The 287034-nt window shown below is 45.3% G+C and overlaps 2 protein-coding genes and 1 pseudogene across 2 annotated transcripts; 1 reads left to right on the top strand and 2 right to left on the bottom strand.

The window, feature by feature from the left end:
• FAM124A (family with sequence similarity 124 member A) lies at positions 4733-125837 on the bottom strand. The gene is made up of 4 exons (XM_018056710.1): positions 125585-125837; positions 115120-115151; positions 86464-87197; positions 4733-8470 (listed from the first exon to the last, which is right to left on the bottom strand). Exons 1-4 carry the CDS (start codon positions 125647-125649, stop codon positions 7667-7669), a joined length of 1635 nt encoding a protein of 544 aa, XP_017912199.1. The 5' UTR covers positions 125650-125837; the 3' UTR covers positions 4733-7666.
• LOC102189412 lies at positions 24101-24974 on the bottom strand (annotated as a pseudogene).
• LOC102182418 (guanylate cyclase soluble subunit beta-2) lies at positions 237130-264750 on the top strand. Its single transcript, XM_018056311.1, is given in 17 exon segments — positions 237130-237422; positions 241159-241258; positions 242300-242496; positions 243519-243630; positions 245284-245387; positions 246896-247112; positions 251874-251920; positions 251922-252124; positions 252126-252168; positions 252170-252194; positions 253818-253966; positions 254720-254843; positions 254846-254865; positions 258679-258833; positions 261778-261929; positions 263957-264099; positions 264661-264750. Coding segments are annotated over 17 exon segments (2148 nt in total). The 5' UTR covers positions 237130-237155.

A 287034-nucleotide genomic window follows, 5' to 3' on the forward strand; every position in this document is an offset into this window, starting at 1 on the left:
ATGATAAAACTGAGGCTCAGAGAAGTTAATTAACTTTGCCCTGGGTTCCCAAAGTGATGGGGTCAGAGTGGGAAGGGGTGGTCAGAGTGGCGGGGTCAGAATGGGAAGCCAGGTTAACCTGATGCCGAAACGCGAGGCTCTGTATATGTAACTGTATTAGATCCTTTAGGAGGATTATAAAATCTATGAAGTAAAGTGTTAGTCACTCGGTCATGTCTGACTCTTTGCGGACCCATGGACTGTATGTAGCCCATCAGGCTTCTCTCCTTGGAATTTTCCAGGTAAGAATACTGGAGTGGGTGGCCATTCCTTTCTCCAGGGAATTTTCCTGACCCATGGGTTGAACCCGAGCAGGTCTCCTGCATTGTAGGCGGATTCTTTACTGTCTGACCACTTGGATAAAATCTACAGGGAAGAGTAACTAGTAATGATGGGAGTAGGATGAGACTATGTCTCTCCCATTCAATCCCAGGCCCCTTGGGCTGATACAAAACTGTCCTGTGTGGTTTGCTTGTACCCTGACTTGACTTAGTAATCAAACTCTGCAGTACCTTGTGCGTCCTGGATCGTAAAAGGTTTTTATTTTCTTTTATTGTTATACCGAATTTACCAGCACATGAGTGCAAATTGTCTGTGTAGCTTTTATATGTTGTAATATTTCTTCAAATAAATCTCTCCTAGAAATTACTGGATTGGCCAAAAGTTCATTTGGGTTTCATAAGCTCCTAAAGAAGAACCTGAACCAACTTTTTGGCCACTCCAATTTAAAAAAAAAAGGCGCAAATAGTCCCCTGCCTGACACATAGTGTGCATGTGTGTGTGTTCAGCTGTGTCCAATTCTGTCCGACCCAGTGGACTGTATGTAGCCCACCAGGCTCCTCTGTCCATGCAATTTTCCAGGCAAGAATACTGGAGTTGGTTGCCATTTCCAACTCCAGGGGATCTTCTTGACTCGGATTAAACCCACGTCTCTTGCATCTCCTGCATTGGTGGGTGGACTCTTTACCGCTGCACCACCTGGGAAGCCTCAACACATAGTGGGACATAGTAAATACTTGTTGAATGAATAAGTAAATCCACTCAGATCAATGAAGAAGGAGGTGCAGGGAATGGAATTCTCACTTTTCAGGAATCTCAGTGGAGGGTGGGTTGAGGGGATTTATGAAAGGGCTTCCCAGGTGACTCAGATGGTAAAGAATCTGCCTGCAATGCAGGAGACTCTTTAGTCCCTGCATCAGGAAGATCCCCTGGGGAAGGGAATGGCAACCCACTCCAGTATTCTTGCCTGGAGAATCCCATGGACAGAGGAGCCTGGCGGGCTACAGTCCACGGGGTCTCAAAGAGTCAGAGAGGGCTCAGCAACTCACACTTTTTAAAGTGCTAGAAGGCCTTTTAACCACGAGGGGCCGCTGTTAGAGACTCGGCGGTGACTTTGGAAGGGCAGAATGTAGATGAGGGGGCAGGGGGCTAGACAAGGGCTCTCTATCCACACAGGCTAGAACCACGGGTAGAGCCTGCACTCTCCCAGGAGGATGTCAGTCTCACCAGTGACTCTCCATTTGCCAAACAGATCTGGTCTCAAGAGACCAAGGGAGGCCAGCTTCCAGGCTTCCTGCCCAGGGCCAAGTTGCCCTCTTCCCACAGTGTGACTGGAGATGTCCAGGGAGGCTCACCCAAAGCGCAAGGTTGTGTCCACTCCTCCAGCCTTTGTAAACTCCATCCTTCAGTCAAAGAAAGCTGCCAACTTGGACCAAAGTCATCACCCTGCAGAGAAAATCCCTCATGAAAACCCCCTTCTGAGAAAGTGATTTTATTTTTATATTGGAGTATAGCTGATTGACAGTGTTGTATTCGTTTCAGATGTACAGTAGTGATTCAGTTATGCACATACATGTTATCTGTCCTTTTTCAAATTCTTTTTCCATTTAGGTTATTACAGAATATTAACCAGAGCTCACCTGTGCTAGGTCTTTGTTATTCCTTTCTTTTTTTCCTTAAAATATTCATTTATTTTTGGCTGTTCTAGGTCTTCGTTGCTGCAGGAGGGTTTTCTCTAGTTGCAGTGAGCAGGGGCTATTGTCTGGTTGTGCTACATGGGCTTCCCATTACAGTGGCTTCTCTTGTTGCAGACCATAGACTCCAGGACTCACAGACTTAAGCTCTAGAGCACAGGCTTCATAATTGTGGCACACGGGTTTAGTTGCTCTGAGACATCTTCTGGGACCAGAGATCGAACCGGTGTCCCTTGCATTGCAAGGTGGATTCTTAACCCCTGGACCACCAGGAAGCCCAGTTATTCATTTTACATACATCAGTGTGTACATGTCAGTCCCCAGATCCCAATCTATCCCTCCTCCCCATCCCTTCTGCCCTGGTAACCATAAGTTCATTCTCAGTCTGTGAGGAGAAAGTGATAGTGTACCTCTTTGCTAAGAAAAACTTGGTTTCTGTGGAGACATAGTCTTGAGGCAACTTAAATTACAATGACATAAGGCAGTGTCACTAGAGTTTCTCATTATATTAATAAACACGAACCACTAAGCTGCTCACATTTCCCTTTTTGCTTTGGCTTCTAGGAAATTCATCTGCAGCAGTTTTCTTCACCGTTGGCATATTTCTACTCTTTCTTTCCCTTAGCCCCGATTTCCTAATTCTCTTTGCATCGTCTTATGTCACTGCAATTTCAGTGACTTCACTACCTTGTGGAAATAAAATTAAATGCAGAAAAATAAATGGAAGTGAAGCGCCTCCGGTGTTCATCGGGGCGGAGTCTTCTGCAAAGGGAAGGGCAGTCACTGGCCCTCCTGGGCATGGCGGCCACTAGGTGGCACCAAAGCTTTCCTGCAGCCATCCTTAGCCAGGCGATCTGGCCTAAAAGTGTTTCTGTATAACGGGGTACTTCTTGGATAGTGCTAACCACGTTTCGAGTTGCTCCTCTCCACAATGCTCTGGGTATGGTTCGAGGGCCTGGGCAAAGAAAGCCAGCCTAGGGGAGCCTGGTTGGCTTCTTTCAGGTGTTCAACTTACAAAATCAGTGTTTTAAATAAGGGGAGGTGAGTCTGAACCAGATCAGGTCAACTGGGGGCCGTGTGTCCCCCATGGAGCGGCTCCATTAGTGACCATCCGGGAGAGCAGGAGGTGGGACCCTCCTCACAAATGGAGAGTTTAGGGGGTGTGTTATGGGGGCACGGGGAAGGGGCTTTTCAGCTTCCCCGGTGCCTGGTGACTTCCGTCTGAAATGAACATACTGCTAATGTTGGGCACATAACTGGACAATAGTTATCACACCTGTGAAATAGAAACTGACTTCTAAAAAGACCCAAGGGTGCCAACATTAATTACCATTAATGTTTGTTTCCATTATTCACTCAGAGCAGTTATTCAAAGCCATTTTGTAAAAAAGCCTTCCGTGGAAGTTGGAAGAATGTAATTCTATTAAAAAAAAAAAAAACCTTTAAATTCAGGTTCTTGACTCTTCTTGAATCCATGTGTTATAACTGTGACAAAAGATGTTTCCTTTGAGAAGCCATTTTTATTCATGTCAATTTCTTGTTTCTTCCAGCGTCTAATAGTATCTGATCAGTTGTGTTTCCAGAGAACTAGAGAGGCGTGGAATACTGCAGATCATTGAGGGGAGTATTTATGTCCAGACCAGGAATGTAGAGCAATGTGACCCTGGGCAGGGTGGGCGTCGGGAGGGTGGGGGGCGCGGGGAGGTGGCCATCCAGCCATTCCCACTGTTCTGAAATTTGGACTTGGGATCACTGGCCAGAAGTGGCTCTGATTAGTGTTCTGAGGCCTTGCGAGGGAGAAGCTCTCAACAGTTTTTATTTGCTCTTAAAAAAAAAAATCTCTTCTAGAAATTCTATGAGTCTACTCAGGTGCCTCTTACCTGGTGGACTGGAGAATTCATTCATCTACAGAAGGCCCAGTAGGGGAACAGGAAGTACTTGGATTTCTCCTGTTTGACGAGGGGCTAAAGAGACCAGCCATGGGCTCCAGGGTCTTCTGGATACAAGTAAACACTTGGCCTCACCCGGAAGGGGCTGGACGGTGCAGCTCAGCAGGCTTCCACGTGACTGCCCCCGTCCTTGGGTCTCAGGGATCAAGCAGCCCCCAGTGCTACCACCATTGTGTTCACCACACATCAACCCCTCCACCATCACAAAAGTCTCTTCAGGGGCTCACCACCTTGCTCCACAGGAGACCCAACCGGGGTGACCCAGGATGGTTTCTGTAGGGCTTGGTCCATTAGGGACCCCTGAGAAACATTTGCTCTTTAAAGCAGATACCAAGTAGTGATACTAGGTGGATCTTCCTGGTGGCTCAGATGGTAAAGAATCTGCCTGCAATGCAGGAGACCCGGGTTCAATCCCTGGGTTAGGAAGACTCTTACCTGGAGAATTCCATGGACAGAGGAGCCTGGTCCATGGGGTTGCAGAGAGTCGGACAGGACTGAGTGACTAACACTACTACACCACAGGTGAGAGACCATGGTGGGACCGTGAGCAGTAATTTGGGGAGTCTTATTTGGAAAAGGGGCAAGTAAGGGATGGCCTGTGAGCTAGACCAGGGCACTTATTAACACAACCCCTGGGGCAACGCTGGGGAGAGAAATGCAAGGTCAAGGACACATTTTAACCATTAAACAACAAGAAACTACAGCTAAAATATAGATCCTCCATCAAGAATTTTCTTTTCCAGGAGAAAAATAATTTATGAGATGACTGCAGCTTTTAAAAATTGAACAAATTTATTGAGCACCTACTGTATGCCAGCCAGCATCTATCACAAGAATAATCTGAAAGGGTCAGGATCCACCAGGGAGTAACAGGAGCCCTCCCAGATGAGGACAGCGCTAGAGGCGGGTCAGCAAAGGGAGCTGAGCCCCAGCAGTGTCTCCGGGGCTCCTCCTCCCCAGAGAGACTGCTGTCTGCAGGGAGGGGAGTGTCTGAGCGTGGTCTGTGCTGGGCTTCTCTCCCCTCCTCATGTTATGGGGGCATCTTGCCTTTCCTGTTATGAAAGAGGTTTGCTGACATCCTTTGCTGTCACTCAGTTTGGTAGACTGCACTGTGCTGGGGTTGGGGGGGTCAGTGAGAAAAGGGGTGAAGGCAGATAGCATCCGAGTTGGCTCCGAAGCATCCTCAGCGGGCGTGTGTGAGTGCTCAGAGCTAAGGGTGCTGCTGAAGGGTGAAGACTGGAGGGGCCATTGCCTGGCTCAGTCTACTCATGGATGCCCGGGTGACTCTGCTGTCCTGAGCTTGCCTCCTGGTCCTTGGAGGCTACGTCAACACCTGAATGGTTAGCATGTTGCTTCGCATCCTCAGCTACGGGCTGTGAGTCCCGTTTCTGAGCAGCAGGTAGACAGCCAGTGACTTTATAGGCATCATCTCTGCAGAAAGAAGCCCCGCACTGCTCTGAGCCCTGTGGTTCTGTAGTCATCAGTGTGGTCCCAGGAGCGTGTTTTCTTGGTCTTGGGCATCACAGCTGCAGAGGGATGCAGACCTCCGTTCTTCATCATTGACCGTGGCCGAGATCTCAAGTCTTAAGTCAACCTCAGTTGAACACAAGGGCTGGCCAGCTATGACTCTCGGGCCAAATCTGACCCTCCACCTGTTCTTGTAAAACAAATTTTCTTGGAACTCAGCCACTTCCCTTTATTTACATATCCTTGGCTGCTTTCACTCTATCATGACAGAGTTCAGTAGTTTCAACAGAGACCGTATGACTGGCAAAGCCTGAAATATTTATTATTTAGCCCTTTATAAAAAGTTTGCTCACTCCTAGTGTTGAATTATAAAAGACCGTAATTTTATGTACTTAAATCAGAGTACAGTATTGTAATCTGTAGTCCTGGAAGGGCTTCCCTGGTGGCTCAGTGGTAAAGAATCCACCTGCCAATGCAGGAGACAGAGAAGACACAGGTTCGATCCCTGGGTTGGGAAGATCCCCTGGAGTGGGGCATGGCAACCTGCTCCAGTATTCTTGCCTGGAGAATCCCATGGACAGAGGAACCTGGCGGGCTATAGTCCCCAGGGTCACAAAGAGTCGGACACAACTTAGTGACTAAACAACAGTGCTGGAGTATCCGGGCTGTTCGGGGTAGGAGAGAAGGTTCTCACTACAGGGACGGCAAAGACTTTGGCTCAAGTGTGATGACTAGTGAGGGCTGCTGGGTGGATTGTGTCAAGCAGGATTCTGAAGCCCCGTCTGGGCTGGTGTGGGCACTTCCAGGAAGGTGTAACCTGGGCCATGAGTCATCCAGGCGAGGAGCACCAGGGAGCAACGGGAGCATGGCAAGTCCACACTCTTCTTCTCCAAAGGTGCATGGCAACCAGGGACAGCTTGGTGTGGCTCTTGATGCCAGCACTTGGCACTGCCGAGGTGGGGACTGTAAACATTCCCTTGCTGGAGTGGGAGAGACGCAAGATTTGAGTACCATTCGCGCTGCAACAGAAGCAGGCAACCACAGACAAGACCAAGGTCAGGTCAGAGCTCCAGCTTTAACTAAGGCTCCTCTGCACTGGTGCGGCAGTGCTGGTTCAGGACAGCATCTTGTGTAAAGCTTCCCACGTGGAGAACAGGGGAGGGCATTTATTACTCAGTGCAATGGAAACGCCAGTTAAAATAGTTACAAATTGTTTCAAAAGGAAAAAATGACAATGCGTGTTTACTGGAGAAAGCAGTATAAAAAGTGGCCCATTTACATATATCTGTCTAGATAGCCCTTAGATTGTAGATTTAAAAATGGGAGCATCTTACGAATACCTTCCCACTAAGTCTAATATCCTACTATCCGGTAACCCCAATGAATGATTTTTCCTCAGGAGTCCAAATAAATCCAGGTAGTGGTCTTCTGTAGACTCCGACTCGTTACAGTGAATGTGTTTGAAAAGCGCATTCAAATCTAGTTCTTGGAGCTCAAATCGTATTTTAAATGCACCAAGAGTCTGTTATTCGGGCTCAATCTGTACAAAGCTTATTAGCCACTTTTGCATAAATGCTGATTTTTGGGTGGTGCGTGGCATTACTGTAGTGATAAGAGTGCTAAAGCGAGGCGTCACTGCAGTCTGATATATATCTGCTGTTTTACCAAGGTGACTATTTTCACCGTAACAGTTCCTGGAAATCCTCAGGGCCGCTGCTCCCTGGTAGCGCAAACAGAAACGGAGAATCCACTGAGGCGGACATCACGAGCACTGACCTCTCCTCCAAGCCGCTTGCCATCTTTCTCACACTCAGCATTTTGGCTTTGGTTGTGTTTCCTTCACTCATGAAAAACTGTGCAATCAGCTCCAGCTGACTAGGTTTTCTTTTCAAATAATTATAGGAAGCATTTAAATTATATAAGTGCATTAAACCGTATCCCAAATGGAATTGAGTTTTTTAAAAAATATATTTTATGACCTAAAAGCTCATTGAGAACTTATTTGCATAAAAATCCCAGTATCTTTATTGACTTTTAAAATGCCATTGAGGCCCTAGAAATACACCACCTCACAAGTGAGAAAGGGTGCCAGGCAAGGGTGTTAATGACCCATGAGACAGATCATCAGACTTCCAATGGACCTTGGGAAGCGGGGCTGAGAACACGGATGGCACGCAGACCACAGAAGGGCAAGGTGGGAGCTGAGCCTGTGGCTCGGAAAGACATGAGCAGAGCTGCTCAGATGTAGAATTCCTCCGTGTCATTGTCCCCGCATCCGGCCGGCACTGAGGGTGCCGGGACATCTCTGCCAGTCTGCCGGGCCTGGGGGGCATCGGAAGGGAGTTCCGGGGGTGACTCTGTGAGCGAGGAGGTGTCCGAAGCTGGGGGAGCGGTGACGGCTGTGGCCGAGGAGCCTGAAGTTCCTTTGAAGAGAGGGAGGGTGGCCCAGGAGGCCCCCGCGGTCTCGCCGCCCCCAGTGGGCAGGGGTCCTTCTCTGAAGCCCCTGCGCTCTGACCAGAGGCTGCTGCCTCGTTCCGGGGGGCGCGGCGCTTCCTCGGGGCTGCAGAACCTGCTGGGTGCCGAGTAGGCAGAGACCACAGACAGGTCGGAGGAGGAGAGCCGCAGCCCGGTGTCCACGTCCGTCTCCTGGGCCCCCTCCAGGTCGTCGATGGAGAGGAGGTGGCCCTGCCCCCGCTCTGGGGCCCTCTGCCTCCGGACGCCTATGCTTGCAGACGGCTGCGCTTCCGCCGCGGAGGCCGGGAAGGGGTCTCCAGTGGGCAGACAAAACAAGGACTTGCTTCGCTGGAAAGACCAGGGGAGGCTGGGAGGGCTGGTGGCTCGTCTGGCAAATTCCTGCGGGTGCCTGGTAGATGGACCTGCCTGGCCGAGCCCCGGGTGTGACGCGTCCAGTGGCGGCTGAGGGCGGCGGCCTGGGGTCCGGCTCTGCGCGGTGGCGCGCGGGGAAGACGTGGAGGCCGGTTTCTGCTCTGAGGCCTGGTGAGCCCTGCCGGGTTTAGGGCGCTTCTTGTGCCCCTTCTGTGCCTGCAGGGGCAAGAGGGGACATGTTGTCAGTGCCGGGTTGGGGGCAACGGGGTCTCGTTGCTAAATAGAACATGAAACACACTTTCTGATGATTGGAAACTTCCAGAACTGTCTTGGCAATAAAGCACCACCAGAAATGTCACTGGGGCTTCCCAGGCACCCTGGTGGTAAAGAACGCGTCTGCCAATGCAGGAGACAGTAAGAGACAGGAGTTCGATCCCTGCGTGGGGAAGATCCCCTGGAGGAGGAAATGGCAACCCACTCTAGTATTCTTGCCTGGAGAATCCCATGGACAGAGGAGCCCGGTGGGGACCCAGTTGGTGGGGTCACAAAGAGTCGGACACACACACATACATACATAAATTTCATTCTCCAAATTCTAAAGTGAAGACAGAGATTGCAGAGCTTGGGGGAAGGCAGATCGGACTTCTCAGTCTGAGTAGACGTCCCCGAACCCAGGAGGAGAGGCAGGCCCTTGTCACAACAAGAAATAGGACCTCTTCCAGCGCACACGCAAGGATGCTCTGTGGATTAGCCACAGGCCTGAGGCCTGGCTGAGCGGGACAGAGGACACAGGGGTTACCGTTTAGTGTACAAAGGATGTTCGAAGGGTCTGCTTCCCTCTGGCCGAAGCCCCAGGGTTTGGACGTGCTCCCAACCGACGACAGGGTGGAAATGTCAGGATGGGGCTTGAGCCTAGTGTGCGTATGGCCATGGGGACACATCCCAAGGGCGGCCCTTGGTTCAGGGCGGTAAACCTTTGGTGAGTGAGGGGCTATCAGGAAATCAGCATGTATTGACTTGCTTTAGGAACCACTGACTCCTCTGTGTCCCCTTTCAGAAACTGTAAGGGGAAGGGGGCAGCTAACTACTGACCAGTGCCGTGGATGCCCCACAGGGGCAAGGGCAAGTCCCCAGGGCTCAGACAGTTTCTTCCTTCAGCAGCTCAGCCCTGACCTCCTGTTCTCTCCCCCACCTTCCCTGCAGCTCTGCGGGAGCTTCTGTTGCACAGAATTAATTGGGAACCTTTCTTCCAACGAATGTTCCCACCTGGGGCTGCTGTGCTCAAGTTTTCCCCTGGTTGGCTCCCCAGGCCTCCAGGCCAAACTTCCTATGCAAAATTTCAGTTAAATAATGGATGTGGGGACAGTGACTCTGGTTCTGTTTAGTACAGGATCTTTTCATTTATTGTTCAGTCACTCTTTCGTGTCTGACTTTGTGACCCCATGGACTGCAGCACGTCAGGCTCCCCTGTCCTTCACCATCTCCCGGAGCTTGCTCAAACTCATGTCCGTTGAGTCAGTGATGTCATCCAACCATCTCATCCTCTGTCACCCCCCTCTCCTTCTGCCCTCAATAACTTTCATTTATGAATTTCCAAATAAGGAAAGAATTTTTTTTTTTTTAAACACCCGAGTGCAGTTTACTCCAAGGGATATTTCCCGGCTCTCTGCAAGACTACGAGACCCTGGCCCTACCTTGGACAGCACACAGCCCCGTCTCCCTGTTACACAGGAACCTGGTCTTCCCACAACTACTTGGGAAGTTTAGTTCAACGTCCTGTACACTTACTTGTGCCTGTTACAGGTAAAGGAGGGGAAACTACAATGTGAAGGACTGTTTTCAACCACAAGAGGTACATTTCATTGAAAGGACAGGAGACAAAAAGAACTCAGACAGGAGCCTGTGATGACAGGCACAGTGCCGGGGTGGAGAGGGGAGAGGCCATGCCTGTCCGTGGAGCAGAGGAGTGTCCATGGGGGCAGGCGTGGAGATGGGCAGCTGTGCTGCTAGTGGGAGGCACAGGTAGAGAGGAGGCTGGGTGGGAGAGGGAGGCCAAGACAGAGGCTGACACTTGGCAGGTAAGCGAGGGAGTTGTGAGGGGCCGGAAGCCAGCAGTTTGAATGATTAGAGACTAGGTGTGAGGAAGGCAGTGCTGTGGGTCAGCTTGGAGCTGGAGTCTAGTAGTGGTCAAGGAGGCCCTGACCACCTGGGTAAGAAATCCACAATCTTATCCTTTTGCTGGGGTCATATTCAGTCTTGATTATGTCCACCCCCCCACCAGAGGATCATTCCTTTCATTCCTAAGATCTTTGCTTAACCTCAGATATTTCTTAATCCTATAAACAGACTTATTGACTCATTTTTGTTTTCAGTCAATATTAAATGAGGGTCTTTCCTGCAGAGCTTTTCATCTGGACTGCTTAAGCTTTGACTGGGTTATTAAAAGTGTGCTGACATATGGGTCTCTTTTAGCGGCAGCCTCTTGCCATGAAAATATTATCATTTTCTATGATGTGGAAAAGGTCTGGAGGACTAGGCAGAGATAATTTTGAATAAGACAAGATATTGAATGCCCACAAGTAACAACACAACATTCAAATGTATTGAAGTAAGCCACGATGATAAGTTCAGTTCAGTCGCTCAGTTGTGTCCAACTCTTTGCAACACCATGGACTGCAGCATGCCAGGCCTCCCTGTCCATCACCAACTCCTGGAGTTTACTCAAACTTATGTCCTTTGAGTGGGTGATGCCATCCAACCATCTCATCCTCTATTGTCCCCTTCTCCTCCTGCCTTCAATCTCTTCCAGCATCAGGGTCTTTTCAAATGAGTCAGTTCTTCACATCAGGTGGCCAACATATTGGAGTTTCAGCTTCAGCATCAGTCCTTCCAATGAATATTCAGGACTGATTTCCTTTAGGATGGACTGGTTGGATCTCCTTGCAGTCCAAGAGACTCTCAAGAGTCTTCTCCAACACCACAGTTCAAAAGCATCAATTCTTTGGCGCTCAGCTTTCTTTACAGTCCAAATCTCACATCCATACATGACTACTGGAAAAACCATAGCTTTGACTAGATGGACCTTTGTTGGTAAAGTGATGGCTCTGCTTTTTAATATGCTGTCTAGGTTGGTCATAACTTTTCTTCCAGGGAGCAAGCGTCTTTTAATTTCATGGCTGCAGTCACCATCTGCAGTGATTTTGGAGCCCAAGGAAATAAAGTCTTTCACTGTTTCCATTGTTTCCCCATCTATTTGCCATGAAGTGATGGGACTGGATGCCATGATTTTAGTTTTCTGAACATAGAGTTTTAAGCCAACATTTTCACTCTCCTCTTTCACTTTCATCAAGAGGCTCTTTAGTTCTTCTTTGCTTTTAGCCATAAGGGTGGTGTCATCTGTGTATCTGAGGTTATTGACATTTCTCCCAGCAATCTTGATTCTAGACTGTGCTTCATCCAGCCCAGCATTTCTCATGATGATAGACTGGCAATATGTGAGCTCTATTGGAATGAAAAGGAGGAGGGGGGTTGATTTTATAGAGGGGTGAGGCAGCATGGGGAGAGGGTAGGAAAAGCTTGCCTTAAGAAGTCAAGTTTGGACAAAATCTTGGAAAGTGAAGGAGGGATCTGCCAACTGGAAGGCAGCGGGCAAGGCATGGAAGAGCACATAGGCACAGAAGCAGCCTGCATGGAGGCTGGCTCATTGAAGCAGAGGTGAGCCCTGAGAACTGAGAGGAGCCTTGCCACGGGATGCATATATATATATCCTTTTTCAGGTTCTTTTCCATTTTTGTTATTGTAAGACAATTGAATATAATTCACCATGCTATATAGTAAACCTTTGTTATTTTATGGGGCTTCCCTGATGGCTCAGATGGCAAAGAATCTGCCTGCAATGCAGGAGACCCAGGTTTGATCCCTGGATCGGGAGGATCCCCTGGAGAAGGAAATGGCAACCCACTCCAGTATTCTTGCCTGGAGAATTCCGTGGACAGAGGATCTGGTGGGCTACAGTCCATGGGTCACAAAGAGTCGGACACGACTGAGTGACTGACACTTTTTTGTTATTTTATAGATGGTAGGGTGCATCTGCTAATCCCAGACTCCTAATTTATCCCTCCCTCATGCTTTCCCCTTTGATAACGGTAAATTTGTTTTCTATGTCAAGGGGTCTGTTTCTGTTTTATAAATAAGTTCATTTGTATCATATTTTAGATTCCACATATAAGTGATATCATACAACAGACTTACTTCATTTAGTATAATAATCTCTAGGTCGATACGTGTTGCTGCAAATGGTGTTATTTCATTCGTGTGACTGAGTGATACTCCATGGTATATATGTACCAAATCTTCTTTATCCATTCATCTATTGATGGACATTTACACTGCTTCCATGACTTGGCTATTGTAAACAGTGCAGAGTGCACACTGGGATGAATGTATCTTTTTGAATTAGAGTCTTCATCTTTTCCTGATATAAGACTGCCCAGGAGTAAGATCAAGGGGTCATAGGTAAGGTGATTTTTTTTTTTAGGAACCTCCATAATGTTTTCTATAGTGGCTGTACCAACGTACACTCCCACCAACATTGTAGGAGCATTCCTTTTCCTCCATGCCCTCTTGAGCATTTATTATTTGATGACGGCTGTTCTGACTGGTGTGAGGTGATACCTCATTGTCGTTTTGACTTGCATTTCTCTAATAACTAGCAACGTTGAGCATCTTTTCATGAGCTTTTTGGCCATCTGTATGTTATCTTTGGGGAAATGTCTATGTACATCTTTTGCCCATTTTTGATTGGTTTTGTAAATAACTATTTCTTTTTGGCTGTGCTGGGTCTTGCTGCGTGGGGTTTTTTTCTCTAGTTGCGGAGACTGGGCGCTACTCTCTAATTGCAGGGCCCAGGTGTTTTCACTGGGGTGGCTTCTCCTGTGGATCACAGGCTCTCGGGCACACAGGCTTCTATAGTTGGGGCTCCTGGGCTCTAGGACACAGGCTCAGTAATTGTGGCACGTGGGTTTAGTTGCACCGTGGCATGTGGGATCTTCCCGGATCAGAGACTGAACTCGTGTCTCCCGCATTGGCAGGCAGATTCTTTACCACGGAGCCACCAGGGAAGGCTTTGATTGTTTTTTATTTTTCTATATTGAACTGTATGAGCTGTCTGTATATTTTGGAAATTAAGCACTTGTTGGTCACATTGTTTGCAAATATTTTCTCCCACTCTATAGGCTGTGTTTTCGTTTTGTTTACAGTTTTCCTTTGCTGTGCAAAAACTTGTAAGTTTGATTAGGTCCCGTTCGTTTATTTTTATTTCTTCTGCCTTGGGAGACTGACCTAAGAAAATACTACTTTGATTTATGTCAGAGAATGTTTTGCCTATGTTCTCTTCTAGGAGTTTTATGGTGTCATGTCTTATATTTATTAATAAGTCTTTAAGCCATTTTGGGGTTTCCCTGATAGCTCAGTTGGTAAAGAATCCACCTGCAATGCAGGAGACCCCAGTTTAATTCCTGGGTCGCGAAGATCCACTGGAGAAGGGGTAGACCACCCACTCCAGTATTCTTGGGCTTCCCGCGTGGCTCAGCTGGTAAAGAATCTGCCTGCAATGCAGGAGACCGGGGTTCAATCCCTGGGTTGGGAAGATCCCCTGGAGAAAGGAAAGGCTACCCACTCCAGTATTCTGGCCCGGAGAATTCCATGGACTGTAGAGTCCATGGGGTTGCAAAGAGTCGGACATGACTGAGTGACTTTCGCTTTAAGCCATTTTGAGGTTTTTTTTTGTATGGTGTGAATGAGTCTCCAAACTTCACTGGTTTACAAGCACCTGTCTAGCTTTCCCAGTACCACTTTCCTCCACTGTATATTCTTGGCTCCTGTGTTGAAGATTAATTGACTCTAGGTGTGTGGGTTTAATCTGGGCTTTCTATTCTATTCCATTGATCTATACGTCTGTTTTTGTGCCAGTCCTGCGGTGTTTTGATTATTGTAGCTTTGTAGTGTTGTCTGAAATCTGGGAGGATTACTGATCCTTTTCATCCTCAGTCTCTAATTCTGTGCGTGTGTTGGGGTGTATGTGTGTGTTTGAACCCATGACCTGCTGGTTCTCTTCCCGCCCATCAGGCTCTGTACAGCATATTGAAATTCTCAAGCTGTTCTGCTGAGGGTGGCCTAGGGAGCTGAAAGTCAAGTGCAGCAGTTGTAGAGATTTCTGATGGTCTAAATTACAGATTTTTAAAGGATACAATGCAAAAAGCTTTTAGTGCAGGTTGCAAGGTATGGTTCTCCTAAAGATCACACTCCCCAGACCGTTCTATGTGCACTTTTTTTGGGGGGGGGCCATGCTGGGTCTTCACTGCTGCATGAGCTTTTCTCTAGTTGTGGTGAGCGGGGGGCTGTGCGTCTAGTTGGGGTGAGTGGGCTTCTCATCGTGGTGGCTTCTCTCGCGGAGCACGGTCTGTAGGGCGCACAGGGGCTCAGCAGTTGTAGCACGGGGGCTCAGCAGTGTGGCCCCCCGGCTCTAGAGCACAGGCGTAATAGTTGCGGCACGTGGGCTTAGCTGCTCCACAGCATGTGGGGTCTTCCCAGATCAGGGATCAAACCCATGGCCCCTGCACTGGCGGGTGGATTCTTTATCACTGAGCCACTGGGGACACCCTCTATGAGCATTTTATGTGCATGGGGACCTTGCTGAATTTGGTGAGGAAGGTGCTGAGCCGAGCTGGTTTCTCCTGGGGATGTGATCCACTCCCCAGGGCTGGCTGCTCTGTGCTCAGCATCCCCGGGACCCCTAACTCAGCCAATCTGACTTGCTTTGCTGCTCTGGTTAGTGATCATCTTCTCTGCAAAGCTCTGTGCCTCACGCGGGAGAGCTTGCTCAGCACACGCCCTACCCAAGTATCCGACAGGAGCTTAAGCATGAGTGAGGTAACGGGGGCTGAAGTACGTAAAAGGAGCTTAAGCGTGAGTGGAGAGTCGCAGCTTGGGGAGCGGGTAAGGAATGGCCCCAGAAGGCCCATGTGTGCCTGAGAGGTGTCACAGCTGGGTAGCTGTTGAAGAGAGAAACTGATTTTCTCAATCATTTGAGTTTGGCTAAATCAGAGTGAAAGTAAGTTGTGAGATTCTTTAGACAAGAAAGTCCTCAGATAATGGAGGCTGCTTTCAATGGAGAGACAGTGTTTATTAATTAAGATGTTGAGGGATTTTCCTGGCTGTCCAGTGGTTAAAACTCCATGTTTCCAATGCAGGAGACAATGGGTTCGATCCCTGGTTGGAGAACTAAGGTTCCCACATGCTGCATGGTGAGGCCAAATTTTTTTTTAAAAAGTAAAAGTAAGGTTATTTATTTATTTTTTAAAAAAAGACATCTATCTTGTTTTCCCCAAGGGCTGATTCCTCTAATAAGTATGTACTACCCTGTAACTTGCATCTTCAGGGTCTTATTCAAGGGGCATGCTCTGGGTGAGGCTGTCTGCAATCTAAATTTGCCTGAAAAAGGAAGCCTCTGCGAACATTGCTCCATGAGAAGCAAAAGGCCAAGATTCCTGTGTGGGGAACTGCCTGGGGACATGTGAACTCTCCACTATTACAGACAGAGTGGGATTAAGTTTGACTTTAAATCAGGAACAGCTGGCAGAGGATGAAAGCTCGGTGGGTTTTGCAGAGGTTGTCGTCACTGTGCTTATTTAACGGAAACCTGTCTGTGCTCTTATTTTCCCTGTATCATGAAGGCTGGAGTCCAGATCAACCCTGATTTCTGCTTTAAGGAGAGGTGGCATCCAGTATTTTCCACTGGAGGGGTGTCTGCTGGGTGGGTGGGATTCCAGGTGGCACAGCGCTGGCTGGTGGGCTGCAGGACCCTGGGGTGGGGAGCTGCGGGGCTTCCCTCCCCCTGGGTGGGTCCAGGAGATATGGTGGTTTCCTCCAGCTCCACCTGGGGACAGAGAAGGCAGCTTCTAAAAGCAGGGTCTTGTCTGTCTAATGACAACTCACTTGTGCAAAGGATGCCCTTCATTCTGTGTCCTTCCCCCGGCGAGGACTCTATTTCCGGCCGCTCTTGTCTGCCTGTCTGACTCGACCAGAAGCACTAGAAGCTGGTAATGAAGCGTCACAGATGCTCCATGAAGCTCTTCCCCAGTGGACTTTTCTTTCTTTTTATTTTAACTTATTTTTTAATTGAAGGATAATTGCTTTACAGAATTTTGTTGTTTTCTGTCAAACCTCAACATGAATCAGGGGTATACATATATCCCCTCCCTTTTGAACCTCCCTCCCATCTCTTGCCCGATCACACCCCTCTAGGTTGATACAGAGCCCCTGTTTGAGTTTCCTGAGCCATCTATTTTACATATGGTAATATAAGTTTTGTTTTTTTTTAATTTTTTCTGGAGGCTAATTTCTTTACAGCATTGTATTGGTTTTGCCATACATTGACATGAATCCGCCACAGGTGTACACATGTTCCCCATCCTGAACCCTCTCCCACCTCCCTCCCCATCCCATCCCTCAGTATCATCCCACTGCACCAGCCCCAAGCACACTGTATCATGCATCAAACCTGGACTGGTGATCCATTTCACATATATTATACATGTTTCAATGCCATTCTCCCAAACTATCCCACCCTTGCCCTCTCCCACAGAGTCCAAAAGACTGTTCTATACATCTGTGTCTCTTTTGCTGTCTCACATACAGGGTTATCGTTACCATCATTCTAAATTCCATATATATGCATTAGTATATTGCATTGGTCTTTTTCTTTCTGGCTTACTTCACTCTGTATAATTGGCTCCAGTTTCATCCAACTCATTAGAACTGATTCAAATGTACTCTTTTTAATGGCTGAGTAATATTCCATTGTGTATATGTACCACAGCTTTCTTATCCATTCATCTGCTGATGGACATCTAGGTTGCTTCCATGTCCTGGTTATTATAAACAGTGCTGTGATGAACACTGGGGTACACATGTCTCTTTCTATTCTGGTTTCCTTGGTGTGTATGCCCAGCAGTGGGATTGCTGGGTCATAAGGCAGTTCTATTTGCAGTTTTTTAAGGAATCTCCACACTGTTCTCCATAGTGGCTGAACTAGTTTGCATTCCCACCAACAGTGTAAGAGGGTTCCCTTTTCTCCACATCCTCTCCAGCATTTATTGCTTGTAGACTTTTGGATCGCAGCCATTCTGACTGGTGTGAAATGGTACCTCATTGTGGTTTTGATTTGCATTTCTCTGATAATGAGTGATGTTGAGCATCTTTTCATGTGTTTGTTAGCCATCTGTATATCTTCTTTGGAGAAATGTCTGTTTAGTTCTTTGGCCCATTTTTTGACTGGGTCGTTTATTTTTCTGGAATTGAGCTGCAGGAGTTGCTTGTATATTTTTGAGATTAATTCTTTGTCAGTTGCTTCATTTGCTATTATTTTCTCCCATTCAGAAGGCTGTCTTTTCACCTTGCTTATAGTTTCCTTTGCTGTGCAAAAGCTTTTAATTAGGTCCCACGTAAATTTCCATGTTACTCTTTTCATACATCTCACCCTCTCCTCCCCTCTCCCCATGTCCATAAGTCTATTCTCTGTTTCTCTCAGTGGACTTTTTCAAGGTGAAACGAAACCCTGTGCCTTCTGTCCAGGGAAGCCTCCCCACTCACCTGCACTCCCCAGCCCCCTGCTTTCAGCTCTGAGGGTTGCCCTCTGGAGTCTCCAAGTGACTGCAGCACGGTACCTGCAGAACAGCTTCCTCTGCTTCTCTATGAGGCAGTGCAGGCTTGCTGACCACCGGGACCCAGTATTTCCCTCTCTGCTATTTATGGAACTTTCTCTAAGGTACTCAGCATTACATCAATGACTGCCTAAGGCAACCAGCCAGGGAGATCTCTTGTGTCCCTGAAATCACCAAAGAGCTGACATGCAGTAAGTGACTCATGAACTTTGCATGGAACCTGGGCAGTTTGCAATGCAAGAAGTGTAAAGAGGTCTTCTTCAAGGGAACTTGTGTCAGCAGACCCACGGACAGAATCCCTAGGAAGGGCGATTCTGCCCCTGACCCAGTAAGCCTGGGTGGTGTCTCATGGATCCATCACAGTCAGGAAATTCTCTCTCATCCTCAAACCTCCTCGTTCTGAGAAAGGTCATTTCCTCTTGTTCTGTCCTTGCCAGGAACACAACCAGTGTGGCGCTGTCTGTTATGTAACGAGCCAAAGATCTTTTAACCTAGGGACTCATAAAAGTTAGGAGCAGTCTCAAAAACATTGGGCAGTGGGTTCACATGAGAAATCGGATTTTGGTTCTAAATAAAAACATCATATTTTGCGTCTCCTTTCACTGTCCTCTGGGTAGTTTTCATATATCCACCAAGAGTACTATTCCTGGAAAAGGCTATGTTGTCTTTAAAAATTATTTTAAATTTGATTAAAATTTTTATTGAAATATAATTGACATAACATTATATTAGTCTCAGGTGTGCAACATATTGTTTCATTATTTGTGTATGTTGTGAAATGATCACCGTAAGTCTAGTTAATGCACTACCACACACATTTATGATTTTTTCTCATAATGATAATTTTAAATCTACTTTCCTAGCAACTTTCAATATACAATACAGTATTGTTAACTAGTTACCAAGCTGTACATGACATCACCAGACTTATTAATTCTATAATTGGAAGTCTGTACCTTTTGATCACGTACCTGTAACAACCACCAATCTGTATTTATGAGTTAGGTTTTTTTTTTTTTTAATTCCACATATAAGTGAGATCATGTAGTATTTTGTCTTTCTCTGATTTATTTTGCTTAATGCCCTCAAGGTACATCCATATTGTCTCAAATAAACAGGATTTTATTCATTTTTTTATGACTGAATAATGCTCTGTATGTGTGAAGCCAAATTCAGACTTAAATTGAAGAAAGTAGGGAAAACCACTAGACAATTTAGGTATGACCTAAATCAAATCCCTGATGATTTGAAGTGATCTGATAGAGTGTCTGATACACTATGGATGGAGGTTCATGACATTGTACAGGTATGACCTAAATCAAATCCCTAATGATTTGAAGTGAGGAATAGATTTAAGGGACTAGATCTGATAGAGTGTCTGATGCACTATGGATGGAGGTTCATGACATTGTATAGGAGACAGGGATCAAGACCATCCCCAAGAAAAAGAAATGCAAAAAAGTAAAATGGCTCTCTGAGGAAGCCTTACAAATAGCTGTGAAAAGAAGAGAAGTGAAAAGCAAAGGAGAAAAGGAAAGATATACCCATTTGAATGCAGAGTTCCAAAGAATAGCAAGGAGAGATAAGAAAGCTTTCCTCAGTGATCAGTGCAAAGAAATAGAGGAAAACAACAGAATGGGAAAGACTAGAGATCTCTTCAAGAAAATTAGAGATACCAAGGGAACATTTCATGCAAAGATGGACTCAATAAACGGCAAAATGGTAAGGACTGAACAGAAGCAGAAGATATTAAGAAGAGGTGGCAAGAATACACTGAAGAACTGTATAAAAAAGATCTTCATGACCCAGATAATCATGATGGTGTGATCACTCACCTAGAGCCAGACATCCTGGAATGTGAAGTCAAGTGGGCCTTAGGAAGCATCACTACAAACAAAGCTAGTGGAAGTGATGAAATTCCAGTTGAGCTATTTCAAATCCTGAAAGATGATGCTGTGAAAGTGCTGCACTCAATATGCCAGCAAATTTGGAAAACTCAGCAGTGGCCACAGGACTGGAAAAGGTCAGTTTTCATTCTAAACCCTAAGAAAGGCAATGCCAAAGAATGCTCAAACTACCACACAGTTGCACTCATCTCACACACTAGTAAAGCAATGCTCAAAATTCTCCAAGCCAGGCTTCAGCAATACGTGAACCGTGAACTTCCAGATGTTCAAGCTGGATTTAGAAAAGGCAGAGGAACCAGAGATCAAATTGCTAACATCCACTGGATCATCAAAAAGAGCAAGAGAGTTTCAGAAAAACATCTACTTCTGCTTTATTGACTATGCCAAAGCCTTTGAGTGTGTGGATCACAATAAACTGTGGAAAATTCTGAAAGATGGGAATACCAGACCACCTGCCTCTTGAGAAATCTGTATGCAGGTCAGGAAGCAACAGTTAGAACTGGATATGGAACAACAGACTGGTTCCAAATAGGAAAAGGAGTACGCGAAGGCTGTATACTGTCACCCTGCTCATTTAACTTACATGCAGAGTACATTATGAGAAACGCTGGACTGGAAGAAGCACAAGCTGGAATCAAGATTGACAGAAGAAATATCAATAACCTCAGATATGCAGATGATACCACCCTTATGGCAGAAAGTGAAGAAGAACTAAAGAGCCTCTTGATGAAAGTGAAAGAGGATAGTGAAAAAGTTGGCTTAAAGCTAAACATTTAGAAAACAAAGATCATGGCATCTGGCCCCATCACTTCATGGCAAACAGATGGAGAAATAGTGGCAGACTTTATTTTTGGGGGCTCCAGAATCACTGCAGATGGTGATTGCAGCCATGAAATTAAAAGACGCTTACTCCTTGGAAGGAAAGTTATGACCAACCTAGACAGCATATTAAAAAGCAGAGACATTACTTTGTCAACAAACGTCCATCTAGTCAAGGCTATGGTTTTTCCAGTGGTCATGTATGGATGTGAGAGTTGGACTACAAAGAAAGCTGAGCGCTGAAGAATTGATGCTTTTGAACTGTGGTGTTGGAGAAGACTCTTGAGAGTCCCTTGGACTGCAAGGAGATCCAAACAGTTCATGCTAAAGGAGATCAGTCCTGAATGTTCATTGGAAGGACTGATGTTGAAGCTGAAACTCCAGTACTTTGACCACCTGATGCAAAGAACTGACTCATTGGAAAAGACCCTGTTGCTGGGAAAGATTGAAGGTGGGAGGAGAAGGGGATGACAGAGGATGAGATGGCTGGATGACATCACTGACTCAATGGACATGAGTTTGAGTAAACTCTGGGAGTTGGGGATGGACAGGGAGGCCTGATGTGCTGCAGTCCATGGGGTCACACAGAGTCGTAGAAGACTGAGCGATTGAACTGAACTGATAGATACACACAGCACATTTTCTCCATTCACCCACTGATGGACAGGTAGGTTGCTTCCATGGGTAGACTATTGTAAATAATGCTTTTTTCAACCTGTATGTGCATGTGCTCAGCCATATCTGACTCTTTGAGACCCCATGGACTGTAGCCCCCCGGGTTCTTCTGTCCATGGAATTTTCCAGGTAAGAATCCTGGAGTGGGTTGCCATTTCCTATTTCAGAGTATCTTCTTGACCCAGGGATCACCACCTGCATTGGTAGGTGAAGTCTTAACCATTAGAAGGGCAGTGCATGTGTGCTTAGGAAAGTCCCCAAATATCTTTTCACGTTAGTGTTTTCCTTCCATTCAGATAAACACACAGAATTAAAAATGCTGGATCATATGGGAGTTCTATTTGTATTTTCTGAGGATCCTCCATACCATTTTCCATAGTGGCCACACCAATTTACATTCCCACCAACAGTGCATGGGTTTCCCTGGTGGCTCAGATGGTAAAGAATCCACCTACAATGCGGGAGACCTGGATTCAGTTCCTGGGTTGGGAAGATCCCCTGGAGGAGGGCATGGCAACCCACTCCAGTATTCTTGCCTGGAGAATCCCATAGACAGAGGAGCCTGGCGGGCTGCAGTCCACGGGGTCACAAAGAGTCGGACGTGACTGAGCAACCACACAGCACACACACAGTGCACGAGAGTTCCCTCCTCTCCACATTCCCGACAACACTTAGTATTTCCTGTGTTTGCCAACAGCCATTCTAATAGTTAGGAGGTGGTCTCACTTTCTGGTTTAGACTTGCATTTCCCTGATTATTGGTGATGTTGAACATCCTTTCATACTTGTTTGGCCATCTGTATGTATTCCATGGAAAAACATCTTTCGGACTTTCAGCCCAATGTTTAATTGAACTGTTTGCTTTTTTTACTATTGAGTTGTATGAATTCTTTATAGTTTTTTAAGATATTAACCCCTTATGAGATATATGATTTGCAAATATTTTCTTCCATTTGGAAAGTGACCTTTTCATTTTGTTGATGGTTCCTTTGCTGTACAGAAGATTTTTAGCTTGATGTAGCCCCATTTGTTTATTTTTTGCTTTTGTTGCCTTTCATTTTGGTGTCAAATGCAAATTATCATCACCAAGATCACTCTGAAGGAGCTTACTGCCTACGTTTACTTCTAGGAGTTTTATGGTTTCAGGTCTTAGGTTCAGTTCTTTTATCCACTTGAGTTCATTTTTGTGTATGGTGGAAGACAGTGGTTCAGTTAAATTATTTTGCAAGTGGCTGTCCAATTTTTCCCAGAATCTTTTATTGAAGAGACTGTCCTTTCCCCATTGTATATTATTGGGTCCTTTGTCATGAATTAATTGACCATATGTGCCTGGGTTTATTTCTGGGATTGCTATGCTACTCCATTGATCAATATGTCTGTTTTTATGCCAATATCATACTGTTTTGATTTGCATAGTTTTGTAGTGATAGTTTGAAATCAGGAGGCATGATGTCTCCAGCTTTGTTCTCATTTATCAAGATTGCTTTGGCTATTCGAGGTCTTTCATGGTGCCATACAAATTTTAGGATTGTTTATTCTATTTCTGTGAAAAACACCATTGAGATTTTGATAGGATTACATTGATTCTGAGGATTACTTTGGGTAGTATGGACTTTTTTTTTTTTTAATATTGATTCTTCCAGTTTAGTTCAGTTCAGTCACTCAGTCGTGTCCGACTCTTTGTGACCCCATGAATCGCAGCACGCCAGGCCTCCCTGTCCATCACCAACTCCCGGAGTTCACCCAGACTCGCGTCCATCGAGTCAGTGATGCCATCCAGCCATCTCATCCTCGGTCGTCCCCTTCAACTCCTGCCCCTCAATCCCTCCCAGCATCAGAGTCTTTTCCAATGAGTCAACTCTTCACATGAGGTGGCCAAAGTACTGGAGTTTCAGCTTTAGCATCATTCCTTCCAAAGAACACCCAGGACTGATCTCCTTCAGAATGGACTGGTTGGATCTCCTTGCAGTCCAAGGGACTCTCAAGAGTCTTCTCCAACACCACAGTTCAAAAGCCTCAATTCTTCGGTGCTCAGCTTTCTTCACAGTCCAACTCTCACATCCATACATGACCACTGGAAAAACTGAGCATGCAATATCTTTCCACTCATTTGTGTCTTTAATTTCCTTCATCAATGTAGTATAGTTTCCTCTTTTGTTTTTCTTTTTTCTTTAATTTTTATTTTATACTGAAGTAGAGTTGATTTACAATGTTGTGTTAGTTTAAGGTGTATAGCAAAGTGATTCAGTTATACATATATTCATTCTTTTTCAGATTCTATTCCCACATAGGTTATTACAGAATATTAAGTAGAGTTCCCTGTACTATTCAGCAGGTTCTTGCTGGTTATCTATTTTATATTAATATATAGTAGTGTGTATATGTTAATCCCAAACTCCTATTTTATTTTTCCTTCCAATGTCCTCCTACTGACCCCCCCCACGCCCCCCTCCCCCGCAATCATGAGGCTGCTTTCAAAGTCTGTGCGTCTGTTTCTGTATTATAGTTTCATTTGTATCTTTTTGTTTTTTAGATTCCATATGTCAGTGGTATCATACGATATTTGTCTTTCTCTGACTTCATTTAGTATTATGCTGCACATGGAATTATGTCATTTTTTTCTTACAGCTGAATAATATTCCATTGTATGTATGTACCATAACTTCTTTTTTTCCCAATTGTTTATTAATTGACCATATTACAAAAATGATCCTGGTAGACACCTTAGTTCATCCTTCTAATAAGCCTGTTGGTCTGGTCTTCCCTTTTGCCAGCATCTCCACCTTCTACAAAATGGATGGTCTTTTTCTTCATTCCACCTTGTGGAGAAGACAATTTAAAGGGCCACAGGAAGTTGTTTGCTTCTTTGAAAAGTTTTCCAACAATATAGATCTCATGAATCAGATCCTCCATGCAGATGATGTCATATTTCCCAAGAGATCGAGCAATCAATGTGTTATCTTTCAGGGCAATTTGCTTCCTGTTGATTTTGCCATAACCACACTTATTGATCAATTCATTTATGGACTTCAGATTTGGGGACCCTGAGAAGGAAATGGCAACCCACTCCAGTATTCTTGCCTAGAAAATCCCATGGATGGAGAAGCCCAGTAGGCTACAGTCCATGGGGTCGCAAAGAGTCAGACATGACTGAGCGACTTCACTTCACTTCACTTCATGCAATGTATGGCTCCACAATTCTCAGCATGTTAACTGAAGCCTTTCTGAGCTTCACGAAGGTCCCATTGAAGATCTGCTGGAGATGAAGGAACTGTAGCACTTTTCGAACCTCTGGGCTCACACCTTTGATACCTTTGATCCTGATGACAAATGCCAATTTAGGTTCTGCAGGTACATAAAAGTTGCCGGCTTTTTGTGCCATCCTAGCCATTCAAATTTCAGTTCTGTACACCTGCCTGTATTCCTTGTGGTAATGCTTAACTTTTTCATAGATAAGCTTCCTCCTTCCCTTTCAAAGCATCTTTTGGGCAAACTTCTTTCCCAGGCACTAGATCTTAAGCTCTGCGAAATTCTTTCACTTTTTCTTAAGAGTTTCTGGCACAGCAGGGACCTTCTTTTTCTCTTCTGCACCCTTCATGGTTCCAGCCAGGGAAGAGGCTACCATAACTTCTTTATTCATCTGTTGATGGACATTTAGATGGCTTCCATGTCTTGGATATTGTAAATAGTGCTGCAATGAACATTAGGGCATATGTATCTTTTTGAACTATGGTATTCTCTGGGTATATGCTCAAGAGTGGGTTTGCTGGATCAAATTTCAGTTTTTTTAATGAAACTCCATACTGTTCTATAATGGTTGTACCAACTTATTAATATATACTCACTAACAATGTAGAAGGGTTTCCTTTTCTCCCCACTTTCTCCAGCATTTATTGTTTGTAGACATTTTGATGATGGCTATTCTGACCAGTGTCAAGTGATACCTCATTGTAGTTCTGACTTGCATTTCTCTAATAATTAGTGATGTTGAGCATCTTTTCATGTGCTCTTTGGCCATCTGTATGTCTTCTTTGGAAACATGTCTATTTAGACCTTCTGCCCATTTTTTTGTATTTTGGCATTGAGTTGCATGTGCTCCCTCTATATTTCTGAAGATTAATCTCTTGTTGGTTGCTTCATTTGCAGATATTTTTTCCCATTCTGAGGGTTGTCTTTTCATTTATGTTTATGGTTTCCTTTTTTGTGCAAGGTTTTTATGTTTAATTAGGTCCCACTTATTTATGTTTGTTTTTATTTTCATTATTCTAGGAGGTGGATCAAAAAAGATCTTACTGCAATTTATGTCAAAGAGCGTTCTGCTTATGCTTTCCTCGAAGAGTTTAATAGTACCTGGCCTTACATTTAGGTCTTTAATCCATTCTGAGTTGAGTTTTGTGTGTGGTATTAGGGAGTGTTCTAATTTAATTATTTTACATATAGTGGTCCAGTTTTTCCAGCAACAATTATTGAAGAGACTGTTTTTCCTCCACTGTATAGTCTTCCCTTTTCTCATAGCTGGAGGCATGGGTTTATTTATACACTTTCTATCCTGTCCCATTGATCTATATTTCTGTTTTCGTGCCGGTACAAACCCATACTGGATTATCGTGAGTGAGTGAAGTAGCTCAGTCGTGTCCAACTCTTTGCAACCCCATGGACTGTAGCCTATCAGGCTCCTCCGTCCATGGGATTTCCCAGGCAAGAGTGCTGGAGTGGATTGCCATTTCCTTCTCCAGGGGATCTTCCCGACCCAAGAATCGAACCCAGGTCTCCCGCATTGCAGGCAGATGCTTTACCGTCTTATCATAGCTTTGTAATATAGGAAGTCAGAGAGCCTGATTCCTCCAGTTCCTTTTTCTTTCTCGAGATAGCTTAGGCTATTCAGGGTCATTTGTGTTTCCATTTGCTGTTGCTGTTCAGTCGCTCAGCTGTGTCAACTCTTTGTGACCCCATGGACTACAGCACGCCAGGCTTCCCTGTCCTTCACTATCTCCCAGAGTTTGTTCAAACATATGTCCATTGAGTTGATGATGCCATCCAACCATCTCATCCTTTGTTGCTCCCTTCTCCTCCTGCCTTCCATCTTTCCCAGCATGGGGGTCTTTTCCAATGAGCCGAAGCATTAGAGCTTCTTCAGCTTGTGTTTCCATACATATTGTAATTTTTTTGTCCCAATTCTGTGAAAAATGCCATTGGTAATTTGACAGAATTTGCATCAGATCTCTAGATTGCTTTGGGTAGTATAGCCATTTTCACTATATTGATTCTTCCAATCCAAGAACATGGGAATCTCTCCATTTATTTGTTTCACCTTTGATTTCTTTCATACTATCTTATAGTTCTCTGAATGCAGGTCTCTTGCCTCCTTGAAAGTGAACGTGTTAGTGGCTCAACTGTGTCTTTTTGTGACCCCATAGACTAGCCTGCCAGGCTCCTCTGTCCATGGGACTCTCTAGGCAAGAATACTGGAGTGGTTGCCATTTCCTTCTCCAGGGGATCTTCCTGACCCAGGGAGGTTTATTCCTAGATATTTAATTCTTTTTGTTGCAATGGTAAATGGGATTGTTTCCTTAATTGCTCTTTCCGATCTTTTGCTGTTAGTGTATAGGAATGTTAAGAGATTTCTGTCAATTAATTTTTAATCCTTCAGCTTTACTAAATTCAGTGATGAGCTCTAGTCTTTTTCAGGGCTTCCCTAGAGGCTCAGATAAAGAAACTGCCAAAAATGTAAGAGACCCAGGGTCAATCCCTGGATTGGAAAGATCCCCTAGAGAAGGGAGTGGCTACCCACTCCATTGCTAATTTGGAGTGGGTAGACTCCAGTGGCTACTCACTCCAGTATTCTTGCCTGGAGAATTCCCTGGACAGAGGAGCCTTCTGAGTGGTTTTTCTGTTGGCATTTTTAGGGTTTTCTATGTATAGTATCATGTCATCTGCAAACAGCGACAGCTTTACTTCTTTACCAATACAGAGTTCTCTTCTTTCTTTTCTTCTCTGATTGCCATGGCTATGATTCCAAAAACTATGTTGAATAACTGTGGTGAGAGTGAACATCCTTGTCTTGTTCCTGATTTTAGAGAAAACGCTTCCAGATATTCACCTTGAGAATAATGTTTGTTATGAGTTTGTTGTATATTCCCTGTTGCTGCTGCTAAGTCGCTTCAGTCGTGTCCAACTCTGTGTGACCCCATAGACCACAGCCCACCAGGCTCTGCCGTCCCTGAGATTCTCCAGGCAAGAACACTGGAGTGGGTTGCCATTTCCTTCTCCAATGCAGGAAAGTGAAAAGTGAAAGTGAAGTCACTCAGTTGTGCCCGACTCTTAGCCACCAAATGGACTGCAGCCTACCAGGCTCCTTCGTCCATGGGATTTTCCAGGCAAGAGTACTGGAGTGGGTTGCCATTGTTCCCTCTAAGCCCACTTTCTGAAGAATTTTTCAAATCATAAATGGGTATTGAATTTTGTCAAAAGCTTTTTATGAATCTAATGAGATGATTGTGTGGTGTTTATTCTTCAATTTGTAATGTGGTGTGTCACATTAGCTGATTTTGCATATACTGATTTCTTTTATCCCTGGGATAAATCCCACTTGATCATGGTGTATGATCCTTTTAATGTGTTTCTGGATTCTACTTACTATTATTTTGTTAAAGATTTTTGTGTCTATAATCATTATAATATTTGTCTGTAATTTTCTTTTATGGTTGTATCTCTGTCTGCTTTTGATATCAGGATGATGGTGGCCTCATAGAATGAGCTTGGAGTATTCCTCCCTCTGCAGTTTTCTGGAAGAGTTTCAGAAAGGTAGGTGTTAGCTCATCTCTAAATGTTTGATAGGATTCACCTGTGAAGCCATCTGGTTCTGGACTTGTATTTGTTGGAAGAAATTTTTAAAATCACAGTTTCAGTACTTGTGATTGGTATTCACATTTTCTATTTCTTTCTGGTGGTCCCCCTGTCCTGCCGGTCACAGACCTGTTGCTGAGCCCTCCTCTGGGCCCCTGAAGCTCCCCTTCTGTGCCAGATTATCTCCCTGCCTCGGATGGGGCTTCCCCAGATGCGAGACCCTCGCCTCACCTTCAGCTCCCTACCAAGAGTTCAGGTCCTGTCCTGCTTTCTTTCCTCCTCCTTTTCCCTTCTTCCTTCTTTTGTCTTATCTGGTTACAAGGGGATCTCTCTTGTCCTTTTAGGTGTCTGAGGTCCTCTGCTAGCATTCAGCAGATGGTCCACTAGAACTGTTGCAGGGAGAGATGAACTCTCTACATCCTCCTCCTTCCTTGCCTCCCCCTCTCTTTTCTTTTGCCTTGCCTGGTTATGTGGAGATTATCTTGGCCTTCCAGAAGTCTGAGGTTTTCTACCAGTGTTCAGTAGATGTTCTGTGTAAATCATTCCACTTGTAGATGTGTTTTTGATGAATTTGTGGGAAGAGATAAGCTCCATGTCCTGCTTCTCCATCATGTTGAATCCTCCCTCCAAAGTCTTACAGTTTTCAATGTACACATGTCATTGGCCTTCTTGTATAAATTTACTCCTAATTATTTTATTCTTTTGATGCAGTTGTCAACTGTGTTTTTTTTTTAATTTCTTTGTCTGATAGTTTGCTATTAGTGTGTAGAAACACAACAGATTTTTAATATTTTTGTATCCTGCAACTTTACTGAAGTTTTTAGTTCAAATAGTTTTCTAGCACAGGGTTTTGGATTTTTCTCTATAAAACAGCATTTCATCTGCAAGTAGTGACAGGTTTTACTTCCTTTTCATAAAAACATAACATGATTATATTTTAATAAAACATCATAGTAAATTGATGGCAACAAAATATGGTGTTTCATTGACATTGCATGACAAACGTTACTATCCTTTGGCCATAAATGAGTTCCTGGAATACTTACTTCTTTCTAATTTGGATGGCTTTTATACCTTTTTCTTGCCCAATTGCCCTGTCTAGAACTTGCAATACTACATTGAGTAAAAGTGATGAAAGTTGGAATCCTTATTTTGTTTCTAATCATAGAGGTAAAGCTTTCAGCTTTTCACCACTGAGTGTAATGTTAGCTGTTGGTTTGTCATATGTGGCTTTATGTTGAGATATGTTCCCTGTATACCCAATATGTTGAAAGTTTTCCATAAATGTTGAATTTTGTCACATGCTTTTTCTGCATCTATTGATTATGGTTTTATCTTTCATTCTGATAATGTATCACACTAATTGATCTGCAGATGTTAAACCACTCTTGCACTTCCGGAATAAATCCCACTTGAATATGTTGTACAATTCTTTTAATGTATTGTTGAATTATAGTTTGCTAATATTGTTGAATTATAGTTTGCTAATATTATTAGTTTGCTAATATTTTATTGAGGATTTTTGCATCTCTGTGCATCAGGGACATTGACCTGTAATTTTCTTATGGTTTCTTATCTAGATGATTGGTGTCAGGGTAATTCTGGCCTTATAAAACGGTTTTGGAAGAGTCCCCTCCCCTCTTTTTTGGGGCAAGAGCTTGGGAAGGACTGGTATTAATTTTTTCTTTAAATGTTTCATAGAATTCACCAGGGAAGCCATCTGACCCTGGACTTCTTTTTGTTTGGAGGTTTTTGGTTACCAATTCAATCTCCTTACTAGTAATCAGCCATAGATTTTGTCTTGTGATTCAGCCTTGGTGGATTGAATGTGCCTTGGAATATATCCATTTCTTCTAGGCTATTGAATTTGTTGGCATCTAATTGTTCATAGTTCTGTTTCATGAGGCTTTGTGTTTCTGTGTTATTCATTTTAACCGTTCTTCTTTCCTTTCTGATTTGAGTCCTGTCCTTTTCTTAGTGAGTCTAGCAAAGGTTTGTCAATTTTGTTCTCTTTTCAGTGAACTGGCTTAGATTTACTGATCTTTTCTATTTTTGTCTTTTTATTTATATCTACTGTGATCTTTATCTTCTTCTTTCCATTAAATTTGAGCTTCTTTGTTCTTCTACTAACTACTTGAGGTATAAAGATAGGTTTTATTTATTTTTTTTAAGATCTTTTTTGTTAGGACTTCTTTTGCTATATCCCATAAGTCTGGCATGTTGTATTTCCATTTTTATTTATAACTGTGGAAAATTCTGAAAGAGATGGGAATACCAGACCACCTGACCTGCCTCTTGAGAAACCTATATGCAGGTCTGGAGGCAACAGTTAGAACTGGACATGGAACAACAGACTGATTCTTGATTCCAGCTTGTGCTTCTTCCAGCCCAGCGTTTCTTATAATGTACTCTGCATAGAAGTTAAATAAGCAGGGTGACAATATACAGCCTTGAAGAAGCACAAGCTGGAATCAAAATTGCCGGGAGAAATATCAATAACCTCAGATATACAGATACCACCACCCTTATGGCAGAAAGTGAAGAGGAACTAAAAAGCCTCTTGATGAAAGTGAAAGAGGAGAGTGAAAAAGTTGGCTTAAAGCTCAACATTCAACTAAGCTCAACTAAGATCATGGCATCTGGTCCCATCACTTCATGGGAAATAGATGGGGAAAGTGTCAGACTTTATTTTTTTGGGCTCCAAAATCACTGCAGATGGTGATTGCAGCCATGAAATTAAAAGACGCTTACTCTGTGGAAGAAAAGTTGTGACCAACCTAGATAGTATATTCAAAAGCAGAGGCATTGCCAACAATGCTCCGTCTAGTCAAGGCTATGGTTTTTCCAGTGGTCATGTATGGATGTGAGAGTTAGACTGTGAAGAAAGCTGAGCGACGAAGAATTGATGCTTTTGAACTGTGGTGTTGGAGAAGACTCTTGAGAGTCCCTTGGACTGCAAGGAGATCCAACCAGTCCATTCTGAAGGAGATCAGCCCTGGGATTTCTTTGGAAGGACTGATGCTAAAGCTGAAATTCCAATACTTTGGCCACCTCATGCGAAGAGCTGACTCTTTGGAAGACTCTGATGCTTGGAGGGATTGGGGGCAGGAGGAGAAGGGGACGACAGAGGATGAGATGGCTGGATGGCATCACGGACTCGATGGATGTGAGTTTGAGTGAACTCTGGGAGTTGGTGAGGGACAGGGAGGCCTGGTGTCCTGCGATTCATGGGGTCGCAGAGTCGGACGCGACTGAGCAACTAAACTGAAGGTATTTATTTCTCTTTTGCTTACTTCTTTGACCCATTGGTTGTTCAGCAGCATGTTGCTTAGTCTTCACATACTTATGAATTTTCTGGTTTTCTTATAATTAGTTTCTAGGTTCATAATATTGTGGATGGAAAAGATACATTTTAAATCATCTTAAATTGACTTAGACCTTTTTTTGACCTAACATATGCACTCCAGTACTCTTGCCTGGAAACTCCATGGATGGAGGAGCCTGGTAGGCTGCAGCCCATGGAGTTGCTAAGAGTTGGACTCGACTGAGCGACTTCACTTTCACTTTTCACTTTCATGCACTGGAAAAGGAAATGGCAACCCACTCCAGTGTTCTTGCCTGGAGAATCCCAGGGACGGCACAGCCCAATGGGCTGCCGTCTGTGGGGTTGCACAGAGTCGGACACGACTGAAGCGACTTAGCAGCAGCAGCAGTAGCATGATCTATCTTGGAGAATAATTCCATGTGTGCTTGAGAAGAATGTGTACTCTGTTTTCTGTCTGATCTATCCATTGTTGAATGTGGAGTACTAAAGTCCCCTATTAATACGGTAATGTCATTTCTTTACGTTTGTTAATATTTGCTTTATATATTTAGGTGCTCCTCTGTTGGGTTGTGGGCTTCCCTGCTGGCTCAGTGGTAAAGATCCAGCCTGCCAACACAGGGGATGCGAGTTCGATCCCTGGATCATGAAGATCCCCTGGAGAAGGAACTGGATACCTACTCCAGTATTCTTGCCTGGGAACTCCCATGGACAGAGGAGCCTGGTGGGCTACAATCCATGGGGTCCCAGTCAGACATGACTTAGTGACTAAACAATGTTGGGTTGCATAGCTCGTCTCAAATGTTGTATCCTTTTGTAGTCCCTTTATCATTATAAAATAACCTTGTCTCTAATTAGTCTATCTTTTACCATTCCTTCACTTTCAATCCGTGTGTATCCTTACATCTGAAGTAAGTATCTTATAGGCAACATATAGACGTATCTTGCTTTTTTATATCTATTCAGCTACTCTTCTGATTGGCACATTCAGTCCATTTAGTCTTATTGTCATTCTGTTCATTGTTTTCTGGCTGTTTTGTAATTTCTCTTCTTTTCTTGCTCCTCCTTTGAAATTTGATATCTTGCATTAGCATGCTTAGATTTTCTTCTCTTTATATTTTGTGTGTGTGTTTCTTCAAATGGGTTTTTGCTTTAAGGTACCACGAGGCTTACAAAAAACAACTTATAAGTCTGTTTTAAATTGCTAAGTTTGAAAGCATTCTGAAGTTCTTGTTGTCCAGTTGCTTCAGTCGTGTCTGACAGCATCACCCGATGGACTGCCTCCCGCCAGGCTCCTCTGTCCATGGGATTCTCCAGGCAAGAATACTGGAATGGGTTGCCGTGCCCTCCTCCAGGGGATCTTCCCAACCCAGGAATTGAACCTGCGTCTCTTACATCTCCCGCATTGGCAGGCAGGTTCTCTACCACCAGCCCCTTGCTAAACCCCTCTAGTGTATTTTTCTCTGCAATTGTTATATTTTTCAGCTCTGTGACTTTTATTGCCACTTTCTTATATTTTCTTTCTTTTGTTGCAGGTCTCACTTTGTGCATCCCGTGTTCTGAACTCATGAGCATCTTTATGACCAGTGTTTTGAACTCATCATGAGGTAAATAACTTATCTCTGTATCATTAAGGTCTTTTTCTGAGATTTTTATCTTCTTCCATTTGCAGCATATTCTTCTGTTTATTTTCTTTGACTTTCCGTGTTGGTGTGTGTAGGCACTAGAGAAAACAGCCACTGCTCCTAGTCTGAAGTAGCAACCTCATGTAAAAAATAAAATTATTGTTCAACCCTGCCCTAGTTGGTTGTGTTTGTTTACGGAGCCTATTTTATTCTTAGTGGTTCCAAGAAGGGAGGGTGTTCCTAGACCTGTCAGTGTCCCAGAGGGGATAATCTGTCTGCTCCCTCTGTACTGAGCTCTGGGGTGATAGCTAGTTAAGTCCTTATTGACCAGGGGTTTTTTGCAGAAGCTAAGGCCTGTGGCCAGCAATTTTTATTTTTGCCTCTTTAAAACTAACTCTGTTACTTAACTAACACTTCGGGGGTTATTACATTCACTAGTCACACCTGACATACCTGTAAATCCTTCTAATTTTTGTGAGCTGTGCTCTTCAACGCACTCTTTTGTAGAAGCAAAGGAATATTCTCCAGCATGGTGAGTTTCATTTTCACTTTTCATATCAGTATCAGTCACTAAGGTTTGTTCATCTTTTTGTTGGTCTAATATTCAGACAGTTAGAACTATATTCTGTAGAACTACCATCTTTTGGCATACCAGTATATATGTTCCTCGGAAATTAGAGAAGGTATCTGCATGAAACTCACTGATAAATTCATGTTTATAATATACACGTGGTTGGAACAAAGACCTAACAGAACAAAATGTGAATGACACAGCAGTCGTCAGTTGTAAATGAACTGGACCCTTGATGGTGTCACATGGTGACATTAATTGTATCACCCTCTGAAAATGTATTGCTACATCTCCATTTGACAATGTTTGGGTAACAAAGATGTATTAATGTGTGTCAATAATGTGTTAGGAACTATTTCTTTGCTACTGTCCCACTGAGCCTGTGAACATAAGCCTCACTGGCCACAAGAGCCAGGCTATCAGAGGATGTATCCTCAGGGTGGTAGCCACAAAAGCTGGGTCACCAGATATTTATAAGAGCTCCTTTCTCAGAGATTGCGGCGATTTGGAACTGGGAAGACAGAAAGCATGAAGATGACAGTTGCCAGCTTCCCGGGTCTTTGCAGAGGACTGCAGTCATCCTCTGTGTGTGTGTGTGAGTGAGAGAGAAGCCTGGCTCACAGGCCACAGCTATGAAGGTAAGTTAAGAGGCTTCCTGTATAGGAGGATTGGGACTTTTGATTCTCTTGCTGCTTCTCTGCTGTTCCCTGAGGTTAGACAGTTAAGACGTCTTGACTTGTGACAGTCCTGTGGGACCCGTGAGTGTAAGCTCTGCTGTCCACCAGAGCCAGGCAACCAAGGGATTCCTCTGGGTGGCAACTGCAAAAAGCAGGGCACAAGACGAGTGCTTAAGCTCTTTCTAGATGCCAGTGACTTGGCGTGAAAGATAGCACCTTCCCGCCCCTGCACATGTGTTAAATTAGATGCCTGCCTCTTGGGCTGAAGCTTTAAGATAAACAAATTGACCTGTTGCACAGAAAGCCTTGGTATGTTTTAGTTGGCTGCCTCTTCTCTGGGCCCTAGAATGGGTGATTCTGCCTCAGCCCTTTAAGAATTCTATCACCTTCTGGGTTTCCTGGACACAAGCCCCAGTGGCTTTCAAAGCTAGAGGTTCTCAGAGTTAGGGATAACTTGTCTCTCAGGTGGGAGCCAGGTGAAGGAAATGGCAACCCACTCCAGTGTTCTTGCCTGGAGAACCCCATGGACAAAGGAGCCTGGTAGGCTACAGTCCATGGGGTTGCAGAGTTGGACACGACTGAGCGACTTCACTTTCAGGTGGGGGCCTTAAAAGCTGAGATTCAAACCCTTTGCTCCTCAGGGACAGGTTGGGAGCTGTAAGAGCCCCTCTGATTGTGGGTCCTGGGGATACTGTGTCTCAGCCTCTCCTACCTGCTTTGCAAGAGTTGCTCTGCTAGTTTTAGAAGAGGTTGTTCCATCTGTAGCTGGAGGTTTGCTGTGTCCATGCAGGAGGGGAGTTGAGGCTCCTCCTGTGTCACCATCTTGAACCAGAACCCTGGGTTGTCTTTTTTGAATGGTTAGTAGAAAGAGAAGGGGAGGACCCAGGCAAGATTCACTCTCAAAGTAATCTGTGTAGGTTAGTCGCTCAGTCGTGTCCGACTTCTTGCAACCCCGTGGACTGTAGCCCTCCAGGCTCCTCTGTCCATGAGAGTGCCCAAGCAGGAACACTGGAGACTTTTGCCATTTCCTTCTCCAGGGGGTCTTCCTGACCTAGGGATCGAACCCGGGTCTCTGGCACTGCAGGCAGACTCTTTACCGACCGAGCCACCGGGGAAGCCTAATCTGTGTACATTTTGTCAAATCAGTGACATTTCTAGGTTGAAAGTTTGAAAATGTTCAGAGATTCTAGGCCATATAGGGGAGAAGGCAATGGCAACCCACTCCAGTATTCTTGCCTGGAAAATCCCATGGACAGAGGAGCCTGGAAGGTTGCAGTCCATGGGGGTTGCTGAGGGTCGGACATGACTGAGTGACTTCACTTTCACGCATTGGAGAAGGAAATGGCAACCCACTCCAGTGTTCTTGCCTGGAGAATCCCAGGGACAGCGGAGCCTGGTGGGCTGGCGTCTATGGGGTCGCACAGAGTCGGACATGACTGAAGCGACTCAGCAGCAGCAGGCCATATAGGATGGTGGTTTAACCAAGTCTTTGCTGGACAGTTACTTGTCTGTTTTTATCCTCTTTGTTATTATGGAACTGTAAGGTTTTCAGACTGTCAGGGCAACATACTAATTCTTTTCTTTATAAAATGAAAGACAAGATAATGTATACCATTTTACCAAACTGGCAAAATGGCAGCAAAGTGATAGCTATCCACCTGGACAGGCTTCCTGCCAATGGTTACATAGCCTTCCCAGCTCCACCCCACACACCTCTCCGAATGACCTTTCTAAATACAAACCTGACCCTGTTTCTCGGCAGAAGAGACTCACCAGCAAGCTCTACAAGAACCTGTCTACTCCGTCGAGCCTTGGGTCTTCCTAGAATTGCCATCTGTATGCTCTAGTCATTTGGAACTCCCGTCATTCCCAAACAAGCCATGCTACTCCTGATGCCTGTCTGCCTGGAGAACATCTGCCCATCTTCAGAGACCAAGCCTAAGGTGATGCTGTGAAGCCTTATCCGACCACTTCCCTTCTTTTGTGAACAAAATGCACTCATTTCTCTTGGCCATGTAAGGAGGGGTGGAATTGCTGGGGCACAAGGTGAGCAACTGTTAGTTTCAGCGGGCACTTCCGAAGAAATCGACATCAAACTGATTGTCCCAATGTATGGTTCTACCAGGAGTTTACAAGTATTCCAACTGCTTTATATCCTCACCAACCTTTATGGTTAGCACTCTTTTTCATTTCAGTCATTTTGGTAGGTGATGGTGTTTCATCATGCTAGTAACTGGCATTTTCCAGCTGACTAATAATATTTTCTTTTTATGTTTATTGGCCATTTGAATATCCTCTTTAGTGAAGCACCTGTTCTTTGTATACAGTATGTTCTAGATTCAATTCTTTTCTTGGATGTATGCATTCTAAGTATCATTATCCAGCCTGTGGCTTGTCATCTTACTCTCTTTTTGGTGTCTCTTGATGGGCAGGAGTTCTTTTTTTTTAAGACTAGTAATAACTTTATAAAGAAAAATAAGATAAACATTTGCTATTCCACCCAGCAGCCATTCTGAATCAGTCGAAAGACACAGTGAAAAGAGGCTTGTAAAAAAAAAAAAAGAGGCTTGGATCTCTGAGGACTATGGGCTGCCAAAAATAGGAGAGAGAAGTAAGCATCCATCATTATTAAGCTTTTGTTTTTTTTCCAAGCCTCTTTTTCAGTTGAACCTGAGCTTACAAATCACAACAACAAACATTTTGCATAGAAGTACATTTATGTATTTAAAGGAACTGGGTTTAATTGTAAAATTTTTACTTAGTGCAGTAAGGCATTTAGGAGCTGGGTTGATTGACCTCTAACACCTATCCTTTATATAAGTTTTTTTTTTAAAATATTAATACATTCATATTTGTACAAAACAGGCACTCAAATTACTACTGAAAAATATACAGACACACATATATAAGATATGTATTTTTATCTCACACATTTTCTTGGTGTTCAGTCTCTCTATTTAGTATCTTCTGTAATGCTTACCACACTTTCCCAAGATCTGATAATGATATTAAACAAAGGTGGTCCCTGAGGCAGCCCCTCAGATATTTCTTGACTTAAAATTTTTTCATCATTAGATATTGCTACCACTATCCAATAATACTACAGTCCTCATTTTTCCCCCATCAAAACCAAATATAAATATTATAAATCATAAATAGTTATATGTATGAAAGCACCTTAAAATTCCCTTGATCATAAGTGGTAAGCATTACAGAAATAGTCCTTGCCACAGTTTAATGAGGAGATCCTAAAAGTAGCCGAAATGATTAACAACTTAAGCAAGAATCCCATTTTTGAAATTAGAATGAAAGAACTGATTTGGGAGAATGGCATTGAAACATGTATAATATATATGAAATGAATCGCCAGTCCAGGTTTGATGCATGATACTGGATGCTTGGGGCTGGTGCACTGAGACGACCCAGAGGGATGGTACCGGGAGGGGGGTTCAGGATGGGCACGTGTATACCTGTGGTGGACTCATGTTGATGTATGGCAAAACCAATACAATATTGTAAAGTAATCAACCTCCAATTAAAATAAATAAGAGTGAAGAATACAGACATGAACTATGTGGGACATGATCAAAAGAACATCTTCACTTTGGAGTCTTAGAACAGAGAAGGGATAAAGGGACGAAATCTTATTCAGAGAAATATTGGCTGAAAAAGTCCCAAATCTGGGGGACGAGATGGCCATCTAGGTAAAGGAAGCGCAGAGATAACACCCAAAGAGATCCTCGCTAAGACACATTATAATCAACCTCTCAAAAATCAAAGTCAGGACAGTGAAAGCAGCGAGAGAAAATCATATCCAGGGAATTTTGATAGAACTGCAAAGCTTTCAGCAGAGACCTTACAGGCCTACAGACAGTGGGAATATATTCAAAGCACTTAGGCAACCCAAATCTGTCACCCAAAAGTGAAGGCAAGGTCAAGACCAAACCAAAGCATGAGGGAATTTAATCACCATTATAGACCTGCTTCCCAGGTGGCTCACAGATAAAAAATCTGCCTGCCAATGCAGGAGACCTGAGACATGGGTTTGATCCCTGGGTCAGGAACACCCCCTGGAGGAAGAAATGGCAACCCACATGAGTGTTCTTACCTGGGAAATCCCTTGTACAGAGGAGCCTGGCAGGCTACAGTTCATGGGGTCGCAGAGTCGGACACAACTGAGTATCTGAGAACACAGACCTGCCCTACAAGAAATGCTAAAGAAAGTTCTTCAAACTGAAACAAATTAAAATGAAAACATACTGAAATATAATACTGGTAAAGGTGAATACATATAGTCATATTCAAAATACTCAATATTTCAGCAGTGGTGTATAAATCACTTTGCTATCTAGCATATAGCTTAAAGACAACAGTGTTGAATGAAAGTAACTGTAGCTGAAACAGTATGTTAATATAACTTTTATAAATATAACAATATAGATGCTTAATATATGGGGCTTCCCAGGTGGTGCCAGTGGTAAAGAACCTGCCTACTAATGCAGGAGATGTGAGAGACACAGGTTCGATTCTTGGGTCAGGAAGATCCCCTGGAGAAGGGAATGGCAACCCATCCAATATTATTTTAATGTAACATTTATAAATATAAGTTGGGACATCAACATAATCTGGGGGGGCAGGTAAATAGGTGGATCTTTCTTAAGTAATGGAAGGTGTCATAATCATCTATTTTTAGCTGATAAATATAAAATATATTATGGAAGCCTCATGTAACCATAGACCAAAACCAGATAATAGATACAAAATGATAAGGAGTAAAGGAATCAAAGCAAACTACTACAAAAAGATAATCCAATTCACAAAGACAGCAAAAGGAACCAAGGAATGACAAAACAATCAGAAATAAATTAACATTGGTGATAGTAAGTCTTTAGCTATCAATAATTAGTGTAAATGGACTAAAAATTGGTTGCTGCTGCTAAGTTGCTTCAGTCGTGTCCGACTCTGTGTGATGCCATAGATGGCAGACCACCAGGCTCCTCCGTCCCTGGGATTCTCCAGGCAAGAACACTGGAGTGAGTTGCCATTTCCTTCTCCAATGCATGAAAGTGAAAAGTGAAAGTGAAATCGGTCAGTCGTGTCCTACTCTTCGGGACCCCATGGACTGCAGCCTACCAGGCTCCTCCGTCCATGGGATTTTCCAGGCTAGAGTACTGCAGTGGGGTGCCATTAAAACTGGTTAAATGGATTAAAAAAAAGACCCATCTGTATCTGCCTACAAGAATATCACTTAAGCAGTATAGATACTCACAAGCAGAATGTGAAGGGATTGGAAAAGATATCTGAAGCAAACAGAAACCTAAAGAAAGAAAATAGAAGCAAATAGAAACCCAAAGAAAGCAGAGGTGGTTATACTCATATCAGACAAAATAGATATTAAGTCAAAAACTTAACAGGAGACAAGGTCATTATATAATGATGAAGGTGCAATTTATCAGATACATAAACTGAAAGATATGCACACCCAATATTAGAGTGTCTAAAATATTAAACAATTATTTTAAAATATTATACAGACAATACACCACTTGAAACAGTGGGTAGACTATCCAGGTAGAAAGTCAAGAAGGAAATAATGGGCATAGATGATGCTCTAGAACACATGGACCGATAGACACATACAGGACAGACAAAACATTCTCCAGAATAAATCACAATGTCTTAGCAAATTAAAGAAGGTCAAAATTATACCAAGTATCTTTCCCAACCACAATGGTATAAAGCTAGAAATCAATACCAGGAGGAGAGCTGAAATGTTCCCAAGTATATGGGGATTAAAAAACATGCTCATGAAAAACAAATGGATCAAAGAAGCAATCAAAAATAAAATAAAAAATAGCCTAAAACAAATGAAAATAATAGCACAACATACAAAAACCCATGGGATGCTGCAAAGGCAGTTCTGAGAGGGAAGTTTAGAGTTAAACATCTCAAAGAACTAGAAAGAGAAGAAGAAACTAAGCCCAAATTTAGCAGAAAGGCAATAACAAAATCAGAGCAGTAATAAATGAAATAGCGATTGAAAAGATAATAGAGATTTACTGAATAATAAATTCGGTAAGTTGCAGGATACAAAATCAATATACAAAAACCTATTGCATTTCTGTATAGTAATATGAACTATCACAAAGAAAAGTTAAAACTGTCCAACTTAAAATTGTATCAAAGTTCTGAGGAATAAATTTGACCAAGGAGATCAAAGAACTGTACACTGAAAACTATAAGACACGGAGGAAAAAATTAAGACACAAATAAATCAAAATATATTCTGTGTCCTAGATTGGAAGAATATTGTGAAAATGTCCATGTTACCCAAAGCCATCTACAGATTCAATGCAATCCCTATCAAAATTCCAAAGACATTTATCACAGAAATAGAACAATCCTAAAATTTGTTGTGGAACCACAAAAGACCTTGAATATCCAAAGCAATCCTGAATATCCAAAGGAATCTTGAGAAATAAGAACACAGAAGCATTAAGCCTCCTGATTTCAAATTATATTACAGAATAGTAATGGTAATCAACTGTGGTGTTGGAGAAGACTCTTGAGAGTCTCTTGGACTGCAAGGAGATCAAACCTGTCCATCCTAAAGGAAATCAGTCCCGAATATTCATTGGAAGGACTGATGCTGAAGCTCCAATACTTTGGCCACCTGTTGCAAAGAGCTGATTGATTAGAAAAGACCCTGATGCTGGGAAGGATTGAAGGCAGGAGAAGAAGGGGACAACAGAGGATGAGATGGTTGGATGGCATCACCAACTCGAAGGACATGAGTTTGAGGTAAGCTCTGGGAGTTGACAAAGGACAGGGAAACTTGGCGTGCTGCAGTCCATGGGGTTGCAAAGAGTCGGACACAACTGAGTAATTGAACTGAATGGCAATCATAATAGTATGCTATTGGAATAAAAACAGACACATCAATCATTGCAACAGAATAGAGATCCCAGAAATAAACCCATACATATACGGTTAATTTATGACAAAGGACCCAAGTATATACAATGGGAAAAGAGAGTCTCTTCAGTAAAAGATGTCAGGAAACTGGATAGCCACTTGCAAAAGAACGAAATTAAACCATTCACTCCATACACAAAAATGAACTCAAAATGGATTAAAGACCTGAATATAAAACTTGAAACCATAAAACTTCTAGAAAAAACAGTAAGCTCTTGAGACTGATCTTAATGATGGTGACTTGAATTTGACACCAAAAGCAAAGGCAACGAAGGCAAAAATCAAAAAGTGAGAAGAGAATACATCAAACTAAAATCTTCTGCACAGCAAAAGAAACCATTAACAAAGTGAAAATGCAATCTGCCAAATGGGAGAAAATATTTGAAAATCATATATTTGATAAAGGGTTAATTATCCAAAATATAAAAAGAACTCATACACTCAATAGCAAAAAAAAAAAAAAAAAATCCAATTAAGTAGCAGTCAAAGGATCTGAATAGACTTTTTTCTAAAGAAGACATATCAGTGGCCAACAGGTACACCAAATGGTGCTCAAGGTCACTAATACCTTGGAAATGCAAATTAAAACCACAATGAGATATCATCTCACACCTATTAAAATGACTACTGTTAGACAGACAAGAAATAACAGTGTTGGGGAAGGTATAGAAAAATGGGAACCCTTTGTGCACTGTTATTGAGAATGTAAATTGGTATAGCCACTATGGAAAATAATATGGAGCTTCTCAAAAAATTAAACACTAACTCAAGCATATCTTCACCCCCATGTTCATTGTGGCATTACTTACAATAGCCAAGACACAGAAGCAACCTAAGTATTATTAACAGATGAATGGGTAAACAAAATGCAGGTGTGTGTGTGTGTGTACACACACACACTGGAATATTACTCAGTCATACAAAGGAAATCTTGCTATTCTGGACAACATGGATAGACCTTGTGGTCATTTTGCTAAGTGAAACAAGTCAGACAAAAACAAATATCATAAGATCTTGGTTACACGTGGAATCAAAAAAGGAAACAAAATGAGCTGATTGATACAGAGAACTGCTGCTGCTGCTGCTGCTGCTAAGTCGCTTCAGTTGTGTCTGACTCTGTGCGACCCCATAGACGGCAGCCCACCAGGCTCCCCTGTCCCTGGGATTCCCCAGGCAAGAACACTGGAGTGGGTTGCCATTTCCTTCTCCAATGCATGAAAGTGAAAAGTGAAAGGGAAGTCGCTCAGTCGTATCCGACTCTTAGCGACCCCATGGACTGCAGCCTACCAGGCTCCTTCGTTCATAGGATTTTCCAGGCAAGAGTACTGGAGTGGGGTGCCATTGCCTTCTCCGATACAGAGAACAGGGTATTATTAATAATTGCCAGAAGTGAGTTGGGAGGGTCAGTAAAATAGGTAAAGTGGACACAAACATATAAAATCCTAGTTATAAAATAAGTCCTAGGAATGTAATATACAACATGGTGACTATATTAATAATAGTTTATTATATATAAAAAAGTTGCAAAGAGTATACCTTAAAAGTTCTCTTCAGAAGAAAAAATTTTTCTGTTTGATGATAAATGTTAATTAGACTCATGATGATTTTGCAATATATACAAATACTGAATCATTAGGTTGCATACCTGAAACAAATATAATGTGATAAGTCAATTAAACCTCAATAAAAAGAAAACCCTAAAGACTCCAATAAAAACTATTAGAGAAGTGTACGGCGACTTCGAGCCCCGGGGGGCCAAAGAAAAGGCCCGGGTGGGAAGACAGATTCCACTAGAAGGGTTCCGGCCCGATTCGGCGAAAGAGGAAGTGAGAGAAAGCGCCTGTTACCTTCGGTCTCGGCCCCGAAGGCAACCCCGACTCCACGAAGCCGAGGAGATGCAGACGCGGAGAGCTACTCGCCTCCAGGAGCAGCTGCACTCGCCGCCGCCTCCAATACGACCCTCTCCGGTTACGACCAGAAGAGGATTACGGGACTCCCATTCATCCGAAGAGGATGAACCACCTTCACAAACTGTTTTAAGCCAAACGGTCACAAAGAAAGCTATCAGGAGAACACGAGAGACTCCAGTGATGAGTGAAGACCCTCTAATCAGCCTGTGTAGACCTCTAAGAAGCTCAAGATCTGATTCGGCACACAAAACAAATGGAAATACTAAAATGAGTGAATTAGTTTTGTTTATCTCTAATTCTTATAGGTTCTCTTTGAGGCTTCGAATTATCAGTAGAATGCAGGAGTACTTTCATTTGGTCACTGGCTTGAAAATATTTGTTCATTATTTCAGCTTGAGGGACCAATAGCCTTGCTTTTTATTCTCTGAAATTATGTCCTTTGTTATATTATTGTTTAAGTTCACGTAAGAAAATGTCATAACCTGTATTTTAGTTTTTATTAGCAGTTATTAAGTTAACACTGTTGCGAGAAAAGAGATAACAACTTACCAATTAAGTTTTTTCTTGCTTTAGAAAGTGAATTGGAAATTTTTCTGTAGTAAGTTGTGTCCTTTGCCATGTTTGTGAAGTGGTTTATATTCTTTTCAGGATTTGCCTTGATATAGGACTTGAGCTACCAAGATCTGTGGCTTTAAGTGAACTTACATTGATTGTGGTTGGACTTAGTCTTAAGTTACAAATTTTCTAAATTTGGAGATGAGTCAAAGGAGAGAAGCTTCATTTTTCTTTATAAATAGTTGCAGCTTGTTTTAAATTTGTCTTCCACTTAAGCTCAATTTTTTTTAGAGACTTCAGAATTTACAGTGTCTGGGTACTGAAAATGATCCTTGTAGTATGCAACTTATCATGTGTACCTTTACCTACCAATTTCTCAAATGCTCTATATAAAAACTTAAAAAAGAATTTTTTTTGAGTCTTAAATAGAAGCAAACTTGTAGATGAAATAATCTAGCACTTTTATGTTCTTTCTATGCTAGATTTAGAAATTATTTCTGCAAGTACCTTATAATAAAAACGAACTTTAAAAAAAAGTAAAAAAAAAACAAACTATTAGAATAAATGAATACAGTAAAGTTGGGGGATATAAAATCAATATCATGTGCATTTCTATACACTAACAATGAATTATCTGAGAGAGTAATAATTTCATTTACAGTAATACTATAAACAACAAAATACTTAGCAATAAATTTAACCAAGGAGGTGAAAGATCTGCACACTCAAAACTAAAATACTGAAGAAAACTCAAATAAATCAAAAAAAATCTCACTTCTAGATTGGGAGAATTAATATAATGAACAGTCCATAGCACCCAAAGTGATCTATACACTTAGTGGAATCAAAATAAAAATTCAATGACATTTTTTACAGAAACAGAAAAAATTACCCTAAAATGGGAAAGGAGTACATCAAAGTTGTATTTTGTCACCCTGCTTATTTAACTTATATGTAGAGTACATTATGCAAAATGCTGGGCTGGATGAAGCACAAGCTGGAATCAAGATTGCCGGAAGAACTATCAACAACCTCAGATACGATACCACTCTAATGGCAGAAAGCAAAGAGGAACTAAAGAGCCTTCTGATGAAGGTGAAAGAGGAGAGTGAAAAAGCTGGCTTAAAACTCAACACTCAAAAGATGAAGATCATGGCATCCAGTCCCATCACTTCACAGCAAACAAAAAGCGGAATAGTGGAAGCAATGACAGATTTTATCTTCTTAGGCTCCAAAATCACTGTAGATGGTGACTGTAGCTATGAAATTAAAAGATGCTTGCTCCTTGGAAGGAAAGTTATGAGAAACACAGCATATTAAAAAGCAGAGATATAACTTTGCTGACAAAGGTGCATATAGCCAAAGCTATGGTTTTTCCAGTAGTCATGTACAAATGTGAGAGCTGGACCATAAAGAAGGCTGAGTGCCAAAGAACTGATGCTTTTGAATTGTGGTGCTGGAGAAGACTCTTGAGAGTCCCTTGAACATCAAGGAGATCAAACCAGTCAATCCTAAAGGAAATCAATCCTGAATATTCATTGGAAGGAAATGATGCTAAACTTCAATAGTTTGGCCACCTGATGTGAAGAGATGGCTCATTGGAAAATATCCTGATGCTGGGAAAGATTGAGGGCAAGAGGAGACGGGGGTGGCAGAGGATGAGATGGTCGGATGGCATCACTGACTCAATGGACATGAGTTTGAGTAAACTCCGAGAGATGGTGAAGGACAGGAAAGCCTGGCATGCTGCAATTCATGGGTTGCAAAGGGTTGGACACAATTTAGTGACCGAACAACAACAGCAAAGTGTTTTTGGAACCATAAAACACTTCAGATAGCAAAAGTAATCCTGAGAAAGAAGAACAAAGCCGGAGACACCACAATATCTGATTTCAAAGGGACAGTGATCAAACTGTATGTTTTTATGGTATGGCATAAAAACAGACACATGGACCAATGGAACAAAATTCAAATCCCAGAAATAAATCTATGCATATATAGTCAACTGATATTTGACAAAGAAGTCAAGAATACTGTAGAGAAAAGACCCATCTGTTTAATAAATGGTGGTTGGAAAACTGAATATTCACACTTGGAAAAGAATGAAACTAGGCCCCTATTTTATACCACTCACAAATATTAATTTGAAGTGGATTAAAGACTTAAAGTAAGCCTGAAACTATAAAACTCCTAGAAGAAACACAGGAAAAAAGCTTCTTGATATGGGTCTTGGTAATAATTTTTTGAATATGACATTTAAACCATAAACAGCAAAATAAAAAAATATACAAGTGGGACTAGATCAAATAAAAAGCTTCCACATAGCAAAATAAAGGATCAACAAAGTGAAAAGACAACCTATGGAATGGAAGAAGATATTTGTACATTGCATATTGATAAGGGGTTAACATAAACAAAGAACTCACACAACCTAATAGCAAAACAAAAAATGACCCAAACAAAATGCGTAAAGGACCTGAACAGACAATTTTTTCAAAGAAAATATATGAATGGCCAACAGGTACATGAAAAGGTTTTCGACATCACTGATCATTGGGAAATGCAAATTGAAACCACAATGAAATATGACATCTTATTTGTTGCAAAGGCTGTCATCAAAAAGACAAGAGATAATGAATGCTGATGAGGGTGGAGAAAAGAGAATCCTTGTGCACTGTTGGTGAGAATATGACCTGCTGCTGCTGCTGCTAAGTGGCTTCAGTCGTGTCCGACTCTGTGCGACCCCATGGACGGCAGCCCACCAGGCTCCGCTGTCCCTGGGATTCCCCAGGCAAGAACACTGGAGTGGGTTGCCATTTCCTTCTCCAATGCATGAAAGTGAAAAGTGAAAGGGAAGTCGCTCAGTCGTGTCTGACTCTTCACGACCCCATGGACTTCAGCCTATCAGGCTCCTCCGTCCATGGGATTTTACAGGCAAGAGTACTGGAGTGGGGTGCCACTGCCTTCTCCAATGAACTGATGTAGCCATTATGAAAAACAGTATGACGTTTCCTCAAAATATTGAAAACAGAACTACCATATGATCTAGCAATTCTACTGCTGGGAATATATCCAAAGGAAATGAATTCACTATGTCATAGAAGTATCTGGACTCTTCATGTTCATGGAGAAAGTGAAAGTGAAGTCGGTCAGTGGTGCCCGACTATTTGCAACCCCATGGACTGTAGCCTACCACACTCCTCCATCCATGGGATTTTCCAGGCAAGAGCACTGGAGTGGGGTGCCATTGCTTTCTCCAGGGGGATCTTCCCAACCCAGGGATCGAACCCAGGTCTCCTGCATTGTAGGCAGATGCTTTACCACCTGAGCCACCATGGAAGTCCTAAAACAATAAATGGTAGTGCTGTTTGTAACACCCAAGACATGGAAGCAACCTAAGTGTCCCTCAACAGATAACGAAAATATGTTATATATCCCCATGGAATACTATTCAGCTTCAAGAAAGGAAACCTTGCCATTTGTGACAACAGGTGCGTGTATACATGCCAAGTTGCTTCAGTTGCGTCCGACTGTTTGTGACCTTATGACGGTAGCTCACCAATATAAGTATAAGTGGAGCCATGCAGTTCAAACCCATATTGTTTAAGGGTCAGCTGTACTTTGGACTGTAGCCTGCCAGGCTCCTCTGTCCATGGAGATTCTCCTGGCAAGAATACTGGAGTGGGTTGCCATGCCGCCCGCAGGGGATCTTCCCAATCTGACTTACTTTACTACCTTAATGCTTTTGTCAGATAAAGACAAATACAACTTATATGCGGAATCTAAAAACACTGAACTTGTAAAAACAGTAAGATGGTGGTTATCAGGAGCTAGGGTAGGGGAATCAGAGAGTAGTTATTTCAAGGTACAAACTTGTAACTAGTAGATAAATAAGTTCTGAAGATCTAATGCACAATTAGATATTTCTAGTCATCAATACTATATTATAAACTTCAAAGTTGCTGAGAGCTTAGATTTTAATCATTCTTTGTACAGTGTACACACACACAAAAAAATACAAGACATGATAAAGCTTTTAGCTAACTACTGGGCAGCTGAGGATGAGATGGCTAGTTAGCATCACCGACTCAATGGACATGAGTTTGAGCAAACTCTAGGAGACAGCAAAGGACAGGAAAGCCTGGCATGCTGCAGTCCATGTGGTTGCAAAGAGTTGGACATGACTTGGCAACTGAACAACAACAAACTTTAACTACTGAAGTAATTGTATTGCAATATATAAATGTTATCAAAGCAACACATTGTGTGCCTGAAAATTACACAATGTTATCTATCAATTATATCTCAATAAAAATATTTTTTAAATCCCATTTTTATTTTGAGCATTAATCAAGAGAATCTAGTTTTGAATTATCCAGATAATTGTTTCTGAGGGTATAATGCTAGCCTGTGGGACTGAACTTTAACCCATTACTATATTGTAGGCGAGAGGATTATTCATTTAAGTACACATACACACACACACCTGGAAGCCTAACTGGGATCTTAGACATTTCATTTAACTCAGGGTTTCTCAATTCAGCACAACTGATTTTTGGCTGGATAGTTCCTTGCTGTGTGTGTGTGGTGGGGTGTCTTATGCATTAGATGCTGCCCAGCAGATGTCAGCAGAACCCCTGTTCTCCCCACCACATGAAGACAGCCACAAATGTCTCCAGACATTGCCCAATGTTCTCAGACACAAAGAGCTACAAAAAATGCCCCCAGTTGACAACCACTGCTTTTGTATTATGGAAACATATGGTTTTTCCAGTAGTAATGTATGGATGTGAGAGCTGGACTGTGAAGAAAGCTGAGCGCCAAAGAATTGATGCTTTTGAACTGTGGTGTTGGAGAAGACTCTTGAGTCCCTTGGACTGCAAGGAGATCCAACTAGTCCATTCTAAGGGAGATCAGTCCTGGGATTTCTTTGGAAGGACTGATGCTAAAGCTGAAACTCCAGTACTTTGGCCACCTCATGCAAAGAGTTGGCTCATTGGAAAAGACTCTGATGCTGGGAGGGATTGGGGGCAGGAGGAGAAGGGGACGACAGAGGATGAGATGGCTGGATGGCATCACGGACTCGATGGACCTGAGTTTGAGTGAACTCCAGGAGTTGGTGATGGACAGGGAGGCCTGGCGTGCCGCGATTCATGGGGTCTCAAAGAGTCGGACATGACTGAGCGACTGAACTGAACTGAATGCCTTTCAATAAATTCAGCAGTCAAAATTTTAGGAATGCCTCATCATTTTTAAATTAAATTTTTGTTCTTATAAACTGATAGGTGGACAGTTTTAAAAACAAAGCACAGCCGACCCTTAAACAATATGGGGTTGAACTGCATGGGTCCACTTATACATGGATGTTTTCCGTAGTTGAGAACTACAGTACTATATGGCATGAATGGCTACAGAGGCCAACTCTTAAGCCATGTTTAGATGAATCACCACATTGTTCAAGGGTCCACTCTGTAGTTCTACAAAGCTTATGGGAGAAAAAAAGAAGGTTCTGTAAAACCTTCTGCAATGACACAGTCTGGTGTGTAAGCCACCAGTCTGTCTGCTCCCTCCAGTCTCCTACCTGAACAAGTGCTGGAAACCCAGCAGCCCGTGTTCCCGAGGCCAGTCAGGGGGTGTGCGGGGCTTAGGGACTGTTGAGAGTACAGACCTGGATCTCCCCTTCCTGGGTTCACTCCAGCACTCTCACCCTCAGCTACGCTTGCCATCCTCGGGTCTAAGTCACTGGCCACCTTTTTCAGAGAATAAGCTTCAGTTCTGATGCAATGAGGGAGAGGTGGCTGATTTGGGGTTCAGCTGCTATGTGTGGGTTCCAGTACAACTTTATGTACAAAAAGAGCAGGCCACTTTTGGCTTGTGGTCTTTGGTCTGTTGCTGCCTGTCAGCTGCCCTTTAAACTAATTGTAAACCAATTTTCCAATTTTACCACCCACTCTCCAAGGTACAGACACCATGCATGAACCCCGTCTCCCTGGGCTTGACCACCTCCCTCCTGCCTTTCCTCTAGGCTCCAACAACAAAGGACCCGGGGCATCAAGTCTCGGGCATTCAGTGGCTCGGCATGATAAAGACAAGAGATAGTCACTGGTCCCCTCGTTCATGAATGCAGAGAGGGAGTATGGTTTTGGGGACACTGAATCTTACAGTAAGCTGAGGGACTGTGTCCTCCCAAAGATAACCTATTGACCTGACATGACTCCAGTCATGTTTTATGGAGATGGGGGTGGAAGAAGTTCCAGTTCTGCTGAACTGGGTCACCCAGCGTGCCTTGGAGAGGCAAATGACTGATGTCACAATTGGAGCATCTCACAATTTCCAGTGTAGGGTACCAAACACCTTTGTTTTTCTGCCTGGCCTACAATCACTAGTCTAGGGATAATTGGGCGCCCCTTACCACTGTCTGGGTTTCCCTGGTGGCACAATGGTAAAGAATCTGCCTGCAGATGTGCAGATGTGGGTTCAATCCCTGGGTCAGAAAGATCCCCTGGAGAAGGAAATGGCAACCCACTCCAGTATTCCTGCCTGGAAAATCCCATGGACTGAGGAGCCTGGTGGGTTCAAAGGTTGCAAAGAGTTGGTCACAACTTAGTGACTAAACACCACTACCACCTCCACTGTCTGGCATAAATGAATTCTCAAAACTCAAAGGCAGTGCTGTTGCAAAGCTGAGCTAGCTGCTCATATCAGAAAAGGACCCACACTTAAGGCAACGCCAGTGAGCCATGTCTAATGAACAGCTTCAAAACCTTCCAGGGGCCCTGGCCAAGGCTGCATTACTGCCAGACTACTGGTCCACCTCCCGGCTGCTCTCAACTTCAGCCCCCCGACACTGTCCTCAGGGCAGTGAACACACACAGGCGCCAGGAGAGAGACTGGCAAAGCCTCGGGACCGAGGCTGTCATGAAGTCATGCCAAGACAAGTGAGAGTGAATGGATTGTATTAGGCAGCCCAGCAGTTTGCCATCTGGCTGCACATAAGAATCACCAGGGAAGCTTGAAGACCTACCTGACCCTAGAGCAACTGAAACTACATCTCTGGGGCGGGTCCCAGGCATCAGTTGAAAAACTTCCCAGGTGATTTTTAACATCCAGCTAGAACTGGAACTGCTCTTTTATGCCAATTTCCTGATTTTCCCTCGTGCCTACCTTTATTTCTCTTGTTCCCTGCATCACGTAACTCTTAGGGTTGACCAAAAATGTTCGTTCGGGGTTTTCTGTGAGATGTTATGGAAAAACCTGAATGAATATTTTGGTCAAGCCAGTATTCTGAAAGCCTTGATAGTATATATTTTTGTGACTGTATACTCTTCAGATTGGAAAAACCTTCTTTTTCACTTTCTGTGAAGTAAACTTTTATCACCATTCAGCTCCAAAAATCTGTGATTCTGAAAACTGAGACCCAGAAAACTGTGCCTTGCTTAACGTTCATGACGAAAGCTGGTGGGAGAGGCGGCGTGAGCACACAGGAATAGTCTTCTCTCTCTGTCTTACCCCTGCTGTGTTAATTAGATTAGCATTCACTTTCCCCCTCGTTTTATACAATTATTTTGGCTAAAGTACCCTGAACTCGCCCTCTCAATTAACCTTTGTCTGGAAAATGATACGGATAATGGAAATTCCGAAGAATGAGTTTTCCACTGCTGCGTTCCCCTTTCAGTAATTTTCTACTTTGTTCTTATCTGCCAATCTGTTTTAAAAACAAAACTTGCTTTTCAAGCCTTGAAACCTCATCAGTTCCAGCCATTGCTGTGGCTCACCTAGGCTTCCTCTTGCAGTACTATCTGTTAGCTCACTTAAAACAGAGAACTATTGAATATAGTTTTAATGCTTAGGTCAGGAACACAAGGCTGCCCATATCAGACGAGATCAGCGAACTGTCCCACAGAACAAAGACCCGGGCTGAACAAAAGCTCCATCTAGCCTTCCCCTAGAATACACAGGCGTTACTGTCATTGTAGATTCGAAAGAGCAAAGATGGATCTAATCTTTTCCATAAATCTGCCTCACTGGGGAAAAATGTTGATTGTTGAGATTAGTCCTGTAATAACAATGCCTCTACTCAGCAAACAGAATTTAGGACAGCATCTCCAAGTTTCGCGAGTTAATAAGAAGCATGCCAGGAATATGTCAGGAACTCACTGTGACTGTTATTCACAGAGCCGTAGTACTCATTATGTCCTTAGGAGCTTTCCCAACCAGAATTTTGTGTGGGCTTTCTTGGGTGGTGAAACTAAAAATACTAAATTAAAAAATAATCTGGTCTTTGAAGTGCTTACTATTCAAAACACAGATGTAGAAACATAAGGATCTAAAGATTGGACAATTTGATAGATGGACAATGAATATGTCAATTAAATAAGCATTTTCACTCAAGGCAAGATAGGATGCAGCAAGTATCTTCATATGTTGAAAAGGATGACTCATTTCTGGCTTGAATATTCAGATACGTCAACAACCGGACATGAAGTCATTGGCCATTTGCCTATTGGAAGCACCAGCCACTCCAACCCGCTGGGATGTCAGGACTGCAGGATGAATGTGGGGGCCTGGGGTCACTGATCTGGGCTGGGCCCACCCTAAAGATGCAGAGGGCCATTAACAGAATGGGCCAGATTTGCATGGGATCTGGTAGTTAAAGTGAAAGTCACTGTGTCCAACTCTTTGGGATCCCACGGAGCATACAGACCATGGAATCTGCCAGGCCAGAATACTGGAGTGGGTAGCCTTTCCCTCCTCCAGCCCTTCCCTTCTTCCCAACCCAGGGATCGAACCCAGGACTCCCATATTGCAGGTGGATTCTTTACCAGCCGAGCTACAAGGGAAGCCCGAGAATACTGGAGTGGGTAGCCTATCCCTTCTCCAGCGGATCTTCCCGACCCAGGAATCAAACCAGGGTCTCCTGCATTGCAGGTGGATTCTTTACCAACTGAGCTATGAGGGAAGTCCTAGTAAAACCCAGCATAAATAGGACCTCTCCCAGAATTGGACTTCCCTGGTGGATCAGATGGTAAACAATCTGCTTGCAATGCGGAAGACCTGGGTTTGATCCCTGGGTTGGGAAGATCCTCTGGAGAAGAGAATGGCAACCCACTCCAGTATTCTGACCTGGAGAATCCACATGGACAGAGGAGCCTGGTGGGCTATAGTCCATGGGGTTGCAAAAAGCTGGACACAACAGTGACGAAGCACGGCACTCCCAGAATCCCGCGAGTGAGAGTGGCCCCCAGAACCATCTCACTGGTCCCACGCTGACCTAGTCCAGTAGAGGGATCCTTGCATCTTCCTGCTTTCTTGGGGACCAGCCCTGGCTGTACTTAGACTAGCTCTGGCTGGGATTAAATTAATGTTCCATGGGTCACTCAGTTAAAATTCTGGACTAGCAATGTAGGCTTTCTGATCTGCTTTTGTGCATAGAGAAATATCTAAAATCTACTTTTGAAAAATTAATATCCAATTAATTACAGTTATCCATGTCAAGTCCAAATTTCCCTTAAATTTACTAATTTGAGTTCAATTCCCAAATCTTATTACTCCACTAACAAGTCTAGCAAATGTTAATAATTAACACGTAATTTTAAAAGAGATCTTGCAGCTTAAATAACTAATTTCCTTTAACATTTTAAACTGCATTTATACATTTAATGTTTTGATCTTCTTTTGAAGTAGTTTAGCGGTCTGATTAATAAGCAAAACTTTTTAAGTCCTTAAATAACTAATAAATCTAATCAATTAAACATAGAAATGTTGACTATTAAATCCTCTTAAATGTTTCAGTGTTAGAAATTTGCTACCCTTACTCTTATATCCCTTAACTTAAAACAGCAAATATAAATCAATTCTAAGTTCTATTTTAAATTGGAGTGATAATGTTGGTCTCTTGTTCTAATAGACCAAATTCTCAAAAACACAACAAATGCTTAAAATACCAGACATGAACAAATTTCTAAACCCCTAACACAAAATTTTTAATATATAGGTTTTGTTTATTTCATTATTTCTGTGTTTAATCCTATTTTTTTCTGGGATTAAAATATAATATCCACTAAGAAGAAACTATATCACCCCAACAATCTGCCATTGCTTTTCTAGCTGATGGAGGTTGTGTGCAGACAGCTATTTTGGCCAAGAGGCGTCCCAACAAGGAGGGAAAAAACAGGGTCCTCTTTTACGGTTGGTTGCATGTATGCATGCTCAGCCGTGTCTGACTCTTTGTGACCCCATGGACTATAGACCACCAAATTCCTCTGTCCATGGGATTTTCCAGGCAAGAATACTGGAGTGTGTTGCCATTTCCTTTTATGGTTGCTAAACAGAGATTCCAGGACTTAAAGAGGTTATTCACATGGTCCATGTCACTGGATTTAAGTCAAATCATTATCTGATTTCTCTCTATGAACAGACTTCTGCATCTTCCCCTCAGACTGTGACAGCTTCCATCACTGCTTCATTAGCTCTGCAAGCCTCTGCTTCCCTTAAAATACTGACATGTTACCCCACTGGACTCTCTCTCAAAGCCTTGCTGCCTCTGCAGTCTGCTGATAACCAGGTGTTCTTGGTGTCAGGGAAGAGATGAACCAGTTGAATCAGGGAAGCCCAGCTGTTTGATATGTCCCACACGACGGGATGTTAAAGAAGTGACCCCCAAAGCAGCTGGGCCAACTGAAGAAAGAGGTAGGTTTGGGAAAGAAAGGTGCTGCTCATAACTCAACTATCAACATCATTAGATTTCAGAGATCGGAAAACAAATCACGTACCGGCTCCCAGGACCCTTCAACGTGGCGCCCTCTTGCGGCCGCCCATGGACTCACAGGCTTCAGAGTCTACCTCCTCCGAGGCTCCACGCCACGCATGATCCTGCTCCCGCTCTCTAAGGGACTGAGCCAAGAGCGGACACTCGACCAAAGGGAAACAAGCAACTCACTGGGCTGCCCGACCGGATTCTCTGCTGAATAAAGACACACAGCCCCGGGCGCCCACGCCGACGGCACCCCAGGAGTGCGGAGCTTTGCGTAACAGAAGTAGTATTAGTTCTGACCAAACCCCATTTTCTCTAGTGAAAGGAGCTTAAGGACCTTCTCTGTATAGCCTTAGGAAAAGGTTTTTAAAAATTGTTTCTTTATTCAACAATACCCAAGCCCTGGAGGCTTCCTCCTTGATGCTGTTTACCCTTTCTACGGCTATGCCCATGGATCCTTTCTGTAGCCCTTCAAAAGATGGCCATCAAAACTGAATTTTGTCCTCTAAGACTGAACGTATTTTACTCTTTCAGTTGTCAAGGACAGAAATTCGTCTCACACTATCTAAAAGGGAAATTTAATGTAAGAATCCTGAGGAGACAGACACTCATCAAGACAGAAGCGCGGCAAGCCATGGACACAAGCAGAGCTGAGGATTCCTAAGGCCCTTTCTTTCTCTTCCAGGACTTTACTTGTCAGTCAGCCACCATTCATGGCCAGGTGGCTTTCTCTGCATGCTAGAAAACACAGCTATTGACCATTCCCAGGCTTCATGTTAGAGCTTCAGTCATCTGGACAGAGATTCACTTCCTTTCTCAATCAGTACCAGTTCTCCAATGCCAAAATGATAGTGCACAGATAGTTGACATGCATCAACTACGGATGGAAGGCAGGACTAGGTTAGTCTAACCTGGTGCTCTGGCTGTACCTGCGTGAGGCGGGGAAGGGGGCTTTCAACAAGGACCACTGGGAAGGGAATACCTTACGTGGCAACCGTATGGAGATGACTAGGCTAAGCATTACCAGAAAGGCATCCCAGCCTTACACTTCAGATCACTGCTGAGATGGTCTAACATTGGGCTTTCTCTTAAACAGATTATATTTCTTCTTTACACTGTTTGAATGTCTTTTGTATCAAAAAAGGAGGACATTAAAAAATCTTATTTATATGAAACCTAGATGACAAGTAAGGTTGCAAAGATTTATTTCCTGAAATTTTTTAGGAAATAGGCCAATAGCCTAATGATTTAGGTGTGATTTCAGCCTAACAGTTTTAAGTATTTTCTTTGCTGCTCATTTTTAGGAAGATAGCCTTCTCTTTAGAGGTCCAAGGAAGAAAAATCTATTTGCAATTTCTAGCAGTATTTTAGTTCAGTCATGCACTGATTTCAAACTAAAATGACATTCATTTTATAATTTTGAAAATCATATACATATATTGTTATGTGTAGATGGAACATCGTCCAAGGTAAATCATGTATTAGGGCACGCAAAAAGTCTTAATAAATTAAGGAGACAGAAATCACATCAGCCATCTTTTCCAACCACAACAGTATGAAATTAGATATCAATTACAAGAAGAAAGCAGGATAATTCACAAATATGTGGAATTAACCATCATGCTATTCAATAACCAATGGATCAAAAAAGAAATCAGAAGAAAAACTAAAGTTACTTGGGACAGATAAAAATACAACATACCAAAACTTATGGAATACAATAAAAAAGTTCTAAGAGGGAAGTTCAAACGGTAAATGCCTAATTGAGAAATAAGAAAAATCTCAAACACATTCACTTACACTTATAGGAAGTAGAAAAACAAGAACAAGTGAAGCCCAAAGTTAGCAGAAAGAGGAAATAACAAAGGTCAGAACAGAAATAAATAGACTAAAAAGACAATAAAGAAAGGATCAATGAAACTAAGACCTAGTTTTTTGAAGATAAAAAGATGATGCCAACAAATTTGGAAAACTAAGCAGTGAGCGCAGGACTGGAAAAAGTCAGTTTTCATTCCAATCCCAAAGAAAGGCAATGACAAAGAATGTTCAAACTATAGACAGCTGAGCTCATTTCACATGCTAGCAGGGTAATGTTCAAAATCCTTCAAGCTAGGCTTCAATAGTATGTGAACCCAGAACCTCCAGATGTACGAGCTGGGTTTTAAAAAAGGCAGAGGAACCAAAGATCAAATTGCCAACACACACTGGATCATAGAGAAAGCAAGGGAATTCCAGAAAAACATCTACTTCTGCTTCATTGACTACACTAAAGACTTTGGACTTCCCTCATAGCTCAGTTGGTAAAGAATCTCCCTGCAATGCAGGAGACCCAGGTTCGATTCCTGGGTCGGGAAGATCCCCTGGAGAAGGAAATGGCAACGCACTCCAGTATTCTTGCCTGGAGAATCCCATGGACAGAGGAGTTTGGCAGACTACAGTCCATGGGTCACAAGAGTTGGACACAACTTAGCAACTAAACCACAAAGGCTTTGACTGTGTGGAACATAACAAACTGGAAAATTCTGAAAGAGATGGGAATACCAGACCACCTTACCTGTCTCCTAAGAAACCTGTATGCAGGTCAGGAAGCAACAGTGGAATCAGACATGGAACAATGGACTGGTTCCAAATTGGGAAAGAAGTATGTCAAGGCTGTATACTGTCACCCTACTTATTTAACTTATATGCAGAGTACATCATGCAAAATGCCAGGCTGGATGAAGCACAAGCTGGGGTCAAGATTGCCGGGAGAAATATTGACAATCTCAGATATGCAGATGATACCACTCTAATGGCAGAAAGCAAAGAGGAACTAAAGAGCCTCTTGATGAGGGTGAAAGAGGAGAGTGAAGAAGCTGGCTTAAAACTCAACATTCAAAAAACTGAGATCATGGCATCCTGTCCCATCATTTCATGGCAAATAGAAGGGGGAAAAGTGAAGCAGTGACAGATTTTAATTTATTGGGCTCCAAAATCACCACAGATGATGACTGCAGCCATGAAATTAAAAGACTCTTGCTCCTTGGAAGAAAAGCTATGACAAACCTAGACAGCATATTAAAAAGCAGAGACATCACTTTGCTAACAAAGGTCCATGTAGTCAAAGCTCTGGTTTTTCCAATAGTCATGTACGATGTGAGAGCTAGACAACAAAGAAGGCTGAAAACTGAAGAATTGATGCTTTTGAACTGTGGTGTTGGAGAAGGCTCTTCAGAATCCCTTGGACTGCAAGGAGAGCAAACTAGTCAATCCTAAAGGAAATAAACCCTGAATATTCACTGGAAGGACTGAGCTAAAACTGAAGCTCCGATTCTTTGGGCACCTGATGCAAAGAGCCGACTCAATGGAAAAGACCCTGATGCTGGGAAAGACCAAAGGCAAAAGCAGAAGGGGGAGGCGGAGGATGAGATGGTTAGATGGCATCACTGACTCAACGGACTAAGCAAACTCCAAGAGATGGTGAAGGACAAGGAAGCCTGGCATGCTGCAGTCCATGGGGTCCCAGAGTTGGATACAACTTAGCAACTGAACAACAACAATATAAACTTCAGTCGCTCAGTTGTGTCTGGCTCTTTGCGACCCCATGAATCGCAGCACGCCAGGCCTCCCTGTCCATCACCAACTCCTGGAGTTCACTCAGACTCGTGTTCATCGAGTCAGTGATGCCATCCAGCCATCTCATCCTCGGTCATCCCCTTCTTCTCCTGCCCCCAATCCCTCCCAGCATCAAAGTCTTTTCCAATGAGTCATAAACTTGCAGTATTGCAAATGATGAATACACATTCACTCATAATGGGCCTCATCACAAAGTTTAATTGCCAAATTCTGCCATAAACAAAGAACTGCATATGTTTCTTCACAGCATTACTGAGCCCTGCTAATTCAATTGAGTTTGTGGTCAAATGGGAAGATTCCTGGTCACACTGCTGCATATTGAAATACAGATTTAGCTATCCAATATAGCAGTAGAGAAGCACTGTATTTATTTGATATTTTACCCATCATATTATAGGTTGTATACATTCTAAATAAAAATGTGACAATGTCCATGTAGTGGGCTGTACAGAAAGACCCTCAAAACTATACCTTAACAATGGTGAAAAACTGCATGTACTTTTCAACAATGCTTATTATGAAGCTTTTCAAATATATAAAAAATATTGAAAGAACAGTAAAAGAAACCCTAGATACAATGATTTTGTCTTGCCTCCTTTATCTCCATTGTACAGATTCATTTTATGTGTATATAATGTTTTATCATTTATCTATATGTATACATATATGTGGGAGAAGGCAATGGCACCCCACTGTAGTACTCTTGCCTGGAAAATCCCATGGACAGAGGAGCCAGGTAGGCTGCAGTCCATGGGGTCGCGAAGAGTCAGGCACGACTGAGTGACTTCACTTTCACTTTTCACTTTCATGCGTTGGAGAAGGAAATGGCAACCCACTCCAGTGTTCTTGCCTGGAGAATCCCAGAGACGGGGGAGCCTGGTGGGCTGCCGTCTATGGGGTCGCACAGAGTCGGACATGACTGAAGTGACTTAGCAGCAGCAGCATACATATATGTATGAGAATATGTATATATAGTAAAATCTATACACAGCTCTTCACCGAACCACTTGAAAGCAGTTTGTGGCTTTTTAAACAGTTTATCCCTAAATATCTCAGCCTGCTAGGACTAATTTATGTAAATCCCATGTACGGTGGCTGAGATGTTCACTCGTATCAAGCAAGCATCCTGCATTCTTGACTCAGGCAGGAAGGTGATTTGCTGTGGTCTGCAGAGAGACCCCTGAAGTTGGGAAGCCCTTTGAATCCTTGCTGGGCCACTTATTACCTCTGTGGCCTGAGGCAAGTGTCCTACTAGCTCTGGTGATGATGGAGTGGTGGTGATAACGAAAATGATACAAGAGCTTAGCAAATACTTAATAGACCTCCCTGTGGGCCAGGGTTTACTATCCGAGGCTCTTTCCTAGGGGTGACATCACCAAGATGGCAGCACAGGTCATGCCTGACTTTGCCCCCCCGCCCTAACAAGGAGAGAGTCCCTTGGACAGCAAGGGAGATCAAACCTAAAGGAAATCAGTCCTAAAGGAAATCAACCCTGAATGCTCACTGGAAGGACTGATGCTGAAGCTCCAATACTTTGGCCACCTGATGCGAAGAGCTGACTCATTGGAAAAGACCCTGATGCTGGGAAAGATTGAAGACAATAGGAGAAGGGCATGCCAGAGGATGAGATGGTTGGATGGCATCACTGACTCAATGGACATGGGTTTGAGCAAGCTCAGGGAGATAGTGATGGACCAGAGAAGCCTGCTGTGCTATAGTCCATGTGGTTGCAAAGAGTCGGATACGACTTAGTGACTGAACAACAAGGACAGTGAACTCTTCATGAACAAAGCAGCACCGAGGAAATTCTAGGACACACTGGGGGTGCTTCAGCTTCACCCCACCACCAGAGACCACGACAGGCTGCACCAGAAGGCTAAGCAGAGCAGCTACACGCTGTCAGCCTTGCCTCTCCCCCAGGTCAGCCCACCACCCCATGGGCCCTGAAGTCCCCCAGTGGGAAACAAGAGCCAGCTGGACATCCCCCCCCAGCATGGTGGGTCATTTTGTGGGGGCCCTCGCTCTGATCGTGCCTCACGAGGATTGCAAGGGGAACCCATGGGGTTTGAATCTGGGAATCCGACTGTGATGGAAAAGGTGGGAGGGGCTCGCAACAACCAGCGCTGGCACCTTGGCAGCCTAAGCTCCTACCTGCTGCCCCCAAGCAGTGATCCCAGCCAGCGATGCAGTCTGAGCAGGGAAGTCAGTGGGGCGCAGGTCTGCCTGACTTGGGACCTCAAGTGAAGAACCTTTGCAGCTCTGTAACCAGGTCTGTCTCTCCTCCTCCACCCTGAGTCTTAACCCACCTACTGCTGAGTGTTAGCTCCTGGCCCTGCCAACCAGAGAGCCAGGTGGGAACACTTCGAAGCTGTGAAGCCCAGCATCGCTGAGCAAAGAGGGCAGCAGGCAGAGCTGATCATTGGCGCAGCAAAGGCAGCAGCATGGCTCAGCCCAGGAACTTGGGGTATGGGGGGGGTGTTGAGGGGCTGAGTCAAGACCAACAACAAAGAGCCTTGCCAGACTGGGAAGTGGTTCTCTGCTCCTCCCAGGCAGGAGAGATGGTTCACAGCACAGATTACTGCTGGCCCTGCCCAACCAGAAACCTTCCAGAACACCTGGAAAGCTGTTTGCAGAGAGCTCTCCTGCTCTGTCCAGGAAAGTGAAGGTGTTACTCGCTCAGTCCTGTCTGACTCTTTGCAACCTCATGAGCTGTACCCCACCAGGCTCCTCTGTCCATGCAGGTTCTCCAGGCAAGGGTTGCCATTCCCTTCTCCAGGGGACCTTCCCAACCCAGAGATTGAACCCAGGTCCCCTACATTCCAGGCAGATTCTTGACCATCTGAGCCACCAAGAAGTGCAGCTAATTCATAGCTCTGCCTACTGCTGAGGGAGCTTTGGGCTCTTCCTGACCAAGAAGCAGGGCCTGAGCACCTGGGAGACAGCATGGACCAGCATCACTCGAGTAGAGGGCCTCGCCAGAAGCTCCGCCAGTCTGCAGAGACAAGCCAGTGACCCCGTCGGAGCAGTTTGGTGAACAAATATGCCTGGTTAGCTCCCTAAACCAGCAATCTTCAACCTTTTTGGCACCTGGGACAGGTTTTGTGGAGGACAATTTTACCATGGACTGGGGGGTTTCAGGATGATTTAAGCACGTTACATTTATTGTCTACTTCATTTCTATTATAACATCAGCTCCACCTGAGATGATCAGGCATTAGACCCTGGAGGTTAGGGACCCCTGTTTTGAGGTGTTCTGCATCCTGACTCCGCACCCCTAGCCCCTGAGCAGAGAAGCTAACCTGTAGCCCTGCCCAGTGCCGAATGCAGCCTCCAGCTCTGCTAACCAGGAAACCTAAACAGAGCTCCCAGGAATCTCAGTAGTTCACCCTGGCAGCCCTGGTTCCAACAGCATTTGAGTGGAGAACCCGACCAGCAGCTCTGCACCTGAAGCGAGCCCCAGCTGTCCAGGGAGCTTAGTGAAGAAGTCTGTCTGGTTTGATTCCCGAAGAGCCTCACTGTCCCTGGAGACTGTTCTGCATGCAGCCTCAACCATGCAGGGAAGGTCATTTATTGCCATAGCCAGAGCTGAATCCAGCCTCCAGCCTGTGAACCTAACCAGAGCTCCTGAGAATCTGTGTGGCCCATCTTGCAACTCCAATTACAGCAGCACTGAGTAGAGAACCTGGCCAGCGGCCCAGCCCATCAGGAGAGCTAGGATGCAGAACACCTAGGATCAGGCCAGGGAAGCTGCCCGATTTGATCTGCAAACAAGAGGCTTGCCAGCCCTGGGGCCTGTATGGGGCCCTGCCTGGGCAGGAGCACTAACTCATAGCTCTACGCACGGCTGAATATAGCTATCAGCCTACCCGCCCAGGGGACCTAATCAGAACACAAGAAGCTATGTACACATGTAAGAATTAAAGATTTTAAAATTTAAAAAAAAATAATAATAAATAAATAAAATAAAACCAACATGAAATGACCAAAAAAAAAAAAAAAAAAAAAAAAAAAAGAAGCTATGTACAGCCTTGGTTTAAGTACCACATGGACAGATTCCCTGTCTGCAGAGAAAAACCAATGGCCCAGTCTGGTCAGGATATTCAGTGCACAGTCTAGCTTGATTTGGGTCCCCAAACAATGAGCAGTACAGTGCCTTGGGCCCTGCTCTGCTGCCTCCCCTGAGCAGGGAAGCCAATTCATAGCCCAGCTGACTACAGAATATAACACCTAGTCCCCACCATCTAGAGAGGCCAGGTAACCATGGAGCCCTTCCTATAGTCTTTCCGGGAAGGGAACCAAACCAGCAGTCCCATGCAATATCCTCAGCCAGTGGTATGCCTCCCTCCCCATGACCTCAAAGCCTGGGCAGGAGCTTTGTCCAAAACAGACACTGATAGCAAGCCCTACCTGCCCAAGTATCTTACCAGCCAACATGTCCAGAACACTAAGCTGAGCAAACTAGTAAAGAACTGCCCCTTCCAAAGTGAGCCTGCAATGTTCTAGAAAAGAAAACACTCAAATGCATAGATACCAATGTATCAAGGGTCCAAAAAAAAAAAAAAAATTCAGGTAAATATGAATCACTAAAGGAAACTAATAAAACTCTACTAACTAATCCCAGAAATGGAGATCTATCAAGAGCTGGATAAAAATTCAGAATAACCCTCTTAAAGAAGTTTAAGGAACTACAGAAACACACAGAGAACTATGTGAAATTAGGAAAACAGTACATGAAAAACAGGAAGTTCAACAAAGAAACAGAAGGCATAAAACAAATAGAAATCCTAGAGCTGAAATATATGATGACTGAATAATTCATCAGTTCAGTTCAGTCGCTCAGTTGTGTCCGACTCTTTGCGACCCCATGAATCGCAGCACGCCAGGCCTCCCTGTCCATCACCAACTCCCGGAGTTCACTCAAACTCATGTCCATCGAGTCCGTGATGCCATCCAGCCATCTCATCCTCTGTCGTCCCCTTCTCCTCCTGCCCCTAATCCTTCCCAGCATTAGAGTCTCTTCCAATGAGTCAACTCTTCACATGAGGGGGCCAAAGTACTGGGGTTTCAGCTTTAGCATCATTCCTTCCAAAGAATACCCAGGACTGATCTCCTTTAGAATGGACTGGTTGGATCTCCTTGCAGTCCAAGGGACTCTCAAGAGTCTTCTCCAACACCACAGTTCAAAAGCATCAGTTCTTCAGCGCTCAGCTTTCTTCACAGTCCAACTCTCACATCCATACATCACCACTGGAAAAACCATAGCCTTGACTAGACGGACCTTTGTTGGCAAAGTAATGTCTCTGCTTTTGAATATGCTATCTAGGTTGGTCATAACTTTCCTTCCAAGGAGTAAGCGTCTTTTAATTGCATGGCTGCAATCACCATCTGCAGTGATTTCATAGAGAGCTTCAAAAATGGTCTCAACAATGCAGGAAAAAAAAAAAATCAATGAACTAACAGACAGGATATCTGAAATTACCCAGTCAAAGGAGCAAAAATAAAAGCTAATGAAAAATAGTGAAGAAAGCCTATTGGACTAATGGAACACAATAAAAGGAAATGGTATCTACATTATGAGAATTCCTGAAGGTCAGTAAGACAGGGACAGAAAGTATATTTAAAATGTAATGGCTGAAAACTTCCCAAACCTACGAAGATAAATGGACATGCTGATCCATGAAGCCTAAAGGACCCAAGACAGGTTGAACCTGAATAGACAGCACTGAGACACATTATAATTAAAACATCAAAAGACAAAGACAAATAATTATGAAAGCAACAATAGAGAAGAAACACATTATATACAAAGTTACTCCCACAGACTACTGGTGGGTTTCTAAACAGAAAAAAATTTTTTTATTAATTTATTTTATCTATTTATTTTTCTTTCTTTTTTTTTCTTAGTTTCAAACCCCTTTGTTGAGGACTGACTTTTACTAGACCGCAGTGAGGGAGCTGCTCTGCTAGGTATGAAACCTCGACCCAGAAGCAGGTTGTCTATGAATGTTTTAGCACCAGGTTCCCCAAGAATGTGCAGTGTGTGATGGGCAAGGGGGCAGCCACCTTTCCAGCCACACCCCATGTCCTAGGAGGAAGGGCTCTCCACACTGGACCCCAGCTCCATCGTGTGGCTGGGTGCACCACACCGCTATCCAAGGGATGTGGGCCTCAAAAGAAAAGTTTTAAGGTGAGGAGAAAATGGGATGATATATTCAAAATATTGAAAGAAAAAGTGTCAACCAATAATTCTGTACCCAGCACAACTTTCCTTCAAAATGAAGTAGAGATAAAGACTTTGCCAAACAAACAAATGCTTGTATAAGGAAAATCAACCACTAACCCCACTTTACAAGAAATGCTAAAGGGAGTTATTTGAGTGGAAGTAAAAGGATGCCATTTAACATTATTAAAGCATAATAAGATAGTGTGAAATTCACTGGTAATGGTGAATATATAGGCAAACTCAGTAATATGGTAATGGTGGTGTGTAATTCATTTACATCTCTAATTTAAAAGTCAAAAAATGTGAGTAAAAATTATGACAATGATCTGTTATGAGATACACAAGATAAAAATATGTAATGTGTAACATCAAAACCCAAAATGTAAGGAAAGAAGTAAAAGTGCAAAATTTTAGGAATGCTATTAAAGTTAACTTGGTATCAGTTTAAAATAGGGTGTTAATTCTAAGATACTTTATATAAGCCTCATGGTAGCCACAAGGGAAAAACTTGTAGTAATTACACAAAGGAATATGATAAAGAAGGCATGCCGATACCAAAAAATATCAAAACAGGGCTGCAGAGTAAGAAGGAACAATGGATCTAAATATCAGCCAGCAAACAATGAACAAAATGGCACAATTAAGCCCTTAAGTATCAATAATTACTCTAAGCATAAATGGATTGCACTATGATCAAAAGACCAAGAATGGATTAAAAAAACACAAGGTCCAATGATACTACTAGATACTACCTAGAGACTGACTATAGCTTTAAAAATGGATATAGACTTTCAGAAAAGGATAAAGATATTTAAAGCAAATGGTAACCAAAAAAAAAAAAAAAAAAGAAAGAAACCAGGAGTGGCTATATTTATATTAGACAAAATAGAACTTTAAACGAAAATACAAAGCAGGTCATCATATAATAACAAAGAGGTCAACCCTTCTAAGAGATACAACAGGTTTAAAATTTCTGCTCCCAGTATTGGAGCACATAAATATGTAAAGCAAAACTAACATGGCAAAAGAAGAAACAATAAATAATAGTTGAATTTTTTGGTAAAACACTGTCAACAATGGATAGACCATTCAGACAGAGAATCAACAAGTAAACAGCAAATCTGAACACCACTATAACTCAGCAGCCCTAACAGACATGTGCAGAACACTCTAACCAACAACAGCAGAGCACACGTTCTTCTTAAATGCACGTGGAACATTCTCTAAGATAATGACTGTGTGTTAGGCCATAAAATAAGTTTTAGCAAATTCAAGAAAACTGAAGTCATACCAAGTATCTTCTCTGACCACAATGGCATGAAATTAGAAATCAGTGACAGGAGGAAAACTGGAAAAACCACAAACACACAGAAATTAAACAACACTCTTCTGAAATATCAATGGGCCAAATAATAAAGAAGAAGCCGAAAAGTATCTTTAGGTGAATGAAAATGAAAACAAGATATTAAAACTTATGGGATACAGAAAAAGCAGTTGGAAGAGGAAAGTTCATAACGATGAAAAAAATACCTACATAAGCAACCAGAAACACGTCAAATAAACAACCTAAATCTATGCCTCAAAGAATCAGAAAAAAGACTAACCCCAGTTTAGCCAAAGGAAGGTAGTAATAAAGATCAGAACAGAAATAAATAGAGAACAGGAAAACAACAGAAAACAGTAACCAAATTAAGTGTTGGTTCTTTGAAAATATAAACAAAATTGACAAAACTTTAGCTAAACAAACCAAGGAAAATATAGAGAACCCAAATGTAAAAGTTATAAATGAAAGAGGAGACATTGTAACTAATATCACAGAAATACAAGGGATTATGAGAAACGCTATAAAAAAGTGTCAATAAATGATACAATTTAGAAGGAATGGAAACATTGTTAGAAACATACAACCTATCAAGAATGAATCATAAATAGAAAATCTGAACAGACTAATTACTGGTAGGCAGATTAACTTAGTAATCAAAAATCTCTCAACAAAGAAAACCCCAGAATCAGACGGCTTCACTGATGTATTTTAACAAACATTTAAAGAAGAATTAAATCCTTCTCAACCTCTTCCAAAAAAAAGTGAAAAGGGAACACTCTTAAATTCATTTTATAAGGATAGTATTACCCTGACACCAAAGCCAGAAAAAGACACTACAAGAAAACTAAAAGCCATATCCTTAATGAATATTGATGTGGACATCTCAATAAAACAGTAGCAAACCAAATTCAGTAGTATATTAAAAGGATCACTCACAATGATCAAGTAAGACTGTCCCACAATACAAGGATGGTTCAATACATGCAAGTCAATCAATATGATATATCACATTAATAGAATGAAAGAAAAAAAATCGAATGATAATCTCAATAGATGCAGAAAAAGCATTTGACAAAATTCAACATCTATTCATGGTAAAAATTCTTAACAAATTAGATACAGAGGGAATATACTTCATGATACTAAAGGGCTTATATAACATGCCACAGCTAATATCATACTCATTGGTGAAAGGCTGAAAACTTTTCCTCTAAGATTGGAAACAAGACCGTGGTGCCCACTCTCACCAATCCTATTCCACAAAGCATGGACTCTTAGAACAATCAGGCAAGAAAAAGATAAGAGGCATCAACACTGGGAGGGAAGAAGTAAAATGGTCTCTATTTGCAAATATATAAAAAGTTGTAAAAACTTCACCAAAAAAACTGTTAGAGCTAACCAATGAATTCAGAAAAGTTGCAAGATTCAAAATTAACATATAAAAATCAGTAGTTGTTCTATAAACTACTAGTAATTTATCTGAATAGGAAATAAAGAAAATGATCTCATTCATAATAGCATCAAAAATGATATGATACTTAGTAATAAATTTAACCGAAGAAGTGTAAGTTCTCTGCACTGAAAACTGCAAGACATTGATAAAAGAAACTGAAGATTCAAGGCACAAATGAATGGAAATATATCCTATATGTTCATGGATTATAAAAACTATTATTGTTAAAACTATTCATAACCCAAAGACACGTATAGATTCAATCCAATCCCTATTAAGATCCCAATGGCATTTTTTTCCCCACAGAAATAGAAGAAACCATTCTAGCATCTATATGGGACCACAAAAGACCCAGAATACCCAAAGCAATCCTGAGAAAGAATAACAGATCTGGGGACATCACATTTCTTGACTTCAAGCTGTATTATAAAGCCACAGTAATCAAAATAGTATGGTACTGGCGTAAAAATACACGCATAGACGAGTGGGGCACACTCGACAGCCCAGAAATAAATCCTTGCATATATACAGTCAGGCTTTCTTGGTGGCTCAGCGGTAAAGAGTCTGCCTGCAATGCAGGAGATGAGAGTTTGATTCCTGGGTTGGGAAGATTCCCCTCGAGGAGGGCATGGCAACCCACTCCAGTATCCCTGCCTGGAGAATCCCATGGACAGAGGAGGCTGGTGGGCTATAGTCCATGGGGTCGCAAAGAGTCGGAAGCCACTGAAGCAACTGAGCATGCATGCACGCACATATACACAGTCAACTAACAACTGACCAGAGAGGAAGACTGTATGTGTGTGTGTGTGTGTGTGTGTGTATATATACTTAAGATATTTTAGAAGTCAGTATATAATTTACAAATGCCATATGCAAACATTAAGAAGTATTGGGAAAAAATAGCATTATATAATATTCTCAATAAGTAGCTGTGAAATGAGGGATACCGTTGACTTGCTTCCACCCCAAGGTGGACTGGAAATGTCTGGGTGTCCAGGTGAAATTTATTCCTGTTTTAACCACATTTCCCCTACTTATAGATCACTGGGTCTGAAGCCCATTAGAAAAGGCTGACGTGACCAAGGGCAATCCCCTCTGTGTGACACCATGGAGATGTGATGCCATCGCTTGGTAACTATGGTAACTGTGTGCTAGGGGGAGCACCCTCGTCTTTGTCCAGGCAAGGACTCAGCGAACAGGCATCTCCAGGGACGCAGTGAGGTCCAGGGGCAGGAAACCATTCAGGCCCCTTACAGGCAGAGCAGGATGGTCAAACCCAGCCGTTTCCTTCCTGTGCACAGACAGAAAGTGCTCTCTGCTTGATCTAGAGTCCCAGCTGGTCTCCTGGGAGCAGGCGCAGCTTGGTGGCACACAGCTTTCAGCAGCAGATGGACAGAGTGCCCTGCAGGCCTGCCCTGGAGGCGGTCCAGGCTCTGCCTCCCGTGACTGAGGCCCTTTAGTCCTTCCTATTCCTTCCTGCCTCCCTTCAAGGCCCACTGTTTACCGCCCCCACCCTTGGTCCAGATAGCAGAGAGAGGGAGAGAGAGGTCACAGCTAGAGGTCGCTCAGTGGGAAAGGGCAGGTTCCCGGCTGAGGGCCTGAAGATCTCCCCGCTGCCACTGACTGCAGCACGGGCAACAGTGGGTCCCCCACCCCTCTCATGCGGCCTGCTGAGTGGTTCTAAAACTCTGAGGCCAGTTGTGCTTGACACGCGGGGCTTTTTTCCCCCAGAAGCAGGTGTTTACTGGGCGCCTGCTCTGGGCAGACGCTGTGGCAGCCGCACTGATGCATATTAAGTGGATCGTCACATACATCCCCTTCCAGACTACCCTGGGAAGAAGGTGACAAAATCCTGACTCGTGGAACCCTGTATCTGAGCACAAAGAGGGGGACAGAAATTCTTTGAGCATAAAATTCCAGAGGATCCCGGGGCTCATTCTCCCAGCATAAAGCTAAGAATCCAGTGGAAAGTTCCTTAAAGTCTAAACAATGTTTGACCTTCCATCTGGGTGGTTGGAAGGTTGGTGGTGGGAGAGTCTAACCCAAAGGTCTGAAGCCCTTTAGCAAGAGATTCTTTTCCTAACTTTCTTGGGGATAAGCGAGAAATACACATTTTCCCTTTGTATGTGTATATGTATATTTCTCTCATGTTTGTCAGAAAGCTGGCATAACATATACAGCTTGCTGCTGCTGCTAAGTCGCTTCAGTCGTGTCCGACTCTGTGCAACCCCATAGATAGCAGCCCATCAGGCTCCCCTGTCCCTGCTTACATGACCAAAAAACCTGGCAGAAAATATAGCATAGTGCTCTGTTATGGTGGTAGTAATTTTTTTAAAATCTCTAATTCCCCAAAATATTTTGGGTAATGTGGTTTAATTATTTTCTAATAAAAATATATAGAGACTTCCCTGGTAGTCCACTGGTTAAGACTTTGCCTTCCAATGCAGGGTGCATGGGTTTGATCCCTGGTCAGGGAGCTAGGCAATGGCACCCCACTCCAGTACTCTTGCCTGGAAAATCCCATGGATGGAGGAGCCTGGTAGGCTGCAGTCCATGAAGTCACTAAGAGTCGGGCACGACTGAGTGACTTCACTTTTGCTTTTTACTTTCATGCACTGGAGAAGGAAATGGCAACCCACTCCAGTGTTCTTGCCTGGAGAATCCCAGAGACAGAGGAGCCTAGTGGGCTGCCGTCTATGGGGTCGCACAGAGTCGGACATGACTGAAGCGACTTAGCAGCAGCAGCAGCAGCAGGGAGCTAGGATACCACATGCCTCATGACCAGAAAACCAAACCATAGAACAGAAACAATATTGTAACAAATTCAATAAAGACGTTAAAAATGGTCCACATCAAAAAAACCTTTAAAAAACATAATAAAAAATATTTTAAATGAAAATATCAAACTGAAAAACTAAAAACAGAACTACCATGTGACCCAGCAATTCCACTCCTGAGTATATGTTTGAAAAAAAAAAAAAAAAACAAAGACACTAATTCAAAAAGATAGGCACCCTCCAAAACTCAAAAAGATATGGACCCCAATGTCCATAGCAGCAAAATTCACAATTTTCAAGATATAAAAGCAATGTAAGTGCCCATCAACAGATGAATGGATAAAGAAGATGTAGTATATATACACAACGGAATACTAATCAGTCATAAAAAGGATGAAAATTTGCCATTCGCAGCAGCATGGATGAAGCTGGAGGGCATTCTGCTAAGTGAAAGAAGGCAGACAGAGGAAGACAAACTCTGTACGATGTCACCTGTGGAATCTAAAAAACAAACTAGAGAATATAACAAAAAAAAGCAGCAGACTCACAGATACAGAGAACTGGTGGGTACCAAGGGGGAGAGGAAAGTGGGGAGGGGCCATAATGGGCAGGGAGTTAAGAGGTGCAAACTGTTAAGTATAAAACGGGCTACAAGATAGATACCACGGGAAATACAGCCAATACTTTATAGTAAGTATTAATGAAGTATAACCTTTAAAACTGTGAATCACTATATCACACACCTGTGACTTATATAATATTGTGTTATCAACTATACTTCAATAGAAAGGATACCTAATTGGGAGCTAACGAAGAATACACTAACACAGAAGCAAACTTGAAGTAGGTCTTTCAGCCCGGGGTTTGAAGGTTCAGCCAAACCCTAAGCACTGTCCCAACAGGATCTAGTCTAGATAGGGCTCGAGACGCCCCCAACTCCTAACTGCTGGCTCCCAGAAGACTTCTGCTGTGGTCTTCCTGTTTTCCCTGCCCTGGAAGGAGATGCTTCCCTGGAGCAAACCCACGGCCCCCCACTTTACTACACCACAGCTCTCACCTGTCACACTCCATGGGATGGTCTGGACCAGCTGTGAACTTGGAGCACGGGCCTCTCTTGTTCATCTTGGTCCATCTCCAGTCCCACATCTGACTGAGTGGAGACAGTGTCTGCCGACTTGAACAGCTCCCAGCCTTGGCGCTGGACTGCCCCTTCCCGGGCAGTTAGTTACTAGAGGCACAATGTGGCCTACAGTGGATCGGCCCTACCTACTGGGAGCCACCTGCCACGGGCAGAATCAGCAGCCCTTTCTTCCAGGTCCACCGTCAAACCAAACCCCTTTGGAAGCAGAGCCGAAGACAGACCAAACTAAATAAGCAAAGTGAGGCAGGCAGGCCACAGGGGAAAGCTGCTCTAAGGACTGAGAGCAGAAAACACTGCTTAGAATCCCTCATTTTCCTTCCTCTCCCTCAAAGATCTGAATCCAAGTCCTACAAAAGCCCAGAAGCCCAGTTCACTTTTTTTTTTTTTAAACCTGAAAGAAAATTACTCTTCCTTCCAGGCCTGAAAGAGCTCCGATGTCACTTATATATTCTGCAGGAATATCAAACTTGGAAGATGCTCTGGGAAATGATATTCTGGGGGCGACTTTCAGCCACCCTGGGCAATGTGCAGTGATAAACTAACCCAGTACAGGCAACGTGGTTGGCTGGAAACAGCAATCTTCTTTAGAGTCTGGAGTGGGAGCCAGAAACCCTGACCAAGTGTACGGAGCCCAGTGGCCTCCATTCATTCACACCCCTCCCTGCTCCATCTGTGGATGCTCTGCTCCTTGGGTCACGGCAGGCCTGCCCAGAGACCAAGGGGGAGGAGGGACAAGCTAACACGTTCCGAGCAGTCGCTGTGCATTGCACTTCAGGCTTCGGGCTAGGAACAGGATACGATCAGTTTTATAACTGACACACGGCTTTGTATTAGGTTTTCAGGTGTACAACGATTCAATACATGTGATTATATTGTGAGTGATCACAATATTATGACTTGTACTCTTGATGGTCTGTCCTGAGCCTGCTACTAAGTACAGTTAAAATACCTTTTTTAGAAGGAATGTGCCCTAGGCAGTGCTAATCAAACATGCAGAGACAACTGGGCAGTCCTGCTGAGAATATCCTGAGCGAGGGACCATGTAGAGAGGGTGCTAAGGTCCTCAGCACCTGGGAGCTGCTTAGAAGTGCAGATCTCAGGCCCTTCTCCCGACACCTCCTGGATCCGAGTTTCTGGAGGGGGCACCCAGGGAATCTGATTTTCAGGGTTGCTGAAGCTGGAGGGGTGCTGGCAGACGCAGTGCCCAGGTCCCAGCTGGGTTCCTTGGAAAAGAACAGGAAGCAAGACAGCTGGTGTGGGTTCCTGAGTCCCCAAGTGCGCTCCCAGTCTCCTCTGCTGTTGCTGATTCTGGGCATGGCAGGTATTGACCGCAATGTCTGGGGTGTGTCTGCAGGGCAGGGGTGCGAGTGGTCCCCTCACTGGTAGACACGCTGAGAGGGTGCAGTAAGGAAGGTATTAGAATGCACTAAGCCCACGGCGTGGCAACTCCCAAGCAACCAATTGATATTCACCATCACACCATTATTATTGGGTTGGCCAAACAAATTTGGGTTTTCCATAAAAATGTACAAAAGCTCGAGTGAACTTTTCAGCCAACCCAATATCTCTTGGGGAAACTCTTCCCTGCATAGGCGCCTCCCCAGGCAAGAAGCTGACCAACTGGAGGTGGTCTGTGTCCGCCTCTGACAGCTGGAAGCAGAGGCTCCCGGTCTCTAGGGTAGATAGTGTTACATCGTCGCCTGTGTTGTCTAGCCCTCCCAGAGATGCTGGCTGAGCCCACGTCTTACTCTCCCACCTCCCCTGGGAGCTGAGGGGCTCTAGAGAAGAGGGGCTTCTATTGGCCTAGAAGCCACTGTTCTCACCCGATGTAGGGGTTAGGGGGGTAGGGGGCCATCCACTCGTGCCCTTTGCCCCCGACCCTGCATTCAGTGCTGGAGGCCCGCTCGCCAGCAGACACCATGGCCCCAGGGCTCCTCCGCGGGTGCCTCCTGTCCTGGTCTCCCCTCTGGGTCCTGGTCACTCCCCTCCCTGTTTCTAACCACCTTCAGGGTTCTCCCCTGCTCAGGCTGCCTCCAGGGGGCCTGTCCAGAACAGCCCAAGTTCCCACCTCTCTCCCCTTCTGTCTCCTTTTCTTTGTTCATCTGTTCAACCATGAGTATCTGATGTGTGCCGGGCACTGTCAGAGGCAGTAGGGAGCCAGCAGTGGGCACAACAGGGAAAGTCCCTGCCTCTGGGTGCCCGGGTTCTGGTGAGGGAGACAGACAAGCCTCTATTGGATCACTGCACATCTGGAACGGGACGGCGCTGTGAGGAAAGGCTGGCAGGGCAGGGGTCCGCGTGTGAGAATGGTAGAGAGAGATGCCCTTCAACATCGTGGCGAGGGAAGGGCTCACTGGCGGGCACACGAGCAGAACCCTGATTCGGGGGTGGGGTGGGGGAGAGGGAACAGCCACGTGGCCGGCTGGGCGGCGGGGGTCCAGGCAGAGGGATAGAACTGACACAGGGTGTTCCGAAGGGTCAAGAGTGACAGCAGGGTGGCTGAGGCACAGTGAGGGGAGGAGAGCAGGAAGGACCACTGGGAGGAGACTGGCTCCACGAGGGAGGGGACAGGCAGCGGTTCCGAGCACAGGAGTCACCTGATCTGGCTTATGCTCCAAAGGTACCTTCTTACTGTCCAGTGGGCAAGGGAGGGCGGAGGTAAGGTGACTGGTCAGGAGGCTGTATGGGTGGGGCGGGCAGGGAAAGGCTCTCTGACACCTGAGTCATGAGAAGGAATCCACCGGGTGATGATCTTGGAGGAGACCATCCCAGGCGGTAGGTGCAAAGGTCCTGAGGCAGGAAAGAGTCTGTTGCATCTGAGGAAGACAAAGCAGGCCAACATGGAAGGCAGAGAGGGAGTAAGAAGCGAGAGATAAAGCCTGAGAGACGAGCAGCTGACAAAAGGGCCTTGGTGAACATCTGGAAAGGCTGTCAACGGGCCATGGGAAGCTTTGGAGAGCATGGCAACCCACTCCAGTATTCTTGCCTGGAGAATCTCATGGACAGAGGAGCCTGGCGGGCTCGCAAAGAGCTGGACACAACTGAAGTAACCATTGAACCCCACAAACAAAGAGCAAAGTCTTTCTCTGCCTTTTTTTTCCTTAAGATTTATTTTTTAATGTGGACCATTTTTTAAAGTCTTCCTTGCATTTGTCACAATATTGCTTCCATTGTATGTTTTGCTTTTTGGGTTGCAAGGCAACGTGGGCTTTTAGCTCCCCGACCAGGGATCGAACCCACACCCCCTGCATCGGGAGGCGAAGTCTTAACCACTGGACCACCAGAGCAGTCCCTCTCTACTTTCGTAAAAGACAAGTCTCACCCTCCTGTGTTGCTGGTGGAAGCGTAAAATGGCGCAGCCACTACAGAAAACAATGTGAAAGCTACTTTCTTCCAAAAACTAAACACAGACTCACCATGTGACTCAGCAATTGCATGTCTGGGTATAAACCCCAAAGAAGTAAAAACAGGGACCCAAAGAGATATTTGCACACACACAGGTTCACAGCAGCATTACTCACAATAGTCCAAAGATGGACGCATTTCACGTGTCCATCAGCGGATGAATGGATAAACTAAATGTGGCATGTTCATGATAGAACGGTATTCAGATTTAAAAAGGAAGGGAATCTGACACAGGCTACAACTTGGATGAACCTTGAGGACATTAGAAAGTGAAAGAAAGAAAGTGAAGTCACTCAGTCGTGCCCGACTCTTTGCAACCCCAGGGACTGTAGCCCACCAGGCTCCTTCCTCCATGGGATTCTCCAGGCAAGAATACTGGAGTGGGTTGCCATTTCCTTCTCCAGGGGATCTTCCCGACCCAGGGATCGAACCCAGGTCTCCTGCATTGCAGGCAGACGCTTTAACCTCTGAGCCACCAGGAAAGCCCTTGAGGACATTATGCAAAGTGAAATAAGCCCGGCACGAAAAGACAAAACACAGTCCTATCCCACTTATATGAGATTCCTAGAGCAGTCAAGCGCATAGAGACAGGAAGCAGAATGGTAGTTGGCAGGAGCCAGAGAGAGCTGGGGATGAGGGGTTACTGTGTAGCTAGGACAGAGCTTCAGCTCTGCAGGATGAGAAGAGTTCGGGAGATGGGCAGGGGTGATGGTTTTACAACGTGGGTACAGTAACTCTACTGGACCATACATTTAAAAAGGATTCAGACGGTCAACTTCACTGCTGTGTGTATTGTTATGTGTATTTTACTACAGTTAAAAATTTTTTTTAAAGTCTCTGGAGGCCACTTTTTCTCTCATTTGCATCCTCATCAGCACCCATCTCCCTGTCCTCATGGCAATGATGACCCCAGTATTTAGGGACTGATTGTCTAGATAATCTCCTCTCTGCGTAAAGACGACAGATAAAATGAACTGGCATGGATGCAATCTTAAAAGCTCTCCAGTGAAGACAATCCCCAAGACTGAACCTGGCTGCTCTTTCAAAAGGTAACAATTCCGCTCGCCAGGATTTCTTGCCTTTTAAACGTTACTTCCTGGTAGCTCAGCTGGTAAAGAATCCGCCTGCAATGTAGGAGACCTAGGTTTGATCCCTGGGTTGGGAAGATCCCCTGGAGGAAGGCATGGCAACCCACTACAGTATTCTTGCCTGGAGAATCCCATGGACAGAGAAGCCTGGCAGGCTACTATGGGGTCACAAAGAGTCGGACACAACTGAGCAACTTTCACTCACTCACTCAAATGTTACTTAAATCTTGGTGGCTCAGTGGTACAGAACCTGCCTGCCAATGCAGGAGATGTAAGAGATGCAGGTTCAATCCCTGGGTTGGGAGGACCCCCTGGAGGAGGGCATGGCAACCCACTCCAGTATCCTTGCCTGGAGAATCCCGTGGACAGAGGAGCCTGGTGTGCTACAGTCCATGGGGTCGCACAGAGTCAGACACGACTGAAGTGACTTAGCATACACAAAACCTTCTGTTTAAGCCAGTTCCCTCCTCTGCCTTCTGAGAATGCAAAGAACAGCCAGTGACCATCTATGGAAGAAGTCCTCCAAAGAACTTAGACACCACTGTTAAATTCCCTTGCCTCTCCAAAGACATGGAGTGATCTCCTTTCCACATCGTCCAGCCTAAAACTGCAGCCACATTCTCTAACTGACCTTTGAGTCCTCAGCTATGCCTCTGTGTCTGGATGGACCCCAAATTGCTTCTTAAGGTGTGGACCAGCCCACGGCACTCCCACGGTAGGCCTCTAAGGGAGGTGGTAGGCTACTATTCCGGCCTGTGTCCTTTGCAGGCTCCTCAGAGCATCTCAAGATGTCAACACACAACCCAGCTCAGGTGAGTCGCAGGACAAACGACTCCATCCTTTACCAGCTACATGAGAACAGGAGTACTCCAGGGACTGGGCCGGGAATAAACAAACCAAATTCACTGTCACTTACAATCTACCAAAAACTTGGCTGTGAGAAACAACTTTGGGAAGACTGAAGGTGTATCCCTTCCTTTGGGGTTAAGTCCCCAGGAGTTGCAGGTGGGGACCACCTGGTTTTGCCCAGCCTCCCTCTGCAGGGTGTCTTTGTTGCACTGCACTGACTGGGCACCCTGCCCGCCCTGCAGGTGCCATGTAAGGAAGCCTTGGGAGGCCTCCGTGCGGTTATTCTAGACGCACAGTTGAAGGCAGGCTACCGACACCTGGATGGACGTGAGAAGGTGTGGGCAATGCTGCTCCCAGGACTCAGAGTCAGCAGTCTGAAGTGCAATCTATTTCTGCCTCGTGGACTCTAAACTGCGTCACTGGTGATGTTCCATTCTGGTTTTGCTGCTGGGGAACTCAAAATCAAATTGGGGTCCTATTTCTGGAAGAATGCCGTGCAACAGAACTTTCTGCAATGATGGCAGTGTTCTGTATGTGTGTGGCCCAGCATGGTAGCCACCAGCCCCATGGGACTACTGAGTACTTGAAATAAGTGAGACTGCGGAACTGAATTTTTTTATTTTAATTAACTTCAATGTTAAATTCAAATGGCCACGTGTTGCTAGTGGCTACAGATTCCACGGCAGAGTTCTCAAATAGGGAATGACATGAATCTTGGATCTCACAGATGGTTTACCTTACCTTCCTAACATTATCCAAATTTCTCCTCCATTTCAAGTTTCTTTGGTATCTATTATTATTTAATTATCTTTATTAATCTTCTGGTGTGGCCTATCTCTTTGTCAATCAACCTCAGTCTTTTCAAAAAAATGTGGGATCTCCTTATAAAGACAAAAAACACAGATAACATGGCCATGTTCCCCACTTTTTGCTCACATATGCCCCCACTCCTTTGTGCAATCTAGAGTAATCAATACGTTCATTTGAGGGAAGGGAGTCCCAAGAGCGGGGAAAGAGAAGCCACCTCTCCTGTTTCTATGCTTTGTTTCTTCATCTGGGTGTTGCTCAGGCAAAGGTGTAACTTGTGAAAATTCACCGAGCGCGTATTTATGATTTGCACTTTTCCTTGTATATATCATTTATATGATTCTTCAAGAAAAAGTAAGGAAAATGTATAAAGAGAACCTACTATGTTCAAAGTACCATGTTAGTTCTAGTGTGTGTAACACAGGTCTTGGCCTCAGAAAGCTGTAATTTCAATCATCAAGCATTAACACAAATTTCTGAGATATATTTTATAGAGAGATATCTTGGGCAACTTCAGAGGCTGGCAACTCCCCACCCACCTACCTTTCTGCCTCTCCCCACTGAGTCAGGCAATGCCAAGAAAGGAGAGGTGAGCTTCAGGAGGTGGAAGGCTTTCTTTCCATCTAATCAGACACTAAAATCCTCAACAAAATACTAGCAAACCAAATCTAACAACAAATTAAAAGGACTGTACACCCTGATCAAGTGGGATTTATTCCAGATATTCAAGGACTCTTCAGTATATTCAAATCAATCAGTGTGATATACCACATCAACAAACTGAAGAAGAAAAACCATATGATCATCTCAATAGCTGCAAAAAAGGTTTTATGACAAAGTTCAATACCCACTTCTGATAAAAACTCTCTAAAAAGTGGGATAAGAGGGAACCTGCCTCAATATAATAAAGGTCATATACTTCAGATCTACAGCCAACATCATACTCCATGGTGAAAGCGGAAAGCATTTTCTATAAAATCAGGATGTCCACTCTTGCCACTTTCATTCAACATAGTTTTGGAAGTCCTCGTCACGGCTATTAGAGAAGAAAAAGAAACAAAAGGAATCCAAATTGTAAAAGGATAAGTAAAACTGTCACTGTTTGCAGATGACATGATACTATAAATAGAAAATCCTAAAGTTGCCATCAGAAAATTATTAGAGTTCATCGATGAATTTAATAAAGTTGTGGGATACAAAATTAATATACACTTTCTATACACTAACAACCAAAGATCAGAAAGACATATTAAGGAAACAATCCCATTTACTACCACATAAAATAGATTAAAGTACCTAGGAAAAAACCTACCTAAGGAGGCATGAAATTAAAAGACGCTTGCTCCTTGGAAGAAAAGCTATGACCAACCTAGACAGCATATTGAAAAGCAGAGACATTACTTTGCCAACAAAGGTCCATTGAGTCAAAGCTATGGTTTTTCCAGTAGTCATGTGTGGATGTGAAAGCTGGACTACAAAGAAAGCTGAGCACTGAGGAATTGATGCTTTTGAACTGTGGTGTTGGAGAAAATTGATGCCTTTGAACTGTGTTGTTGGAGAAGACTCTTGAGAGTCCCTTGGACTTCAAGGAGATCAAACCAGTCAATCCTAAAGGAAATCAGTCCTGAATATTCACTGGAATAGTCTTTGGAAGGACTGATGCTGAAGCTGAAACTCCCAATACTTTGGTTACCTGATGTGAAGAATTGACTCATTGGAAAAGACCCTGATGCTGGGAAAGATTGAAGGTAGGAGGAGAAAGTGATGACAGAGGATGAGATGGTTGGATGGCATCACCGACTCGAGGGGCATGAGTTTGAGCAAGCTCTGGGAGTTGGTGATGGACAGGGAGGCCTGGCGTGCTGCAGTCCATGGGGTGGCAAAAAGACACAACTGAGCTGAACTGACTGAAGGAGGCAAAAGACAAAGTCAGAAAACTATCTGGAAAGAAATCAAAGATATACCATATCCTTGGATTGCAAGAATCAATATTGTGAAAATAACTATAAAATCCAAAGCAATCTACAGATTCAGTGCAATCCCTATCAAATTACCAGGGGAGTTTTTCACAGAATTAGAAAAAAAAATTTCACAATTTGTACAAAAACACAAAAGACTCCAAATAATCAAAGCAATCTTGACAAAGAAGAACAGAGCTAGAGGAATCAGGCTCCCTGACTTCAGACTACACTACAAAGCTACAGTAACAAAGACAGTTTGGTCCTGGCATAAAAACAGAAATACAGATCAATGGAGCAGGGCAGAAAGTCCAGAGATAAACCCACACACCTATGGCCACCTAATCTGTGACAAAGAAGGCAAGAATATACAATGGAGAAAAGACAGTCTCTTCAACAAGTGGCGCTGGGAAAACTAGGCAGCTACATGCAAAGGAATAAAACTAGAACACTTCCTAACACTATAGAGAAAAATAAACACAAAATGGATTAAAGACCTAAATGTAAGACCTAAATATAAAAGCCTTAGAGGAAAACAGAGACACTCTTTGACAGGAACTGCAGCAAGATATTCTGGGATTCACTTCCTAGATGGACCTAGAGATTGTCATACAGAGGGAAGGCAGAAAGAGAGTCAAATATCATATAATATTACTTCTATGTGGAATCTAGAAAAACGGTACAGGTGAATTTATCTGCAAACCAGAAACTGAGTCAGAAATGCAGGAAACAAACCTACAGGTTACCAGGGTGAGGGAGGGGGTGGAATGAATTGGGAGATTGGGACTGACTTATATACACTACTATATATAAAATAGATTACTAACGGGAGCCTCCTGTGTAGGACAGGGAACTCAACGCTCTGCGTGTGTGCTGTTGCTTTGGTCGTGTCCGACTCTTTGCAACCCCATGGACTGCAGCCCACCAGGCTCCACAGTCCATGGGACTCTCCAGGCAAGAATACTGGAGTGGGTCACCATGCCCTCCTCCACGGGATCTTCCCGGCCCAGGGGTTGAACCCACATCTCTTTTGTCTCCTGCATTGGCAGGCACGTTCTTTACCACTAGTGCCACCTGGGAAGCCCACTCAGTGCTCTGTGGTGACCTAAGTGAAAGGGGAATCCAAAAGCAAAGTGGATATATATAAATGAATGACTGATTCACTTTGCTGTTCAGCAGAAACTAATGCAACAGTGTAAAGAAACTATAAAAAGATAAAAGAGTGCGTTTTACAAAAAAATAATTCCAAATTCTTAAAAGAGTTGAGTAGCTCCCAGAAACAAACCTCTCAGCTTTTCTCCTTCAGAGGAATTAAACACTGAAGGAGATCTCTGAAATATGGATTGTCAAGTCAATGGGGCAGGATGAAGAAATGAAATGCAACCTATATTTTAAGAAAGCAACTAAAAACCACCCAACCAAGATTGTCTTCAATGAATAACTGCACTCAAGTGAACAAAAGCATGTGTGTTGAAAACGAAACTTGGGAACCATACTGCTAAGGAGAATGAAAAAAGAAAGGTGCTCTCTCCACTGGGTCCCTCCTCCCACAACCAAAACATCTTAATTTGCTAAAGACTGAAGCATATAAATTTTTAGTTTTAAAATGAACTTAAAAGAGTTGGACTGACTTCCCTGGTGGCTCAGATAGTAAAGAATCTGCCTGCAATGTGGGAGACCTGGGTTCGATCCCTGGGTTGGGAAGCCCCCCTGGAGAAGGGAATGGCCACCCACTTCATTATTCTTGTCTGGAGAATTCCATGTACAGAGGAGCCTGATGGGCTATAGTCCACTGAAGTCACAAAGAGTTGGACACGATGGAGCGACTAACACACACACACACAGGTGGGCAGGTGTATCAAGCTAGAGCAGACAGCTTCTTTCTACAGTGATGCAGTAACAGTAACCTATTCAAACAGCCATAATCAAGAACTGTGAGAGGGAACCATTATTCATTTCTGCCCACATTAATTTAACTCTTTGACATATTGCCATTTTGGACAAAAGCCCAAATTCCTGAAACCCCCATGATACAAATCTTTTTCTCTTACTCTTTGCATACTTGGATGCTCTAAATTCAAAAGCCTGTACCCATACAGATTGTATAGCTATTTAAATCTGTGACTTTTCTTTGAAATATTCTTTCAATGGTTCCTTCGAGTGGGTTTCAGGCCAAGCTTTCTTACATTCTTTCATTTATATTATTACAGGGATTGAGGGGGAAAAAAGTATTCTAAATAACACAAAAAGGAAAAATTCCCTCAGAAACAATCACATTCATTTTGGACTTTTAGTATAAACAAAGTCCTTTCATTAATTTTTACTTATGCAAATGCATTACACTTTGCGTAAAGAATTGGCAGTCTTCAAATACAGAAGAAAACTTTTCTCACATTTCAAAAGAGAGTATAAAACTGATATAGAAATATGAAGGATCATAAAAGACTAGTATAAGCAACTATATGCCAATAAAATGGACAACCTAGAGTAAATGGACAAATTCTTTGCAAATTTCCCAAAACTGAACAGGAAAAAATTAAAAATATAAACCGCAACTACTGAAATTGAAACTGTGATTAAAAAACTCCCAGTGAATAAAAGTCCAGGACCAGATGGTTTCACAGGCAGATTCTATCAAACATTTAGAGAACAGTTAACACCCATCCTATTCTGAAAAATTGCAGAGGAAGGAACACTCCCAAACTTATTCTGTGAGGCCACCATCACCCTGATACCAAAACCAAACACAGATATCACAAAAAAGAAAATTATAGGCCAATATTACTGATGAACATCGACACAAAACTCAACAAGATAACTAGCAAAATGAATCCAACAATATATTAAAAGGGTAACACACCATGAAAAACTGGGATTTATCCCAAGGATGCAAGTTTTCAATATTCACAAATCAGTATGATACACCACATTAACAGCCTGAAGAATAAAAACATATGATCATCTCAACAGATGCAGAAAAAGTTCCTGAAAAAATTCAACACCCATTTATTTTAAAACCTCTCCAGAAAGTGGGCATAGAGGAAAACTATGCCAACATAATAAAGACAAAAATTGTGTGTGTGACAAATCCACAGCTAACATCATACTCAAACATGAAAAACTTAAAGTATTTCCTCTAAGTTCAGGAACAAGACGAGGATGTCCACTCTCACCACTTTTATTCAACATAGTTTTGGCAGTCAGAGAAGAAAAAGAAATAAAAGGAATCCAAATTGGAAAAAAGAAGTAAAATTGTCACTGTTTGCAGATGACTTGATACTACACACAAAAAATCCTAAAAATGCTACCAGAAAACTACTGGAGCTGATATATGAATTTGGTAGAGTTGTAGGATGCAAAATTAATACACAGAAATCTCTTGCATTCCTATACACCAACAACAAAAGAGCAGGAAGAGAAATTAAGGAAACAATCCCAATTTACCATTGCATCAAAAAGAATAAAACAACCAGGAATAAACCTACTTACAGAGGCAAAAGACCTGTACTCCAGAAACTACAAGATGCTAATGAAAGAAATGGAAGATGACACAGAAAGACAGAAAGCTATACTGTGTTCTTACATTGGAAGAATCAGTATTGTCAAAATCACTATACTGCCCAAGGTAGTCTACAGATTCAATGCAATCCCTATCAAATTACCAAAGGCAGTTTTTTGCAGCTCTAGAATAATAAAATCTTCTTTGTAGGGAAACACAAAAGACTCAAAGAGCCAAAGTAATCTTGAGAAAGAAAACCAGAGCTGGAGGAATCAGGCTCCCTGACTTCAGACTATACTACCAAGCTATGGACATTGTGGTACCCGTGCAAAGACAGACTTATAGATCAACAGAACAGGATAGAAGGCCTAGAATTAAATCCCCACACCTTTGGTCAATTAATCTGTAACAAAGAAGTCAAGAATGTACACTGGAGAAAAGACAGTCTTCAATAAGTGGTGCTGGGAGAACAGTCACATGTAAAAGAATAAAAGTAGAACACTAGCACCACACACACAAAAAAAGTCCCAAAATGGATTAAAGACCTAAATGTAAGACCAGATTCTAGAAAACCCTTAGAGAAAAACATAGGCAGAATACTCTTTGACATAAATCGCAGCAGGATCTTCTTCTATCCATAGCCTATAGAAATGAAAATAAAAAATAAACAAAGGGACCTAATTAAACTTAAATGCTTTTGCACAGCAAAGGAAACCATAAACAAAAAGACAACCCAAAGAATGGGAGAAACTATTTGCAAATGGTGCAACCAACAAAAGATTAATCTCTAAAATATACAAACAGCACATGTAGTTCAATATCAAAAACACAAACAACCCAATCAAAAAATAGGCACAAGATCTGAATAGACATTTCTCCAAAGACAACATCAGTCAGTTCACTTCAGTCGCTTAGTCGTGTCTGACTCTTTGCGACCCCATCAATCGCAGCACGCCAGGCCTCCCTGTCCATCACCAACTCCCGGAGTTAACCCAAACTCATGTCCATTGAGTCGGTGATGCCATCCAACCATCTCATCCTCTGTCATCCCCTTCTCCTCCTGCCCCTAATCCCTCCCAGCATCAGTCTTTTCCAATGAGTCAACTCTTTGCAGGAGGTGGCCCAAGTATTGGAGTTTCAGCTTTAGCATCAGTCCTTCCAATGAACACCCAGGACTGATCTCTTTTAGAATGGACTGGTTGGATCTCCTTGCAGTTCAAGGGACTCTCAAGAGTCTTCTCCAAAATCACAGTTCAAAAGCATCAATTCTTCAGCATAGAGACAGCCAAAAAAACAAAACAAAACAAAACAAAAACTCATGAAAAGATGTTTAACACCACTAATTATTAGAGAAATGCAAATCAAAACTACAAAAGTATCACTTCACATTGGCTAGAACAGCCAGCATCAAAAAATCTACAAACAATAAATGCTGGAGAGGGTGTGGAGAAAAAGGAACTCTCCTACACTCTTGGTAGGAATGTAAATTGGTACAACCACTATGGAGAACCGCATTGCTGCTGCTGCTGCAATTCAGTCGTGTCCAACTCTGTGTGACCCCATAGATGGCAGCCCACCAGGCTCCCCTGTCCCTGGGATTCTCCAGGCAAGAACACTGGAGTGGGTTGCCATGCCTTCTCCAATGCATGAAAGTGAAAAGGGAAAGGGAAGTCACTCAGTCGCGTCTGACTCTTCACAACTCCATGGACTGCAGCCTACCAGGCTCCTCCGTCCATGGGATTTTCCAGGCAAGGAGAACCGCACTGAGGTTCCTTAAAAAACAAACAGAAATACCATGGGATCCGGCAATCCCATTCCTAAGCATATGTCTGGAGAAAACCATAATTAAAAAAGCATACATATACCCCAGTGTTCACTGCAGCACTCCTTACAATAGCCTAGACATGGAAGCAACCTAAGTGTCCACTGACAAATAAACGGATAAAGAAGATATGGCACGTATATACAATGGAATATCACTCAGCCATGAAAAAGATTAAAATAACGCCACTTGCAGCAATATGGATGGACCCAGAGATTAACATTCTAAGTGAAGTAAGTCAAAGACAAATATAATGTCACTTATATGTGGAATCTAAAAAATTATAGAAATAAACTTCTTTACAAAACAGAAGCAGATGTACAGACTTCAAAAACAAGCATGGTTATCAAAGGAGGAAAGGTGGGGGGCAGAGGATAAACTAGAAGGTTGGGATTAACATATACATAAACTATATATAAAATAGACAATCAACAAGGTCTTGTATAGCACAAGGAACTCCACTTAATACTCTGTAATAACCTTATGAAAAAAGAATCTGAAAAAGAATAGATATATGTATAACTGAAACACTCTGCTGTATACCTGAAATGACCACAACATTGTAAATCAACTATACTCCAATATAAAATAAAAATGAAAACAAATAGTGTTTAGTTCAGTGAATAATAAAGCAATATTATATTTTATTTGCATAATTCAAAGAGAAATCTGAAAATTACCTCTTTCCTTTAAATCATAAATATGTCAAGGTGACTTTTTTGACTTGAGCAATGTGGCCTAGCTATAGTTTGAACCAGGTATGACATGTGCCAAATTCTCACTTCACTTTGCAATATGTGGATTATACCTCTGATGTTTAACACTAAAAGCAACAGAAACTATGAAACTTTTGTCTGTGATTCAAGTAAATACAATCAGCCAGCATCTTTCAAGACGTCGCCTAACTTGCTATCAGCTTTCTCCTCTCAGGTAGCCGTTTGTGAAAACCAAGATGCCAAAAGCAGAGGCATTTCAGAAAGACAAAATTGTATATGCCTGGAACTGATTTACCTGTTATTAGTAATTCTAGAAAGCCAGGGTCTTGAAAGCATGTATCAGGTAGGGCATACAAAGGACATTTTTAAATCTATATGCTCAATTTTGAATTTAAGACTGGAACTTTATGACTTCTAACAAGTTGGGATGATTGCTGGAAGGATGGGAGGAAAAAGGGGTCCAGTAATTGAACCAAGACATTAACCACAGAAGCAACAGAAGAGCCTACTGCATCCATTTCCTTCTATGTATTTACTCCCCTCTTCCCATGCTTAATGAAACCAGAAGCCCCAAAGACACCGCAGTACTCCTTAAAACGCCCAGAAGGCATTTCCCAGTAATCACTGAATTTCAACAATGTAATGCCCAGTAGCAGAAGGGTGAAGGGTAGAAAGTAGGGGAGGCACCAGAGCAAAGAAGAAAACATATCTTCTCTACTGAATGTCAACATATTTTACAGTGGTCACGGATGGCTTTTCCTGAAGTTCCTTTGTGGAAATGAAGAATTCATCGGTAAAAACCGCCTACTTGCGAGGGAGTAGACTAAACAATCTTTAATAGCAAATTCCCTGGGATATCAGCTCATTCAAGATCCCCTGGAACCCCAAGCATTTAGTGGATGGATGCTTGTCACAGGCAGTGGCACTAGAGGGATCAGCTGTTGCTGGCTTGGGGCACATGACCTCGGCAGCAAAGTGAAAGCCGTTTAATTAGAGTATGGACACCTTGACTTGCTCTTCTAGCCAGAAAGAGGGTCACTGATCCCTCCTTTTTCTTAACTCCTTGTTTTGTAACAGGTACTTGCTAGGGTTTCAGGAAAAGCCATTTCACTTGTTTCTCTGTTATCGTCAAAGGGAGACAGCCACAGGCATACAGACGGACATTCCCCCAGGTACCTGCAGAAGGATCTTGTTGCCGTCATGGTCCTCTGTCTGCCAGCGCCCCTCACTGATGGGGCTGCAAGGGTTGGGCAAGAGCGGCACCAGCTCCCCGATGTCCCTCACCCGGAACTCCAGCACGGAGGAATCGGTGGGGACCGGGGTCTGGTCACAGGGCAGTCTCTTGAGGGAAAACTGGATGTCCACGTCCAGATTGGAGAAAATGGGGAAGATGCAGAAGTCCGCTTTCTTCTGGCTGGGGCTCCGCCTGAGGATCAGCTCGTAGAACTTAAGGATGTCGGCGTAGTTGTCATGGCGACAGTAGATGGTGAAGCGCACAATCTCCTTGCCGTAGTGCACCGGCCGGATGGCCCAGAGCGGCGTCCCCGGGGCCAGCGTGAAGAAGTCCTGGCTGCAGGGCAGGTAGGGCAGGAACTTGCCGGGCACGCGCTCGGTGTGGTGGTGGCGCCAGGGCGGCCGCTGCAGCGTGCGGTGCAGCTGCAGGATCGGCTCCTCGCCGTATTCCTCCTGCAGGAAGAGCACCACCGCCAGCGCCGGCTGTGCCCCCTTGGGGACCCTCCTCCGCCGGCGGCACGCCCGCCTTTCCGAGACCCTGAACAGCGGGAGGTCCGGGTGGATCCACGCCAAGACCTTGTCGATGGCCTCCTGCAGGGGGCGGGATTCCCCTGGGTCCGCGATGATGTGGATGCTGACCAGGAAAGGGTCCTGCGCCTCCTCCGTGGAGTACTCACCTAGCGACACACAAAAAGAAACCCCAAAGAACACAGGGTGACTACTTCATGAAGGTGGCCTGCAATGACATGCAAGGTCTTGGCAGAAACAGAAGCTCCATTTGAACTGACTCCTTGATCTCATGAAATTCTGAACCCAAGTTCACGTGCAAATAGGAGTGTTGGGGCACCCAGCTGCCTGCCAATGCAGGAGACATAAGAGACTGGGGTTCCATCCCTGGGTCGGGAAGATCCCTGGAGGAGGGAATGGCAACCCACTCCAGTATTCTTGCCTGGAGACTCCCATGGACAGAGGAGCCTGGTGGGCTACAGTCCATACAGTGGCAAAGAGTTGGACACACGACTGAAGGGACATAGCTGGGCATACACAACAGCAGCCTCAAACTCAAGAACTATTACCCTGGTTCCCAAGCTGAATGGTATTAGGACGACCTTGGCGTGGTACTGCAGCAGGTTGAACGTTTCTTCCATTGAACAATACAGCCAAGTCTCCATGCGTTTGGAAAGGATACCAGAGCATTAAGCATTAGGTGTACAACATTTGCTTCCCAGGGGGCGCAAGCAGTAAAGAACCTGCCTGCCAATGCAGGAGACATAAGAGACATGGGTTCGATCCCTGGGTTGGGAAGATCCATTTACACCGTTTAGAATTTCCCAGGGTTACTGTAGTGCCTTCCCCCACAAAGGTTCCCTATAAGCACTCCTTTGGTTTGCTTATTTCGTTGGCTTATTCATCACTTTGTTCATTCATTTAACATTTATGGAACCCTTTCTAATGGACCCTAACCCTCTAATGGACACATCAAGCCCTGGCTGGTGAGGCATCCTGCTGTCGCACTGGTGGGGTGGCCAGGAGGCGATTGTCTTGCTGCTGGAGACAGAGAGAACAATCCAGGGGGAGGGGTGAACCCCATGTTCTGTCAGAGCTTCCTAGGCCTGTGGTTTGGGGTGGGGTGAGGCATAGTTGGACCATCACTGCCCGTGTCATGCTGCCTTTTGGACCCCTCCTTGGGCCACATCCACCCAGAAGCCCGCATATCCCGAGTGGGTCAGTTCCCCTCCCCATGTCCTCTGGCAGAACATCGGATTCCAAGTGTGAAGCTGACTATTTACCTTCGCAACCTTCTCCCATGGGGTGAAAAGTTTGCCGGCCACACTACTTAAGGAATGTTCTGCATATTTTATCAGATAACCTGATAAAAACCCTATTCTTACTCATAATGGCTCTCTTTTCATTTAAGTTGTATCACGATCCAAGGGAAATCAAGGAAAATTTAAGTCTACTGTGACTTGGAGGGCAAGATTCATCTAGCAGCTAGACCTGTCTCCACATACATGCCTCACAATGTCCACTAGGGTGTTAGGCACAGGGCCATCATGCCGTCGGTAACATTTGAGAAGAATGATGTTTTTGTAGGAACCATTGTTTCAATCGGTTCACATGATGAAAGGTGGTTTTTTTGGTAGTTAAGATGTTTCAAGTGGGTTGACAGGTACATTTTATCACAGGCACCTATGATAACATGATCTTAATTTTGCTGGAGCAAAACCTGTCTGAATTTTCACTGGAACCCTGACTCTTAAATTTCTCACTTGGGAACATTTGTGTGTGTGAGCTCAGTCGTGTCCAACTCTTTGTGACCCCATGGGCTGTAACCTGCCAGGCTACTCTGTCCGTGGAATTTTCCAGGCAAGAATACTGGAATGGGTTGCCATTTCCTTCTTCAGGGGATATTCCCAGCCCAGGGATTGAACCTGCTTCTCCTGCATTGGCAGGTGGATTCTTTACCACTGCACCACTTGGGAAACCCATTTTGGGAACATTTAGCTCAGTCTGTTGTTGCCTCTTTGTCCTTCACTCATTCATCCACGTGTTTCTTGAGCAATCGCGATGTACCAGGCACTGAGAGACAAGGAAGCTGGCACCATGACTGCTACACAGTCCATTAATATAGACTCTGGCATGACTAGTGCCCCCTTAGAGTATATGACCTGCACAGCCACAGGCAGCAGCCATAAAGAACCATGAGCCACAAATAAGAACCTCATAACTTAGCTGGGAAACACAGACATAAAAGATTAAAATTCCACCTGACATAAGTCTATAGGAAATACTGTACAGGAGAATCTTTGATGCGGGAGGATTCTAAAGTCACAATGACATAAACATTTACTATAGACGACCTACCACTGAAAGTCCCTTGAATTTCCAAGATGGAACTGGAAGGTCCTGACTTGCAACAAGACCACACAGCCAGATAGATGTTCCTTTGGTTGACTAGTAAATGAAATAAAGGTTCATGGCACGGCTGTTATAAGAGTCTTGTATCATTTAAACACTAGACCCCTGCTCAGTAGGATGTGTCTTTCATCTACAGGAGGCTTCTGGAACTAATGTAATGATGACTAATGTAACAGCAAAGTGAAGTCTCAGTACTCCCACGATCATGGAGTTGAATGGTGGGTGGAATTATTCACGCCCTCTCTCTCTCTCTGTGGTTGAACATGTATTCCCAAACTGATACGAGTTAAGTATGAGCATGATGCGATTTCAATTTACTATCATGCCACAACGGAAGGAGCAATTTTTTCTCCACAGGGCCTCTGAGAATGCTTTCTGGAAGGGGCTCCAGGTGAATTGGGTTTTGATAGGTCAACAACATCTCACAATAACCCCAAATGCGGGGGAGATCACTGCAGGAAGAGGGAAGACTGTTTATAAAGGCACAGATCAGTATGAAAAACAAGCACATTTGGAAGTGGGTGGTGAGTAACTCTGAAACACTGCAACAGATGCAGAAGGAAAAATGAATGGGAGCCAAGTTGTACAGGGCTTCAGCTCAATTTCGGAGTGATAAGGGGGCAGTGAAAGTTTTAATAAAGGGATGTTGGAATCAAGTCAGGGGAGGTTGGCTGCAGGCAAAGTAAGAAGTTAGAAAATGAGTGATGAGTCTAGTAAGAGATAACAAAGATGTGGGAAATTACATTATGGGCCCTGGTTCTTTATTCTCTCCTGTCACCTTTCTCTCTGCCATGTGGCTTTATACTTCCTTCCACTAAATGGTTCAAGTGCATTCCCCTACCCTTTGACTTTGAATGAGACCATATGGCTAGCTTTGGCCAATAGAAACACACAACAGTGGCATGTGTTTTGGCTTGCTTTCCTGTGCTTCTGACATTTCCACGAGAAGAACACGCTTGGGCCAGCCCACTGGAGCCAGAAGGGAGGATGAGAGCCATGTGGAGCAGACCCAGCCTAGCTGAGCCTGGCCTCCATCAGCCAGGACCGGACACCCAAAGACATGTGGTAAGAGCCACCCAACTGAGCTTGGTCTGGATCAGCTGACCCAAGCCACTGTTTGGGGATTGTTGTTACACAGCGATACTTACAGCTACAGGCAGAGTCAGTGGGTATACAGAAGAGGCATAGTCTTAGGCTATTTAGGAAGCACAGGGAGTCCAGGGCCTGGGGATGGGGGCAGGAAAAGCAGGAGAGGAGCTGACCTTGATGTTTCTGGCATAAGCAACTTGTCTGATATTGATGTTTAACTGAGGTAGAAAACAGGAAGAATGGCAGGTTTGTGGGGAAAGATGAGCTCTCCTTTGGCCAGGCTGGCTTGAGATGCCCCAGTGACTTCCAGGAGGGATGTGTTGTTGGCAGTGGACCTGCATGTTGCCGAGGTAATGGGCTGAACTCAAGGATGGACCAGTTATCTTTGGGCCACATTCCCTTTCATGCAGTTACCTCTTAAGTGTGTGCCCATATTGAAAGAATCGGATGTGACTTAGTGACCAAACACCAACATATTGATTTGAACTGATGAAAATTCACCTGGACAGCTTTAAAAACAATCAGAATTCATGGGTGATTCTGGTCTTTTCTGTGCATGCTCCTTCTGCTCACCTGACTACTTTCTGTTTCACTGAACATGAGCACCACTATCAACAGAAGCATAATTGATGCAAAAGTAGTGAAAACACAGACCAATGACATTTCCCACCGGTCAGGAGCTTCAGTGGTGGCAGGAGGAGACACCACGGTCACCGGCAATGCCTATTTCACTTTTCCACGGTGTCCTCATCACCCACCAGTGGAGATACATGATTCACTAAACAGTAATGGATGCTCACTATAAACGGAAAAGAAGGGCTTTGAATAATTTGGGGATGAAGACTCTCACTTGAGAAGATTACTATTGGTTTCTATGAGGGAAAGAACACATGGGGTAGGAAGAATGTTTGGGAAAAGAAGTGGTCAGAGCATCAGACTGTCCCAATAAGATCCTGACCCCATCAGGGGTGTGCACGTGGCCATGGATGTGGGGTGAAGTTGTTGGCTAACACACAAGTGACATTCAGCATGGGCTGGCACCTTCTCAACATTCTATATGTATGAACTCACGGAATCCTCATAAACAACCCCAAGAGGAGGAGGTGTGACTCTAGTCCTCATTTTATGATTATTTTAAAAATGTATTTATTTTAATGGGAGGCTAATTACTTTACAATATTGTGATGGTTTTGCCATACATTGACATGAATCAGCCATGGGTACATGTGTTCCCCATCCTGAATCCCCCTCCCACCTCCCTCTCTTCCCACCTCCCTCCCCATCCCATCCCTCTGGGTTGTCCCAGAGCACCAGCTTTGAGTGCCCTGCTTCATGCACTGAACTTGACTGGTCATCTGTTTTACATATCACAATATACATGTTTCAATGCTATTCTCTCATATCATCCCAGCCTCACCTTTTCCCACATAGGCCAAAAGTCTGTTCTTTACATCGGTCTCTTTTTTGCTGTCTTACATATAGGGTCATTGTTACTGTCTTTCTAAATTCCATATATATGCATTAATATACTGTATTGGTGTTTCTCTTTCTGACTTACATCACTCTGTATAATGGGTTCCAGTTTCATCCACCTCATTAGAACTGAGTCAAATGCATTCTTTTTTTTAGCTGAGAAATATTCCATTGTGTATACGTACCTAGACTGTGCAGATCACAACAAACTGTGGAAAATTCTGAAAGAGATGGGAATACCAGACCACCTGACTTGCCTCTTGAGAAACCTGTGATCAGCTCAGGAAGCAACAGTTAGAACTGGACATGGAACAACAAATTGGTTCCAAATAGGGAAAAGAGTATGTCAAGGCTGTATACTGTCACCCTGCTTATTTAACTTATATGCAGAGTATATCATGCGAAATGCTGGGCTGGAAGAAGCACAAGCTGGAATCAAGATTGCCAGGAGAAATATCAATAACCTCAGATATGCAGATGACACCACCCTTATGGCAGAAAGCGAAGAAGAACCAAAGAGCCTCTTGATGAAAGTGAAAGAGGAAGAGTGAAAAAGTTGGCTTAAAACTCAACATTCAGAAAACTAAGATCATGACACCTGGTCCCATCACTTCATGGGAAATAGATGGGGAAACAGTGGAAACAGTGACAGATTTTATTTTTCTGGGCTCCAAAATCACTGCAGATGGTGACTGCAGCCATGAAATTTAAAGACCCTTGCTCCTTGGAAGAAAAGTTATGACCAACCTAGAAAGCATATTAAAAAGCAGAGACATTACTTTGCCAACAAAAGTCCATCTAGTCAAGACTGTTTTTCAGGTAGTCATGTATGGATGTGAGAGTTGGACTATAAAGAAAGCTGAGCACCAAAGAATTGATGCTTTTGAACTGTGGTGTTGGAGAAGACTCTTGAAGGAGATCCAACCAGTCCATCCTAAAGGAGATCAGTCCTGAGTGTTCACTGGAGGGATGGATGTTGAAGCTGAAACTCCAATACTTTGGCCACCTGATGCAAAGAACTGACCCACTGGAAAAGACCCTGATGCTGGGAAAGATTGAGGGCAGGAGAAGGGGACACAGAGGATGAGATGGTTGGATGACATCACTGACGCAGTGGTATTACTGACTCAATAGACATGAGTTTGAGCAAGCTCTGAGAGTTGGATGGACAGGAAAGCCTGGCGTGCTGCAGTCCATGGGGTTGCAAAGAGTTGGACACAACTGAGCAACTGAACGGAACTGATATGTACCACAACTTCCTTATCTGTTCATCTGCTGATGGACTTCTAGGTTGCTTCCATGTCCTAGCTATTGCAAACAGTGCTGCAATGAACATTGGGATATATGTGTCTCTTTCAATTCTGGTTTCCTTGGTGTGTATACTCACCAGTGGGATTGCTGGGTCATATGACAATTCTATTTCCAATTTTTTAAGGAATCTCCACTCTGTTCTTCACAGTGGCTGTGCTAGTGTGCATTCCCACCAACAGTGTAGGAGGGTTACGTTTTCCCCACACCCTCTCCAGCATTTATTGTTTGTAGACTTTTTGATGGTAGCCATTCTGACTGGTGTGAGAAGGTACATCATTGTGGTTTTGATTTGCATTTCTCTGATAATGAGTGATGCTGACACCTTTTCATGTGTTTGTTAGCCATCTATATGTCTTCTTTGGAGAAATGTCTATTTAGTTCGTTGGCCCATTTTTCGATTGGGTCATTTATTTTTTGGTATTGAGCTGCATGAGCTGCTTATGTATTTTGGAGATTAATTCCTTGTCAGTTGTTTTATTTGCTATTATTTTCTCCCATTCTGAAGGCTGTCTTTTCATGTTGCTTATAGTTTCCTTCGTTGTGCAACAGCTTTTAAGTTTAATTAGGTCCCATTTGTTTGTTTTTATTTCCATTACTCTGGGAGGTGCATCATACACGATCTTGCTGTGATTTATGTCAGAGTGTTCTGCCTATGTTTTCCTCTAAGAGTTTTATAGTTTCTGGTCTTATGTTTAGATCTTTAATCCATTTTGAGATTACTTTTGTGTATGGTGTTAGAAAGTTAGATCTAGTTTCATTCTTTTACAGGTGGTTGACCAGTTTTCCCAGCACCACTTGTTAAAGAGATTGTCTTTTCTTTATTGTCTCTTTTATCAAAGATAAGGTGTCCACAGGTGCATGGATTTATCTCTGAGCTTTCTATTTTGTTCTGTTGATCTATATTTCTGTCTTTGTGCCAGTACCATACTGTCTTGATGACTGTGGCTTTGTAGTAGAGCCTGAAGTCAGGCAGGTTAATTCCTCCAGTTCCATTGTACTTTCTCAAGATTGCTTTGGCTATTCAAGGTTTTTTGTATTTCCATACAAATTGTGAAATTATTTGTTCTAGTTCTGTGAAAAGTACCACTGGTAGCTTGACAGGTATTGTGTTGGATCTATGGATCACTTTGGGTAGTATATTCATTTTCACTATATTGATTCTTCCAATCCACAAACACGGTATATTTCTCCATCTATTTGTGTCATCTTTAATTTCTTTCAACAGTGTTTTATAGTTTTCTATATATAGGTCTTTTGTTTCTTTCGGTAAATTTATTCCTAAGTATCTTATTCTTTTTGTTGCAATGGTGAATGGGATTGTTTCCTTAATTTCTCTTTCTGTTTTCTCACTGTTAGTGTATAGGAATGCAAAGGATTTCTGTGTTTTAATTTTATATCCTGCAACTTTACCATATTCATTGATTAGCTCTAGTAATTTTCTAGTGGTGTCTTTAGGGTTTTCTATGTAGAGGATCATGTCATCTGCAAACAGTGAGAGTTTTACTTCTTTTCCAATATGGATTCTTTTTCTTTTTTTTCTCTGATAGCTGTGGCTAGGACTTCCAAAACTATGCTGAATAGTAGTGGTGAGAGTGGGCATTTTTTAATATTATTTTTTAAATTTTATTTTTAATTGAAGGATAATTGCTTTACTATAATGTGTTGGTTTCTGCCACACATCAACATGAGTCAGCCATAGGTATACATATGTCCACTCCCTCTTAAGCCTCCATTCCCACCTCCCAATCCATCCCACCCCTCTAGGTTGTCACAGAGCACTGGTTTGAGCTGAGTCAAACAGCAAATTCCCACTGGCGATCTATTTTACTTACGCCAGTGTATATGTTCCCATGCTACTCTCTCAATTTACCCCACCCACCCCTTTCCTCACTGGGTCCACAAGTCTGTTCTGTATGTCTGCATCTCCATTGCTGCCCTGCAAATAGGTCCATAAGTAACATCTTTCTAGATTCTATTTACATGCGTTAATATATATATTTGCCTTTTTCCTTCTGATCTGCTTCACTCTGTATATGGGCTCTAGGTCCGTCCACCTCATTAGAACTGACTCAAATGCGTTCCTTTTTATAGCTGAGTAATATTCCATTGTGTACATGTAACCACAACTTCTTTATCCAGTCATCTGTTGAAGGGCATCTAGGTGGTTTCCACGTCCTGTGTGTGTGCGTGTACATGTGCATTCAGTTGTGTCTGACTCTTTGCAACCCCATGGACTATAGCCCACCAGGCTCCTCTGTCCATGGAATTGTCCAGGAAGAATACTGGAGTGGGTTGCCGTTCCTTCTCCAGGGGATCTTCCCAACCCAGGGACTGACTGTGTCTCCTGCATCTCCTGCATTGGCAGGTGGATTCTTTACCACTGTGCCACCTGGGAAGCTCTTCCATAACCTAGTTATTATAAACAGTGCTGCAATGAACATTGGGGTAGGTGTGTCTTTTTCAATTATGATTTCCTCAGGGTATATATGCCCAGTAGTGGGATTGCTGGGTCACATGGTAGTTTTATTTCTAGTTGTTTTTTTTTTTTTTTTTTTAAGGAATCTCCATACTGTTTTCCATAGTGGTTATTATCAATTTGAATTCCCACCAACCGTCCTAGAGCAGGAAGCTGAGGCATGAAGAAGTGGAAGAAACTGCCAAGGGCACAGAGGCAGGGAGTGAGAGGGCAGGCACTTGGCCGCGGCATCTGAGGTCTGTGGGTGCCATCCCCCTGAGGTTCTGCAAAAGGACTCGCCTCCCAGCTGAAGGGGCAGCTGTCACTCTCCAGCCCTTTCTGGCCACACTGCTGCCACTTCCCTCTTCTGCTCGCCTGCCTACTCCTCGGCCCCAGTCCTAGCTGTATTTTGTGGCCACACATTTACATCTCTTCCTTCTGGCCCTGGGTCTCTGAGGGAGAATGCCCCAGAAACCACCTCCCTGAGGGTACATGCCCCGGTCTCTACATCTGAGCACTGTCTTCAAGGGGAACTGGATCAAGCCAGCATTGCAGGTGGGCGTGACAGGCACATAAAAGCAGAAGAGCAACACTGGGGAAGCAGCCGGTACGAGAGGGGGAAGGTAACTTCTGAGTCTCCAAGACAGAGTTGTCAGTGTGCCCAGCGTCGGGCCACCTCTACCAGCAGCACAAAGGTTTCCCGGGGAGCAGTAACAAAGGCCAGGCTGAAGCCTGCACGCCTGAGTGACTGTTTACAGCTCTGCAAAAAGGGCAAGATGCCCAGCCTCGGAACAGGGAACGGGGCTGAAAGGCATTCCACCAAGCCTGGCTCGCCCAGGCAGCGCAGGATGCAACCCTGATCGACCAAGCAATGAGGATGAAGACCTGACCCCTGTGCTCCCGTGAACCATAGAGACACCAGCAGCCAGTATCCTGTCCACAAGAAGAGTCGGGGGAATGAGTGCTGATGTTAGGACACTCTGGCTGTTGCCAGCCTGTGCCCATTGCCTGTGACCCCGAAATAAACAGGCTCCAAGGGGGACAGAACGCAGCTCCAAACCACCATCGGGCACTGGGGTTACACACGCCCCAGAGAAAACCTGCCTCCACGGAGGTAGATAGAAAACCAAGTATTAGAGGGGCAGGAAAGAAAATGTGAATAATTAATTGCCATGAAAGGCCTCTCCGCCTCCCTGGAGGAGCAGGGACGGTGTCACTGTAGGATATGCCTTTATCATATCTATTACACGGCTTCTCAAAGGCCCTCAGAGAACACCTGTTCAGTGAGGGAAGGACGCAGACCCAAGAGGCCAAAGGGCGGATCCCCTGCCCCCTGCCAGGGCTGGAGAGAGATTGGAGCTGTTCACCAAGCTTTCCAACTGGCTTGTGGTTCCCAAGAGGACGAGGAAGATTGCTTCCTGTGTGATTATATACAATTAGATTTTCCTTGGAGAATGTATAACACTGTAAGCAGCTGTAAGTAAAGCGCTGCACCAGGTCAGGCCTTTTATGAGGCAGAAAGAGTATTATTAACTTGAGGATTTGTTCCCTTTACACCAATATTTTACTCTCTTGTATATTCCCCTGTTTTTGTCTTGTTAAGTGTAACAGAAAATAACTTACACGATAACAATAATGTATTGTGTTCTTATTGTTTGTCAGACAGTATCTTAAAAGCCTCAAATATCTCATTTAAGGTTTACTTGGCTTTGATCCCTGGGTCAGGAAGATTCCCTGGAGAAGGCACCCACTCCAGTTTTCTTGCCTGGGAAATCCCATGGACAGAGGAGCCTGGCAGGCTATAGGGGGTTGCAAGAGTGCCACACAACTTAGCAACTAAACCAACCAACGAATTTTTAAAACACCACCATGATAAAGGTGAGGCAGGAGGTAGAGGCTCCCCAAACCCCACCTCCCAGCCCTGGGGTAAAGTGATTGGATATTCATTCCCTGTGGATCAAAACTCAAAGACAAGAGCAGGACCTTTAAGGGAGGAGGCTGGGCCCTGCCCGGACCACATGTTTCTTTTCTTGAAGTCAGGAGACCTCCCTGACCACACATGAGCAGAAAAGGCTCCCCGGAGGCCAAAGGCGAGTGATGCCAGGGGATGTTCTCCACCCATACGCCTCTTCAGTAAAATCCATTTTGGCTAAGAGATGTGTGTGCACACATGGGAGGATCCCGAGATATACCAAATATGAACTGTGAACCAGGCAAATCAAAATGACCGGCCAAAGGAAACCCAGAAGAAATACCCCATAAAAGTAATTCAAACTGCCACGAGTTCAGCGACTCTCTCTCCCTGAGTCTATCTGTGTGTCTGTTCACATGTACTGTACTCTTTTCCCTCTCAATACTTTACTAGCTTCACTACTTTCTGTCTTTGTGGGAGTTCTTTCCTGCAAGGCCAAAGGGCCAGAGCCCTTGGCATTGATCACTGGTCTAGTGGCTAGGATGAGGTGCCATCACTTCTGCGAACTAGCCTCAATCTCTGGCTGGGAACCCAAGCCCCAAGATCAAAGGTATATCGTTTCTCTCCATCTTGCAGGTGAAATGTTAACTGACTTGCCAAAGGCCATTAGGCTGAGGAAGAACTGGGTCTCTATGTTCCTCAACATGTGCTTTTTCTTTTTTGGGGGGTTGCGTACCATATGGCTTGTGGGATCTTAGTTCCCCATCCAGGGATCAAATCCACAGCCCTTGCCATGAAAGAGCAGTCTTAACAGGACTGCTAGCGAAGTCACCTTGCCGCTTTTATTTTTAAGTAAATTTACTTATTTTCCCACACCACACAGCTGGTGGGACCTTGGCTCCCCGACCAGGGATCGAACCTGGGCCCCCTGCAGTGGAAGCGCAGAGTCCTAACCACTGGACTGCCAGGAAAGTCCCACTTTTTCTTGCCTCTTGAGCCCACCAACCTTATGATCATCCTGCCCTGAACCTCAGCCTGCCTGGCCAGGCTCCATCAGGAGATGTGGTTGGGTACTTTTGCTGTGAATGGACTGACCGATGTGTCTGGGCAGCTTCTGGCAATCTCTGACCTGTGTGGGGGTCCTGAGTCTGGTGGAGGCACAGGGAAGGGGCTGAGTCCTCCTGCTTGTTGACAGATGACCTGATGCTGGGCCTCCCACTGGGTCATCTCAGTGCTGCCTGTGGCAGGACCCCTCACTGCCACTCTCTGCATCCCAAGGCTTCATGCCAGCCTTGCCTGCACTGTCGCCTGCTGTCTGGTGTCCGCCAGCCTGGCCCTCCTTGCAGAACTGACAAACTGCTGTGTCCTCAAGACACTGACTTCCTAATAGCAGGTATGTCCAAGTGAAGGTCCAGATCACCTGTTCCAAAGGGAATGAATGCCTGGCCAAGTCTAAGGACATGACAAGGTCAGACACCCCTTTCTAGAATTTCTGGGCAATGATTAATGTCTCTTGTCATTTTATCCACCGTTTATCACTGACAGTCTGCAATTCTGTGACAATGACTCGGGCTTCCCTGGTGGCTCAGCGGTAAAGAATTTGCCTGTGATGCATGAGCCACAGGAGATGTGGGTTCGATCCCTGGGTTGGGAAGATTCCCTGGAGGAAGGCATGGCAACCTCCTCCAGTACTGTTGCCTGGAGAATCCCCATGGACAGAGTAGCCTGGTGGGCTACAGTGCATAGTGTCACAATCAGTCAGACATGACGGAAGCGACTGAGCATGCGTGCACGCACGGCACTGACTTATTTAATCAAGGAATGTTTATGGAGCACCTACTATCTGCCAGAAGTGTCAGATACAGTGGTGAATAAAACAGTCTCTGCATTCATAGAACTTATCATCTAGTTAGTGGGGGAGATAGACAATAAACAAATTAAGATGAAGTCAGGTACCTAAGTGCAATAGACACTTCACTGTACAAACTCATGTTCAATGTGGGTACCGCAGGGGTTTCCAAGGCAACAGCCATAACCCCTACCATCACCTAAATAAACTGTCCTGGACCATTCCAGGGCCCTAAGATCCACAGGGCCCCCACACAGCTCAGGAGGCCAACAGAGTCTGAACAAGGGCCCCTCCAGCTGCTGCAGGCTGCTTGCTTCAGGGAACCTGGCTCCAGAGTTTAGCTAGAGTCCCTCCAACCTCAAATGCAGGAGGTTGAATAAACTTATTTACATTTCTAAAGCCCCATTCTGAAGCACCCAACAGTTCAGCGGCTTGGATACCTAATCTACTGACCAGATGCACTGGACCAAGTGGCAAAAAATCCACAGAAAACGGTGGATCAGGTATGTAGGATCCACACACCCAGGGCATAGACTGATGTGTGAAGTAAGATTGGGTCAGAAAGCAGGAGGGAAAGAGACCCCAGACTGACAAGGAACACAAAACCAGCTGCGTAAAAGTGCCACAGGGGGCCAACCTCTCACCATTAAGCTGCCTGGTCTTTCCTGAATGCCAGAAATAGAAGCTGCCAGAAAGGGGCTTCCAAATTCCTTCCTGGGAGAATCTATTCATCCGAAATGTAATGAATAACCTGCCTTCAGCTCTGTTTTTTTCTTTCAGTTTTTCTTAAAGCCAGTTCTTCGAACCTCTGAACTAATTAAAAATTGAAGCAAACCCCTTTGTCTCTGACAACACTTAAAGCCCCAGACATTCTCAATTCTTAGTACTTTTATGATTTTGACAAGGCCTTTGGTTGGCCTGAAATTTTGAGCTGTGAAGAGAATAAGACTGGTCCCAGTGCCAGCCCCAAAATACAGTCAAAACGAGACACAGGGTTGGCAATAGTGGCAATCTGGTGGCAGTGAGGTACATATAGAATATTTAACATAGGGGATCCAAAATGCTTCTCCTCTCAGCCTGAATTCACAGAGCATGCGTGCATGCTAAGTCGTTTCAGTGGTGTCCGACTCTGAGATCCTATGGACTATAGCCCAGCAGTCTCCTCTGTCCATGAGATCCTCTAGGCAAGAATACTGGAGTGGTTTGCTATGCCCTGGTCCAAGGGATCTCCCAGACCCAGGGATCGAACCTGCATCTCTTAAGTCTCCTGCGTTGGCAGGCAGATTCTTTACCACTAGCACCACTGACTTTCCTGTAATTGAAGAATGGAATACAGGCTAAAATACCTAGTCTATCAACCAGACACACATGACCAATGGCAGAAAACCCATGGAAAATGGCGCATCGGGTGTGTAGGCCACACACACCCAGGGCATAGGCTAATGGGTGAAGTCAGAAAGCAGGAGGATCGCACAGTGGTAAAGAATCCACCTACCAATACAGGAGACTCGAGTTCGACCCCTGGGTTGGGAAGATCCTTTGGAGAAGGAAATGGCAACCCACTCCAGTATTCTTGCCTGGAAAATTCAATGGACAGAGGAGCCTGACTACTGTCCATAGGGTCGCAAAGAGTCGAACATGACTCAGCATGTACGCATATAGACTGAAGAAAAAAAAAACCCCTCTGTTTTCCTTTGACAGAGGAAAACACTAGGGTATCTTTCTGATCCTTGGGCTTTTGTAAGAGGTACGGCTTTGCTGTTACTGTATTTGACCACTCTCTCAATTTTCCTCATCTGTTGCAGAAACAATGTCAGGAATCTGAACATGTGATTCGTATTCTTAAGCTCATTCTAAAACTATTAAGAAAGAAATAATATAGAAAGCAAGGCAGATGCTTTAGACACACTGCATGTTTTTTTTCATGTGGAACTGTGATGTCCACTTGACTTTAAAGGTATTTCTAAGCTTTGCTGTGAGACAAACCTCCAGATGGGGAGAAAAGGGGGAATCAAAGGCCAGACACCAACCAGCCAGGAAGGACCAAGTCACTTTAAATTCCGACACTGCTTGACCGCAATTCTGGAAGAGGGCCGGGAAGTTGATATGTGATTAGTCTGAGAAGCTTTAATTCAGCTAAAAACACTTAAGCATATCTGGCATAGTTATTCAAGTCCTGAGGACTTAATGATTTTGCAAGTTTATGAGAAGGTAAGACAGGTCTGATGCACACTAACATCCAATGCTTAGCAACAGTACTCGGGGGGCTTCCCTGGTGGTCCAGGGACTAAGACTCTGCACTCCCAATGCAGGGGGCCTGGGTTCAATCCCTAGTCAGGGAACTAAATTCCACATCACACAACGAAGACCCAGTGCAGCCAAATAAATATTAAAACAAACAAACAAACAAAGGAGTGTTCAAGCAACTCCAACAATAAAGAAATTGTTTTAAAACGTACTAGACCATTTATGTATAAAAATTATACTGTCCAGAATGACCGCAGAGTCTCTAGTATTCTACACACGATCACTCTACTCAGTAACTGCCATTTTTTCAGGAACATGTTGTATCTTATCATTTCCATCAGTGGCACAGTTCCCCTGAGAGTGCCAGGACCTCAATAAAATTCTGAAGATTTGGAGGTGAGGCAGCAGGGCTTGCCAACAACACGATTGGAGGGTTAATCTTGTTTTAAGAAGTAAGGTGTATCCATCAAAGCCAAACAGACAAAAGAGGAAGATGTTAACCAAACCTATCCCCAGGATTTGTTCACCAAGACCGCTCAGCCTTACAATGGAGCTAGCAGGAGGAACCCTCATAATTACTGTAATTAAGATTTATTTTAAAAAGGGATTTGTCTGGCAGGATGTTGAGAAATGAGACGGGCCATGATTAGTCGTTACAAGTCTAGGAAAAAAAAACACTACGGAGTGCATATAAAAGACATGGTGGATGGTCTTAGGAAAATCACTGATTAAATCTGGTTTTGCTCGTGGTCAAACTAGCAATACGGGAAATAGGGCTTGTGGACTCTTTTATTTATTTATTTTTTGCCCTAAAATTCAGTGAAACATTCAAAAGCTTTGCCAATTTGAATAGGATATTGATGTATCCCCGGTCCTTGTTTCCAAGTTTCCTTAGAAAAATATGTATGTTACAGCCCATTGGAAGAACAAGCTTCCTGGGGGCAACTCAAAAATTAAAGATGGGGGAGGGACATCCTTGGTGGTCCAGTGGTTAAGACTCCATGTCCCAATGCATAGGGGGCAGCTTAGCCTATGATCCCACAGGCCATGCGGATTGGCCACAAAAAAAAAAAAAAAAAAAGATGGGGGAGGCATTTAGGTCTGCTCCCACCCACCGCCACCCGCCGGCATGTTTCAGATGACGTCAGACAATTCACCCAAGTTGACCAGTTAGTCAATGGCAGGTCGAGAAAGAGAAGAAACACATCTCAACTCCTAGTCTGCGGTTCTGCCCGGTTCTGAAGTTCCCTTTCCTACTGATGCACCCAAGGACTGCAAAGCAGGCAGAGACAGAGTCCCTTCCCGAGCTCACAACCTAATTAAGAAAGCAAGACACTCACACATGAGCAATATAAGAAAAACACAAACTGGGAGGTGGTAGGTTTAGGATGCTCTAGAGGATAAATTGCAGAGATAATAACCGAAGTTCTCCTCTTTCCCCGTTTTCTTAGTGCCTGCTTCCCTCCACCTGCAGAGTCCGGGCTGTTCCTTGCTTCAGGGAGTGTGGGGGCTGACGGACTCATTCATCACGCTTCTGAGTTTAGGTTGTTTTCCAATCACAGCAGAGCAAACAGCCTGGAAGCGTGAAGCTCTCTACTGTGAGGATTGGGGGGTTGGAGACGGAAGAGGCTTTCTGAGCCAAAAAGGGCTAAAAACCTAGAGCAGGGGGTTCACCTTGTGAACTGGAAGCCAAGAAGAAGGTGAGGTGCTGTGGGCGTGGCTTTTCCCGCTCAGATGATGTCATGTTTGGGCTCCTGGGGGTAAGGAAAAGACGGGAAGGGACAGGACCAAAGCCTGGATGTCAGAAAGTTTCTCACGATGGGTCACGTACTGAACTCCCAGGCTGAGCCCTGCGGGGTGGGGCCCCCAGTGCAGACCTGTGCCTTCCCTTGCGAGGGGGTAAGGGCAGAGGCTCAGGAACGAAGTTCAGCTCTATTACAGAGATATACGGCAGTTCCACCTTTATACCTGAGCAGGTGACTGTGAAAAATTCCTACTCACTGTAACAGGAGGTTCATAGAGAGTTCTCACCAGACAGCAGAAAGTGTTACAATCCAACTGATAGGTACCCCCTCTAAACATGCCAGCCTACAGAAAGACCTCCAGCTTCTAAGTCTAGGTTATCTATGACTCACACATTTTAGCCTCACTAGGTTCAAGCCTGAGGCAGTGGAATATTAAAAATGGAATCACAGAGGAAGCCCATTGTCCCAGCAACAGACAAAAGAAAGACTTCTCACAATTATTCTTGTTGCACAGAAGGAAAGAGAAGTCCTTTAAGCATTGGTTGCACAGCTCAGCCTCACTCCCTTTTGATATCAATAATAATGTCAGATGTCAGAGTGAGATAAAAAAAGGGGGGAGTGAAAGCAGGTAAAATGTTTCTTCTCTTCCATAACCAGTGTATTGTACAAAATTTGAAAGTTTAACAAATGTGGGGGGCTTCCCTGATGGCTCAAATGGAAAAGAATCTGCCTATAATGCAGGAGTTCCAGGTTCAATCCCTGGGTCAGGTAGATGCCCTGGAGAAGCGAATGGCAACCTGCTCCAGTATTCTTACCTGGAGAATCTCATGGACAGAGGAGCCTGGTGGGCCACAGTCCACAGGGTTACAAAGAGTTGGACATACCTGAGTGACTAATGCCTTCACAATAAATCTGGAGGAAGGAGAGAAGGTTTACAAAGAAAGAAAGAAGGACTAATGGGATCCTCTTTGCTTTCTTGGTCAATTCAGATTATAACCTTTAGTGCCTATGACCTGGCTTTTTACATACTGTTCCCTGAATATTCCCAACCTGTTATCCCCTCAAAGGTTAATGGCAACAATTTTGATGTTGAATAAAGATAGAAATTGGCTACTGGAGGGAAATTACTTTTCATGAAGCCTGTGCAGGGTACTGATGGTGTTTGGGTATTGTTAATAATGCCTGAGGTTGGAGCGGGTGTATAATCAATATCATTCATTTAATGAGAACCACAGAACAGACTCCAACTTATGGGCCTCCAAAAGCTGGGTCTCCCTGTTTACAATCTACTCTTTAGAGCACTTTTACCCATTCTTATTGTGTACATGTGAGTATAGTGTGTGTGAGTAGCCATCTATACAGTTTTTTGTGCATAAAATCTCATTTTTTATAAGACCCTGGCACTCAAATCCATGCCCACAGGACAGTGAAATAGTTCTTCTGGAGAATAACCAGGCAAGAGCGATCAAAGCTTTAAAAAGTTAATATTTGACAATTTCACTTGTAGGAATTTATCCTAAGGAAATAATGAAGGATATGCATAAACTTGTGGTATAAAAATATTCCTGCCAATGCTTATTATAATAGTGAAAAAGAGAAGAGGACCAACAATAGGGTACCAGTGAATGAAGTTTGGTGCAGAAAGAAATACAATGGAATACTGTACAGTTAAACTATTACAGAAGTAAGTTTGGTATATAAAGAAAGTTTGCAATATGCTTAGTGAGAAAATCAGACTATAAAACTCTCCAATACTACTTTTGGTAATAATATACATATATGTAGGAATATAGATGCCCAGAAAAAAATCTGTAAAGTCAGACACCAAATTATGACTTGTTTCTGGATGGTAGCATTCTGAGTTTTCTTCTTTTGGTGAGAAAAGCACCTGGCATGCTAAGGGAATGTGTAATGGCAGCTATTCACTTTTGTTCCCTCTTTTGGGATGGGGGTGGGGTCCCAACAACCGTGGTAGACCAGATGTCCCTGAAGTGTCACTTCAGCCCTTCAGGGAAAATCTGATCATGAGAACCCTGCCTCCGTTTTTCTTTCACATCCTGGCTAGAAATTGACACCCTTTATATAGTTGAAATCACACAATTAAAACTTATCTTTGAAGCCAGAAGGACTACACGACAATTTTTTGGAAACGGATGTCCATGTAACAGACCATCAGAGGAATTATCCATATGGGATACTGAACTCAGACTCTGATTCCCTGATGAGTATCTTTGGTTATTGCTTTTCTCTTATCAACTGTCAAACAGTAATACTGTCTAGTTTTCCAGGTTCCCACTCAGAGGACTCTGAATATATAGATTCCACACCATCAACTAACTAACGTTCAAAGTGCATTCACAATTTCAGCTCCAATAGGTTCATTCACCTCAGGTTTCATTTGCTAATGCCATGATCATATAGATAAAGCTGCTACTTGCTTCTCAAAAGAACCCCAAACAAACACCTCTAGCTAGCCTGATAAAGAACAGGTCCTATGTTTTAAAATAAACTATGCTTAGAACTTCCCTTGGTGGTCCAGTGGTTAAGAATCTGCCTGCCAATGCAGGGGACATGGGTTTAATCCCTAGTCTGGAAAGATCCCACGTGCCACGGGGCAACTAAGCCTGTGTGCCACAACTACCAAAACCAGCACTTTAGAGTTGGTGCTCTATAAGAACAGAGTAGCCACTGTTCCCCACAACTAGAGAAAGCCCACCCGCAGCAACAAAAACCCCGCACAGCCAAAAAATAAAACACATTAATTTAAAAAATCTATTCTTGGAGGAGGAATACAATTCTCTTCTTTTACACTATCCATAAAACAACTTAAATATTAAGTGGATAATTTTATCTAGATGTTATAGTTATACAAATCCTAGAGCCCACAGAGTGAGTGAAGTCACTCAGTTGTGTCTGACTCTTTGTGACCCCATGGATTGTAGGAGCCTACCATGCTCCTCTGTCCATGGGATTTTCCAGGCAAGAGTACTGGAGTGGGTTGCCATTTCCTTGAATGTATCATGAAAAGTTAGCCTCTGAAAGTAAGAAACTTGGATCAACCACCTCAATCAGGGATGATTAAGAGCAATCTTATTTATTGGGGGGAAGGGCTAGATCAGTGCTCTGCAAAATATAAGTACAAACTCACTTGGCTTAGGAGTTCAGGGGTGGGGCCTGGGATTCTACATTTCTAACAGAGTGATGCTGATGCAGGGGTCTGTGGACTATACTCTGAGTAGCAAGTTTTCTTGTTTGGTGATATAATGTGCTGTGCCAAGCCAAGACTACCTTGTCTGGGCAGCTGACAAAAGGTGGAATGGGCAAATACCTGCACCAGCTGCATTTTATAGCTCTCAGCCTCTGCTCAGCTCCACCTGTGTGGCTGCAAGGCCCAGACCTGTCAAAAATGACACTCACAGGGCTGAGGCATCTATATTAGTGTTCCCTACAAGCTACGTGCTAAATGGCTCTGGCCCTAAGAGGAAGGCCCAGGAGCAGAGCAGCTGTCTCAAACACGAAGCCACAGTTGCCCCAGGGAAAGCCTCAGTGTCGGAGGCCCTGGGAAGAGGCCACAAGCACCAGGGCCCTTCTCCATACGCAGGAGAGCCAATTCCTAACTGGAGTGAGACCAGTGCATCCCCAGGAGGAGAGAGAGGCTCTGTCCCACACGGCTGCAGGAGCTGGCAGTGGGTGGCCCAGATGCCCCATGCTAGGGAATGCAATAGGTATTTCTGAGTAAAAGCAGTAATCCTACTCTTTGGAAGGCAGAGCCACAAGGCAGGAGAGACTGGACAAGAAAATCAGACTGATCTGTCTACATGCACAACATCTTAATGGCTTCTGATTGGTCTCTGTGACCATGAGCACAGATGAGGAAGGGCTGCATCATCAGTGGTAACGTCACAGAGCCTGTCCAGGGCTGAGGCATCATTCCAGTTGTGCAGTAGCTCACCGCAACCTCCATGAGGGCAGCTCTGCATGTGAACCTAACTGTTAGGCCAGAACAGGTTCTCACGCAGAATAAAAATGGAAGGAGTTCTTGTTTGGGGTTCATTTGCTGGAAGTTGCACACTCAAGCCTTCCTGGCACACAAACCCTGACTGTTCTGCACTGAAAATATATACACATGACCCCAATGCATTCATTTGATTTATGTCAACTGTATATCAACTGTATGCATACAACAGTATGTCGGACAGCATCACTAGTATTAACATCAATAAGCCCTTCGGAATCCGAGAAGTAGAAAATGAAAGAAAGTAGTGGTGGACGTGAACTGAGATACTTAAGATACCTGTCAGGTTGGTTTTTAAAGACCGTGTTACGGTCTTTAACTAACTTTGTCTGAAAGGCAATATTCTAAATTAGAGAAAATTGGTGACTTTTCTTTTGGTGCTTTTACTGCATTAGGAATGTGAAGCTGGGGATGGAATAGGTGGATTTTTCAGTCTTTTGGCAAGCCTGTGTATATTGCCAATTTCACACTGATCACAGAATTAAGCAACTTCAATGGCTGAAATTGTTCTTCGTAAGGATTAATACATAGGTTGGAGTTCTGCTTAGATCTTATGGAATAAGATTCTGGAAGATATTTGTTCTGAAATCATAATGGGGAAAGTATTGTACACAGAAAACAAAATTAAGACATTTACAAATGGATCAAAGTGAAACTGACTCCCATCACCTCTTCCAAAACACTGATCTTCCTGTTTCTGGATGTGTGTGATAAAAACTGGCTGTAAAATGAGCAAACTCTGTCAATAAGTTATCTTCTCTTCTAATAAAAACAGAAAGAAAATAATGAATATTTCATATCCCAAGTCTGAATTTAGCTCTGGATATAGGGACACAAATCATATACATAAATATTCCCCACCATTGGTGAGTCCTACAGGACAAAACCATAATTTTCTAGGTGCTGCTGCTTTAAAAGCTCCTTACATTCTTTCATTAATTAAATCACAATGGGCTTATCTTTCCTTCCATGCTGAGGGGAGGCACAGATGTAGCCAGAGACAAAATCAAAATGTATTATGCTTCCGTATCCTGAAATAGCATGGAAATGATGACACCACTGAGAAATGAAAAGAAAAAGACAGCATTTAGAAAGATGAGTCTGTGAACAAAGGCAGCCTTGGGAAGGGATGGGATGTCCTCCCATCAGAACAGCGAGGCAGGCTTGACAAGCCCCAAGGTGGCTCTCGACCAGCTACAGTGCCTTGCAATTAACCAAGTGAACTGAAAGAAAGCGAAAGTGAAGTTGCTCAGTCGTGTCCGACTGTTTGCGACCGCATGTACTGTAGCCCACCAGGCTCCTCCGTCCATGGGATGCTCCAGGCAAGAGTACTGGAGTGGGTTGCCATTTAATCAAGATAGCCCAATTTTTTCCATTTAAAAAGCACCTGCGGGGGCAGGGCACAGCCTTCAAAAGGATGACAGAGCTCAAGGACATGACATAAACTGATGAGAACCAAATGGGTCCAAGATGGGCGGACAAGTTGACTTCCACTAGACCTTGAGCCTCAGTAAATGCTCATCGTAACACACCAGCAAGCTAAGTGACACACTCAGGCACCATGACAGTTTCAAGGCTGACCATCAAAGACCAAAAAGTGGGCAGTGGCCCAATTCCTGGAAATCCCACCCCTTCTCCCAAATAGTTGGAATAATCCGCCCCACTCATTAGCCTATGAAAACTGCCCAGTCTATAATAGCTTAGGGGCTTCCCTGGTAGCTCAGCTGGTAAAGAATTCAAATGTAATGCAGGAGACTGCCTTGAGCATAGGAGACCCAGGTTTGATCCCCGGGTCTGGAAGATCCCTTGGAGAAGGACATGGAAACCCACTTCAGTATTCTTGCCTGGAAATACCATGGATAGAAGAGCCTCGTGGGCTACAGTCCATGGGGTCGCAAGAATAAAACACAACTTAGAGATTAAACCACAACATAAAAGCTAACCCCACCATAGTCTGAGGTCTCTCTTGCCTTCTGAGATGGCCCATACTCTGTTTGTGGAGTGCGTTTCTCTCTAAATTTACTTCTTACCTATCAAAACAAAACCCCAAACAAACACCTGCAATCTACTGACCATTTTTCCTTGAGACGAGAATGTGTCCAGAGGCCCTCAGCAGCAGCTGGGCCTCTTTGAGGCTGCCCTCAAGGGCCAGTCACAGACACCGTGGCCCCAGGAAAACCGAGGGGACAGAAGCTCAGGACCATCAGGGAGAATGTGGGTGGGAAACAGGGACGCTACCTAACTCACTAGAAGGGCAGGGCAGGAAGCAAGGGACAGAGAGCGGAGAGAAACTGGCGGGCAGGAATCGAGGGGCGCAGGCAGGGGTCAGGGAAGATGGGGGGGAAACGGGTGAAACAGGTTCAGTGGCTCCCGCCCACCCATACATGTGCCTTTTTTGCACAGCTTACTACACGCTCCTGGGCTCAGATGAGCAGAACGCACTGCTCAAGGCCATTTCTCCATAATTTCAGACACAGAGGATTCCTCAGGGCACTGCCAAGCACCTTCTTGATCACTTCAGCTGATCTTTTGCCATGTGTGCTTTGGAAAGTCTGAAAGAGCATAAAACTGCCAGGCGTTCCTGCTGTCACACGCAGTTGATAAGAGCCAGGTGAAGAGTTAATGACTCTACTTGAGTTTCAAGAAAAAACAGTCTTAGGCACAATTAGGGGGGAAAGAGGGAAGGGTTTTGAAGAAGAGTCTTAAACAGAGAGAACTCATGAATTCTTTGGCTACCTCCTACCGGCATTATCCTGTAGCTCGAAGTCCCCAAGAAATGTTATACTGTCCTGAAAATATCATTTTCCAACTCCCAGCATCTTCTAAGAGGAATTCTCCAAGTATGGTTATAATCTTTATTGGAATGGAAATATTCAATCACACATCACGGGAAGTGCAGTTGATTTTTCCCCTTGGCATAATGATTGTTTTTATTTTATCCCATTTATAAAATTTCCTCTTTTTATTTAAATCCCTTAAGAATGCAAACTGTACACAGTGGCGTGATGATCTTCTAGCCAGGCTGCTGGAAGAAAACAACCTAAAATTCTGAGAAAGTGAAAGTGTTAGTTGCTCGGACATGTCCAACTCTGCGACCCCATGGACTGTAGCCTGCCAGGCTCCTCCGTCTATGGGATTCTCCAGGCAAGAATACTGGAGTGGGTTGCATTCCCACCTCCAGGAGATTTTCCCAACCCACGTTCCCTGCACTGCAAGCAGATTCTTTACCTCCTAAGTCACCAGGGAAGCCCAAAATTCTGAGAGTATAAATTAAATGCAACTTCCTAAGGAAGCATCATGATTTATTGAGATCTCCTGAATGCTCAGCATGTGTACAGTTTTTGCAGAGACAAATGAAAAGCCTTTTTGGCCATCAGTCTAAAAAGGGCAAATGGACCAGATGCAACAAGGACAAAATTCATCTACACAAAACCAAAACATCCGCTAAAGAAGCCCCTGAGCCACTCTCCTGAGTTGAAAGTGAGACTGGACACAGTCAAAGGAAATGCAATCCTTTAATCCCGGACATGGCAGAAAAACAAGACACCCAGCGTGGAGAAGGGAATGGCAACCCACTCCAGTATTCTTGCCAGGAGAACCCTGTGGACAGAGGAGCCTGGCGGACTCTTTCTGAAAATCGGACTCTGATTTTCAAATCGTCAGACATGACTTAGTAGCTAAACAACAACTCTATAGCACAGGGAACTATATTCAATATTCTGTGACAAGCCATAATGGAAAATACTTTAAAAGAATAATGCATATATGTATGTATCTGAATCACTTTATTGTACAGCAGAAATTAACACAACACTATAAATCAACTATATTTCAATGACATTTTTTTAAAGATAAAAAAGAAGAAGATGCCCAATGATATGTCCTCTCCTTTTCCCCTCCCCTATCCACTTATTTGAGGAGAGAGAGATAAAAAGAAGCAACTGCCCTTCACCACAATGTCTCTAGTGACTGAGAGGCAGCTCACGGAAGCTCAAACTGGCCTGAACAGCCCTCACTTCAGGGTTAGTGATATCATCCACGAGAGAGGATGCCCACCCTCTGGACTCTTATTCCAGGACGAAGAAAAAGGGTACAGAGTCCTTGAGTCTTAACACTGTCTTTCCTCCCTCCCTTCTTCTCTCTCTTTAGTGGAGTTTCTAAGACAGGCGCATCCAAGCATCCCAGAGCTCTTGGGGAGGTCCTTAGGGGCCATTCAGCCCAACCGCCTCATTCTACAGAAGGGGAAACCGAGGCTCAGAGAGGGGAGATGACTTTCCCGAGAGCACACAGCTAATTCATGGCAGAACCAGGACTAGGACACCGGGGCCCCACATCACCACTTTGGTCCTTTTTCTTGGGGCCGACCTTTCTTCTACCACCATCAGGGCAGGCAGCGTGAGGAAGCAGCCTCTGCATTCTAAGAAGAAAACTGGCGGCCAAACAGAGTGGTATTCTTGGAGGAAGCTCTCCCAACCACCCCAGTAATGACAAAACCCAACCCTGGACAGACACACTCCAACCCCAGCTCATCCCAAGGAAGCATTTACACCTCTGTGAACTCAGGATCAAACAGCTAAAGGCACATCACGTGGATATTTGGTTAAGAACCACCTGCAGACGCAGATAAATCCATTTCCTAAAAGTGACCAGTTAGTACCAGCCCTGCTCCAACCCTGATCAGGAATCAGGAATCATTCAGAAACAAGCCATCCAGTGGACAGAGGCTGACGAACAGCAGCAGAATGGCCGACAGGCAGGAGGTGCTTCCACGACCAACATGCGGGAACTGGGACTGAGTGGTGAGCCCTCTGGGTCACACAGAGGATGCTGCCACCAAGCTGGCCGTGAGAGGGGGAGTGACCCTGCTACTGCGCCATTCAGGAGGAAGGGGAAAATCATTAACCTTCCTTCTGCTTAGTCCTCTGACTGATTATCCAGTTTGTGAGGAGATGCTATTTTTAACATCTATTTGAAAAATACTTCTTACAATTGCAGCACGACTGAACCTAAGTTTTAAAGGATAGACTTAAGACTCTAGATTTAACATGATTTTTTACTTTTCAGAAAGGGTCCAGCCTGTTACCTTTGACTTGATGCATAAGGGGCCTTCTGTATATAGGTGTGCCCAGGACTGATGCTCCTACCTGGGAGGAAAGGCAGTTCAGGCAACATACAGGACAAACACATCCAGAGGCCCACCAGTATCCCCTCACCTCTTCTTGCTGCCCAGAACAATGATGTGATGGCTGTGGCAGAGGCAGCTATTTTGTAACTCTGAGGCAACTCTGAGGATGGAAGTCAAAATCCAAGGACTGTATAACAGACCTGCATTGCTTCCTCCAGACTTTTTTTCTTAATTAGAGGAAAACACTTTGCTGACAAAGGTCCATGTAGTCAAAGCTGTGGTTTTCCAATAGCCATGGATGAATATAAGAGTTGGACCATAAAGTAGGTCCAAAGAATTGGTACTTTCAAATTGTGGTGCTGGAGAAGACTCTTGAGAGTAGCTTGAAGGAGATCAATCCAGTCAATTCTAAAGGAAATCAACCCTGAATATTCTTTGGAAGGACTGATGCTGAAGCTGAATTTCCAATACTTTGGCCACCTGATGTGAAGAGCCAACTTACTGGAAAAGACCCTGATACTGGGAAAGACTGAGGGCACGAGGAAAAGGGGGCAACAGAGCATGAGATGGTTGGATGGCATCACTGACTCAATGGACATGAATTTGAGCAAACTCCAGGAGATAGTGAAGGGCAGGGAAGCTTGGTGTGCTGCAGTTCATGGGGTCACAAAGAGTCAAACATGACTTAGCAACTGATCAACAAAAACAGAGGAAAAGAAAACCACACTTAAGTCTTTATTTTTCTCTATTACTGGTAGTCAAATACATTTACTAATTGAAATACAAAACGCATGTATACACACTTACTCACCAAGAGGCCCCAACACTGAAGAATGAGGCAGTAATCGCCAAATATTTAAAGAGAAAAGGAACAATAAAAGGTTATTGATCCCAACTGCACCAAGAAAAATTCCAACTCAGAGATCGCAATTAAAATAATGGAGAGAAAAACATCCCAAACCAAATTACCGGTTTCACTGACAAGAGAGGTGCTTTGTTGTGACCCAGAGGACTGATTTGAGAGCTACAAATTGAACAAAGGTTTCAGGCAAGTATTTTAGAAAAATCATTCTTAAAGAAATGTAGCCTCTGGGCAAAACTGAAAATGGTGGCAGAGAGAGAAAGCACATTCTCTGCTTTTTGGAATGCAGAAGCTTCAGGGAGGGAATGCAGATCACTAGAGCATTAATCTCATTATTTCTAATGGTTCTTAATAACTAAGGGGCAATGCTGGGTCTCCAGTTGGCTGAAATGATCAGAAATTGCTCACGAGGTTATACAACTAACTAAATATAATTTGACACTAAATTACCATCCCAGACATACAGCTTTCCATACAGTCTCTTATTGCAAAGAAAAAACTAAGTAAGAACATCAATAAATAGAATAATCCAATTAAGTATCTTTCCATTTGGGAACTATTTAGAATTGAGAGCTTAACATGAAGCTAGGACAGAACAATTCAGTGTTTACGGATTCAAATTGAAAAAAAAGGAGGGGGGCTTTTATTGTAAGACAATTTTTCTGTTATTTTGTTTATAAAATAAGTATTTAATTAATCTGAATGGCTTCGTAGTGATCTTCATCTTTGCACATTGCTCCTAGATGTAAGGCCTAATTTCCCATAAATAGATTTGTAAGTTATTAATATTTAATACAGGTACCTTTTTCTATGCTCAGAGTATACTTATAAATATAGTCTTCTTTTTTTTTGTTTGGCTTTACCATATGTAATAGTCACCTATGACATCTGCCTGGAGGTACAGACATACATGGGAGGAAGTTTGCCCAACAGAGGAGTTGGGGCCACCTCATGGAGAAGGCAATGGCACCCCGCTGTAGTGTTCTTGCCTGGAAAATCCCATGGATGGAGGAGGCTGGTGGGCTGCAGTCCATGGGGTCACTAAGAGTCGGACACGACTGAGCGACTTCACTTTCACTTTTCACCTTCATGCACTGGAGAAGGAAATGGCAACCCACTCCAGTGTTCTTGCCTGGAGAATCCCAGGGACGGGGGAGCCTGGTGGGCTGCCGTCTATGGGGCCGCACAGAGTCGGACACGACTGAAGCGACTTAGCAGCAGCAGCATGGATCCAATGAAAGCACTCTGAGCTGTGAGCTCCAGACAGTAGGTATTTGACATGTTTGTTGAATGAATGAATGACCTCAGCTTTACCAGAGAAGGTATTTTCCAAGCATGCAGGTAAATAAAGCCTGGACTAGTTCCTCCAGGCTGAATTTCCATAGGGAAAACAGTGGCATGTCTAGCCCTAAAGTCAAGGTACAATCAAATTCTACTTCCCAGATTTACAGGATCCTGTGTCACGTTCTTTGGTAAACCTTCTGTGATTGTTACTATTAAAGCATGGATAGCCTTCTCTACATACAGAAATGGGACTGACTGCCCACCCCTCCAGGGTACTCAAGACAAAGAGGAAGGGCATTTAAGCCATACTTACTGCTGGTGGAGGACACATGGCTGTAGTCGGACCTGAAACACAAAACCTCAGTATTAGTAGGATTAGACATGATTTTTCTCTATCCAAGTGATCTCTTCTTCTTTTTTTTTTTTTTAGTTTTTTATTTTTTAAATTTTAAAATCTTTAATTCTTACATGCGTTCCCAAACATGAACCCCCCTCCCACCTCCCTCCCCATAACATCTCTCTGGGTCATCCCCATGCACCAGCCCCAAGCATGCTGTATCCTGCGTCAGACATAGACTGGCGATTCAATTCTTACATGATAGTATACATGTTAGAATGCCATTCCCCCAAATCATCCCACCCTCTCCCTCTCCCTCTGAGTCCAAAAGTCCATTATACACATCTGATCTCCAGCTAGAATCTTAAAACAGTCAGTAGTAGCATTCAACTTGTAAAGAAATGCCACAAATTAAAAAGTGTCATGCTGTGGACTGTTTTGCACAGAATCAAGTTATGTCTGACTTTGAAAGCTCAACTATAAAGACATTCTAGAAACCCAGGGTCCCTCATACGGGCTCTGTGAGTCTCCCACATGGGAGACCAGATGGGTTCCGAACCATCAAAATTTACTGGCAAAGTTTTGAATGGAAGCTTATTTGTCTGGGGAGAAGGCTCAGTGCTTTCAACAGATTCTCAAAAGGGTTCACAACCCCCGCCTCCCTCAACCTCCAGCACCGCCCCCCATGAAGGTTAAACCGCTGCTAAAGGTTAAACCCTTCAAAGGTCAGTTCCACCCCTTGGGGAAGTGTTTCTTTGCTGATGTAAGCAGAGGTGAAGTAGACCCCTGGTGAGTGAGAGGGGACCTTGGCTGGGAGGGCCCCTATACTCAAGGTCTGGCTGATTATCAGGAAACATTCAGGCAAAATGGTAGTTGATTTTAGTTCCATCTGGGAAGAAATCCTGCTGATACTAGAGTAACAGGATGTGGGCTATAATCAGCAAAGGCAGGGTTAGGGCCAGGGTGAAATAACCCATCAGTTTCTACACAGCAAATCAGCTGCTGGCATTAGGCCTCTGTGAGAACGGGAATCTGGCCAAGAACTTGCCTGCTTAATCTCTACTAAGTTTCTGCTCTATTTGTGTGGCTCTTAAGCCGTCCCTCTCTGGCAACTTCCGTGGTATAGAAGCTATTGGTTTTCTCCCCGCAGGGTCCCCAAGTCATTCTCAGTAGGCAACTAACCTCTCAGGCACGGAGGGGTTTATTTTGCCAAGGTGGTAGTTAGGGGACATAGTTATGCAAATAGACTAGTTAATTATGTTTAATTTTATAGGTACACACTCCCTGTATTTACTAAGCCTCATGTGGCCTTTCTTGAATCATGTTTTATTCCACTGAGTTTCTTACCACATTAAAAAGGCATATACAAAAAATTTTTAAGATCATAAAAGCACTCTCTCTCACTAGTTAAAACAACCTGTATCTCTCACACAAAATGATGTGCTGACTTACTGGTAGAGGGACACAATGGAAGCAAGACATAGAGTGATTTTCTCTTTTCAAATGAAATACTGCATGTGTGCTAAGTCGTGTCCAACTCTTTGTGACGCCATGGACTGTAGCCCACCAGGCTCCTCTGTCCATGGGATTCTCCAGGCAAGAATACTGGAGTGGGTCGCCATGCCCTCCTCCAGGGAATCTTTCCGACCCAGGAATCAAACTCTTGTCTCTTACGTTTCCTGCATTGGCAGGCAGGTTCTTTACCACTAGCGCCACCTGAGAAGCCTAAATGAAACTGGGTTGGTCAAAACATTTGTTCGGGTATTTTCAGAACACTATCGTGAGAAAAGGATCGAATTCTTTGGCCAACTCGTACTTTAATTGTCACAGAATCACTGAATTTTAAAACTGGAAAGAATAACAACTACTAACACTTGCATATCCCTCAACAGATTACAAACTGCAGCCACTGAAATCTCATCCAATTTTTCATACCACAGATTTGGAAACTAAGGTGATAATAGTTGTAGGGCGACACAGGAAGGGAGGAATGATATGATAAAGGCTTGAACTAGGGTGGTGGCAAGGAAGGAGTTAGAAGGGAGAAGAGCGAGTAGAGCCCGGAGACACACACTAGCTCAAGGAACAGGGAGAGGAGAAGGAGAGCCAGGGATCAGGAACATTATGAAATGCAGGATTTGTAAGTCAGTGCATTAAATTCCTTCTGGAACCAGGCAGGACATAAATAAAGTTTAGGACGATACTTAGCAATGTAACTATATATAAATGCAATGAATACTCAACCAGCATCCACTTGGTAGAAGCAATAGCAAAACAATTCCATGACAATGTGATCATCTTAAGATGGCCAGGCTTCAAAGAAATTGCATGACAAGTCCAATAAAACATCGTATAAGAATGTGCAATCGTATTAATTTTTACCATTAAAATTTTGTCAGTATTTTCAGCTAGGGTTTTCCAAACGCTCTCGAAGCATATGGGTTTCACACATGCATACATTTTAAAAGATTTACATATGGATGGGTACGTATGTAGAATAAAATTTACATGTGAAACATTTTCCAAGAATCTTAAAGTGCAGAGGGGGTATTTTAGGGCAGGTGCTAGCAGAATGGATGCCTCTGCCTTGAATCTCTCCATGCTTCTTGTGATGAAAAGCACCGCCTGGGTCAGGCATGCCAAAGGGTCAGTCTTCCGTCACTGTTGCCCTGCTCGAATTCCTCCCTCATACAGCGGCCAATCTTTGCAAAGCACAAATCTGAAAAGTTCAAGCTGGACATAAACCCCTCTTTCTATGACTGATGGCCTCTGCTCAGCTCTGCAATCTCATCCCTCACCCCAATTTCTACCCCTGTCCACCATAAAAACAGAAATCAAACAGAAAGAAAAGTCACTTACAACCTCACATTGCTTTCCAGCCTCTGGTCCTGGTGATGTCATTTGTACCCAGTTGCCATAATGACAGAGGTACAATTTTAAACTACTCTTCACAAACTCTATCATAAAATGCTGCCACATAGTTCCTGTAATTATATAGATACAGTGATATTCTATAATTTAGTCAACCATGTCCCTTTTGTTGGCTATATGGCTGTTCCTGATTGTTCACTTTTGCAAAGCACATGGCGATGAGATATTTATCAATATATTTAATTTCCTTAGAAAAATTATCATGATGGGGAATAGGAACTGAGTTGAGGTATGAAGACTTCTCTAGTTCTTAAAAGACATTCCAAATAACCCCAGAAGGTTATTTACTAGAAATATGGACAGTGGAAGGCAAACTGTAAAGCTTGAAACAATTTTGTGCATAAATATCGTCAAACAATTTTGGATACTGACTCTGGTTCTCTGGAGGGGTGTGTACTCCCAGGTTTTTTAGGTAAGAGGAAACAAGTGGGGATCCCCTGTCTTGGAGATCTTATTTATTGGTCTCACATCCTGAGATGTGAGAAGAATTTATAAGAATTTATCTAGCTGGCTCTGCATAAGATATTCAGCTCTCCCAGAATGAAGCATGCTCTCACAAATTTTAGGATGAAAAATTTATGGACACATGATACAGATAAGCAGGATAATACAAAAATTATATATATTCACATACCTGGCACATATAGTAGACACATTTTCAAACATTACATTTATTTAGTAATGTAATACTAAATGGAAAGTGATAAGTGGTCCCTTGACTGGACTTTAATCACAATTATACATAGAGGGGTTAAATAGAAAGAGGTCAGCACTTAAGATAGTTTACCACTGTCAACAGCCTACTGACCAATTTTTATATTCATTTAAAATGGATACCTTCCTAAATTCTCTTTTCCAGGGAAATCTTGGGGTAAGAATTGATCTAGACATTTCAGTGAAATTGATCTTGACATTTTGGTAAACATCAGCTCAATGCCCCATGGACCTCATCTGTGAACTCTCCGTCTACTGAATTAGATGCCAAAGTCATTTAGAGCTATCAAGCTTCACCTTGAACACAAAGATAATAGAGTATCTAATAGACCGCCTTTTCTTCTACGCAAGATTTCCCCATCTACCATTCTTTAAATGTCTTGTTTAAAAATCTGCTCTATTTTTTTTTTCCCCATCCACTGGTTTATAAACGCTAGACCTGTGAATTGTTGGTTATCTCTGAAATCACAGTGATGCATCTGTTGGAGGTCACCCAAAGATAAAGGACATAATATGACCCTATGTTTTCAGAAGCTCAGTGACAGCTGACATTACTGCCATTAATGCCAGGTCAACCCTCTGAATGAAAATAACCCATCAGCTATTGTTATATTTCAAAGAGCGGCTTAAAGGCCAAATCTGGGAAACAGCACTAAAGAAACACCCATTGGAAAACATTCATCTTAGTCTTTTGTTTTGGTTTACAAAACTCTGCTTGTCTCTCTGTTCAAGAGATTTTGTTTCTTATGATAGTGGACTACAGTCAGTAGCCGACTTGCCAATCTTTTTCTAACAGAAGGCACATGGACGCACAAAGCAGGTTTTCAAGTGGATCTAGAGAATGCGAGTTTCAAAACGACATCAATTACCCCAGAATGCTAGTTTGCTTTTAGTCTTAGCCCATGTTGAGGGGTCAGACTGCAAAGGTATTGATAGCATTCCAAGCAAAAGAAAGCATTTGAACAGAAAATAAGAATTAATTACAGACCAGCTGCTCCTTGAAAGACAACTTTACCAGGTGGAAAGTGTGCTGGAGACCTGGGCTTCAATCTAACCCATGCACCCTCTAAACCTTCATTTCCTGATCTTTAAAATAAAAATAATTATCATATCGAGGCATGTGCCATAGCCTTTCAGATGTTCTGAACAATGACCTAATTTGTAAGGCATTTAAAAGCATCAGAGCCTCTACTGTGATGAGGACACAGAATATATGGTTCTGAGTGCACCTGGAGGTGTACCTTCTTATTATATAAAACTCTAAGGACTTCCTTGGTGGCACAGTGGATAAGAATCTGCCTGCCGATGCAGGGGACACAGGTTTGATCCCTGGTCTGGGAAGATTCCACATGCCATGAAGCAACTAAGCACGCGTGCCACAACTACTGAGTCTGCGCCCCAGAGTCTGAGAGCTGGAACTACTGAAGCCCGCTGGCCCTGGAGCCTGTGCAACAAGAGGAGCCACCACAATGAGAAGCCTGCACTTGCAATGAACAGTAACCCCCCACTTGCTGCAACCAGCAGAAGCCTGTGCAAAAACAGTGAAGACCCAGCACAGCCAAAAATAAAAGTAAGTAAAATAAACTTAAAAAAAAAAAGCATTAAAAAAAAAAACTCTAAGGGGCTTCCCTCATGGTCCAGTGGTTAAGAATCAGCCTTGCAATACCAGGGAGGCCGGTTCGATCCCTGGTCCTGGAAGATTCCACATGCCCGGAGGGCCACAACTACTGAGCCTGAACACTGCAACTACTGAAGTCCACACACCTTAGAGCCTGTGCTATGCAAGAAGAGAAGCCACTGCAATGAGAAACCTGAGCACCACAACTAGGCCTGCAGCAACCAGAGAAACCTGGACACAGCAATGAAGACCCAGCGCAGCCTATATATATTATTTTTTTTAATCCTCAGGTTTACCATTTGGAGTATTTTTCATACTGAGGGTGTACTTATGCCAGGCACCATTCTAGGGACTTTAAGTGAATCGTGCTAGTTGCTCAGTCGTGTCTGACTCTTTGCAACCCCAAGGACTGTAGCTCGCCAGGCTCCGCTGTCCATGCAATTTAAGTGTATAGACTCATTTAATCCTCACAACCATGCTATGAGGGGAGCACTATTATTGTCACTCACAGTTTACAGAAGGGAAAGCAGAGGGCAGAAAGAGGTTAAGCAACTGGCTCAAGGTTCCACAATTCCTAAGTGGAGGAGCCAGCATTTAAACTGCAGCTGGCAGGCTCTTTTGACTGTAACTTTCAAAGGGATGAGCACAGTCCACCCCCTGGCAGTGGGACCCACAGAGGTTCTTAGAGGGATTTCAGATGCGCTGCTGAAAGGATCAGTCATCAGCTCAAGCAATAGCCCCAGAATGCCTTGCTCCTCTGTTCTGCTCACACCAGCCTAGGAACAGTCCCCCCACCAACCTTGATGATCCCAGCTGCCCACTGTCTCTCTCGGCCTGCCCCTAGGCAGGTGAACGCTGCTGCAACAGAGACAGACTGGCACCTTCCGATGTAACCACTGATCTCAGCTGGCTTCTCGCTCATCTTTGCCTGAACAACCACGCCAGGGCTCCATTCTCCTGGGGGCTGCATCTGGACTCAGTGGAAACCCATGTTCCCTTCTCTCCTGCTGATTGCAACAGGGGATGTCCCCCCTCTTTCCAAAGCCAATCTGTCCAGCTGGTCCAAGGTCCATCTGCCCCCACCTTTTTAGAAAGCTGACATTACAGATATACATCTTTCTCCTATACAATTAGCCTTTCTCATTCACAGAATCCTTTCTGTGAGCATTTACCACCGATTATTGCTTATATTGAAGACTCCTTCCCTCATCCCATTCCCCCCTCCCAGCTACTGCCTCTCCTCTCCCCTCACACCGACCTGGCTTTTGCACCCACTTCTCCTCCATCAACTACTACTCCGCCTTCTCTTCATCATCTCCGTTTACAAAGAAGACACTTCTGGACTTCTCTCACGGTCCAGTGAGAGAATCCATCTGCCAATGCAGGGGACACGGGTTCGATACCAGGTCCAGGAAGATTCCACATGGAGCAGAGCAACTAAGCTCACAGGCTGCAACTACCGAAGCCTGAGCCCAGGAGCCTGTGCTCCACAGCAAGAGAAGCCACCACAGTGAGAAGCCTGCACACCATAACCAAAGAACAGCCCCCGACTCGCAGCAACTAGAGAAAGCCCACGTGGAGCAATGACGACCCAGCACAGCCAAAAATGTACAAAAAAGAGAAGACACTTCACCTTCCTCCTGATTCATTTCTCAGTAGCATAGCTTATCTCTTTCCTTTTTTTCCCCTTGGCTTCCAGGGTACCCCTTTCTTTTTTTCACTCTATGCCTCCTTTTCCTCCTTTTTCTATCCTCCTTTACCTGACATTTAAATATTGTAGTTTTGCAAGGTTGGCCTTCAATAGCACCTGCTTCCCAGAGCCGTTGAAGGATTAAATGAGTTAATGAAACAGGGATGTTGGGAAAGATTGAGGGCAGAAGGAGAAGAGGGCACCAGAGGATGAGAGGGCTGGATGGCATCACCGATGCAATGGACATGAACTTGGGCAAACTCTGGGAGATGGTGAGGGACAAGGAGGCCTGGCGTGCTGCAGTTCACAGGGTCGCAAAGAGTCAGACATAACTGGGTGACTGTGGGCGACTGAACAACAGTGAAACTTCCCAGGTGGCCCTAGTGGTAAAGAACCCTCCTGCAATGCAGGAGACATAAGAGACATGGGTTCAATCCCTGGGTCGGGAAGATCCTCTGGAGAAGGAAGTGGCGACTCACACCAGTATTCTTCCCTGGAGAATCCCACGGACAAGAGAAGCCTGGCAGGCTAAGCCCATATGGTCGCAAAGAGTTGGGCACACTTGAAGTGACTTAGCACGCAGCACAAGTCTTAGAATGATACCTGGCACATAGTAAATGCCAGGCATGTGTTTGCTATGACCTTTAGTCGATTTAATCCGCTCTGAAGGAGAATTGCCATTTTCAGGCTGGCAGTTCCCAAATGCAATGCCATCCTGCAGCCCTCCTCTCTAGGTAGATTACCTGACTGCTGACTCACTATCTTTCTTTGGATGTCTCCCAATACTTCAAGAACAGCATGTTGAAGAGGAAACTTCTCATACCCTGCCCAAACTTGGTTTGGAGGGGATCAAGGGCTACTCTGAGACTCTGATGAAAAATAGTGTCTTCTCATAAAACCGCACAAAGCCCATCATTTTGCTTACAGCTCAAAGCAATTCATGCACCCCAAATTAAGGCTCCTTGTCTTAGAGGATGTGTCACTTGAGCTGACTCTTGAAAGAACAGTAGAGTTTCACCTGGCAGACAGGCATGCCAGGTGGAGAAGGGCCCAGCAGGCAAAGAGGGCAGCTTGACACAGGCGAGGGAACTGGAGAAAATCCAGCTGATATGGTTGGATGCAGGGTGCAAGGATGGGCCTGTCAAGTGAAAGGGCCAGAGAGTGGGGGTTGGGGGGTACTGCACAACCTTGGGGCTTGTGGGCCAGGGTTGTACTTTGTAGACAACAGAACCACTAAAAGTTTGCAAGGCAGAGAGACATGATCAGATTTGCATTTTAAAAATATGCTGTGCTAAGTCGCTTCAGTGGTGTCTGACCCTTTGTGACCCCGTGGACTGTAGCCCACCAGGCTCCTCTGTCCATGGGATTCTCCAGGCTAGAACACTGGAGTGGGTTGCCATGCCCTCCTCCAGGGGATCTTCCCAACCCAAGGACTGAACCCGAGTCTCTTACGTCTCCTGCATTGGCAGGTGGGTTCTTTACCACTAGCGCCACCTGGGAAGCAAACACATACTGAATGCTTTCTACATGTTTTCTGCACAGTCTCCATAGGCAGCTATACAAAAGCTGGATAGGCTAAGAGGGGGTAAGCGCTGGAAAAGCAGGAAAACTATGGACAGTTTTTTAAATAAGTAAACTCAACTTTAAAGGATATATGAGTAAGTGGCGAATACTAGATTAACAGAAATAGCCTAAACTGTTTCACTTAAATGTATGCCCCTTTAGCTTTAAGAATGCTACGAAAGTAATAAGAATTCTTCAAACAATTCTGTCCTATTAACATACACGTTATGACAGAGGCGGAGAGGTGGCAGAATGCTCAGCGAACCCCTCCCAGGAGCCCTGACAGCTGTCATGCTGTTCCTTGGGAGTGTGTGTGTGTGTGACACTTCTGGGTCAGGGCTTCCTCTGCACTTCTTCAAGACAGCCCTTGCAAAAAAGACCTGTTTTACGTGAGTTCCGCAAATTGAAAACCAATGGACCAGCTTATGCTTTATTTAACCCAGCTGAAAATAAGCTGGTTAATTTTGCTTTGTTCCTTCTACTCATGGTCTAGCTAACTAAAGATTGGGATGGTGAGGGGCAGGAAGCCAAGAATGTCTGATTAAAGTGGATAAATGTCACATATACAGAGTGTGGGAGGAAGCACAGGAGTTCAGTATTTGGAATCAGGTTGCAACACTGGCAGGTAATTGGGTTCTGTAGTGAACCCTTAGTGATCACAAGTGTGGGTAACAAGGAAAGCACATCGCATGTAAATGCTTTGGGGCAGTAAAGTCTCAGATGTGGGCTAGAGTGGGTGGAGGCTGCAAGTGAGGGTGGGGTGGGCGGGCAGGAGGGGCTGCCTAGGGAGACTCTCCCGGAGTCAGGTCAGACCCTGGGTCCATTCTGGACCTGGACTCTCTTCCTGTCCTCCCAGGGTTGCCAAATCCTGAGATTATTCTGAATTGCCCCCCTCCCCCTCAACCTTCCAGGAATGAAGCTTTCTGCGCTCTGGGCAGCTCCGGTCCTCCCCACCGCCCCCTCCCCCCGGGCTACCGCTGATAGGAAAAGACACCCTTTCCTTCTGGGTCGGTACCCGCATCCGGGATGTAGCGCTGACTCTGCACCGGGAAGATAGGGGCTGGGCGGGAGCCTTTACAATGACCTCCTAAAAGACATTCAGTCTTTTGTCCTACTCAGGAAAACAGTGTTGGTGGGAGAGGGTTAATTATATGAGTCTCCAAAGGTTTGGGCTAATTGAGTCAGCTGAAGCGAAGAGGATATTAATAATAATAATAAACAGGGCTAGATCATAGCACTATCCTAACCCCACCTGTGTTCAAGGCTAGTGCTTCCAGCTGGCACAGGTGCGCAAGAGGCGAGGAAGTTTCGGCTGGGCAGCGGAGGGGTTGGGGAGACAGGGCGTCTCGCCAAGCACAATCAAGCCATAAAATGAGAAACGCCTTTCTCTTAGGCGACTTCTGAAAGACTTCTAGGTCTCACATGTCCTACCCTCTTTACTTCACATCCCCAAGCCCCCATCCCGGACTCCAGGGGGCCCCGGAGTTACAGGAAGAAAGTCCTCGCGGAAGGTGGAAACAAGTGCAAGCGCATCCCTGGTCTAAGAAGGATATACGGGGGGACACTGCATTTGCGCTGCACGCTGCATCATCTCAGTGACAGCGGAGGGCAGGAGGGGCTGGGGCGGTGTGGGGTTACTCTGAACCTAGAGTCCTTCCACTTTCCTGCCCCTCAGGGAGGGGACCGCCCTGACCCGGGCAGCCACGAACCACGCCGTTCTGTTCTCAAGGCCCACCCAGATGGGCTCACCTCAGCCCCTCCGGCTTCCCCGAGGGACCCGGAGGCAGGAGCAGCCCTCGTGGCCCAAGGCCAACCCAAGCGGCTCCGACGCGCGGTCCAGGAAGGGCCCCGGCCGGGAAGAGCCGCCGCGCGACTCGGAGAGTGCCTCCCCTCGCCCCCTGCCCGGCCCTGACCGCGCGGCTCACCCTCCAGTCTCGGCGCCCGAGTCCACGCAGTCATCCTCCTCGCCGCCACCCGCCTTGGGGTCCATGGTGCGCTCCCCGCCGCGCTCCGGTCGCGAGCGCCGGCGTGACCCGGGCGGCCCTGCTCAACCCGGCCCGGCGCGAGCTGGCGGGGCTCTCTCGGAGAGTCTGGCGGCCGGGGCTCCGGCAAACAACTCCGGCACCGCCCCGCGCCGCGCCCTCTCCTGGCCGCGCCCAGCCGGGCCCCCGGGGGCTGCTCGCGTTCCGCCCCTCGCGGCTGCAGAGCGAGCGTGTGCGCGCGCCAGAGGGTGTGTGCGTACGCAAGAGGGCGTGTGCACGTGGTGTGAGCGCGCGCGCGTGTCTGCGCGGAGTCTGTGCGCACGCAAGAAAGTATGTGCCTGTGAGCGAGCGTAGGTGCGCGCGCGAGAGGGTGTGTGCATCGATGTGAGCGTGTGCGCGAGCTCGCATGAGCCCGCATGTTGCGTGCCGGTGTGTGGTGTGAGTGCAGGAGTGGGTGAGGTCTGTGCGGTCTCGTGCACTTGTGGTTTGTTGTGGGTGGGTGGGTGAAGCATGTGATACTGGTCGGTGTACACTTCTGGGTGTTTGCTGGGCGCGTGTTTCTGTCTGTGCTTTGTGACCGCTTATCAAGACCAGCGCTACATATTCTTACATATAATCTCATTAAATTCACAACAAGCTATAGGATCGATTTCAACAGTCCAATCTTACAGATAAGTAAATCAAAGCTCAAAGAGGTTAAATAACTTGTCTTAAGAAAGAAGAAAGTAGAAATGAGTGCCTCGCTAGTGAGCCGTGTGAGTGAGCGGCGCCTCTCCCCTGGGCCCACAGTCCTGGAATTCAGATTCCTAGGGATCGCGGGGAGGTTCCTGAGCCCCGGCGGCGTAGCAATTCCCACGGAGAAACAGCAGGGCGCACGGTGAAGGCGAGGAGAAACCTGTTTTACTTCTAGAGCATCTAGGTGTTTTCTCACAGTTCCCTCAGAACTGCCAACACCGAATTCATTATCACCTCCTTTAGCACAGGTCTGAGCGGCTTCCCGCTGCCAACTGGCCAGTTTACAGCTAGTGTCATGTCATTTTGTGTGCTGGTCGCTCAGCCGTGTCCGGCTGTTTGCAACCCATGGACTGCAGGCCTCCTCTGTCTGTGGAATCCTCCAGGCAAGGATACTGGCTTGCCATTCCCTTCTTCAGGGTATCTTTCCAATCCAGGGATTGAACAGCGTTTCCTGCATTGCAGGCAGATTCGTTACCATCTGAGCTACCTTTTGCTAGTTTAAAAAAAAAAAAAGCCTTTAAAAATAACTTGAAGACAATTGCAGGCACCTGCATTCAGGGGTTGCTGCTGTAGGGAGATAATGGATGTTTGTAAAATACCCTGCTCGGCCCCTGGGGTGAGTTAATGATCACTATTGAAGGGGATCTCTTCCCCTTAGGCTGAGGCTGGGTAGAGTTTGGGGTCAGGAAGGAGCAAACCTACTTGGATTTAATTCTGACAACCCTGCCCAAGGCATAGGAAGGCACTCATTTAGTTTCTTCTTTTTTGAGACAGGTTATTTCGCCTCTTTGAGCTTTGATTTACTTCTTTATAAGATTGGACTGTTGATATCTACCCTACAGCATGTTGTGAATTTAATGAGATCATATGTAAGAATATGTAGTGTTGGTCCTGATAAGCACTAAGTCCTAGGCAGCCATCGTTACTTCTAAAGCATGAGCTAGCTACAGTCCCAGTCTCGATTTGCAAAGCAGTGACAAGTGGTTTCAAGAAGGGGAATCTATTTTTCTTTCCTCTCTCCCTCTCCTCTCCCTTCTGTTCTTCCTTCCTACTTACTTAAATGCCACTCTCTTTGATTCTTAATTAAATTACACAACACAGAGATCTAACTAAACCAAAGAAGAATAGACATGCAATCTCAGCAAGAAAAAACATAGGTAAATATGCCAACCCCAAGTCTTAACTGAATTGTCCTTGCTGAGCATAAAATTCCCTGCACACAAAATAGAGATGGAAGTAGTATACTCAATTTGTACTCGTTAGCTGAAAGAAGGAGCATGTCAGTTCTTCAAAGGAGATCCCCCTCACTGCCACCCCACCCCCACCCTATATACTGATTTCTAAAAGGAAATTCTCAGACAAAAGAATTGTTGTAAGAGATTTACAGCACAATGCCATTAATGACCAGCTTCAATTTATTGGTACAGTCAATAAATTACCAGTTAGAAGGCTGAGCTCTGGATATATAAATGAAGGAAAACAGCAGTGGATATTATGCTTGCCCTCACAGAGCTTATAATCTCTCTCCTTATAAGGATGAGTGATGAAATAAGTATATATTAAAATATATATATATATATAACATGAATGAAGATGGATGCTATGAAGAAAAAGAACAGTGTGTCCTGAGAGAGAACGTAATTCAAGTTGGAATGTCAGGGAATGCTCTCTCAGGAAGGGATATTCAGCCCTCTTCTGCTTCAGGGTCTTTGCACTTACTGTTTTTGCTCCCTGGAATAATTGCTCCCAAATTTTCTACAAGGCTCTTGCCACATTATTTTTCAGGACTCTGTTCAGAGAACAGACTTATAGACACAGCAGGGACAGGCGAGGGTGGGATGAATTGAGAGAGAAGCACTGAAATATACACATAACCATACGCAAAACAGATAGCTAATGGGAAGTTTCTGTATAACACAGGAAGCTCAACCTGGTGCTGTGTGACAACCCAGAGGGGTGGGTTGGGGTGGGGGGTGGGAGGGAGCCTCAAGAGCATATGTATGCGTGCCTGCATGCTCAGTTGCCTCAGCCGTGTCCAACTCTTTGCAACCCCGTGGACTGTAGCCCACCAGGCTCCTCTGTCCATGGGATTCTCCAGGCAAGAATACTGGAGTGTGTTGCCATGCCCTCCTCGAGGGGATCTTCTCAACCCAGCGATCGAACCTGGGTCTCCTGCGTTGAAGGCAGATTCTTTACCACTGAGCCATCTGGGAGGCTCTGAACATATGTTTGCTTACAGGGGATTCATGTTGCTGTATGTATGGCAGAAAGACGAACACAACATTGTAAAGCAATTATCCTCTAATTAAAAATAAATAAAATTTAAGAAAACATTGAATTTAAAGGACTCCGTTCAAATGGCCCCTGATCAGAGAGCCCTCCCTTAGTAAACTTGCATCACAGTATTCCCTTACCCTGTTGTGTTCCTTCTTATAATCCTACCAGCGCTTGATATATGACAGATTTATTGACTGATGACCTCTTCTTCCCGCCCTAATCCTACTCATGGAACACCAGCTCCAGGAGAGCAGGGTCTCTGTTTTGTTCACTGCTGTATCCCCAGTACCTGGAATAGTCCTTGGAGCAATAGACACCTGCTGAGTGAATGAAGGGAAAGCAGCCACAGCCTGGGGTATGGGAGGTAGTAAGGAGAGCTCTCCGGGTGCAGAGACCAGCAAGAGCGCGGCAGACAGAGCACTGCGCACATGATTAGAGACGGAGGGAAGCGGGAGGGACCAGAAGGACCCCAAATGGGAAAAATGACAGTGAGGCATTTCTGTATAAATATGACATCTCCCGGAAATCAAAAGACCATTGTAGTCTATTTGAAAAGTCGTAGAACAAAGACTGTCCATGAAACCAGATTTAAGGGCTGATAAAAGGGGCCAAATAAGTAAGTATAATGGAAATCAACCTTGAATATTCACTGGAAGGACTGATGCTGAAGCTGAAGCTCCAATACTTTGGCCACCTGATGAGAAGAACTGACTCATTGGAAAAGCCCCTGATGCTGGGAGAGATCGAAGGCAGGAGGAGAGGGGGACGACAGAGGACGAGATGGTTAAATGGCATCACTGACTCAATGGACATGAGTTTGAGAAAACTCTGGAGGATAGTGAAGGACAGGGAAGCCTGGTGTGCTGCGGTCCATGAGGTCGCAAAGAGTTGGACACAACTGAGGAACTGAACAAGAGCCATAAGATAATGAACATTCAGCCGTCTTGTTCTCCTTAACAGCTTCAAGGGCACCTACCTTTGTCTATTTTGTGTCGAGGCAATTCATATTGTCACCTCATTTAATCCTGGGCAAAATTCTCTGAAGTAGGTTTATTTTTTCACTTGGCACTTGAGGAAACTAAATCCCAGTGAGTTCAAGGGCCTTGGCCCAGGCCACCCAGTGAATGAGCAGAGGAGCCAGGTGACCCATTTTATGTGGATGGAGTCCTTGTCATCTGCCAGGAAGGCCAAAGGGCCGGCTGTCACACCCTCAGGAAGAGGACACTAAAAAAAAGAGCAGAGCAGAAACAGTGAAATTAGCATGGTCCTTAGAAAATGAGATGCTGCTTAAATTATTTTCATGCATCTCTTCAGTCGTGTCCGACTCTTTGCGACCCCACGAACTGTAGCCCGCCAGGCTCCTCTGTCCATGGAATTCTCCAGGCAAGAGTACTGGAGTGGGATGCCATGCCCTCCTCTAGGGGATCTTCTCAACCTAGAGACTGAACCCTTGTCTCCTGCTTCTCCTGATTTCTATTCTTCTCCTATTTTTCAAATATCCAGAAAAAGGTCAAATTAGGTAAAAACCTGGACCACGTCTCAAATGATGGGTTGATCCAGCTCCCCTTGATTGCAGGGGACACAGGTGTTATTTTTCGTTGGCACGGCCCCTGACGGTGACTCAGTAATGGTGCATTTATTATCAGGAAGAGAAAAGTTGTGAACAGTACTCACTGTCCCTCTGAGCACGAGTATCCAGCTGGGCTCTCCCTTAAGTCTTTGGGTCTCAGGAGCCTCACTTTGTTATTTTTTTGGTAAGAGGACCTTGTAGTAGTCACCAAAGGATATCTTGCCCATAACCTTTACATGATTCCTGGGCTCTCCTTCCAGCTATTTAACGTTGATCACTTTAATTGTGGGGGTGCAACACCCTCCCCCTCCCCCCTGTAAGATAGGGGCAGAGGAGTGTCCCTGGTCTGCTTGGCATGTCCTGTCCAAACCCCTTAAAGATGTTCCCACTGGAGTCTGAGGCCAGTGTGGGAGGAACACTGAGGCAGGGTGTCATAGGCCAGGAAACCTGAAAGCTGATTTCTAACCAGAATTCATCAAGTCACTAGAGCAACAGTGTAGATCATCAGCTGTTTCAGACGCGCTCACGACACATCAGGCATTGAAGTACAGGCCTTCCACGCACGAGCTCTTTAATCCTCACACAAAACTGTGGGGCTTCCGTTGTCCTTCAAATGAGGTTCTTGGGTAGTGATGCATATATATGGAATCTAGAAAGATAATTCTGAATCTAGAAAGATAGTACATGCCAGGCAGCAAAGGAGACACAAACATATAGAACAGACTTTGGACACAGTGGGAGGAGAGGGTGGGATGATTCGAGAGAATAACATTGAAACATACACATTACCTGTGTAAAATAGACAGTAAGTGGGAGTTTGAAGGATGACGCAGGGCACCCAAAGCCAGTGCTCTGAGGGGTGGGGAGAGGGAGGTGGGAGGGGGTTCACGAGGGAGGGGGTCACACGTATGCCTGTGGCCGATTCATGTTGATGTATGGCAGAGTCCATCACAATGTTGTAATTATCCTCCAATTAAAATAAATGAATTAAGTTTTAAAAACTTCTAAAAGCTGGGCTTGCTGTTATAAATCTCACAAGAGATTTGAAGCCCGCTAGAAACTGTGAGGCATATGATCACAGGGTGTCACTGGTTTTTTTTCAATCACTTTTTCTCAGAGAGATCTGAACACAATCTCGTGTTGGATTTCACCCAGGATACTGTTTTCAGCCTCTGTGGATGCTGCTGCATACGGTGGTGCGTTAGAAAAAGACCATCCATCCATTTATATGTTGGGCACTTGTGTGTCAGGCAGTGGCCCGGTGCCAGGGACACCCTGGTGAACAAGTCAGAGGCCGTGGCTGGCCTCATGGAGCTTTTGAGGTCGGGAGACGACAGTTCATCTTGTTCCAGACCCACCAGCAGGGCAGGCCTTTCCACCAAGCTGAGCTTTCTTAGAGGAAACCCGCCTCCCTCCCACCCACCCCCATCCCCACCCCCGTCCCCCGCCCCCCGCACCTGACCTGATGCCTTTGTCTATTAGAGTAGGACTGGAATATCAATACCCTTACTGAAGGAAGAAACTCAAAATAATCTAATAGAAAAGAGCATCTATTTTGTCAGTGAAAGAGATAGACTAGTAATCAAAAAAGTAATAGGGAGAGTGCCAAAGGATTTAGTGAAAGATAAGTAGCTTTAAGATGGAACTTGCCTGGTGGCAGGAGACGTGGATTTGATCCCTGGGTCAGGAAGATCCCCTGGAGCAGGAAATGGCAACTTATTCCAGTATTCTTGCCTGGAGAATTCCAAGGACTTAAGAGCCTGCAGGCTACCCATGGGGTTGCAAGAAGTGTTAGACATGACTTAGTGACTAAATGGCAACAACAAAGCTTTAAGATAAGAAATCAAAGGGTTAGAGGTTGAAACATCAAAAAAAAAAAATTAAAATCTAGGCATGGGATTTGCTTGGGTTTGAGTTTCAGTTCAGAGGGAAGTTAGGCCATCTCATTGCATGAGTCTAAATCTTCTGGATCTCTTGTTGTATGGCCACCCTGACCTAAGATTGTTCTTTAAGTGAAATTCTGGCTTATGGAATCTATTAGCAAATTGAACTGGGAGATATGTTAGTTTGAGAAGTTTTGCTCATTCATTTTTATTTAATTCTTTATTTTTAAAAAATAGATTTTCAGGACTTCCCTGGGAGTCCAGTGGTTAAGACCCTGGGCTTCCACTGCAGAGGGTGCAGGTTTGATCCCTAGTCAGGATCGCACATGCTGTGTGATGTGGAAAAAAAAAAAACAAAACACATTTCCCGGAAATAAAAATTCAGGTTAAAGAGAGACATGGGAAAAAAATTCTCTTTCTTCCAAGACTCCAGAAGAGTTTGTCTGATGTGAAAAATAAATATTATGATCATGACAAGAAAAATTATAAACTATTGACAAATCTACTTAGACAAAGAAAGCCACTAGCCTTACAGGCAAGCATAAGGGGACCAGATGGCAAAGGGATAAATGAAACTAAAGATAAACTGTTGCGTTGGAAAATAATCTTATTAAAACATAAATGACTCTGCTTGGATAGGGAAGAACAGAGAGAGTGGTCCTGCCTTGGAGCCTCCAAAGAACTCTCAGCCTTTGCATTAAGGGGTAGACCCAGAGTCCAAGGCCAGACACCCCACGTTGTGCCCACCGTTACCCCTCAAACTGCCTGGTGGTGAGCAAAAAATGAGATGGGAACCTGAAAGACTTCTGGAAAAGTGCTGTGGAGATTTATAAATATAGGGAAACATTAGACTCAGGACACTGCCCTCCAGGCCCCTGAGAGGAGGGCTGTGCCCTTGGGAACCATGGGATGTTAGCTCGTGGGATGTTAGCTCTCTGTCTTCGTGTCCTCACACTTTTCCTTCAGTGACCCGATCTTCCACCATTCTGCCTGCCTGCGTTCATTTCTTAGGGCGGCCATAACAAAATAGTACACATTGGGGGCCTTCAACAGCAGGAGTTTACTTTCTCACAGCTCTGGAAGAAGCTGCAAGTCCAAGATCCAGGTGTTGGCAGATGTGGGTTCTCCTGAGGTCCCTGGCCTTCTCTCTGCACCCTCACGTGCTCATTCCTCAGTGTGCACATCTCTGGTGTCTTTGAGTGTGTCCAAATTTCCTCTCTTTGTAAAGACATCAGTGAGATTGAATTAGTCACTTAGTCATATCTGATTCTTTGGAAACCCATGGACTGTAGCCCACCAGGCTCCTCTGCCCATGGGATTCTCCAGGCAAGAATACTGGAGTGGGTTGCCATGTCCTTCCTCAGGGGACCTTCCTGACCCAGGGATTGAACCCAGGTCTCCTGCATTGCAGGCAGATTCTTTATCATCTGAGCAACTAGGGCCCACCCTAAATGGCCTCATTTTAATTTATTTCCCTAAGGACTTTAACTCCAAATCTGGTCACCTTCTGGGGCACTGAGGGTTAGGGCACCAATATGTGAATTTGCAGGTGCAAAATGTAGTCCATAACACTGCTTTCAAACACATCTCATGTAGGAGGCGGGATGGTAGGTGTAGTGGGTAGATTTGAGTTTTGATCCCTGCCAGACCGTTGAGTTCAAACTCAACAGTCTATGACTTACCTAGGTTTATAATCTGGGGCAAGTTTTGTAACCTCTCTGACCATCAGTTTCTTTGTTTGTATTGCAGGCACTCTAAGGGCTTGTGAGGATGGGGGAGTTATTACAGAGGTAGTGTCTGGCACGTGGGGACTTTGGGTATTAACATTAATCATCATTTTGCTCAATAGTCAGCTTCCAAGTCTTCCTCTCTCCATGAGCTCTCTCACCTTCTGTCCAAATGCACCTGCCCTCTTTCAAGCAAATGCTGCACATTCGCTCTCTCCTCCAAAGACACTGACTTGAGTATCCTGATGGATCTGGTTCAAATAGGACAGAGCCCCTGCCCTTGAACCCTGATGTCATGACTGGGGGATTCAGGCAAGTAAACCCCAAACCTCAATATGACGTAATCAGTATGTGTGTAACTCAGTTTTAAAACTTGTACAAGAAGCTATTAGAGTCCGTGAAAGGGAGGAGACAATACATCTTGAGAGAGAGAGCAGCGGGAGGGGGATGATGAGGAAGGGATAAGAGAAGTTTCACAGAATAGAAAGTGTAAGTTGAGACTTGAGGAGGGCATAGAACTCACCAACCAGACAGAAAGGGGAAGGGCAGAGACCTGTCTTCTTTGAAGTCTAGGCTGTTCTGCCCTTCCTTCTGCCCCCTTCCCACCATTCCCGGTCCCCTTGCTCCTGGTGGGTTGATATTAAAGTCTTGCTGGTTCCTCCTCTGGTCCTATGGGGACTTGGACATTTGGCTCACAATCACCCTTTCCAATACTGCTATCATTTTACAGCTGTTCCAATGGCCATTTAAAACTCCAAGATGCAAATTTATGTTCCTATCCTTCCAACTCCCATTTCGGTCTCCCCATCTGGTCCTTAACCTCATGAAGATTTCTATTTATGTATCTCAGAGTTGAGCCACCCTTTAAGCTCTGGATGGATTTGCAACTTTAAGAACGTTCATGGCCACCCTCTACTTACAAAATACAGACAAACACTTGAACCCTCTGCTTACTGCTTGCTGTTGTTTTTCAGCCACTAAGTCATGTCTGACTCTTTGTAACCCCATGGACTATAGCATGCCAGGCTCCTCTGTCTTCCACTATCTCACAGAGTTTGCTCAAATACATGTCCGTTGAGTCAGTGATGCTATTGAACCATCTCATCCTCTACCACCCCCTTTCTCCTTTTTGTCTCCCATCTTTCCCACCAGTCCTTTCCAATGAGTTGACTCTTCGCATCAGGTGGCCAAAGTATTGGAGCTTCAGCTTCAGCATCAGTTCTTCCAATGAATAGTCAGGATTTATTTCCTTTAGGATGGACTGACTTGATCTCCAGGGGGCTCTCAAGAGTCTTCTCCAACACCACAATTTAAAAGCATCAATTCTTTGGCCTTCAGCCTCTTGCTTGCTAGATGTACCCTAAAATTTTCTCTCGTCTTAAAATCCACTGCCATCATCCTGGTCCATTCCTCCCTTCTCTCTAGGCTAGCTTATTACACTGATCTTCCAATGGCGCCCACATCCCTTGCTGCCTCTCTCGTTTAGTCGCCATACTGTAGCCAGAGTGCTCTTCCTGAGAGGCAGGTCTGACTGCAGCATCTGCCCTACATTCTGAAGGACTGGAAGAGCTTCCTGTGGAGTCCTGTCCCAAGACTACAGACACAGAACCCAGAACCAAGGTCATCTCTGAAGCTGACCAAGCCCCTTTGTAACCATTGGCAAAAGCATCCCCCCTCCCCCACCTGCCATCTTTACCAGCAGGCTTCTTGACCCTGAATTAGGCAGAAATGCCCACTCCAGTACTTACTCTATAGTGCCCTAACCAGTCACCTAATGCTGCCCTTCCAGCAGAAATTTTCTTTGCCTTGAGGCTATAAACATTGGCCACTAACCAGGAAAAGCCAACTCTTCTGATCTGTCAGGAGGTTGCCCTGCTGTGCTCGCAACGCCCACATTATCTCTGCTCCATTGCTCTTAATAAACTCACTCCCTTCTGAAATGCTCTGTTGGGAAATTCTTCTCCAACCTGCGTTCGGACTGCCATGACACTCCTGTTGCTCTTATGATGGAGACCAGAATCGTACCAAACCTCCACCCACGTGTCATCACTGTTCCCCAACCCTGCCGTTCTCTCTGCATTCTCTGTGCTTGACTACACTGGCCTGTTTTTAGTTTCTCCAATGATCAAACTGGGCTTCCCTGGTGGCTCAGATGGTAAAGAATCTGCCTGCAATGCAGGAGACCTGGGTTTGATCCTGGGTCTAAAAGATCCCCTGGAGAAGGGCATGGCAACCCACCCTACTATTCTTGCCTGGAGAAAGAATCCCATGGACAGAGGAGCCTGGCAGGCTGCTGTGCATGGGCTCACAGGAGCCGGACACAACTGAGTGACGAATGCTACTGCTACTGATGACCAGCTAGACTTTCCCTCCAGGCACAGGGGCCCTGCCATGCCAGTTTCTCTATCTGGGAAGCTTCTCACCTGGTTCACTTGGTCATCCGATTGCCTCAGTCATTATTTCATGCCTCATTAAATGGATTCCTCATTTCTGCTTTCAGAGGATCTTAACATAGCAATCATTCTGTATTTGTTTGTATGGTACTTTGCTCATTCTCTCTTTCTACCTCTAAATGAGTTTGAACAAGTTCCAGGAGATAGTGAAGGACAGGGAAGCCTGGTGTGCTACAGTCCATGGAGTCACAAAGAGCTGGACACGACTTAGCAACTGAGCAACAACTACCTCTAACTGAGAAGTTTCATGACGATCAGATGATTTCCTCTCACCGTGGTACCTTCACTGTTGATGGGAGTGGTTGACACAGGATGTCCTTAGAACAGATGTCTCTATGCCAAGCACTTAACACTGAGCCTAGCACACAGTAGGTAGTCTGCCAATGTTACTGAAAGGGTGACTCAGTACGTGAGCGATGGATGTCCTGACACCTTTTGTAATCCCTTGGAGGATACTAGAAAACTTTTCAAAGATGTTCACTCTCCTTTTAAAAATGACTTAGTTTTCATTAAAACATTCATCATGGACAAGGCAGAATATGTTACAGAGCAGACACAGTTCAAATAATTGTTTCATCCCACTGGGAGATTTATTTACTGGAAAAAGCATGACAAAAACAACAACAACAACAACAACAAAAAAAAGGGTACACTGAGTGACAGTGGTTAATTCCCACAGCTCCTCAAGAGTTGACCCAAGCAACCTCTGGACTCTGCCCAGTGTGAGTAATCTAATGTGGAAAACATTACATTGTGAACTGGCTGTGTTTTGATGCTTTCACTTTTCCACTGTATTTTCCAGAATTCAAAATATTATACCAGAATCGTCTGTAAGTGAATGAGATCATTTTCTTCCCAGTCTGTCTTTGACGAGCAGTCTCCTACTGTGATGGGTGTTGATGGCGTGTCACCCAGGATTCTCGCAGGGTAGAGGTTGCTAAGCACTGAGAACTGTCTGCCGGAGGTTGTCGGATCTTCTCTTGTGGAGGAGAAAGGAGCTGTCTATTAAATACGGGAATTCGTTGGTTCCTCAGGGTTAGGTTAAACGTTCTCCTGCTGATGGGGAGTGAAATGATTCTGTGAGTTCCCCAGTCTCTCTTGGCATTATGATTCCATGATCCTATTAATGTTTGACAGGAGGGCAAGTCTAGATGTGCAATTCCATATAACCCCTGAGTTTCCTCCTGGGGATGAAATTGAATAGAAAATGGAATATATCATAGTGATGGGAATCTGGCTGTGTGCTTTGGAATAGTAACTAGCTGTGCAGCTTCGTCTCCTAGGAAACAAGCAAAGCGCGATGTGAGGATCTTGGAGGGCTTATGCTATGGACTCAAAATTTATCTGGGTTTGGCTTCACGGTGGGAGGGAATGCATGTGATATTTCATCTGTGAGTCTGGGAACACAGACAAATGGTGTGCTAAGTGATTTAAGAAACAAACAGCGCATACACCGGGAAGATCAAGGTGCAGCCACCGCTTTATGTTAGGTGGGAATGTGGGTCGGTGGGCTGCGGAAAGTTTTAGGTTGTTTTGCCCACAGTGCTAACTGTCAGGATGATTCATGGGAAAAAGAGACAGCCAAACATCTGCCCATTTGGTTTAGATGATGCAAAACACAGAGATATTTGGAAACATGTGAATGTCTGATATTGCACTGACAAACTTTCTGGATGAACAGTTGTGTGGGGTTGGGTTTTTTTTTTTTTTTTAGTTCCTTATTTTGGTGCTGCATAAATCATTTTTGAAAATGTTCTTTATTATATGTAATTTGGATTTGCATTGCATTTCAAACCATAACTTATGGGTACCCAGAGGGTTGGGTTTTTTGTTTGAGGGGAGGTTTGTAATAAACATTTTCTAGTTCTATTATGGAATTTTTCTCAAGAGAAAGGGTATAGACACTCCAACATGACCTCTCAGCACCAGCCCACACGGGTGGCCATGCCCTCCTCCCTACAGCATCCTCTTCTCCTGACAGCGGCCCTGCTATTCTCCCTGCATGGCTCTGGACATTGCAGCCCAGATGACTGCAGATCCTAAGAGCAATCTGACTTCTTGTGTTGGAGTCACTCTGTGCTAGTTCTTCTCTCTCTGTCTAGCTCTCTCTCTTTTTCTTTTCTCATCCTCTAATGATTTCCTTGATGATTCTACACATGCCCATGAAGAAAGACAAGTACTATCAATAGGCAGGCAGCGTCCAAATTTGTATCTTTGACACATTTCTGCCAGCTGAGCTCAAACAATAAGTTGAATTTCCCATGTGGAATTTTCACTCAGATGTCTCAGAAGTGATGTCTCAGAGGCAACATGTCCAAAAGAGAAACTATGACCTTCTTCCCCAAACCTGCTGTCTATTCAAAGCTAACGATCCCACTATCCACCAGCAACCAGGGTCATCTTTGTATCCTCATCTGTCCCACCTTTCACATTCCAGTCATCACAAATACACGCTGAATATATCTCTTGATTGTTCCTTCCCTCCCCCTCCGATGTCATCCCTCAGTCTAGGCCAACATCCCTGCTGACCGAGATGACTGGAATATCCTTCTCACTGGTGCCCAGTATTTGCCCCTGCCCTCTAATGATGTATTCTCAATACCAGGTGGAGAACTCCTGTAGAAATGCAAATCAGATCACGTTGCTACTCTGCTCAAAGCTCTTCTAGGAGGCCCTACCACCATGGGAGCAGCAGGAAGAATGGGCTTGTAGGAAGAGACCGTGAATCATGTCTCAGACGTGTCAAGCCTGAAATGTCTGTGGGGCACTCAGGTGGGGTCTGCTGGGCAGATGCGGAGAAGTTGTAGTAGATGTAACTACGGTAGGGGCTGCTTGCTGTAAAAAGGAACCAAATGGAGACGTTATGAGGGTGAACTAGAAGGCTTCCCTGGTGACTCAGTGGTGAAGAATCTGCCTGCCAGTGCAGAAGATGGGACTTTGATCCCTGGGTCGGGATGATCCCCTAGAGAAGGGAATGGCAACCCGCTCCAGTATTCTTGCCTGGGAAACCCCATGCACAGAGGAGCCTGTCCATGGGATCCCAAAGAGTCGGATACAATTTAGTGACTGGACAACAAGAAAGAAGGTCCAGTAAGGGCTCACAAGATGACAACCACACTTAGGTGTGACCATAACATTCTAGAGGCTGTAAAGGGCGGGGAACTCTAATTCACTGGGGTCCGCAGAACTAACGGGTGACTTAGTGGCTGTTTTGTATACACCCAACTCACAAGAGATTAATGTACAATCACGATGTCAATTCATTAATTAATTTAGAGTGAGAAATAGAAATACCAAAAATTCTCCCAAAGACTTAAGTTCACCACTCGATACTTTCTCTCCCTATAAGACAAATTATAACCAGCAGGCTGCTTGGTGAGCATGAAAGCCAAGGGAGGGAAGTGAGATGAACGGTTCTTACTGAATTGTTGGCCCAGAAATTCATGTACATGTTTCCAGATACTGTTGAGGCTGTGTCTTGAAGTTGTTGGTGCATAGCTTAAAGGTAAGGTTGGGACAAAAACTGTGGCGCTGTTTTTTGTTTTTTGGTTTTTTTATTTTATTTTATGGAAGTATAGCTGATTTACAGTGCCATATGTTAATTTCTGCTGTACAGCAAATTGACTCAGTTATCCATACATATTCTTTTTCATATTTGTTTGCATTATGGTTTATCACAGGATATTGGATATCCTGTGCTGCACAGCAGGACCTTGCTGTGTATGCATCCTATGTTTGCATGCGTCCATGCTAAGTTAGCATCCATGCCAAGTTGCTTCAGTTGTGTCTGATTCTTTGGGACCCCATGGACTGTAGTCTGCCAGGCTCCTCCGTCCATGGGGACTCTCTAGGCATGAATACTGGAGTGGGTTACCGTGCCCTCCTCCAGGGGATTTTCCTGACCCAGGGATCGAACTCACGTATCTTAGTCTCCTGCATTTGTAGGTGGGTTCTTTACCACTAGCTACTTTACATCTGCCAGTCCCAAACTCCTAATCCTTCCGTCTCTTGCCCTGTACTTTGGCAACCATAAATCTGTTCTCTATGTCTGTGGGTCTGTTTCTGTAACTGTTTTTATTTATATATAAGAATTATTCTCTATAAATGGTTTTTGCTCCCTTGTTAAAAAAAAGCGGAGTGGGGGGCAAATAACCAAAAGAAAACATAAGGCTATGGAAATATTCAGGATTTAGGTAGAAGTATTTAGCTCAAAATGTATCATAATTTCAAAGGTAACTTTGGACTCTCCATAGGAGCCAGCCAGAAGGATGCTCTAATTTATTAAACTTTCGCCCTGAGAAAGATAAAGTAGTTTAGCGAATAGTCATTTGATTCCTCCTTTCTGCTTGAGTCTTAGGGAAAAAGTACCCAACAGAGATAAGCACCAGTGCTTCTGAGGGAGCTACCTTGGGGGAAAAGAAGCCGTGCAGAGCAAGTTTGGTTCTAATGAGCACAAATTGGGAGAGGCAATGAATTTACTCAGACCTGAGATCTGTATTCCTCTAGCACCTTTCTACCCATTATGATGATGTCAAGAATTTAACTCTGAGCCTGGCTTATTCAGTACATTAACTCATTACTTACTTAAAACTTTGGAAGCTAGATGCTCTGCGTGTGTTTGTGCTAAGTCCCTTCAGTCATGTCCAGCTCTTTGAGACCCTATAGACTGTAGGCTGCCAGGCTCCTCTGTCCATGGAGTTCTCCAGGCAAGAATACTGGAGCTGGTTGCCATTTCCTCCTCCAGGAAATCTTCCTGACCCAGGGATCGAAACCGCATCTCTTATGTCTACTGCATTGACAGGCAGGCTCTATACCACTAGTACCACCTGGGAAGCCTGCTGGATGCTCTATGCATCCCCAACCTGCAGGTAAGAAAATGGAGGTACAGGGAGGCAGGGGGCTTGCTGAAGGCACAGAACCAGTAAGTGGCTAAGCAGGGATTTTCGCCCAGCTGGTTTGATTCCTGAGTTTACCCTCTCAAGATCACCACCTCTTCCTTTTGCTACATAGATCATTCCTGAAATGAACACAGGATGCTGAAGTGAGAGTCCCAAGTCTATGACCCATGGTCCCAGAAGAGGTGATCACATCACATCTGTAATAAGTCACAGTCAGTTTGAGGACACATATGCCTGCACCCCGGACTTCCCTGGTAGCTCAGATGGTAAAGCGTCTGTCTACAATGTGAGAGACCTGAGTTCAATCCCTGGGTCAGGAAGATCCCTTGGAGAAGGAAATGGCAACCCACTCCAGTACTCTTGCCTAGAAAATCCCATGGGCGGAGGAGCCTGGTGTCCATGGGGTCGCAAAGAGTCTGACGACTGAGCGACTTCACTTCCACTTTCACTTTCATGCCTGCACCCATAGTCAGTGGGGAGGGGGCTTCCACCTGAGGACCAGGCTAGGGGAGGGGCTGAGGTGTTGGCAGGACATTGGTGCCTTCTCTATTTTTCCGTTCTTACCCACATACCAAAAGATGGGATTCTTTCTTAAGCACCCCAGCTCTGGACAGCAAACCGAGGGGAGGGTTGTGGGTGGTGATGGGGAAACAGAGAGTGAAGCTTGGAGACGAGCTCTCAGGTCAGAACACACAGGTTCCCTCCCCCTGGTCTGTGCAGGGCTGCACTGTCTGGTTGCCCTTCCTACTGACCACATCCATCTATTAGAGTCCTTCTTTGGAGAGAGCAAAATACAATTGGTTGGATTTCAGCTTTTTAAAAACTTTTTTATTTTATATTGGAGTCTAGCCTATTCACAATGTGGTGCTGGTTTCAGGTGGACAGCAAAGGGACTCAGCCATACGTATACATCTATCCATTGGGATTTCAGCTTTCTTAGCTAAAGTCTCACCCCTCTGTGCTCCTTGGAGGTGCTCCCAAGGCAGTGTAACTGGGCTTTGGCAGATGGAAATAGCATCAGTTTTATGTTTCTACACAATCTCCTCATTTTCTTCTATATATGTTTAACATACTGTGCTATTGGTTCTTCTGTTTAATACCCAGCAGGTGACATTACTTATAAATTACAGTGACGATGAGGGTGGACTGCCTCCCTCCTCTCTGTGGATTAATGTAGGAAGACTGTTGTGAGCATTTAAGTGAGAGCCAGTATCTAGGGAAAGAGAAAGGAAACAAAGCAGCCTCGGGAGCTTTAAGGGAGAGGTTCTGGAAAGAGAGGACCAGGGAAGATCGTAGCTTAGTGGGAGACTGTGCTATGGAAGCCAGAGGTGAGAGTTTGGGGAACATGTATAGTCATCAAGAGTGTCCGGATATTCATGTAATTATGCATATATGTGGAATCTAGAAAAACAGTATGGATTATCTTATTTGCAAAGCAGAAAGAGAGACACTGACAGAGAGAACAAACATATGGGTATCAAGGGGAAGGGAGTAAGAACTGGGAGACTGGGATTAACATTGACTATTGACACTAGGCATAAAATAGATAACTGATGAGAACCTGGTGTACAGCACAGGGAACTACTCAGTGCTCTACGGTGACCTAAATGGGAAAGAAATCCAGAAAAGAGGGGGTATATGTATAGCTGTCAATTCTAAAGGAAATCAACCCTGTATGTCCATTGGAAGGACATATGCTGAAGTTAAAGCTCCAGTACTTTGGCCACCTGATGCGAAGAGCCAATTCACTGGAAAAGACCTTGAGGCTGGGAAAGATTGAGGGCAGGAGGAGAAGGGGGCGGCAGAAGATGAGATGGTTAGATAGCATCACCAACTAAATGAACATGAATTTGAGCAAACTTCCCGGAGAAGGACAGGGGAGTCTGGTGTGCTGCAGTCCATGGGTCACAGAGAGTCAGACGAGACTTAGCAACTGAACAACAATCTATAGCTGATTCACTTTGCTGTATAGTAAAACGTGAGTCTGAGTGAACTCCGGGAGTTGGTGATGGACAGGGAGGCCTGGAGTGCTGCAATTCATGGGGTCGCAAGGAGTCGGACACGACTGAGTGACTGGACTGAACTGAACTGAACTGAACTGAACTAAGAGCTAACACAACCTTGTAAAGCAACTTAATACTCCAACAAAAATTAATAATAAAGAAGAGTGTCAGATACTATGTGGAGGGCACATCAGATGAGATCCATGGAGAAGGTGCTGAGAATCAGAAAGCCCTGATTCAGGGCTCTCACTGTAGAAAGTGAAACAAGGGGTCATTACAGTGATGGAGATACTGAGAATCAGATGAGAGGTAGGTTTGTTGATTTCAGTCTGGGGTGGCAGACTGGAGAACTAGGCAATATGAATTTGAACCTAGGTGTGTGAACTAAGCAATGACTATATTAGACAGGTTTTTGGCCAAGTGTTCTTATTGGGATAATGTCCAAAGAAAAGGGCTCAAAACTTATGGCTCAGGGTTATTTGCAAAATTGCCCTGTGTATTTATGACCTGTTGAAAAGCAACTTCAATTGTCAGAGAGATCACCCAGGCTTTCCTGGAAGGGTCACCTCAATTCTCCTGGGTAGTAACCTCAGCTCCAGGGTCCTTCGAACAGTAATCTCCATTTGCTTGAAATAATGAAACTGTTTACTTGGTTAGAGTCTTTCACCCGGGATATTAAAGAAAGAGTGAAGTAGATCAAACCTATTATGTTCAAATTTTCTGTCAAGTTAGGAAGTGAATATGTATAGTTAAAATATAAAGCTTAAAAGAATCCAGCATATCATTTGATCAACATACTCCCAACCCAGGACCTTTGTACTTGCTACTCTTCTGCCTCAAAATCTTATTACCAATAGCCTCATCTCTTGCTTTCAATCTTTATTCAAATACCAACTTATCAATAAAACTTTCCCTAATCACCTTTTTAAAAGTTGCACTTCACCCCTCTTCCCCTCTGCTGAATTCTTTTCAAGCACCAGCCATCACTGTACAAACCATATATTTTAGTCATTTATTTGCCCCCACTGTGCATCTGGTCCTAGCACTGTGCTCCAGGGCTGCAGATAAAGTGATAAACAGACACGCTTCTTAGAGCTGCTTGGGGGTCAGAATGAATTTACAAGGGCATGGTTGACTAGCAAAAGATAACTGAAAGATCTTCTCAGGAACAATACAACCGAAGAAGAATAAAATTGTCTAAAGGGATTTCAGTCGTCTTAACATAAATTGAGTGTTTTTATTAAGTTGTTCTAAGTTATTGGGTTAGTAATGTGGTTTCATACACATGCCACTCATATAATGCTATAAACCAGTCTTACCTCAATTTTTTTAACTGATGTAATGAAATAAAGGACACCCTCAGGAAAAAAAGATATGCATATGGTAAAACATTTCAAATAGAACCAAACCATTTACAATGAAAAATGAGGCTCTTTTCCACTGAAATTTCTCGTCCTTTTAACCTAACTTCCTTCCATGGTTTTTTCCGCTTCCTTTAGACATGTTCCATGCATGGCAGCCTCTCCAGTATTCTTACCTGGAGAATCCCATGGACAGAGGAGCCTGGTGGGCTACAGTCCATGGGGTCACAAAGAGTCAGGCACAGCCGAGGAACTAACACTTCATACACAGATTCACATACACGAATATATTATTTTTAGCCAATTTTCAATATTACAGACTGTGTTGCCTTGATTTTTTTCTTCCTTTTTTTTCCCCTCACCACTCTATGCAACTGTGGAATCTTAGTACTTCTACCAGAGACTGAACCCAGCCCCAGACTGTGAAAGTGGTCAGTCCTAACCACTGGGGCATTCCGGGCTTGATTTTTTTTCATTTAATGTATTTTAGGGATGTTTCTTGGGAATATATTATAGGCCCGCCTCCCTTTTAAATAGCCTTTCTTTTAATACTTCCTTGCAGGATGGCCACAATTTAGTAACTTATTGATTAATGCAAACAATACCTGGGTGAACATCCTTATAACCTTATTTGTTCATTTGTCCACATGTAGCTATCCCTGTAGGACAAGTTGTTAGAAACAGAATTGCTGATAAGAGGCTATGAGCCTGTATGACCCAAGAGTTTAAAGTCTTTCTTCCTCAAATTTGATGAAGGTAAAACTTGATCCTACTTCTAACATTTCCCACTGTGTTCATCCAACATAGGGCTTGATGCCTCAATCCCTTGCTGCCCAATTTCCTATCCTAATAATGAAGATGCTTAATAGCTATGCAAATACACTGGAGATGTAATTTATTAAAGTAGCTCCAGAAAGTACCACTTACGCGCTGGGAGAATTGACTTAATAATGCAATTTCACAAGCCTTTATTAAAGGCTCAATTCTTGGGCCTGCTTCATCCTTTTGTGTGTGTTTGGGTCACAGGCACGGTCCTCAGCCAAGGCGGCGAAGAGAACAGAACTGAGGGCGCCTGCCGTGCCTTCCGTCTGAAAACGGAGCAGTGTGGAGCCTGCTGGACGTGCTTTTAGCGGCCAGCAGGAGCATTGTCTGCGGACACCAATTAAGTCGAGTCAGGAAAACTCCTCTCTCCTAGGCAATTGTGAGGGCACTCAGCCCCTTCCAGAACATCTGGGCTTGCTCCACCTCTGCCAGGTGGGATGACCCACGTGGAAATGCTAGAAGAGAACGTTAGAGCAGGGAGAGCCGACCTGTGGCTCTTAGAACACCACAGGTGTGCCTTAAAGGAGCCTTGGGGGAAAAGCTGCTAATAAAGTCAAACTTACTAATTTTTTTTTAATAAAATTCTAGTTTGTCTGTTGTATCATTTTCTATATGTTTCTGTTCTTTCAGAGAGCCTGGAGTCTGTCTTTTATTTATTTAAACACAGTAAGCACGGTTACTTTAAAGACTCTGGTAATTCTCATACCTGGGCTTCCCTGGGCTCAGTGGTAAAGAATCTGCCTGCCAATGTAGGAGACATGGGTTTGATCCTTGGTTCAGGATGATCCCCTGGAGAAGGAAATGGCTACCCAGTCCAGTGTTCTTGCCTGGGAAATCCCATGGACAGAGGAGCCTGGCGGGCCACAGTCCTTGGGGTTGCGGTACAGTTTCCGTATGTAAGCCTTGTGAATTGCGTTTTCTTTGCTTCTGCTGGTTCTTCTTAGCTTCCTTGTGTGCCTAGTTATTTTTGACTGGATACTGGATGTTTTATTTGGAAAAACATGTAGGAATGAAATTTAATTCATTAATGAATTAAGATAACTTCATCTAGATAAAATTTGTCATTGCTTCTGCCTGGCACCAGGGTGCTACCAGCTTGGGAGTAACTTAAATCAAGTCCAAGGTCTGAGATTTACTAGATGACTCAGAAAAAAAGTTCAAGTGTAATTCCATGAGAGGACTGATTCATTCCTGGGCCAGCCTTATCTCATTAGACCCTTTAACCTCTCAACTTTCTGTGGCGGAGAGTTTTTTTGATATATCCCCATAATGTTTACATTCTCCAGGAGAATGTTCTGGCTTAGACTCCTATTCTCAGGTCCAAGATTTCTCTCTCCCCCACCCTCTTTTTATTCCTGAATTATAAGTTTTCTTTGGTTTTTGTAATTCCCTATTATCTTATTAGCTCTTAGATTAAAAAAATATTTTGTCCAATAATTTTTTGTTGTTAGGGCTGGTTTGATAAGATCACTCATTGTTACTGGAAAGAAGGAGTCCTTTTGGAAATATTTTGAAGGTAAACCCAATAGGTCTTTAATTCAGTGGAAGAAGTATGTAACAGAAAGAGGAGTCGAGGATAACTGGGAGGTTTTTGACCTGAATGTTTAAGAATGGAGAAGCCAATAACTGAACTGAGAAAGACTGAAGAGGGAGCAGATGAAAAATGATCAGGAACTTGTGTGGGGGGATGTTAAGGCCCCAGATGGGCACCCACGTAGGAAAACTGAGTAGGCAGCTGAGTATATTAGCTTGGAGTTCAAGGAAGAGCTAAGCTGGACAGAGAAGATTTGGAGCCCTCAGTGTATATGTATATTTAAAATTGTGAGGTTGATTGAAATCACCATGGGAGTAGACACAGATAGAGGAGGTCCAAAGACCCTGCAGACATTTAGGAAATATTAATTCTCTTCCCTCCTCAATAGGCATGATGAATTTTTTTTAAGATTTTTTTTTTTCATGTGGACCATTTAAAAAATCTGTATTGAATTTGTTACAATATTGTTCTGCTTTATGTTTTGATATTTCGGCCATGCAGCATGTGGATTCTAAGCTCCCTGACCAGGGATTGAACCAGTACTCCCTGTGTTGGGAGTCAAAGTCTTAACCACTGGACCACGAGGTATGATGCTTTGCAAGATATAAACATGGAAAGTTGTTTTCCTTTTTTTTCACTGCGGACTAATATAACAAACGAAAAAATTTAGACAGAAGGAATTTGTCACCATGTCCTGTCACCCTACTTCCTTACTGTTGTCCTCTTCCCATCCCCACCACACCGACTAACCTGGACTCTCAACATTTCTCAGTTGCGTTACCCCACAGCCTCAGAGCAACTCTTCCTGATGCTAGCCCTTTTCATGTTGCCTTCACATCAGGAACAGAATGATGCTCTTGCAACCCAAGGGTGATTTTGAAGTGGCAACCCAAGGGTGATTTTGAAGTGGCAGTCATAGTTTAATATTCATTAACATCATTTTTTCCCAATTTAGATGAACAAGACTATACAGGTGATGAGGGTTTCATAAAGTGAGGAAGCCAAGCAAATGTGGCTAAGAATATATGAGTGGAAGTACAGTGTTTTGGACAGAATACTGGAGTGGGTAGCCGCTCCCTTCTCCAGGGGATCTTCCCAACCCAGGGATCGAATCCAGGCCTCCTGCATTGCAGGCGGATTCTTTATCATCTGAGCCCCCAGGGAAGCCCAAGAATACTGGAGTGAGTAACCTATCACTTCTCCAGTGGATCTTCCCGGCCCAGGAATCCAACCAGGGTCTCCTGCATTGCAGGTGGATTTTTTTTTTTTTTACCAGCTGGGTTACCAGGGAAACCCAGTTATTTCCTGCTCATTACAAATCATGTTTGGCAATTAGGAAACAGACCATAAATAAAAATAGGAATTTTTCTCAGTTCTATGCCCCCTCACCACTCAGGTTTGGTGCTATACATACATCCATTTGTAGAATAAAAGGACCTGCATTTTCCTGTCTCACAGTCAGAAGAAAAGGAGTTGGTTACCCAGGGAGAATGCAAATCTCTGCAAAGAGATCCTTTGAAAATAAAACTTATTCTTGCCTCCCAAGGATAAGTTGGATATGGGCCTGAGTGAAGACAGGAGAGCCAAGCGGATGACCTTTCTTTTTTCCTGGACAATATTGATTTAATTTTGGAGTATATTTCTGCAATAATTCATCAGGGCAGAGGAATTATACTTCTTTTCATCACTTTTGTTTAAAATTCAGTGATCCAGGCTATCTCTACTTCAGTTTATATTTTTGTTTCTTTTATCTTTTGACCCACACAGAAGCTAGGTCAAAATAAAAGACAAACATGAAATTAGCAAAACAAAATGCTGTTTTGGATTCACAGACATAGAGGACATACTTGTGGTTGCCAAGAGGGTGGAGACTGGGGGAAGGATGGAGTCGGAGTTTGGGATTAGCAGAGGCATCCATATAGAGATGGATAAACAACATGGTCCTACTGTGTACACAGGGAACTGCAGTCAAGATCCTGTGATAAACCATGTGGAAAAGAACATGTAAAAAGATGCACGAAAGCGAAAGCGTTAGTCTCTCAGTGGTGTCCGACTCTTTGCAACCCCAGGGACTACAGCCTGCCAGGCTCCTCTGTCCATGGAATTCTCCAGGCAAGAACACTGGAGTGGGCAACCATTCCCTTCTCCAGGGGATTATCCTCACACAGGGATCAAAAGCCAGGTCTCCCACATTGGAGGCAGATTCTTTACCGTCTGAGTCACCAGGGAAGCCCAAAAGAATGTGTATATATGTATAGCTGAATAACTGCTGTGCAGTAGAAACTAACACAACTTTGTAAACCAGCTATACTTCCATAAAAATAAATGCATAAACAAACAGATGAGTAAATGCTGTTTTTAAGATAAGTACTTCAGTAGAAGGGTTTATAACCAATGCTGATCCCTACTATAACTAAAATGTATTTGGTGTTCACTTGAAGCTAGGCTCTGTGCTAAGCCCTTCACATAGTTGATGTCATATACCCCTCATCACAACCCTTGGGGGCAGATATTTTATTACCTCCATATTAGAGACGAGGCACAAAGGGTGTTAGTAACTTGTTCAGAGCTAGTCTGGAAGCAGTGGAATGCCAGAGCTCTTACGTCTAACCTCTCTGCTGTTAAGTCCTACAGGATGGACAACTGCCCTCTTCAATTGTAGTAAATTCATATAGTTTTTGTACGCTGAGGACCAGTGATGCAAAAACTTGGGTCAGCATTTGGTACACGGGGTGCATACACAGCTTAATTTCTAGTGGCTTCTTTCTCAAATCCTTTTCCTCAGAATGCCTTTGTTGTTTCATAATCTTGGTCTCATCCCTTACTGATATGTTTTCCTGTCTTGATTCTTAAAATTCTGCAGCATACTCAACTTTGGTTTCAAAGAATACTCTGGCTTTGGGGGAGTAGGAGCTGGGAGAAGAATGGAGTTTCCTTACAGGAGAGCTGGGAGAACTTAAGTGTAGTCTCAAGGAGGAGAGGAGGGTCAGTCAGGGAATTCCCACGGACAGAGGAGCCTGGCAGGCTACAGTCCATGGGGCTGCAGAGAGAGCCGCATAACATCTTCAGTAATGACCTCAGATGCGATGACATGCTTAGGTAACTTGATTTCCTGTGAAAATTGATGAAAGGCTGAGCTGACATTTTGGTTGATTTCAGCCTGAATCAAGATCAACAGGCATGGATGGGGGAATACAAGCCTGACAGACAGATTTTTGCTCAGGCAGTGGGAAACTGGCATTCGGGGTGTCAAACATGAAACGATTCCTGATGTTAGCCTAGTCCAGGGTCCGACCAGGAGAGGGGTGACTGAAAGGGAGTAGCTGTGCAGGTCTTTGAAAGTGAAGACACGGAGGCAGAATTCATTTCATAATAATTGTCACACTCTGATGATCATTGCTTGCTCCCTACTGCTATCATGATAACAAGCCAATCACTGTTTAGGTGTGTTTTCAGTTTCCCTTTTCTGTGTAACATCAAAAGATCCAGATGGAAAGTGGAAAATTGAGGATCCTCAAGAAGATGGTTGGAGTAACACCAAGTATCCAGCAGTGGAAAGATGCAATGTCAAGGTGACTGATGAATAACCTTTGTCTAGACATTTTGAAGTCAAATAGAACATCCAGAAAGTGGATATTGGCAGACAATTTCCTAGAAATGAAATGTGAGGTTGGAATAGGCCATCGCATCTAGCCTGAGAGCTAGAGAAAATGGATCTCCGTATCAGCCAAAAATTAAAGCTGGCCCCAAAGATGAAAGTCAGGTAAGAGGCTGGGAAGTCTGTCAAAAGAAAGATTTTGAAAATTTAGGTAGCAGGAGATGAATGGCAAGGTCATGGCTAAGAAGAAATAGCCTTGGAAGTAAAACCTACCTGGGAAGCAAAGGTCAAGAGATACAGGAGGCAAAAGCTCAGAACACATTGGTGGTGCAGACCTGTGGGGAATTTGCTTCTGAAAATAAAATAAAATGAGACATCAAAGAGGCCTTTGCAAGTTTGAAGGCTTATTCTTACCTGCGGTCAAAGAAAAGGCTTAAATTTTATTGGAGCAAAGTACAGATGAAGAATAAATCAAATTTAAGTGCACTCTAACATTGTTAATGGAGAAGAAGTCAGAATTTTGGATAATAGGAATGGAGAACAGAGGATCCAGTTTTGTTGACCATGTCCTGCAGCTGCTTCTTGGACACTAATGTGCACATAGACCCACCTGGGGATCTTTGTTGCAGAGTTCGATTCATTATGTCTGCAGTAGAGCCACGCTGACCTCATTTCTCAGAAGCTCCCAGGTGATGCCAGGGCTGCTGGTCCTCAGACCACACTGGGATTGACTGGGCTGTAGAGTAGAGGTTTCCACACCTGGATTCCCAAGAAGCCTCCCCAGTGAATACTGATATGCAGCAGGACTTTGGAACCATTGAAAAACTGGTTGAGATTAAATGAATGCAAGAAACAGAGGCATCGGGACCATCATGAAACTTCTTCAAATAAAGTTATTTCCACCCCCAGCCGCACGTGGGAAACAATATCATAGATGTTTGTATGAAATATCTGAAGTGTTAGTTGCTCAGTGTTGTCTGACTTTTTGTGACCCGTGGACTGTAGCCCACCAGGCTCCTCTATCCATGGGATTCTCCAGACAAGAATCCTGGAGTGGGTAGCTGTTCCCTTCTCCAGGGGATCTTTCCTACCCAGGAACTGAACCCAGGTCTCTCTCATTGCAGGCAGATTCTTTACCATTTGAGCCACCAGGGAAAGCCAGCCATCAAACATTTGGGATGGGTGTGGTATGTTTTTCATAAGTCGTACAGCATTTGTTTTAAAGATGTTTAAGGTCTGGAGTGGATCACAGAGGATAGATGAAATGAGTAAATCAGTAGGCATGTTAACATTTTGTATCTTTTTAAATCATTCTTTTAAGTGTTTGGATAATAAATGTGGTCAGTAATGTCTAGGTATTTAAGGTGCTAGAAAGAAACAAAGAGCATCTGAGATCATGTGTATATGAGTACATATGTGTGTGAATGTTGTGTTTAACAGCATGTAAGTATATGCGTGCATGTGTGTGTATGTGTGTGTATTTACTGGGAACCCAAGAAATGCTGACATTGGCATGAGTGTCCTATCTTGCCTTATATTCAGGTGGTGAAGACTCAATGCTCCTCAAGCACTTGTCCTGTGCTGTGTTTGGTTGCTCAGTCGTGTCCAACTCTTGAGCCTCTGTGGACAATAGCCCGCCAGGCTCCTCTACCATGGGGATTCTCCAGGCAAGAATACTGGAGTGGGTTGCTATGCCCTCCTCCAGGGGATCTTCCCATCCCAGGCATCGAACTCAGGTCTCCCGCATGGTAGATGGATTCTTTACCGTCTGAGCCACCAGGGAAGCCCCCCTCAAGCACCTACTCTCTTCTAACTCCATCAGACTCTTCCTCTAATTCTTGTAGACTCCTGTATCTCTTCAGGATTCAATAGGATTCAGTCTCTGCTACATTCAATTTTGTCCCTTTTAGTAAAATGTAATTAGATGCAAATACAAATCACAACTATTGTCAGAATTCAAATGGGTTCTGATGAGAATTAATATTTTCCATTCATAGAAGTACTGATTCAGAGCACACAATAAGGCAAAAATTCAAAATTAGGCAGAAACCATTCATTTCTCAAGCAGAAATAGCCATATTCATCTTACAGAGATTAGAATTTTGCGATCCAGTTATCAGAGCTTTCTGCTATAAAAGACTTCTTATCCTCCTTCTCAAATCTTACCCTCCATAATGACAATTGGATAAATGAATATGCGACGGAATTAACTGAATGCTATTATCTTCACTTTACAGGTTTAATTTCAGATCTTGCCTCATTAACACAATTATCCAGGAAAGCGTTCTGTGAAATGAACAAACAACTGTGCTGTCCTGTGTGTGTTAATCAGGATGTTCGTGCTCACAAGTGGCAAACTCAACTCACACCGATTTAAAACAAAGGAAAATGGACTTACCGATTTATGTCACTATAAAATTGAGGTACACTTTGGGTATACTTGGACCCGAAGAGTCAACTTTTCAATCTCTTTAGTTTCTTCTTCTATTTCTTTTGAGTGTTGGCCTTACTCATTCCTAGAGCAGACAATTTTTTTCTAGTCAAGGAAGGTTTCAAACTCAAGGCAGCTTGAACTTATAGACTTTAGGACTAAAGAGCCCAGAAGAAGAATCTTTCCCCATATCTATGGCAAAAAAAAGAAAAAAATCATTGGGAAGATTGTAATTCAGCTTGGCTTACACGCCCATCTCTGAAACCATTATTATGACCACAGGGCTAGAGCCCTCCACTTGCCACGCTTGGGTCACATACCCAACTCTGGGACTAAAGTATGGTCGGCATCGTTCCCGCCTTGACAGCCTTGATTGTAAGAAGGCTGTTTCCCCTGAAGGAAGGGATGATAGGCAGATTGATAATGTATTTCCATTTCATTACAGGTTTAGCCTGAATGGTAAATAAGATAAGACTCATGGAAGCGCTGTCAAGGACAGGAAGAGAAATATCTGGAAGGAACTCAGGGAATATTAATGGACAAGACATAGGATGACAGAGGAGTCTCAAGTTAACACATATATCTGTATGTGTATGTGTGTTAAGTTGCTTCAGTCATGTCCGACTCTGTGTGACCCTATGGACTGAAGTCCACCAGGCTCCTCTATCCATGCAGTTCTCCAGGCAAGAATATTGGAGTAGGTTGCCATGCCCTCCTCCGGGGGGTCTCGGATCCAACCCAGGAATTGAACCTACTTCTCTTACGTCTCCTGTATTGGCAGGCGGGTTCTGTACCACTAGGGCCACTTGAGACATCCCTATGTATGTATAGGGAGGTTTATATCTATTGCTAGCGGACTTCAACAGGTATTTTTAGGTAACTATAGTTACCTATATTAGAATATAAAGTTGTCTAGCTGCAGCGGGTGGTCTTGGGAGATTAAACCAGCATGAAAGCATTTATCACTAAGTGCAGAAATAGTTCATAATGATATGGGATCTTGGATCTAAAATTAACGCCAACTATCTTTAAAGCGTGATTATCATGGTTGTGTGTTTTGTCAGGAGATCAGCTGAGCTGTCGGGTGTTACAGTGGAGACTGAAGCAACAAGTAACAAGAAAGCAACAGCAAAGCCTTTCATCACTTACTGTGATATTATAAGCAAGAGGACAAACCCGGTGACAGCATCGACCCCCCTCCACATTCCACTGTGCCCCGTGGAATGAACGCGCCTGGCAGGTGGATCAGCGCAGACCTGGGAGTGTCTCACTGTGGAGGGAGCCCCACACACAAGGTTCCTGCAGTTTTATGGATCATGTATAAACGTGATCAGATGTGTATTTAACCTGGATGCTGGAGGGAGGGAGGAAAGGAAGAAGAAGAGAGAGAAAAGGCTGGAAACTGGCCCAAGCCAACATGCTCCTCTGTCTTTTGTGTGTCCTGCAGCTTAATAGTTGGACCCAAGTTTTGATCAGTTTGCAGCCATGTTATGTCGTTTTAGTCATGTTGTCTGACTCTTTGTGACCCCATGGACTGTAGCCCCCCAGGCTCCTTTGTCCATGGATTCTCCAGGCAAGAATACTGGAGTGGGTTGCCATGCCCTTCTCAGCCCAGGGCATCTTCCCAATCCAGGGATCAAACCCGAGTCTTCTGCAGCTCCTGCATCTCAAGGGGACTCTTTACCGCTGAGCTACTGGTTAGCACACACACATGCAAATTGGCAGTTGAACCAAAAGTCTTGATGAGACACACATTTAATCTTTTTGGCAAGACTATGGAGAGATACTGTGTTCTTGCACCCCGTCCACCCCAGGTTATTGAAATATACTTGCCGTATAACATTGTATAAGTTTAAGTTGTACATGTTCATTTGATATACTTACATATTACAAAATGGTTACCACCCCCATTTAATACAAACTGTCATCCAGAAATACTGTACTAATTTAATTCTCACTACTTGCACAAGCCAGTCCTTCAGCATCCTTTCTAGGTAAAGACAATACCTGGTTTTTAAATATTGGAAATTTGGCGGGGGGGAAGATATTATACTGTTGTTTTAATTTGAAAATTTTTGCTTACTAGAGAGGTTAACAATTACTCATGTGTTTATTAGTCTTTGTATTTCTTTTACAACAAATTACATGTTCATGCTTTATGCTCATTTTTCCATAGGTTTTAGTATCATCCGTATTGATTTGTTCCATGGTATTTATATATTAAATTTATTAATCCTTTACTAATAACCTCTTTATTATCAATCCTTTAGTAAGATTAATCCTGCTATATTAATTGTCAATATTTTTCTTGTTATTTATTGCTTACTTTGTCACTCTTTTATTTCAGGTTTTGAAATTTTATATGGATATTTTTCATGTTTTTCTTCGTTATTCTAGAGTTTTAATCTTAGAAAACCAACATTCTCTTAATAAATATGATACATCATTACATACTATCTTCTCATTATGTTTACATTTTAACATTTGTCTCAATTCATCTGCAACTCATCTGAGTATGTCTTGCAGAGTGATGACCACTATTTTTTTCAGTCACCAATTTTGCAGATCGTTTGGCAAGGATATCCACACCGTGTGACTGAGGAATGGAATGGGATGGGGTGCAATGGCAGTAGAGATACAAGTCCACACGAGCAGATATTACCTACCATAAAAGCCGGGTGGAAAAGTGTTCACATGAACCCCCAAGTGCAAGTGGGCTGGCATGAGTTACACACAGTGACTGTACTGCTAGATAGCAGAAGCTACACAGGTGGAAATGCAGGGAAATCAAGGGACTTCTGACAGGTCTGGAAGCTAAAAGCCTCAAAATTGCTCCCATATTTTCATAGGAAAGTGCAACTGTCTGGTCTGAGAACAGAAAAACTTGAAGAGCGTTTGGTAACCTTCAATTTATCAGTGAGTGTTAGCATGGATTGTATGGCAGAGACCTCATTTCCTGAGTGACAATAATAATCTTTACTGGCTCCCTTTAAAGTGGTTAGCATTGAGGACGTCCTGGTGGCCCAGTGGCTAAGACTCCATGCTCCCAATGCAGGGGGCCTGGGTTCAATCCTTGGCTGGGGAACTAGACCTCATATGTAGTAACTAAGAGTTCACACGTGGCAAATAAAAATCCTGGATACCACAATTAAGACCCAGCACACACACACACAAAAGGGCAGATAAGCACAGAATTTTTTTTCTGGACTTTCAGCCCTATAAGCCTCCATAACCTCAGGCTCAAAGTTTCCACAGCCACTCTCCCACCTGTGAAGAAGAAATCATCATGGCTGAAAGCTTGCTTAGTCACCCTGAAGACTGGATGTGGCAACCAAGACATTTTTCAGAGGCCACAAAAATCAAGAAATGGAAACCCTTTCTCATCCTCATATCCAGGACTCAGCAATAGGATGGGCAACATGGAAACATGGGCCCCAAGGCATGGAGTTGTCTCTCTAACTGACTTGATGGTTAATTCTGCTAAGAGAAAGAGCATTCTGAACCTGTACTTGGGAAGGTGCCAGTAATAATAATAATAGTAACATCAAGGAAAATAACAGTTATCACTTATTAAGCACATTTCAAGTGCTGAGTGCTTTACAAAAATCAACCCTAATCCTCTCAACAAGAAGTGCATGCATTTTCACTAATACTTTCTAGTCACAGAAACAAATTTAGGAAGTTAAACATGTTTTCCCAAATCACAGAACTGATGTGAATACTAATTCATGTCTGATACAAAAGCTCAAGTTTTTAACCACTTCTGTATTCTGTAGGGATAAATAATACTAACCTCTATTTTATGAATTTATATCAAGTATGAGATACTGTGGAGCTTCTCTGATAGGTCAGCAGGTAAAGAATCCACCTGCAGGAGACCCCGGGTTGATTCCTGGGTTGGGAAGATCGCCTGGAGAAGGGATAGGCTACCCACTCCAGAATTCTTGGGCTTCCCTGGTGCCTTAGATGGTAAAGAATCCGCCTGCCATGCAGGAAACCTGGGTTTGATTGCTGGGTTGGGAAGTTGGACCTGGAAATGGAATGCCCGGAGCTTAACGTATCTCTTGTGAAGGTAGAATTTACCAGCCGAGGCAGATGGTTGGCCTTGTGGAGGCAGAGTGTGCAAGGAGTTTAGAAAGTCCAGCATCATTCAAGGAGTACGTGCTTGCAAAGTCACTTCTGTCATGTCTGACTCTTCGCAACACTGTGGACTGAAGCCTGCCAGGCACCTCTGTCCAAGGGATTCTCCAGGCAAGAATACTGGAGTGGATTGCCATGCCCTCCTCCAGGGGATCTTCCTAACCCAGGGATCAAACCCGCATTTCCTGCATCGCAGGCAGATTCTTTGCTGTTGAACCACCAGGGAAGCCCATTATTCAGGGCATGGGAATTCAGTTCTAGGGGCTGAAGTTCACAGCTTGTGAAGGGAACACTGGAAAAGTGATGGAGAAGGCAACTCGCCTTCAGACACAGCACACAGCAGTGTGATTTCAGGATGTTGATGTGTGCCTTAGTTATTCCTGGCATGGGTCCATTGTGTTTTAATCAACCTGTGGGCTCTGTAGTCTGTGTGCTGCTCGGCCAGGCGAAGGAACTCAGTAAATCACACGCTGCCTCAGCCAAAGGTACATGTTTCTATCTAGAGATAACTTGGGGGATTTTGATGATATCACAAAGAAGCGATCAGGACAAACCGAGAGTAATTCGATCAGAAGCAACGTTTTCCTAATGTTTTGTTGCTTTTTCAACCGTGCTGAAAAAGCTTCGATCCCTATGACTACACTTGCATTGTGTGCTTTCAGCAAGGGAGCAAGCAGTGGACCGGAGGAAACCACTCTGACTCAGCTGATCACCTGGAAGCTAATTAAGAAATCAAAGCTGGTGAGCATCATTCTGTGGGAGTTGTAGAATTCTGAGGGTGCTAACATGTAGAGTCTGATCAAAATTCAGGAGAGGACCATGAACAATATGGATTAGTGACGGGAATGATTTTAAACTGGATTGTTTGGTTTTGCTTTACTGTTGAGCTGTACAGATTCTTTATGCATTTTGAGTATTAACTCCTATCTGATTTATAATTTGCAAATGTTTTCTCCCATTCTGTGGGTTGCCTTGTCACCGTGTTGACTGTTTCCTTTGCTGTGCAAAAGCTTTTTAGGTTAATGTAATCTCCCTTGTTGTGGCTCAGCTGGTAAAGAATCTGCCTGCAATGTGGGAGACCTGGGTTCGATCCCTGGGTTGGGAAGATCCCCTGGAGAAGGGAAAGTCTACCCACGCCAGGATTCTGGCCTGGAGAATTCCACAGTCCATGGGGTCGCAAAGAGTCAGACACAACTGAGCGACTTTCACTTTCATACCCTTGTTTATATTCTTTTTTTCTCCCCTGTACTTTTGGTATCGTATCTATGAAATCATTGCCAAATCAATGTCATGAAACTTCCCTTCCATATTTTCTTCTAGGAATTTTACAGTTTCAGGTCTCACATTTAAGTCTTTAAATTATTTCAAGTTGATTTTATGGTATATGATATGGGTTATGTTACATACATATGGGTCCAATTTCATTGTGTTACATGTGGATATCTGTTTTTCCAACATTTATTGAAGAGACTGTCCTTTCCCTATTGTGCATTCTGGACTCTCTTGATGAAAATTAATTGACCATATACATGTGGATCTATTTCTGGGCTCTATGTTTTGTTCTTTAGGAATAAACTAAGGAGGTAAAAATTTATATACTAAACACTATAAAACATTGATGAAAAAAATTAACAGCAACAAATGGGAAGCCACCTGTGTTCATGGACTGGAAGACTTACCATTGTTTAAATATTCATACTACCCAAAGCAATCTACAAATTCAATGCAATCCCTACAAAAATTCCAAAGGTTTTTTTTTTTTTTTTTTTACAGAAATAGAAAACAAATTCCGCAACTCATGTGGAACCACAAAAGACCATAAGTAGCCAAATCAATCCTAAGAAAGAAGAACAAAGTTGGAGGCATAACACTTCCTGATTTTAAAATATATTATACAGTTCAGTTCACTCGCTCAGTTGTGTCTGACTCTTTGCAACCCCATGAATTGCAGCACGCCAGGCCTCCCTGTCCATCACCAACTCCCGGAGTTCACTCAAATTCACGTCCATCAAGTCGGTGATGCCATCCAGCCATCTCATCCTCTGTCGTCCCCTTCTCCTCCTGCCCACAATCCCTTCCAGCATCAGAGTCTTTTCCAATGAGTCAACTCTTCACATGAGGTGGCCAAAGTACTGGAGTTTCAGCTTTAGCATCATTCCTTCCAAAGAAATCCCAGGGTTGATTACCTTCAGAATGGACTGGTTGGATCTCCTTGCAGTCCAAGGGATTCTCAAGAGTCTTCTCCAACACCACAGTTCAAAAGCATCAATTCTTCGGCTCTCAGCTTTCTTCACAGTCCAACTCTCACATCCATACATGACCACTGGAAAAACCATAGCCTTGACTAGATGGACTTTTGTTGACAAAGTAATGTCTCTGCTTTTCAATATGCTATCTAGGTTGGTCATAACTTTCCTTCCAAGGAGTAAGTGTCTTTTAATTTCATGGCTGCAGTCACCATCTGCAGTGATTTTGGAGCCCAGATAAATAAAGTCTGACACTGTTTCTACTGTTTCCCCATCTATTTCCCATGAAGTGATGGGACCAGATGCCATGATCTTCATTTTCTGAATGTTGAGCTTTAACCCAGTTTTTTTACTCTCCTCTTTCACTTTCATCAAGAAGCTTTTAGTTCCTCTTCACTTTCTGCCATAAGGGTGGTATCATCTGCATTATCTGAGGTTATTGATATTTCTCCTGGCAATCTTGATTCCAGCTTGTGCTTCCTCCAGCTCAGCGTTTCTCATGATGTACTCTGCCTATAAATTAAATAAGCTACAGTAATCCAAACAGGAATAAAAGATCTATAGACCAATGGAAAGCTCTTTTCTTTCAATGGAGCAAAGTAGAAGAAGCTCACATCACTTCTACTTCCTATTCATCAGAAATTTGTTACATGACTACACTGTGCTGTAAGGAAGGCTGGGAAATGTAATCTTGATTTGGGGAAACCATTTGTTTCACTAAAATTGAGAGAGAAAGGAGAATGATTACTGGGGGATAATTAGCAAGCTCTGGCATATAAAACGTTTACCAGTCATTGAGAAATGGCTCATCTAAGTCACTAATAATCTAAACACAACTTATCTTTGTCTGCTACTATCAATAACTGGACCTCCCACAAATGTGTTTTCCTATTTATGAAATAGAGATAAGAAATGGGAGTTAATGTTTATAAGGTGTCAGAGCATCTGATACATAGCAGGTGGTCACAATGAAGGGTCCCATTTTCCCATTTCACTCTGGAAATTCTATCGAAAGGCTGAATTATATAGCCAGGTGATGGTTTAGAACTCAGATTTGATTTGTTCTTAGGAATTTCATCGTCTAGTTGGACACACATACTCAGAAGCAGCAGCTGGGGAGCTTAAGATAAATGATTTTGAAAGCTTCTCTGAGCATACAGTTTTCAGAGACAAAAAAAATAAAAGCCATAAGACATCAGGATGTACAGTACACCCAAAGCCTAGTGATCAAGTTAGAAAAAGTATGATTTCATCCAACATACCCAGGTGAAATCAGAACACCCTAGGCAGTACTCTTGCCTGGAAAATCCCATGGATGGAAGAGCCTGGTAGGCTGCAGTCCATGGGGTCGCTAAGAGTTGGACACGACTGAGCGACTTCACTTTCACTTTTCACTTTCATGCATTGGAGAAGGAAATGGAAACTCACTCCAGTGTTCTTGTCTGGAGAATCCCAGGGACAGGGGAGCCTGGTGGGCTGCCGTCTATGGGGTCACACAGAGTCGGACACGACTGAAGTGACTTAGCAGCAGCAGCAGCAGAGTTGATTAGTTGAGACCCAATCAGGCATTTATGCTTATATAAAATCGATATCCACCCACAAGATGAAAAATAAATAAATGGAACACTGAGACTTTTCTAATCGTGAAAATAAAATTTAAAGCCCATTTGTCACCTTCCTGTCATTTTGTGTCACAAAGACTTGCAGTCCCCATAGGTGAACCTATTTATTCCTCCACCCTGTCATCTAAGACAACAAGACAAACAAATGAATTACTGATTGTTAACGGGAGCCTAGATTTTTAAAAAGCAGCTATAAAGAACTTTTATTAGGACATTTAGGGAAACTTAAATATGGATTGCTTAATAGTTGAATATTACGGAGACCATGTTAAGTTTTAGGGGTGTGATTTTTTTTAAAAATCATTTTGTCTGCTAGACAAAGGTCACACTTGGCTCTTGTGCTGGTCTGAGTTCTATCTACTCCACTGGGTCTCTGTTAATCCAAGATCAGGTGTGCTGCTACTGCTAAGTTGCTTCAGTCGTGTCCGACTCTGTGTGACCCCATAGATGGCAGCCCACCAAGCTTCCCCCATCCCTGGATTCTCCAGGCAAGAACACTGGAGTGGGTTGCCATTTCCTTCTCCAATGCATGAAAGTGAAAAGTGAAAGTGAAGTCACTCAGTCATGTCCAACTCTTAGCGACCCCATGGACTGCAGCCTACCAGGCTCCTCCGTCCATGGGATTTTCCAGGCAAGAGTACTGGAGTGGGGTGCCATTGCCTTCTCCGATTTTAGTAGCTACTTTAAAAAAGTAAGCAATTTTCTATTTCTATTAATAGTTTGCTCAGAGGTTCTTTTTTATTCTTTTTAAGTCACTTACGGATATTCCCATTCATTTTCCAGTTGCCATTTTAAGAGATGGTCTTCTAACACCACTGAGAAATAATCTGCTTTCCAGTGTCTCACAGCTGAATTCACAATTCCTCGTTAGTGAGAGGGGCTTAGCTCCTGCCTTATCTTTTGTGCACTGTAAAGTATGTCAACATGGAGGAGCAAATCAAATTCTTAAAAATTGGCATTGTGTTGAGCCAGTCTTCTTGTCACGCTGTATTACACGTGAGTTACCAGGAATGAGATATCCAGGCTGTATAAAATCCATAAAAATGCAAAATATACATTGCAAATTCCAAGCTGACTATGGAGCTGTACCGAGAGCGAGACCCTGGGTCCTCAGGGTCTTTTTCTCTTTCATTACATGTGAGAATTTCAGTTGTGCTGCTAATTACAAGAACCCTGAGATCTCAGCATCACAACGGGATTAATGGCAGCAGCAAAGACTCAGAGAGAAAGAGAGAGAGAGAAATCGATTTTTTTAAAGTCAATAAAAATGCAACTATAATCTATTTCTTGAAACGGGAGGGAGTCACCTAGCTGATTCCTCCCTGAGGCTGGAAGAAGCTTAAGAGCTCAGCGACTCAAAAAAAGGTTTCAGAATTCTCTGGACTGGACTCTCTTTCCATTCTTGTCATTCTACACCCCCTAAGCCCACCCCCATCGCCCTTCCAATCCTCGTCCTGACATCTGTTTTTTTCATCACTGTCAGTAAAAACAAGCATGGTGCTGTCTGAAACCCACAAAGAGCAACCTCCGGGGAAGAAAATATCAATCATAGGTGTGTGAATCATCACCCCCAAGAGCTGGCATGCTGTTGACTTGCACAAGAGCCTGTATTTTTCATTGAATGCTGAAAATCAGCCTTCATCTGTATGATTTGGGGTAGGGGCAGGGGTGGGGATATATAAAACATAAGGGTTTCAGGAACTCAGCACTGGTATGAGTCTGGGTGTGGGGAGAGATGGGTGGATTCATTTTGGCATCTAATCAGTCCCTGGGAATAGTAAGAAAATGGGAAGGGAGTCAGGTTATCAGCATATTGACTTGCAATGAGGGCCCCCTGAAATGCTTCCTAATTCCCTTTGCAGAATGAGCCATGGAGGAAAGCCACAGTCACAGGCAAAATTCATTTGCTTGAACATTCTCTTTAATGAGCAGGTTCATTCATTTTCTGGGGAGCGCTATCGTTTTGTCTCTAGCACACCACGATGAGGACTGGCTGGTGCAATCAATTCCACCCAACACCCATCAATTCAGTTAAACAACCAGTGGGGAGGGAAGAAAAGCCAGAAATCAATAGCAGTTGTTTCACTGGATTGACGGGTTACTGCAGGCTCTTCAGATCCATCTGTTGGCTGGTGTGCTCAGTTGCTGCCGTGCCTGCAAAGTGTCACATGGGAACTTCAGGCCAAGGCAGATGCTACCAGACGGTGACAGCCAGGCTCACCGTGGGCAGCGGGTGCTTCTTTGGCTGGGCTGACCTTGCTGTCACATGCAGCAATGAGCATCACCATGGGCAAATCGCCTCTGGTGAATGGTGAATCACCATAACAGCCACCTTTGCGGAATGCCTTCTGTGAGGGCCCTTTACAAACATTATTACTTGACTTTCAACAAACTAGCAAGGTAGGAATTGTCACCCCTCCCTGCTCTTTTCTTGCATGAGATTTTTGGAGAGGTCATTTACTTGGCTAGCCAGCAGTGAGAGGAAGAGGCAGCCTTCAAACCCACCCCTTTCCATCGTCAAAGCTGACATTCTTGGCAGGATCCCACTGGCCTCTTATCTCTGGATAGCTTGGTGGCTGAGAACAGATTCTGGAACCTGACAGAGATGGGTTCAAATCCTGGCTCTTCCTGGGGGACCTTGTGAAACTTATATAACTTTTCTGAATTTCTGCTTTTCCATCCATGACAGATTTTATTTTGAGGGGCTCCAAAATCACTGCTTATGGTGACTGCGGCCACGAAATTAAAAGACGTTTGCTCCTTGGAAGAAAAGCTATGACAAACATAGACAGTGTATTAAAAAGCAGAGACATCAGTTTGTGAACAAACGTCCATATAGTCTAAGCTATGGATTTTCCAGTAGGGATGTACAATGTGAGAGTTGGACCACAAACAAGGCTGAGCACCAAAGAATTGATGCTTTCGAACTGTGGTGCTGGAGAAGACTCTTGACAGCAAGGCGATCGAACCAGTCAATCCTAAAGGAAATCAACCCTGAACACTCATTGGAAGGACTGATGCTGTAGCTCCAATACTCTGGCCACCTGATGAGAAGAACTGACTCTTTGGAAAAGACTCTGATGCTAGGAAAGATTGAGGGCAAGAAGAGAATGGGGTCACAGAGGAAAAGATGATTGGGTGGCATCACTGACTCAATGGACATGAATTTGAGCAAATGCTGGAAGATAGTGAAGGACAGGGAAGCCTGGCATGCTGCAGTTTATGAGGTCGCAAAGAGTCAGATACTACTTTGCCAGTGAACAGCAACAGTCTGCAATATGGGTGGGAATAATACCTATTCATTGAAGCAAAGTATACACCAAGTCCCTTGTAGGCCTGGGATATCATAAATGTAGAAAAGGCTGGGTTTTTTCCTTAACCATTATTCTTAGTAATATCATTAAAAGTAGTGATATGAGAGATTTCCCTGCTGGTCCAGTGGATAAGACTCTGTACTTCCACTGCAGGAGACCCGGTTTTGATCCCAGGTCAGGGAACTAAGATCTCACATGTCAGAAGATGTGGCCCCAAAAAATAAAATTTAAAAAAGTAATGACTTGAGATTTCTTAAACTCCTTTTATGGCTACAAGCCTTCCTCTTTTCTTGTCCTTGCCACTTACAAACCCTTGGCAAGGTCTTTGTTTGGGTGTCGATGTTTAATTGCCTACCTCTGAATTTTAGTGACTATTTACCACTAGATAACTCACAGAGGCTTCTACTAAGCCTACTCTATTCATTCAACATTTTAAAGTGCCCTGAGGTTTCTCGTTCACTTGCCTGGAGAAGGCAACGAAGATCCGTGAAAACGCTGACAGTGAAAGCTCGGAAACCCCACTTCTGTGAAGTCCAAGAATAGGCACAACTAACTTAAGACAGTAGAAGTCAGACCAGTGGCTACTTCTTGGAGGCCGGTGGGAATTGATGGGGAAGAAGAAGTGGGAGCCTTTAGGGTGCTGGGAATCTTTTCTACTAGGATCTGGACATTTGAGCTGTATGGCTATGATGGTGCCCTGTACTGTCCATGGGCTCCACCAGAGTTAAGGAGAATTGAAATTGTAATTGTGCAGAAGGCCCCTCTTGTACTCACAGAAAGCCGTAAACTGCCCTCACCCATCTATGGCACCAGGTAACAGATAAGTTATTCCCTCACAGTGGAGTGAACCAGTCTGAATGAGAGTTGGTCCAGGGAGGCAGTAACACTGGAAAATGGGACACACCCCGTCACCAGATGTACATACAAAGGAGCTGAACGGCTTTCAGATTCACTCTTGTTCCCAAACAAATGTGGTAACTACCTTTGATCAAGTACCTATTTTGAGCTAACTATAGATACGTATATTTTTTTCTCTAGCTTTTCCAACTACCTTATAAGGTGAGTATCTTTTGTTCCATTTTATAAGTGAATTTTTAGAGAAAACCCTTGTGGCTCAGCTGGTAAAGAATCCGCCTGCAATGCGGGAGACCTGGGTTCAATCCCTGGGTTGGGAAGGTCCCCTGGAGAAGGGAAAGGCTGTCCACTCCAGGATTCTGGCCTGGAGAATTCCATGGACTGTATAGTCCATGGGGTTGCAAAGTGTCAGACACGACTGAGCGACTTTCACTTCACTTTCAGAGAAATCTTATAACAGTAAGTAGTGAAGCAAGATTTTAACCCTGGTCTGTCTGGCTTTTTGACCAAGAAGTGTAAGCTCTGCCGAGCGACTGGGTTTTAAGTTCCAGCTCTGCATTGCCTACCTGTGTATCCTTAGGTGAGCACCTCGACCTCTCTGTGCCTAATTTCCCCATCTGCAGAAATGGGGGTAGTATTGGCAGATATATACTGTGGGGTTGTGAGTTAAGTTGTACAGCACAGAGGGCTTCCCAGCTGGCTCAGTGATAAGAATCTGCCTACCCATGCAGGAGATGCAAGAGACACGGGTTCGATCCCTGGGTCAGAAAGATCCCCTGGAGGAGGAAATGGCAACACACTCCAGTATTCTTGCCTGGAGAATCCCATGAACAGAGGAACCTGGCAGGCTACAGTCCATGGGGTCACAAAGAGCCAGATACCACTAAAAGCAACTTAGCATGCACACATGCCTGCTCTGTGATCAGGACAGAGAAATGTGTTAAAGAAAGTACACTTTAAGAAATTTAACTGAAACATTTTAGGTGTGGGCAAATCCACATAACATTGACCACCGTCACCATTTTTCAATGCACAGTTGGGCAGCGTTAAGCACATTCATATTGTCCTGCCACCATCACCACCATCCATCCCCAGATCTCTCAGCAAACACTTACTTAAAGGCCCCTTCCCAAATGGCTGAAGTTCTAATTTTACTTCCTAAGAAACTATCCTCAGCTTGTTCCCAGCATGCAGTGAAAACAGAGCCCAATATCTGTTCCCCTTTTCCAGTAGGCAACAGGATGCCTGTGGCTGTAAACTGTGAGTAAAAATGGTGAAATATGATGATCAAGTATCCCAAGAGCTTGTGTTCCCAATGGCCAAGTGCCCAAAGGCCACTTGTTCTTAGTAAAAATGCCCCGCATCCCGGGGAAATGTGAGCGGTCCCTGCAAGCAGGTTTCCAATAAATAGAAAGCTTATCAGTCAAGGTTTAGCCTGTGCTTTTGTCCAGCCATCCTTTTCAAAGCATGCCAATGACGCCTCTTCTGCCGCCCTGGGAAAGCGTTTCAAACAGAGGTTTCTTCGTAACTCAGCTGGTAAAAAAATCTGCCCACAATGCAGGAGACCTGGGTTCAGTCCCTGGGTTGGGAAGATCCCCTGGAAAACGGAAAGGCTACCCACTCCAGTATTCTGGCCTAGAGAGTTCCATGGACTGTATAGTCCATGGGGTCGCAGAGAGTCGGACATGACTGATTGACTTTCACTTTCATGTACATTACCATGTAAAATAGATGACCAGTGCCAGTTCGATGCAGGAAGCAGGGCACCCAAGCTGGTGCTCTGGGACAACCCAGAAGGATGGGGTGGGGAGGGAGGTGGGAGGGGGGTTCAAGATGGGGGGGACACACCCGTGGCTGATTCATGTCGATGTATGGCAAAACCACCACAATACTGTAAAGTAATTAGCCTCCTTAAAAAAAAAATTTCTTTAAAACTGTTGTGTATCTAGGAAATCTTTACACTTGAAAATTTTGAGTTTGCTTGTCAAGGGCTCTGCTTATACAGGCAAAGCTCTAAAATGATGTTAAAATATCAATATGGTACTGTATTCTGGAGAGTTGTTTCTTGGGCAAAAATGTAGACTTTTTAAAGTTTTTTTTTTTTAGATATTTTAAAGTCTTTATTGAATTTGTTACTATATCGTTTCAGTTTTATGTTTTGGCATGTTGCCGCGAGGCATGTGGGATCTTAGCTCCCCAACCAGGTACTGAACCTGTATCTCCTGTGTTGGATGGCAAAATCTTAAACACTGAACCAATAGAAAAATCCCAGATGCAGACTCTCTTTTGTTCTTGTTATGCCTCAGTGAAAGTGAAGTTGCTCAGTTGTGTCTGACTCTTTGCGACCCTATGGACTGTAGCCTACCAGGCTTCTCTGTCCATGGGATTCTCCAGGCAAGAATACTGGAGTGGGTTACCATTTCCTTCTCCAGGGGATCTTCCTGACCCAGGGATCGAACCCGGGTCTCCCACATTGGAGGCAGACGCTTTAACCTCTGAGCCACCAGGGAAGCCCTAACACCACCTCAATTCTGCCCAAAAATATCTGAGAAGATTCACCACCTCGTTCTTCCCTGTTCTTATTGATTTCCGTGTCTATGGCCTGGGGTTGGTCAGTCAGAAGCAGGCTGCCATTGACCAAGCAAAATGGGGACAGTGACCAACCCAGAGGATTTTTTCAGCCTGATTTTCCAGAGTTAATGCTTCTGGGCTGTCTCGAGGGGCAGAATCGGCAGGGGCATTTTCCCAATGGTTTTCTATTTAGAGAAGTCGGTTTCTAGCTGAATCCACATGTATCTCTATTTCAGATTTGCTAGGGTTTTTTTTTTTTTTTGCAAACACCTGACTTCCCTGGTGGTTCAGACAGTAAAGCGTCTGCCTGCAATGCAGGAGACACAGATTCAACCCCTGGGTCGGGAAGATCTCCTGGAGAAGGAAATGGCAACCTACTCCAGTACTCTTGCCTGGAAAACCCCATGGACGGAGAAGCCTGGTAGGCTGCAGTCCATGGGGTCGCAAAGAGTCGGACACGACTGAACGACTTCACTTTCTTTTTTCACCCTTATTTGGCTTGCCAGGTGGCACTAGTGGTAGGGGATCCACCTGCCAATGCAGGAGACACAGAGATGCGGATTTGATCCCTGGGTCTGGAAGACCCCCTGGAGGAGGGCATGGCAACCCACTCCAGTATTCTTGCCTGGAGGATCCTGTGGACAGAGGAGCCTGGTGGGCTACAGTCCATGAGGTCACAAAAGAGCTGCACATGACAGCACATTTCACCTTTATCATATTTGATAATTAAGGAAGATACAGATGAAACCAGTGTTCCAAAGGCGTCTCTGATTTTCGCCCATGGTCGCTTCCTATAAAAGAAGCTCTCTGCTAGGTAAAAAAAAAATTTCTGAGCAGGTTTCAGAGCCAAATGAAATGATGGGAACTGAGCTATAGAGATCAAGGGCGCCATCTAGTGGGAAAATAGGAAGCTGCCACTGCAGCTATTGAATGAAATTTGCAGCCTAGTTGAAATTCCTGCCCAGTTATTCCTGTGGGGCCCAAGGAGGCCTCAATTCAAAAGCTCCAAGATATTGGCCTTTCTCTGTAAATCTGTGTCTGTGTGGATGGGGGGAAGAGGGGGCAGGAGCAGTCAGTTAGAAACTGCTTTGTCAAAGGGAAGGAAAGAAGCTTCCTTTGTGGGGTGTGGAAGATGCTCGCTGTGCCCTCTCCCAGATAAAGGAGTCAGGAGCAGTCAGCCTCCAGAGGAGCCTGGGAGATTCTGGAAACCCAGGAACCTCAGCCTTGGACAGCTATAGCATGGCTGTGCCAGCCGGGGACAGTCAGGGCTGGTCTGGCCAGAGCGCCAGGGAAGGAGCCCACTTAAATGGAGCCCTGGCACCTGAGGTCTACGGGGAATTTGTGCTCTCAGCTGGAGAAGGGTTTTTACTCTGTTTCCTAAGGCAGCTCCTCCCCTGTGGGAGTGGATTCCTGTCAGTAAGCCAGAAGCCTCACCATGTGGCAGGAAAGAACTCTTCCTTTCCTTCTCATATGCCACAGGGGGCTTCCCGGGTGGCTCAGTGGTAAAGAATCTGCCTGCCAATGCAGGAGACACTGGTTCGATCCCTGGGTCAGGAAGATCCCCAGAGGAGGAAATGGCAACCCACTCCAGCATTCTTGCCTGGAAAAATCCCATGGACCGAGGAGTCTGGTGTGCTACAGTCCACGGGGTTGCAGAATTGGACATGACTGAGCTCACACACACGTACACCACAGACCAAGTCCATGTGTGGCCATCTTATACTCTAATGGGGCCCATGGAGAGAATCCATTGGACAGCAAGGAGATCAAACCAGTCAATCCTATAGGAGGATCCTATATCAACCCTTAATATTCATCAGAAAGACTGATGCTGAAGCTGAAGCTCCAGTACCTTGGCCACCTGATACGAAGAGCCGATTCACTGGAAAAGATTCTGATGCTGGGAAAGATTGAAGGCAGGAGGAGAAGGGGACAACAGAGGATGAGATGGTTCTATAGCATCACTGACCCAATGGTCATGAGATTGAGCAGACTCTGGGAGACAGTGAAGGGCAGGGAAGTCTGACGCACTGCAGTCCGTGGGGTTGCAAAGAGTCAGACACGACGTAACAGCTGAACAACATCTTTCAATATGTGAAATACAATGTTTGATTTTTGAATGTTGAACTTCACATTCCTGGGATAAACTCTACCTGATCTTTTCATATATAGTATTGTGTTTTACTGCCTAATATTTTGTTAAGGAGTTTTGTATCTCTCTTCACGAGGGATACCGAGCAAACTCCGGGAAGGACAGGGAAGTCTGATGCGCTGCAGTGCATGGGGTTTGCAAAGAGTCGGATACGACTGAGTGCCTGAACAACAGCAAAGCAGGACCCGTGGTGAATCCACGCAGCCCGTTGTCCATTTGTGAGCTTCCCAGCGCTTCACGGGCCTGCCCGCTCTTAGCTTCTAGCTCTCAGCTTTAATGTTTCCTGCCCTGACTTGTACTGAGATTTTTAGAAGCCTTTACCTCCAGCCGACAGCATTGTTCTCTATCTTCCTGGCAGCCTGCAGGCTGGCTTCCCAGTGCTCAGCCCATGTGCTCTGATGCAGTAGGTCTCCATGTCTGTCGTCTCCCTGCTGGACAGGGTCGGCGTCTGGTGTGGCGTCCCCCTGGAAGAGGATCTCCAACCTTTGCGTTGAGGAGGGAGAGGCCTGAGCCCAAGGGCTGGGAGGGGGCAGTGGAAAAGGCCAGTGAAGACTCCTGTCTGCGGGCCCCTGACGTGGCCACCCCACTAGCAGCCATAAGAGCTGTGAAGTCTACCACGGGGGGTTACGGAGATCGTAGGGGGCCAAGGCACTCTGCCAGTGCACAGCGTTCTCAAGCGCTGTTTATTTCCATGCGCTTGGTTCCATTTACTGCAAGCCCATCTGCTTTCTGGGATCCCTTTATTAGGAGGGAAGAGGCAGGAGGTGGAGGAGGGCACAGCATCTCCCAGAGTTTAGGGCCACACAGGGATCACTGTCATCAGTGATGGCGGCGGGGGTGGGGTATCCTCGAGCCTGTGTGCGTGCTTAGTTCGGACCCTTGGCCCAGACCTCACCCCAGAGGTTCTGATTTAATTGGCCCAAGAGGAGGCACAGGTAGAGGGGGCAGACAGCTCTCCAGGGATTCCATGGTGCACCTGAGGCTGGGGACCCGGCGCCTTCCACCCGCCCCCTCCCCAGGCTTACAGATGAGTAAATAGAGGCCAGGCATATAACGGTACTGACCTCGCATCCCTGCTCCCTCTCACGGGGCACAGGGCAGAGCCAGGCCATGGACACCCCCTAGCGGGACTGAATTTGCCCCACAGCAGCGCTGAGTCTGAGGCCCCTCTCTCGCATTTCAGATAAGAAAGGGTGTCCACATCTGAGACAAAGCTCCTCGGGGTCCCCCCACCACCTGTGGCAGCTGCTGCTGTGTTTCTCTGCTTCCAGCAAGACATTCTGAGATGGATACAAGTCAGGCAAATGACCTTTCACGTGGGCAGAGGGTCAGAGTGGACCACTGCATGTGGAGAGATCTGTTCAGGTGATGGTTACGGCAAGGCGTATACTGAGGTTAAGGAGAAACCCAGAAACCTTGGCAAGGGGCACTTCAGTTTATATCTAGGGGGACACACGTGGCTTGTTTTGTTCAAATGGCATATAGCTCACAAATGTAAAAAAGGTGGGAAATCCTTTGATGCACACCAGGGTCCTGTGTTGTCTCAGGTGGTGGTGATGGGGTCTCAGAGGTCTTGCTTCTGCAGACATTCACTTGTTAGATGCCCCGTGTGTCAAAGGAGGAACACCTCTTATACAATTTAGAGATTCTAAAACGAATGAAGAAATCAGGGTGCGTTTTACATGTTTGGATTTAACAAATGAATGCTTTCAAACACGCACCCAGGTGTGTGATGCAAGATGATCATGCTGTTTACAAGATAATAATAGGGTTTCTAAGAGTGTGGAATCATAACACACTGTTTGGGGGTATTGGCGTTTAGGCGGTGTCTGACAATGGGCCACAAGCATCAGGTTGTGTAGTGAGCATCTTTCTGTTGTGTGGGTGTCGCTTTATCAGTGGGCCTCTTAGCTCAGGCTGCTAAGACAGAACAACGCTGATGGAGTGACTTAAACGACAGACATTCGATTCTCAGGGTTCTGGAAATTCCGGAACAAAGTGCTGGCGAACTTGGTTCCTGATGACAGTGTTCTTCCAGGCTTGCAGACTTGAGTCCTTGTGTAAAGGAGAGAGAAAGATCTCTTGTGTCTCTTAGAGGACACTAATCCCATCCGGAGAGGTCCAACCTCTGAACCAATTGTCTCCCAAAGGCCCTACCTCCTAATACCTTCACACTGGGGGTTCAGGTTTTAGCATATGAATTTGAGGAGGGGAGACACAATTCAGTCTGTAGCACTGGGTGCCTTACAGCATTTGAGAGTCCTATCAGGGGCCTTTTTCCCGAGACCCTTTGTGAACATGAAGTTTGAGTCAAGGGTCTCTGCCTTTGCTCCCCTCCAGGGCCTGCCCTTGTCCTACTTACATTTTCCGAGAATGCGGGACAGAAAGCAGGGAGGAGGGGATCCTGGGGGTACAGGGGGGTCAAGGACACTGTTGATTGCATAAGTCCTGATACGTCTGTGGCTCAGAGTACTATGTAACTGGAAGTTTAATTTGGGGCATAATTTTGGCTAATCAATCTGTATAAGCACATATACCATTTATGATTGATCATTAAGTAATTTGTACAAAGGGTTCATTTGATTTCCACACACACGCCATTTAGTTTTCAGGGCCACGCTTGAACAAGGCTGTACTGCGCAACGCACAGACACACAGATGCAGACACACAGACACACACTCATATCTTCCCTCTTACCGGCCCTGGGGCCTGGCTCTTGCTGCTCTTCTCCGTCCCCCTCCATCAAGTCCCTGAGGGGTCCTCTTTGGCGTGGGGCCACCCTCATAGGAGGAGCGGGGGCAGCAAGGACCTGGGCAGTGGGAGTTTGCTGCATGTTTTCTGGGTGAAGGAAGATGGCAAGAATGCACTCTCAGCACAGCTGCCTCGCTCTTGAGCCCTGGGGATCCGGGCCCTGGGTGGGTCACCCTTGGCCTCACACCTGTCCTGGCCTCACCATCCCCCCTACCCCCGGGCCAGTGAGGAGTCTGTCTCTGTGTGCCCTATACTCTCGAGGTGGTCCTCGCCCCTGGTGAGCACCAATTCTGGTCTGCCTGACGTTCACTTGGGGATCTGGGGAGCCTGTCAAAGGCCCCCGGGTGAGGCCCGGGACCCACTTTATCACCAGCACCTTCTGCAGCAGGCCGTGTTCTGGGAAGCGGCATCTCACTGTTGCGCTTTAGTTGACAGCTCTTGGGGCTTCCCAGGTGGCTCAGTGGTCAGGAATCTGCCTGCCAGCACAGGAGATACAGGAGACCGGGGTTGGACCCCTGGGTGGGGAAGATCCCCTGGAGGAGGAAATGGCAACCCACTCCAGTGTTCTTGCCTGGAGAATCCCCCGGACAGAGGCATCGCTGTTTCACACTGACAGCTCTTAGGAAGAACACTGACCCAATCCTTCACTCCCAGCGCTTATGCCTCAGAATCTGAGGAGTTCAGTGACTGTGTATCGAGCCCTGGGTTCTGGTCTGCAAATGCAAAGATGACAGAAGCACTTGGGTCTCTGGAGGGTACATTCTACCTGGGGTCTGGGTTCAAAATGACCTGGATTCCCCTCACCGTTTATTGGGGAGTGCGGTGAAGTGTCATCTACATCTTCCAATCAGCCGAAGGAACATAATACACCCACCGTAGTTGTGTGATCACATGAGATGGAAGAAAAGGGCCTATGGATGGGGCTGACCCCAAGGGGGTGGGGGCGGGGTGAGCCAGCCAGAGCCTTGGGGCACCAGTGGGCTGGGGGAGGGGAAGTGGGACCTTTGCCCTGGCCGGGGGGCACTGATGGGCCAGGGGCCCGTCTCCTCCAGCGGCCCTGGCCCAGGGTCCCAGAACACAGGTCTCCCCCACCTCGGGCCACCTTGGGAGTGGAAGCATCTGCGTTAAAGCTCATCTCTGGTTTGCCCCAGAGTCAGGGGCTAGACTTCTAGACTCTTCCATCACCTGGGGACCTAGCCAAGCAGAGAGGGAAGGATTCTAGGAAGGAGGGCTTGCTGCTGCTGCTGCTGCTAAGCCGCCTCAGTTGTGTCTGACTCTGTGCGACCCCATAGACGGCAGCCCACCAGGGTCCCCCCAGACCACATTGGAGTGGTCTGCCATTTCCTTCTCCAATGCATGAAAGTGAAAAGTGAAAGTGAAGTCACTACTGAGTCGCGTCCAACTCCCAGCGACCCCATGGACTGCAGCCCACCAGGCTCCTCCATCCATGGGATTTTCCAGGCAAGAGTACTGGAGTGGGGTGCCATTGCCTTCTCCGACTGAGGTTTGCAAATGAGGAGTTGGCTGAGGCTGCTGCGGGGAGTATGGATGTGGGACACCCCTCCCCACCCCCCAACCACAGGCTCTCCGCGGCTCTCTGCCTCAGTCGCTGGAGCGGCTCCACCATCATCTCCAGGGCCACAGTCCCGGTGCCTCAGGCGGAGCAGCCGCACGCAGGCACCGCGGTCCCCGCCTCCTGCAGCCCGGGTCGCGGTCCCGAGGGCCAGGGATCCAGCCTCAGAGGGATTGTCCGGGACGGGGCGGACTTGGACCCGCGGAGGCGGGAGGTGGGCGAGGCAGTAGCGCGTTTCCCATCCCCTCCCCTGCGCCCTCGACGGTGGGGCCGGCTCGGTCTGTGGGTCGTCTGGGGCGGGGACCACTGTGGCCCCGGCGCTGACCTGGGCTTCCCGCCCAATCCCTCCGCGTCGTTGCCTCCCTTTCCGCTGCCCTGTGGGCCGAGCCCCAAGACGGAAGGTGGGTGGTTTCCTGCCTGGGTTACCGGGCTGAAAATCGAGAGGCCAAACCGTGGAGGCCTCTAGTGGCATTTTCAGGAGTTCATATCTACCTCATCGCTGCTGTCAGGAGCAAGGGACTCCATGCATTTCCTAGACCAATGCCTGGCACAGGGTTCGAACTCTCTAGCGATTGCTTGTTATTCCTTCAGGAGGTGTCTACAATTTCCCTCCTGCCTCCTTTTCCCGCCCCCTCTCATCTTGTAAACCACCCCCCCACACACACACACCAGGCACCTAGCACTCTGTCCCCACCAGATTCCTCCTTAGTCACAACAATATGGCCTTGGTCTTTGTCTATCAAACAATCCCAGCAACGGCCCACCCCAGTCTTGGGCCAGAACCCCCTTGGCAGTCTCCTCTTGTCCTCCCTGGCCCTCTGCACCCTAGAGACCACTTCCCAGGCCAGGACACTGAAGCCAACCCTCTTACAAGACTCAGTTTTAAACCTTGCAAAGGGCTTCCAGCACCACCCCCAGGCCCCATTTGCAAATACATTGCTCTTTACAAATAAAGCCGCAGAGAATCTTGGGTGCATGTGGACAGTTTAACAAACAGATCAAAAGCTAGTGCTTTAAAAAATTGTAGCTCAATTCAGAAATGTCTTAACTTCAATAAGTAATTTGAACATCCTCTTCCTCATCCTCTCATCACCAGATTATTCAAAATTTTCTCTGAATACAATTACTGTATTTTTTAAATATTATTTTTAACAGAAAGGATGCTTTAGACAATTCAGTGGGGTTAACAAAATTAGAGGGAAATGCTTATGTGTTCTAAGTCGCTTCAGTTGTGTCTGACTCTTTGTGATCCTATGGACTTTAGCCCACCAAGTTCCTCTGTCAAGGGGATTCTCCAGGCAAGAATACTGGAGTGGGTTGCCATGCTCTCCTGGGGATCTTCCCGACTTAGGGATCAAACCTGTGAATGGACTTAGCACAATTTCTGGCCTAAGGTAGGTGACTATGCCTTTGTTGAAATTTACAAGATGTAAATAAACACGTGTAGCTCAGAAGGAAATGGCAACCCACTCCAGTGTTCTTGCCTGGAGAATCCCAGGGACGGCAGAGCCTGGTGGGCTGCTGTCTATGGGGTTGCACAGAGTCGGACACGACTGAAGCGACTTAGCAGCAGCAGCGGCAGCAGCTCCATCCACTCATACATATATGCACACAGGCACAGACACAAAATTTGGACTCACTCACTCATTCAGACAGGTTTCCTTTCCGTCTAACTTATGCTCACCTTTATTACATCAGTGTACGTGCTGTCTGCACTGCCCAGATCTGGGCGCGTGTGTGTAGGTGCTGCCCTCTGGTGGAACTTTTAAGACTTGCATGCTCAGCCGAATGAAAGGAATCCCAGTTTCCACCTTTCAAGAGCTCAGTAAGCGTTAGTTATTCGCACTGTGTGGTTTGCATTTATTTAATGACTGACAGAGAAAGAGGAAATTATGAAGGACGCAGAGAAGGAGAAGCCACAGGAAAACCCCCATAAAGTCTACGACAGTGATGAGTACCCAAGTCGCCTCCAGTAAATATTTGTTGATTGATTAAAAAGGTAAGCCTGAAGGCTATATGTAGATAGACTGGGATTCTGTTACAGCAACCAAAGTGACCCAGGTCCATACAAACACCGAGAATCCTGCTGAATCTGGACATTTTTCAATATTCACTTCTTGTCATCACTTAATCCACCCAGCCCTGTGGCAGAGATGCGAGGCTCCTCTCTATCAGCTGTTTGGGTTACAGCCATTTTCTACTCAAATGGAATTAAAGGGTTTAGAGATGAAACATGCATTCTTAAACAGTGCAGTCTCTGTCCTGGGACCTTGATTCAACCTGGCATCCATATCTGATGCACAGTAGCAGTTTCGCTCTGATTCCATGCAGAGGGAAATAACATGCTTTTCTGGAAGGGGTAGGTCCGGGAGCTGAGAATTTAGTCAGCAAATACAGGTTGGGATGGACAGGCACTATGGCACAGTTGCGCATCGTCTTGGCAAACCTTGAAAGATGGACTCCCTCTAACTACACCTGTTCCTCCTCTAGCTGTCACAAAGAAAGACCAGCACCTCTGCCCAGGAGAGAGGCTGTCACTGAGTAGAGACCAGGCTCTCTTCAGAGCCTGAAGCGATACTTCACCCCCCTTTCCAGCCAAGACTTGAGGAAGATAAAAATAGCAAATCTCACAGAGAAGGTTTTCCTGTGAGCCGAAGTAACAGGTTTCTTTGGACTAAGAATAAAAGCAAGAATTTCCATTTAACTTTTAGGAAAAAACAAAGGAAGCCTCTGTTAAGAGGAATAGAGGTTTAATACAGGGTTTGGGAGTTTACACGCCATGAGAAGAAACTGGGGGAGGGAAAGCAGGTGGGGGGTTACAGAAAGATCTGGAAGGACAGCCTGAAACCCCTAAGGGGTGGTTTCTCTATAAAGGTTGGTAGGAAGTTGCTACAGTTCTCAAGAATCTCTGGGAAATCTCTCACCCAATCTGATATTTGCCAAGAAGCCTGGAAAACACTGTGGACCTTGGGTCTGGTTGGGCCCCTGGGGATATATAATACACCCTGAGCCAAAAATAAATGATTCGGGGATTATTCTTATAGAGACCCCTTTCACTGGCTGCCCTCCGATGAGAACCTCATCCTTCTACAAGGATAGTCACCACAGCTCCCCAGCAGACTGTGGCAGCCTGTCCCACTGGTGGCCCCAGGGAGCCATGCCTACTGGTTCTCATACTACCTGCTGAGCTGGCCCTGTGATCGACTTAATTCACAGTATTAAGAAGCAGGAGAACATGGTGCTCTTTTCCGTCTTAAGCCATGAGGCTTGGCAGTTTCTGCCTTTGCTTATTGGAAGCCCTGAGCAGCTGAGACAGAATTCTGGCCACTCCGCTGGAGGTTCAGCCACTCAGCTGAACCCAGTCCCAGCCTGCCCACGGCTGAATGCAGGCATGGCAGTACCACCACCATGCCCATAACCAGTCCAGATGAACTGAAGAATTGTGAGCAAATAGAATGATTGCTGAGTTTAAACCACCAAGTCTCAGGGTGGGTTATACATGGTAAAAGAGAAGTGAAGCCCTCGCTTTTCCTAAATCTGACAGAGCTCCTACTTTAGGTTTCTAAATGGAATTTTCTGAAAATCCCATTTGCCGCACCATCTTCCACTCTAAGTTCTTGTCCAGTCAGGGTTGTCATATACAGTTGTAGGGGTTGTGCACTGCCCCAGGGGATCCGGCCAAGGAAGCCAATGAGGACTGCTTGCCAGGCCTAGAGAGGGCAGCCTTTCTAAGTCATGTAAGGGAGACTCTGACAAAGAATATTCAGTTGAATTAAACCCCAAATTATTGACCTGGCCTCCAAGTTTCCTTCAACTGCCTGATGCCACCTTCAGCCCCCACTCCAGCCTTCTTCAGCCCAGTTTCTCATTACTTGCCCGTGGTCTTAATCCAGCTGAGTCCCCCTTCCGGCCTCCCTCAGACGTGCCCACTCTGCTTTCTGTTAATGGCAGTTTCCAAATTGAGGCTGTGCCTTCCAGGGTGGGGGACAAGTGCAGCCACAACCCTCGTGGCCTTAGGCACCATGTCGCTCTCTTTTGTCTTGTAAACTTCAGAGGAGCTGATGTTTACTTGCATGCTCAGTCGCTAAGTCGTGTCCGACTCTTCGCGACCCCATGGACTGTTGCCTGCCAGGCACCTCTGTCTATGTAATTCTCCAGGCAAGAATACTGCAGTGGGTTGCCATTTCTTTTTACTTACAGGCACACTTTTAAAGGATTTCCAAGCATGTTAAAGTAAGAAGGAGCAGTGAAGCCACCTGCTGGCATTCTATGTCTGTCTCCATAGGTAGAGGACCAAGCCCACAGGACAGGAGTGGCTCTGACCCCCGGAGGGTTGTGTTCCACTGGACACAGGTTCAGAGGCACTGCATGAGCCAGAGGAGCTGGTCTCCTGGGGAAATTCTTTTCCTCACAATTCACAGCACAACCAGAATGCAGAATGTTTCAGCAGGCTGCGCAAATGGACCAGCGTGACACGGGATACACGTTGTCGAACTTTGTAATCTTACCCTCTATTAAATATTCAGCACAGATGATTCGATCTCTTCCTTTTCTCAGTTTCTCCCTTCTTCCTCTCCATCCCCTTCCCTTCCTGCCTCTTTTCCACTGTTTTTTTTTTTTTTTAGCCTGCCTTTTGGGAAATGCCCATTCAGAATGGCATTCCTGTTGAGGAGGATATAGCCAAGGGGATCTCCAGGCACAGGGCAAGCATACAGAGTGTTTTCTTTCACTCTGGATTCTGTTTTTTTTTTTTAATATAAATGTATTTATTTTAATTGGAGGTTAATTACTTTACAATATTGTAATGGTTTTGCCGTACATCAACATGAATCCGCCACAGGTATACACGTGTTCCCCATCCTGAAACCCCCTCCCTCCTCCCTCCCTGTACCATCCCTCTGGGTTGTCCCAGTGCACCAGCCCCAAGCATCCAGTATCATGCATCGAACCTGGATTCTTTAGAGAAATCACAGTTGCAGCCTGGTGGGGCTGAAGAAGCAACCACTTTGAGATGAGAGTCCCACTGGGATCATCCCTGATCCTACCCTGACAATAGCCAGGGAGCCCCCTGTCGGGGAGGGAAGGGATTAAGTGCTCACTCGGAGGGGATGGGATGCCTGGCCCCAGGCAGGCGGGTTGCTCAGGACAACTAGCCTCTCAGGAAACGAAGCTCAGCATCATTCAGGGAAGCAGGCTAACCTGCTGATTTCTAAGCTCATCATTATTAAGGGTGGTCCATCTGGGCCTTTGATCTCTACAAATATTGAAGGATGAGAGGCCTGAATGCAAAATATTTGCCCTGGAACAATAGTTTGGCACCTGGGTGCTACAAAATAGAAGTAGTAGTAATCATACTTTTATTATAAAAGTTTTAATTGCTACTTTTGCTTGAGCAAATATGCCCTGTTTAGTGCTCTTCTGTATTACCTCATTTAATCATGACCCAGAACTCCATGACATCGGTAATGTCTACTTAACCTGTGTCAGGAAGATGAGAACACTGAAGCTCAGAGTTGAAGTAATGTTTCCAAGCTGGTCGGTGGTAGATCTCGAAGTCAGATCGCATCCGAGCGAGGCCCACGCTCGCATTCTTCCCTACCTCCCTGCCCTGCCCCCCAGGCCGTGAGCATCGCCCGGGGCTCCAGCAGCACAAATGAGGCTCCCCTGGGAGCAGAGAGAAGCTCGGTCACCCTCCTACACCGTTCCTGCCCACAGCCGCCATCTCTCAGCAGCGCTACAGAGCATGTCTTTCTGGACTGCTCTGCCCTGTGCTGGGATGCTGCCCTTTGGGTTTGAGGAATCTTGGAATAAAGCAACGTTTCTTATAACAAGTTGCCTTATGCTGAGTCTCTGGGGTCCTGGCCAAGCCTCGAGGCTCTTGCTAGCTACACCGAGAGTAGGTTTGGTTTCCAAGAACAGTGGGCTGTTTCCCAGTCCACAGTGGGGCTGGTGTGGAGGGGCTGGGCTGGGGGTGTGGATGCAGGCCCTTCCCCATTCTCCACCTAGGTGCATGCCCAGTGTTCTCCATTGCAAGGGAAGAATCAAGTCTGTGATGCCTAGTTTCAGATCTGATGGACATCTGTAGTTTCCTCAAAACTCTCTTTACAAGGCCATCCGTTCCTTCTAGGGAGGCCATGAGAAAATCTAATATGGTGTAAAAGCAGTTGCCTCTTGGGATGAATTTTCTTGAGCAGAGATGACAAGTGCTTTTGCAAGGAGAGAGCATTCCCCCCGCCTCGACCCCCTCAGTGGGAGCTCTAGTGAGAAGGTGGCTGGTGTGGGACAGGAGGTGGGACAGTCAGCTGGCTGGGTCATGCTGCTTCTTCCATCTGCCCCTGGTACTCATGAAGTGCTTGGCAAGTGATGTAGCTTTTATAGTCTCTCCATTTTCCTCCCACGTCTGGACTTTAGGAAGAATCCAGCCAGGAGGCAGGGGTAGAGTGGGGGAGAATATACATGAAGATAGAGGTTAGGGTCTTATGACATTCTGAGTATGATAGAGATTAGATTTCTTTCTTTTTTAAAAAAATTATTTTGGCCTTGCTGAGTGGCATTTGGGGTTGATCTCTGACCAGGGATCGAACCTGTGCCCCTGCAGTTGAAGCACAGAGTCTTAACCACTGGACCACCAGGGAAGTCCCTAGATTTCATTGTTTATCTATTTAAACTTTGTCTCAATCCATGTGGAGTAAGCATCATCATAAAGCCCACTGGAACAAGCTACCGAGAAAGGCAGTGGGGTCATAGACCCTGGATTTCTCAGAGAAGGAATTCTGTCAGCTCCTGTCCATCCTGGATATTTGGATACTGTGTCTGTGCAATGCCAGAGATGGGGATGGGTAGAGACCCCCGACACGCACACCCAGGCGACCTTGGAGTGCATGCCCCTAGGGCTCTGAGAACCAAAGAACAGGGGACCAGCACTCTGCGTTCGAAGCTGGGGTGCTGGGTTTAAGAACTATTCTCACTCGCCTGATCAGACCTTCACCAAGTCTCCTGACCCCTCCAGGCCTACCTTCTCATTTGTGAATTGAGGACCCACAATGATGATGGTGGAAAGGATGCTTCTTTCTTGAGGAAGCCACAAGGATGCCATCAGTTAACATCTGGGGAACTGTTTCATCAGCCCCAGCACGCTCCACATATGTAAAGCGTAGATGTGCCTACATATTTGAGACCTTCTCACCACCATGCCTGGCAGAATGTCACAGGCGGAGGATGTGCTCAAGAAGAGTACATTTATAATGTCCTTTTCTGGTTACATTTTAAAAGTCATGGTTATTTTTTTTCTAGAGCAGGATATCAACATTAAACATTTTGTTGTATCACAGATCTCTTTGAACATCTGATAAAGCCAGGAACATTTTCTTCCTCAAAAAGAAAGAAAGAAAGAAAAATCCACCCCCCCCCCCCCCGCAGCAAACTAAACCATGCTAAAGCATATATCCCATAATATTTACTACAATTTCAAGGGGCTCATAGTTTCCTCTGATGCTCATCTCAGCTTAAGAAAATGCCTGTGCTGGAGATTTTCAGGCTTCAGTTCTCTGAAGTTTGGTATAGAAATAGACTGTAGAAAAATGAACACAATACTGATATGTAGCATTTGGCTGGGAAAAATTCTAGAGGGAGTCTCCCTGAGACAGTTGGCACCAGTGGTAAAGAATCTGCCTGCCAGGGCAGGAGACCCAAGAGACGTGGTTTGATCCCTGGGTTGGGAAGATCTCCTGGAGTAGGAAATGCAACCCACTCTAGTATTCTTGCCTGGAAAACTCTATGGACAGAAGATCCTGTTGGGCTATAGTCCATGGGGTCGCAGAGTCAGACACGTCTGAGCATACGTACACAGCGAGTCTTATTTAAATGAAAATGTGTTCAAGCTAAAGAAAGGGATTTGCCCCATACATGTGGCCACCCTCAGCTCCCTGAGGCTTTTGTGCAGAAAGTTGTGGTAAGATATCTGAATCCTCCTGTCTCCACAATAGACTGCTATCCGGTAACAGCAGCGAGGTCTCCTTACTGCAGGGTGAGGTTCCTCCAGGTCGCTGGGATGCTACTCAGAGTCCAGCTTATCAGGGATCTGAGAGCCTCCTGCCAAAGGTCCTGGCTGTGTCCACCCAGGCGCACCTCAGGGGGACTGGATTTTACCTCCAGCAACGTGCTATTTTTGGCTTAGCGCTGTCTTTGCAAAGTAGGATTTCAGGAGTTTTGGCGACGGGGAATTCAGGACCAGGGCCAGCTCAACAGAAGTGGAAACATAAAAACCCACAGCAAGATCCAGTCAAACCGAGTGAGAACACATCCAGAAATGCAAAAGGAAAAGGAGAGAAAATAGCTGAGCAGGGAAACGCAGCGTCACAGGTTCCCCATCCAGCTGGGACCTTTGATGGAACAGCGAGGAAGGTATTTGCCCCCGCGGGGTGCTTCAAGCCAGCCAGGGAGCTTGCTTTTAAAGCTCTGGGCGCGCTCCCTCATGTCCTCAGGTGGTTTATGGCATCTCGGTTTTTGGATGTGAAAGTTCCCCCCATGAGAGATGCCCGGGTTGCCCGCCTGACGGAGCCCACGCTCGCTGGGATTCCGGGACTCAGGGGCCCCCAGGAAGGCAGATGGGGGCAGTCCGGCAGGTTGGCTCCCGCGCCCCCAGCTAGATCAAGTGGCGCCGCGCAGGCAGCTGGAAGGCACCCACAGAGAGAAACCCAGCACCATGCTCAGAAAGCTCCACTCCATCCTTCACTCCAGCCCTCACAGGAAGGCAGGGGTGGCGGAGAGCCCTTACTACCACGGCCCCAGCCGCGCCGTCAGGCTGATCCGCAGCAGCTCCGTGTACGTGGTCGGGGACCACGGCGAGAAGTTCAGCGAGTCCTTAAAGAAATACCGGAGCGCCGGCAGCATGGACCCCAGCCTGTACTACCTGCAGCAGGAGGGGGACCGCGCGTGGATGCTCTCGCGCACCCAGGACTGCCTGCAGTACTTACAGGAGCTGCTGGCCTTGCGCAAGAAGTACCTTAGCAGCCTCAACGACCTGAAGCCCAGCCGCGCCCCAGGCGTCTCCTCCACCTCCTCAAAGTCCTCCAGGGGCGTAAAGAAGTCCACCGCCAAAGAAATGAAGGTAAGTGCCACCGTGGGCTTCCCTGGTGGCTCAGATGGTAAAGAAATTACCTGCAATGCAGGAGCCCCGGGTTCGATCCCTGGGTCAGGATGATGCCCTGGAGGAGGAAATGGCAGCCCACTCCAGTATTCTCGCCTGGAGAATCCCATGGACAGCGGTGACTGGCAGGCTATAGTCCATGGGATCAGTTAGACATGGCTGGACAACTAACACTTTTCACTTTCTTTCAAGTGCCCCCAAGAAATTCTATGGACAAGAGCATTTTTCTGAGAGGCAAGTGGGAATCCTGGTTCCTCCAAGCACAGCTTAATTAATCTGCGTGTTCTGGGCACCAGCTCCAAGACCTCAGAGAGTCTCCATGGCCATCTCCCTGGCCTGGGAAGGGTGGCTGGTCCCATGTTGAGTTTTCGCATGGAAGCCACGGGGGAGGGACAGTTCTGGCATCCCCAGGAGGAGGGCTTGGGCTCCGTCTTCAGGCCAACAGCTTGCCTGTCACTTACTGCCCACTTCCTGGGTGAGAGGAGGCTTTTATGATATTTGCATAACAGCACATCACTTCAACACATCACTTCTCAGCAAGTTATTGTTGTTACTTTTATTAATACAGTCACGTCTGAAAGTCCCAGTGAAAAGCGAACATTGGGAAGATTTGCTCTGTGTGAGGTGCTCAGGTTCTCAGGGGACCCAGTCACAGCCTGGGAGAGAGTCTGTGAGTCCAGGAAACTGAATGACAACTTTGCTGGTCACTGGAGTCTTCCTGCCCAGGCAGACCAAGCAGGAAATCAGTGAAGGGAAGGACCTGAATCTTATGGTTTCCCTGGTGGCTCAGACGGTAAAGAATCTGCCTGCAATGAAGAAGACCTGGGTGGGGAAGATCCCCTGGAGAAGGGAATAGCTACCCATTCCAGTGTTCTTGCTAGAGAACTCCATGGACAGAGGAGCTTGATGGACAACAGTCCATGGGGTTGCAAGAGTCAGACGTGACTGAGTGACTAACACTTCCACTTGTACTTATCACAGTGTTTGTACATATTATGTTTTTTGGAGGTAATTCCAATAATGCCAGAAGAGAAGAGGGGAGAAAGTCCTTCGGGATCACAGGAGAACAGCTGAGGCTCGGTGACCAGATTTTGCTAAGACCCAGATCTCATTGTTCCTTGTTCCTTTGTTCCCTAAATTCTTTTTTTTTTTATGTCTGAAATTTGAGGCTGTTTCAAATCCCCATCAATCATTCTCCTGAGCTCTAAGGTGTTCAGAGCAGGCCTTTCTGCCCTCTCACCCGCTACCCCATCCTGGCTGCCTCCCCAGAGTGTCCTGCAGGCCTGCAAGTCCCGTTAACACTGACCAGCTGGTCTGTTATCAGATCTCTGGGGCTTGGCCTCACCCAACTGGTTTCAACTGTCTGCACTTTATCCCATGTGGGAGCAGTGTAAATAACCGTTTGAACTCTCAAAGTAGGTCAGTGTTGGGGCCCATATGAAGAATCCTACTCTCAGGTATGGGTACTGATCCTGCAGCCAGCCAGCTGTAGATTTGGGGGCCTGACACCCCTCCTTCGGAGCACCTCCTCCTTTGTGGTCACCTCCAGTGGCTTCTGGATTCCTCTCCAGCTTGACTATCCTGGGGTTCTCAGCTCCGGTTAGTTTCCCTCCAGGCACTTTGTGTGTGCGTGTGTGCTAAGCTGCTTCAGTCCTGTCCGATTCTTTGCAAGCCCCTGGACTGTAGTCTGCCAGGCTCCTCTGTCCATGGGATTCTCCAGGCAAGAATACCAGGGTGGGTTGCCATGCCCTCCTCCAGGGGATCTTTCTGACCCAGGGACCGAAGCCACGTCTTTTGGGTCTCTTGCATTGGCAGGTGGGTTCACTGGCACCGCCTGAGAAGCCCTGTGGTCTCTGTAGCCTTGAAATATTGAGTTTGTTCTCTCAACTTGTGTGCTAGGGAGAAAGCTGGGGACACAGTGTGAGCTATAAATTCACAATCTTCATAATGAATAGGTACCGTGTCTTCAAATCATTTCAGCAGAAATACTTCCTTACTTCCTAATCATCCTACAGAGGGTCTGAGAGGATTCATATACCAGCAGCATAAGGTGGCAACAGACATTGGAAAGCTGGGAGAGAAAAAAAACATCCACAGAAAATCAAGACGGCTCAAGGAAACATGCAAATCCTACAGCTGGGTTTGGCTTTGCACTTCCTGGGTGCTACAACGTAAAAAGAGCAGGACTTATTTCAAGATTCTGACTAAGAGGAAGAACCATACCTATTGCTTACGGGGAATCCAGATTTTCCCCAGGTTTAAATTCTAAGCTTTCTCATAGAGGATCTGATACCGGGAACCATGGGTGATGTCATTTGTAATGCTTTCACTGATATTTTAGTAACAATTCATCAATAAGTGTATCATTCCCTCTTTCCTTCCTTCACTGAACAACACGGATTTATTGAGCACATACTATGTGTCAGGAACTCTCCAAGATGCTGCTAAACGAGCCAAAGTTCTTATTCTCATGGGTGATCATTCTTGTGGGAAAGGCAGGCAGTGACCCAGGAGGCAGATTTCTGGAGGCGATTTCTCAGAGCCCTTGCAGGTGGCCACCAAGTCGCACAAGGCACCTGTCCTAGTGAGGAACTAGGGAAGGGACCTGGCTGTGTAACTCCTGCAGGTCCTTTTGGACTCAGCGGAGGATTCAGATGCCAGAGGCACAGGGGTTAGGGGGGGAACCACATGCCCTTCCAAAATCTGTCAAAGTCCCCTAAAGATGTGGTGCACCCTCTGAGAGAAAAAAGCCTGTGAGAAGTTAAAAGCTGTCCTGCTGTGTTTCTTGCTATTTCCCCCGTCATCCCAGCACTTTGGAAAGCGAATTGCTCTCCTTCAAGCCTGCTTTGGGGTCTGGTCTGGGACGAGACTGGCCTCAGCCCTGGCGTGTTTCTCCCCTCACCTCGTTCCCATGGTAATGTCTTCAAGCTGCCGGAGGGGAGGTCTCCGGGTTACTTCCCTGCTCTCTTTTCACTCCTCCTCACCTCAACACATCACTTTCTCTCAAGCTTGGCTCTTTTTTTTTTTTTGGAGGGGTGGTAAAATAGGCATAACATAGTATTTACCATTTTCTCCATGGCATTTCATAGCACCTTAAATGAGCACTTTTCAGGGTCCTCAGATTATGGGTAATGAAGTCTATCACAGTTAATTAATTGAATTATGAAATTAAGTGCTTTTCTTTGATATAATATACATTTATTTTAAAGAAAAATGTTCAACCCTGTGTAATGTCAAATGGTTAACTGCCAGACAGAAATCAGATCTCTTTACCCCAGAGCATTCTGTAAGCTTTTCCAAACGATCATTTATATAGACCCATGATAATTCAGCCCAAAGACAGTAAGCCCTAATTAACATCTTTTTAGAATGCTTTTCGAAAGTAAATTAGTAGAAACTAGAAAATGCATTCCTTTAAGAGGTCATGGAGGCTCTAAAAATACTTCATTTAGAAATTAGGAGAATGTTTTTATAAAATGTTTGACAACTATCTTTTATTTCTTAAAATATAACTCTTTAAAATTCTTTAAAAAATTAAAATTTACCCAAAAAAATTGGAAGTTACCATCTGAACCATTTTTAAGTGTGCAATTAATTCCCTGGCATTAAGCATAATGCTGTGTAGCCCACTACTATCCATTCCCAGAAAATTTTCATCAGCCCAGACAGAAAGTCTGGGCCCTGAAGCAGCAACTCTGCATTTTCCCTCTGTATTCTCCTTTCTGTCTCTATGAATTTGCCTATTCTAGGAACCTCATATAAATGGAATCACACAGTACTTGTCCGTCTGTGACTGGCTTCTTTCTCTTAGCATAGTGTTTTCAAGGTTCATCCATGTTCTCAGAACCTCCTTCCTTTTTTACAGTCCATGAGCTTGGGCGTTTTCAAATATTTGTTTTTATTTATTTATTTGGCTGCACCAGATCTTTGTTGCAGCATGTAGGATCTTTAGTTGTGGTCTGTGGACTCTCAGTTGCAGTACATGGGACCTAGTTTCCTGCCCAGGGAGCGAACCCGGGGCCCCTGCATTGGGAGTGTGTAGTCTTAGCCCCTGAACCACCAAGGAGCTTGGGTTTTGATGGGAGGTGACGAGGCAAAGTTTGAGATTACACTCGGGTTTTGTCCAGAGTGCCCATCAGCACTTGGGGAATTCCCTGAGGATTGCTCCGCACATTTCTAGGGCCAGATGAACAGGTGAACAGCCGGCATCCCTCTGTGAGAACTCAGCCACCCAAGGGGACCTGAGTGAACCACAGTGTCTGGCCTACCAGGGAGGCAGTTTGGGGTTGGCTGCAATGCACTCAAGAAACTCTGCCCAGAAGGTTTGGGAGGAAGTATTTTCCAAAGCTAAGGTTCCTGGTCACCTACCCCAGTCCGAAGAAATGTCTTTATTTCTGTGTGTCTTCTAGCTCTGAGCAGCTTGGATTCCCGATATGTCTGCCTGGATGAATGAACCAGGTCTTCAATGTGCATCTCTCCCAGCACCAATCCCCTTTCCAGCCCCTACCCCCCAACTAGAGAAATTCACCTGCTACAAGGATAATTTAAACAGAGCCAGTGGAATTCTGAAGAATGCCTGCCAAATGTGATTGATTCTTCTTTACAGTAGTTTTGCTCTGATAATAGATAGCTTTCAGAATAAATTTTCTGTCATTGGCCGTTCAGTCCTGGTTCATGAAATAAGACCATGTCAACAGCAAACAGATTATTTTTTCTCCTCTACGGTAGAAAGATCTAAATCCAATTCACTGAAGAAGATTCTAAATCCTCCATCTGTAAATGGCATATGGGATGGGGAAGCAGGTCCTGGATTCCCATATACCCCTGGGAATTATTTTTCAGTTCTGTTGGGGGGAATTTCTGCAAACATGGTGATATGAAAGTGCAGCCTTTCTGTGAGCGTCAGTTACTGGAGGCCTCTAGTGCTGGGCCTGTATCTGGTTGGCAGAGTTAAAGGGCAGTAAACATTCAGTATGAACTGCAAAGAATTTCTCTGATGCTTGGCAGAGTTCCCCAGAAGATGACAGACAGGAAAATAATGACTGATAACAGAGTATCCAGTTTCTGCAGCCCCCTCAGTCAGATCACAAGATGGGAAATTACATCCCCAATCTATCTTCCAGACACCTGCTGCTTGCTCGGCTTAGCAACAACACTTCCTCCTCCCATTTCCCTCTCCATGACACCCCACTCACCCGGCTACCTTCTTGTCTTTTTAAGACAGCAGAGAAAGCACTGCCCCATGAAGCCATTTCTCATGTCCACAGTCTAACCCGGTGGATTTCTCCCTTCCCTGGGGTCTGGCCCTTAACTCAGCACTTAGCTCCCAGCACCTAGCACTCAGCACGCAGCACTGTAATCGTCATTCAATTGCTCTGTCTGCTACTGGCCATGAGCTCCTTGAATGGAGTCACCGTGTCTTATTTATCTTTTTATCTCCAGCTTCCAGTGAAGCTCCAGGCATACAGTAACTCAATAAACAAATAACCTGAGAAACCCCAGTTGCAATTTAAGAAGAAAACTGAAAGGTTTACAGGAGACTTGGTTTTCAGTGAGTGGAAAATTATCTTTTGTTTTTAATAGAGTAGAATATATTTGGGTGTATTCAGATGAAATGATATCCTAATAATTAAGGCATCCCATGTGTAATGAATCCGAGTTTACTATCAAAAGGACACTTTTTTTTGGTAAACAGTTTTTTCTAAGTTATATTTACTCATTAAATGAAATTTATAAAACACAGAAAAGTTGAAAAAAATTGAAATAACTTAGAATCATATCGTCCAGAATAATCACTCTAAAATGTTTAAATATATTTTATTCCAATCATTTATTTCTTGTATAGTTGTAGATATGTATGGTAGTGTTGCCAGATAAAATAGAGGATGTCTATTTAAATTTGGATTCAGATAAATGATGGATTTAAAAAATATAATTATGTCCATATAATATTTGGTATATATTAATACCAAAAATTTATAGCTTATGTAAAATTGAAATTTAACTGCCATTAAGTTTTTTTAGTTCCTGAATTTGGCAAACTTTAGTATGTATATGTATAAATTTACAAAATTTGGCATATATCATATACTTTTAAATAACTTATATTTTGGGTTCTTTTCTATCATTAACTTGTTTTTGAAAACTGAAGTTTTAAAGGCAAAAATTTAACTCACAGTCCTTTAAACAATTGTTAAACATTATGAGTGAGTTCATCTTACTGTTTATAAAGACATCTTTTGGACAGCTATTCCTTAGTGTGTTAACAGGTCAAAGGTTAAAAGTAATTCATTTTTAAAGGTTCTTCTACGTATTGTTTTCCAGAAATATTTTATAATTTGCGCTTTCATCAACAGGGAATTAGAAGGCTCTTCTTATTGCATTTTATCAACACCAAGTAGTGTCATTAATTTTTAAAGTCTGTTGATTTAATAGATAAACTGAATTATCTTATGTACTTTTTTGCATTATTGCTTGAGAAAAGAATGACCCTCTTGTTTTATCAAACCAATGTGTACTCTTGATTAATGGATTGCCCATTCATGTCTTCATACATTTTGGCTCTAGCAAAGTTTTTTTTTATTTATATGTATTCACATCAAGAATGTGAGCACGTTGTCTGCCACATGGTTAAAAATATTTTAATTTTAGTTTAATTTTACTTGACATACAAGTTTATCATTAAAAATATTACCAGTTTTTATGTAGTTAAATGTGTCAGCTTTTGTCTTTGATACTTCTTTGTTTCATGCTTAGAAATCCCTTGTGTGTCTCAAGGTCAGTTACATGTTTGCCATTTTCCTCCTTTTTTTTCTTAGTCGTTCCATAAAAACCCTAACCCTTTTATCTATCAGCAATTTATTTTTACACATAGTGGGAAGTGAGAATCCTATTTGAAATTTTTCCCAGATAGCAAAGATTCAACACCATGTATTGACAAATATCCCTTCTCTCATTGGATTGTAATGTTTCACTTATCATGTGTGAAGAGTTTTATACTATGCTTCAAGGCTACTAATTCAGTTCTATTAGTTAGGCTTCGAAGAGTTTCATAAGTGTGAGCAAAAAACATTCACTTACTGTTTTGCTAAAGTGAAAGGGTCATTTAGGTGACCTTTAAGGGGAGGAGTGGAGAAGGTACCAGGTACTAGCAAAGGAAATAATGGCTTTAAGCTGATAATGCTGGAGAAAAAAGACAGCTCGTCAGACTGCGAGTCTGCAGCCTCTAATACCAAACACAGAAGAGGAACAGCCGTGCTTCCAAAATGATCGTAACGCTCAGCTATACGAGGTGATTCCCAGGCTTAGCTACGCTATAGTTTGTGACAAACCCTGCCCTCGCTCTCTGGTTGTTCAGCTCTGACAAGTCTACCAATAGCTTATCTATTGAAAATGTGGATGTGGACGCGTGTACATATGTATTTAAATTTCAGTGATTATACCTTTCCCCAGGTTGTTTGTCAGATCTATAGTTCTTATTTTTTTTTTTTTACTGAAGTATAGTTGACATACAGTGTTGCGCCAATCTCTGCTGTACAGCAAAGTGACTCAGTTATACACATGTATAATTCTTTTTAATATTCTTTTCCATTACGGTTTATCACAGGATATTGAATATAGTCCCCTGTGCTATACCATAGGGCCTTGCTGTTTATCCAACCTATATCTAATAGCTTCCATCTGCTAATCCCAAACTCCCAGTCCTCCCCACATCCCTCCACCTTGGCAACCACGAGTCTGCTCTTTATGTCTGTGAGTCTGTCTGTGGTTTGCAGATGGGTTCATTTGTGCCATATACGGTTCTTGTTTCTTAAGCTCCTTTTTTTTTTTTTTTAATCACAAACTCCTCTTCAATGATGGGTACATATTTCCCTAGGTGTTGTGATATAAAAGGGAAAAGTATAACTCTACACTTGATTGTAAATAGTCATTCCAAGGATGGCAGAAGCCAAGAGGATGTATTTGAGCTTCTAAAGCTTATCCTGAAGGGCTTCTTTTGAAAACATTACACTGCTTATGGAAAAATTTAAACTGGTTTGCATTTCATTTCACCGAGCTGAATGAGCCAAGGGAAAATGATCTCCTCAAGCCAGCCAGACCAGTTCCACACTTGATCCTATAAATTTCATCGCAATGCATTGACATTTTGATTTCCAGATGTTTTTAGCTCAAGGTTGTATTATCAATACTCCATGAAAATAGGGGGTACAGAGTTCTCAAATTTTGTCAAGTTAAATCCAAATGTATAAGTTAGCATAAAACCTATAGCATAAAACATAAAAACATTTGGAGAATATAAACATTAGATGATAGCATGTATACAGCATACATTTATTCATTCAACAAATTACTCTGTGTCAGGCATTGAAATAGGTGCCCGACATTCCTAGATGGAAAGACAGCCCATCTGCCCTGATACAGCCCATCATCTGAAGCGCCATAATCTCAGCATCTGGCCTGAACCACACTGTGTTGAAAGAGAAATGGGTAGAAAAACAACAAGAATGTTGGATGCCGGGTGTATCCCACAGCCTGTGTCATGTAGGTAGTGGTTGGCAATGAGAGAGAGTCAGTTGCACAGTCGTGTCCGACTCTTTGCGATTCCATGGACTGTAGCCGGCCCGGCTTCTCTGTCCATGGAATTCTCCAGGCAAGAGTACTGGAGTGGGTTGCCATTTCCTTCTCCAGCGGATCTTCCCGACTGAGGGCTCAAACCCACGTCTCCTGCATTGCAGGCAGATTCTTTACCAACTGAGCCACTAGGGAAGGAATTGAGTATCTATCCAAAGACAACCTGTGAGTGTCATTTGCCAAAGCTATTTCATAGACAAGGTTGAGAATCACGAGCCTGTCGTATGATATCCCTTATATGTGGTATCTAAAAGGAAATAATGCAAATGAACTTACTTACAAAACAGAAAGAGACTCACAGATTTGGAGAACAAACTTGTGGTTGCTGAGGGGAAGGATAGGGGAAGTGGTAAGGAGTTTAGGAGGGTCAGGTACACACTATATATATTTATATGCTATATTGAAAATGGATAACCAGAAAGGACCTATACCTATTGTATAGCCCATGGAACTCTGCTCAGTGTTATGTGGCAGCCTGGATGGGAGGGGAGTTTGGGGGAGAAGGGATACATGTATGTGTGTGACTGAGTTCCTTCGCTGTTCACCTGAAACGATCACAACATTATTAATCAGCCATACCCCCAAACAAAATGAAAGGTTCAAAAACAACAAGAATTGTGGGCCTGGTGTGCGGCTATGAGGGCTTCATACAATGCTGCTGTCCACATAAACACAGAAAAGCAGTGCCTGTGTCTCTGCTGCAGGGTGAAAGCGTCAGAGAGGAGGGGCCACGTGAGGTGGCCCCTGGGGACATGAGGGGGCTGGGCCCCAAGCACAAGAAGGGAGGCTGCGGCACGATGTTTCGTGATGGTCCTCTTGGCTTTGGATGGGCTTAGAATCTATCCAACCTACCCTAACCTCTGACAAAATGTTGCTGCTTACACCTGCATGTTGGTTTTGGAGCATCCAAACCTCTTGGAGACAAATACTGACAGATCCCAGAAGAAAGTAAGCAGATTGGAGAAGCTGAAGGACCCAAAGGGCAGATAAGACCAGGCAGGAGGGGAGCAGATGTGAAATGCAGAAAAATACACTGCCTTGGGGGACTCAAACATTACAGTGAGAAATACAGTGGAGTTTGGAAAAGTGCAACGGTTTCATCTGGGGAAAGTAATCTGAGACCCAGGCTTGTTTTGAAGGAGTCAGACAGGGAGGCTTGGAAAATGATGACCTTAAGGCCACTGAAGGTTAAGTGTGAAAGGCAAATTTGAGTGGAGCTGGCAACGTGATACAGATGCTCTCAGAGAAAGCTCGTTGCCCTGGGGCTGTGCGGGCTGAAAGAACACGAGCCCTGTGACACTCAGGCTTGAGCAGGTGCCCCAGAAAGCAGGTGTGTAGCAGTCTTTCCAAAGAAGTAGCTGAAAAACTCTGGGCCAGGAAAAGTCAGAATGGGAAGGAAGGCAATCCACTTTTATTTCAGAGTATTGAGTTCAGAGAGGGAGAACTATTTTGGCTCTCACCCAACGGTGCGGGTGACTGAAGTCCCATCTTGTCCAACCATCGCTTTGTAAAGTAGATTTTCTGTGATTTTAGCGTGAGCCCTAAACCCTGAGCTTCAGCTGATGTAGCTCTCGTGCTAGTGATCTCACTTGGAGACCAAGAGAATGTCTTAATAGAGGCGAGAAAGGCCCAGGGAAGCTGCAGGAAAGGCGGGAAAAGTCAGAATCAGCCTGAGTTTGAAAAAGAGCTTGAAAAGGCCCAGGGAGCCTGGACTTGCAGGTTAGCCTTGGTGTCACCAAGCCAGGCTCATCTAAACTAATTCATATGAAACCCAAATGCTGAGATGCCAGGGTTTGCAGCCAAGAGAAGGTTTATCCACAAGGCAGCCGAACGAGGAGATGGGGGACAAATTCAGATCTGCCTCCATGAAAGAAAGGGGCTCAGGTATTTATAATATTTTCTTCATTCCTGGGTTGTGGCCAATTACCTGTGCCTATTACTTCTGGGTTACCTTGGTGGATTTCTGTTCTTTAGGGCTCTGACTGGATACCCCCTAGGAAATTTGTTTTAGATGAGTGTTCAGTCCTGTTCTATCTATTCATAATAATTCTAGATGGGATCCTCTCACCCGGCCAATTAAAAATACCTGCTCTGAGGCTGGCCATAGATTTAAGTTTTCTCTTAGGGTCATTTAAACTCAATCGGAGTGATGAGCTAAGTCTCAATAAAAAAAATTAACTTCTCATTTATTAAAAGGAAAACTCCTACATTTATGGGGAGGATCTACATGGTTAACACCAGGCTATGGTCATTTAAGTTTAAAGGCTCCTCTATGTTGGGAATGGTTAAATCATACTAAAAATGATCAACCTGGTAATTATGAGACAAGGCTAGGTGCTTTATGAACTATGCCGGTTATTACCCTTAGAGAGAGTGATTGGTATGGAACTCAGTGGATTTGTGGCACTAATTTATGGCCTTGACATCTACAGGGATGATATGAAGGTGTAGCCTGGGATTCCCATGAATTTAAGGTCATACATGTTGACAAATTACAGGTAACCCCAACCAATCTACCATTGGTATGATCCCAGTGGGTCAGAGATCTGTATTCTACTGGTATGACCATTTAGCAGCTCGTGTGTGTGTGTGTGTGTGTGTGTGTGCGTGTGTGTGTGCGCGTGCGCGCGCACGTGCCTTCAGTGGGTTTGGAGGATGTAATTGACCTTGACAACTTTCATAAGCTTTAAATGATAGTAACCGGGCTATTAGCCTATTGAATTCTGATATCTCTATGATGAGAAAGGCAGTGCTACAGGACTGCAAGACCCTTGACACCTTACAGCATCTCAGGGAGATATCTGTGCTATAATTCAAACTGAATGCTGTATTTTTGTACCCGATAAATCCTTTAATGTAACACATCTGAACCACATGAAAAATCTGCTCTGAGTGACCCACTCCCTAGTCTTGACAATCTTTAAAAAAAAAAACTGGTGTGGGAGGCTCACGGCTAAAATATTTACTTTTAATTCCACTAATGTTATTAACTATACCATTTGTATTTTGCTTGTTCACAAGATTATTATTTCTTGTATTACCAAGTATATGACGGAGCCTTCAATGGAAATGATGACTAGACTTGAAGCAGTTGATCAAATGTATAGTTCGATATATGATCAATAATTGTAATAGTGTAACTCGAGAAGGCAATGGCACCCCACGCCAGTACTCTGGCCTGGAAAACCCCATGGACGGAGGAGCCTGGTGGGCTGCAGTCCAGGGGGTCGCGAAGAGTCAGACACGACTGAGTGTCTTCACTTTCACTTTTCACTTTCATGCATTGGAGAAGGAGGTGGCAACCCACTCCAGTGTTCTTGCCTGGAGAATCCCAGGGACAGGGGAGCCTGGTGGGCTGCCGTCTATGGGGTCGCACAGAGTCGGACACGACTGAAGCAAATTAGCAGCAGCAGCAGCAGCAGGTATTTATGGGATAAAGAAGCAGGGTGGCCTGGGGCTTTGGGAGCTTGGGGAAAAGTGACTGGTAATAAGGATAAAAAGGAGCAAGTATCATTCTGTGCAGGCACAGCTAGGGTACAAGCCTCTGCCTGCTCAAAAATGCAGGCGTTTAGCATCATCTGAGGGAGAAAGAGCTGTCTCAGCCACGTCCTAATGGTCAGATAGGAGCTGGTCAGATAAGGCGTTCAAGGCAGAGGGACTAGCAAGAGAAAACACAGGAAGCTGCCTCCAGAGATAAGCCTTCCGGTCACCCGACTGTGGGAGGGTGGCCTGGCCGGCTGAGTCCATACAGACTGTCAACCAGCCCCTTAGTTTTCCATCCCTGTCCTTGGTGTCCCTGGTGCTGCCAAGTCTGGAACATTTCTGGTTTTAAGGGTCAGATTGTCCCCCTTCCCAAGTGCTTCCGATTCTGCCTTTGCCCCGCCCCATGCCCGCCCCATGCCCTCCCCATGCCCACCCCCTGTGGCTCTCTGGAAGCCAAGTTCCTCTGCTCTGTTACAGCAATTCCTCCTCTTCAACTGCTTTCCATTTGCCAGGAACTCTTGGGTATCTCTCTCACTGACCACCTCTCTCTTGTTCTCTTTGTCTTTGAGTTTTAACTGTGTCCCTACTTTCACTTTCATTTGCTCTTTGAACGGGGCAGGATAACCACATATGAACAGTTTTCCACTTTTAACAGAAAAGGTCAGTATATTTTGAGGTACTTCAAAAATTTTCTCCAAGAATGCTGCTCACAAATATGAAAGGAAAAAAATCCGCTATTTAAAGATGCTCTTGGGAATCAGCTGGTGGTCCAGTGGTTGGGACTCTGTGATTCCACTGCAGGGGACATGGGTTAGGTCCTTGGCCAGGGAGCTAAGATCCTGCAAGCTGTGGCATGGCCAAAAAAAAAAAAAAGTCCCCTAGTGGTATAAAACGCATTTTTGTTGTTGTTCAGTCACTCAGTCATGTCTGACTCTGTCACCCCATGGACTGTAGCATGCCAGGCTCCCCTGTCCTCCACTATCTTCCAGAGTTTGCTCAAAAATATATATATATTTCACCAAAATCTTATGCATGTATAAAGATGTCATCCTTTAGTTTCCTAACATGCAAATCTGTGATTAAATCACTTTCATTTTTAATACCATCCCACTTTCAAAATGGTTTCCCTGATAGCTCAGTTGGTAAAGAATCTGCCTGCAATGCGGGAGACCTCGGTTCGATTCCTGGGTTGGGAAGATCCCCTGGAGAAAGGATAGGCTACCCACTCCAGTATTCTTGAGCTTCCCTTGTGGCTCAGCTAGTAAAGAATCCGCCTGAAATGCAAGAGACCTGGGTTTGATCCCTGGGTTAGGAAGATCCCCTGGAGAAGGGAAAGGCCACCCACTCCAGTATTCTGGCCTGGAGAATCCCATGGACGAGTCCATGGGGTCACAAAGAGACACGGCTGATCGACTTTCACTACTTTCACAATGCACACAAAAAATAAAAGAACACTATACTTGGTCCTAAGAGCCCAGGTTAACACCGATTGTCTCTCTCTTTCCTCCCTGAGTTCTCTCACTTCCTACATTCTTTGGGGAGTCTTTTTTATTAGTTCACATGTTGATTCTGTGCCTTTTGTCCTGAGTTCTCCCCCAAAGTCCACCACAGTGCTTGGACTTCCATGATGCCAGTCACTGGTGACTCACTGGGGGCTGCTGTGAAGATGGTGATGGTGATGAAGAGGAGGGGGAGGAGGAAGGGGAGGAGGAGGAGGAGGGGGAGAAGCAGGAGGAAGGGGAGGAGGAGGAAGGGGAGGAGGAGATCCTGAAGGAGAATGGATCAGGACAGAACCCGGAACCTGGTCTGACTTTCAGTAGATTTCTTAAACACTTTATATTGTATTAATATCATTGCTTTCACTTTTCAAACAATCATACCAATTTGTCTTCAGTGTTGGCCACTTTTCCTACTGATATGTCTTCTGGGGTGTTTTATTTTCAACATATCTCATCCCCTCTTTTCTGCTGTGAGCATCTCATCACCTGCCCCGGGGAACTGGACAATCTCCTAATTGGGCTTATTTGCAGGGGACAGGCCAAAGAAAGACAAATTATTTTGCCTAATGGCGGATAACAGTCCCTGACCAAGACAGAGGCAGACGACTCGCCCTTTCGTACCACCCCCCTCCCCTTGAGATAACGGAAAATCCACTGACTATAGCATCTGGAGTATCTACCTTCCTTTCGGGGGACTTCAAATTTACGTGCAAACCCGCAACATCTCTTAAACGTTTAGTTTTAGCAACACTTGGTCCTTTTCAGCATCCCTTGCGGAGGGCGCTCCGAGCTGGGCTGCCTCACGCAGCTCTGCCCCTTCCCTCTGCCTTCACCTCTAGCCGAAACCCACCCCCAAGAACTACTCCCAGTTCAGCGCGGACGTGGCGGAGGCCATCGCCTTCTTTGACTCCATCATCGCAGAGCTGGATACGGAGAAGCGGCCGCGGGCTGCGGAGGTGGACCTGCAGAATGAAGACGTGGACTTCGATGGTGAGTGCCATCCCCGGGGGCGGGAGGTAGGGGTAGCGTGGGGTCTGTGACTGGACTTCCCCTGATAAAGGGGCAACTCTCATCTGCCAGCCAGAGCCTGGCCCTGAGCTCACTCTATGCCTTGGGGTCCTGGCTTTGGCCTCCCCCACACTGGGGTACCCCCTTTAACCCTCGGTGCCCTGTTTGGACAAAAACTCCTTCTCTGTGGGGCTTCCCTGGTAGCTAGCAGGTACAGAATCTGCCTGCAATGCAGGAGCTGCTGCTAAGTCACTTCGGAGAAGGCAATGGCACCCCACTCCAGTACTCTTGCCTGGAAAATCCCATGGATGGAGGAGCCTGGTGAGCTACAGTCCATGGGGTCACTAAGAGTCACTAAGCGACTTCACTTCCCTGGATCAATTCCTGGGTTGGGAAGATCCCCTGGAGAAGGGAACGGCTACCCACTCCAGTATTCTTGGGCTTCCCTGGTGGATCAGCTGGTAAAGAATCGGCCAGCAATGCAGGAGACCTGGGTTCCATCACTTGGTGGAGAAGATCGCCTGGAGATGGGAACGGCTACCCACTCCAGTATTCTGGCCTGGAGAACTCTTTCATAGGTAGAGGAGCCTGGTGGGCTATAGTCCTTGGGGTTGCAAAGAGTTGGACATGACTGAGGATGCACGCAGGTATAGTCCATGGGGTCACAAAGAGTCAAACCCCACTGAGTCTTTCTCCGTGGCCCATTTTTCATAGCTGAGGTGGGATGGAATTTTTAAGGCTCTATGAGGGAAAGCAATAGGACAACAGTTCAAGCAAGGGATGAGGTGGGGAGTTGTTAAATGGGTACAGAGTATCAGTTTTGCAAGATGAAAAAGCTGTGGAGACCTGTCACTCAATGATGTGAGTATACTCAACGCGACTGAATGTACACTACAAGATGCCTCAGAGGATACACTTTATGTTATGTATCTGTTACCAGAATCGAAAAAAGAAGAAAAGGGAATGAAAGTGAAAGTGAAAGTCGCTCAGTTGCACCTGACTTTGCAACCCCATGGCATATATAGTCCATGGAATTCTCCAGGCCAGAATCCTGGAGTGGGTAGCCTTTCCCTTCTCCAGGGGATCTTCCCAACCCAAGGATTGAACCCAGGTCTCCTGCATTGCGGGCTGATTCTTCACCAGCTGAGCCACGAGGGAAATGGGAATAGACAAATTATATTTAACCTATATATGTTATATTTAACCTATGTATTTCATTATGCAGGTTGGCCCTGGACAGCACTCTTTGCTAGACCTGACTCTGATCCGTCACCATTTGTCACCCCTCTGCATCCTAACCACCCCCCCCCACCCAGTGCTCCCTCTGTGGCCCCCACTGGCCACCACTCTGCAAGGGTGTGGAGGGCAGGAGAGGGCCAGGGTGCTTGCTCAAGCCCAGCTTGGATTGTCGGAGAGGGTGGGGTGGGGTTGAAGGTGATGCTCGTCTCCTGGCCAAGGTGTATCACTGGCTGCCTCCTGATGGAGAGCAGATGATTCCACCACTTTCACGACTTGAGCCCACATCCAGGATTCAACTGTCGGTTTCTTTAGTCTTTGATTGGCTCCCGGGGCGTCTCTGGTGGCTCAGTGGTAAAGAATCTGCCTACAATGCAGGAGATTTGCCGGAGATGCAGGTTCAATCCCTGGGTCAGGAAGATATCCTAGAAGAGGGCATGGCAACCCCCTCTGGTATTCTTGCCTGGGAAATCCCATGGACAGAGGGGCCTGGTGGGCTACAGTCCATGGGGTTGCAAAGAATTGAACGTGACTGAAGTGACTGAGCACGCACATCCGTTGAGGACATAAGTGTTATCTTCAGAGTTAAATTTTTTTAACGGAAATGACTTTGTGTTTTTTTCCCTCTGATAAGAATAACATGTTCATTGTGAATCAAGCGAGTCAAACAACATACCAAAGTATAAGGAAGAAAGTAAAGCATTTGGCCTGTAATTCTACCACTTGGAGATAGTAATCACTGTTAACGTTTTTGTGTATGTTCTTTCAAAAAGGTTTAAACATAGACTCACTTTATTATTCTTTTTAAACAAAAACAAGATCTCTTGCCTATTTTTTTTCATCCACTCTTTTCACTTAATTTACAATACATCGAGGGCATCTTTCCAAGTCCGAGAACATAGGTCTGTGCGCTTATCTTTAATGGACACGTGCTTGAGCATTTTCTCTCTGCCCCGTAATTGCAGAGTTGAATCATTCCCTTTGGTTGGCTTTCTGGGCCTTCCTGGTGGCTCAGATGGTACAGAATCCGCCTGCAATGCAGGAGACCCAGGCTCGATCCCTGGGTTGGGAAGATCCCCTGGACAAGGAAATGGCGATCCATTCCAGGATTCTTGCCTGAAGAATTCCACGGACAGAGGAGCCTGGAGGGGTTCAGTCCATGGGGTTGCAGAGGACTGGACACGACTCAGTGGCTAAGCATGAGCACGCTGGCACAAGCTGGGCCTTCCTAAGCATTTGCTATTTTACGTGTGGATTGATTGCGAGTGCTCAGCCCGAGTTGCCCCCTCTGGGACCGTCTGCTCCCCTCTCCTCCCCATGCTGAGTTCTCCTTTCCCGGGGCCCGGCTCCTCTCTTCCAGTGGCCACCAGCTCCCGGGAGCATAGTCTGCACTCCAACTGGATCCTCAGGGCGCCCCGACGGCGCTCCGAGGACATCGTGGGGCACACAACAGCCGGCCAGGCCCGGAGGAGCACCGAGCGCCGGACCATCGGTGCACAGAGGAGGCTCGAGAGGCACCCCATTTACTTGCCCAAGGCTGTGGAAGGGGCCTTCAGCACTTTGAAATTTAAGCCCAAAGCCTGCAAAAAAGAGTAAGTGCTTGGGCCACAGGCTGTAACCAAGATGCTCGCATGTCCACCAGACTCTTGCGGGGTGCTTCTTAGGCGCCCTGAACCCCATCCTGCATGGAAAAATTCTTCCTATTTAGGGGGAGGGAGGTCTTAGTTAAAATTTTTTGTAATAGCTTACAGGTATATTCTAGCTTGGTTCACCTCTGTCCCCAACCTTAACTGTCCCTTTAGCTCTGGGTCTACCTCCCTTTCTGGCCACTTAGCCCTCATGCTTTGTCCATCCTGTCTCATTGGTTCCCCTAGATGCCACTGATACTCTGTATGCTACAGATTTTTAATGACACTTTGGGGTGGAAGCAGGCATAGCACCACTAGGGAACCAACCCTGAACCAATTAGATGGACCTGCCGTAGACAGGCAGCACCAGGCTGGGATGAAGGGCTTCTTCCTGGCTGGGTCTGTGCTGGCCGTCTTGTCATCATCTCTTGGCCTCTTTCCCTGCACATCCTCCTCTCCCAAGACGAGTTTCCATCTCTAACTCCCAAATCCCTGGGACTCACTCCTTCCGAGAAATACGGGCACACTTGCTCTGGCCACCCTGGGGCACTCTGCAGGGAGCTCTCCTCTCACAATAGAAGCACCTGTCTCGGCTTACCCCCGTCTTCTTTTGTTTTTCTGCAAGAGCCCTCCAACTCTGATGGGTTCAGGGGTTTTCTAAATGGCATTTTCCCTCCTCCATAATAAAGGACCATGTGCTGGACATATTAAGCCAGGACTCAGCCCTCATCTCCCGTCCTTCCCCTCCAAGGTCAGGTCCCCCTGCAACCCTACAGTGACACAGCTCTGTCCTCCGCGAGTCCCAGCACAAGGGGAGCATCCAACAGGCTCCATCAGGAGGGTAAATCAGAGCGTCCTTTCCCTGTGCGACCAGCCAAGCCAAACCGAAGCCCTCTGCCTCATTCCTCCCTTCCAGCCTCGGGAGCTCCAGACAGATCCTCTTCAACTTCTCGGGAGAAGATACGGACTGGGACTCGGAGCTCTTTGCACCAGAGCCCCCGGCATCCCTGGGAGAGGACCACTATGAGACGGAGAACCCCCAAGGGCAGTGGCTGCTTCGGGAGCAACTCTGGGAGCAGACTGTGCCCTGATGGCCTCAGCTTGGCAGCCTGGCCAGGCTGGGTCCCCCAGAAGGAGTCTGCTTTCAGTGAAGCAGCAGGTGTGTGATAGAGTTAAAGATGGGTCAAGTCAGGTCCTTGAACACGTGGCCTGCTGGTGCCCAGTCATTGCCGAAGACACCTGCACGGCCTCCCAGGGGGCCCGCCGCAGGGCACTTGCGGGGCTCTGCTTTCTCTGCGTGGGCAGGTGGGCCGGTCGTTACCGCCCTACTGGTCTTTAAGAGCAGAGGGAACGGAAGGTCCAGGCTCACTCCTGGCCTCCCCTGGTACAGGGGAACATCCCACTTGGTACTGGAAACCAAGAAACGCATCCATCCACTCATCTCTGGGCCAAAGTTTTCAGAGAGGCGACTCCTCTGTCCACGGGGCTCAGAAACTCTCTGATCACCTACTGAAATTGCTTCTCTGCAGAATGCCGTTTGGGAAGCAGCTTTTTTTTTTTTTCCCCCTCAACCCTCTTTTCACAGTGTTCTGGAAATTTCTGCTGGATTAGGCTGAAGATGAGGCCAGTGTCCTGGCAGCGGGAGGGGAGATGCGGTGTGTGAGGGCCCTGCCTCGGGACCACACTGTCTCCCCCAGCCCCAAAGCTCAGCTCCGCTTCTCACAGACAGTTGCCTGGGCAAGAAGGAAGATGAAATTATACTTCGTTTCTAATTCTCGGTCCCTTAATCCTAACAGATATCCAGCCTGTGGATGAAAGCTAGGGCCCTCGCTTCCCCCAGTTTCGAGGGCAATCAGAACCTTCCGGAGTAGAAAGGATTTTGATTTCCCTAACTGTCCAAATTACAGAGACTCCCCCCCTGGTGGGCCAGTGGCTCAGACTCCATGCTTCCACTGCAGGGGGCTGGGGTCCATCCCTGGTTGGGGAACTAGGATCCCATGTGCCACGTGGTGTGGCCAGTAAGTAAAAATAAAGACAAAGAAAATAGTTCTCTTAAGAAATAGTTTTAAAAAGGAATTACTTTTTTGCACGTTTTGCATATGGTTTGACCCCCTCAAGTCTGAGAACCGCTGGATTGGAGACTATGCTGAGCTTTGTCCAGCCTCACCTATTTCTTCTGGCATTTTCTTATAAGAAAAAAAAAAGTCACCCAGGGCAGGGGAGAGGTGCAGGGGTGTTAGTGGTGATAATGGAGGAAAACAGACTAGGAAAAATTAATAATTGAAATTAAGCCAAGGTTGGTTTAGGCTAAGGGTCCTTCTGTGAAGTGAATAAAGCTTTCCTTCTCCCAGGCCCATGGGATAATATTCTTATTGTTCAGGTTTTATTAGAAAGAAGCTTTTATTTATGTTATTTTGACTCTGAATCTTAAGTATTCGTAACTTCTGTGAGAAAGAAAAAAAAACTAATAATTATCTGACATTCTTAAATGTTTTTTCTAGTTTAAATAAAAATGTTTAAAAAGTTCTCAGTTGATGCTGATTCTGCTGTTCTGGGGTCCATATTTTGAGAATTGATGACTTAGAGGTTTGAATGTTAAACCTGATGAAAACCTGGCGTGGGGTGTGGGCAAGAAATTTTATATCAACACATTTTCAGAATGAAAATGTATAGCAAATGTTTTAAGACTTGCCTTTCTTATTCTTTGAGTGCCAATGTCAATGTTTGGAAGTTTTCGTTTTGTTTTGTTTTTGCTCATCCTAAGCCCACTAGAGCCAGAGGCTTGTCTGAAGAATAAATGTTTGGGACATTTGTTTTATGAACTGCATTAATGCACGCCAAGTCAGATCACTGTGTGTCTTTATTTTCTCCAAATGTGGCCTTATTTTGAAGCCCCACAAAGGAGAGTTCACTGTTCGGGATAGACTCAGCATGAGGGTCTCTAGGGTCTGCCCTTATCAAACTCTGGTCGATTCGACCCTGACATCAAATGGTGAACACACTTTATGTATTTTGCTTGTATAGGTAAGAAAAAATGAGCAGGGCAGGTAGGGATCATTGGAGTCTTGATTTTTTATTTTTTAGCATTTATTGCTTATGGGACACGAAACTGTGCTTTTCTCTTTTGCCTCACGTTTTGTATATTTTTTGTCTTTGATGAGACTATACACAGACTGCCTGAAAAACTCCATGCTTCAGAAACATAAGGCTGGCTTGTCTTGGGGGTGGTTTTAGGTCTTTGAAATTGGTGATAAACCCCAGGATCTGGGCTCTGCCTGGGGAATCCTGAGATGGTGTCCGCTGGGATCTTGTAATTCGTAACATTTGAGACAATAAAAGTCAACTCAGTTAAATCGACTCATGTGATTCTTTCCCTGCCTGGAGCTGACTAGTTACTCAGTTGGTTCGTCACTGGGGTACAATGTTAGCAGCGCCAGCTTTCCCAGGACTGTCCATTTTGATGTATGAAAATCTACCTATCCCCAGACAGAATATTCAAATAGAGGATGAGAGTCCAGGACATCTGGCTTGTTCTTTAGCCCTGGATTCTAGCTCCCACCCCCCAATGTCTTTGCCTTCAGGGAGAAAGAGACATGGGAGCCTTTAGTTCCAATCATATACATCCAGCTCTTTGGTTGGTTGCTAGGCAACTGAGAACATGGCTGCCAGGACAGAGCTTCCTGGTGCTTACTCTTACTTAGAGCCTAGATTCCAACAGGACACTGAGGTCCCCTCATCACAGGTGGCCCTTACGTGATGGGTTAGTTTCCCGTTGCACACTACCACACAGTTAGGGACTTCCTACAAGTTTATTCTCTTGGTGCCTGGCAGTTAGAACCAAAATCAGTCTCCCTGGGATAAATCAAGGTGGTTCCTCCTGGGGGTTGTGAGAGGAGAATCCATACTCCTGCCTTTTACTGTCCCCAGAGGCTGCCTGCATTCCTTGGCTTGTAACTTCTTCCTCACATTGCCCTCACCCTATTTCTTCATGTCTCTAATACTATGATTTTCTGCTTCCCTCTTAAAAGGACCTTCTTATAAGGACCTCCTTATCCTCTAATAAGGATATAGGGATCTTATAAGGTGATCCCTCTTATAAGGATCACCTTATAAGGATGATCCACGCTCACCCCCCTATCGCCGGCCCCTTAATCTAACTAAATATGCATATTCTCTTTTGCCTAATAATAAATGTTCACAGGGCCCATGTATTCTTGCCTGGAGAATCCCACGGACAGAGGAGCCTGGTGGGCTCTGGTGCACAGGGTCGCAAAGAGTCGGGCACGACTAAAGCGACTTAGCACGCACAGGGCCCAAAGATTAGGATGGAGACATCTTTGGGGGGCTATTATTCAGCCTAAAAACATAGTATCACAGATATTCTGGTTCTTATTAATCTGGCCCAACTTTCTCTTAAGCTTGATTATAACTGTCCAATCTTCCCCGGTGGCTCAGCAGTAAAGAACCTGAATGCCCATGCAGGAGATGCAGGAGTCATGGGTTAGACCCCTGGGTCCAGAAGATCCCCTGGAGGGGGAAATGGCAACCTACTCCAGTATTCTTTCCTGGATATGGACAGAGGAGCCTGGCAGGCTCTAGTCCATGAGGTCGCACAGAGTTTGACATGACAAGTGACTTAGCAAGCATGCATAGATTAGGTTAGATTTGAAGGTTGCTGAATTTGATCTCAAGCGAACCTTAAGAGGAGTGCCAAGCCATTGTTAGACTCCTCATCTCCAGTCGTACCTGGTTTCTGTAGGTAAGGTGCAAAGGCAAATGTGTATTCTCTTTGCAGTTCTAGAATAGCCTGCCCGTCCCCTCCCCCCGCCCCCAAATCGGCTAATTGGGGAAGACTGAATGAATTTTTCATGATTAATCCAGATCTTGGATCCCAGAGCGTGGACTCGAACCCGAGTCCAGTCCTCGGAGCTGTTTGAGGTCATTCAAAGCCACGTACAGTGGCCTCACCTCTGATGGAGGAATCAATTACCCAGCAGCCGATGGTATGTAAGCATTTGGCCACACGATGGCGCTTCACGCCTAACAATTCCGCGGCTTCTCTCTATCACGGATGATTTGAAATTCAAATAGAAAGGGGAGGCAGTGTGTCCTTTCTCAGAACAACACAGATACCATTGCCAGAGAGCAAGGGGCTGTTGGGGAGCAGAGGTGAGCTGGGTTCAATAACCGAGGGAAGGCCTCTGTCCTATTTCATAGGACTGTGGTAAGGATGAATTAATATTAAGTGGAGCCAAGTGAAATTGCTGACGTCCAACAGTCTTTGACCCACAAGGGCAGCAATTGAGTGTGGTTCATCCTACAGGGTCTTATGCCAAGTCACAGCGAGACTTGGCAGAAGTGAGTTGTTATTATCACGGCCAGCACGACAAGAGGACAACAAGCCCTCACTATGAACATTTAGAAGAGTTGCTTTGTCTTCTGGAAATTTTTTCCTGAAGATTCTTACTAGTAGGACACTCTGCTGTTTCCATGGACTCAAGTTCCAAATAGGAAAATATTCCTACATATCACATATCACATCTACATATCACAGCTATGCTCTCAGTCAAGCCATTTGTCACTAAAGCCTGCCTTCAGCAAGGTTGGTTCCAGCAAGGATGACGATCAAGGCTGACACGGTACTTGTTCTCTGAGTAAAGGTGAATTCTCATCTCTGGGGTTCAGGGCCCCCCTTTGCTGTCTCCTGCAGAGCCTCCCTTGCCTCTCCAAGCGAGCACTCTGCACCTGGGGCTGGTATTGAGACTTTTCTCTCTGATGTACCTACATTGTATCTCATCCCCTTCTAGCAAGTCTGGTGAATGCTAGCTGATCTTACCAGCCTAAGGAATAGACACTGTTTTCATTTTGGCAGAGTTTTCAAAGTTGTAGTCAAAAGCAATGAGAATTTCAGATACCTGGGGCAGGCCCATGGGATGGGGATAATTTTGGTCATAAGAGCCTCTGGGAGCCCGGGAGTCTGCCTACATCCCACTTGGTGGTCCTGCTGCATTAGGCCCTAATAGGGAGCTGGAGGTGGACTGGGGGTCCCCACCAAGAACACAGATCTACAGTCCTAGGAATTCAAAAGCAAATAAAACTAGAGACTGGTTATATTTTATCAGAGAAAGATTTTTTTTCCCCCCAGATCCTCTTTCCGTGCACACTCCTCATTTCTTTCCTCTATCTCTAGAGATTCACCCCAGGAACATCCCTCTGACAGCTCACCCTCCCTCCTCACAAGGAAAGGTTTCTGTTTCTCACTGACATTGGACACAGACCACGGAAGACAAGAAGGTATCTTGTAAGCTCTCACCACGTGTCATTGATTATGCATCAAATGAGGCTGTATGTTTACAGACTAATGTTTAAGGTGGGGAATGAGGTTTGAACCCTTCAGTGCACCAAACATGGGTTAAAAGTGAAGAATCCAGACATATTCTATGGTTCAATTCATACAAAATTCAAGAGCAAGCAAAACTAATCTATAGAGAAATCCATTAGGACAGGGGTGGCTGGGGGTGGTGGGGTGGGCTGAGAAATGGTTGGAGGGGCCTTTATGTCACGATGGAGACATTCTATGTTTTTATTAGGGTGTGAGTTACATGGATGTAGATATTTGTCAATGTTCATGGAACTGCCCACTGAACGTCAAGCAGGAAGCAGTGAGAAATGGCCTGAGAACCACAGTCCCTGTAGGTGTAGGAGGTCCCTTATGTCACGGAAGAGACAGGGAATTTCCACGTAATCCAAGTTCTCACCAGGCTGTCTACGCAGTGGAAAAACATGTAAAATGTCAGCCAATTTTCCAGACAGTTTCAAAATCCAAGGACGTTTGTCTTGGTGCTCCTGCGGCCTATGTCTTTTCAAATGTTTACAGAGTATTTACAGCAAGTAGTCCTCCGGGTGGCAGTTGTAATTAGGAAAACTGGTGGCGAAAATGAACACATACCATAAAAGAGAGATAATTGCTCCACTGTCATATACAATATTATTATCAAACGGTATTCACTGAGACAGCCAATTCGTCCCTACCAGCTCCATCTTGTTGTTCTAGGAAAGACTCTCCCCGCTTCCTTGTTACCCTGAGGATGAAGCTGCCACAGCTCGAGAAAGATATGCCATATGGTACTTAACATCAGAATCAGAATGAGCTTGTGCCTTTTGTGTGAGATGCTGAAATTTATTAGAAAATCAGAAAGCCTCATTTCCACCGAGTTCCTGAGACCTGCCATCTGCTGCATGAGAAAGAAAATGGAGATTTTTTTTTTTTTAACCATTTACTTATTGTGAAATGTGAGAGTGCTGGTGTGTTTAAGAAAGCAGGGCTGGGGGCCGGGTTTGGTTGGGGGGGTGTTGCATAAGAACAAGCCAGAGCAAGCCCACTTGGCAGGGAAGAAAGAAGACTGTCAGCTGAATGGTGGTGGCAAAGTCTTGGGAAGCATAATTATGGAAATCACCTATTCCAGAGCCTCCCCCCCCCCTCCTGACCACATGTTCCTTCTACACAGGAACAGCCCATGGGGAGGCCAGCTTTCAAGAATAAGGAAAGTCTCTGTTTCAGAAAGGAAGAAGAGGGAGCTTCAACAAGCACCAGCCTCTCTGAGCATTAGGTCTCTCTGGGGAGAGAGCAACACAAGCAGGACAAGAGGAAGCAGACAAGGAGCCCAGAAGGCTGAAAGGATGGGGCGGCAAGGGGGTTCCCAAAGGGAGACGCAGGAGGGCGGGGGAGGAGGAGGGGAGAGAATCTGATAGGGGGCGGGGATGTGGTACCCAGTGAGAAGGAAGACATCTTCCAACGTTGTTAGGAAGCTTACTGTCATGTTGGGGATACAAAGATAACTGTTTTGTACCATCAAGAGGGCGTGTCAGATGCCTGGGGATTCATTTCAGGGGGATGCCTGTCGTCTCTGGCTTCACTGGGTTCACAAGATGCTGGCTTGACCCCAAGTCCCTGTGACTGTCCTGTCTCTCCACAGAGCCTTGCAGCCGGAGAGCTTATTTAAGCCTTTGCTTCTATAATAATAATTTATTTTTACTCTTGCTTTTACATCAAAGCTTGGCATGTCTATAGGAACTGCTGCAGGCAACTTTCACCGATACGGTTAGTGCCCAGGTTTCTCAACTCTGGTCACAACACTCAGGATGTCAAAACCTTCTAGCAAATAGGCTGCGGAAGCCTGAAAGGGAACAGTGATGGTGGGGGTGGGGGGTGGAGGAGTAAAGCTTTAAGGCACCAGGGAGTTTCAAATTATGACATTATAGAGTCAAGTTCAGGTCAAGGCTGGCCTTTCCTGGACCACATCCAAGGAGGTTTAATTAAAGAAGAACTGAAAAACCCTCTCAATAGGCAATCTCATCCAGGAGGCGGTCTCCTAGCAGGATCCCAGGGGCATCCTCAAAGTTAAGTTCAGGTTCTGGGCCCTGCTCTGGGGCCATGGGGGGCCGCCCGAGAGTGCAGCCCGTACCCTCAGCCTCCACGCTCCCCAGGTGCTCGTCATCACGCAGGTAGGCAACCAACAGCGTGTCCAAGGAAAGGACGAATGCGTGCAAAAATTCCTCGGATGGTCCAGGAGTCCTCATCTCCCACTGAAGCCAATCCAGGAACCAAGGCTTCAGTCGAGACTCTGTGCGGACCTTGTTAAGGAGGAATTGACTTGATGGGAGAGGGATCAAAGTGAGTTTCTGAATTTGCAGCGAGATTAAGTGGAAAGCGACCAGAAACCCCAGTGTCCAGCTGTGATCCAGACGTGCTGGTCCTCCAAGCCTTCTCCCACCCAGGGTGGTGATGCCCAAGAGCCGCCTCCCCGGTTCTGGACTTGAGCCTGTGAGCTCTGCACGGGCAGAAAGGCGCAGTGGTGCTGTCGGCCCCTCAGAGAGAAGTCGGCGGGGGGGTCAGCCTTGGGGAGCAGGTCCCACATGCTTGCCTGGGCTCAGGGGAGACAAGCGGCCTTACTTTTTACTCCCTCGGCAGGTCGGGGCCCCATCATCAGCTCCTGGCCTGGGGGCCGGGGATCAGCTCTAATTTCCCTGGGGAGCGGAGGTCAGGGGTATCCGACCTCTACAAGACAGGCTTCCCCTGCAGATGCCTAGGATTCTCCTGAGCCGCTGGGGGCAGACAGGACTGTGGTGACCACTCAGACCTGAAGACACAGTGTCACTATGGTAAGGAGCTCTCGGCATCCTCTGTTCTGACTCCCCCCTCAGCTCCCATTTGTCCAGCAGGTATTAATTGCAGGACTTATTGTCTAAGAAGAGCATCCATCTAACGTCTCAAATTCCTGAGCACTTGCTAAGCACCAATTGCCTCTTACCTATTATGTTGTTTAATCCTGACTACAGTCCTGTGGGTCTTCTCAGGTGGTGCTAGGGATCAAGAACCTGCCTGTCAGTGCAGAAAATGTAAGAGACTGGGGTTCCACCCTTGGGTCTGGAAGACCCCCTGGAGGAGGGCATGGCAGCCCACTCCAGCATTCCTGCCTCAAGAATCTCGTGGATAGAGGAGCCTGGCAGGCTGAGTTGGACGCAACTGAAGCAACTTAGCACACATTACAAGCACAACCCTGTAGGAGGGGACCATTCTCATTCCTATTTTCCAGATGAAACAACTGAAGACCAGTGAGATCTGGTGAAGGGCTGGGGTCCAACAGCTGATGAGACGTGGGTTCGCCAATCAACCCCCATAGCCCAGCTCCAGAACTCTCTCTCTAAACCTAAATAACAGTCCTCCAAAAGAGTAAGCGCTCTGTTTTCCAGGTTACCCTGTGAGTAAGTAGGCTGGATTCAGAGACGTTAGGTAATTTACCCAAAGCCACACAGAGACAGAAACCACTCTGGCTCCAGGATCCAAGCTGTTTCCTCTCGGTGGTCCCCAACCTTTTGGGCACCAGGGGCCAGTTTCGTGGAGGACAATATTTCCACAAACTGGGAGCGGGGAGGGTGAGTGAGGGGATGTTTTCAGGATGATTCAAGTGCGTTACACTTGCTACTGCTACTTCTAAGTCACTTCAGTTGTGTCTGACTCTGTGCGACCCCATAGATGGCAGCCCACCAGGCTACCTCGTCCCTGGGACTCTCCAGGCAAGAACACTGGAGTGGGTTGCCATTTCCTTCTCCAATGTATGAAAGTAAAAAGTGAAAGTGAAGTCGCTCAGTCGTGTCCGACCCTTAGCGACCCGATGGACTGCAGCCCTCCAGGCTCCTCTGTCCATGGGATTTTCCAGGCAAGAGTGCTGGAGTGGGGTGCCATTGCCTTCTCCGGCGTTACACTTATTGTGCACTTTATTTCTCTTATGATTATATCAGCTCCCCGCTCAGATCATCAGACATTAGATTTTAGAGGTTGGGGACCCCTGCTCTAAGCCACACCCCCTGTCCAGACCTGTGTTACACTGTGGACTTGATCCCCCAGAAAAATGATGAGAGGCATGGTGAGCAAAATTGGGTATGGACTGTACAAAGGAGATTCAGCAAGAACTTAGCACTTGCTGGACTTCAGATAAACAAAAAATGGCTTCTTTCGATTACTGATGTTTCTCAGAGGTACTGTGGTTACTGCTCGAAGAGTCCCGGAAGGATCTGGGTTCTGTCAGCCAATGAGAGCACCAACCTGCTTGATGATCTACTTGTTATGGGGCTAGTTCCCAAGTGTTGAGAACTTGGGTTCTGTTTGTCATTCTTCCGCATTTCCCTGGGGCCCTCAAATGTATAAGGAGTGTGTCTTAGGGAGAAGCCCTGACCTGGTATGCAAGAAGTAAATACAGAAGGCCTAACACATACCTTGGACAAGTTTTGCAGAACCGGTCTGTTTTTTTTGGCTCTCTGGGGATAGAGGGAGTCCCCTGATTTCAGAGCCCAGAAGAGAGGTGTGTTTACCGTCAGCAGAGGGTGAGGCAGCTGCTCTCAGACTGTATACTCGGGGTCCCCAGTGATTAGTTATGCCGCCTCTGGGGACCATTGAACGTCGAGTGCCGGGCTGACCCTAGGTCTTCAAACCGAGTTACATCACCCCGTGTGGCTGTGACCCAGCAGCAGACGGCTGGACTCTCTGCGTCTGGGTTCCCTTCATCATACCCTAGGAGCTTTAGGGAGGATGTTTTCACTGGACGTGGCACTTGTTTTGAAAGATGGCTAGAATGGATAGTAGCTATCTTTGTTACTGTTGGATTGATTTTAAATGCCTTTAAAAGGTATTTAACGAAGGGCTTCCCTGGTGGCTCAGTGGTAAAGAATCTGCCTGCCAATGCAGCAGACGCGGGTTCAATCCCTGGGCTGGGAAGATCCCCTGGAGGAGGAAATGGCAGCCCACTCCAGTATTCTTGCCTGGGAAATCCCATGGACAGAGGAGCCTGGCAGGCTACAGTCCATGGGGTTGCAAAAGAGTTGTACACGATTTAGCAACTAAAAACAAACAAAAAAAATGTATTTAACGATTTTCCTGAGATCATACTTGAGGCTTCAATTCAGTACTTACTTATTCAGTAAGTATCTATTAAATACTTCCTATGTGCCATGGACTGTCTTGGCACTTTGGTTGAAACGTAGATAAATTATATCTACTTTTTGATTCCGAGGAGCTTATAACTTAGTAGAGGGGAGGGAAAAATAGTATATATGTGTGTGTGCATCTATACACACACATTTTATGTGTTGTGTGTATATATGGGCGCATGTTTAGATAGATAGGAAATGTGGGTTGTGTGCATGTGGTATTTTAACAAGACAATCCCATGGTGACAAGGATGCAGGGGGTTGAGCGATGAGCCTAGGACCCAGGGAAGTCCAGCCAGTGGCCTATGCAGGGAGTGAGAACAGTCTCAGAGACGAGATGGCGATGGAGCTGAGACAGATGACTGAACAGAAGGGGGAAAGGACGCTAGGAGAAGTGTTGTCTGTTTGGGGAAGGGCAGGAGCTATTTGGGGTGAGGTGAGCCTAAGCCCGCAGGAATAGGTAACAGTGAACGTAAATGAAGACAGTTCTAGGGGGTGCTTTGAAGGCCAGGCCAGGGTGTGGCCTTGTGAATGGGTCACACACAGTAGGGTGGGCATCCTAGGAGAAGATGAACAAAGGGGACCGGGCCTCATCGTGGTGGGGAGCCGGAAACACAGCCGATCAGGACACACCTTCTGTCCCCAGAAAAGAGCTGCTAGGTTTTTTTTTTGTTTGTTTTGTTTTGTTTTTTACTTTTTGGCCACATGATGCAGCCTGTTGGATCTTAGTTCCCTGACCAGGGATCAAACCTGCACTCCTGGCAGTGGAAACTTGGCATCTTAACCACTAGACCACCAGGGACGTCCTCTGCTAGGGTTTCGAGCCCTCTCCTTCCTGGCGGCAGTGGCCTCTTTCCCTTTAAGAAATTCCCATAGATGAAAATCCAAACTTATAAGACAACTTGAGGCTGATATTTGTGAGACAGGAGAATTCTTCACTCTATGAAGATGCTTTTTTTAAAAACTGAGTGCCCTTGGTACTTTTAAGCAGACTCCACTCATCCACTAGCCCCCAGATTAGGAGCCCCGCATTGTGGACAGTAGGGCAGCCTGTATGGGTTGCATTGCTCTTCACTCAGCAGAGGCATTCATGGGTTCTCTATTTTATTAAAAAAAAATTTTTTTTTAATCAGAAGAAAGGAGGAAGGAAGAAGGAATCTCACAGACGAAAGAGCAAACCCAGTAGAAAATTCTTTTTGTTAATTCCAGTGTTTGCTCTGTGTTATTGGTATCTGTCTCTATTTTCCTCCACTTTTGATGTCTTCCTAGATGGCCCAGTAGGTTAAGACTCCACCTGTAATACCGGAGACATGAGTTTAATCCCCAAGTCAGGAAGATCCCCTGGAGGAAGAAATGGCAACCCACTCCAGTGTTCTTGCATGAGAAATCTCATGGACAGAGGAGCCTAGTGATCTATAGTCTATGGGGTTGCAAAGAGTCAGACACGACTGAGCAGCTGAACACGCATGCATGCCACAGACACGCACAGCCCGAGATTCATTTTTGTAAAGAGAATTGTCTTCTCACTGCTGTTTTGATGTGACAGTGGGTGGGGTCCGTCTTCATCCTTCTAAACATTCCTTTGCTGCCTTTCTGCTTCTGAACTCTTTGTTCTAACCATATGACTCTCTATTTCCAAGATGATTACAATGAACATCTTCTAGTTTGAATCCGATTCCACTTTGGCTCATATGTTTTCTCTATGGAAATGACTTTGTCCTAAGCTGGGAATGAGCACAACAAACTCCTGAGAACCAGGGAAAGGTCCGACTCATCTCCCCAAGAGGAGGCTATTGTGTGTTTCCTAAAAGTGACCCTTCAGATATCTGTCACTGGGGGTTCCATGCTTCGTCAACCACACTTCTCCTTCATTTTGTGTTCTAGTATGGATCCATCAACACCTCTCTGCAGTCACTTGTGACAGAGACATTTGGTGAAGTGACATGGAAAAAACTTTCATAGACTGAAGTAAGTCTATGAAAGGAAAACTGAAAACTCTCAGGTACAATTGGTAAGGCTCCGGTGTTTTGAAGGTTACAAGGCTTTTACTAACCTTTTGACTAAGTCAGTTGGTTGTTACTAGGGTGATCAGATTCCATGAACACACCAAGTAAATACAGAAAAAGCCTGGTTATCTCAAATCTGTCTTTAAGGAAGGTCTCTCTATTAATTCCCCAAACCAGCCTTAAAATAGGGCTCTCCTGTGAATAATACAACATTGTTGTATTATTGTTGTCCTGTAGCTAAATTGTATCAGACTGTTTGTGACCCCATGGACTGCAGCACGCCAGCCTTCCCTGTCCTTCACTATCTCCCAGAGCTTGCTCAGACTCATGTCCATTGAGTCAGTGATGCCATCCAACCATCTCATCCTCTGTCGCCCACTTCTCCTCTTGCCCTCAGTCTTTCCCAGCATCAGGGTCTTTTCCAATGAGTTGGCTCTTTGCATCAAAGTATTGCAGCTTCAGTGTTAGCTTTTATTTCATGAATGAGTTAGCTGTTTTTAATCACAGAAGAGAAAACATCTACATTATTTGCATGGCACATAAATGGAGCTGCTGAAATCCCACAGAAGAGAGGGTAATACCCCCTTTTTAAATTTAGCCAGAATCTCTCCTTAGGTTTTCTTTAAATAACTGTTACCGTTTTCCTCTCTGCCTCTGTCTGTTAAGCCCTTAACACTGTTATTTACTCGGCCATATATTCTCCTGTCTGATTCCTGTAATCTTGGGCAGCTCTTCCACTTTCTTGGAGGCTGCAGCTTTAAAACATCAGGGGATAGGTTTGAATGGGGTCTCAGAAATCTCCTGGTCTTATGAAGAGGGAAGAACGGAAAAATCTGGAAAAATTATTAGCTTCCTCAGTTACTCAAAGGCATGAAAATGAAAAAAATTAGGCGCTGCTCTGCCTATTAAATCGCCCAAAATTTTAAATGATAATTACCAATTCTGGTTAAGATGCAGCAAAATGGGTAATTGCTGATAGCATTTTAAATTAGTGCAATCCTTTGGGAAAGCAGTTTGACAACATGTACCAGAACTATGAAAATGAGGAGATCTTTTGAAGTAGTAATTTTATTCTTGAGAATTGATTCCCTTAGAGACGCACGTGTATATGCGTGTGTGTGCCTGTATATGTAACACAGCCTTACATTTATAAATAATAAAAGAAAAAAATCCTTTAGATGGTCGAAAACAACTAACAAGTGGGATGGCAAAAGAAACATGTACCATTATTCAGATAATAACAAAGATCATGAAGCAACTTGTAAGATTTTACAACAGTGTAAGTAAAAACAACAAACAACAAATAAACAAAAAGCCTCCCCAAACAAGACAAGATTTACATAACCACTGAGTAAACGACGCAAATGAAAAAAGAGAAAGAACAAAATAACGAATTATTCATACTAATTGAATTAGAAAGATGAAATGCCGTATGACTGACTTTTTCCCTAATACCTACATTTTTTCATTGCTTTTGTAATGTAAAAACCATTGAAAATGCTTAGTGCAATCTTTCCTCACTCTTACCCACATTTTACAAAGGAAATAATTAGATAGAGCTGAGAATTCAGGAGTCTTGCAAGCAGGAGGCTGAATTGAGGAGGGGCCCAGTGGGCCCCACAGCCTCAGCCCCTCTGACCACACACTGCTCACACGTGTGCCCTGACCCTCTCATTTAGGGAAAGGCTGCCTGAGCCATTTCCCACAGCATCCCTGGGGTAATTCGCTTAGAGTGTTGCAAGTTTGGGCTCTGGACTATATAGGCCAAGAAAACTCATTTCCAAGTATTTCGAGAGGAACACTTACGTAATTATGATCAGAGAATGCTTGAACTGGAGGGTGCTGGAGAGGTCATCTAGCCCAGATCTCTTCATTTTTACAGCTGAGAAAACTAAGGCCCAGAGAGGTTAGGGGATTTGCCCAAGACTGCGCAGCAAGTGGGCAACAGAGCCAAGACGAAATGTCAGACGCTTGAAGTGCTCCCTTTGGGCCCCTTCAGCTGCCTTGCCTGGAGAATTCCATGGACAGAGGAGTCTGGGGCTAGAGTACATGAGGTCACAAAGAGTCAGACTTGACTAAGTTACTGTAACACTAACCTGTCTTGGGAACAAAAATATTTGAAGATTTTTTTTTTTTTTTTAATGCTGTTACATTGTAAAGGGTGAACTCAGTAAGAAGAGGAAGGAAAAGAATAGTCTTAGATTAGCCCCTGCTTTGGGCCGGACCTCTACCATAACTGATCCTAGTAGCCCAATAAGAACACTACAAAGCAGGTTTTTGTCTCATTTCGTCCAGAAGGAAACTTGCCAGAGGTCACAAGGTTAAGTACGAGGACTGGGACTCAAACCCAGACCTGTGACTGTGAAAGCTCCTCTTTCTAATCGGCCACGCTGCCTGAAGCAAGGACGAGCAACTGGCGACACAGATTTCGGTTCATAACAAGAGTCTGGGTGAGGATGTTAGTCGCTCAGTCATGTCTGATTGAGCCACCAGGCTCCTCTGTTCATGGGATTTCCCAGGCAAGAATACTGGAGTCAGTAGCCATTCCCTTTGCAAGGGGATCTTCCTGAGCCAGGTATCAAACCTGAGTCTCCTGCATTACAGGTGGATTCTTTAGTGGGTGAGTCACCAGGAAAGACCTGTCTGAGTGAAAAGCAAGGCGCATTTCTGTAAACTTGGTTTTCCTGAGCTCCTGTAGAATGCCTGGTTCTGTGGAAAACACTGGAGGATGAATGACTCAGATAAGCCATTTTGCCTGGATGGTTTTGTAGTCTGTAGAAATTGCCTGTATACCTCGGACATAGGGACTACTGTCCAAGGCCCAAGGCAGACAGAAACTGGTATCATTTGCTCTGCCATAGCCGGACGGGGGTAGACACACCACAGCCCTGCCCCCTTTGCCTGCCAGGGCACAGTCAGTCCTAGGACAGGTGGTGAGCACAGAGAACATCGGGTGGACATTGCCGGGAGGGGTGGGTAGGAACCAACTCCGGGGAGAGGGGTTTGCACTCTCAAGGGTGTGGCTGCATGTCCCAGGAAGTCAAGGTCAGTTTCAGCAGGGACTCTGAGGCCACAATGGTTAGAGTTGAAGCCCAGATGCACCTGGATGTAACCTAGGTGTTTCAACATCAAAAAAAAAAAAAAAAAAGTAGCTAACCTCGTAGGGGTTGTTTGACAGGTTAAATGAGATAATGCAAGCAAGACACTTAGAAAAAGAGTGCCTGGTCAGTGGCGAGCACTGAACAGATGTAAGCTGTGTGATAGGAGCCGATGCTCACTGTGTTCCAGAGGCGGGTGCTCGGTGGGCTGGGGAGAGGGCCAGGGGAGGTAGGGTTTGCCTCCCACTGGGCTGGACTGAGTCCTGGCTCTGCTGCTTCCCCGATAGCTCAGATGGTAAAGAATCTGCCTACAATATAGGAGACCTGGGTTCGATTCCTGGGTTGTGAAGGTCCCCTGGAGAAGGGAATGGTAACCCACTCCAGTATTCATGCCTGGAGAATCCCATGGACAGAGAAGCCTGGTGGGCTCCAGTCCATAATGTCCCAAGGAGTCAAACACGACTGAGCACTAACATTCACTTTCTGCTGCTTGGGGCAGGCCATTTCACTTCTCTGAAACTCATGATAAAAGGTGAAGACCCTGTCTTTTAGGGTCTCCTAAGGTACCCCAAAGTACATAACATGTGCCCAGGAGGTGTGATTCCCCCTCTAGAATCCAGGTGCTGCGCTGGGTCAGGTTATATGTGACATTCACAGGCACCACTTTACCACTGGTCGGATGACCCTGCCTTCCATCTGGAAGAAGCAGACATTCCTCTAGGGTGTCTGCTCTGCCCAGAGGAAACCTGGCTCCCAAAACGAGCATCATTCGGTGGATGGCGTTGCCTCTGCTTCTGTTTCCAGACTGATCTCCCCGACACCCATTGTCCAGACCTGCCTGAAGGATCCCCCGTACCCACCAGTGACCAGCCTGGGACAGGGAGGGAAGGACAAGCTTTTGTTGATCGATTCTTGACTGTGAACCTTGTACCGTCTGAGCCTTCGCTCAACTGGTTGGCCCAGAGGAATCTATCTTGACTAGGAGAGTGGGCAGGGTTCAGGAAATAACTGAAAATAACCAGAAATAGCCAGAGCTGTTAGACATCAGTGGAGATAAACCAGCAAGGTGTTGTCTGCCTGTGACAGGCAGCTGAACGGTGCTGCTTAGAGAAGGCCTCTTTCTATTTGCTAGCTGCCTATTTCGGGCTGTGCTGGGCGGTCTTTGCCGCATGGGCTTTTCTCTAGTCGCAGCAAGTGGGGGCTGCTCTCTAGTTGCGGTATGAAGTCTTCTCATTGCGGTGGCTTTTCTTCTGGGCTCTAGGGCTCACGGGCTTCAGAGCACAGGCTCAATAGTTGTGGTTCAGGCTTAGTTGCTCTGAGGCGTGTGGAATCTGCCCAGATCAGGGATTGAACCCATGTCTCCTGCATTGGCAGGTGGATTCTTTACCACTGAGCCTCCAGGGAGGCCCCTACGGAATGCCTCTTGCCTTCCCCTATGTATGGAACAGATATAGCATGACCAGCTATTAAATATCAGGACTTTGATTGGTTGAGATATTCAACGTATCTCTGTAAACCTAGAGGGGAGAAAACCAGCTTCCCATATGTATAGCAAGTAGATGCTATACAAGAAACTTTTCTCCCAGTTTCCACCTTTGGTGTGACCTCACTGTAAATGGTACATTTTTTCTTCCTGCCCCAGAAGGGCACTCCTCACAGCATCCCAAACAAGCAGGCTGCCCTGGTATCTACAGGAAGGTGACTGAGATATTTGAATAAGCGGTGAGGAAAGGTGCCAGGCAATCAGAGGAATGTGTCCAGGGACAGAGAACCAGGTGGGGCCATATCCCAGGTCTGTGTTGCTAGATTTCACCTCTTTAATCTTGAAGTCTCAAAGGATGTGTTTGAGCACTAGACACCTATGTGATCGCATTGGAAAGGCATCTTTAAACCAAAAGCAAAAAGTCTATCTAACAAGCTCAGCCCCCAACAAAAATTGCATATAACTCATAAAAAAAAAAAACTGTAGTGCAGAAAACTCAACTCATCAAGTGCAAATTAAGGCAAGATTATTTGCGTGCAAATATCTCCTTCAGGCTACATTTAAATAACAAGTTCCCTGGTGCTTTTAAAATAGAATTATAGCAAAAAAAGAAAACCCCATCAATTCCTAGACAAATTTTAAGAAGCAATGATCAGGTAAAATGAAGTATGTCTCCAGACTTAACGACATAAATTTTACTTTGTCTGAAATAATCAGAAACAGATGTTTCTCCTCGTTGTCTCCATTATCGCTCTCTCATATACCCTAGATTTATAGATTTCTAATCATGAACCACTCTTTCATAACCTCCTGGCTAAAACCTTTACCAAGACTTAACAGTGAGAAGCAACTAATAGATTAAGAAGAGTAAGTTCCCTGGAGTCATATAAACTTTTACTTTTTGCCTAGATTGTTGACTAGCTGTTTGACTTGGGCAGGTTTATTTACTCAGCAATATTCATTTAGTCCTTAGTACGTGCCAGCCAGAATTCCCAGCCTTGGGAATGGTGATGAAGGAAATAGATGAGGGCTCTGTTCTCTAGGAATATGTATTCCAGGGTGGGGTGGCAGACTATAAACAAGTAAATAAAAAATTAATGAAATGAAAATCTTTCAGATTGTGCTAAGTACCGTAAAAGTACCGGGTACTCAGACATACATATACATGTATCCATTCCCCCCCAAACTCCCCTTCCATCCGGGCTGCCACATAACATCGAGCAGAGTTCCATGTGTTATACAGTGGGCTAGGTAATCTTTTTGCTCTTAAAAACAGTCGAAAACCCCAAGAACTTTTGTTTATTTATTAGTATTTACCATATTAGAAATTTAAATTGAGAAATTAAAAAAAATGGCTGCTCATAAATTCATCTAAAATAGCAAATTAATTTTAGTTTACTTAATAATGTAATAGGCTTATTACATGTCAGCACAAATAACATTTATGTTTATGAAAAATAACATTATTCAAATAAAAAATTAAAGAGTGAAGTGTCACTCTTTTTAGATTTTTGCAGTGCTTTCATGTTTGAATTGCTGAAAGACAGTTGAATATTCTCCTCTGCACCCTGTCTGTTGTGATGTGAGGTTTCGGTTGAGCGATGTGAAGAAAACATAGGAGGAAGTACTTTAATACTCTTTTTAGGTAATTGTGGAGATTCATTTAAGCCTCACCAAAGCTCCACCAGTGGTCGTCTCTCAAAGATCAGTTACAATCTGTGTGCATGTGTGTTCAGTCTTGTCTGACTCTTTGTGACCCCACGGACTGTAGCCCACCGGACTCCTCTGTCCATGCGATTCTCCAGGCAAGAATACTGGAGTGGGTTACCATGCTCTCCTCCAGGGGAATCTTCCCAACCCAGGGATGGAACCCACGTCTCTTGTGTCTCTTGCATTGGCAGGAGGATTCTTTACCACTGCACCACCTCGGAAGCCCACAGTTACAATATTGAGTGTGAAACCAACGACCTTGGTTTCAGTGACCTTGAAACCAAACACCAATGACCTTGTCCATACTCCATTAAGTGAAAGTTTCGTGGCCTGTGTTACCCTTTGAAATAAATCTTTTCCCATCATTTTGAGCTGTCATGCACTAGTCATTCGAAAAATACTAGCTCCCTGAGTTATGCAGATCTTATGAATGTTGACATGATACAGTACATTATACAATATCAAAATCACATTTGTCAATATCACCACAATCCCACCAGAGCCTCTTAGAATTGGGGAGCTAATGAGCTCACAGTAGCAGATGCAAGTTTTCCAAAATTCCAATTTTCACTTGAAAGCTTGAGTTTGATCATTGGCAACAAATTCTGTCAGTTATTTTCCTTGAAATGACAAGCTAACTTTGTTCTTTTTTTAATTTTTTTTAAGAAAATGTCTGCCAAATATCCAAGTCTGAGTAATCGTTATTTGTCTGTCAGTGGTTCTTTCAAGCAGAAATGATGTCCTATGAAAAAGGTGGCTAATTCGTCTCACAAAAGCAATAGTAGATGGGCTTTCCCTGAGGTGCCCCCTACACTTCTGTATACAGCAAAGTGCTTTCTGTGTACGCGTGCTTCCCACCACGTCATGAAGAATGTTCAGAACAGGTAGACTCAGGACCAAGATTTAATAAAGCTGACATTTTTTACTGCATCACAAAGAACAATCTGAAGTGAACCTGACCTTTGTTTTTTCTTTTTTAAACCATGAGTATATAGCAGTGAAGAATACAGTGACCATTTAGTACAGATTGATACCACTATTATTCAAACTAAGGCATCAATAGTTTATCCGCCAATGCTTTTGCACCATTATCACAAATATCAACCACTTACAAGGGCAAGTAACATCTTCATTTTATTATGAAAGTGGTTTTGACTTCACAGGCCCCTTAAAGCATCTTAGGGACCCACAGGGGTTCCCTGGAATACAGCTTGAGAGCATCAGAGTTGAAGCAAGAGAGTCTTTCTCAGTGAATCATGTCTGACTCTTAGGCTCCTCTGTCCATGGAATTCTCTAAGCAAGAAGAGTGGAATGGATAGCCATTGCCTTCTCCAGGGGATCTTCCCAACCCAGGGATCAAACCTGGATCTCCTGCATCGTAGACAGATTCTCTACCATCTGAGCCACCAGGGAAACCCTTGGGCCATACGGTGACACTCAGATCTGTTATAAGAATTCCCCAGCTGCCATAAGGGAACTCTCGAAGGAACAGTTTCCCAGGCTTTAGAACCAATCTCGTTTTCTTGGCCTGAAACTTGCTACAAAGTTCTATTTATTTTTTCCTGTGGGCTTTACAGCTCACTCTGAACTCTTAGAAACCATTACATCAGTTCAGTCATGTTGAACAATGTAAGATCTATAACTTGTAATTCTTTGCCTTGCCAGGTTGAATCCTAGAAAGTGTTGCTGAGCAGTGGTGTCCAAGACTGGGGAGTCACTGGAGACAAGTGGTTAAAAGAATGTAAATTTCCAGACCCCACCTCCAGGGCTCAGGAATCTGTATGTTTATTTTGCTCCCCAGGTTATTGTGGAAAAGGTGACCTGGCCCTAGTCTCCTGCCCAGATGTTTTGGGTGTCACTAGCTGGAACCAACTAAAGAGAAACATACATTTAATGGCTGACTCTTTTAGGTAAATACTGACTTGTCGAAACTCCCGAATATGTGTCCGTGTGGCCACCTACATGCGTGGCATTTTTTTTGAGCCGGGGTCATCTATCTCTTACTTCATTGATGTTTCCAACCCCCAATCTCGTCAGCATGTTTTCTGATGGCCATTTCTCTCTCCTTTTCTTCTTCTTACCAGAGGCTTTGTCATCTCATTGGCAAGATATCGATTAGTTAATTAATTTTTAAATTCTCGGGGAACATATTGTTTCTCTAAAGCGGATCGAATGACTGGCTGCCAGTGTGCGCTGACTCTGGGGAGGTGTTAGATGCAAGATTCTGGGATCGATAAATAAGGCTGACAGTCTCCGAATTACCCTCTCAGCCTGGGCATGTCTGGCATTCCACAAACGTGCGACATACGCACGAACCACATCCACCTTTGACGCCGTGAGCTCAGCCTACAGGAAAGAAGAGGCTGGCAGACTCAGGCAGGGATGGAGGGTGATGGCCACACGGCAGAGAGCACCCCACTTAAGGGAGAGGTGGTGGCTCGGACCCTCGTCTGCCCGGGGCGGGGGGGCCCTTATGCAGCCTCTTGGAAGAGCTGGATCCACTGATGCTCAGGGGCCCCTGTGCCGACATGGACCCAGCAGGGAAAACACATCGACAGAGAGAGACTGGGGCTTCTGGTTCAGTGATCGCAACCGTGGGGACAGGGATCTCCAAAGTGTGTGTATGAGGGGGAGGAGCGTGGGTTGAGAAGGCGGCGGAGGAACACTGATTTCACCCACCACCACCTTTACAGATAAGGAAATGGAGGCCTACGGGAGGAAGTAATTTTCCTTCAGAGCTCACTTGTGTCTGGGTGGGCCTGGGACGTTTCCTGCCTCCCCGCCGCAGTGGCCGCCCCCTCCCACCCACCCCCACCGTGGCCCAGACCACCTCTGTGTTCTCAGGACAGTCACAGCCCCTGCGGGCCACAGGAGAGCCTGCTTCTCATTGCCCCCAGGCTTTTCCCTTTGCTCACCCTATTGTATCCTCACCCGTACTCCCACGGGGCTTCCCTGTGGCTCAGCTGGTAAAGAATCCACCTGCAATGTGGGAGACCTGGGTTCCATCCCTAGGTTGGGAAGATCCCCTGGAGAAGGGAAAGGCTACCCACTCCACGATTCTGGCCTGGAGAATTCCATGGACTAGTCCCTGGGGTCACAAAGGGTCGGACACGACTAAGTGACTTTCACTTTCACATACTCCTGCCAGAAATCTGGGACAAGGATCGTTATTCCATTTTGCAGTGAGGAAGGTGAGCTCTAGAAAGAGAAAGGAGGGTTCAGCCCAGGAAAAACTGGAAGGTTTAGGAGTGAGAAAGGATCTTCAAATACAGAAGGCTTGGGATATGGAGGTGGGACTAGCCCAGTCTGCCTTTCCTCGAAGGGCAGAACTAAGCAGGAGGCATATGCAGGGGACAGCGAAATGCAGGAGCTCTATGGGCTTCAGAACCCAGATCCTTCATTTGTCAACTGGCTGATGCCAGTGAGACACTGACCTCTCTGAGCATGTTTCCTCAGTAGGACAAGGGGTGATTAGAAATAATCTCTATCCAAAAGCAGATGCTCAACAAAATGAGGCTCAGACATAGGTCTCAGCTCAACCTAAGAAAGAACCTTCTATCAGAGAGAGCAGTCTCTGAATACAAAGTATTACTTGCAGAGCAGTGAGCTTCTTTTTAAGAAGAAACGGAGTTGTGTAGGGTGGGAAATTCAACAATTAGAAAATTTCTCACCTCTCCCAATTCCAAGATTCTGTGATGTGTTCTGGGACAAATTCAAATGTTCTGTACTCATCCCTGCTCTTCAGAGATGCTCTCTGCTGCCTCAAAGCATAAACTCTCTGTCCAGAGTGCTCCTCTTTGCCTACCCATTCTTCAGTTTTGATGAAACCTCCCTTTCTCAGGGAAGCATTCCCTGACCTGCCTCCTTCCCCCTGCTGCTGCTGCTGCTAAGTCACTTCAGTCGTGTCCGACTCTGTGCGACCCCAGAGACGGCAGCCCACCAGGCTCCCCCATCCCTGGGATTCTTCATGCAAGAACACTGGAGTGGGTTGCCATTTCCTTCTCCAATGCATGAAAGTACAAAGTTAACTGAACTGCTAACTACACCTCAGCGATCCACACAAGAGCCAAGCCAAGAGTGCCGGCTTTCTGACTCCCAGGTTCAGTCTCTCTTCACCAGATCCGGTCAGATGTTACAAAACCGCAGTCCAGCAGTCACTCCTACAACCCAGCCAGGTACATTGCAAAACCGTGAGATTCTGAAGCAGCTGCTCTACTTGTTTCAGAAGAGCATGACCACTGAGTTCCAAGTTTACTACCATGCATTAGGTTCCTAACATGTGCCAAGACAGTGCCGTTTGGAGGTGCTTGGCCTTGCTCTGTGGCTAAGTGGTAAAGAATCACCTGCAATGCAGGAGTCGCAGGAGACACAGGTTCAGTCTCTCAGTTGAGAACATCCCATGGTGGAGGGCATAGCAACCCACTCCAGTATTCTTGCCTGGAGAATTCCATGGACAGAGAAGCCTCATGGGCTTATGGGATTGCGAAGAGGTGGACATGACTGAAGTGACTGAGGGTGAGCACGCAAAGATAGTTCACAATGAGTCATGATCTAGCAGCCCAGGCCAGAGGGTAAGACCAATGTTCTCGACAGAAGTTGGGGAACCACATCATCTACTGTGAAGCGAGCTACCGTCTACTCGAGAAGGGAGCTCTTGGCTCAGACCAGGGCCCAGGGAAAGTGTCACTGGAGAGCTGAGACACAAACACACCAATGCTTCCCATTTCTTACAATCAGGAATGTTCTTGCTATATCTTGCCAGGTCGATGGATGTATTCCTGGGGCAGAACTCCAGTTGCTGGGTTTCCATGATGCTGTGATTTATCTTTCAGAGCTTCTGCAGACGTGCAAGATGCCTTCATGAGTTTATACAGTGTATGATGACGTCATCACCATTAAGCTCATTCAAGAGGCCTGCAAGGTTCTCGGTAAGTCCAAACAGGGCCTTCTTTGCTTTCCGGTGGACCTAGATTTTGATGGGGACACTGTTCAACCCAGTCCACCCTCCTTTCCTTTCTCCTTCCTTCTCCCTTGCTTGGAGCATACAGTGAGCCAGGGCCTGGAGAGGAAGGAGGAGCAGGTGGCCTCTCCAGCCCCGAGCTCTAGGGGCCTTACCAGCAGGGAGGCGAGGAAGCCCTCCAGCACTTCCAGCCTCTTTGATAACACCCTTCTTTCAGTCCAGATTAAATTTCCCTTACCCATTCCTCACAGGCAGCATAGCTTTTGGTCATGCTGGGATGGCATTTAGGAATTATTGCAGGTGGACATGGTGGTGTCAGGATCGTCACCTGGCACCTAAGACCCTGGGGCAGATGTGTTGGAAACGTGGGTGAGTCAGGAGCTCAGGGCCTTCAGGCCCATCCCTGTGCAACCCCCAGAGGGTCAGGAGGCAGGAATGTGGTTTCTAGCCGGTTTCATGATACCTCTGAGGGCCCAGCCAACAGATCTACCATCCTGAGGACCTCTTTCTGAGACAGTTCTAGATTAAGGCCAGGAAGGACTGATGCTGAAGCTGAAACTCCAAATACTTTGGCCACCTGATGGGAAGAACTGACTCATTTGAAAAGACCCTGATGCTAGGAAAGATTAATGGCAGGAGAAGAAGGGGACAACAGAGGATGAGATGGTTGGATGGCATTACCGACTCAATAGACGTGGGTTTGAGTAAACTCCAGGAGTTAGTGATGGACAAGGAGGTCTGGCATGCTGCAGTCCATGGGGTTGAAAAGAGTCGGACACGACTGAGTGACTGAACTGAACATCAGCATAACCAGCCCAGTAGGTATGCTCAGGAACACACCAGGGCAGCCACTCAACCCACAGGGACAAGGAGCTGCTCTAGAATGCGGCAGGAATGTGTAAAGTGCCTGTGTCAGCTGAGGCACTGTGTTTATTTCCCCTTCCTTTGAATCTCAGAAGAATTCTCTGATCAAAAAAAAAAGTAAATAACAAATGTGCCAGCCCTAATCTCACGCACCTGGACCCCGTAGAAAAGAAGGCTTTCCCCTGGATTTTCACATAGCAATGTGATTGACATCTGAGTCCCTTATCCTGTCCCTGGTCAACTCCTGGATGCAGAAAACCCTTCTGGGCATCGCACCTGGGAGAAGCTGGGAGTGTCTGCAGAGCCTGAAGGGGACCCGTTGAAGTTTAGGGAGCTGACCTGTGTGACGAGCAGACCCGCCCCAGCCAAGGGGCTGCTGCCTCTGGTTCATCAGGCCATTTGTCTGAGCCAAGCAGGGGCCAGGGGTGCCAGTGAAAACTAGGGGGACGATGGTGATGGGAAGGAGGAGGAATTCGGGGCACCAACTAGTCCAGCCAGATGTCTGTTCACTCCTAGTCACTTGACACCTGCACCTCCTGATAGAACTCGATAAGGTTGTTTCTGAGGCTGAAAATACGGTGCAGGGAGTAAACTGCGCAGTTGATCCTTAGGCTCCTTGAATTTGGGTTCCAGGGAGCACCATCTCCAGACAGCTTCCCAAGCCAGTGCCCCACCTCCCCGGATGGTGGCCCTGTGACAGAGGACGCGGGCAGCCAGCAGGCAGGGCTCCTGCAGCCTCCTGCTGGTCCCATTTGAGCAACCCCCCACTCACTCCCCTTTCTAAAGGGGCTCACAGGGAGACTTAGAGAAGAGCTGGCCCAGTACCTCCTGGTCCACACCCAACTCCTACCCTGTCCTGCCTGCCGGGGGGCGGGCTCCCAGAAACCTCTGTCATCACACAGCTGATGCCAGGGGGTGCGGTGGGGCTTGGGCTGTCGAGAGGCAGGTGGGGCGAGGATTTCCTGCGGGAGTCTGACCCCGGGGCGAGGGCTCTTTACAGGGCTCTGGGCCGCCCCCTGGGCTGGGAGCCCAGAGATCCGGCTGCCACATTCACCTCCGCTCTTGAACAGCCGCACACCCACCCCGGGTGCCGCCTCTTGGTCTCCTTGTTTAGCACACCTGCCCAAGAGATCTGGGGCGGGGTCTGGGGGGGTGGGGCTTATCTCCTTAAACATGACTTCTTAGGTCTTTTACATATGTGTTTACGATGTCAGAGAAGATGTAGAAAGGATAGGCTACCCACTCTATTAATATTCTTGAGCCTGCCTAGTGGCTCAGCTGGTAAAGAATCCACCTGCAATGTGGGAGACCTGGGCTCAATCCCTGGGTTGGGAAGATGCCCTGGAGAAGGGAAAGGCTACCCACTCCAGGATTCTGGCCTGGAGAATTCCATGGACTATATAGCCCATGGGGTTGCAAAGAGTTGGACACGACTGAGCAACTTTCACTTACGATGTTAAATATCAAAACTCACAGGTAGATAGATACCCTCTTATTCAAACATGCACTTCCCCACAGACCACTTGACCTGCAAAAGGGAAGCTATTGACTCTTTGCCCTTTCCAGGGAAAGTTTGGTCATTTCATGGATCTGGAGAGTGGAGCTGTAAGAAACAGATATTTTTCAAGATTTTGAAAATCTCTTTTAAATTGAGAACTTCTGTGGACAGAATTGTGTCCACTCTCAAGCTCCTATGTTGAAATCCAAACCCCCATGGGATGGACTTGGAGAGAGGGCCTTTGGGGAGATAATTTAGACGAGGTTATGAGGGTGGGATCCTTATGATGGGATTAGTGCCCTGATAGGAAGAGACACTGAAGAGCTTGTTTTCTGTCTCTTGCCTGTCTGTCTCTGTCTTTCCCCGCCACACACACACATAATGTAGGGAGAGAGGGAGAAGCCAGGAGGAGAGCTCTCACTAGGACCTGCCATACTGGCACCTTGAATTTCTAACCTCCAGAACTGAGAAAAATAAATGTCTGTTTTAGACCACACACCAGGCTACAGTACGTTGCTTAGGCAGTCCTAGCAGACCAGTACAGGAATTCTAATTAGTATTTATGTGTCCAGAAAGAAATACTATATACCTCTGATATCACACCCAGGCTGTTTTGGTGACTGTGTGTGATTGTGGATGCCATTGTGGTGTAGCAGTATTTTTGGCAGAGAGATCCCATCACATGCATGCCCAGTGCACTCACACTTCCAAACCAACCAACACGTTTAGAGGCAGTAACAAGTGTATAGACCAACGTGTAGGCTGACTCATGCTGCCTTCCTACCAAAGGCCAAAGTCTATTGCTGTGATTTCTCTCTGTCTAGCTTTGACAGTCAGAAGGGTATTTTCCTCTTCTTTATCACAGGAACATCTGTTGGCCTATCCCTGAAATGGTGCATAGGTATGGTGAGTGCATTTTTCAAATAAAAAGTTGATTAAAAATTGAGTAAACACACACATGAGACTAGGAATCAGGATGACCGTGGGAAGCATGGACTGTGTGGCTTCTCTCTCTTCACATCTATTTATTGATCAATAGGTATAGATAGATATAGATATATCTGTTCCAGTTCTCAGTTCAGTCGCTCAGTCGTGTCTGACTCTTTGTGACCCCATGAACCACAGCATGCCACGCTTCCCTGTCCATCACCGACTCCTGGAGTCCACCCAAACCCATGTCCATTGAGTCGGTGATGCCATCCAACCATCTCATCCTCTGTCTTCCCCTTCTCTTCCTGCCCCCAATCCCTCCCAGCATCAGGATCTTTTAAAATGAGTCAGCTCTTCACATCAGGTGGCCAAAGTATTGGAGTTCAGCTTCAACTTCAGTCCTTCCAATGAACACCCAGGACTGATCTCCTTTGGGATGGACTGGTTGGAACTCCTCACAGTCAAAGGGACTCTCAAGAGTCTTCTCCAACACTACAGTTCAAAAGCATCAATTCTTCGGTGCTCAGCTTTCTTTATAGTCCCACTCTCACATCCATACATGACAACTGGAAAAACCATAGCCTTGACTAGATGGACATTTGTTGACAAAGTAATGTCTCTGCTTTTTAATATGCTGTCTAGGTTGGTCATAACTTTCCTTCCAAGGAGTAAGCATCTTTTAATTTCATGGCTGCAATCACCATCTGCAGTGATTTTGGAGTCCCCCAAAATTAAGTCTGATACTGTTCCCACTGTTTCCCCATCTATTTCCCATGAAGTGATGGGACTGGATGCCATGATCTTAGTTTTCTGAATGTTGAGATTCAAGTCAACTTTTTCACTCTCCTCTTTCACTTTCATCAAGAGGCTCTTTAGTTCTTTACTTTCTGCCATAAGGGTGGTGTCATCTGCGTATCTGAGGTTATTGATAATTCTCCCAGCAATCTTGATTCCAGCTTATGCTTCCTCCAGCCCAGCATTTCTCATGACGTACTCTTCATATAAGTTCAATAAGCAGGTGACAATATACAGCCTTGACGTACTCCTTTTCCTACTTGGAACCAGTCTGCTGTTCCATGTCCAGTTCTAACTGTTGCTTCCTGACCTGCATACAGGTTTTTCATGAGGCAGGTCAGGTGGTCTGGTATTCCCATCTCTTGAAGAATTTCCCACAGTTTATTGTGATCCACACAAAGGCTTTAGCATAGTCAATAAAGCAGAAATAGATGTTTTTCTGGAACTCTCTTGCATTTTCAATGATCCAGCAGACGTTGGCAATTTGACCTCTGGTTCCTCTGCCTTTTCTAAATCCAGCTTGAACATCTGGAGGTTCACGGTTCACATATTGCTGAAGCCTGGCTTGGAGAATTTTGAGCATTGCTTTACTAGCATGTGAGATGAGTGCAACTGTGTGGTAGTTTGAGCATTCTTTGGCATTGCCTTTCTTTGGGATTGGAATGAAAACTGACCTTTTCCAGTCCTGTGGCCACTGCTGAGTTTTCCAAATTTGCTGGCATATTGAGTGCAGCACTTTCATAGCATCATCTTTCAGGATTTGCAATAGCTCAACTGGAATTCCATCACCTCCACTAGCTTTGTTCGTAGTGATGGTTCCTAAGGCCCACTTGACTTCACATTCCAGGATGTCTGGCTCTAGGGGAGTGATCACACCATCGTGATTATCTTGGTCATGAAGATCTTTTTGTACAGTTCTTCTGTGTATTCTTGCCACCTCTTCTTAATATCTTCTGCTTCTGTTAGGTCCATACCCTTTCTGTCCTTTTTATCGAGCCCATCTTTGCATGAAATGTTCCCTTGGTATCTCTAATTTTCTTGAAGAGATCTCTAGTCTTTCCCATTCTGTTGTTTTCCTCTATTTCTTTGCATTGATCGCTGAGGAAGGCTTTCTTATCTCTCCTTGCTATTCTTTGGAACTCTGCATTCAAATGGGTACATCTTTCCTTTTCTCCTTTGCTTTTCACTTCTCTTCCTTTCACAGCTATTTGTAAGTCCTCCTCAGACACCCATTTTTCTTTTTTGCATTTCTTTTTCTTGGGGATGGTCTTGATTCCTGTCTCCTGTGCAATGTCGTTATAGCTGCAGATACACCAATATAGATTCAGATATTGGGGCCTCCGGTGACTCAGCTGATAAAGAAACCTGCCTGCCAGTGCAGGAGATGCGAGAGACATGGGTTAGATCCCCTGGAGAAGGAAATGGCAACCCCCTCCAGTATTCTTGCCTGGAAATTCCATTGACAGAGGAGCCCATGGGGTCACAAGGAGTCAGACATGACTGACTGTGCACGCACGCACCCACCATAGATGCATATAAATAGTACCCACCTACTGGGTGGGCACTAGGTCTTTAGAGAAGCCTTTGGAATCAGATAGATCTGGGTGAATGCCTTGGCTGGCTGGCTGTCTATCTATCTTCATAAATCAGAGAGAGCAAGGCCCTGATGGAGGAGAGAAGTCTGCAGGAAGGGCATTTCATTGTTTCACAAAAGACACTGGTCAATCGAGACAAACTCTTCCCTTAGACAAAGGATAAGCGCATGCTGGGTTATGAAGGACTAGGTAGTACTTTGCCTTCCTAACAGGCTCCAGAATGCCATTTCTCTACCTTTAAGCAATTGTTGGGACTTTTCCAGGCCACTCTGCCACTGCATAGCTCTGCGCTTTCTAATTAGCATAATTCAGGGAGGCACCAGATGGCAGGTTGGGCCTTGCATAAGAATCGCTCTGTGTATGAATCAGCGCCTACTTAGCGTGTAAGTGGGTTATTAGTGATCTGAAGTGACAAAATTCAAAACAACACACCACAGCCATTTGGCACAGCTGTGCCCGTCTAGACTTCGCCCGCTAAGAAACCAGCAGTAAAACACATTTCAACAGCTAGCCATCAGCAAGTGCCAGCAAGCCTTCTCTGCACCTAGCTCTATTCAAAAGAAGAGGAACAACATAACATTTTACAAGGTCCTGAAATCAGGCTTTATCATTTGATCTTTACTGTGACTCTCTGAGGTGGAATAAACAGCCCAGATCCTGCGACCAACCAAAAATGGGGATACAACTCAGGGGTCCTGACGCCCAGGCCAGCACTGTAGCCGGTGGGCGGGAGGAGCAGTGGACTGGGTGGGCATGAGATCGCTTGTTTTTTTTTTTTTTTTTACAATATTTATTTTTATTTATTTGGCTCTGCTGGGTCTCAGTTGTAACATGTGGGATGGAACCTGGGCTCCTGCATTGAGAGCGCAGTCTTAACCGCTGCACCACCAGGGACGTTCCTGGCAAGGTCTTTGGAACTGGGCAGCCCGGGGTGCACTCCCTGGCTGCATCATCCCTAGTAGGGTGAGCTGGGGCAAATTCCTCATCGGTAAACATTGCTGGCACCTACAGCACCTACACCTGGTGGTCATCCTAAAGAAGAAGTTCGATCATGTGAGCCAAGTGCCTTCCACTCAGCAAAGCAGGCCCCTCCCTCCTGAGCCCAACCCGTGGACCCCTTTCTGGGCAGACTTCTCTGCTCCAAAGCTCACCAGGAAGCAGGCAGCTCACACCAGGTGTGAGCGACGTGGCACTTGGCTGTAGACCGTCTCCCACCTGAACTGCCTGCATCCATTTCCCAGCTCTTTTTTTTTTTTTCCCTACTACCCGAAAAACACATTGCTATACCAGGAATCAAACCCCACCCCCCAATTGAGAATCTGTTTCCTCCTTGTGGAGCTTCCCTGGTGGCTTAGACAGTAAAGGATCTGCCTGAATGCAGGACACCAGGGTTTGATTTCTGGGTTGGGAAGATCTCCTGGAGGAGGGCATGGCAACCCACTCCAGTATTCTTGCCTGGAGAATCCCATGGACAGAGAAGCCTGGTGGGCTACAGTCCATGGGGTTGCAAAGAGTGGGACATGATTGAGTGACTAACACTTTCACTTTTCCTCCTTGTAACCTATGGTACCAACATGGAGAGCTGTTCCTTTTTTTTTTTTTGTCTTCTATTTTTTGGCTGTGGCATGTGAGATCTTAGTTCCCCCACCAGGGATCGAAACCTGTGCCCCACCCATTGGAGTCTTAACCACCTGGACCACCAGGGTAGTCCCCTTCTCCCTTCCTTAAAGGCCTCTACCTCCTCACAGAAGATGTTCCCATCTATTATCTCATGCCTGGTTGAAGTAATATTGTTGAGAAGAAGAGTGCTCTAGAAGAATGGTTCTTTCCAGGTATCTGAAGCTTATTCCTTTGGGTACCCAAGCTTTGGCAGCGGGGGAAAGATCCATTTTCAAAGGAAAAATCTCGAAAATGCATGGCAGTCCCTTCCCTGTCTTGTGGAAGAGCACGTGCTTTTCTGGGTGTCTCGGGTGGGTCCCCAGAGGAGCAGCTCTTGTTGCTTGTTTCTGGGTGACAGGAGGAGGGCAGAGATTGTGGGCAGGGCAGCCTGGAGAGGGCCCTTTGCCCAGAGAAGGCCCAGTGCAGGCAGCGGCGGCTCTGGGCCCTCCTGGGCCTTACCAGGTGTCCCCTCCCACCACCCGCCCTGCACAGCCTACCTCTGCTCTTTCCAGTCCCTTGAGCTGTCACCCAGGAAGTAGTAAACATTTCCTGATGATGCTGAAGAGCCAAGCTTGTTAAGTCATAAAGTTTGAGCTTATACATCATTCCAACTGAAAAGCTTCCCAGAAGGCCCTACAGCTCTCTCTCCTGGGAAGCCAAGCACAGACACTCAGCGACTGTTATTTTCCTGCCATCAAAGAACCCTTCTATTAAAAAAAAACAAAAACAGAAACAAAACAAAAACCACTTTTTAATAGAATTTTTCATACCCCCACACACAGAAATAAAGAGAATTGCGCACCGAAGCCCACATCCCCTTCACCCAGCTTCAATCAGTATTCGTATTTTGCCTATCTCGTTTCTTCTCTGTGGTTCCTCCTCCCTTATTTCTCGTTTCGTTTTTGCTGGAAAATCTTCAAGCAAAGCTCAGGTTTTCCATAATTGTGCCCGTAAATATTTCAGTATGAATCTCTAACAAGATAAAGGCATTTTAAGGCATAACCATAATGCCATGACTCTACCTAGCAAAATTCTGAACGTTCCAGAGACCCGGGAGCCAGCTGTACCTCGGCTGGTGGTGGAGAACTGTGGTCTTCTGATGTTAGATTTCCCAAGGTTTTTTCAGGACAATCAGGGAAACCTTTTTACTTTGACATGATTTCAAACTCACAGAAGGATTGTAAGAATAGTACAAAGAATTGCCGTACGCTCTTCATCCATATTCCCAAAATGTTAACATTTTACCATGTTGGCTCTATCCTTCTCTCTATATCTATGTTTTTTCCTGAATCGTTGGTATGTTAAGAAAATGATGTCTTCTTTATTCCAAAAGTGCTCTTATGTAACCAGTTCAGTTCAGGAAATGAATGTCGCTATGGCGCTGTTATCTAAACTACAGACTTGATTGAGATTTCCCCAGCTTTCCCAGTAATGTCCTGTAGGACAAAAGAACACCCTGGATCAAGTTGGTTGACACATTTCTTTGACTTTCTGTAGTTTGGAACAGTCCCTGAGTCTTTGTGTCTTGTAACGTTGACATCTTTAGAAAGTGCTAGTCAGCTATTTTTTAAATGTTTGATGTAGATCATTGTTTTAAAAGTCTTTTTTGATTTTGTTACAATATTGCTTCTGTTTTTATGAGGGTTTTGTTTTGGTTTTGGCCACACGGCACGTGGGAGTTAGTTCCCTGACCGGGGATTGAACCGGCCCACCTACACTGGAAGGCAAGATCTTAACCACAGGACTGTCAGGGAAGTCCCCTTGGCTAGCTATGCTATAACATGCCCGTCAACTCAGGATTATCTGCTGTCTTCTCGTGATTCAGTTCAGGCTACACTTTCTTGGCAGGAAGACCAGAGGGTTATGTTTTGTCCTTCCCAGTTCATCATAGGAGACATCTTATGCCTATTTGTCCCATTAGTGGTGCTAATTTGATTGCTTGGTTTACATGGAATCTACCAGGTTTCTCTGCTGTAAAGTTATTATTTTTCCTCCTTTGAATAGTATCTTATGAGAGAGACTTTCAGACTATGTCTATATCTTGTTGCCTCTCAAACTCTCCCTTCCCTGATTTTAGTATGCATTGGTGATTCTTATTTGAATCCATAATTATAATGTGGTCAAATGGTGATTTTTTTCTAGGCATATCATTCCTTTTAATTCATTAGTTGAATTTCTACTATCAAGAAGAATTTTTCCTATCTATACCAGTGTGAACTCTTTACTCTTATTTTTCTTAATCGGCTATAATCTTATATTTTTGTTATTCTAATGCTCAAATTCTCCATCTCTCTATCTGTATCTGTCTGAAGCTGGGATGGGTTCTGTGGTCTTCTTAGGTAGCTTTCCTAATCCGCACCACAGGCTTCCTTCTACTCTTCTTCTTTCTCATACAGAGAGAAACCTGGTTCCCATCATTTCCCACATATTTACTTATAAGTTTAATCCTTGGGCATTCAGAAAGTCATTTCAGATTTGCTAACTCACATCGCTGTGGGAAGGAAGCCTACTTACATAGTCAAATATTTATTTAAAGTTCGTTTTGTCTTTAGCCTAAAGGACAGAGTCAAAATCCTGTGTTCAGAGTTCACTATTTTTTTGCTGCCTGGGCTATTTGGTTGCACCCTAGGTTATTAGGTTCTTCAGAACTTTTCTGTTGAAATATTATTTTGTTCATTTGTCTCTGTTTGTATTCCATCTTAGAGTTTTCTCTATCCTTATTTATTTCTTCAAGTGTAAGAATTATTAACATGATGCCCCAAACCAGAACTGTGCAAAACTTTTGCTCAGAGAAGTGCCCCTCCCTATGCCTGCACACTCCACGATTGTTCTATTTCCACCCATTCCCAGCGCCCTGTAGGTCAGGGATCCCCAGCCTCTGCGATCTAATCCTGGATGATCGAGGTGGAGCTGATGTAATAATAATAGCAACAAAGTGCACAATAAATGTGCTTGTTCAGTTCAGTCGCTCAGTTGTGTCTGACTCTTTGCGACCCCATTAACCACAGCACGCCAGGCCTCCTTGTCCATCACCAACTCCAGGAGTTTACCCAAACCCATGTCTAGAGAGTCGGTGATGCCATCCAACCATCTCATCTTCTGTCATCCCCTTCTCCTCCTGCCCTCAATCTTTCCCAGCATCAGGGACTTTTCAAATGTGCTTGAACAGACCTGAAATCATCCCCCTCCTTCCTGGTCTGTAGAAACATTGTCTTCTACAAAACTGGTCCCTGGTGCCAAAAAGTTTGGGGACCACTGCTATAGGTAACCAGTCTCAGTAGTTTCTGGTGTTTATCTTTGCACAAATAAGTAGATAGATGCATATTTCCTTATTGCCCCTTATTTGCTACACAAAAGACAGAATACTAAGCATGTTTTAGACTCTCCTATACACTGTCAAAAAATATGCTAAGGCGTCTACAACTTGTCTTTAGTTCTTTCCTGCATTGTCTTGTCATTTCCTACATATTCCTGATGTACCGTAACTTAGAAAACTCAGGGAATCCTAAATTCACTGAAGGGAAACTGTCTAGCTACACAACGCAGCGGCTGGTTTTGAAAAGTGACCTTTGTCTTCTGCTTGACAAGCATTCTCAACTACGAATCCTAGAGGAAGCTCCAAGCCCAGCAGGGATGGGAGAAACCACACCCAAACCCAAGATGGTTGCTCAAGAAACAGTCAGAGGTCCTTTCCTATGAATAGAGTGGGATGGGCAGAAACAGAATAACCAGTGTCTGGAACAGCAACTTCATGGATTTTTGTACCTCTAGAGAACCTAAGAGTCAAGCAGACAGTGTTTCTGCACAAGGCTGCCAAGGCCACTTTTTTTTTTTTAACTTTTTAATTTTTTTAAACTTTTTAAAATATAGATTTATTTATTTTAATTGGAGGCTAATTACTTTACAATACTGTAGTGGTTTTGCCATACATTGACATGAATCCACCACGAGTATACATGAGTTCCTCATCCTGAGCCCCCCTCCCACCTCCCTCCCCATCCCCTCCCTCTGGGTCATCCCGGTGCACCAGCCCCGAGCACACTGCCACTTTAAGACTCAACTTTGCAAACAGCTCAGCCCTCCTGACAGAGGTCCTGGGGAAGGGGAGGCCTCTGGGTTGTTTTCCTAGCAGGTGACAGGATGCACCTGCTCAGAGCTTCAGCCTAGGGGGCCCACAACACAGCTATTTTTTTTCTCACCTTGAATAAGCTAGATTTATTAATAGCAGGAAAGGAGGGGTGGAAGGAGGAAAGAGGAAGGAACAATTCCACATGTGTCCATGCACTTTTCGGAAGTTCTTTTCCCAGGGGCTCATCACCTTTGGAAAAGACACGAGTGGAATTTAGTATTTCACCTGGCCGGGGCTTGTATTTTGGGTTCCACAGGGGTCTCCATGGAAGCCATTCTGAAACTCTTTGGGGAATGCTTCTTTAAATTCTGCAAAATGTCTGGCTATGACCAGATGTTACGGACACTGGGGGGAAACCTCACAGAGTTTACTGAAAACCTAGATGCCCTCCACAGCTCTCTGGCGCACTCCTATCAGGTAAGCCCATCTGGGTCAGAGCTCAGTGGCCCTGAGAGAAAGCAGGTGCTTCTAGCGGTCCTGGGTCATCTCGCCACCTCCCCTAAGAGGCTGCAGTTGCCAGGGGCTTGTGGAATCCTTGGTACATGGCATCAGTGGGGTGTTTTCTGGGGGCACAAATGGAAAATGAAAACTTGTTGGCTACTTTTATAAACTGGCTGCAATGATCAAAGAAGGGCAAGCTGGAGAGGTTGACTTTGTGCTGGGGGACAGCCCCTGTTGATGGTAGCTGCTGGGGGTTTGACATTAAGTCCAGATTTAATGATTAATCACAACGGGAACAAAGACTGGGAACCAGTCAGGTTTCAGGGGATTTGCAAATTCTCTCCTCAGGTTTCCTGGCCTAGAAGGAGCTGATAAATAACTTGTGCAGCCAGATTCATTCATTCATGTATTAGATGCAACGTCTTCACAGGGCCAAGAGCTGGAATCGGACACCACCCAACTCTGATTAACCCATGGCGTGACTACCTGAGGTGCTAAACTGATTTCCCTACTGGGATCTGTCCTGCTGGAGTTCAGTTCTTGGTTTTCCTGTTTGGAGGCATCGGTGGAAATTTAAATGGCCAGGCTCACTTTTCCTTTTTTTTAAAAGGAAAATGCTGTATTAAAGAGGCAAAGTGACATTTGCGCATGTCATAATAATAGCTTATTATTTTATATAAAAGAGTAGATATTTGTTTTTAGGGCCCTTTACAGTTTGCTAAGCTTTTTCTTCACCATTTCTATACTGAATGCTCAGACTACTCTTGAGGGAGTTCCCAGGTGGCTCAGTGGTACAGAATCCGCCTGCAGTGCAGATGAGGGTTTGATCTCCAGGTCGAGAAGATCCCCTGGAGAAGGAAATGGCAAGTCATTCCAGCATTCTGTCTGAGAAATCCCATGGACAGAGGAGCCTGGTGGGCTAGTCCATGGGGTCACAAAAGAGTCAGACATGACTTAGCGACTAAACGATAATGAGAGGAGCAATAGACTAGAACTTCTCAGTGTCAGTGAGGACATTTTGCATATAATGAGATAAATAAAATATATAAATGTTATATGAGCTGAAATAAAATGTATGCGATGATACCTGATAGATTTCCAGGCAAAAGATTATAGGTCATCTCTTTAGGCAAAAATACAATAAGATAAAGCTGACTTTTTCTTTATGTCTATCTCTAGTAATTTGGTAAAATCTTCAGGTTTGTATTTCTGGTTTTAACTGTGCCATTCATCTTGTTATTTTTTAGCTGAATTTCATTTGAGTGCCAATTATGAGACAGATGTTGGGCTAAGTAGTGTATAAACATTGAATTATCCTCTTACCCCTAAGATTAGGCACTCTTATTTTTCCCATTATACGTGAGAAAACTGAGGTCCAGAAAGTCAAAGTAACTGTCCCAAATCGCCCAGGTTGTGGGGGTTGAGTCAGGACCCATCCCCGGGTGTGTCTGTCTCCAAAAACAATGTTCTGGTTGGCTTCTCAGTATTTTCCCATTGCCCTGATTCTCCACTTTTATAAAATCACGTTTCAGGTAAAATATAAAAGCACAATCTTAGTATTTAGAGAGTTGGAGACATGACCAGAAGGATTAAAACACCAGCTTCAAGAGCTGTGTCTAGGAAGTAGCTGAGGCTTGGGTGCAAAGTGAGGGTAGAAATGCTAGCAAAAGCTTGTGTTTCGTTTCAGCCCTTTTGCATTCTATTATTATTGTTATTTCTCACTAGGTAGGCTTTGGATATAATTTTTTAAAGTAACTTTTTCCTGTTTTATCATATTTTTACATTGTGCTGCCTCAAATCTTCTTCAGATTACTCAAATGTAAGCATGCCCATCTATACTCTATGTATATGCTTTTGGAAAGGTAGATACTTGGGGGAAAACCCTCATTTTAACTAGCACCCCCTCTTTACCTCCTTCTGACTCTCTCACCCCCACCCTCCACTACCACCACCACTGTGGGAGAGAACAAAAATCTCAGAAGGAACCCACGTCCTTAATCTCTTCCCTCACTCAGGCCAAAAGCTGTGAACCCAGGTGCTGAGCTGCTTACTACCCAAGCGAGCAAGAAAAGAGCTACTCTCAGGGATTCCCCTTGACATCCCCCCCCCCGCCCGGCCGAAATAACACCCCAAATTTTTCACTCATCCACAGGGATTATCCTGACATCCTGGCACCATCTATCATGAGATGGTACATACTTGGATGTCAACATTTATTCCCAGAGCAAGATGGTCTCTTCGGATGTAGCCTTGATTTTTCAGATGTGCAACACTGCAGCACAGATGGCCTTATGTTTCCAGAGCAAGAGACGAACTTTTCTCCACTTGCCAATTCCTCCAAGCTCCTGCTCATTCAGACTGAAGATGCTCATGGTTACTTGGTCACAGGCCAAGCACGCAGCCAGCCACCCCTTGGAGTATAGACAGAAGCAGCATGGCATGGTGGAAAGACTCATTTGGGGGGTCAAGAATGTTCTACAGTGAATCTGGCCTTAACCTCCCTGAGCCTCAATTTCCTCCTCCTTACACTTGGCTTCCCTGGTCCCTCAGTGGTAAAGAATCCTTCTGCCAATGCAGGAGGCATGGGTTCAAACCCTGGGTCAGGAAGACCCCTTGGAGAAGGAAAAGGCAACCCACTCCAGTATTCTGGCCTGGAGAATCCCACAGACAGAGGAGCCTGGCAGGCTACAGTCCAGGGGGTCACAAAAGAGTTGTGCACGACTTAGTGATTAAACAACAGCAGCAATAATACTTGCATATAGAGTTGGTTAGGTGATTAGGTATAATATAAAATTCCCGACTTTAAGGGGCTGAAAAATCGTGGGTGTTTTTTTTGGAGGGGGGCAAGGCTTTATTGGAGCCCCTAGTGCAGCAGAGGAGGAGGGCATGGCAACTCACTCCAGTATTCCTGTCTGGAGAATCCCATGGACAGAGGAGCCTGGCAGGCCGCAGCCCATAGGATCTCACAGAGTCAGACACAACTGAACTTATTAACACTGAAGCAGAGGGGAGCAAGAACAAATAACAGGTGCCCTTGCGTGCCTACTCCCCAAAGGGAGCAAAGCTCGTTCCCCATATGGGGTGAGGGCAGGGGTATGTCCAGGGCTCAAGCTAGGGGGCTGGCTTAGGCGTTTTGCCCACCCCTCTGGTGGTGCTGAGTGCAGGGGCACGCTCAGGACCCTGCTTTTGCTCCTGACACCCAGTTTTTGCTCCTGGCTCTTCAGAAGTAGCAGTAGGGGACTTTTGGTCTCTGTATCTTTTGTCCAGAATTTGCCCCACCCGCTTGCATGCACATGGTTATTTTTAGCCCCATACAGTTTCTTTGTATTTTGTTGCTGGAGAAGAGGCGTGTATAGGCGCAAGCATTGCAGCGACTGCAGCCAAGGGTCCCAGCCTGTCGCATTCCCCTGGAGAGACTCTATACCCTTGTTCTTAAGGGGTATGGGGCTGGAGGTCTTTTCTTACGAAACTTCTTCCTGCTAGAAAAGGGTCAAAGACCCCAGCCTATCCTAGAGGTGTAGAAAGTTGCTCCCTGACTGTTCTAAGGACCTGTAGGGACCTAGGCCACTCTCCAGTGGATGTGATTGGAAGGGGATTGGGGATACAGTTCTATGTAACGTGATAAGTAAGTACTGTTGCTTCACAAAGTCTCAAGAGCATAGTTTAGATAACCTGCATCCACTGGGAAAAATGTACTGTGTCTTTTAAAAAGGAGATGAACGCACCATCCTTTCGTGTGGAGAGAGGGGCAGAGGGGAAGATGCTTCTCCATTACTACTCTGATAGAAGCGGTCTGTGCCACATTGTACCAGGTAGGGGGATGGCTTAACCAGACCCAGAGCTATGAGGTCTACGGAGTAAGGATGTCTTTCCCCATAGATTCCCCAGAATGAGTAAGAGTCGGCTGTGGGTAGGAAGTTCAAGTCCCATCTCTTTCATAGCCTAACTTTTTGCTATCGTGACCATAACTCCCAAAGTTGAGCCTTGAAATAAGTTTCCAAGTACCAAACGAAGGAATGATTTTCATTTCAGCATTTCCATCATGTGAGTTGTCACGTAATTGTGATAACTCTGCATATTAGTTTATATCCTTTTGTTGTATTCAGTATTATAGAAAAAGCACCCTTTCAGAGTTTCACAGTCTTTATTGTTTTTCAAGATTTTTTTTTTTTTTTTTGCTGTGGATTGTTTTTAAAGTCTTTATTGAATTTGTTATTATGTTTTGGTTTTTTGGCCAAGAGGCATCTTAGCTCCCAGACTAGTGATCAAGCCAACACCCCCTGCATTGGAAGGGGAAGTCTTAACCACTGGGACCTCCAGGGAAGCTCCTCACAGAGTCTTTAAAGCCGCGTCTTCAATGGCTGACTCATATTCTGTATCATAATTAACTAGTCACCTATTGTTGAATTTTCAGTGGATTCTGCTCTTTTGCTATTGCAGGCAGTGCTGAAGTGAACATCTTCATGCATGCTTTTCTGATGTTTTATGTTAAAACCCTGGGATAGATTTTTAGAGGAACACTTAAAAAAAAGTGATCGTTAATACTTTTAGAGTTGACTTTTTCTTACAGTTTCTCTAGAGTTTGTTTAATGAGTTGCATGCCTTCCTGGAAAAAACAAACCAATGAATAGATGCCGAACTAGAAATTAGAGTGGTGGGAATATATTTAGTGCCTAGTTATAGAAATCGCCACCTTTAAGTTATTATTTTTCGTTTATTAATCTGTCATGTGCTGCCTGCTCTGACACAGGGCCTAGGCTTGGTGGACTCGGGAATATTTGTCAAACGTTGCATAACTTGATTTGCTTTAAGATTTTGCCTTCTGCCATCCCTCACCTGCCCTTCTGCTGCAGGGATCGTTGAAGCTGTGGCCAAGGACTTCTTCGACACTGACGTGACTGTGGACATCCTTGACGTGAATCAGGAGGAGGAGAGGACTGGGGAGAAGGAACACGTAGTGTTTCTGGTTGTGCAAAAGTCACACGGACAGATGAGAAGGGCAAAGCCAAAGGGATCCCAAGACAGTCAGGACAGCCAGAGAGGTCGAGAGGTACCGGGTGTGGTGTGTTTTCAGAAAGCACAGTTTCTCTGGGGAGCGACCAGTCTCAGAACAATTGATGCAAAGAACAGAATCAACTGGACCTTCTAAAAGTGGAGTTAGGGCAGGGTGTTTCAGTCTCAGCCCTGCTGACATTCTGGACCAGATAATTCTTCGTTATGATGGGTGGTCCTGTGGGAGTTTAGCAGCGTCCTTGGACTACTCACTGGATGATGCTGGCACCCAGCTCTCCCCCCACCACCCGGGTTGCGGCAAGCAAAAACGTCTCTGGGCACTGCCAAGTGTCCTCAGAGCAGGAGTGGAAAACAAAGTTACTGTTGGTTGACAGCCACTGGGCTAAGCTCATTTGAATAAAAATTGGGAGGCTCTTTGGGAATGGACCTTAGCCTGGCACATTTTTGCCTGTTAGAAAACTATCAAGGCCTTGAAATTTGGAGCTTGTGGCTTATTTTGCAATTCCCATGATGCAAATTGACCTTTTAAGTCCCGAGTGCCCATTTCTGCAGCTGGGGCCAGGATGGGGGCTGGAGTGAACTCAGAAGCCTGCGAACGGCTGCCTTGCTTGCAGCCTGTGGAGTGACTGTCATCCGTTTAGGGACCATATCTATCAGGTGCATGGCTCTCTGTGTCCACAGAGCTCACAGGACTATCCAGAGAAGTCTGTGATTCCTGGAGCACACAATGTTTGCATCTCAGAGTGTTCAAAGCTTGCTTTGCTCACTGCAGAATCTTCACCCACAGGAAGAGAAGTCACCAGGTGATTTTCCTGTCACCAACACCACCCCCCTTGATATTTTATAATCTGCTGCCTTTTATAATGCTGCCTTTGGTGGAGAAACAGCATGAGGATTCATTGGATAACAGTCTTGGGGCTTATGAAATCTTGCTAACATTGACCTTGCATGGCCCCATTGTTCCTTTGGCCCCATCCTAGCCAAAGGGGCTTGTGCACCTCCTGTCACATGACCAGTCACACGACCAGCGGTGTATGCTTCTCTCCCTGCTATCTGCAGACCCCGGAGGCAGCTTTCCTTAAGATGAAAGAGAAATATTTGAGTGTCTCTATTTATGCCGTGAAGGAGTCCCACTGGGAAGTTGTGAGGAACATAGTCATGTTCGGAAAAGGTGAGTGGGCTCTCTTGACTTCAGCTCTGAGACCAGGGTAATTGTTTCCTGCACACAAATGGGCCAAGTCCTCTATCATCAGGATGCCACTGATTTCTTTTTCAACCCTGGATCCATTTGAAAGAATGTCAGAGGAAATAATCTAAAAGAGAGGGGATATATGTATGCGTATAATGGATTCACTATGGTATACAGCAGGGTGGCTCAGATGGGAAAGAAGCTGCCTGCAATGCAGGAGACCTGTTTAATCCCTGGGTCTGGAAGATCCCCTAGAGAAGGAAATGGCAACCCACTCCAGTATTCTTGCCTGGAGAATTCCTTGGACAGAGGAGCCTGGTGGGCTACAGTCCATGGGGTCACAAAGAATGGGACACGACTGAGCGACTTTCACCCCACCTTGTGATAGCAGAAACTAACACAGCATTTTAAATCAACTATACTCGAAAAAAAAAAAACACCAAAAACATTTCCTGAGAAGCAATGGGAAAGATATGGAAGGTTAACCCCTTTGGGATAGGGTATAAGCTGGTGGAAGACCCACTTGGCGTGAATCCTGAGGATGGTCACTGATTTCTGCAGAGCTTGGATTTGGTGGGTGTGGTTTATAGCTCCAAAACACTAGCTCTAACTTGCCTTCCTTTGCCCCTTTCACTTGTGCTGGGGGTGACACGGAGGCACAGTCTCCCCTGCAGTCAGGGGAAGCTGCTGGAGGGGAGACAGGACTGAGCTCCCGTTGGTGACTGTGTTGAAGAGGAGGCAGATGAATGCTGACGTATTATCAATAACAGGAGCTTGTGGCAGCTCCTCAGGCCTTTGGGACTGCAAGGCATTTCTGGCCCGGAAGTCTGTAGATAAAAACCATGATGTCCAGGAGTGTGAAGGACGCTCTGTCGGGAGCCAGGATCACAGAGTTCTGGCCGTGTCCCTGGGGAGCTTAAGTGCTCCATCTTCCCCCTGTGAAGCGAAGGTATCAGGCTCTCGAAGGCAAGCCCCCATTGATGTCCGGTCTCATGATCAGCACATAAGACCTGAGTCAGAACAGGGGGCTGGAGACCCCTGGTCATAAACCATGGGTCATGATGACATGTGTCTGGGAGATCAACTCTGCTCAAAGGACTGCATTTTGAGGCCTTCAAGCCTCTGCAAGCGAGTCAAACATGCAATTGACATCCTTTGTCTAGGAGATTTTCATATCAAAAAGGCTCCGTTTCGAATCTCCACGCCCTGCCAAATAGGGCTGTTGGATGAAATTTTTATGTGCCACCCAAAACTGTCAGTCTGCAGAGATCCATGGCAAATGTCCCTGACGCCGGCCGGGCGCGCGCGCTGCACTCGGCGAGCTCATTGTCTGGCTGTCAGCGTTTCAATGCCGGCCCTGTTTTCATGGCGAGACACAATCAATTGGCCCAGGAACTCTTGAGCGGCGGGCAGAAACTTGGCAGGGGGCAGGGGGGGCGCTTCTCAACCTGGTAGCAAGTTTTCTGTTTGTTTTAATTTGGAAGCAGAATTGCCGTGGCCATCTGGAGATGCTGAGGGAGCTTGAGATGCCGAGGGGCAGGACTGCGCTTTGCCGGGAAAACGTTTGAAATAGTCTCTGGGGTTGGTTGCCCGAGTGTTGTCTGTGAATGAATGGGATTCTTTTTCTCCATCCAGGGCATCTCAGGGACACCTTTGAGCCGATTTATCCCGAGCGGCTCTGGATAGAGGTGAAGACCTTCTGCACTGCTTTTCCCTTTCACGTGATATTTGATGAATCAGTAAGGGGGACTTGTCTCTCTTGAACGAGGTATAGGCTGGGGAGGGGAGTAAGTCTCATAGTCAGTCTTTGACAGCTGGTGGGGACTTTCAAGTCCCTGAGGAGTACCCAGGGTTTGGGAGGCTAGGATTTAGCCTGGCAGGACTGCTACCTTCCTTCTCATTGTGGCATCTTCCAGAATGCAGCATCTTCCTGATGGATGCGGAAGGGAGCAGTTCCAGGGGGATTGAACCAGTGGGTGCATGAGCAAATTTGCCATTAGAGAAAAAGAGAAGGGACACTGAAGTCACTCCAGCAAGAGACAAAAGCCCACAGCAGCAGTGGCAGGGTGGGACTCTAAATGTGACCACTCCCCATCTTTACAGCCACCATGGATGGCTCAGTTCCACCAGGCTTGTCTTTCTGCATCCTGAAGAAGGAGGGAGAGGCCTGTACCCACTGTTCTGCGGGAGGGAAGGAGGAGGGAGAGGCCTGTACCCACTGTTCTGTGGGAGGGGTGGTGGACAGTGATCATTTAAGTGTGGTCAGTTTCCTTGGATAAAAGTGATTGATAAAACTGAATTATAGACTCATTTAAGGGCAAAATAAATTTGGTCCCAAAACTGCCAGTTACAAATGCCTTCAGCCATTCTGACTTGCTCTGATATTTATGTGAATATAAATATATATGTCACATGATCCCTTACCAGTAGATGCTGGATACAGATTCTGTGATGTTTGAGGAAACATCACATGAGGGTCATCTCTGGCTGCAAAGAATTTATGATCTGAGAAAATCAAACACCCCTGGGTGAAATAACTATACATTATAAAGCTACGTACTGTGACTTTCCCCCAATGCCATGAGGATATTAGTATTAATTATTATAATTACTGCTACTATTAATATTTAAAATTCTGATCTACTTAAACACTCCCTTTCTTTTTAGGTTTTGGGCATAGAGATAGACAATTTAACGACCCTTATTCCAAATGGTTAGGTTGATTTCTATAGCCTGACAGAGTGAAGTTAATTTGAGTGTTCCTGGATAACCCTGGTTGGACTTTTTATGTAAAGGACACTTGTTTTTTCCTTCTGTGTGTTCCCTGGAGATGGCAGTGAAAGGTGACCCCACCTCCATCATGAATTCCTTTCTTCATCCAGATCTGGGTGTCAGGTCCAAGCTACAGAATTTTCTCATTCCTTTATTAGTTAATTCCAAAGAGAGACAAAGTCAGAAGACAGGACTGAAGCTCGGAAAGAGCTTTTATCCCCATGGACTGCTTTAACCTCTTTCCTGTGAGTCAAGAAGTGAATGTGCTCTCAGGCCCTCCCGTGCTGATCTTTTCTCTTTCGGAGGTCAGCTGCAGGTTTGCCTTTTAAATGTTTCATCACTACCGTGGTATTTATTTCTTTCCCTTCACCCGTAGCGAGTCACAGAGCATGGTGGGCTGTGTTATTCCTAGGGGAACATTTACTGTCCAGGTTGCTGTCTCGTCCGCAGTCTTTCGTGTGTCCGCTGTGGATAGCTGCAGGTTAAACAAGCTGGAGTGAGCATTCAGAAGTATGCCCCGGGTCTCCAAACCCAGAAGATTCGATTAGATGAGTACTTCTCCATTGTCCATCCGCAAGTCACCTTCAACATTTTCAGCATCTGCAAATTTATCAACAGTCAATTTGTCCTGAAGGCGCGCAGGGGGATACTGCCTGCAGCCTGGAGAAGTCAGCCCGCGCTCAAACCCTGAGGTAGTAACTTGCTCCTTCCTGGTTGCTCTCTGCCCTGGGAGACCAGACAGAAAGGGAAGAAGCAGTTTTCTAATTTCCTCAAAAAAGTTGGCTAAAAAGTGGGGGACTACATTGACAGCGGCGTATGTTTTTTCCATTTGGCTTCATCTGGTAGCAATATATTTTATTTCTTTAAACCATGTCTAGTTTAGGCATAAAGGAACTCTGATTATATTTACATGTAATTACAAACTTCTGGTTTCTGTTACCAGAATTTTCAGAATACAGGTGGTACTATTTGTACTCAAGTAATGGTCTGTCCTTTATACAGTAACGTGATCATCTGCCCTACTGTTAATAGGGCACATATTTTTGTTTTGGCTTTGTTTCCATTATAGTAAAATTTACAGAATATGAAGTCTACCATTTTAACCCTTTTTCAGTGTACAGTTCAGTAGGGGTAAGTGCATTCACAAAGTTGCGCAAACACCACCATCCATCTCCAGAAGTTAATCATCTTGCAAAACTGAAACTCTGTGCTCATGAAACACCAACTCCTTGTTTTCCCCAACCCCGCATCCTGACAATCACCACTCTGCTTTCTGTCTCTATGAATCTGATTAATTTAGGTGCCTCATATAAGTGGAACCATATAGTATTTGTCCTTTGGTGACTGTCGATTTTCACTTAGCATAATGTCCTCAAGGTTCATCCGTGTTGTCACATGTCAGAATTCCCTTCCTTTTTAAGGCTGAATTATTATTATTCCCACATGTATAGACTATACTTCACTTATTCACTCATCTCTCAGTGGATTGCTGCGCTGCTTTCACCTTTTGAGTAGCGAATAATGCTCCTGGGAACATGGGTGTACAGATGTTTCATCGAGTCCCTACTTTCACTTCCTTTCAGTTTATATCCACAAGTGGAATTGCTGGATCACATGGCAATCCTATTTTTAATTTATTGAGAAACTGCCATACTGTTTTCCATAGCTGCTGCACCATTTCATATTTCCATCAGTAGTTCACAAGGGTTCCAATCTGTCTGCTTTCTCATGGATACATGTTCTTTTCTGTTATTGTTTTGGGTTTTTTTTTTTTTTGATAATATTATCCTAATGGGTATGAAGTGGTATCTCACCGTGGTTTTAGTTTGCATTTCCCTAACAATTAGTGATGTTCAGTGCCATTTGTATATCTTCTTTGGAGAAATGTCTATTCAAATTATTTGCCCATTTCTCAATCGGGTTGTTTGGATTTTATTGTTGTGTTGTAAGAGTTCTCCATGTTTTCCAGATATTAACCCCTTATCATTTGCAAATATTTTCTCCCACCCTGTGGGTTTTCTTTTCACTCTGTTGATTGTCTTGTTGGCACACAAGGTTTTAATTTTGATATTCTCCAATTTACCTATTTTTCCTTTTGTGGCCTGTGGTTTTGCTGTCTCATCAGAGAAATCATTGCCAAATCCAACGTCATGAAGCTTTTCTTATGATTTCTTCTAAGGGTTTCATTGGTTTAGCTCTTACATTTCGTCTTTGACCCATTTTGAATTAATTTTTTAACATGCTACAAGGCGCACATACTTTGAGCTTTCTGTTGGACTAGTAGGTATTGTAGGCAAAAACACAGGCAGAGTGGTGGGGACATCTGAGAGGAAAATGACATGTTCTGGGAACCCTGATTGAACTTTAGAGTGGAATGATGGGAGAAGAGGCTGGTGAGATGAGGACTTGAGCTTTATCCTGTAGTTGGAGACATTTTTTACGTGTCTACCTTGATCAGATTTGATATTTAGAATGGTCATTCTGGAGCCACGTGAAGGATGGACCAGGGGTGTTGAGAAGATGGAGGCTGGGAGGCCAGGGGATGCCGCCCCTGGAGAGCAGGAGGGAAGCTCAGAGTGCTGAGTGCAGCCAAGCAGGGACCCTGGGGTGCTGACGGGGGAACAGACTCATGAGGGAGTTAAGGCAGAAACTGGTGTAGAGGTTAAAAAAGAGAATATTTGGGTAATTATTAGCTTTCTTGCTTAGGTAACTGGTCATAAAGGTGTGATTAAGGAAAGATGGTATTGACAACTTGAGTACAACTTTGTCAGTATCCTCTTCCTTACCTACAGCAGTGTGCCCGAGTTATGGTAGGAACTAAAAATGTCTGTGATAAAAGAGTTAAGAAAAGAGATTTGTAGATGGGACTAAAGGTGAGCCCAGTTGGAAACATCCATGTATAAACACCTAGTAGACAATAATAACAATAAATCATTTAACAAGGACTATAAACTGTCACAATTTAGAGGGCAATTTGGCAATATGTATCAAAAATCTTAAAATGAGCATATTTTTGCCTAAGAATATATCCTTTAACAAAATAGCCACAATTATGCACAATGATGTACTTCAAGGTTCAGTTCAGTTCAGTCACTCAGTCGTGTCTGACTTTGCGCTCCCATGAATTGCAGCACGCCAGGCCTCCCTGTCCATCACCACCTACCGGAGTTCACTCAAACTCACATCCATCGAGTTGGTGATGCCATCCAGCCATCTCATCTTCTGTCGTCCCCTTCTCCTGCCCCCAGTCCCTCCCAGCATCAGAGTCTTTTCCAATGAGTCAACTCTTCCCATGAGGTGGCCAAAGTACTGGAGTTTCAGCTTTAGCATCATTCCTTCCAAAGTAATCCCAGGGCTGATCTCCTTCAGAATGGACTGGTTGGATCTCCTTGCAGTCCAAGGGACTCCCAAGAGTCTTCTCCAACACCACAGTTCAAAACCATCAATTCTTCGGTGTTCAGCTTTCTTCACAGTCCAACTCTCACATCCATACATGACTACTGGAAAAACCATAGCCTTGACTAAACAGACCTTTGTTGGCAAAGTAATGTCTCTGCTTTTGAATATGCTATCTAGGTTGGTCATAACTTTCCTTCCAAGGAGCAAGCGTCTTTTAATTTCATGACTGCAGTCACCATCTACAGTGATTTTGGAGCCCAAAAAGATAAAGTCTGACACTGTTTCCCCATCTATTTCCCATGAAGTGATGGGACCAGATGCCATGATCTTCTTTTTCTGAATGTTGAGCTTTAAGCCAACTTTTTCACTCTCTACTTTCACTTTCATCAAGAGGCATTTTAGTTCCTCTTCACTTTCTGCCATAAGGGAGGTGTCATCTGCATATCGGAGGTTATTGATATTTCTCCCGGCAATCTTGATTCCAGCTGTGCTTCTTCCAGTCCAGCATTCCTCATGATGTACTCTGCATGTAAGTTAAATAAGCAGGGTGACAATATACAGCCTTGACGTGCTCCTTTTCCTATTTGGAACCAGTCTGTTGTTCCATGTCCAGTTCTAACTGTTGCTTCCTGACCTGCATATAGGTTTCTCAAGAGACAGGTCAGGTGGTCTGGTATTCCCATCTCTTTCAGAATTTTCCACAGTTTATTGTGATCCACACAGTCAAAGGCTTTGGCACAGTCAATAAAGCAGAAATAGATGTTTTTCTGGAACTCTCTTGCTTTTTCGATGATCCAGTGGTTGTTGGTGATTTGATCTCTGGTTCCTTTGCCTTTTCTAAAACCAGCTTGAACATCTGGAAGTTCATGGTTCATGTATTGCTGAAGCCTGGCTTGGAGAATTTTGAGCATTACTTTACTAGTGTGTGAGATGAGTGCAATTGTGCAGTAGTTTGAGCATTCTTTGGCATTGCCTTTCTTTGGGATTGGAATGAAAACTGACCTTTTCCAGTCCTGTGGCCACTGCTGAGTTTTCCAAATTTGGTGGCATATTGAGTGTAGCACTTTCACAGCATCATCTTCCAGGATTTGAAATAGCTCAACTGGAATTCTATCACCTTCACTAGCTTTGTTCGTAGTGATGCTTTCTAAGGCCCACTTGACTTCACATTCCAGGATGTCTGGCTCTAGGTGAGTGATCACACTCAGTATTTCAAGGTAGTTCACTGTGTATGGAATGATGAAATAGATATAATCAATGTTAGCTTATTGCTTAAATACAGTATAACCCATGTACCCAGCAAACAGTGACACCTATCTATATTTAATGCTATGAAAGAATATCTATTAGAGAATTTAAGTGAAAAATTGAGCTTACTCAAAGAAGATGGCTGATAATCCCATTTTGGGGGAGTGAAAAGTTATACCTCCAAATATTAACAGCAATTATCAGTGGTGTGATTGTGGGTGATTTTTTTATTATTTTCTTCCACTTTTTTGCATTTTCTGCAGTGAATGTCTACTGCTTTTATAATAAGAGAATAGACATAAATTGTTAAAAGTAATAGGTATCGAGTCCAGGAAGCAAGGTTTTTCCATAAATTCACTGTGGGAGTGCAGCTGGGGCATGCTGATGCCAGCATCGAAGGGTTGAGTGAAAGTCCTAAAGGAGAGATGGAAAGAGTTAGGAGAAATCTAAGTGAAAGCAGGGTCAGAAAAGTCCCCAGAAGTGAGATAGATTCCAGGAAGCAGGATTAGCTCTACGCCCTTAAATGGTAGAAGGGCCCAGTGAGGAAAAGACTTGGGTTACAGGAAAAGTAGTTTGGAGGTCATGGACCGGGGTCCCTTCAAGGTAAGAAAAGCAGCGGTGGAGAGAGCTGCTGTGGACAGAGGGGGAATGCAGGACGTGGAGACAGGAAGAAAGGAGAGGACTTTCAAGACCTTCACGAAGAGGGGAGGAGCGTGACTGAGCCGTGCCAGCAGGGCGGGCCGTGGGGGTGGCGGTCGGGCGCCGTGTGCCCTGCCACCTTGTCCCATCTCTCTCCTGGGCGGAAGGCCAGATGATCTGGACGGAGCCCCTGCGCCGCGTGTTGTACCTGTGGCTCCCCCAGGCTCCGCAGCCTGCAGGAGCTGGAGGAGCGCCGGATGCACCTCTCCGACATCGCCCCCCACGACCCCACCAGGGACCTCATCCTCCTCAACCAGCAGCGCCTGGCGGAGATCGAGCTGTCCAACCAGCTGGAGAGGAAGGAGGAGGAGCTGCGGGTCCTCTCCACGCACTTGGCCGCAGAAAAGAAGAAGACCAGACCTTGCTGTAGCCATGCTGCCTGAGCACGTGGCCAACCAGTTGGAGGGAGGGCAGAAAGGTCGCCGCAGGTGAGGGGTGCCGGCCCCGCACAGGGCGCCTTGCTGGCTGGGGGCGCCCTCTCTGAAACCAGCAGATCAAGGTTTGGAGTCTGTCTCCATCGCTTGTTAGCAACTGTGGTCTTGGGCTCATTACTTAAGCTCCATAGCCTAGCTTTCTTCTTTCTACCTTGAGAATAATAATAGTGACCATATAGGGTTCTTCACCACAATTGGCAATGATGTGGTAATGAAAGTGTCAGTGGCTCAGTCGTATCTGACTCTGTAACCCCATGGATTGTAGCTGGCCAGGCTCCTCTGCCCATGGAATTCTCCAGGCAAGAATACTGGAGTGGGCAGCCCTTCCCTTCTCCAGGGGATCTTCCCAACCCAGGGATGGAACCCGACCCAGGTCCCCAGCATCCAGGTCTCCCGCATTGCAGGCAGATTCTTCACTGTCTGAGCCACTAGGGAAGCTGATACATTCACGCTAAATAAATAAAGGGATGTCCCTAAGGACCATTCTGGGAGAGCAAGCTTTTTCTAGAGGGAAGAAGGCCATGTTTATTCCAAACTCACTTTCTGCTGGTCACCAGCGAGTGTTCATTTCACCAGGCAAGCATAGGAAGCTGAGTGCCAGGGTGCTGTCCTGGGTGCTGGGACTCAAAGAAGCTTATAGTCTTGTGAGTTTGACTGGTACCTACAGAATACATTAATGGGGGTGACCGAAAAGAAGGAAATTTATGTGCATTAAGGAGAAGTTATCTTGCCAGGATCTCTGTTAGATAGGTTATATATCCTCTCTCATTTAATTTTCTGAACATTTCCAGAAGGGAGGTGTTACTATCTAAAAGGGTGGAACAAGTTCACTCCAGTTAATGAGTAAAAGAGCAGGAAACCGATCAGAAGTCCATTTAACTCCAAATTTCGTCCTTCTTTCCCCACCACGGAAGTTACTCTGGAAACATAGATAACACAGAAATTCATGGTTTATAAATGTCAGAAGAGAAAGAGACAGGGGTTAGGTGTGGGGGTGAAGGCTGATATATAGAGTGTGGCACCTGAGCTGGGCCGCCTTGAGTTCTGCCAAAAAAACATAAGGAAAGGCATTTCAAGAGAATGGCACAGCAAAAATCAAGGTAAGGCACTCTGAGGGTAAACACGGCAGGGTGTTGTACCTGGAACACAGGGGTACATCGTGAAGGGTTGCCTGCTGAATTCTGAGCGGGTGTCCCTCTGGTAATAATCTCCCCTCCATGGAACTTTCCCTTCCCTTTGTGTCTCCTGTGGTTCAGGCTTTGCTTTAACTCACCGACCTCTCTGTAAGCCGGTGTCCACCCAGACCATCCGGACATCCCCTGGTGGTCTGCACATCCTATTAAGTGTTTGTTTGCACTCTGCTTCCCTAGACTAGGCACTCCTTATGGGCAAGGACTCCTGTTTACTTCATATCATACGATTCCACCAGCACGATGACCAGCTCATAACAGACACGCAACAGATATCTGGTGGGTGGATGGTGAATGGTGATGCGGACCTGCTTCCTTCTCCCTGCGCCACGGTCAAATTTGGTTCCTAAAGGCTACTTGAATCCAGAATTAATAGAACTATTATTCTACATCCTTGGCTCTCCCTGACATCTGGTTTATGTTGCAGGAGAATTTAAAACCTGCACGATTCTCTTCAGTGACGTGGTGACATTTACGAACATCTGTGCTGCCTGTAAACCTATCCAGATAGTGAACATGCTGAATTCAATGTACTCCAAGTTCGACAGGTTAACCAGCGTCCATGAGGTCTACAAAGTAAGCAAGTGGTGCCCTGGGCTGTGTGTGTCCCTGTGTGTCGGGGCAGGCTGCGTACCTGGTGCTGGGTCTTCAGTTTTCCTCTCCCCTCACTAGTCTAGGGTTTGGTGTGGATGCCAGAGGGGATGGGAGGAAGAGCTAAAAATTTAAAATTTTCAAAAATCCTTCTGTACTGCCCAGTGGTAAGTTTGCCTTCAAGAGGCATACTGTTTTCCCAGAGAATACTATGCCTTCATTTCAGCAGCCAGTCTAACCTAAATGTGTATCTAATATATAGCGTTATATGTGGCTCTAATAGACAGCTTGGTCTTCTCTGGGACTTGCTTCTGCCAAAAGCAGAAAGAACTTTTGGCTCCCTTGTGGCATCTCCTGAGTCATTTTTCTTTCTCACCTCACCCTCCCTCATGCCCCTCACATCCATAGAGAATAACCACCAGCTTTTAATATGGTCCTTCTATCAATGTGTGTGTGTTAGTCACCCAGTTATGTCTGGCTCTTTGTGGCCCCAGGGACTGTAGCCCACCAGACTCCTCTGTCCATGGGATTTTTCAGGCAAGAATGCTGAAGTGGGTGGCCAGTTCCTTCTCCCGGGGCCAGGGTGGGGGAGGTGTGGTCTTCCCAACCCAGGGATCAAACCTGGTTCTCCCGCATTTGCAGGCAGGTTTACCAGAGATTGACAAAAAAATATGTAGTGTTATATTTAGCGCATTAAGAAAACCCTCTGAATTCCCTCTTATTTTCCCCCCCTCATAGGTGGAAACAATAGGAGATGCTTATATGGTGGTGGGGGGTGTACCAGGGACTGTTGGAAGCCACGCTCAGACGGTAGCGAACTTTGCCTTGGGGATGATGATTTCTGCAAAAGAAGTGATGAATCCTTTACCGGAGAACCCATCCAGGTAAAGAGCAACCGAGTTCTTTGCTTAATACCAGTTACCTCACACAATATAGTAGAATTCTGTTAGTCTGCTTGGATGGCTCCTGGGTATGTGACATAATTGAAATGGGTCATTTCTCCCAACTTGTCTCTTCTCTTGCATAAAGTAACAGAGATATTAAGATGTTATTGCCTCTGCTGCTGCTGCTAAATCGCTTCAGTTGTGTCCAACTCTATGCGACCCCATAGATAGCAGCCCACCAGGCTCCTCTGTCCCTGGGATTCTCGAGGCAAGAATTCTAGAGTGGGTTCCCATTTCCTTATCCAGGTTATTGCCTCAGCTTTTCCAAAATTTGAGAAGAGGCTTCAGAGTTCGGGGTTATGATGGGGTTAATGCAGGCTTCCTTTGTCCCTAATCCTGGCTTAGTGGATTTCCATCCTTAGGAAGCCAGCTCGTTTCCAATTCCTGCCTTTTTGCTCGAGCATTTTCAACAAGTGGTTCAGGTTGACTAAACAGCCAACTTCTCTTTGCTTAGGGAAGTTGTGTATCCGACATGCCGTCTGACGGGTTCGGAACTCAGGCTGAGGTGTGAAACTGCCTCCAGCCAGCAGGCCAGACACCGTGGTGCCATAAGATATTCACAATAGCTTTCCCTCCAGCACGTGACCACGAGCGAGACATCTGCTCGCCTTTCTCACAGGAACACAGGAAGCTGCTTTTCCAAGTATGGAAGTTTGTTCACACTATAAAAGTTGGACGCTTTTGATGATGAAAAGTAAATGCCATCTTCTGTCTGCTCGGCTGAGCCCAGCGGTCCCGAGGTGGTCTGGAACAGTCTGTCCTCTAAAGATCAAAGTCCCTTCGCAGCTCCTGTCAATCAGATCTGTGCAATCAACTAAACAGCCAGCTAAAATCAAAGCCGGCTATAAGATGGAGTAGGATTTTCCCTAGCGATAGCCCCTGTGTAGGGGATTCTGAAATGTGCCACGTTCACCATCCCCTTAACGATTTAGAAGCTGAGGAGTACTGCAGGCACTGGTAGTGGTGTCTGCGGCAGTCTTCAGAGCAAAAGCTGTCACACGTCATGTCCATGATACTGGCCCATTGCACACACACAGAGACAGCTGTTGTATAAAACCCCCAATGTCATAAATAAAAAATCAGGAAGGGAAGTAATGAGAGAGGAGACAAGAAGGTCAGAAATGAGATAAGTGTTTTGGTTAAAGAATTCTAATGAAAGCCATGCGCACGTTTGTGCATGCTAAATCCTTCCCGTCATGTCCAACTCTGTGCAGCTCTATGGACTGTAGCCCCCAGGCTCCTCTGTCCATGGGATTCCCCAGGCAAGAATACTGGAGTGGGTTGCCATGCCCTCCTCCAGGGGATCTTCCTGAACCAGGGATCAAACCCGTGTCTCTTATGTTTCCTGCACTGGCAGGCAGGTTCTTTACCATTAGCGCCACCTAAAAACCCCCAATGAAAGCCACTGAAGAATATGGAAAACACACTGTTGTGTAAATAGAGTGTCTGTTTGTGAAAGAGATGGTAACAGTGCTACACCAATATGATTGAAAATGAACAATGAATTCCTGGAAACTTGCATAGTGGACTTACCAAGGGGGGGAAGAAAAAGAGGAAAAGATGTTATCAATTCTAAGGATAGAAATAGGGAATAGGGACTTCCCTGGTGGTCCAGTGGCTAAGACTTCATGCTCCCAATGCAGAGGGCCTGGGTTCAATCCCTGGTTAGGGAACTAGATCTCACATGCAGCAACTAAAGATCCCATATGTGCAACTGAGACCTGGCACAGCCAAATAAATAAATATTAAAAAAAAAGAATAGTGACATAGGAGTCTCATTAAATATCCACCAGAAACTGCATATCATGTGAGTTTATTTAAGGAACTAGAGGAAAGGGCTGGAGACATCCTCTCCCTTAAAATTAATACTCATTGAGATCTTTCATTCTGTCACTTGCGAAGCCTATAATCCACATTTGCTGAGGTCACCCTTGCATGAAAGTAAGGTGCTTTAAAGGATTCAGAGAAAAGAGTTTAAAATCTTATTTTAAGGAAAAGAAAATCTGGCATGGAAAGATGAAAAGACAAATAAACCTGATTGGGATGTAGAAAGCTGCAAGAGAATCTGTTTCCACATGCATGCTCCATTGTGTCCGACTCTTTGTGACCTCATGGACTATGGCCCACCAGGCTCTTCTGTTCATGGGATTCTCCAGGCAAGAATACTAGAGTGGGTTGCCATGCCCTCCTCCAGGGGATCTTCCCAACCCAGGGAATGAACCCATCTCTTTGTGTTTCCTGCACTGAGGGCAGATTCTTTACTGCTGAGCCACTGGAGTAGTTAAAAAAAATCACATAGGAAAGAAGTAGAAATGAACTAAATTCCAGAAAGTGGTTAAGACCTTTCAAGAGCACACCCATGATGGTTCTTCCCTAGGAGACAGCAGCAGAAATGAGCCACCAAAGGGGAGGCTAAGATGAAACCCATCTAATGTTTAGTGACATTTTCATGGCCACCTTGGAGCTGGAATGATGGGTTAGAATCCCAAAGAGCTCGACTTTGATAAGTTCTAGCCACAGAGTCTCTAGCCATTTGCCAACATTTTCCCCACAGATCTTCACAAATGCATAGGTCCATTTGGTCAAAGGCTATGGATAGGGGAGGAGACCTGAGAGAGAGCTCCAGTTCCAGAAGTATATGGGGCCTTCCCAAACACAAGTTGCTGGCCCATGGAAGGGTATTGTTAGGGAAAGGGAACCATGACACATTGCTCCGAGGTACGCACGAAACTCATATGCTGATGCTTTAATCCCTGCTACCTCATGAAGGTGACTGAATTGGACTGCATTGGCAGACAGGGCCTTATAAGGGGTGAACAAGTCAAAATCAGGCTGTTGGGGTGAATTCTACTCCAATCTGACTGATGTCCTTAGTAAGAAGAGAAATTTGGAGACAGGAAGAGATACCAAGGATGTGTACACACAGGGAAGAGAGTGTGAGAACACAGCAAAAAGGCAGCCATCTGCAAGCCAAGGAGAGGGACCTCAGGGTCAGACTTGCCGACACCTTGATCTTGGATTTCCAGACTTCAGAGCTGTGAGAAAGTAAATTTCTCTTGTCTAAACCACTCAGTTGTGGCATTTTGTTGGCCCCAGCAGACTAATATATTTATCCAAATTTTAAATGTCTGCTTATTAAGGAAAAATGTGTATATAAAGTCACAGAATGTCCTCCATGTATAGATCTACCTTGTGATTCAAGAGTTCCATTTCTAGATATTTTCCTAAGAAAAATGGAAAATGTATGTCCACAAAAGGATCTGTATGAGACTGTTCATAACAGCTCCAAATGGGAAATAACCTAAATGCTCATGAAGAGAAGCCTGGACTAATACATTGTGATGTAATTCTTACAACAGAATAGTATTTAGAAGTAAAAGAGTGAACTGCTGATACATATAATATGGGTGAATCTCAAAAACATGGATTTTGATCAATGAAGTCTGATACGAAACAGAATATGCTACATGACTCCATGTACGTGAAGTTGGAGGCCAGGAAAATTCCTCTTGGGGAGAGGAAATAAGAAAGTAGTGACCTCCGCAGGGAGAGATGGAACTTAACTGGAAAGGGGACGAGATAATTTTGCAAGGTGATGAAGACAGTCTGTGTTTGACTTTGATTGGTGGCTCAGGGGTATTTGCCAAAATGGTGGAGCTAAGTCTTTTTTATTTTATGTAAATTATACCTCAACTTAAGAGTAAAAATAAGAGTATTTGATGGTCCCTTTTCAGTCAGGTTCTCTCTGGGCAGATCAGAGTGCGGATCCACACGGGACCAGTCTTGGCAGGTGTTGTGGGGGACAAGATGCTGCGGTACCGCTTGTTTGGCGACACTGTGAACGCAGCCTCTCGGATGGAAAATCATGGGCTTCCCAGCAAAGTGCATCTCAGCCCCACGACCTGCAGGTACCACTTATTCCGCTCCTTGCCCCTTCTTCTTCCAGAAGGTACAGAGTACCTCACAGCTATCAGATGCAGGTAGTCTACTTCCAGCCGTTGCTTGTTTTTGTAAATAAAGGTTTATTGAAACCCAGCCAGGATCTTTGCATCTTATCCACGGCTGCATTCCTGCTACCACAGCAGAGCTGAGTCGTTGAGCAGCTGAGCAGAGACCGTGGTCCCTAAAGCTGAAAATATTTCCTATCTGGTCTTTTATGAAGAAAAAAAGTTTGCTGACCCCTGGTGTAGTGCAGGAAGAAAGAAATATTCACAGATAATTATTTTTAAAGTGTGAGAAGTGCAGTGGTCACGATATGCATGAAACAATACTGACAGTTTGCTGAGAACTTGTTAGAGGCCACAGTCTCTAAGTTCATCAACATAAGTAAGTAAGTGTTAATTGCTCAATCCTTCCTGACTCTTTGTGACCCCATGGACTGCAGCCCATGAGGCTCCTGTGTCCATGAGATTTTCCGGGCAAGGATCCTGGAGTGGGTTGCCATTTTCTTCTCCAGGGGATCTTCCCGACCCAGGGATCGAATCTGGGCCTCCTGCACGGCAGACATCTTTACCGGCTGAACTACAAGGGAAGCCCTCGTCAACATATGTTAGTCCATTTACTGTTGCAACAACCCTATGAAGACATACTATTATCATTCTCATCTACCGGTGAGAAAAAATAAAATCAGGCACAAAGAGGTAATTCACTCGCTTCAGGTCACAAGTTGGCTAGGAAGGAAAATGGCCTGGATATAACCCAGGGAGTCAGGCTTTAACCATCCATTCCCATGCCTGTGAGAATTATTGTGTGTGTTGTGGGGCACAGGAGCCCAGCCCAGTAAGGAGATTCTGTGTGGAGAAGGGAGTTTCCTGAGCTGGGTCTTGAACAAGGAATTCCAGAGCAGAGTTTAGCCTAAACTGGGATATTGGAGTGAATATCCAGCAGTACAAACACAGACGTAGAATAAGGGCTGAGAACTGCAAATGATTTAGCATTGCTGGGGTGGAAGCTGTGAGGCAGAAAGTGGGGAGAGCTGTGTGTGCCTCCTGAGGGGCAGGGCTTACACCGACGGTGAAGAGTGTGAGCCCCTAAGGAGTGTGAGCTTGGACACAATGGCAAGGTCAGGGTCCTGCTTGACACTGACCACTCAAGGCCATGTAAGGGCAGATTTGAGCATCACGAGATGGGAAAGACAAGACTTGTTAAGAGTTTGGTTTGAACCAGAACATTCGTTGGTAGGAATCTGAGGATAAAATCAATTAAATTTGGTAATTGGTAGAAATGGGGTCTGAGAAAGAGGGAGGAGCCTTGACTGTCTCCCAGGTCTCCATCGTGGGCAACTTGGGCCTGAATCTCATCATCTGAGATGCGACAAGGGAAAAGGGATTCCAGTCCAGGAGGGAGACGATAAGCTCAGGTTTGGAAGTATTGAATCAAAGGAACTGGGAAGCATCTAGAGAGAAGTGGCATTAACTCACTGGGTGAGATTTGGAATCAGGCTGTTGGTTGGGGAACCAGGCTTGGAGTAATAACACAGAGGTGGTTATCCCACCTGCAGAGGGATGCGGCGTGAGAAGGACAATGGGAAGAACTAGCATTTCACTGGCAGACGGAGGAAGGAGCCATGGAAAAAGCAGGAGAAGCAGAGAGTTCAGGAAGAGAAGCACCCTTCTGGCTATTTTTATGGAGGAAGAATGGAACGAAAGTATCAACTATAATTGGGCTCCCCTGGTGGCTCTCTGATGGATTCCATGGCAAGGAGTGAAAAATAGTCAGGGGTGCGGGAACATTATCAGAAGAAACTGTGGTCAATGAGGGGCAGGGGAATGAATCGACACTGGATTGTGGGTTGAAGGATAAAAGGAACGAGCATTCGTATGGCATTAGAGCAGAAGATGAACAAGTAAGAAGATTTTTACTTCTATTATGGAAATGGCAATCCACTCCAGCCCTCTTGCCTGGAAAATCCCATGGATGGAGGAGCCTGATAGGCTACAGTCCATGGGGTCACAAAGAGTCAGACACGACTGAGCGACTTCACTCACTAGGGTGGAAGAGACCTTAGCAAGCTGGTTAGGCTTAGGGGAGGAGGCAAATGGAGAGGCAGCTGAAGATAAAAGAAGAGGTGGCCCAGGGGCTGGGCCTTGAGGAGATGGGAATGGATTTTGTGTGGGCACCCTTCAACAAGATACTTCAACCTCTGTAGCTGGGGGAAAGGGCAGGTGTGGTCAATGGGATGAGAAGGCACAGGGTCTTGGCTCTAAGGGTTCCAGTTTGTGGACAGATCAGGTGACAGAGTGGGCTTCGCTGGTGGCTCAGTGGTAAAGAATCTGCCTGCTATTCAGGAGACCAGGTTCGATCCCTGGGTTGGGAAGATCCCCTGGAGGAGGGCATGGAAACCCACTCCAGTATTCTTGCCTGGAGAATCCCCATGGACAGAGGAGCCTGGTGGGCTACAGTCCGTAGAGTCCCAAAGAGTCCGACACGATTGAGCAGCTAAACAAGTCACGCAGTAGGATGCACGGTCGGCAGCATGTGGGCGAGGAGCTCAGGTGCCTAATGAGGGGATGTGAGGAGCCTGGTGAAGGTCTGAAATCTCCACGAAACCAGGCAAAGCCAAGGACAAGGGAAGACTGATGAGCGCTAAGCCCTGGCTGGGGCAGCTGACTGTGAACTGGACGTGATGCTAGTCTGCACTGGTCTGTGGTGTGTCTTCGGCGTCTCTCCACAGCCAGTAAATACATAAACACGTGCAGTTTCCTAGTCACTCTGCAGCCCTGTCCCTTTGCACAGGCCCCTCCCCGTTCACTTGGGTCTCAGACTTCTCCTCGCACATCATCCTGCCCACTGCAGCCCACTCTTGGGTCACAGCTCTGTGACCTGGGGCATCTTTTTCTCTTCTCTGTGCAGAGCCTTGGAGAATCAAGGGTTTGAAATAACCGAGCGGGGTGAAATCGAAGCGAAAGGGAAAGGGAAGATGACCACCTACTTTCTGATACGAAACCTGAAGGCCTCAGAGGATGAGATCATGGGGAAACCTCAGGCTCGGCTTGATTCCGAGGGTAAGCAAGAAAGAGAAGCCTCATCAATACTCCTATTGGGTGTTTTTTCCACCAACAACTTCGGCTCTGTTTAGTGGGCTTCCCTGGTGGCTCAGTGGTAAAGAACTCGCTTGCCGATGCAGGAGATGCAGGTTCGATCCCTGGGTCAGAAAGATCCCTTGAAGAAGGAAATGGCAGCCCACTCCAGTGTTCTTGCCTGGTGAATCCCATGGACAGAGGAGCCTGGCAGGCTACAGTCTATGGGGTCACAAAGAGTCACACGACTTAGCAACTGAACAACAGCAACAAGCGTATTTGAGGGCCAGCCTGGGTACCATCCCGCCCACCCCCAGGCTGTGACCTTCTACTCAGTCACAGCCCCTGACAAGTCATGGGACCATTGTGCCTGAATCCTCTCTTGCTGACGCACACAGCCTCAAGAGTCCCACATGCGTTCATTTTTAAGGCTCTGCCCTGTCTAAGAAAGGGGCTTTTCCCATCAGCCTGCAGCTGGGGGAGGATTTCAGAGCCTCCCTCTGCTCCTCAGCCTCCAGGGAGGCTCCAGACAGGCTTCCTCTTCACACACTGGAAGGTTCCACCTTCCCCATTGTCTGCTGGCTTCCAAAACTGGGAAGAAAGATAAAATCTGTGGCTCACTTGGTTCCAGAAATGGCAAGAGGATGAGTTTAGGTTAAAACTAATCCAGTAGGCAAAGCTTCCTGAACGTTTGAAGCAAACTCATGAAGGAAGTGCATTCATTCTGATTGGAGCTAATCTTTAGTTGCTCGTGGGGCCTACAGAGAAAAATCTCTAAATCCACAGGTTCCCCATTTATGTAGCTAATTTGTGCGGGAGGTCCCTTGGGGATGCATGAATTACGGTTCCTATTTTTAAAAGTGGGGTTGTACCAATGGAGAGGGGAATTTGAGAACTGTTTCAGTGGCTTTGGTGGCGCTGTCATTCAAATATCAGCTCACCTTAGTGTGCCTGGGAGCTGTGATTGATTTTGGCCACATTTTATTGCTGGAGACAGTTGAGGTAGAAAGCTCTAAATGAAAAAGTAGAAAGAGTTTTGGTTAATAAAGACCAGGAGGTACCCTAATTAGAGTTTCTGAATTTCTAGGCTCTGGGTGCCTCACCCACCTGCATCATCTGTCCTTCTCACCAGCACGTCCTCCCCGAAGGACGAAGGGCTGTATGGGATAAATTGACTAGGTGTACCTGGCTCAAACCACGGACCACTTCTTCCCATTTCTCCCTGTAGGGGCGCTTGAGCTGGAAATTAGAGAAACAGGATTCTCTTCCTGGTCTGGGCCAGTAGAATCCAACCCACTTTCAGTTCTGAGCTGGAAACAAAACAGGAATGAGTAAAGGGTCTCTTGGTTGTAGCTTTCACGATGGACCCAGAAAAAGAGGAGGAAGAGAGGATGTGAAAGAGGGAAGGGGACAGCCCCTCCCAGACCCCAAACAGCGTGTGTGTAAAATGGGAAAAGGCGCTCTTTGGGCATAGGTAGTCCCCAGACATGGCTTATAATGGAGGAAAGTCACCCTTCTTCTAGGTGAATGGCAGCCCCAGCCAAACCCCTGGTTAGGAATCTCTGTGCAGAGAAACACAACCCTGTGTGTGGAACCCAGAAGCGGGGGGATCGCCGCCTCTTTTCATGTTCACGCTTCTCTGTATCTCCCTCTCCTTTCCCCCCATCAGCCTAGGATTTCTGATGCGGAGCCTTGGTTGTCAGGCTTTGGGGAGTCTGCCCCTCCTATCCCCACTAGAAACAGGAAGACTGGGATCCCTCAGGAAAGACCCCATGCTGACACTGCTCGGGGTCTGGGGGGACTCGAGAATGTGACCCCTGAACCTCCAGGGGCTGTGGGAGTTTCCCCCTCATGGCCAGATAGGGTTGGACTGGAGGCGTCTCCAGTGTGCAGCAAGGGAGGGGTCTGGGCACCCTCCGTGTCCTGGGTGTGGTTAGGGGTCCCCAGGGGCTCAAAGAAAGGTCCCACCTTGACCCGTACTCACAGCCTTTCCCCTCACGCCTTTTTCGCAGAAGCAAGTGATCAGGGAAGTCGGGATGGCAAGACTCTGGCTGCCATGAGGTATGCGGACAGCTGGAAGCTGCACGAGAGTGACACGGCCTGTGGGGAGTACCCCAGATGGCTGCAGAGCCCTCCAGACTGCACTGGGCCAGAGGCCCGGCTCCCGGGGGAGGGGAGAGGGCCAGAGAGGGGCCCCTGGGTGGGATGCTTCTGATGGTTGTTCTCTGTGTTTTGAGCAAGTTCTTCTCTATGCTCCCCACCCTACCCGCCTCCCCGTCCCAAGTGTCCCAAGTAGGGGCCCCCTCATTCTGAAAGGGCCCTTGCTGCCCTCCCCAAAGAACCTCTAATACTCAGAAAAGCTTATTAGTCCCCATGAACCCACAAAATGAGGTTTCTCCAGAAATAGTGCCCCCCATACAAGTCATGTTATACGTCAGTCAAATGGCTAATCCCCTAAGAGGTGGGAAGCTTGAATTTCAGAATGGTTATATGATTTATCGAAGGTCCCAAAACCAGCGAGTGGGTGAAGCTGGACTCGCCCCTCAGGCTGTCTGTCTGGGGCAGACCATGGGCGTCCTCCTGCGGGAACACATGTAGTCAAGGCCCCCAAGTGTAGGCAGCTGCGGGTGGACTTCTTGGCTTCAGGACAGCCATGCTTCTGTCAGATCCTCTGGGTCCCATGTGAGTGGATTTCTGATTGTTGCATGTGGAATAGTGGAAGTGTGGGCAAGGAACAGCCCCCACGCTGCGGGTGAATAGGAAACGGTGCTGTGTGAGCCAGAGGCTCCGAGAAATGGAGACCTAGCCCCGGGCTCCTCTGTGGGCGTCGTCACGGTAAGGGCTCCTATCAGGAGCCGCCCATCTGTCAGGATTCCCTCTGAAGGTCAGGCTGTTGGGCCTCACTCCCTCAGGGACCCCTCTGTTCCCCAATCTCAGGACCCCAGTCGAGGCTTTCCTCACCGATCATCATCAAGTCTGCCCTCAGTCTCTCCAGGTTGTCACCTGGGTGTCAAATGGGGGAATGCCCTCCGGTGGCTCACATTTCCCTTGCTCTGGGCTCTGAGGGGCCCCTGCCCCTCTCTCACCTGTGAAAACCCTGGCTCCTGAAGACCCTCCTCAGGTCAGCCTCCCCCGGAGCTGCAGGGGTGAAGAGCTGCCCCCCCCCCCCACTAGAGTCCTGAGGCCAGCTGAGAGGTGCTGCCCGCCCACCCCCAGCCATCTCTACAGAGGGGGGCCTTGGTGACTCCCTGGGGTTGGGGCAGTCAGTGCCGGATCCAGGCTGCACCCAGGACCTCATTTCCTCATTTGCACGTCAATGACACGCTTTTCTCTCCCTCCCCACTCGGTATTTGGGTGTTAGATGCGTCAGTGGAGAGACTCCGCAGAGCAATTAAACAGGAGTATTGAGCTGGAGAGAAAATCTTGTGTATTTGACTCAGAGATTTAAGCAACCACCTTTCAGTATTGACTGAAAAATTGGCCTTCCAGCTGCCCCTGCTGGCAGGCTCTTCTGGCATCCCTTCAGACCCCTGTTAATGTGTTTTTTTCAAATTTCAGCTTGCTTCAACTTGTCTCCAAGCGGATTCTCCCGACGATTATTATAATGGGTTCCAGGCTGACCCGTATACGGCGCTCAGGCAGGGAGCCCGGGCTCCCCCATAAATCATGGGCTGAGGGTGTCCACTCGCCAAGTTCAGGGCAGGTTAAGTCAGCTCTGAGGACTTCTTAACACCAGTTCCTAATTGTCCTGGAGACATGAGTGCTGAAGCTCTCTCTCCTGACTGAGCTCTTAGTAGTCCGCCTGCAGGGGACTCTGCCTTCACATTTAACATGCTCCTTCCCGACCGGGAAGAACTTTCCACCATACACAAACCCTCCACCCTCCATGGGTAATTCTTGGATGGGTTTGTGGTCACTTAATCGTCAGGGTCTTTGTCCCTGGCTTTACAGAATCTTGAGAACACAAGGGTCTTTCCCAGACCTGTCCCACGAACTGAGGTCCAACTGCTTTGGAGCAGGCTGACAGACCTGGGCCCTTATTCTTGGCTCCAAAGCTTTTCAGCAGCTTTTCTGAGGCCTTCATAAGCACGGCCATCACCTTCTCCTCACCCCTTCTGCTGGGGGCTGATGAACAGGCATGGTTATTTTTAACCTCGGGCTTTCTAGACGTTGAGCTGTTAACTCAGCAATGTTCTAAAGAAGGAAGATCCTGGGAGGTGTAAGTGACCCGGCTTTCTGGGTCAGGGCTAGCCTGTAAAGTCGCTGGTTGTCAGCTTTGGTGTCACAGATGGGGATGCAGCGTCAGAGCTGGGGGTGTGGGGAGGCTGTAGGGGGGCATCAGAGTCACTTGTGGTTGACAATGTAGGTGGCAGAGCCTCATGCCGAGTGTCTCCACAGGTCCAGAGCAGGGTGTATCCCACCCTGGTTTCTCTGCCACCTCCCCAGGGCAGTCGGATGAGCTGCCAGGCTTCAGAACCACTGTCATAGTGGCGAGAGCATTAGCCCCTAATCAGAATTCCCAGGTCTGCTCCCAGTAACTAGCTGGGTGGCTCTGGGCCACCCTTTTTGCTTCATTTTTCTCATCTGGAGAGCAGGGGTGATGGAACGCCTGCTTTAAGAGGCTGAAGTCGCTTTGAGGAGCATGTGAGATGCTGTGCATCATCTGAAAGCTGTAAAGGGCTAAAAAATAAAAAGGTCAAGGATGCCAATTCTTCATCACTTAGGGACTCTATTGTTGAGAGTCCTTTCACTTAACAAATAGGTGAGTCTTGGCACAAAACTCAAGAAGACTGGTTTGCCATACACAGGGAGCTTTAGATCAGCAGGTGTAGCAGAGCCCCATGGAAGTTAGGACTGCTGCCCAGCGTGAGGTGTTACAGGGCCAACAGCAAGTACAGGAGAGGCTGAGGCACACTGAGGACTTGAGAGCCTCTTGGGGAGGTGCAGACTTCCCTGGTGGCGAGATGGCAAACAATCTGCCTGCAATGCAAGAGACCCAGGTTCGATCCCTGGGGTAGAAAGATCCCCTGGAGAAGGTAATGGTGACCCACTCCAGTATCCTTGCCTGGAGAACTCCATGGACAGAGGAGCCTGGCGGGCTAGAGTCCACGGGGTCGCAAAGAGTCTGATACAACTGAGTGACTAACACAACAATGACAACATAGGGAAGGTGCAGGTGACGGCAGGAAAGGGCTGAGCAAGGATGGGGCCTCTGTTCTGATCCCTGGAGAATGCAGAGGCTTCCGGAAGCTGGAGATGTCATTACTCCAGGGCATGGTCTCTCTTGCTCATGGACAGACTTAGGAAGCAGGCGGGTGGGCAATCCTAGATTGTCAACACCTGCCCTAAATGTGGAAGCTCCATCAAGCCCTTTTTATGAACGGGATAAAATTCCCTCACCGATGGTGTCTCCCTCCACAAATATTCCCAGAACCCATGGCTCCTTTCTCTGTTCACACCTACGAACATTATGGTGTGGTCTGCTTGCCTTTTCCTCAGAGCAGGTCAGTCTCTTGGAACATTAACCCTGATGGAACCAAGGGGGAGGAGATGACATGCCCCCCACACATGGAGACCCTGGAGAGTAAAAGCCGGGGTGGGAGGAACCGGTGAGACGGGAAGGCCAGCAAACATCCCTGTGCTGGGAAGGACCAGGACTGGGTCCTGGGGAGACCCGACAGCGTCTGACTTCAGGCTCAAGCCAAACCCCCTCCCCTCAGTGGGGGAAAATCAGGATTGAAACCAAGATGTGGTTTCCCATATCTGATTCTGTCTAGGAAGTTAGAAACAGATGCATAAATGCAGACAAGGAATTGTTCTCATTGCAAATGTTAAGAATCCCTTCTTGTGACCCCAAGATAGTCATATCCTTTATGACTCGCAGAGCCCTGCCTGTAACAACCAGGCAATGACCCAAATCCCGTGTATACTCCCCCAAGGCAGTGGCAGTCCCCCAAACTCCCCCTCAATATCACTTCCGCACCGCCCTCCCCAGCCAAGCCCATGTTTGACAACACGGCTCGTGTGATGGTTGTTTTCATAACAGGAAGGTTTCTTCTGCTACCACTCTTTCCATTTAATCCATTCTTAATCTACATTGAAATGGGTTTCTGTGCTGCCTTTAATTACTTATCGGGCCATGTTGGTTTGCTCAACTAAGGCTATTTGTTTATTCATTTACATTATGGAAGGAATATTTAACCATTATCTTTTATAACTAGAAAGTGCAGCTAAAACAAAAGAAGAAAACAAAAGCTTCTCTAATTCCATCACCCAGAGAGACTATTGTTACAATTTTGGTGGCTATTTTCCCAGACTTGAGTGCATGAGGGTATGTGTATATGTGTGTACATATATACTTTTTCTTACAGTCCTGGGATTATCACACAGAGATTGTTTTGTAAATTGGCAGGCCATGAATTTCTTTCCTTTGAACACCTAAACATTTCAAAACATTTTGAATTTTGTATGTATATAAAAAAATAATGTGCTTGAAATGGTGCACTTATTTTTGCTCCCTGATGCTACACACCAAAAGCTACATTTCCTTTATATCCAATGGAAACCCCAATTATCTTGTCCTTCTGCTGATCAGTACCACTTCTGTGGTGACCTTGACATTCCGTGAGTCCTGAAGTTGCCTCTGAGTTTTCCAAGGACTCACCTAGTTCATTTAGGTTTGGTATTTAGATTAGAAGATGTACATTGTAATTCTCAGTTAGAACACAAAATTAATCAGGATGCTGCATTTCCTAGCTGTGCACAAGAATTCGCATTCAACTGTAGCAACATGAGGGTCCTACAAGGCAGTCCTCGAGGGCTATGAGCAATGGTTTCATGGGAACAAAGGTTGATGGGTGAGCATTTATCTCAAGTAAACAAGGAAATTCTTCCACCATCCGGGCTGTGGAATTGGATTTGGGTAAAATGTCAAATACATATGTGTAGAGATTCCAAGAGTCTTGCAATTCTGTGCTGACCAATTCTCATTCATTACTGTCAGGCAGCATCACTCAGGTTGGGCCTGTTTAGCTTTCAATAGGCAGTCTCAGCTCTTTCCCCAACACAGTCCTAGGTTGTCGTCTTGGTCTAATGATCAAGGAACTCTTCCTCAAGGGGAGAAAGGAAGAGGGGAAAACAGGTTTCATAGGCAGGGAAATGGCAGCAGAAATGGAAGAGGAGGAGGAGGACCACGGTTAAGACATAAGCAAGAAAATGAGACACGTCCAAGTACAACGAGAGAAAACTGCTGTGGATGCAAGAAAAGGAAATTAGAAGTGAAAAGCTAAGTTGTACATTTTTTTTTTTTTGATAAGAGAAATTAGGTGTTGCATAAAGGGAAGATTAAGAGGTCTGTAAATGTTATTTCCTAGTGCTGAGTTTACTTCCAAGATTATCTGTGAGAGGTTAAGTCATAAAATAGATTTTTCATCATGTTTACAAAAGAAGTCTTGGTGCCATCTCGATGCTGGAGCACCTTAGACACAGAGCCTGAACTGCTGATAGGGAAAGAGACAAGTTTTTCCTTGCTGTATTCCCTCTTTTTTAAAAACAAAACAAAACTCCAGCTCCTTCTTGCTCAGTTTTTATCAGGGTAGCCGCTACTTTGGGTATAATTACAAAGACACAGAATACATTCTGTGATCGCAGTACTGCTTTGTGGAGATTTACTCTCGCCGGTTCTCATAACATTTCCATGGGTTGAGTAGGAGACGATGTATGGTCTAGGATCCCATTACAGGGGAGGCACAGGGAGAAACTAGATGGGGAGGGTCCAGCCTTTCCTGGTGCTGATGGGCAGCCTGGAGGCTGTGCTACACTTACTAGGGAAAAAAAAAGCAACACTACAATTTCTGTCTGTAATCAATTCCTTTTTTTCCTTTATTTGCGATGATGCCCAAATAAAACCGAACTCAGCTTTTTCAAACACACTGTCCTTAACATTTATCCTGAATGTTTCCCTTTTTGAAAAATTCAATTCCTTTTTATATCATACTTGGGCTTACATGTCAAAGAAAAACAATACTGCAATCAACTCTGTAATTCAAAGTGAAAGGGATAAAGGCTATGTGGAATAATAAAACTAGCAGAGAATTAGCAAAAACAAAGCAAAAATCCCACCCCATATTGGAATAATTTATTTCCAAAGACCATAAAATCCTGCTGAGCAGGAGTCAGTCTTTTGCATGTGTGTGTGTGTGTGTGTGTGTGTGGTTGGGGGGTGGAGTGTGGAGTGGGCTGTACCACAATGCTCAAATGAACCTGTAGTTTATGACATCGTCACCTAGCCAGCTCTGGTCTCAAGCCATACCTTATACTATGCTGAGTTTGAGGGGTTTATAGACCTTATCAGGTTAGCCCCGGCTTCTGCAGGAGTTAAATACTCCATATGAATCATCACTCAGAGTTGCCCCAGTGACATGGTTCTAGATCTGCCAAGTTCTCACCTTATTCTGAGTCTGAGTGAGCCTGGGGACGGGTCCAGTCACCCACATTTTTCCACGTGTGTGTCATCACTAACATTCATTAACGACCGGTCCATTAGCAAATGGAACTTGCCGTCTGATTTCTCTGTGCTGAAAATTGCCCATAGCTTTTAGAATCTAAAAACAGAGGTAATAACCGATCCAGGTTGGGGAGGAAGGGAGACACTGACAGCCCCCAGTGGTGAAGGAAGTCATTCATTCATCTGAGGATAAAAGGCTGGAGACAGAAGCCCCGCCTGCATTTCCTGATTTCTAGACTATTAGAATCTCAAATCAAATACAGGAGCCCCTCTGAACTTGAATGTCTCTAGAACAATGATGAGTGTGAAAAGAGAGAGAGAGAGAAGTGGAAATGATGAACGACTTTAAAATCTTCAATGTGGACGTTTCCCAATGAAATTGCAGGGCAAGCAGGAGATGCGTCTCCACCCAGCCTGCTGGTCTCCATTCCTTCTGAGTCCTGCTCCCTCCCCCTCCTTGCTGAGGCTCACAGTCCTAGGTTCTTTCCCAGTACCTCCTCCATGGGCTCCCCACACTTCAAAATAAGAATTGGCATCTTTGAGTTTGTGCTCTGTGTGGGGCATGATGTACTCACTTCATAGAAGGTATCTGATTGAATTACCACAACGACTCTGGGAAGAGGCTATAACTGCTGCTGTTGTTCAGCTGCGCACTTGTGTTTGACTCTTTGTGACCCCGTGGACTGCAGCACACCAGGCTTCCCTGTCCTTCACTGTCTCCCATAGTTTGCTCAAACTCATGTCCATCGAGTTGGTGATGCCATCCAACCATCTCATCCTCCCTCATCCCCTTCTCTTCCTGCCATCAATCTTTCCCAGCATCAGGGTCTTTTCCAGTGAGTCAGCTCTTTGCATCAGGTCACCAAAGTACTGGAACTTCAGCTTCAGCATTTCCCTACTTTTCAGATGAGGATGAACGAGGCCCGGAGAGGGTAGTGATGAGCAGTGGCAGCCGTGGCTCTGAACCCTGTGCGTGGTGATGCCCAGGCCTCGTGTAGACAGTCATGGGGCAGCAGGTCTGGAGGCTTGGGGCCCTTATGAGAGCTGTGCACAAGTCAGGATTTGCTGCTGCTGCTGCTAAGTCACTTCAGTCGTGTCCGACTCTGTGCGACCCCACAGACGGCAGCCCACCAGGCTCCCCTGTCCCTGGGATTGTCCAGGCAAGAACACTGGAGTGGGTTGCCATTTCCTTCTCCCAGGATTTGCTAAGTGGCCAACAAAGTGATACAGGTTAGAGCAATAATTGAGCAACAAGGCTGAGGTCTGAATGGACATTTCTGGCCTCACTGGGAAGATGTTCTCGGCCTCAGGAGGTGGTATGGTAACCCCACGGTGCCCACACTGTACCCCAGGGCCAGGCACAGACAGAACCCCCCTGACCGGGGATCGGTCTGGGGCCAACTGTTCAGCTTACTGCTCTGCCTCGTTTCGGCTTCTGACTGGTCAACACCCAAAGGGAGTCCAGTGGAGGGACGGGAACCTGAGGAGGCGGCAGCCAGACCGCGGCCTTCAGCTCAGACAGAGACACGCGGCCTTCCCGGGGGGCCGCTGCCGTCTGGCCTCTGCGCTTTGTTGTGACAGCGAAACATGAGCCCCTCAGCTTCTTTTCCCCCTGCTCGGTTTAATGGTGACAAAGAAAAGGAACTTCATCTCTCAGCCCAAGACTTCTTAAACTGTGTCTCTTTCTCATTGTCCCTCGGAGAATAAAGGTCTAGAAATGAAACACGATCCTGACAAGTCTGGAAAAATATGCTTTCACAGTCTCGGTTCAAAGCCAGCCCTGTCCCTTGGAGACTTCAGGCCGCGATTGTTCTCTCGGAGGAGAACAAACGGCTCTCATCACGGCGGTTCCACCGAGCCCTGGCCTCGGAGCCGTCTTGAGAGGACGCCCTGGCCTCGGAGCCGGCTGTGGGCACGCTCTTGTTCCAAGTGATGGTGGGAGCGGGGAGGGTGGGGAAGGAGCCCTGGCCCCTGCCGTTGATAAATCACCCCACAACATAGCTGGGATGTGAAAGGCACTCAGCCAGGGGTTGTGAAAGGAAATCACTTTCATTCCCAGCCCTGGGAATTATATGAAGCCATGGAATAAAAGCTGCCTTCCCCAGAGGTTTTTATGAACGTAAAAGGGAGGAGAAAATGTGAAAATCACCAGAAGGGCAGAGTGAGGAAAGAGGGGGAAATGAGGCAGAGTGCGGCCGGCCCACCAGGTCCCTTGTCCCTCTTCAGACTCAAGTTCCCTCTGCTGCTTCTAGCTGCGGCGTGGGGACACCTGGGTGGTGGTGAGTGCTGGACACGCTCTCGGAGGCCTGGGGTGCGGGAGGCTGAGAAGTGGTCCAGGGGTCTCTGCATCTGCCCTTGGTTTTGGTGAAAAGACAAGTATTTTTTAACCCACATGAAGGGCACCCAGAATTTTGCGATTCATTCTTGCCAGAACCTTACTTGTCCCCAGAGGCATTAACTGTCTTCCGGGAGGGCAGACTTGACTTCTGTGGCCGCCAATCCCGGGAGCAGGAGGGGAAGAGAAGGTGACAAGAGCTGAATTCCTTGCTCTGCTGTCCTTCTAGATGACAGCGGTATCTTGTTTCTAGAAACAGGGGGTGCAGCCTGTAGTTCACAGCGAGTCAGGATTAGACTGAATGCAGCTTTGAGAGATGTGGGTTCTTGTCCAGACTCTGCTGCTGGATGTCTTGGTACCTCAATTTCACCACCTGTAAAATGGGGTTAGTGGCAGCTGCTCCACTGAGCTCACAGTGAACTGCAAGAGCACAAAGCTGCCCTTGATATTCACAACAACAGTAACTACTAACATGTTATAGACCTTTGATCAAATGCTAGGCACTGGCCTTGCACGTATGTGACTCGTTACTTCTGCTCTTGGCAACAACCCCATAAGCAGCCAGGGTTTCCAGTCCCTGATTGACAGATGAGGAAGTCAACTCCGGGAGACTCAGTAGCCCACAGTGCTGGCACTGGCTGAGTGGGACACATTCCAGTGTTACTTTAAGGTCAAAAAGGCAGAATAGCCGGGATGTGGACCCTGGAGCCAGGTAGAGCCCAGTTTGAATCCTTGCTCTACCATTTGGCAGCTGCATGTGTTGGGGGAAAGTTGCTTAACATCTCTGTGCCTGAAGGTTCCATCTGTAAAATGGGAGTAATCAGAGGACCTGCATTTTAGGGGTGTCATGAGGATTAATGACATATCCACAAAGCACTTAAAGTTACTGACATTTAGTTACCCCTCTGTAAATGTCATTTTTAAACGTTCCTCCCGTTGAGTGGTCTTCTTGCTCAAGTGGGGCCAAGGAGAGCAGATCCACCTTGTGATTCCTGTGACTTTCCCTGTGTGCTTTTTTTTTTCAAAATCCTTCAGCCCAGTGTGAGGGAGAGAAACCTGCCTAGAACTAGGAACATGGTTAGGTGGTAGCACTGCCTGAGAGATGAAGGGCAAAACGGTTGCTTGGTTGAGTAGTGGTTTTTTGTTTTGTTTTTGGAAGGAGAAAAGCTGGAGCCTGCAGCCCCAGCTCCCAGCTGGCAGCTCGCTTTGCCCCCTTGGCCCAGACACACTATGCGAGTTTACTGCTCAGCTCCACTGAAGGCTGCCAGAAATGGCAAAGCAGGTGTCCCAGCCCTGGCTGAAAGTGGGGTGGGTTTTGTTCCATGTTTATTACGATCAAGGTAATCTTCTCCAGCTGTAACCGAATGACTACAGCCTGCATTTGGCCTCTCCTGGAGCCCACTATTTATTCTTTGGAGTGAACACTGGTGGAGACAAACTTCGGGTGCCCAGGAAACCTCGCCAGGCTGACTGTGAGCCCCTGCCACTCCCAGGGGAGCATTCTTTCTGGGTTGGAGCCCTTGGTGCCAGGCTGGGGGTGTGTGCACACTTGCTCAGAGGGCACATTAGATTAGCTGGCGGGATGCCTGCACCCACTGGCCCCTGCCAGGGCTGTGTGTGGGCACCAACAGCTGGTGGCCCGCCTCGTGGCCAGCAGTCCAAGGTTTGGTTGTCACTGCAGGTAAGACTTCTGTTTATGAGCAGCGAATGCTCTGCTCAGCTGGGGAGGTGGAGTGACTCTGGAGGCCCCCCTCCCACACCCACAACCTGTGAAAGGTTCCTTTTCCCCAGTAACTCTGTCTGGTTTTCCAGCCCCTTTCCCAGGATGCCATGGACTGGAATCCCAGGTCTCTGATCCAGCTCTCCTCGACCTCGTCCGGCAGGTCAAGGACTATTACAAAGTCTGGCCTCCAGCCCTGAGAGAGAGGTGGATATGAGGCATGGCAACCCATTCTGGTCTTCATGCCATGGACAGAGGAGCCTGGCCAGTGGGCTACAGTCCAGAGAGTTGCAAAGAGTTGGATACGACTGAAGTGACTTTGCAAAAATTTGAAAACACCATCCACTGTCCTTCCCAAGGGAGCACACAGCTTAATCCCACCGCTTTTAAACCCACCTCCAGCCTCTTACACACCACGCCCCTGTGGACAAGTTGGTGAGTGTGTGCAGAGGGGCTAACAATGTGCCAAGGGTCTCTCCCACCTCCCATGCCTTGGCGTGGCTGTCCCCTCTGTGGACATCTGAGCCTGCCTTTCCGAAGCCCCGGCCTGGCCAGGGAGCTGGCACCTCACCCTCCTCTGGGCTCTGACCAGCTTATTCTTCAGTGCAACCCAACCACCACCATCGCACCCCCCGCCCTCTCTTCTTTTTTCATCCCTTCTTCTTTTCCAACTTTCCTTCAGCTTGAGTTGTATGTGAGAGAAAGAAGGCGAATCGTGTGCCTGGCTGAGGCGTGAGATCATTTTTCTCTCCCCTTAGCACGCTCACTGTCTGCTGGTCGGGGTTACTGGAAGAGGGCGGGAAAGATCCGTTTCCACAGAGAGCCATCTGGCTCCACCAGACTCACGCTGATGCTAATCTGCTGGTTTCTTTTTCTTTAGTCTTTTCTTTTTTTGTTGTTGTTCCCAAGGCACACTTCATCTGCAGCTGTAAACTCAGACCTGGTCCATCTGAAGGCGAGCATTCATCTGGTGCGCATTTTTTATGGCATCAGGCCCCCCCCCTCACCCCCGCACCCCTGTCCCCTTGTAGGTGTCGGGACATCACTGTGATCATTGGTGGGTCTATGCGGTAGTAACGTCAGGGCTGTACTTTCAAATGGAAATCAGGCAATTACGCTGCACACACAGAATTCTGACAGATGCAGGGGTTTTACACCACTGGCTGTGTCATGGGGACAAAGGCAGCCCGAGCTCCCAGGGGATGGTTAAATAAACAGAATATGTTTCAAGAGCGCAGAGAAATCCAGGAATAATTAACTGCATGATGAGAGTTCATGGATCCCGTGGCGGTTTAACTTCAAAATGTGATAATGATATGTCAACGAACCACTTAACTCATCCTTGTAAAGGCGCCATCAGCCCACCCGTCACATGTGCAATTGAAACAGAGGAGCTGCTCTGCACATCTGTTTTCCAGCTTCCAAGTGCAAAGCCTTGCAGTATTTTCTCTTGTTTGGCTTCCCGTGTACAGAGGGCTGTAGCGGGCTTAGGGAGAAGAGGGGCTGGTCGTGGCCTGGCGTCTACCTGATGGAGCAGCTTCTGGTCAATGGGCAGCGTTAAACACAGGCACTTATGCAGGAAACTATGGTGGTAACATCATCGTGGTGGCTGCTGGGCCAGTAATTGTTACTGCTGGGCACCAGTACGATCCTGTGTGTGTGAGGTAGGTCCACGATTACCCACATTTTACAGATGGGGAAATGGGCACAGAGTTAAGAACTGGGCTTCACTTCTGGCCCTGCCCGACTCTGGTCTTAGCTCTTGGCCAGTGGTTTGTACCTTCCTAACACATCAATAACACACAATAGCTCGTGCACCCTTAGAAAGCACCTAAGTCACATGCATAGAGTTGGAGTGACTCACTCCGGTCTTCTTTCTTGGAGAATCCTAGGGACAGAGGAGCCTGGTGGACTATAGTCCTTGGGGTTGCAAAGAGTCGGACATGACAGAGTGACTAACACACACACATACACACACAGGAGAGACCTAAAAAAAAAAAGACGTTGAATTTTCCCCCTAAAATATCCAGCTGTTTAAACAAATGGTTAGTTTGGAGCCTGAAACATGCAGTAAGATTTACTGCTCAATGTGTCCCAGACCGGATTGGAATGAACCATATTACCAAAAAGTCAGGTGTCCCCAAATCCTAGCTGCTCTTCAGTGTCCTGGAGGAAAAAACTCAGAGCAGGCTTTGGTCTGAGGCTCTGGACTTCACAGCCTGTGAGTTCCCCCACTACGTCATGACCTTGGACTAGGCTAGGCTGATGCCAACGGGAACTGAGAAAAAGGAAGGACATTTTATCTTCTATAAAAGGCATTTTGTAAACTAAGCATAAGATAAAATAAATAAAATAGGTTTATGTGGGAATCTCTAATGCTTTCTCAGATCAACAAATGCCAATGAGGTCCCATGATAGAAAGAATATATCAATCAAATAAAGCAGGGAGTATCCAGAAATGTCCACTAGTTTGCCAGCGACTAATAAACACCAGTCCAATCGTGACTTGTTTTATCTTATTCATGGGTAGAAAAACTTTTAAGGAGATCCGAAATCATTTAGAGCATTAGCTTCGTCAGGAAAAAATTTCCGCTTACAGAAAAGCTAGTTTGACTTTCTTCATCTCTATTGAACACATTTGTTTGGAAATACTCTTATAAACTTGCATTGCAGGAATGAAAAACATCATTAAAGTATCTTCTTCAATAAAGGCCTGAATTTAAAAGGGTTGAAAACATGACTGACAAGCAAAAAGGAGACCAAAGTCACAAATTATTCAAGAAATGGACCTCTCAGGAGCTCAACAAAGCAAGGAGAATATCATCTTGTGGGTGGAACCGGCCAGACTGAACCACCCCCATCACAGGAAGGCCTGATGAGCACTAGCAAACTAAAAGGAAAAAAATCAGAGCAAAAAAAATGGGAAAACCAATTAAAAATCAGGAACTTCAAAAATTTTAAATCAAGAAGTAAATCAAGAGGTTGCCTCAAAATATATTGTCATAACTAATGTGATTCAACTGGTTAACGTCTGTGATTAATTATTAGTATATCTTTCCACAAAGAAAATTGTCATTATAAGTTTTTCACACATCAAGAATTTTTTTTAAATTAAGCATTTGACCAAAAGAACTATCAGCTTACAGAGAAGCCTCTAACACTTTCTCAGGTTCAACAAGTGCCATTTTGAAAGGTCAAGATGCCCAAATTTCCAGGGATAATTAATTGAACCTGAATAGTTGATGAATTTGCCTGCGATTAATGAGCATCAGAAATTTACACACATGCATACAATCATTAGTCAGTTTAGCTTCCCAAATATCAAAACACATTTAGAAAACCATTCAAAATTTGTGGCCATCAACTGATGATAGAAAACAATTCAAAACCCTCTGATTAAAAAGGAATTGGTTTTACCTTTCCTTCTCTTTAACACATTTGAAAATATTATAATCTTGTGATTGTGACTATTTCAAAGTGATTGTGATGGCAAAATCAGAATTGGTTTTGACCCAGCTCTTCCAAAAAATGTGTGTGTGTATTTATATATTAAGCAAACTCTCAGGTAACGTATGTATGGTGACTCTATGTGTATATTCTATTACCGCATCTTTTTGGCTGTGCTGGGTCTTAATTGCAGCATGTGGGATCTAGTTCCCTGACCAGGGATTGAACCCAGGCTCCCTGCTTTGGGAGCTTGGAGTCCTAGCCACCAGACCACCAGGAAGTCCCCACCTTAGCATCTTAAGAGAAGTAAAGCAAATTGCTGGCCAATGAAAGTACCGATAAATCAGTACTTGCCTGCAACAGTGCAGGAAAGCTTTCCATTAACCATCCTAATAAAAACATATCAAACTTCTTCACGCATGATCATGGGCAATGTGAACTTTGAAAAACCACGCCGTTTATTGAAAGAAATAAAATGAGACGGGGCAGACCACATAAAAACCAAATGTGGGATTTTTCAGATTTCAGTCTTCGTACCCTGGAGAAAATCTATTTAGACTGAGCCACGGTTATTCATGGAAGTGTCACAGTTCTCAGATGGACCAGGGTGGAGAAACGGTTGGAAGCCTCTGATTTAGATCAAATGTCAAGAGTGGTCATCGTTAGGAACAAGAATTATGGGTGACTTTGTTTTTCTCCTTTATGTGTTTGAGTTTTCCAAATTATAATGTAATGGGCTTTCAGTGAGATATTGAAGTGAGGGGGAATGGAGCCAGGCCACCAGATTTGGATTCTGGTTCTGCTGCTCACTGACGCTCAGTTTTCTCTCTGAAGAATGGCAACCATCACACTGCCTACATCAAAAAGTTATGATTATTAGCAAGATAATGCTAACACAGGGCCATGCACATTAACTATGCCGTAAAGTTAACTTTTTCAAAACAATCATGTCCAGCCCCCGTCTGTATGGTTTCTAACAAAAACAGGGAAAAAGTGGAAATCCTGTCTCACTGATGAAGACTGTGTTATTTTCATGCGCCACATTGCCTGATTTCCAGGTATAAGTGAGCACTCCCTCCAGTTCCTTCTCCGATACGCTTCCCTGTGTTTTTAACTCGTAACACTCAATGCAACCTGAAACTCATTTCTTTATATACTGGAACCAGCCATCATGTTGATGTTAAGTTACCAATTGTTTTTAACAAACGGCTTGTGAAACTGTGAATATTTAACGAATGGCTTTCATGAGCCAGCACACCACTAGCTATCTTCCACTTTGACAATGTTAACATTTTAAATTGCACTTTAAAGGATAGTTTGGGGTTGACAATGAAGGACAAGGGTCATAACCTCAGGCCACTGCAAGTATGACAGTTTGTAGGCAATATTACCAGCTGTAACTAGCCATAACTGATGCACTATTTTCTGAGTTGATTTTAATTATTGTGGAGGTAACTAAAAGAGAAGATTCCTTGAAAATATCTAGGATTATAAAACAAGTAGGCCCGGATGTTACTTTCCCATGTAGCTCCAGCGCTGTAAGGAGCAAGGTTGAGCAGCTCTGGATTTAAGATCCGAGTATTTTGTCAATTCACTTCAAAAGTCGAAATAATATAGAGGGCATATATTACGAGGTCTCTCTTCTATCTCCACCCCTGCGCATCCATTGTTCTCATTATTTTATTGCTTTAACAGAAGTAAACACAGAGGCATTTGTATTCCCCACCACTTCCTATGTTACTAAAAAGATACTATTTACGCTGTTCTCCACTTAGCTTTTTTCACTCAACAACAAAACCCAGAGTGTTTCCATGTTGGTATATAGATGACTTATAACTGCATATGCTTTCCTAGGTGGCTCAGTGAGTAAGGATGCATTTGCAGGAGGTGCTGAAGATGCGCGTTCGATCCCTGGGTCTGGAAGATCCCCTGGAGGAGGGCACGGCTACCCACTCCAGCATTCTTGCCTGCAGAATTCCATGGACGAAGGAGCCAGGGGGCTGCAGTCCTGCGGTCGCAAAGAGTTGGCCTCTGAAGTGACTTAGCAGGCATGCATGATTTCATCATGTGGCACGTTAAAGATGGCCCCCAATTGTTTGTCTCATTGATAGGTGAATTCTTGAATATGTGGTGGCCTTAGTGACTCCTTTGGCCAACAGAATACAGTGCAAGTGAGGCTGTTTGTAGGTCAGGAGTGAAGAAGCTGTCTGTTCTTGCCTCCCGTCACTTGAGTCAGGAGTCCCCGGGGAGAAGTCTGATGCCCCTGAAACCTGCATGCTGTGAGGCAGCCCAAGCTAGCCATGTGGAGGGACTTTGAACAGAGATGCTTGGCTGGTTCCCAGCTAGTTCAGCCATGCTGGCTCACGCCTCAGACAGGGCAGGGAAAACTGGAGAACTCATGATTCCAGCTCAACTACCAGCTGTTCTCCATGAGAATTCCTAAGTGAGATTTCCCAGCTGAGCCCCATCAACCCATGGGGCTGAAAGAAGACACTGTTGTTCTAACTTCTATATTTTGATGTCCTTTGTCACATAGCGGTTGGTAAACTGAATACAATATGCAGGTACATGTGATTTATTTAATTAACCCCTCATAGATGAAATAAAAGACTGGCAACAACCTGAATGTTCAACCAAAGATGTAATGGTTAATCTTGTTGCCTGTATATCTTTTTATGCTGTTGCAAGTATGTAATTTCCCAGAGCTGAAACTGAGTCAAAAAATGCATTTGCAATCTGCTTTATTTCTATTCATTTACTGTCCATTTCCTTGCCCATTTTTCTATTGGCTTTTTCTTTTATGTCTCAGTTTCTAGAAAATCACTTCTGTGTGATATGATGCATGTATTTTTTCCCACTTGTCTTTGAACTTTGTTGATTTTTGCAATAAAGAATTTTGTCTTCCAAATTTCTGTTACTTTTAGTATTTAATCTTTGATCCACTTGGAATTTGTTCTTATGCATACCTGTAGTTACAAAATTATCTTGGTGGTATTATACACAGGGACATTTAATTTAGGGAGATTTGACATCTTTATGAAATTCACTCCTTTTATTCAAGAATATGGTGTACCTCTGCATTTGTTTAAGTCTGCTTTTGTATCTTTCAGGATCAATTTAAAAAGCTTTTTTCATATAGATCTGGGACGTTTTGGCAACCCATGCCAGTACTCTTGCCTGGAAAATTCCATGGACAGGGGAGCCTGGTGGGCTACAGTCCATGGGGTCGCAGGGTTGGACAAGACTCAGCACACATACTGGAATACTTCTTAGGTTTAGTCTCAGTTACTTTAACTTCTTTTGTTCCTTACTGTAAGTATAAAAAAGTCTTTTCTTGGGTTACATCTTCTAACAAGTTGTTTAAATGCATGAAAGCCTTTGAAAATTGTATATTGATTTTCTATTAAGCCACCTTGCTGAAGTCTTCTTATAATTTTCTTCAGATGATCCCTTTGAGTTATCCAAGTATAAAAATTATGATTACTTTTCAATTTTTATATGCCTAATTTCTCTCTTTGCTAACTGTTTATAACATTTAAATCTTATTCCTGACTTTAATAGGAATGCTATTGGTATTTCTCCTTTAAACACGCTGACTCTCAATTTGGTTTGTGTTAGGGAAGAACACATCTGTTCCTAATTGCTGAATTTACATCAATAATTGACACTGAATTTCACTTTTAAGCATCTAAAGAGATTAGTACATATTTTTCTTTGATCATTAATATGGTGAATTCATATAACTAGACTTCCTAATACTGAACTGAAACAGAGCAGGGCCCTGTGGTCCTTCCCTGTCTACTTCCGCTATGTCCTCAGCCTGCCTTTTGTCTGTGGAAAAAATTTAGCCAAAGAATAAAGTTTAATCAGAGAAGTAAGAAAATGCAGAAATAAAGAGAAGCGGTCAAACAGGACAAAAGAGTAATAGTTTAGTCAGTAAGCGAAGTCAAGGACCTTCCTTCTCAAGGGCTAGAGCGAATATTCTGAGCCACTATGAGCTGTCTTGTGGAGACTGAAACCCCTACCAGATGGAAGAAGTTAACGACACGGATGGCCAGGCTGGAGCCGAGACAGACGCTGTCACAATTCTAAGAATTAGCCTCAAGGAAATGGGAACGAACCAACCCTGCAACTGTACTTAAAGCAATCACGGTGACACTGGTCAGACTGCTGATGACTGCGAGAGCTGACCGCTGATGACTGCGAGAGCTGACTGCTGCTTCTGCATGGAGCCCACACCCTTTGTTCTGTCTATATGGGGGGGAGTCGGCCCTTGACCAGGAGTTCCCCACCCCACCCCCTCACCCCAACTGGTCACCAGCCTCCGAAATAAAGCAAACTTTCCTTTCCACCAAGCTTGCCTCTTTTTTAGCTTTTGAGTGGCGAGCAGCCCGACCCCACTTTTGGTAACAGAACTACCTTTGCACTGACAACCCCACTTTGTCACATTGCATTAATTCTTTAGAGTTGCTGGAGTCTATTTGGTAATTAAAAAAAAAAACTTTTTTTATCATTTGGCAGGCAGGGCACCCAAGGCATGTGGGATCCTAGTTTCCCAACCAGGGACCGAACTTAGGCCCCTGTATTGGGAGCATGGAGTCTTAACCACTGGACCGCCAGGGAAGTCTCACGTTTGGTAATATTTTGATCATATTTTTGCATCAGTTTAAGTTTTTTTTCAATTGTACACATTACCAGGTTTTTATATCACTATTATGCCTACCTTTTGTGTCCTATTTAATAAATCTTTTCTATACACATATCCATTTCATTTTGCTTGGTTTTTCTCATTTGATTCTCTAAGTTCCTTAAACTTTTCTTTTTGTCTCTTTTTCCTTCCAGTTCACCCTTGTTTCTTTCTTTTCCTCCCATTTCTACCCTGGACCCTGCCAGTTCACACACTGTCTCGTCTTGTTATCACTGCCAATAGACTTGTGTCTGTGTTTTGTGCCCAGCTTTTGTAGCGGTCACTGCTTCATTAAATATTTTACATTTGTAGTAAAATATTTTATGGTGTTTTTCATCGGCTCTCTGGCAATATTTTATTTGCCATTTACTTTTCCTGATCTTTTCTGGTTTTATATCTTTGAAATAAGCTGGATTTGTTCTTTTTGATGTCTCACCTTTGAGGCAGGTGAGTTTTTCTTGAACCAGAAATTTGCAGATCACCTCCTAGCCTAGTAGGAATTGTCGTTAGGAACCAAGGCCTTATGCTGGCTATAGATACTAATATCTTCTCCCCAGCCAGTGAAGATAAGCAGCTATGGGGTTTTTCAAAAAGCATCTTTTTTGTTTTTTTTCCTAATGTATTTCAAATTGGAGGATAATTGCTTTGCAATGTTATGTTGGTTTACTCTACAACAACGTGAACCAGCTGTAAGTATACATACATTCCCTCCCTCTTGAACCTCCCACCCACACCCCTGTCCCATACACCCCGATTTTCCTCAACCTCCCTTCCCCCACCCCCTCAGTGGCCGAGCACCAGGCTGAACGCCCTGTTCTATGCAGCGGTTTCACACTAGCTGCTTCACACACGGCAGTGAATATGCGGCGATGCTGTTTGTCCCGCTCTCTCCTTCACCTGCTGTGTCCACAAGTCTGCTTGTTCCCTATGTCAAAAAGCATCCATCCTTTCCTGTGCTGCATCTAAGCAGGGCGTTCCCTGCAAATGTGCGATTTTTAAAACCCCATCACCTCTACTTCACACAACCAAACTGAGTCCAGGGGAGTTTCTGCTGTCTGCTTGTGCGTGTCCCTCTGCTGTGAACAGGAGGCTGATTCTGTCCCTCGCCTCTTTTACAAAGGCGTTTTGCTGACTGCTCCTGATACCTGTGGTCAGGCATTCGCCTCTCCTCGCCCTCCTAACTGCTCCACGCTTTTTCTAGCCCATCCACCTGCTTTGTTTTTTTTTAACTCCCTCCTACTTTTTCCTGAAATCTTCATTTCTTGTTTTCCTTTTGCTTTTTACAACTTCAAAGAAGAAAGACAGCTCCCCTCCTTCATCTTAAACCAGAAAACTACATAGATCTTAATCTTGCAAACTCTGGCATGAAAAGCCTCAAGGCCTGAAGCAGCTAACTCTCAACATCTTTTAAAGAAAAAGAAAAGGACAGAGGATTCATCTGTCCAGGGTATATAGACATCTTGAAGCCTCAGGTAGATTTGTTGCTGAGCCAGGTTCATTTCCCTGTCGCCCAGCAAACCAAAACGCCGAGATGCTGAGGCCTGCAGCAGAGGCCAGAGAAGGAAATGGCAGCCCACTCCAGTGTTCTTGCCTGGAGAATCCCAGGGACGGGGGAGCCGGGTGGGGTGATGTCTATGGGATCGCACAGAGTCGGACACGACTGAAGCGACATAGCAGCAGCAGCAGAGAAGCAACTGAGAAAAGAGGTCTCCAATTTGACTGTCAAAGGCTCGGGGCACAGAGACTTATGGGATAAAGAATAAAGAAGCTGGGTGGTCTAGGGCGTGGGGAGCTTGAGACAAGGTGATTGGTAAAAGGTGGGGAACTGCAACTAAGCTACACATTCCACAAGTTCAAAAATGTAGGCACTTGGAGTGACCTGAACGTGGGGTTCTTGGCCCTCTGATGTCAAAAGGTCACCTAGAGGACACTCGCATATGCCCTGTTGGAGAGTTGGTGGTCCCAACCAGTCTTAACTGGCTTGGCTCCAACTAGACACAGGTGAAGCCAAGTTTCTGGAAGACAACTCTTGGGCAAACCTTGTTTAGGCGCCACACTTCTTGGAGGACATGCAAGTCTTGTAGCAACAATTAAAACCACCTTGATGGATGAAAACGGGTTACAGGTGAAATGGATTAACTGATGATTACACAGTTTCAGGGTTAAAATATTTAGGGTATTTTCTTATCCTTTGGACCTCATTTTTCCAGTGAGGGGAAGGGCTCTCTAAAAACTTCAAACAGGATGGACAACCCAAGGTTTAACAGCAAGACACGAATCTTGAGCGGTGGAGTCTAGGCTCCAGGCTACTTGGATGCGGGAGCAGCTTGGGGCTCTGAAGTGGAAAGCAGAGAACTTAACTTGTGGAGAGAAGTTACTAGGACCTGGCTCTGGGCTAGGAGCTTTAGATATGTTCCTGGGAGCACATATTGTTTCCAGCTCCATTTTAGAGGCATGATAACAGGGGCACAAGGGGTTAGGGAACTTATTTACAATGGCAGAACCAGGATTGAAATGGCCAAATGTTCTTCCCAGAGCAACTCTCACAGGTGTGTAAACCCTGTAAAGACATGCATGGGCTGAGGGAACATTCTCAGGCTCCGGGACCCTTGCTTCCTGCCTTCCTTCTCATCTCCATGGCAGTTATTTAAAAACCAGGCCTTTTCATACTTTAAATATGTATTGACTTAGCTTCTAATCCCAAATGCAACCAAAATAACAAGATCCCCTCTGCTTCTGGTTCCTTGATGAGTAGATCCAGACTGTGTTAAGGTGAACGGGTTCTGGTTATTCAGGCCGGTGCTCTGGAAACTGTGCTCTAAACAATAGGGTAATCGAGTGAAGTCAGGCAGAGAAGGAGAAATATCGCATGACATCCCTTATATGTGGACTCTAAAAAGAAAGGGTAGAAATGAGCTCATTTACAAAACAGATACAGATTCATAGGCTTAGAGAACCAACTTACGGTTGCCAGAGGGGAAGGATGGAGGAAGGGATAGTTAGGGAGTTTGGATGGACATGTACACACTGCTGTATTTAAAATGGATAGCCAACAAGGACTTACTGTACAGCACATGGAACTCTGCTCAGTGTTATACGGCAGCCTGGATGGGAGGGGTGTTTGGGGAGGACTGGATACGTGTTACGTGTATATGCATGGCTGAGTCCCTTCGCTGTTCACCTGAAACTATCACAGCGTTGTTAACTGGCTATATCCCCATACCAAATAAAAAGTTAAAAAAATAAACAACAGGGTGTTCATTTACAAACACTTTACCAAATTATTTAGACAAATCATCTGTTTAAAAACTAGACCAAACAGATACCTTTGAAGACACAAGGTATATTTTACCCAGATCATTTCTTAAAAAAGAAGACACAAACCCACTGGTGCTTTTGAACATGTTAAAGGAAATAAGACACTGCATTTTGACCACTTTTCATTTGTTCACTGATGAAATCAACGCAAGTAAGTTTGATATTTTTTTTTCTAAAAAAAGGTAAAAAATTCATTTCCTAAAAACACATTTACTTAGAAATTCATTTTACCTTATGAACTTCCTTGACCTTATAAACTTGTCAGCAGAGCAAACTGGGAGCCAGTTTCCTGCAGCTATAAACTCCAACAGTCTTTTTACAAGTCTTTATTCTCTGGAAATGTAAACGCTTGTGTTGAAAAGTATTCGCTGGGGAGATAAATGAGCCACAAAATGATTAGTGCCTGCTCAATCATTTGTCACCTCTGCCCTCCTTGTTAAAATGAAAAAGCAACTGGAGGGCTTTGAAAGGTGAGCCTTTCTTAGCACCTGAGTAAATGAGGTCTCCTGACTTTGCTTCTGTCCCACCTGGGTTGCCTGGCCCCAGGGCCCCTGGACAGGCCATGTCCTCCCAGGCCTCCTCAGTAGCCTTTGCGGACTCTTCCAGGGCAGAGGTCATGACCACAACCTACCTTGGCATTTCCACCTTTAGGCCACAGTATCCAGCAGAAGAAAAGTGAAATCATATTCTGAAGGGATTTCCACTTTTCCATCTGAGCAAAGGGCAGGTGGGTGCACAGTAGGTGTGTGTGTGTGTGCTAAGTCACTTCAGTCATGTCCAACTCTGTGCAACCCTATGGACTGTAGCCCGCCAGGCTCCTCCACCCATGGGAATTCTCCAGGCAAGAATACCTGAGTGGGTTGCCATTCCTTTTTCAGGGGATCTTCCCAACCCAGGGATCGAACCTGTCTCAGGTTTCCTGCACCGGCAGGCGGGTTCTTTACCAATAGCGCCACCTACTGGAAGCCCACACAGCAGGTGCATTCACTGTTAATTCTGCTCCTGTGAGCCTGGCCTTAGGCCATGCCTGCCTAAATCCAATCATTCCATCCCAGGTCTAGCTTCTCCATGGAGCCC

Source organism: Capra hircus, chromosome 12 (assembly GCF_001704415.2).
Source record: "Capra hircus breed San Clemente chromosome 12, ASM170441v1, whole genome shotgun sequence".
In the NCBI taxonomy this organism is placed as follows: Eukaryota; Metazoa; Chordata; class Mammalia; order Artiodactyla; family Bovidae; genus Capra; species Capra hircus.

Coding starts and splice junctions, on each gene's coding strand:
- FAM124A (XM_018056710.1), bottom strand. CDS start 125,649: ATGGACCCCAAGGCGGGTGGCGGCGAGGAGGATGACTGCGTGGACTCG. Junction 115,152..125,584: donor TCGGGCGCCGAGACTGGAGG/GTGAGCCGCGCG, acceptor TTTGTGTTTCAG/GTCCGACTACAGCCATGTGT. Junction 8,471..86,463: donor GCAACAAGATCCTTCTGCAG/GTACCTGGGGGA, acceptor TTGCCCCTGCAG/GCACAGAAGGGGCACAAGAA.